Genomic DNA, 207,381 nt, shown 5'->3' with positions numbered 1-207,381 from the left:
GCCTCCTGGAAGCCCCAAGCTGACCTATTTTTCAGCACTGCTGCCATTGATTTTAGGTACCTTGGTTTAGGAGCATGGGAGAACAATAAGGCACACTCCAAGGGGCACAGCAGCATTTGCCTTAAAATCCCAGCACAATTCTCAAAAGCAGTAAGACATTTTTTCTCTCCTTAACACCTTCCACTGTCTCCTTCTAGTACTGAACTGTTGCTTCGAAACCCTGGTGGGAGGGCAAAAACTTTCCCCCTTATACATTGCAATGGACCATGTTCATTGATGGTGGAAACAGGTATAAATGTATTATTTAACATCATTAATATACTGCTTGATTGTGCTAAAACCTCTAAACAATACTCCCCCCCCCATTTTTTAAAAAGTTAAAAACAAAAGCATTTAAAGATAATTGAAACTAATAGTCAAGAGATTAAAACATGTTAACATCGACGTGCCCATATCAGCTTTCCAACAGAAAAGTGTTTTTAGCAGGCACCGAAAAGAATACCACAAAGGTTTCCCACTTGATTTCAATTGGCAAGGAGTTCCAAAGTTTATGTGCTGCCACAGTAAAAGTTTGACTTTTTGCAAGTGTGGAACAAGTATTCTGTGGAACCAGTAACAGGACCCAAGTGGGCACATATGAGATAAGGTGATCCCACAATAATAATAAAAATCTCCTGCATTTGTAAGTGATATTATGGTTTGTTTACTTTTGTGTGTGCAGAGGCACCCCCCCAAGCAATGAAGAGAATATTAATATGAAAGAAAACACACAATAAAATACAATGAATCAATCAAAGCAATATACAGTAAAATGCTGAAGGGACATGGCTTGCCAAGAAGCCTAATGGCGGCCTGATCCAGCATCTCCTATATGTAAGGGGCTAATTTATAGTTGAACGACTGCTAAGTACTGTAAAAGCATAAAAGGTAAAGGGACCCCTGACCATTAGGTCCAGTCGCGTATAGCTTCCAGGTCGTGTGGCCAACATGACTAAGCCGCTTCTGGTGAACCAGAGCAGCTCTCGAAAACGCTGTTTACCTTCCCGCTGGAGCGGTACCTATTTATCTACAGTGGTACCTCGGGTTAAGTACTTACTGTAATTCGTTCCAGAGGTCTGTTCTTAACCTGAAACGCTTCTTAATCTGAAGCACCACTTTAGCTAATGGGGCCTCCTGCTGCTGCCGCGCCGCCGGAGCCTGATTTCTGTTCTTATCCTGAAGCAAAGTTTTTAACCTGAAGCACTATTTCTGGGTTAATGGAGTGTGTAACCTGAAGCGTATGTAACCTGAAGCATATGTAACCCGAGGTACCACTGTACTTGCACTTTGATGTGCTTTCAAACTGCTATGTTTGGCAGGAGCTGGGACCGAACAACAGGAGCTCACCCCATCGCGGGGATTCGAACTGCCAACCTTCTGATCGGCAAGCCCTAGGCTCTGTGGTTTAACCCACAGCGCCACCCGCGTCCCAAGTAAAAGCATACTGCTCCTCAAATTTATCTTCAGAAAGGTCATGTTGTGGGGGTCATAAAAATTAGCTGGCTAAGCAAGATTTACAAGAAGTGTTGGAAGCACATTGCCCAGTGCTGCTTGAAGAGACTGGCAAAATACTAAATATCTTCTGATTACTCTGGATATGTGTTTGTGAACTGCCTTCATGCTCTCATCACACACAAAACTCCCATCATTCTGCTTCTCATTTGGAAGCCAGGCTAACACACATCCTGCCCCCCTCCCCTTTCCCCTCCGCTCTGGTGTCTCAACATGGATCAAGCCCGCCCCACAACCAATCACCCTCATTGGGATGGGCAAAGCCAATTGGCAAACCACTAAAATCCTTCCCTCCCTTCCCAAATTCCAGAGGTACCATCCTTTATTCATTGGCCATAATATACTGTAATGGAACTTCCAGTTTCAGAGGCAGTATACCTCAGACTATCAGTTTAGTGGTGCAGCTGGGTAACTGTAGTCCTTGGTCTTATTACCTCTGTGCATTGTTTCAGTTGCCAAAAAAAGAACCTCTTCTCCCTTCCAACCCAATGTGCTTTATAACACACTGCACTGTCAGAGGCTATGAATACTAGTTGTTGAGAATTAGAAATTGAAGAGTGCTGTTGCACTCAGGTCCTGCTTCTGGGTTTTCCATAGGTGTGTGAGTGGCCAGCCAGTGATTCGGACAAACAGGATGCATTTAATCCTCCAGGCTTGCTGGCTGCAGCTCAATGGCAGAGTATCTGTTTTGTATGCAGAAGATGCCAGGATCCGTCTCCTGCAACATCTCCACATAGGACTGGGAGAGAACCCAGCCTAAAATCTGGACTGCTGCCAGTCAGTGTAGATAATACTGGGTGTGTTTATTTCCAGGAATACAGCTGACTGGAACCAGGGTAGTGCTCCTGATGTCACAATTCAGGTTGAAAGTTTCTTAACCCATATAATCTTCAAAACCCAAGGAACAGTGGCTTCTGTTTTTTAATGCATGCTATCCAGACTCTCTTGTTACTCTGCAGCCACACTAGACATTGACAGGAAGGTGTCCTCTTCTGAGAGTGTTGGCATTCCAGACACCTGCTCCTCAGCAAACAAAACCACTTTCCAAATACTGTTCAGACCTTACCAGGAGGACAAGGAAGCTCCCATTAGAAGCCACCAATTTATCCACTGCCCTATCAGCAAAGAGAACAGTATTCAAAATGTCAGACACCAGTCTGGGAGTGAAGACTTGGAGGAGGAACTCTTCCCGTGCTCGTTTGATACCATTCAGCAGAACAGCAAGGTTGATCTTGGTGGCCAACCGTTTTCCATCCACAGAGCTCTGTGTGGACACCATTATGCCGTAAGGTACAAGACTTTGCCCCACATAAATCTCTGCAGCAGAGATATCACAGGTCCCATTTTCCAGGATGCCCCTCCAGGGAAGCCAGACACTACTTTGCTCGAGATATCGAAGTTTCACGGCACTCTCCTCCGTCAGGAGGGAAAGAGTTGCTTTGGTGAGGCACAGAAGTGTGCTTCTTGCATCACCCAGCCCAGCGGTGACCAGGACCCAAGGTTTGTCAGGATTTGTCCCTCCCAGCTGGCCACATATGTATTGCTGCAGAATCTGCCACGTAGTTTCTGGCTGGTTTGGGAAGAGAAGGCGAAGGAGTCCAAGCCGGCTTTTGGGCAATTGATTCTTGGTGGGGCTCGCAGCCCTGTAGTCATCCAAGGATAAGTGGCTGTTACCATGATGGAGCAGGATCATAGAAACAAAGACAAACACGAGGGCCAAAAAGGCAGCAAGGGAAACAGAAGGGAGGAAATCAGAGTCTTGCAGGTCTGGTGCAGGGGTTTCGGTAGAGGCAGAAGGAGCTGATCTTTCCCTGGCCTCCATCTCTGCACGCTTCCAGGGTTCTTCAGGGAAGTTTCTACAGTCAAACAAATAGGTCTCCTCATCATCAACATCTTTCCACATCCCTTGCATGTCTTGGTCTTCTAGCACACAGAAGGAAAGGAAAGCTAATAAGCAGGGTCTTAAAAACAACACACACACACACACACACACACACACACGTAAGCATAGCACTGAACAAGGTGGTAGAGACCTGAAATAGTATGGCTGTACCATTTCACTCTGAAGGAAGAGGGTCACATTTTGGAATGTTCCCTGCAGGTCCAAATCCAACATAGCTGGAACTACTCTGCTTGCTGTGCTAACTTTTTATTTGTGGGGTCTGGATTGATTTTAATACAGAGAAGCATTAATAATCACCCCAGTGGCTGCCCTTGTCTCCAGTTTTTGTCCCCTTAAAACTCTACCCCTTCTTTGAGAGCCAGTGTGATGTAGTGGTTAGAATGCTAAACTAGGACATGGGAGACCAGAGTTCATTTCTTCACTCAGTCATGAAGCCCGCTGGGTCACCTTGGGCCCAGTCACACACTCTTAGCCTTACCTACCACACAGGGTTGTTGTGAGAATAAAAGCAACAGCAGGAGAAGTGTGTATGCCACCTTGACCTCCCTGGATAAATAAGTAAAATAAATTATGTTGCAAGTGCCTATGTCCAAGCATGCAGGTTTATCATTAGACAGAGCTATTTGCCTCTACCTAAAAGCCTTATTTGGTAGCGGACATCGCAACACCTTGTGGTTGTGAGTTCCAAAGGTTTATCGCACATCACATGCAAAAGACAATGCCAAGAACTTGCCACACCCACACCAGCGACTTACTTTCAGCTTGGAGTGCAAACATGTCTTGAGCCATTCTCTGGATAGAGGGTCGTTTCCCACAAATCTTCATCTATAGGTACATCTCTCTTACATCTGGCACCTACTGAGTATGGAGAGAAGGAAAAGAGGAGAGTGGCCCAGTGAAATTAGCCTCTGGTAGCAAAAACAGCCAAGACCCCTGAGACCCCTTAAGAGACCAACACATTCTCTGTGGCAAACATTTGCATAGACAAGAGCCCAGTTTGTCAGATACACAAAGTAGGCTGCCGAGACTGAAATTTAGGTAACTGCCTAATTCCAAGTCAGACGGCTGGTGCATATAGTCCAGTCTTGTCTACTCTGACTAGCAATGGCTCTCCAGGGTTTTAGGCAAGGGTTTCTCCCAATCTTTACCTGGAGATGCTGGTAATGAGAGAGAGAGAGACATGGGAAAGTGGGGGAGTAATTTGGCTCCACCCTTTTCCTCCTTTCTCTGGGTGGCACTGTGGGTTAAACCACAGAGCCTAGGGCTTGCCGGTCAGAAGGTCAGCGGTTCGAATCCCCGCAATGGGGTGAGCTCCCATTGCTCGGTCCCTGCTCCTGCCAACCTAGCAGTTCGAAAGCACATCAAAGTGCAAGTAGATAAATAGGTACCGCCCCGGCGGGAAGGTAAACGGCGTTTCCGTGCGCTGCTCTGGTTCGCCAGAAGCGGCTTAGTCATGCTGGCCACATGACCCGGAAGCTGTACACTGGCTCCCTCAGCCAGTAAAGTGAGATGAGCGCCGCAAACCCAGAGTCGGTCACGACTGGACCTAATGGTCAGGGGTCCCTTTACCTTTACCTTCTCCTCCCACAGGAGCAAAAATAAATTGTACTCTTTGGTGACAGAACCCCAGCAGAGATTTAAAAATCACAGCACATGCAGCAAAGTAAAGCATGAAATTATAGGCTGTTAGACCTTTATATATACACTTGTGAGTTTAAAAACTTCCCTCTTCCCCTGGCATAGACTGACAGCAAGTAAGAAGGCAGATAGGTTGGGGGCTGGCTGAGGGCATGGTGAGATTGGTGGAGGCAGTGCTCTACATGTCCAATGGACCAGCCTCTACTAACCCTCCAAGGAGGCTGATCAGTGAGTACACTCAGTCCTAACTGGGAAGTATTGGGGGGCAGGGAGCTCCCTCAATTTAGCATTTCTGCCCCCCCCCCATATTTTTGTATTTCTGCAAACAATGGGGTTCCTCCGAACTTGTTTGGGGATACAACTTCTGCTTTCTTGTGTCTGGGTGTTGTCATGTGGCTATATAAGGATCGGCACTTGACTCTGAACTTTGGCAATAAAGGGAATGTTAGCACTGAAATGCTAATAAACTTATGATCTGTTATGAGCCATAAAAAAAAGGCCTGGCAGTTTTTATAGGATGATCTCAGAGAATGGTGCCATTTTGTCTACAAAGTGATCAATAAACATTGGCCACTCCAGTGAGGTGGGACAAAGTAGGCTAAAGGCAAAGTTTTAAAGAGGGAGAAAAATGAAGAGCTCTCTGCTGAGTTTCCACTAGTGTATATTCAATCACTTTAAAGGCAATAGTTCTTCAGCTGCATGCACACTACCATTCACTTTTGCTCTCGGGCAAACACAGATCCCACATCTAACACCAGTGCTACATGCCACTCCAATACCCATGAGCTGTAAGAGATTCCTGGGGCTCCAAGTGTTTACCCAGGTTGTGTCTCCGCTGGGAAGATTGAGGCACAGCAGAGGCTAGTATCTTTAAGAAATATGGCTTATTAACACATATTTACACCTGGATATCTGCCATGGAGGGGTTGCTGAACATTATACCCCAGGTGTGTCTCTCATTGCCCCTCTCATATCTTCAGCAAACTTGGGTCCAAAACAGCAGCCAGTCATGGCTCCTGGTCTCCTGGTGCAGCCTCCTCCAGCCAGTGCCAAAGTGGTTCTGACCTCTACACACACCCACACCCACACCCTCCACATAAAATTCTGGCCTTCCCATCAGGTCATTGAAAACTAGCCTTTCCTCTCCTTCCTGGCACGCCTCTTGCCAAAACCCCAAGCCTCCTGTGAAATTATACTTTTCCCTGTCACCTCAACGCCCCCTCCCTGTCACTCCTGTTCTGCACAGACCTGAGAACCTTCTTTGATGTATAGTACCTGCCCACTGTTTCATAATGGTTTGCATTCAACCAGCCAGGCCAGAACTGGTTTGCATAAGCTGGCCCATGGATTCCTTTTCCGACACAGTTCTGTAGCTGCATTTCCCATTCCGATCCGAGACATTAGCTAGCTTAATTAATTTCTTGGGTTTAGGGGGGGCCTCCCCCTGACCAAACTCTTAACAATATTCACCTAGCCATCTTATTGGGAGGGGCTGTAGCTTAGTAGAAGAGCATCACCGTTTTGCATGTAGGAAGTCCCAGGTTCAGTCCCTGGGACCTCAGGTAGGGCTGGGAGACACCTCTGCCTAAAATTCTGGATTGCTGCTGCCGGTCAGTACTTGGGCTAAAGCAGGTATCCTGTGTTCCTGGAAAGCACCATAGCTCAGTGGTAGAGCATCTGCTTTGCATGCGGAAGGTGCCAGGTTCAATCTCCAATGGCATCTCCAGGTAGAGCTGAGAGACCCCCCCCCCCAAAACGAGGCTCTGGAGAGCTTCTGCTGGTCAGAGTAGACAAGGCAAGCTAGATAAACCAATTATCTGGCTTGGACTGAGGCAGCTTCTGATGTTCCTCTGGCTGCAGCTCAGACAATGCCTATTAAAAGCATAGCTACAGGTGCTTGTGCAAAACCTGATAACCTTATCTGCCCACCACCCCAGAAATGATGTCTGGTTTTATTTACTGAAAATATTTGGGATCGCCTCTTGTCTTCATTCTTGAGATGTTTAGACTCACCTTTACTTCATGCTTTGCTGTATGTGCAAAAGTTGGCAAAAGTTATCAGATTCCTGGCACTTTCTAGATTTGCAAGAAACATAAAATGGTTCGTTCCCCACCACCTCTCCCCAAAAAAGTTATTATAGAACCAAGGAGAACAAGTCTTGAAAATGAGCAAATACTTACCACCTTTTCCACATACAAATGGGGTACACTCCACTCCCCCACGAAAAGGTTCCCTTGTTGCATTTCAAGTTGCCCACTGCTCTTTCAACTTGGCACCACCAACTTCCCTGAAAACACCTCTCATCTGCATACAGGTAGATGTTATCACAGGTATGCAACTAACAGAAGATCTCCTCCCTCCAAGGCACAGTTTTCCCCAGGTCCTAAAGCTAGTATGTCTTAGTTTTGAGCATAACACATAATGAGTGCATACAAGCCAGGGCTTAATTCATTTGTATAGGTTCTGCAGAGAAGTCACACCTGGCTTGATCTCATCCTAGCAACATCAGAAGCTGCCTTACAGTAATTCAGGCCTATTGTTCCATCTAGATCCACACTGATTAGCAGAGATTCTCCTGGGTTTTGAGCAGCAATCTCTCTTATCCCGACCTGGAGATGCTGAGGATTTAACCTAGCACCTTTTCAAATGTGAGACATGTACTCTGTTACTAAGATACATGCAACTGAATACACTACAGCTAAGTCCCTACATGCAACCTATTATACACTGTGTGTGTCCCCCACTACTGTGCTCCAGTGCAAAAAAATTAAATGTGTTATAAACAAAAAACAAGGGCATGAAACATTTCCCAGCATGACAACAAAGCCTCCTGCATATACAATATATGATGCTGCCATTTAGAAAAGAGGAACGAGCAATCCTAATGGCAAATTCCTGCTGCTCTGTGGATTGAGAGATGCACTCTGGACATGCTCAAAAACCTCCCTCCACCAATTGTTACTAGCAGGTATGGATGGGCAAACCTATCAATTTTTGTTTCTCATCCCCCCCCTCCATTTTAAGTCTCCCTTTCCACATTGGTTTGCGATTTATTTATTTTTAAGTTCTCCTGGAAATTCAGCAGCCTTTTGATGTAAATTATTCCTAATATAAACAGTTTGCTATGCAATTTTGCCTGATACACACATTTTTGCAAAGGAATTTCCCCAACATCTTTGTATCTTGTTCCCATTAATATAGACATCTTTATGCACACTTCAAGCCAATATATAGAATTCTGTACACAATACATGACTGGAGATCTGGCTTGCAAAATTCTTTGAAGGGAGGCTGCGTTTCGATCTGCACATGGTTTTGGAAAGTTCAAATCAGATAGATTCATCTTTAAATGTGCAGAAACTAACTTCTCCCCCAGCCCTAGTCACAGGTTATGCTGGCTGAGGGAGATAGGAACTGTAGTCCATCAACCTCTCTAAGGCCACAGGTTTCCCATGCCTTTGTGTTAAAGCCCCCCCCCCCCCCAAAAGTGCAGTGGATAAGATTCAAAGACATCACAGTAGCTGAACTATTATAATTATTGATATTTATTAAATTTCCATATCACCCTTCATCCAAAGATCACAGGGCAGTTCACATAATAAAAGCAAGAATGAGAAAACAAACAAACAAGCCAATAACCCCATTCAACCACATTTAAAAGAACATGGAATGTTAATCAGCCCGGCTAAAAAGAAAGCTTTTTGCCTGGTGCCTAAAAATATGTAGTGAAGCAGCCAGGCAAGCCACGCAAATTAGCAAAGGTTTGGCAAGTCCTAACCAGTAACTATGCAATAATGTTTGTGCTGCTTCTTTTGGAAAGCAAAAGCAAGCTGGCTGTTTCCACTGAAAGTGGAGATTCCCAGAATGAACCACCCTTAAGGGTGCCCTATGCCCTGTTTTAAGTCAGTCGCCTGCAACACCTGCACACCAAGCAAAAATTCAACAGGTTGAGCTATTTCCATGGAGAGGTGGGGGAAACGCAGCCTGTGGTTTCCCCCACTTCCAGCACACAGCGGTTCAGGAAGACCCAGTGCTTTTGGCCAGTTAAAAAGATAGCACATGAGTAAAGCTTGTAAGAAAAAGTTGGCTGTTCTAATGCCCCTGAGACTTCTTAGTCTCTCACATACACATGGCTTGCTGTTTTCATGTGGTGTGATCCCACGTGGCTGCAGTGTATCTGTGAGGAATGGAGAACCTCAGTTTCCCTGTGTATAGCTGTTGAACTCCAGTTCCCATTAGCCCCAGCCAGCATTGCTGAAGATCAGGGATGATGGGAACTGGAGCCCACCAACATCTGGAGGGCCACAACTCTCCCAATCCCAGGAAGATATAGATGCTGCAGTCAAATGGCTGGGCTGATCCTGTGGACAGCTTTCACCCTCCTTCAAGGCCTTATGGCAATTGAGTGGGGGAGACCACCAGTGGGTTAGTAAAAAACAGATACACCACTTACTGAATGAAAGCCTGTTGTGCTGTAGGGCCAACCCAATAGCAGATATAGAATAGGTCCTACATTTCCACTATTAAAAAAGCGTTGGGTTGTATTCAATACTAGTCCTACACAGAGTGGACCCACTTAAAATTATGGGCATAAATTACTTGTGGAACAAACTGGGTTCAGACCTATGTCAAGCTTTGCTCATTCACAATGAACCTTAGGAGAGACTTCCTAACAGAGGGAGCTGCTTGATAGTAGAATAGACCTTCCTTGGGAAGGGTAATGGGCTCTTCTTTGGCGAAATTGTTTAGGCAGCATCTGGGTGGGAATCTTTAAGGGGTCTTGGACTTGGGAAAATTCCTGTCAGGGATCCAGCATGTGATAAGATTTTTGCCACAGATACTGGAATGCCCATAGGTTAGGGTAGGACAGGGTGGGTGGGTGGAACTGAGGGAAGATGGTGGGAGGGGCTTAGCTGCAGGGTGCAGCCTCCCCCAGTTGACCTTGGGGGAGAGACCTATTGGGGATAGAGAAGACAAACACTGCATTCACAGCATGCATCACATCCCCCACCATTGTTATGGCTGCTGGGAATTAGTTGCTCTGTGAGGAGTCAACTGGAATTGCCAGGATCCTTTGGAGATGTGTGTTTTAAATGTATGGCATGTACACAGCCCAAGGGAGCTAGATTCTCTTATAACATAACAAGGATAATGACAATAATAATGGTTTTATTATTTGTATCCCACCCATCTGATTTGCCTATCTTTGTCACCCAGCTCAAGCATGATATCTCCTCTGTTATCTTATTTCTACACCCTGTTTGCTCATCCTCCCTGACTTCCTCTTTTTGGTCTGCTGCTAGACCAACCAGAACAGAGATTTCCTCCCCAATAGCACACTTCGTTTGGTGTTTCTTCTACAGTTGCTATTATTTTTGCCTTTTCTGCTTTTTCCTTGCCCATTTGGGGAAGGAAGGTTTGCTGGAAGGCAAACAGCATCTCCTGGTGCAGAGGGAGTGGGAACAACTGGGCAAACAGCTCTGTGCCCCCCAGCTGCATCTCCATCTCTCTCTGAGAGGGAAAGGCACACACCTTGAGCCACCCTGGATTCCCGCATCAAAGAGCCGCTCCTCTGCAGGGAGCCTAGAGAAGATTATCAAAGCTTGAAGGAGAAAGATGCTCAGCAGGCGGAGAATGAATATTACAGGTAAAGTTTCTGCCTCTTAAGACAGCTCTGCTAATTTCATCTCCCTTTCCCCCCTTCTTATGCCTAGAGGTACACCTTTCTTGCTTATAACTCTTCCCCCTTAAATCCCACTTTCCTGGAATACTTTTGGCTTAAGGTGCTAGTCCTCATCCCGCACCAGATCCACACCATACTTTTAAAGCATATCTAACGCATGTTTAAAGCACATGGCTCACCCTCCCCCAAAGAATCCTGGGTACTGTAGTTTGTAAGGGTGTTGGGAATTGTGCCTCTGTGGAGGGAAAACTACAGGTCCCAGGATTCTTGGTGGTGGTGGCTAGGGAGCTGACAGTTTAGCTTACGGTTCCTGTACAAAACATCATGTACTTTGATAATGTGTTGTTTGTGTTTCTGTGACCCAGGAGTGGGAGAAAACATTTTCAGCCTGAGGCAAGGCATTCAGTTCTGGCAAGGGTTACATGCCAGCAATGACCAGATTTGCCAGAGGGAAAAGCGGGTGAAGTAGCACACGTAAAGCAAGAAGCATGATAATATTGCAGATATTAATATTGTGCAGCTTGAAGCAATTGGATGTATTAAAACTAACTCCTCTTGGAATAAAATTCTGCCCAGACCCATAAGTATTGTTCAAAGCTTTACTAATCAGATCTTCTTTCAAAACAGGTACAAAAACATTAATGATACATCCAAAACAATTCCTTACAGTCATGTGCATGTCCCAACACAGGTTGGGCTTCTTATAAAATATGAAACCAAGGGTCTGTCTCTCCACAACCTCCATTACAGCCTGGAGCTGTTTTCCCTTTAGGAGAGACCTCATTATCACATCCTTTGTTATTGGCTGCTTAAGAACTCAACTCACACAAAACAGAGACCCCCGCAGATTAACATATGCATAAAAGATCAGTCTATCTCTTTCATGTGATCTAAGTCAGTCACGAGACAAACCAGAAGACATCAACAGTTAATCATCAACCTTCTAGAGAGCAGAAAGCTCCTGTTGCTCTTCTTTAGTTTTGGAAATTTCCAGTTCAACCCTTAGTAAAGTACATACAGGCATTCACCATTTCAGTGTCAATTAAACAAGTATACTTAACACATAAGAGTTCAAGGACATATTTCAGCCAAGAAAAAGCACTAAAAGAGGGTGTGGATGAGGAGCGGTGCGAGGCCTGGAGAAAGTTCAGGGGGCCATACAGAGAGACTTGGAGGGTTGGATTCAGCCTGCATGGAGGGCACGTGCATGGAGTTTAGGACGATAAGATGGAGCTGCAAAAGAGGAAGGCTCCACTCAATGATAGAACCAGTATCTGGCAACCTTGGGCAAGTTGCTAGGAGCCTGACAGCCTGGTAGGGGCATGCTGCCAATGGCTGCCTTGGCCACCCAATTTTGACCTGATCCAGCCGGGCTCTTCCTATGTTCCACCAAACTCATAAAAATACAGGAACTCTCTTGCCATCAACATCCGTGATGGACCACATTGGTCATTCCATAATTGTTCTCTTCTCTCTCCCTTTCCTTTCCAGGACTCTTAAAAACCATCGGCTCTTCCTTGCCACCTTCGCTGCTGTGCTTGGGAACTTTAGTTTTGGTTTTGCTTTAGTCTACACCTCCCCGGTCATCCCTGCTTTGGAAAAATCTCTGGTCCGCAACTTAAGACTAACAGAAGCAACGGCATCCTGGTTTGGGGTAAGAATGGCTAGCCACCAGGAAAGGCGGGAGAAATAGACCTGAGAGGTGCATGCCATCGGTTGGATTGCAGTGTTCCCAAGGGGTGCCAGGTCTCAAAATATGACCCAAAGCTGCAGGGTTTTAGCCTCTTTCTCTGGGTCTCCATGGGAAATATTAAAATCTAAGACTGGTGGGGTGGTCTAGTTTCTGCTTGGGAACTTTTGCTACTATCCAGGGCTGGTCCACCTATGAAGCAGGATCCACAAGGGTGGAAGGACCCAGAGGGGAAACAGATCCACCCTCCAATAAATTTATCACTTCTACCCAGTGGCAGAAGCGACAGCTGCAGCATGCTTCTTGGCGGCCAGATCTACCACTTCATTGGCAGCACCCCCATGCCACTTCTACAGTGGCCTTTTGCTAAGCAGGAAGTGCTGCTAGTCTCCTCCCACCCTTGTTCCCAAAGAATGTCCTTATCCCCCCCCCACCCCCCTTGTTCCTGATGTAGATCTTCACTCACTCCTTCCCTGGTTATAGTGATGGGGTGTGTGCGCCTTTTTGTAGTTTGGCTCAAGTGCCAAAATGTATTGGACCAGCCCTGCTGCTAGCACCCATTCCATGTTGACCAAACCCCACCCCATCCTGGTAGGCTCCACCCCCTGGTCTATATGCCATCACGTGAGCCTTAGGAGACCCAGCAGCCCTGGGCTCAACCAAAAGATTGTTGGCCCCCAGAATCTGCTTCAACCTTTGCAATGGAAGAATCCAAGCTGAGTGAGGGGGTGAGGCTGAAGCAAGGATATGCCTTCTATTTCTGGGCAAGTTGCTGTATCTTGGATTAGTCGACTCTACCTCGCTTGCAGGGTTGTTGAGAGGACATGATTGCATTTTTCAAATCCGTAAGGGGACAAAATGGTTCTCTGCTGCTCCAGAGGGCAGAAGTGGATCTCATAAGCTTCAGGTACAGGAGGGTAGGTTTAGATGGAACATTAGGAAAATTATATTGTCAGTAAGAGAGGTTTAGCAACGAACCAATTATCAAGAGGACGAGTAGATTCCTCTGCTTTGGAAGTCTTCAACTGGAACCTGATGAGCCCTGGAGATGTTCTTGCTCTTAAGTTTTCTTCTATGACCTCGTGGCTAGATTAGCATAGGGGTGGGGAACCTTTTTTCAAAGATCTACACTGGCTCCTAGTACGTTTCCGAGCACAATTCAAAGTGTTGCTGCTGACCTTTAAAGCCCTAAACAGCCTCGGTCCAGTATACCTGAAGGAGCGTCTCCACCCCCATCGTTCTGCCCGAACACTGAGGTCCAGTGCCGAGGGCCTTCTGGCGGTTCCCTCACTGCGAGAAGCCAAGTTGCAGGGAACCAGGCAGAGGGCCTTCTCGGTAGTGGCGCCCGCCCTGTGGAATGCCCTCCCACCAGATGTCAAAGAGAAAAACAACTACCAGACTTTTAGAAAACATCTGAAGGCAGCCCTGTTTAGGGAAGCATTTAATGTTTAATAGACTATTGTATTTTAATATTCTGTTGGAAGCCGCCCAGAGTAGCTGGGGAAACCCAGTCAGATGGGTGGGGTATAAATAATTTATTATTATTATTATTATTATTATTATTATTATTATTATTATTATTACAGTATTATAAATCAAGGGCCACATTCCCCCCTGGATAACTTTCCAAGCGCTGCATAGCAGTTGTGGGAGGGGCTAGAGGCAAAAGTGGGTGGAACTACAATGCGAATGCTATTATTAATAACTACACGACTTTTAGAAGTCATCTGAAGGCAACCTGTATAAGGAACCTTTTAATGGTTGATGTTTTTCTGTGGTTTTATATGTGTTGCAAGCCTCCCAGAGTGGGCGGAGTGAATGAATGAATGAATGAATGAATACCTGCAGGTCTCAGGGCAGTTACAACAGAAAACCACAATGTAAAAACAGAGAATAAATAATAAAAACAAAAACAATCCAATAATCCCCTCCTCCCCAACACATTTTAAAAGGACAGTGGATGTCAATCAGCCAAAGGCTTGGGTTAAAGAAGAATGCTTTCCCCTGGTGCCTAAAGGTGTATAATGAAGGCACCAGATGAACCTCCCTGGGGAGAGCATTACACACATAGGGAGCCGCTGCCGAAACGGCCTGTTCTCCTGTTGCCATCTTCCGGATCTCTCGTGGAGAAGGCACACAAAAAAGGGCCTCGGAAGATGATCTCAGGGTCCAAGTTGCTTCATATGGAAAGAAGCAATTCCTTGAGGTATTTTGCCTTCATCCAGCTCATTTCAACCACTCAAGGAGTATGCAAAGCAGGGCTGTGAGGGTTGTGGCCTGGGAAGATTTTCCAGGGACCCGAATTAGAAGATGGCCCAACTCTAGGATTCTGCAAAATTAAACAAGTGGATTTTGCAGAGATGATTAGGCCTAAGAATTTTAATCTGGGGAGCGATCTGCAAATCCATCAGATTAGTCAACGGATGCTAATTTTAACCAGTAGGGCAGAGAGATAAATACATCCACTGGGTGCTGCTGCTTTGCCTCCAGTGTGTCGCTCTAGCAGAGGAGGCTGTGTTAAAAGTGGCCTTCCTGTCTGACAATGTGGGAGTTTTTTGTTAATTAAACCATAATGTCACATGTTTCCCTTTTTTCTCTTAACATCGCCTACACTGAGGCTTTAACAATATGCAAATATACTTAAATATAGTTGATGGGTGGGTTTAAGAGGCATGTCAGCTCTGCCTATTTTCCACAACCTATCCCAGCCCCCCCTAGCCTGTAATCTTCATTCTAGTGAGAGTAATTGTTCAGCTGTCATTACCGACTCCAAAGACAAACATAACTTTAATGAACAGACTATACAACCCACTAGACTTGCTTGTGATGCTTCCTTCCTGGGCAAAATACTCATAGTTCTATATAGGATACTCTATTCATGCTGAGAGCTGGAAGGGACCACTGGCAGAGGAAGAGAGGGGCAGGGGGAGCGTACCACCCCCGGCAGCATGATCCTGGTGGGGCACCATCACAGCTGCCCCTCTGCTCGCGCTGGGCACCACGACCCCGCAGGCGGTGTGCCATGCCTCCAGGACGCGCGCCAGCCACGCTCACGCCTGATCTCTGCCCCCGGTGCCAGAGCATGAAGCTCTGCCACTGGAAGGGACCACAAGGGTCATCTAGTCCAACCCCCTGCAATGTAGCTAAAGAATCCCCAACTGATGGCCACCTGGCATTTGTTCAGAAATCTCCAATGAAGGAGAGTCCATCACCTTCTGAGAGAGTCCATTCCACTGTTCTCAAACAGCTCTTACTGTCAGAAATGTCTTCCTTATGTTTAGTCAGAATTTTCTTTTTAATCATTTGAATTTATTGGTTCAGATCCTGCCCTCTGGAGCAACAGAAAACAAGAGGCTCCATCTTCCATGTGACAGCACTTTGGCCATTATATTAGGGTTGCCATATTTCGGATGCAATTCAAACACAAAAGTTGTTGAGGTTTTTTTTTTCAAAATCTCAGACAACCAATACCGTCATATTCTGTTTGCCAGGTGTATGGCAGCCCTACCTTATATTAGCTCCCAGAATGCTCTTCTCCATGCTATACATACCCAGCTCCCTCAAGTCTTTCCTTCATCATGGAAAATTTATTCCCCCCCCCAGGCCAGATTTCTCAGGGTGCTGAATTCAAAGCCTACTAGTTGCACTCTTATTTCTATGGTTTCAGGCCACCATCATGATCATATTTGCTTTCCTAACATATTGCCCCTGTTTCTTTGTGTGTCTGGCAGTCTGTGTTCACCCTTGGAGTCGCAGCAGGTGGTTTGGGCACCATGTATTTCAACGACTACCTGGGCCGCAAGCTGAGCATCATGTTCTCTGCTGTCCCATCTGTCATCGGATATCTCTTTATGACCAGCGCCCAAGGGACCTGGATGCTGCTGGTGGGCAGGCTGTTAACAGGATTTGCTGGGGGAGTGACTTCTGCTTCCATCCCAGTAAGTCAACAATGTTCTTTTCCTTGAGGTTCAATCTCATTCCAACAAACTCAAATTGTATACCATACGTTGAAAGCACTTTGAGGCCACTTTAAACAGTCATGGCTCCCTCCCAAAGAATCCTGGGAAGTGTAGTTTGTTCAGGGTGCCAAGAGTCATTAGGAGACTCCTGTTCACCTCCCCAAACCACCATTCTGAGAGTGGTGTAATAACCAGTCCCTCTTCCCAGAAAACATCCAGGAATTGCCAAGCCCACACTGGAACTTGGATGGGTCATAGAGATTTTCTTGCCTCTGCAGCTACTTTTGGGCATGTGCCCAAGAGCCTGGATGGTAAAGTGATAATTGTCTCTGCCACACCCTTCCTCTTCCATTTACTGGCTGAGCAATATTTAAAATAGTGAAGTTGGAGGTAGTGGTGTCCTGAGTTGTAGTTCCCCCTTTCTGTCTCCTGAAAGGACCACAGGAATATTAGGGGAAGGACCATAGTACAATGGGAGAGCATCTGCCTTGCATACAGAAGGCCCCAGATTTAACCCCTGGCATCTTCAGGTAGGGCTAGGAATATCCCCAGTCTGAAACCTTGGAGAGCCACTAACAGAGTCAACAATAGTGGAGCAGTGCGTCTGACTCAGTAGAAGGCAGCTTCCCAAGTTTTTCCATTTAAACCAGACCATTATTCGGAACCATAAGGACGGGAAAGCTTAATTTAATTTTAGGGGAACAGTCGTAGCTCAGTGGTAGAGCATCTGCTTTTTATGTGGAAGGTCCCTGTCATCTCCAGATGGGGCTGGGAAAATTTCCCCGCCTAAAATCTTGGAAAGTCACTGCCAATCAGTGTTGACAATCATGAGCTGTTTGATTTTCATACTAACCTACCTTTGTAGGGCCCTGAGTGCAACAGAGTTCTCTACACCTATGAATGCCAGCAACTGGAATTCAGAGGCATATTGCATCCGACAGTATGTGGCAAGGAACAGGGGAGAAATTAAGTTCTCAGTCAAATGTAAACTTTTAAAAAATGCAATTCCCAACACAATATTTGAACCAAAACACAGCCATTCTACAAAATACCCACTCATCTGGATTTTGCACTACAGTTTTCCAGCCACGCAATGTCTCAAAAAATGTATGGGCTAAGGTAAAGTGCATCAATGCATATATCAATGAAAATAACCTACAGAAGTGCAAAACTGCTCAGAAATAACACGTAGAGTAGGAGACATTCGCACAAAAAATGTTGATGAATTTTTTTCGAGGACATGTTATTTATAAAAAAAAATCACAGGCTGATGTACAAACATGGATGACTGATGTTATGCTTGTTAAAACAAGAAACTGAGAGAAGCTGAAACTGATAGATTCATCCATCCCTAATTGTGGCTACATCCATTAACTTAGGTCCATTAATTTCACTGGGTCTACTCTGTGCAAAGCCTACTTGGACACCCCCCCCCCCTGTTCTGCTGATTAAATTCTGGCAACTTACCTTCCTTTTCTGTCCCTCCAGGTGTACATCTCTGAGATCTCTCACCCTGGAGTCCGGGGAGCTTTGGGCTCCTGCCCTCAGATCATGGCCGTCTTGGGTGCCCTTTTCCTCTATGCTTTAGGCAAGTAATTGGATGTGAACTGTGGAGGAACGGATCAGTGTCAGACTATTTGGCTTAAACATAGGGCGGCTGGTGGTCCTTAGATCAGTGGTGTCTTCAGACAGGAGAACTGGGCTTCAGAGATGATTGGAATGCTTTGTTTGTTCTGGAAGGATTAAGGTATCCTTCTCCTCCCCCTGCCAGAGTCTTGCATCCCCTCTTCCAATACATGGGCCTAGTCTTCTGGTTGGACAAGTAAGACCAGCTCAGGACCTCCCCAAATTGCAGGGTTTCCAACCCAGTGACTCCTTGTTTATTTGTTTGGAGAAACACTGGAAATTTCACAAGCTATTTATCTGATCTTTTGAAGTCATTCTGTGTTTAACCCTTTCTCAGACCTTTGACACTGAGGTCCAGCTCCGAGGGTCTTCTGGTGGTTTCCTCACTGCGAGAAGCCAAGTTACAGGGAACCAGGCAGAGGGCCTTCTCGGTAGTGGCACCCGCCCTGTGGAACGCCCTCCCACCAGATGTCAAAGAGAAGAACAACTACCAGACTTTTAGAAGACATCTGAAGGCAGCCCTGTTTAGGGAAGCTTTTAATGTTTAACAGACCACTGTATTTTAACACTTTGTTGGAAGCCACCCAGAGTGGCTGGGGAAACCCAGCCAGATGGGCAGGGTATAAATAATAAATTATTGGTTATCAGAGCTTAGCCACTGATCTGGGCGTGGGCTTCAGATCAGTGGCAGAGCTTCTGCTTTGCATGTAGAAATGTCCTAGGTTTAATAGCCAGCAGCTCCAGGTAGGGCTATGAAAGACTCCAGAGGAGAGAAGAGTGCCCTTGATCTTGGGTGCTGCTTGCGGGCTACCCATTGGGGCATCAGGTTGGCAACTGTGAGAACAGTATGCTGGACTAGAAGGGCCATTGGCCTGATCCAGCAGGCTCTTATTCCTTGTCTGAAACTCTTGGAGAACTGCTGCCAGTTAGTACAGTCAGTAATGAGCTAGATGGACCAATGGGCTGAGTCAACATAAGGTGGTTTCTTATATTCCTGGAAAGGGCCATAGCACCATAACAGAGCATCTGCTTTGTGTGCCATGTTCGGTCTCCAGCTTCTCCAGTTAAGGCTGGGAGAGACCTGCATCTGAAACCATTCGAGGTCTGTTGCCATCCAGTGCAGGCATTACTGGGCTAGATGAACCAATGATTGGAGTCACGAAAGCTACTTCCTGTTGGAATCAGATAGATTTGAACCCTGGCCTCCCAGGTCATAGTCCAACTCTCCAACCATTGCACCACACTGGCTCTTCAGGTTACTCTTTCAGGGGCCAGGCAACCTTTTCTGTAAATGTTCAGGTTGACATTCAAGAGGCAAGGACTGTGTAACGCAAGAGCCAGGAAGTGCCCACGGAAGACCAAACACACTGGACAGGATTGGGGAGCCGATAATGTCTCAGCCAGGCTCTTGGTTGCAAAACCCGAGATCGAAACAACAGATTGGGCAGAGATAATGCAGTCGCTCAGGGCGCCTGCCAATTAACTCAGAACATGTAAGGTTTTTGAAACAGCCTGGCTGGTAAAGGAATGGGGAGAGAAAGGGGATCCAGCAGTAATGTTGTAGGCCTTCCCAAGATGACAAAAAGGACTGGAATTACTGTACATTTTAGCTGTTGTGCCCAAAGCTGGGGCAGTCACCATGGTATCTTCCAGCTGATATTGGACTACAACAGGTATGGGTAATCTTGGGCCCTCCAGATACTCATGAACTATATCAGCCCCAGTCAGCATGGCCAACAGCCAGGGATGATGGGAGCAGTAATTCAGCAACATCTGGAGGCCCAAAGGTTCCTCAAGTGTGGACTACGCCAGCTCTGAACATGGGGAGTAGAGGGGTATGGTTGTTTATTACTGTTGCAGCTTGTTGGAGACAGTCCTTCACTCACCTCTTGCTCTGTCCTCTTCCCACTGCAGGCCTCGTTGTTCCCTGGCGCTGGATGGCAGTGGCTGGACAGGTGCCCGTCCTACTCATGATCGTATTGCTGTGTTTCATGCCTGACTCACCTCGTTTTCTGGTCTCCAAGGGGAGGGAGGATAAGGCCCTGGATGCCCTGGTATGGCTGAGAGGAGCAAATGCAGAGTACTGGTGGGAATACGAGCGAATCAAGGAAAGCTTCAGTGAGCAGGTGTGCTATGGAAGGATGGGCGAACATGTCAATTTCAGTTCCTTTGTTCCAGTCGTAAATTCAGTTCTCCACATTTTCACATCCTTTTGCAACTTACAAAAAAAAAAGCTCCTGTGAAAATTTGTCAGCATTTTTGTGTGAATTTCTCTTACTGTACACATTTTTTAATGTGATGTTGCCTAATGTCCCCCCCCCCACTTTTTTTTTTGGCAAGGCCACTTTTCTCTAATTCAATGCATTTTTGAACCAATTTTCACCCATATATGCATTTTTATGGATGCTTTGCCTAGCATTTTCATTTTTGTACACCTTACTTGGCTGAAGTGCAGCACTACAAAATTTGGCAAAGTGTGAATTTTGAAGGAGGGCTGTGTTTTAGTTTGTACAGTGATACCTCAGTTTAAGAACAGTCCTGTTTACGAACTACTCCGCAAAACCGGAAGTAGTGTCCTGGTTTGCGAAATTTACCTCGGTCTAAGAATGGAAGCCGAACGGTGGAAGGGCACCAGCTGCAGGAGGCCTCATTAGGGAGAGAGCACCTCGGTTTAAGAACAGTTTCGGTTTAAGAACAGACTTCCAAATATATATATATGTAATATAAAAACTGCCTCGCAGTTTGCAGTTAACTAGGAGAAGTCTAAAGTAGCATCACCCCAATTTTCTGATCTCCTTCTGTGCCCCCTGCTCCCAAATTACACTCTTGTGTCTCAAAAGTAGGGCTGGAGGAGGAATCTGCCTTTACTCAGATTCTAAATCTCACTTACCATACTTTTCCGTGTATAACACACACTCGTGTATAAGATGCCCCCTATTTTGGGGGACTAAAAATTAAGAAAATCCCACGTCCCCGATAGGCACTACCCATGTGTAAGACAACCCCCTATTTTTAAACATAATTTTTCAGTAAAAAACATAGTCTTATACATGGAAAAGTACAGTACTTAATCCAACCCAAGAGGATTATGACCAGGGGCAGGTCAGTGGCCCATTTCAGAATCTGCAGTCTGGCAGATTCCTTTGCAAAGTGCCCTGGAGTTTTAAAGCTACAGTTACTTAACACTGTAGTCTGAGTATTGCACACACACCCCAGGGGCGTCTTAGCCATAGAGGTTAGTGGCACGGGGCGCCACGGCACCAAGTTCTGGAGGGCGCCAGGGAAGAGGCGGAGGCTGGATGTGGCGCCTCCCGGCATCAGCTCGCCGCCCTCGCCCGCCTCTGCCATGCCGCGCCGCACCCGGAGCCTCCGCCCCACCGGAGGAGCTGCCCTGCAGCCACTGCCTGCCCAGAAGGAAACGTGGGGGTGGGGGGCGGCAGAGGGATCCTTGCACCATGGCGCCAGATATGCTTAAGACGACCCTTGCTCCCCCGCACTGTCTTCCCCGCCTTTGAAGCTTTTGAAATAGCCTGCCTAGCTGCCTATGCTTGCTGGTGCTGGTGGGAATTATAGTTCAAAACATCTAGAGGGCACCAGGTTGGCCAAGTCTAGAATATACCCCTGAATGGAAATAGTTTCCCACAGGAATTCCTCCTCCGTTGATCTGGAAGGCAACAAATCCTCAAGTGTGATGTGATTCTGTCTTCTTCTTGATCTAGAACAGGTGTGAGGAGCCATTGACCCTTCAGGTGCTGCTGAACTACAACTCCCAGGGGAGAATGGTACTTCAGCACTTTCTGGAAGGCCAAAGGCTCCCCACACATACAGCAATTGTCTATCGAAAGGGAGAGCCAAGCAAAAGAGGAGGCATCATTCCATTCCTTGGAGGCCATTCCACGAAATCCTGATCTTCTTCCTGGGTGTGTGTGAAATGGATCTGTCTGAGCCGTTTGTATCCATATTTCCTTAGAACAGACCAATTTCTTGGAAAGAGATCAAGCAGCCCTACATCTGGAAACCGCTGGCTATCACCTTGTTGATGAGGTTCCTGCAGCAGCTCTCAGGGGTTACCCCCATTCTTGTATACTTGCAGGTGATATTTAACAGCACAGAGGTCATATTGGTAAGCTAGCCCCTTATATGAAATTCTCCTCAGGACCTGTCCCCACCCCCATTCCACCCACTGCCTTCCTTTTTTGGCTTCCATTGAAATATCCTGCGAACTCTCATTTGTGAAGGGGCCTTCTAACAACAGTTCCCAGGATGCTTTGGGGGAAGCCATGACTGCTTAAAGTGGTAAGAGAGTGATTTAAATGTATGGAGCAGATGTAATTTAGTCTTTAAAGCATGCCTTCCAACGTTCCTCAGATGAAAGGAGAGACATTCTGTTCTACATCAGTATCACTGCCCAAGGGGAGGGTGTTTCCCCATGTTTTTATTAAAGTTTTCCATTACAAAGACAGCCCCTGCCCCGCAACTCCCCCGACAATTGCCTATGCTGATGGGCTGATGGGAGTTCTAATTTAACAGCATTGAGGGAATCAAATACCAAATCAGCCTACAGAAGGGAGGGCGCTGCTTGTTCACTGTGTGTTTCGTTTCTACCATTGTGGCACAATGGTTAGGGTGTTGGACCAGGACCTGGGAGACCAGGGTTTGAATCCTGACTCAGCCATGAAGCTGCTTGAGTGACCTTGCGCCAGTCACCATCTCTCTGCCTAATTTACCTCACAGGATTTTTGTAAGGATGAACTGGGGAGGAGGGAAACGATGTACACCACCTTGAGAAAAGGTGGCATATAGAGGTGATAAATAAAATAAAATACCTTTACAACCTGTATGTTCCCCACACCCCAGCACCAAACTAGACATGAAGCTAAAAGTGGCATTTGGAATCACCATAAAAAAATGCTCCTCATCCACATCCACACATGATTAAGAAAAAATATTATATCATTCTTAGTTTATTAAATTTGTTCTCGTAACAAACAAAAAAAACACACGCATTTTCCTCAGGCTTACAACCTAAAGAGACACGAGAAAAAGGGGAAATGGGTTGGGGGCAGGGGAGGATTTATTATCATGTCCAGTTTGGCCAGTTATCTCCTGTTCGCTGTGTGCGTCTGTTTTAAGAAAATGCTGACTCAGGGAAGAAGGAGCCTCAGACACGCTAAATGGTTTCTACTTTTACCTTTGCAGGAGCCGCAATATGATGCTGTTATCGTGGGGGCCGTACGCTTAGCATCAGTGGCAGTTGCCACCTTCTCAATGGATAAAGTCGGAAGGAAGGTTCTTCTATATATCTCAGGTGCAGGTTTTGTCCACTCTTATCACACCCCACCTGGTGCATCTATAGATCTATTTTGCAGAGTCAAAACCAGCTTTGGGGAATTGTTTGGTTCAATCTTTGGGGTGTGGGGGAGAGAGAGGGGGAGAGAGAAAGTATTGAATTGAAAGCACTGAACATGTGGGGTGTGGGTGGGCATTCTCCCCCATCACCCCCCAAACCAGATACCCAATAAAGTAAAATGTGCCGCTGGTGCTTTGCAACATTTGCCTTTCCAACCTAGGCCACATTCACACCACACATTTGTGTCAACTACTATGATACCACTTTAAACAGTCATGTTTTCCACACAAGAATTCTGGGAGCTGTAGTTAAGGGTAGTGAAAGCTGTTAAGGAAACCCTTTATGGCCTTCACAGAGCTACAATTCTGGAGTTCCTTCTGAAGAGAGATTGGTCATTAAACTACACTAGGGATGGTAGTTGTAGTTCAGCAACATCCATGGGGTAGGCCAAAGTTCTCCTACCCCAAGCACTTTACAGGGGGAAAAAACCCAGTAGGTTCTTAGCCACAGGGCCATCTCCCTAGAATGTCAGGATCCAGAGACTGGGTGTGAAATAATGAGCAGGTTGAGGAAATTCCCAGACATAAATAACCCTCACATCTCACACTGTTGTTCTTCTTTTTTGACAGCCATCATTATGCTTGCCTCAAACTTGACTTTGGGCTTCTACATCCACTTCATACCTCAATATTCCCATAATTCAGCAATTATGGTTAACAGTAGTAGCCATGAGGGCCTGGCTACCAGCTGGATAAGTGGCCTCACTGTCATCCCTCTGATCGCCACCATGGTCTTCATTGTAGGTATGTTATTGTCAAGAACAGGAAGCCACCCAGATACCCTCTGAATGTTTTAAGCAGTAGCTTGATGTGGCTTATTATTATTGCAAATTAAATTTATATACCATCCTTCAACTGAGGATCACAGGGCATTTATAGTATAAAATTATGCAAGGTGTGGAGAATGTGGAAAGAGAGGGACTTTTCTCTTTTCTGTCATAATACTGGAATTCATGGACATCCAGTGAAGCCGAATGTTGGAAGATGCAGGACAGATCAGAGAAAGTCCTTCTTCACACAGCACATAGTTTAACTATGGAATTCACAAGAGGCAATGATGACCACCGGCTTGGATGACTTTAAAAGAGTACTGTACAAATTCATGGAGGAAGAGGAGCCTGTCAGTGACTACCAGTCATGATGGAAGTGTATTACCTCCAGTACCTGTCACTGGGGAACATGAGTTGGGAGAATGCTGTTGTGCTCAGAACCTGTTTGTTGGCTTCCCTTTGGGGTATGTGGTTGGCCACTATAACAACAGGATACTGGATTAGATGGGCCTTTGCTCTGAGCCAGCAGGGCTCTCCTTATGCCAAAGCTTCCCTACACCTGCTGTTATAGAACAGAACTAAATCAAAATTGACATTTATAGCTGTTTTGGTTTGCCACACTAACATGTTCGAGGAAGGACTAGTCATTCAGCTTTGCCTGAGGCTTTTCAGAGGGGCTCCTCTTTCCTGTCTCTAGGTTATGCCATCGGTTGGGGCCCCATCACCTGGCTGCTGATGGCTGAGATTCTCCCACTGAAGGCCCGAGGGACAGTGTCTGGGCTCTGTGTGCTTGTGAGCTGGTTGACTGCCTTTGTCTTGACAAAAGTATTTCTGTTGGTTAAGGTAAGTTTAGGAAGAAGAGCAGGGTCGTCTTACCCTTAGGTGCAAGGGGTGCGGGGCACTCAGGCGCCGGGCTCTCAGGGGCACCAGGCCAAGAGTCTGGGGCCGAGATTTGGAGTCCGGGGATTGGGAAGAGCCGACAGCTGCTGCCGAGCAGAGCAGAGCCTGTCAGAGCGCAGCAGCAGTTCTGCTGCGGGCAAGCGAGGTGCTGAGGCAGCCGGCTGACTCCACACTCCTGCGTGCCTGGGATTGGCAGGCCGTCGAGAGGCCCGCCCAGAGCACGCTGATCACACAAGGCGCCTGGCTTCACTCAGTCACCACCACCTCGGGCTCGACTGTTGTGCTGGGCTCTCCTTGCCCACCCCTCCCCCCCAGGCGCCTGGCCCCAGCCTTGCTCTGCCCCCACTGCCGCCGCCACCGCCTCAGGCTCCTCTGTTGCTGCTGAGGTGGCCAGCCCAGCCAGCTCTGCTGTGTACACCTCGCTGGCCCGCCCTAAAAAAATGTCAACAACTTTGCGGTCCCCCCCTAAAAAAGGTCGACTGGGGGGGCGCGCCAGGCAGATATTTGCACCCCAGCGCCGCATATGATTAAGACGGCCCTGAAGAAGAGACTTCATACATGTTGCGAGATATGCCACAGAAAGGGGCTATGTACACACCCCCATTCACCTTCAGTGCAGCCCCACCACAATCTGTATCTATCGTATCATTTCTTATGGAATATTATGTTTCGATGTGTTTTCCCCACAAACCCAGTTTCAGGTGAAACTGAGAAAAAGGACCTAGCGGCGTTTTAAGCTGGTAACATTTACACAGCCCTAACCTGCTTTAACAGTCTGACCCCTGATCCTGGGAACCTTTAGCACCCTTAACAAACTACAGTGGCACCTCAGGTTAAGTACCTAATTCGTTCCGGAGGTCTGTTCTTAACCTGAAACTGTTCTTAACCTGAAGCACCACTTTAGCTAATGGGGCCTCCTGCTGCCGCCGTGCCGCCGGAGCACGATTTCTGTTCTTACCCTGAAGCAAAGTTCTTAACCTGAAGCACTATTTCTGGGTTAGCGGAGTCTGTAACCTGAAGCGTACGTAACCTGAAGCATATGTAACCCGAGGTACCACTGTACAACCCACAGAATCCTTTGGAGGAAACCATGACTGTTTAAAGTGGCATCATAGTGCCACCATAGCGCATAGTGGTGTGAATGAAGCCAAAGTCTCAGTACCCTCTCCAGGTTCTAGAGCAGGGTTGGGGAATTTTTTTTTTACCACAGGGGTCACATATGACTAGTGGGCAAGGCCACAGTCAAAAGTGGGAGGAGCATCTAGGAAATAGATTTAATGCATAAATAAGTACTTTTCACTCTGCCCCATGTCCTCTTTCTCTGCTTGTCCAAAGGATAATTTCTTTTTCTTTTCCAGGCACAGTATGGTCTGGAGGTTCCTTTCTTCTTCTTTGGGGCCATCTGCATAGTGAACCTTATCTTCACGTTTTTCATTCCCGAAACCAAAGGAAGGTCCTTGGAGCAGATTGAATCATACTTCCGGACTGAGCAGAAATAATTTATGGAATCTTTCCACCGCCTTAAATGAACTTTCAACATCAATTCAAGTCCTTACAATATAAGCAAATGAGAGACTTTTGAGGCCATGACAGGTTGACCACTGTGATAACTTATTATCCAAGTTTCCCCAGTCCTTAAACTGGCATGGGAGGTGGGGCAGATATAGTGAGATATTATTGCTCATATGCATTTATTAATTTCCTTAAAACTGACAGGTGCCATGGCAGCTAAGAGATTGCAATACACACAAGAAAGTTCTCAGCTGGAACCTTGCCTCAGTCACAAACTCATTAAATGGTTGAAGGCAAGCCACTCTCTCTTTATTAGCTCCCTCCATCTGCAATATGAAAACAACGATACTGACCTACCTTGCAAGGTCTGCTATTAGGATGTGTGTGAAGCATTTTGAACATTGTGAACCAAGGGCCGCCAACATCTGTGAGCCAGTGAGCATATCTGGAATTTTGAGAAAGTGCCATGGGTGCAATGAATCATTTGTTCATCCCAGGCGTTTCAATGGACTTCTCCATCACTATCCAAACCACACAGTCCATTTCCCCCCTTTTAAAAAATGGATTTATTTGAACTAGAGCAACTGAGTGCTTTATTTAAGCAAATCTGACATTTCAGTATGTGTTTGAAATCCCTCCTACAAAATATTGGCTAGAGGCACCATTTGTCATTTCCCCATGTGCTCAGCTTGGGTCTAGCAGATTACCTGACAATCACCACACCTATTTTCCTGGTCCATGAGAGACAATGGAAATGGAAAAGAACACTAGATTGCTATGGGCCCCTGTCTATAAGACGTTTAGCCAATAGCATTCAAGAAGTCTGTCAAGGACCCAGATTCCACTGGCAGCTCTGATCACATTCAGCACAACTGTTGCTGCCATTACCAAGTGACCTGACCAATATCATTATCATCATTACCACCTAACTCCTGGGCTTGACAAACAGAAATAAACAAGGGTTTCTTTTCATATCATGGAGAGCAAAGTCAGCAAAGTCATCTGCTCAGAAAACTGCAGTGAGAGGCACAGCTGCAGGAACCAGTTGAAAAAGTTGGCAGCCCCAACGACCACACCATGGAATCCAACGCCAAACATCAGAATGCATTATGTGTATTAACCATAGGCAGCTTTAGCTATTTAAACTGCATATTGGTTTCATACTACTTCTAAGGAGAAGAGGAAGCCCCAACTATTTATTGAACTAGATGGAAAATGTTTATGTATTTAAAATGTCAGCAAATGGCATTGCATTCTGTTCTTGTATTTGCAGCCCAAGCACACATATTTGCTTTAATAGTGCCATTTTTCAAATAATGAATAATTGCTTGGCAAAGAAGACAGTGCAAGAGGGGAATGGAGAAAAGGGGGAGGGCTTTATGGACTAGGTCAGTGGTGTCCAAACTTTTTTCAAAGAGGGCCAGATTTGATGAAGTGAAGGGCCGTGAGGGCCGACCAAAGTTGTTAACCTTTTTTTAGGATTGAAGTTGTTGAGGGTTTTTTAGGATTTTACCCCAGGAAATAAATTGCCACAGAGGCCGGATTAGGCACCCAAAACAGACTTTGGACATGCCTGGACTAGGTTAAGCTCAACAACTACAGAAGAAGTAGGAGCTTTTCAGTAGTACCAAGACTCCCCACAACCCTCAATCGCTGGATATCTCCCCCTCACTTTTGGTCTTTTGAACATTCATCATCCATGTAAGCATACTTCCAAGCTATCTTCTGGAATCGTGATGGTTAGAACTTGGGGTGATTAAAAAGAAAAGCCATGCAAAGCACCCAATTCTGTACTGGGGAACTTTCAGAAAAAGTGAAACACGTGCAATTTTCATGAGATAGGAAGTAGCTCCTCTAAGTCTGAAATAGCTCTGAAAAGATCAAAAGGGTCAGAAGCTCTTTAATCCACAGGAATCAGCTCTATAGAATGTATCCTGCTTTTTCTGTTTCCAGAGTACATTCTTTAGCAGCAGGAAGCACATACATACACAAACACACACACATTCCACTGTAGTAAGTAGCTTTTGAAACTGAAGAACTTATTACCAGAGGTAGAATGGTCTTTTTATTCACTGCATACACAAAAAGAGGATCAGTGACAGGCAGGTTCAGTAAACTGGTGGTTGTCAAGGGATTATACACAGAATAAAAACTGGTTTACTCAGATCAACCCTTTCCCCATAGACCAGTGATACAAGCCAGTAGTCTCAGCTTCACAGAAGTAGCCCATCCCATTTTGCCAACCGAGGAGAGACGGGAAGGTGCACTCTTGTAGCAGCGCCCCCTCAAAGCCTCACTTACTGGAGTTGTATGGTGACTTCTAGCGAAATCTCCCTGGAAGCCACAGCTGCACAACCCCAGCACTAACCCATGGGATTCCACTGCCTAAGCTGGGCTGCTTCATCTGCCTCATGGGCCCTAAAGCTTCACATCCTTGAAAAGGAGGAGGCCATCTGCTCATGGTTGCTTATCCTGTAGGCCAGAGATGACCAGCCAGTTGCCTTCCAGAATCTTACTTCCATAATCCCTGGCCATTGGCCATGTTGACTGGGGCTGATGGGAATTGTAGTCCAAGAACATCTAGGGGACATACTCTACACAATATCCCTCTACTAGTGCATCGTATAATTCACGAGACAGGCGTAAGGACTTCTTCACACAGCAAGTAGCTGAGCTATGGATTTTACTCCAGAGAGTTGTTCCGTGAGGGGCACCAAGCAAAGATGGCTTTAAAATGGGTTAGGACAAATTTGTGAAGGGTAATAAGGCTATTGGCCACAGCTGCTATGTTGTTGTTGTTGTTGTTGTTGTTGTTGTTGTTGTTGTTGTTGTTGTTAATTGAATTTATATACCACCCTATACCTGCAGCTCTCTAGGTGGTTTACATCTTGCCTCTATGTGCCAGTTGCTGGAAATCACAAGTGAGGAGAGGGCTATTGTGCTTGGGTCTGTCTTGTGAGCTTCCCACAGGCATCTGGTTGTCCACTATAAGACCAGGATGCTGAAGTAGATGGGCCTTTGGTCTGATCCAGCACAGCTCTTGCTGAGGCCCCTTAATAGCAGGGGTGGGGAACCTCAGGTTCAGGGGCCAGCTGTAGCCCTCCAGGCCTCTCTAACTGGCCTTCAGAAAGCTCCCCAAGCCCCTGAAGGTGCCTCTTGCTTGCTTGCCAGGATGGAGGAAAGCAAGGCGTGTGTGAATGTGTGCTGAAACTCGTCTACTGTACAAATGTTACACCTGTCGTTTGGCCCACTTTTGCCTCTGGTATGTGGCCCCCGAAGGTTGTCAAAAAGGGAATGTGGCCCTCAGGCTGACAAGGGTTCTGTGCCCCTGCACTAGGGTGCATGCACTGTCTTTCAAACAATAGCTTTTCATTCCGCCTTGAATTACAAGATAAATAAATTTCAGAAGGGATCCTAGAATTAAATCATTGCATTTCTATCTGCTTGAAAGATGGTGTTGGTGAATACAAGTGGTATGTTTGTTGCATGCTAAAAAAAAAAAAACCTGAAGGGAAAAATCAGTCAATACTGTGCAATACTCATCCTAGAAACAAGAAAATGTTACCTCTTATACAGCACAGTAAAAGAAAAAGAAATTCTTACAATGTAGAATCCAGAGTCTCCAATAATTATTCACAAAAATTAACTACGCCTGAGAAGAGACTGCCTTATTCTTTTGTGCTCTTTCAAAATGGCAGTGATCCAGCTTTGTTCAATCTTCAGAGACGGGGTGAGCTTTTTGACAAAGGTCCCTTCCTCTGAAACCTTATCTTTCAACAAGAAACTGGAATCTCTAGCAAAGCATTTCCTCCTAAAGGAAGCCTATAATACCATCACTTCTTGTTGATAATGCATTGGAAAATACTGACCCTTAGCGGTGGGACACAACATTGCATCTGGCAGGTAAGATTCTCACACGCCCTTCTATCAACTACATCTATAGACTTAATTAATTATTCACACTATTTCTGTGCCATACTCAGTTCCCAACTAGCCCCATCTTCCTCTTCCTAAAAAGACAGTGACCTAACACTACTAGACAGAAATTGTTTCCCAACAAATGAAAGCACCTGACTCATGTTCTATACCCCAAGAGAACAGATCCCCCAACGGGACAGTTCGAGGAACTCCAAATAAATAATAATAATACATTTTTTATGCTTTCCAAAGCAAATTACAAGGAAAAGGAATAATAAATTAAATTTATAGCTACAGGGTATAAATACGGAAAGTGGAATTATCAAGTAGTAAAACAGGTTAAGCAGTAGCAAAGAAGATTGCAACTGCATAGCATTTCAGGGCAAGGAAGTTTTTTCCAGTTATAAAAAGCAGTGACCAGAAACAAAGCTGGCCAACTGCTTGAACCATTTTACAGTATTGCATTATGGAACCTAAGATTTGTGCTTTTTACATGTACAGAAAATGCCTATAATTGCAGCTCAAGTGTTTTTTATGGGAGACGGGGACGGGGCTTATTGAGGCCCTTAACTTGAAATGCTTTGAGGTATTGTAAACCAATAATTCTCTCATGCCACCTCTGGCCGTCTTTGCTGCAAAGTGAGAGTGACAGTTCTCTCAAGGAAGCAGGGGGTCCTTTGCTAGACTTTGGGATGCAACAATGGCTGCCCTTTCCACCCTTGGAAGCCAGGATCACTCCAAAAAGTTATCCTTTTCCCCCACAGCAAAAGCTATTCCTCCCCCCCCCCCCCGCTGAATAATCCTAAAAGGAAAAATACCAAATGCAAACAAACTAAAGGTTTTCAAGTAATTTCTCTCCTTAAGAAAATGCATCTCACAAATCAACACACAGTTTGCTCAGTTCTAAAATTACTAAAGAAATGGGTCTAAAAATTCATCAGGGGAATAATTCTCTGCAATGCAGAGGTGGGAAAACAAGACTCTAAAGTAGGAAGACAGCAAGGTCCATCAAGCCCCCAAAGTTTGTAACTCTAAGAGAGAACACCAAATCAGAGACTGGGTTGGTGGCTCAGATATTCAACACTGAGGTCCTGGAATTCATTTGGTACCACATTTTCCAGCTCCCAAAATAGCTTCCCCATCATCCCAAATGTCAAAATAAAATCAAGGCTCAGAATGTAGCTCCTGATGATCTCAGAAGTACCGTATTGAGCTGCTAAAACTGTATCAAAAGGCTGTTGCAACATAGGCGACTAAGAGTCCACCACAGTGATGTGACAAATGGGGCTTGTTCACCCTATATGGTTCCACACCAACCTGAGAAAGGAGCAGGGTGGGAGAAGTGAGGATCCCCCACATTAAATCCTGCCCCCTTAAAGCTGCAGCATATAAGATTCACAGTGTTGCATAAATGTGTTTTTGTTTTTTTAAAAATGTTCTGGGGACAAAGGAGAAGGTATGTTTTCATTCTGCACTCTCCGGCTTGAAATTATAAGTTTTGAAAGAGTTTCACAGCACAGGATTCCAAGACCAGTTTCTAAGGCTGGAGTGAATTCCCAAGCTTTGCTTTCCAATGAGATGGGAATGACTGGCCTCAAAAGAATGGCGATGTCACACGGCCTGCGGTTCGACACTTCCTGTCACCCCTTCTTCGTTTGTTTGCTTCCGTTGCAACTGCTGCATCCTTGCATATGTGATGGCGTCTCCCCTACAAAAGGCAAAAGACAGCATAGGAGCTTGGAGTGAGTGGTGGTTTTGACAAGCACAGCACCCAAGAAAGACCAGCAATCCACTGGCTGAAACAAGGAGGGAGGGAAAACTCTTCTCTCTTACTTTTTGCCTAATGCTGAAAGTCCATAGAGCACTCCCGTCGCAAAGGCAATGGCATTGCCTAATAAAGTTGTCAGAGTCAGGCTCAGTATAACTGGGAATATAGCCATCCTGGGGGAAAAGAGAGGAAACCTGTGAAGTTAAGGCAGCGTTATGCTGCAATCCATTTCAACGCAGGATGCCTAGCAAAAAAAAGGACCCAAATGTGGACCAAGCATTTGCTGGTACAGGATTTTGTGACCTCAGATTTTTCGCTTCCAAATGGTCACTGAAATGACCTATTGAAATGAATGAACCCAAGTTAGGCATGCATGCCCATGAATTACAATGTGTTTTAATCACACAACCAGATTTAGGGTACATACAAATCAGATATTGGAAAGGGGTCTGCGGAGAGGGAAAGCATACCCAGCTTCAAGAACCAAACTCATTCAAGGGGGGAAAGTTTAGAACAATTTGTATTTTAAACATACTGAGTGATGTCCAACAGGTCAGTGTCAGAGTAGATTCACTGAAAGTTACTGGACAAATGACTGAACAGGTCTACTCCAAATATGAGATATTGCCCATTAAAAACTTTTCTAGGAAGCATACGCCAGGCAACACTCATTAACCTTTAAAAAAAAAAAAAAGATTTAAAAGATTTTCGCCACATCTGCACCATGCATTTAAATCTTTATTAGATAAGTTTTAAACAGTCATGGCTTCCCCTCAAAAAAAGAATCCTGAGAATTGTAGTTAGCTGAGAATTTTTAGAAAACCCCATTCCCCTCACAGAACTACAATTCCCAGAGTTGTTTAATTATCAACCCCTCTTCCCAGGGAGTACGCCAGCCTCCACCAGGCCTCTTCTTCCTTAACTGTTACTTGAGGGCAGCCATTCCACCCCAGGAAGCCAGGCTCATTTCATCAGCTTTACTTGAGGCCCAGCTTCATCAGGCACCTCCTGACCCTATACAGGACCAGATGGTCAATACAGGAACAACTGTCTAGAAATCTGTGCCTGTGTTTTTTGTTTTCCTCTACCCTCCGTGTCCTTTCCCCCTTGCGTGTCATGTGGGTTCTTGTTAGATTGTAAGCTTGTGGGTAGGAACTGTCTTGTTTTGTTTGTATTGCAAGCTGCTCTAGGAACCTTTTTGGCTGAAGAGTAGGGTACAAATTCCATATATATATATATGAACTCTGGGATAGCTCAGTTGGTAGAGCATGAGACTTTTAATTTCAGGGTTATGGGTTTGAGCCCCGTGTTGGGTAAAAGATCCCTGCATTGCAGGGGTTTGGACTAGATGGTCCTCATGGTCCCTTTCAACTCTACAATTCTATGATTTCAGAAATAGACTGGAAAGAGAAGTTGCTGAATTGCAACTTATTACCAAAATTAAAACAATGGAGAGACCTGGTCTGAATAGAGACACTGGATTCTTATCTCATTATACATGATAAAGCTATTTTTAGCCATCTCACCCCTTGCTTTTTCCTGTAAGACCAATTGCAGTCGTTAACAGTCATCAACAGGTTTACCACACCTATCAGCCAATCACCCATTCCCACCACCCTTCTGAGTAATACCCCTCCCCACTCTCTCACAATATACCGTATTTTTCGCTCTATTGGATGCACTGGACCACAGGACGCACCTAGTTTTTAGAGGGGGAAATCAAGGAAAAGAATATTATCCCCCCCCCAGCCCCAAAGAGCAACGGACAGGCTGTGCGCAGCCTGTCTGCTTCTCCCAGAGCTTCTCGGGGCTGCGGGGGAAGCCCGGGTTCCCCCACCAGCCCCAAAGAGCAAAGAAGCCAAGACAGCACGCGGGATCCATAGCCGCGCAACCTCTCCAGCCAGGAGCTAAACCTCTCCAGCGCGGCTAAAGAAGAAGACAATGCAGTGAGCGCGATCCATCCTACTCGCTGCCCTGGCTTCCTCTTTAGCCTTGTGCAGCATCTTTAGTCTTGCGCAATGGGATGGATTGCGCCCGCTGTCCACCGGGGCTGGACTAGATGACTCCTGGGGTTCCCTTCCAACCCTGCAATTCTATGACCTCGGAAGGTGTTTGGGGTCTCCACCACTGGAGGCTTTTAAGCAGTGGTTGGGGGACCATCTGCCTGGCGTTCTTTAGCTGTGATTCCTACATTGTGAGGGGGCTGGGCTAGATGACCCTCGGGTGGCCCTCCCAACTCTATACAGTCCTACAGTTCTGCAGCAGGAGATCCACAGCCACTTCACACAATGCCCACTCCCAATATTCATCTGAGAGACATGTGGCTTCAGTGTCTAGGTAGGTACCCCCCTACCTGCCACACTTCCCCCACCCCACTTAAGCTGAGGGAATTCCTGCCCAGAGAAGCTCCCAGGTGAGGCAAGGGTTAAGATCTACCTCTGGTAGATCTCTTGCGGCTGGAGAGGCACGCAAGGCTAAAGAGGAAGCCAAACTGGATGGATCACGCTCCCTGCCCTGGCTTCCTCTTTAGCCTTGCGAAGCCTCCCCCCGGCTGGAGAGGTTGTGCAAGGCTTTTCTAGAGGAGGGAGAAGGGACTGACTGGCGGTGTCAGTCCCTTCTCCCTCTTGGGGAAACGCCCGCAAGAGCCGCGCAAAGCTTGTGTGGGGCTCTTGGGGGCTTTTCCTGCCTGCCTCCCCCCTGCATTCGCTCCATAGGACGCACAGACTTTCCCCCTTAGTTTTTAAGACAGGAAAAGTGCGTCCTATGGTGCGAAAAGTACGGTATAAGGGTCTGGTGACTCCTGTTTCAGTGTATCTGAAGAAGGGAGCATGCACACGAAAGCTCATACCAATAACAAACTTAGTTGGTCTCTAAGGTGCTACTGGAAGGAATTTTTTTATTTTGTTTCGACTATGGCAGACCAACAGCGCCACCTACCTGTAACTATTCTATGATTCTGTGATTCTTCTCATTAGTCATCGTCCCCTTCCAAACCACAAAGAGTATGCTTTGTTGTGTTTACTGTGGATTTGTTATGCCAGAGCACTTTAACTGTGCAAATTTAGAGCTCTGGTATGCACTTGAATCCCTCTGGCACAATATTGGCAATCCAACCCCAGGACACACTTACCCGCAGTAGAAGGCACCTTTCTGCCATGGACGCAGTTTGTCTGCCCTTGCTGACACAGCGTTTGCAAACTCGATGAACTGGCAGCAGAAGGGGGCCTCGCACAGGAAAAGGACGAAGGCATTCAACCTTTGGGGCAAGAAGTCACACTCAAAACCAGAGAGAACCCACCCCATCCATAATGAAAGGACCCATCCGGCGAACGCATGAATTTTTTGCTGGATCAGGCCAATGGCCCATCTAGTCCAGCATCCTGTTCTCACAGTGGCCAACCAGTTGCCCCAATAGGAAACCCACAAGCAGAAGCCAAGGACAAGAGCTCTGTCTTCTCCTGTTGTTTCCAGCATTCAGAAGCATCGCTGCTTTGAAGTGTGGAGACAGGGTAGAGCCATCATAGCTTAGAAATCATGGATAGCCTTCTCCTCCATGAATTTACCTAATCTTCTCTTAAAGGCGTCTTAAAGTTGGTGGCCATCACTACCTCCTGTGGGAGCAAGTTCTTCTCTACACTAAGAGAAGAAGTCCACCCTTTCGTCTGTCCTAAATTATTTGACTTTCAGCCATGTTGGATGCCCATGAGTTCTAGCATTATAAGAGAGGGATTTAAACTTTTTTCTACCCACTGTCTTCATGCCATGCATAATTTTATGAACTTCTACCATGTCAACCCTTGCTTGCCTTTTCTCAAAAGTCCTAGACACCACAGCTAGTGAAACTCTTAGACTGCTTTAGGTTCTAAGCTTTTATAACCTTACTGGGGCCAGAGGGCTATTTAGCTAGTACAGTCGTACCTTGGTTCTCGAACAGAATGCGTTCCGGAAGTCCGTTCAACTCAGAACCGTTAGAAAACCAAGGTGTGGCTTCCGATTGGCTGTAGGAGCGTCCTGCAGCCAATCAGAAGCTGCGGAAGCTGCGCTGGACGTTCAGCTTCCAAAAATTGTTTGAAAACCGGAACACTCACTTTTGCGTTTCAATCGTTCGGGAATCGATTTGTTCGGGAGCCAAGGCATTTGAGATCCACTGTAATTGGAATGGGCAAATCTGCCAGTTTTGGTTTCTCTCAGTTTCTCATTTTTCTGATTTTAAGTTCAGTTCTCTATGTTTCTACAAATGTGCAATATTTTCCTTTGTAAAAAAAAAAGTCCACATGAAAAACCACCCCCAAACTTTTTCCTATGTGCACATTTTGTTATGAATTTTGCCTATTATTATTCATTTCTCTACTGCTTTATATTCTTAATTAAAAAATCTCAAAGCAGCTTAGAACTGACATTGAAACATCAAATAAAACAATCCAGAATAAAACATTACTAAAGAAATTCAAGTATACATTCAAACAAAGATATTTAACAGGAAACTAAAATATTATCTTAAAGATTTCAAAACAGAACATTGCAAAAGAGGCCAACTACAGAATGCGCATTTAACGCAGCAATGTTAACAAACAAATTATCTTAAACATTTCAAAAGAAAACATTAATAATGTCAAATATAAAATGCACATTTAAAACAGCACAACTAGCAAGAGAATAAAACATTACCTTAAGCACAGAACATATCTGCTGCTGCTACCAATCCTGCCATTGGTGGTTCATGGCATAGCTGTCAACTTTTCCCTTTTCTTTCAAGGAATCCTATTCGGAATAAGGGAATTTCCCTTAAAAAAGGGGAAAACGTTGACAGCTATGGTTCATGGCAGGCAGTGGTTGTGGAAGCTCAGGCTCAGTGACCTGGGGCTGCACTAAAAGACAGCCAAGATGGCAATTTCCCCATATATAAAGCATTTTTATATGTTACTTTCACTGATCTATGTACTGATAGGCACACTTTACCTTCATCTATGCAAATTTGGACATATGAGCTGGCTGGAGAACTGCACTGCAAAATCCAGAGAAGCACAAATTTCAATATTTGGCTGTGTTTCAGTTCTCGTTGTTTCAGAAAGTGTGGGTGTGGTTGGTGTGCCTTTAAATGCAGCCGACCCTCCAGGTACGGTGATTGTTAGCTTGGTCTGACTCAATTATGTTGTCTTGGGTTCTGTGTTTTATTTTACTTCTAATTTTAAGTATTTTAAATTTTGTAGTGTTTTAAAAGTTTTCCAGTTTGTACTGTGTTGTTGTTGTTTTAAATCTTCCACCTTGCTTGCCCTGGGGCATTTACTCAGAAATGTGGCTTTAAAATATTTTCAATTAAAATTGCATAAAATAAACTGGCAGCAGCTCTCTGGGATTTAAGAGCAAGAGACTTCCCAGCCACACCTAGAGATGTCGGGAATTGGACCTGGGACCTTCTGCATCCAAAGCAGATGCTCTAGCACTGAGCTATGGCTCTTTCCCTAGAAATAAGGTAAGATTCTAGTCCTCGTGGTTCTGAACAAACAGCCCGTTGACACATGGAATTGCCTAGTACTCAGTAAGACCCCATGTCCATCTAGCTCAGAACTGTCTGCATTGATTGACAGTGGCTCTCCTGGAGATGCCAGGGATTAAGCCTTGCTCTACCAGTAAGCTGTGGCCCTCTCCCAAAGCCACTCTGAACTGTTTTCTATTTTCGGAGCCACAGGGACTCAGCTGCAAATACAGTCATACCTCATGTTACGTTCGCTTCAGGTTGAGTGTTTTCAGGTTGCGTCCTGTGGCGACCCGGAAGTACTGCAAAGGGTTACTTCCGGGTTTCGCCACTCGCGCATGCACAGGTGTGCAAAATGATGTCACACGCATGCGCAAAAGCGGTGAATCGTGACCCGCGCACATGCAGACACGCAGGTGCGGTTTGCGTTCTGCTCATTTTGCAAACGGGCCTCTGGAACGGATCCCGTTCGCAACCAGAGGTCCCACTGTATAACGTTTTAAGTGCATTTTAATTGTATTAAACAAATGTGACACTAGGTGGCACTGGTGAGCTAATGGCAAATTCCATATATACTACTTTTTAAAATTTAAATATATATATATATACTACTATATATACTGCCTTTTTTAATTAAAAAAAAAAGCACTTTCACTGTGTTTTTTATATCTGTGTAGATTCAGCCTGGGGGGTTGGAACTGGCAGAGACTGTGCTGAGTGGGCAGTGCAAAGGCCACACATCCCACCAGGACAAATCATTCATTGCCTGCCTCTGCATTTGCAACAGTCTTCCATCTCAGTTGCCGTTGACTTGCAGCACCCCGGTACTCGAAACAAATAGTCACCGCAAAGGAAGTCAAGTTTACTTACATCATCCAAACGCCAGCTGCGATGTTGAGAGGGTGGATGGTCACACAGTTAAAGAGGCCAGCAAAGGCACACGCTGAAAGGACAAAGCAGGTAGAAAATGTTAAGATCAGCCCTGGTGGGTCAAGGCATCCTGTTCTCACAGTGACTGACCTGATTCCTCTGGGAGGCTCCCAAGAAGGTCTTGAGTGCAACAGCACACTCTATCCACTTGCATTTCCCAGCAACTGGTCTGTCTACACTGGTATATACTGGGGTGTATGAGGTGTTAGAGGGATGCAGGAGGCACTGTGGTCTAAACCACAGAGCCTAGGACTTGCCGATCAGAAGGTCAGCGGTTTGAATCCCCGCAACGGGGTGAGCTCCCGTTGCTCAGTCCTAGCTCCTGCTAACCTAGCAGTTTGAAAGCACGTCAAAGTGCAAGCAGATAAATAGGTACCACTCTGGCAGGAAGGTAAACGGTGTTTCCGTGCGCTGCTCTGGTTCGCCAGAAGTGGCTTAGTCATGCTGGCCACATGACCTGGAAGCTCCCTTGGCCAATAAAGCGAGATGAGCGCCGCAACCCCAGAGTCGTCCGCGACTGGACCTAATGGTCAGGGGACCCTTTACCTTTACCTATGAGGTGTTAGGGGAGGGGTAGTACATCTGGCAGGGGACATAACATGCTACTTCTGGGGTAGCTTGTCCACCACCTCCCCCCCCACCAGCTCTCACCTGTGACTCCTAGAAGTTGCCAGCATGTGACAGTGGCCAGAACCCAGGAGCAGCTTCAACTGGCCGGCTAACCAGGTAAGGATAGCTGATGGGTCTCAAACCCTTGCTGAGTCAGGGACTACTCCTGCATGTGAAAACAGGCTCTGGTGGATTGAGTGGATGAGACCAATAGTGGGTCCATCAGTGAAGAAGGCGTTTTGCATTCATGTTGTAGAGGGAAGTGAGGGGCAGATGGGGCTCATCAACCTAGGAGAGCCAGTGTGGTGTAGTGGTTAAGAGCAGTAGACTCGTAATCTGGAGAACCTCCACATGCAGCTGCTGGGTGACCTTGGGCCAGTCACACTTCTCTGAAGTCTCTCAGCCTCACTCACCTCACAGAGTGTTTGTTGTGGGGGAGGAAGGGAAAGGAGAATGTTAGCCGCTTTGAGACTCCTTGGGGTAGTGATAAAGCGGGATATCAAATCCAAACTCTTCTAGGAAGGTAGCCCATCTAGCTGAAGAAAAACTCTGATCCTAAACCTCCACTGCCTTGTGGGATATCTTCAGGGGGCGGGGAAGGCTAAGGAGTAAATCCTACACAAATTTGGAGTCCCTAAGATGGATGGATGGCACCTTGCTGTCCTCCTTCCAGCAAATCCTGCAGCCAAGCTGGTGCCAAACATATTGCTCTGCTTTCTTCTGGACCACATCGATGAGGCTGAGAGGCTTGTAGTCTGGGCAACCCAGGACCTCCAAATACTGCCCAGGCTTGCACACCACAGAAGATCACAGCAGTTTGACTTCACTCCAAGAGGCACACTAACAATGGTATTCACCGCTTCCAACAGTGGACATCGAGATCCATACCCTTGTCCTCCATGATTTTGGCTACGAATCTTCTTTTAAAGCCATCCAGGTTGGTTGTCATCACTACATCTTGTGGGAGTGAGTTCCACAGTTCAACCATGGATTGTGAGAAATGAAGCTGCAGCATGACATCACATGAGGAAGATGACAAAATTTTGTGGCTATTCTGAGGACAGGTTCTGACACCAAGGGCTAGTCACCTGCCTAAGGTTACGCTTCGCTTTCATAGCAGAGGAAAAACTTTGATGTGATTCTCCTGGACGTAACCAGACTGGGTTCCGAGAGCTTTGAGAACTGGACATTTGTTCTCTACAAACTCCGACAATGTTTCCAAAACTAATTTTTGTAGGGTTTTTTGGGGTGGGTGGGAGAATTGAGTGCATCTGTGTGCATCTGTTTTCTTTGTGCCATTATTTCTTGTCAACTCAGCTCTGCTGGCCCTTGTTTTTTCATGAGCAGTGTCGCATAATACTGGGATTAAGTTACCTGCTGACGACCGCGAAAGGGGTCTGATGCTGTATCGGATGCAGAGAACCTTGCTGCAAGTTTAATGAGGACCAAATCCCAGGTGGTTCCAAGGCTTATTTTCGGACTGTTCAGGGCATAGTTGCTTTTTTTGTGGGTGGGGAGGGGCAGGGGGAAGTGCTGCCTTTAAAAGCAGCCAAAGGTCTGAGAATTTTAGCAGGTGAAACTTTCCCTAACAAGTGAGTAGGAGAAGCAGAGAGTGGAACCCAGCCAAATTCTACTATAGCCAGAGCCAGCTCGCCCATGATGCAAGGAGAATAGTGGCTGGGACAATGAATGTGAATTTTTGTACAGTAGGCCAGATTCTACAGTCTCACACACCCCTCTCTAACCTCCATGTAGACATGCAGGAAGCATTATCAGAGTTCAAGGGGAAAAAATCTTCTCGATATTTGTTTGAAGGGAACCCTGTGTGCGCTGCAGTTTCAGCACCCAGCCTCTGCCAGAGTGCTCGGCCTCCTTCTGAGGACATGAAGTTGCACATGCATCGTGCCTGTGATGTCATGCGCCACATCTGCTGGGCCCCCTCAATCTTGGGGGCAACCTGGCGCCTCTCCTCAAGGAGGGGTCAACACTTGGCTGGCGAGGGGGTGTTGCATGAAGAGGGATCCAAGGAACAGAAAGAGTGGCCTGGGGCTGAGGAATACCAGCTTGACAAAATATTACACAACAAGTTTAAACATAGGGAGCAAAGTACAGCAGGAGCAAAGTTCAACCCCGTTATCAGGTGTGCCCTAAACCATGAGTAAGAAATCACATTACACAGAAGCAACTGGGAACAGGTATCCGGGGCTGGGTGTAGCAAGGGAGAAGTTCTTTCAAGTCGTAAGCAAGTGTCTCAGGCACTGTCCCCAACTTAATCAGCCTTTGCAAAACACTTTTTAAAAACACTGACTTCTACAAAAGTAAACTCTGCTTAGAAATGCAAACATACCAGAGAACGAGCAAATCAACTATACAAATGGGCTCTGCAACAAAATGGTACAGCACAGAGTGCTCCTGTACCCAGTCGGCTGGGCAGCCATGCCCTCCATTCCATTCCTGAATGAGAGACGGTGCATTTTTTGAAAAGAGCTTCATTCTATCTGTCTGCTTTTATTTATTTGAATGTTTCCAGGCCACCTTTTAGAGCAACACCCTTGCAAGGCAGCTTACGGCAAACACAAAATGCAATATTACATTTCGATTAAAAACAAAAACAAATCAAGAACCAGTCAAACCAGGTCCCTTAACTAACCCACAGGCTAGCAAAGGGCCATTGTAGTGAATGAAAACAAACTTATTAGAAAAAAGCCAGCAACAACACAAAACTAAAACAAAAGTTTCAGGCCAGCTGCCCTATTAAATCTTTCAAGGAAAAAGACCCTGGAAACGTGTGGTTTTTATATAAAAAGTCCAGCTGCGCTGATGGCAGACATATGCAAATAACTTGAAAGGGTGTGTCACAAGCATGGAGTCACCACCAATAAGGTCCCAGTTCTCATGCCCCTGCCTCACAGAGCTACAATTCCAGTGTGGTTTAATAGTTGATCCCTCATCACAGGGAACTCGGGGAACTGTAGCTCTGTGAAGGGAATAGGAGGTCATCTAACAACTCTCAGCACCCTTAGCAAACTACAGTTCCCAGGATTCTTTGTGGGAAGGCATGGTAGTTTAAAGTGGTATGTTATTGCTTTAAATGTGTAGTGCAGATGTGGCCTGAGTCAACATCGGCTGGCCCTGATAAGATAGTGGAGCCTCCATGGTCGGAAGCAGAGTACCCACTAAATATCAGATCCTGGAGGTGAAGAATATGGAATGGCTAATATCATTGTACCCTTCTTACTGGTTTCCTGGTGGCATGTGGCTGGCTGGACCTTTGATCTGATTCAGTCATGGAGTTCTTATGAATCAGGATGGTGGGGGGCATTTAGGCACAAGCAGAGACTGGGTGGGTGTTCCCCACATGACACCACTGTAGACTGAGACATTAGGGAGACCACCGGCTGAGCTTGAACTAGTCGTTGCCTCCCAGCCTCACCTACCTCACAGGGTTGTTGCGAGGATAAAATGGGGAGGGGGAGAGCCTTGAACTCCTTTGAGAAAAGGTGGGATATTAATATTTAAAAAAACAACAACAATGAAGTGACTCTGAGTAACTCAATCAAACACCAAATACAAATATTTGCTAATGCAAAATAGGCACTACCCTGTTGCACTTTTGATCTGTTTTGCATATTGCACACCCTGATGTAGGTATTTATTTACCTACTAACTATATTTAAATGAAGGCAGTCAATAGCTTAGTCCTCTTGACAGCTCACAACAGAAGAGTGACAAAACATTTTTTTTATAAGAAAAAACCCACCCCAAAAACATGTGTACAAAAAGTTTGCAGTGCTATTCCCCCGCCCCCTACAGGAGAGAAAATTAACGCAAAAATCCCCAAAGACACAAAATCAGCCAGTCGGTGCAAAGCAAGCCCCCAGCATAGGAGGCAAATTGCGTCTTGGGACTTTGCTCAGGAGGTGCGGGGATAGGAGAATCACTGGAGGAAAGAACTGTGGGGTGGGAGGAGTAAAGGAAATACTCACAGATGCCCCCAATGATGCCAGCCAGTCTGCATAACCACTTGTACCACCAGGTCATCCCATCATCATCATCGGTGGAAGACGGGGTAGCAGCAGCAGTAGCCGCATCTGACTGAGGCTGCTCTTCATGGGAATTCATCCTGCCTTTGGGTATGTGCGTTAAACGACAGGTAAATCCACCTTTCTCCTTTGCTGCTTGCCACTGTAATTTCTCCCCCGCCCCTAGCACTGGGCAGGATCCTAGTCCTCAGCGCATCGCTGTACACCCACTGCCCACCCACTGTCCCTTTAAAAGCAGCTCCAGCTGACAATGGAGACAGCCCCGCCCACCCCAACCAGCTGTCCCCCCCCCCAGCGTCTCCCTTTGTATTGCATTCTGGGTCCCCTCCTCCTCTGCAAGAGGATGAAGTGGGAGGGGCTGTCTACATCTCTCATCCATAGACTTAAGGAGGGAAAAGTAGACTGACCTTTGTTTGTTAAGGGCTGCAACTCCCTTGTTAATTTTGAAGCCACGTAATAAAACTGCCTCCAAGCCTATTTTCCAGGGGTGACCCTGATTTAAAGAAGCTGCCCCGGTTTCTGACTTGATCCCAGAATGTCCCACTTTTCCTTAGGATGTCTGTGTTTTCATTGGAGAAATGTTGGAGGGTATGGAGTTATGTGACCTCCGAGCCGTCTGAAGGCAATCCTGTATAGGGGCGGTTTTTGTGTAATGTTTTATTATGTGTGTGTATATATATATATATCGAAGGATGCGGGTGGCGCTGTGGGTAAAACCTCAGTGCCTAGGACTTGCCGATCGTATGGTCGGCAGTTCGAATCACCGTGGCGGGGTGAGCTCCCGTTGTTCGGTCCCAGCTCCTGCCCACCTAGCAGTTCGAAAGCACCCCTAAGTGCAAGTAGATAAACAGGTACCGCTTTATAGTGGGAAGGTAAATGGCGTTTCCGTGTGCTGCGCTGGTGCAGGCTCGCCAGAGCAGCTTTGTCACGCTGGCCACGTGACCCAGAAGTGTCTTCGGACAGCGCTGGCTCCCGGCCTCTTAAGTGAGATGAGCGCACAACCCTAGAGTCGGACACGACTGGCCCGTACGGGCAGGGGTACCTTTATATATATATATAAGCTGCCCAGAGTGGCTGGGGCAACTCAGTCAGATGTGTGGAGTATACATATATATCATTATGAAATGGGATGTCCCTATTTTCATCACAGAAATGTTGGAGGGTATGCTATAGGAAACTGGTAGCTGAGAGATCTCACACCCCCTTAAAAAAAAGGAAAAAGAAAGGGGAGGAATAGCAGCAAATGCATAACGACTTTATGCTCTTTCTAAGATGTAATGCTGAATTTTCATGTGAAGTTGAATTTTGAAACATGTTAAAATCTTGCTTGCCAGTGCAAATGGAAGGAGATGCTAGTGTGGTGCAATGGTTAGAGCAGAGCTTTCCAAACTGTGTGTCGCAACACTTTAGTGTGTCGGCTGCAGTGTGTAAGTGTGTCACGCGAATGCTCCCCACACGCTCCTCTAGGGGATGGAAAAGGGTTAGTTTAACCTCTGGTTTGCTAGTGAAACAGAATTACTGTGTCACAAAATGATGCATTTCTAAAAAGTGTGTCACCAGCATGAAAAGCTTGGAAGGCTTTGGGTTAGAGTGCTGAACTAGGATATGGAAGAGTTTTCAAATACCCATTCAGCCATGAAGCTCACTGGGTGACCTTTGGGGCAGTTAATTCTCTTAACCTAACCTCTACCTCACAGGGTGGTTGTGAGCAATGTTTTTTCCAGGGTACTCAAGGGTACTCTGTACCTGCGCCTCTTTTTCTAGATAAAAAGGACTGATTGTGAGGATAACAGATAAAAGAGAACTATGTACACCACCTCACATGGGTACAGCCAGGCTTTATGGGGGGGGCAGAACCAAGTTGTCTGAAATGCAATTGGTCAGTTAGTTAAGCATTTTTATTTGTTTACTTGGTTTAGGGGGGTAGCCCCCCCCCCCGCTACACCCATGCCACCTCAGTCTTAAGTATATATTTTTTAGAGTCTCACTAATCCACTTCCCAGGGACCACCGGACTTGTGGACTTGAACACACTTTGTTCAGAAGGGGTGTTGGGAGTAAAGCAACAACACTTGCAATAAGTTGCAGCATTATCAAACTATTTATTCCTGCACTCTGCTGTGTACACACATACACTCAAGGCTGTTGCCACTGCTAGTGTTGCTCACTAATCCCTCCTACCGCCTGCCTGCCCCTCCACCCTCTCACAGCTCCTGTCTCTCTCCATCCCTGCGTTGTTCAATTCTTACTGTTTAAAACCACCATTTTAAAACTGCTCCCTTCCCCCACCCTGACCAGGCAAATCCAGAAGTGTGATGCAGCACTACAAATCCTCCAATGGGAGTTGTACGATGACAGCTTTTGATTTTTAGGTATATAGGAAAATATATACCAAACTCCAACACTATTTGCCTCACAAGTAGTAGTTCCAACTCAAGAGTTGGAAAACCTGCATTTGCAACTGAGTCTACACGTCCTCCAGCGTGCCATGGCCAAGCCTGTATCTGTAGTGAGTGTAGATGCATAACACACACAACTGCAAACATATTTGAACACACTGCATTTTTCAATATACTGTATACACCCTCACCTAAAAATCAGAGGCATTTGGAATAATAATTTCTAGGTAGAGGACAGCAGAGATTGGCCAACTCAGGCTTACATGATACAGTACACAGGTGCAGGGATTATTAATTTCAGGCTAATAACTTTTCAGGTTCACACCCATATAAAGACTTTATTGGCAGATCTCCAAGAGGTATGTGTATGTTGACTTTACCACATGAGAGGAGCAGGATTAACCCTGCTCGAAAACAACAGCAGCAGCATTTGAAGGAAAAATAATTGAATCGGTGGAGATCCCCACCTGAGACAGTGGCAGAGCCAGGGTGAGTTCAGGCATGAGAAGCCCCTCCCTTCCACAGCAATGGGAACAGGTGCAAAAAAAGAGAAGGGCTCCTGCAACCTCTAAGAGTTTTTCAGTGGATATCACTTTCCATCCCTCCTACAAGACAAACTGTGTTTACTAACTCCCCCTGACTATACAACCCTTGGATGAACAGTTGCCCTTGAAACAACTTGAGGCTGTGTTTATTTGGGCAAAGTTACCCAGTATTCTGCTTGGAAACCGACGCTGGCAAAGTCTTTGCTGAATTCAATTTCGGCCCTGCTCCCAACTGACTCCCAGTAGAATGGCTGGTTTCCATGGAAAACTGCGGTCTTCATGGCATTGACATCTCGGATCTGAAGAATGGAAGGTCAGGTCAGCCAAAGACACAGAAACGCGACATCCACAACAGTTAAACTATACTTTGTAGTGCAGAGTTAAACCATGGAACTCACTCCCACAGTAGGCAGTGATGGTCATCAACTTGAGAGGCTTTAGAAGAGTAGACAAATTCATGGAAGAGAGGGCTATCAGTGGCTACTAGCCATGTTGCCTATGCTCTGCCTCCACAGTTGGAAACCATCATTTGCTGGAAACCACAGGAGGGGAGAGTGCTCTTGTGCTCGGGTTCTGTTTTCGGGTTTCCCACAGACACCTGGTTGGTCACTGTGAGAACAGGATGCTGGACTAGGTGGGCCACTGGCTTGATACAGCAGGCTTTCTTTATGTTCTTATGTTCACAATGCCTAAGGATTCCTTCATTTCTCCAGTTTTACTTTACGTTCATTTTGATTTGTGCTTATGATGGTATCGGGAGGGTTATACACGACCACACTTTTGCACCGGCAGATGTTTCAAGGTGGACTTACTGCTTACTACAGTCAGCACATCCCATAAAATTCCTGCTGAAATCATGTAACTTTTCACACCACAAACATTCTGGTTTATTTATTTTGTCCTACATTTGTTGCATTGGTGGTGGGTTTATCCTGGACTGTTCACACATTCTTCTGCTCTATTGGTTGTTCTGCAATGCTTCCCCAAAATGGAACCACACTATTACTACCTGGAAGGGTAACTCTTCTGCCACAGAAGAAGAAGAGGAGTTTGGATTTGATATCCTGCCTTTCACTCCCTTTAAGGAGTCTCAAAGTGCCTAACATTCTCCTTTCCCTTCCTCCCCCACAACAAACACCTTGTGAGGTAGGTGGGGCTGAGAGACTTCAGAGAAGTGTGACTAGCCCAAGGTCACCCAGCAGCTGCATGTGGAGGAGCGGAGACGCGAACCCGGTTCACCAGATTACGAGACTATTGCTCTTAACCACTACACCAAACTGGCTCTCCACTGCTCTCTTCAGGGCAACAAATGTGGGATAAAAAACAAGCCAGAATATTTGTGGTGTGGAAAGTTACATGATTTCAAGGGGGGGGGACCAACAACAACCCAAACCTAGTATGGACTCTGGAGGGGTCCCAAGACTGGCTATTCCACCATAAATGTCCAGGATAGAAGTAGCATTTTGATGGAAAAGGAGCAGGGGTGGGGGAGAGAAAAAGCAGAAGACAACAACAAAATTTGAGTGCATGTTAGAAAATAGCCTCCTGTACAAAGGTAACATTGGCACTCATTGCTCCACACACTTTTGCCTCTGGCTCTGCTCACCATGGGTAAATGGCTCCCAGAAAGTTGTCCAGGAAGGAATGCAGCCAATAGGTCAGTGGCGGACTTTGGTAATATGTCGCCCTGAGTGAGAACAAAATCTGACTTGCCCTTCCCACCTCCCATATTTTTTATTTTCACAATAATTCCTTTTGGTACAGTGGATCTTCTCAGTAGGTACCCATATGAATATAGGTGGTTGTTGTTTTGCACCCCCTTGGCTCAGCGCCCTGTGCGGAAGGAACCACCCACACCGCTGTAAATTGAGTGCTGATCAGGTTCTCCACCCTTGCATCTGATTAATGTTATGCTTTTATTCTCCTAGTGTGTGAGACCTGGACCCTTACTCTGTGCAGTTTTCTCACCGAGATGTAACTGGAGTGTGTTTGGTTGGAGTCAGCTGCTGGGTCCACATATGCAGCTTGAATGGCAATGCGATGCCTTGGAGCCACGTCAACAAATGTCCTGCAAGCCCCTTGTTGTTCCCAGCCTGCCAAAGGCATAGGGGTCACTATTCTCCCACTGGGACCAAACAACTGCACGTCGCAATCTGTGGTTAAGGAAATGGATGCAGAAGACAGCAATGAGTCCAGGGATTTGTGGTAGAGTTTTACTTGTGCTTTAAAACTTTTAAAATGTTTTTGAAAGAGAATACCTAGCTGCCCTGGAAAAACGAAAGCAATCCAGGAACTCTCGTAGACCAGGGGTCAGCAGACTTTTTCAGCAGGGGGCCAGTCCACAGTCCCTCAGACTTTGTGGGGGGCCGGACTATATTTTTTGGGGGGGAAATAAATGAACGAATTCCTATGCCCCACAAATAACCCAGAGATGCATTTTAAATAAAAGGACACATTCTACTCATGTAAAAACACACTGATTCCTGGACCGTCCGTGGGCCGGATTTAGAAGGCGATTGGGCCAGATCCGGCCCCCGGGCCTTAGTTCGCCTACCCATGTCCTAGACTATCCCTCCCCAAGTGCCTCACTCTGTGAAAGGACCTGCTTTCCCTTCCTCAGAGCAAGGCAGAGACAAAGTAGCAGTGAAAGTAGTAGTAGTAGTAGTAGTAGTAGTAGTAGTAGTAGTAGTAGTATTACAAAGTAGTAGTTGCATTACAAGAACAAAACATTAAAAGCAAGGGAAGTGTTAGGCTCCTGTGGGTGAGTGCACCACCCAGTGGAGCGCCCGACCCCTAACACATGTGCCTGGCCTGGTGGCCTGTGCGCCAACCTATTTTTACACTCTGAAAAAAACACCAGAGGATCCAGCCACAGACCTCATGTCTCTCATGGAACCCTAAGCCCTTCTTAAAAAGGTAAAGGGTCCCCTGACCACTAGATCCAGTTGTGACCGACTCTGGGGTTGTGACACTCATCTTGCTTTACTGGCCGAGGGAGCTAGCGTTTGTCCACAGACAGCTTCTGGGTCATGTGGCCAGCATGACTAAGCCGCTTCTGGCGAACCAGAGCAGCACACGGAAACGCCGTTTACCTTCCCGCTGGAGTGGTACCTATTTATCTACTTGCACTTTGATGTGCTTTCAAACTGCTAGGTTGGCAGAGCAGGGACCGAGCAATGGGAGCTCACCTCATTGCAGGGATTCGAACCGCCGCCCTTCTGATCAGCAAGCCCTAGGCTCTATGGTTTAACCCACAGAGCCACCCGGGTCCCTTAAGCCCTTCTTAGATCTCCCTTTTTCACTTCCAGTGGAGCCAGCTCAGTATGGCAGCAACCAAACCTACCTTGATGGTATTTCTTAGCTGCCACTTTGCTGCTGTACCAAAGGGAAACTCCATTCCCAGGACCCAGGCGGCGCTGTCTCACCACCAGCGTGTTGGTCCTGGTGTTTATGGTGGAATGCGCCAGCTTCTTACAGCCTGTCCGCCACATCATCCGTGTAGAAAACAACATCACGTCACCTGGAGCAAAAGACAAGGGATGCTGGGGAACATGTCAGACTGATCATCCACAACCATTTTATAACAAATGAGACTGTCTGCTGATGGTAGGGAAGGGCAATTAATTCTGTCCATTTTGGTTCCTCTCAATTCCTACTTTTTCCAATTTTGTGTTCACTGCGTTTCTGCATCAGTGTGTGATTTTTAAAAAGGTCCTCATGAACATTTAGCTGCTATTTCTCATAATCTGCTATTATATCTTTATATGCACATGCTTGTTTGTAATCTTAATTGTAAAAATATTTATAAACCACTATTCATTTTTTTAAAAATACTATACGTGAAACAATACAATAGAAACCTTGTATACAGTTAACATCAGAATCAGCTATTCTAGAAATATGTTTTCTTAATCGTCTGCATAAGTCTGACAGAATAGAAAATTTTCCAGCAGGTGCTGAAGCACAAGGCGCCTGCTGAATCTCTATTGGCAGAGTATTCCACAATTTTGCTTAATACACGTATATTTTGGCACAGCACTTTTCCCTAATGTAATGCATTTTTGTATGCTATTTTCACTAATATATATATATCTTTACCCAAAAGCATGTTTTCCTGCACACGTTACTTGAGGCTGGAGAACTGCGTTGCACAAATTTTGAAGGAGGGCTGTGCTTCGGTTCATGCATTGTTTCAGAAAATGTGAATTATGATAGGTTTGTCTTTCAGTGCCAATTCAGTTGGATTTCTCTCCCATCCTGAGCTGTCGAGGACATATATAACTATGCAGGCACCTGTAATCTCAATTCAGGCCACAGAATAGGGTGGGGAAGCTATTTCAGCCTAGCATCTCCTGGTTGAGTTAAGATTTGAACTGGTGGCTTCCCAGCTCTCATGCCCTCCAATGCTATGAACCAAACACTCACCTGCACTGCAGTTCAGGGAGCTCTCCAGCACTTGGACCCTTAGGACCTCTCCTAAGGGGCGGCCAATGGCAACAATGCAGTCGCTGGCTTGCACACCAGTCATGTTGATGAACCCAGTGGAATTTAGGAACAGCTGCCCACAGGGACCTGCAAAGGAAGAAAGGCAGCAATGCTTCTGAATGCCATTCCCATTAGTGTATCTGATCAGCAATTGTGAGAAGAGGACTAGCTGGGCCCTTGGACTGATCCGGTAGGCTCTTATGTTCTTAAGAGGGCATAGCTCAGTACCAGAGCACCAGCTTCTCTTACGTTGAAGTCATTATGTCATGCTCTGCAACAGCCATTTTATGAATTTATTATTATTAAATTATTACCTGCCTTTCTCCTGCAGGTCCCAAGGTGGGTTACAACAATTTGGAATTTATTACTAAGAACACTTAGCAATCATATGTACACTGTGGGTCCGAAACCACATACAACTCAGGTGTCAACGGCCAGGGTAAAAAAAGTACATCTGTACAGCTTTCTCTGGAAGCTGTATAGTTAAGAAGCCAGATGTACCTCTGTGGAGAGGGAATTCCAAAACTTAGGAGAATGTTCTTTTCCAGGAAACCACCACCCTGAACTTTTGAAGGCTTTCCTGATATTAACACCCAAGAGAGTCTGTAGGAAAAGAGGTGGTCTCTCAAATATGCCCCACCAATTGCACTTCCTCACAAATGTACTTCCTGGCCTAAAAGGGGTTGGCAGCCCCTGTTAAAAGGCGAAGTCTAGTGATAATCACATGTAAGTAAATACAAGCTGCGCAACTGTACTCATCAGCGTCCCACAGTATATCCTCAAATCGTTTCATGGAAGGAGCTAGTCCATCAGGCTGTGGAAGGTCCAAAGCTCTATGGTGTGGCTTTTCAGGGCCAATGGTCACTGCAGCCATCAGTTGCTCCGTAGGAGGCGGCAAAGTCCTGAGATCTGTCCTGGAGACTGGAGCTGCTGTGGCCTGTTCAAGGCAGGGAGCGACAGAGCAACTTCGCAACATCACAGGCTTAGGGGAGTGCATGCAAAAGGTGGGGTTCACCCGTGCCCCAGTTTCGGGATTTTCGCAGAAATCCTGTCGTGTCTGAATACCATTCCCACAAGAGGCAGAACACTGGAGGGAGAAACCCAGAAGCAATTTTTAAATGAACAGTAAGCATTATCGGATGAGAGGAGCCCTGGAATAATGATGGGCAGCCCCATCATTGGCTTATGACACTTCTATGCTGCCTTTTCCTCAGAGACCACAAGCCAGTACAGATGGCTTTCCCTGTTTTGTGTGAGAAGGGTGGGCTGGGAAAGAATGACTCCCACAAGGCTCGCATTTGGGATTTGAAGCTAGGCTGATCTAGCTCTAGTCGAAGAGTCTAACCCAGGGCTCCCCACAACCAGTTTGGGCTGGAGGTAACATTTGGAAATCTAAGAAAACTGTGGTGGGCACCACAAAATGCCCACTTGCCAAGGGGGGTTCTTGAGAGCAACCCAGCTCTGTCCTAATTCCAATACATCTCTGAATGGTATTGAAGCCTGAACCAGGGGTGGGAAACCATTTTTAGCCTGAGAGCCACATTCCCTTCTAGGCAGCCTTCTGAAGGCCACATTCCATGTTGGGGCCAGAGGCATAAGTAGGAAGAGCAACGGATAGAAAATTTGCAGATTCACCCTACCCTGTCTCCATCTTCCATCCAAGCAAGATGCATTATCAGACTTCAGGGACACATTCTTGCCAGGCTAAAGCACTTGAGATATGAAGCAAGGCCAATGGGGTGTGTGGCCTGGGAAGAGTTTTGCTGGCCAGATAGAGAGGCCAGGTGACCCCAAGGCTTTAGGTCCCCACCCCTGACTGAAAGGTTTACCTGTGTCCATTTGGTGACCCTCCATTCATAAGGGCAGACCCGGATCACACAAGGCACACTGAAGGGGGGCTTCTCTGCTTCTCGGCACTGGCTCTTAGCCAGCTCAATCTCTTGTCCCCCAGAAAGCTGCATGCAGGTCACCAACTGGGTGGCTACCCCAAGTCCACAGGAGGAGGAACACGGACCCATTCTAGTCACTTTCCACCTTCTCAGAGAGAGAGAGAGAGAGAGAGAGAGAAGAGAGTTGATCAGTGAGTCAAGGGAACACACACAACTGCCCTCCGCACCATCCCCAGATTTTAACAGGGCCCTCCTATCATTCCACTTTGCACAAAACATTTGGGAATATCAGATTATCTATATCTATCTATACTGCTCTTCATAAATACAGCCCAGAGCAATTTACACACCACATTCAAATTCAATCTAAAACATCAAGGTAATAAGAAAATTATATGTAGCATTTTAAAGTTATCTGTTTATGTGTAAAGAGCTGTTGCATGTTTTGGAGCCCTTGACATTTTGTTGTTGTTGTTCTAGTGTCTTCGTCTCAGTCTGAACCATTTGAATGTAATTTATGCATAACTAGCAGCCTCGTAGCTGGCATGCCTTGGGAATTCTAAGAAACAAAAGAAAATCGTTGAAGATTTGAAAGGTTCAGTCCACCATCTTAATTCAAAATTGCTTTCAACTGTATTCCAATATAGACAAAAACTTGCTCCTTCACCTCAGGAACCATCATGCTAAATTTGGTTGCAAAATTCAAATGCACACTGAAAAAACAACTTTCCTAGATATATAGTACAGATAGATAAGCAGTCTAGAAATTGGCTAAATAATAACAATATATTATTTGTGGTGATGAGGAAAAGACTCCAGTTAAATGAATGCACAACTAATGAATGACCTTGGGGGACATGGTTCCAGGTCGCACACTTCCTGCTCTTCAGGGCGAGGCAAACTCTCACAGACCGTGTCTGGTAGAATCTCTTCCTCCGCCTTCTCCCCTGTTGCCCGTGCACAGTAGAGGACCTTGCGCATCACACCTCTACCACAACTGGTGCTACACGTGCCCATTTTGTAGGACCACCTGGCAGGTGGAAACAACAGAACCCAGTTGTTGAATCAAAAGCACCCAGGGGCCAACATGTGACTCCCACCCTCAGTTCCACCCACTGTTAACAGGCCAATCCCAGACCTGGCTCTAGAGATTATGAATTCATCATAAAAGACAAAGAACGCTCTCCTTGGCCACTGCCCTCAAAACAATTGGCACTCACCTGGCTGGGCATGGCTCCATAGCACATTCTCTGCTGCTGGCTGGCCTGTGTATCCGGCTACATTTTGAGTGAGGAAGAGTGCGGGTTGTGTTCTTGTCTCGCCGGACGCAGCGGACCGAGAGGAGTATCTTTCCTCCACCACAGGTCACAGGGCATGGAGCGAGTTCCTTCACTTCCCAGCTGGAGAGAGAGCAGGAAAGGAGGAGACAAGACACAAATCAACTTATTCCATCAACTTCCTTGGGCTTGTGACAAAACCACAGATCCAGTCACTGGTGGCAAGCAGGAATAATCTCCAGGTGACCATCAGGCAAGGAATCGATTGTAAACACATGAGTGAGTGGATTCTTTTTTCTTTCTTCCAGGCTGCAAATGTGCCTCAAGGGCCTGTGAAAGGAATACAAGGCTAGATCTGCAAGATTTATTCATACTTATGCTCATGCTATGCACTTTTACCTTGCTGGACATGGCGTGGGGTTACACAGTTCCAGCTGACTCGCTGGCTTTGGTGCCTGGTTACAACGCTCCTCCTCTGCTTCCTCTCTGGTGTCAAAGACCAGGCAGACATAGCTCAGCCACATCAAGCCTGGAAAGAGAAGTGGCCAGAGTGGATTATGTAAAACTCCCTTGTTTTCCCCCAGGAGCCCACTTGATGAGCTCCAATTTCTTTTAATTCCTTCTCGCAGGGATACTGGATCTTCCCTCTTTCCAGCTCTCAGCCTGGCAGCAGCCATTCCATCTGGCTGTGAAGCCAGGAGCACAGAAGGGAAGCAGTGCTATTCCACTGGCTCTGCTGAAAGACCAATTGATTTTGGTTCTCCCTCAACTGTCACCTAGCAGCCACCATCCAGTCAGGCTGCAGAGGAGAATAGCTATCAACGTTTCCCTTTTTTTAAGGGAAATTCCCTTTTCCCGAATAGGATTCCAGCTGGGCAGCAGCCATCCCATCAGGCTGCAGCAGAGTGAGGGTTGGGACTACATCAGCTCTGCTGAGAGACCAATTCCATTGGGCTTCTCCAGCCTTCAACTGCCATCTAGCCATGGCCTTTGCATTCCATCAGGCATTCCATCTAACATTAAAAACCAGTCCCTGAGCTTGCTTTTTCCTCTTCCCTCCTCATCCCTATTTTATTTCATGTCACATCACTCAGGATAGACAGTTAGCCTATGGACAGGGATTGTCTTGCTTTATTGATCATATTTAAGCCACTCTGGAAGCTGTTTTGGTTGAAGAGCAGAATGAAAATGCTTTGAAGTCAAACAAACAATTAGTGTAGGATAAGAGTGTTGTCAAGACAAAGCTCCCTTCTGGAAAATGATAATACACAAAATAGTCTTTGATGAGCTCATTAATGCACAAGAAGTACCTAGGAAACCACCTTACCTCCCCCGCAGGTGACAGGGCATGCTCCAGCCAAAGGGCTCCAGACATACACTGAGCGATTTCCAGTCTTATGAGGCCAAAACGGGACCAAGAGCTCTGAGCGGGGCATCTCTTCCTGCTGCAGAAGAGCACAATATCTCATGGCAGGGAAACAAGTTAGAATGTGGAATGTAACATATCTGTCAAGGCTCCCATTTAGGGAACCCAGGGGACTCCAGTTCTGGCACAGGGATCTTCTCAGCAGCTTCATCATACTACAGCTCCCAGGGTGGTGAAGTATGTAGCGCTGATGTGTCCAGTTTGAGGATGCATCTATGCTACATACTTGACCAGGGGTCAGCAAACCTTTCCAGCAGGGGGCCAGTCCACTGTCCCTCAGACTTTGTGGGGGGGCCGGACTATTTTTTTGGGGGGTGGGAAATGAACAAATTCCTATGCCCCCAAAATAACCCCGAGATCCATTTGAAATAAAAGGATATATTCTACTCATGTAAAAGCACACCGATTCCCGGACCATCCGTGGGTCAGATTTAGAAGGCAACTGGGCCAGATCCAGCCCCCAGGCCTTAGTTTGCCTACCCATGTACTGGACCAACTTATTTTAATAGGCTACATTGTCAACACAGTCTCCTCTAGAAAACCATTTCATGTTACAAATATGCTGGGGTTTCTTTCAGTTGAAAAGCTATTATTACGCAGGAGTCGATGGAGAGAAAAGCTGAATAAGTGTATCAGACATGGCTTGAGCTGTTAGCATACAGTGGCTACATTCAACTGCAATTGTATCTCCCCCAATATTTCTATTTTCCCTTCTATAATGCACTTTGTATGTTCTTTTCACTATTATATGCATTTTTATACACACTTTAGTACATGCATATTTTGGTATACGTGGAGAACTGCATTGTCAAACTTGGAGAAGTGCAAATTTTGAACCATGGCTGCGTTTTAGTTTGTATATTGTTTTGAAATGGCAAATTAGGTAGATTTCTCTTCAGACGTGAACTAAACTGGGCTTTCCCTGCAACCCTAATTAGACTGGCCTTTAGTCCAGTCCAACAGAGCTCCTCCTATGCTCTACGTACCGTGTTCCATCCCAAAGGGCAGATGTTCACCATGCAAGACACAAAGGCCAGGGGCTTCTCATCCGCTGGGCACAGGCTGGCATCCACGGTACTTTCCACCCCATCCCAGAGTTGAACGCAAGTCAAATTCACTGGGGCAACCCCCAAGCCACAAATCGCAGAGCACTGGCCTGGCTCTGATTCCTTCCACCTGGATAGAAAGTAACAGCCTTAACAGAATGGCACTGGCCACTTCTGGATTTCTCTGCAACAGATTCTATATTCACTGTGTGTTCGTGGGTGGAGAGATGGATAAGCTTTCCAAATCTTTTATGGAATATAATGCTATCAATGGCTTCTAACCACAATGGTTCTGTTTTCCCTTCATTGTCTGAGGCAGTCTGCATCTGCAAGAGGGGAGAGTTGATGTTGAACCCAGGTCCTGCTTGTGGACTTGCCATTGGAGGAATCAGGTTGGCCGGTGTTATGTACTGAGTTGAATAGGATCCAAACTGCAGCAGTCTGATTGGTCCTAGAACAATAGGACCCAAAAGGCAGCAGTCTGATTGGTCCTAGAACAATAGGATTCAGAATGCAGCAGTCTGATTGGTCCTAGAACAATGCAGCAGTATGATTGGTTGGCAGGAACCACCCAATCATGCTCCAGATAGAAGTGAATCCACAACCTGGTTGGCTTACAGTAGAATTCCGGAATTAGCCAATCATGTGCAGCCCATTGTGTAAATAATGTATATAAAGCAGATACTTTGAGGGGACTTTCATTCATTCCTCCTCACCACTATGAGCTGAATAAAGAGCATGAAATCACTTTGCGACTCTGAGTATATTTCAGCCACTATGAAAACAGGATGCTGGACTAAATTTTTTGGTCTGACCCAGCAGTCAGGCTCTTCCTATGTTCTCCTTGGATTAACTTAGAAATGATCAAAGTTTTCCTGGTGTAGTTGGGCGAGATCAGAGAAACCCCTCAATGTAATTTCGTGAGCCAAGTAAAGACTCATGGTTCCAGGTGTATGTGTGTGCCTCCACCCATCTTCACCAATCACTGCACATTTCTGCAGTTCTTCCTTGCTCTTCCGCAGAATCACAGGAGGCCAAGACATTGGACAACCCATTGTCCCTTATGGGTGACTTATATGTTTACTTACCTTGGAAGACACATCTCAGTGTTGCAGGACTCGACAGCTGATGGTTTGGGAGCATCCACACATTCTGAATCAGGCAGGGTCACATTCAATCCTCTTTCTTCCTTTGCACAGTAAACCAGTCGCTCCATCACACCACCGCCACAGGGGACGCTGCAGGGCCCAAAGTACTCTGCTACCCATCTTGGAGAAAACAGGAAGGGCCTGTCACACCCACCCACAGTCATGCAGGAAGTGGCATCAGGAACACAGGAATCTGCCTTATAACAGAGTAAGAGCTAGGGGTGGGCGATATACCCAGAACTGGTTCGAAGTCCGTATCATATCGGTTTCATAATTCTTGACCTGGCAATATATCACGAATCATGATGTGTGCATGTTTATATGCTATACAAAAATCACAATGTGGGGAAAGCCAACCAATGCCTCTACAAAGCTTCATCCTTATTTCAGTCATTGGGATGTATTGGTATATCACCAATGTTTAACTGGCGATATATCACAAGGTTGAAAACCAGATATCGCCCAGCCCTGTTCAGAACATTGATTTGAATAGCACAGTAATGTCTTCAGTGACTGGCAGTGGCTCTCCAGGGTTTCAGAAGGGTCTCTTCCAGCCCCACCTGGAGATGCCATTGGGGACTGAACCGGGAACCTTCTGCAAGCAAAGCAGATGCTGAGCTGCTGCAGTTTACTTGAAAAGAAATCAATATTCTAGTCCTTGTGGTTCTGAGTACAGGGGATGAAATAAAAAGGAATGTTGGAAGCTGCCTTGTATGAGTCAGACCACTGGTTTATCTAGCTCAGTAGTGACTCTCCAGCATTTCAGGCAGAGAGTCTCTCCCAGCCCAAGCTGAAGATGCTGGGGGTTGAACCTGGGACCTTCTGCATGCAAGGAAGATGCTCTTCCTGGGACTCTGTGCCACCTAGTAAAACCACTGCACCACACTTGCCTAGCCAATTCTAGCAACCAAACTGGAATATTAGGACTAGTGGATTCATGCAGAGTTGGTCTTCTGAGATAGCTTCAATATGTACACATCTCCTAAATTAAACTATATTTACTGTTAGGACATAAGCTAACATAGGAAGCTGTCTTATATTGACCCAGACTGTTGGTTACCCAGCTCACTGTCTACACTGACAGTTCTTTGGAGTTTCAGAGGATTCTTTTCAGCCCTACCTGAAGATGCTGGAAACTAAATCTGGGACCGTCTGCATGGAAACCATGATCTACAACCCTTTCATAGAAAGTTGCTTTGTACCTAGTCAATCCATTGTTTCACCTAGCTCAATATTCTCTGCGCACGCTGGCAGTGGTTCTCTTGGGATTTCAGGCAGGGAACATCCCCAGCCCTAACAGGATTGAACTTGGAACCTTCTGTACGCAAAGCAGATGTTCTACCACTGATACCCTACTTCAGCCTTTTCAGTGATGGCAGCGATGGGCTATGCTGAGGCTTTTGAAGATGAACATGGGTCACCTGGGCTCTTCCTTTCCCACAAAGAGAACTAGCCGAACCTTTACTCACTGGGGCTGGCAGGGGGCCACAGCACAAGGCTCTTGCCTGGCAGGGGGCCTTGGGGTCTTCAGACAATGTAGGTCACCCGTCATTTCATTCCTTGCCTTGTCAAAGCAGGAGTAACTGACCTTCAGAGCACCTGCAAAATATGAAGTGTAAAGGAGATTGAGATTTGCCAGAAGGAAAGAGGGGAGTCAGTGCTGATTGGACAGAACAGCTATGGGTGACAAGACAGACAATATTAAAATAGATGGCCACAACTAATAGGTTAGTTATTTTCTATGGGTCTACTCTAAGTAGAACTTAGCTGGATACAACTAATTGCTTTTCAGTACATACTTTGCCACGTGAAATATGCATCTTTGTACAAATTTAATCCAAAAAAGCTCATTTTTGTGCACATCTCAACCCCAAGCACACATATTGCCTCTTTTTCTTTTTTTTTGGACTCAAGGAATTTGAGAGTGGCAAATCGAAAGTTAATGCCTTTTAGCCCTGAGTAGAGTGGATCAGGTTAGTCCACTTAGAACTGTGTACCAAATGAAATTCACAACCATCCTCATCCAACCCCTTGCAGGAAACCTGAGGCTATAACATCCAGTGGTGTCAATTGGGAGTGGTGGGGTGTGCAAGAAGACCAAGAGGAGGTGGAGCCATAGCCAATGACAATAACCCTTGCAACTAAGGAGGAGGCTGACAAGTGGGGCCTGTGGACTATATTTAAGTAAGAAGGTAGACAGAGGTTGGTGAGACAGTGTTCCACTTGCTCCAGTGCACCTTTATTAAGTCAGCACCCTGGAGAGCAATCCCACCTCTGCGCTCAAATAACTTCATCACAGAAATGTCCCATTCACAATTGAGTGTGGAGCCAGAAAACAATGTGCCTCACCTTCCCCACAGCTCACGGAGCAGGGGCCAAGCTGGGGTACCCATGAATGTACCTCTTTCTCACTTGGTCTGAAGTAGCTGAAGGCAATGTCTGGGCTAGTGGCAGCCCCATACTCCTTCCCATATTTCCTATAAACCTAGAAGGGAAAAGCAACCAGGGTTTGAATGGCATCCAGAGATCAACCAACGGCTTGGCTGATTTCAATGGGTTTAAGAGGGAGTGGGAAAACTCAGGCCCACAGGCCAAATGACCTGCCAGCCCTCTATATCAGGCTGTACCGTGTTACCTGTATTTCTATGTCCTCCTGCGTTGGCCCATTCACATGAATCTCCTCCAAGCTTGGCAGGTTCTCCACAGTGAGAAAGACCTTGTATTCTATCTGATTGTCTTCCAGGGCTGAGGGGTACGTGATGTTGAAAGAGATTCTGCCTTTCCCGGCCACTACATACTGCCCTTGTACCTTCACACCTAGAAGGAGGCAACAGCAATGTGTCACCACAAGGGATGGGAGATACCCGCTTTTCAACACTGCGATGCTATCACCAGCAAAACATCGCAGTAGAGTAATATATCATGATGTCTGAAAATGAAGAGGAAGGAGGACTTCAAAGCAGATTGAACTGGCTCAGTACAGTAGCCAGCCAGCCCTCCGTAGTCAATCCTCCTTTGCAGCACTGATGGCATAGCATATACCGACAGCATTGCCTCGCCTCAGCGCCTCTCACCGCCCTGAAGCAGGTGCACCAGCTCCCTCCTAGCCTACCCCATGGACCTTGCCGCACTTCACGGAGCACCTGACATTGCCGATGCCCCAGCCAACCCCGCTACCTCCATCTTGCGGGCAGCAGATTGAGGGGAAATGGGTGCCACTGCCAAGCCACCATGAAGGCCTAGAGGTGAGGAAGAGGACCCAGCGCTGCTCCCCATGTGCTCCCACCACAGGGATTCAAAGGACACGGCCCTGCCTTCGCTTCCCAGCACCCAGTGTGAGGCAGAAGGAAGGAGGCAGCTTGCTTGCTTGGCTGGAGAAGCGATGGCACTGACAAGCGAAAGAGCCTCCCCCTCCCTCCCTCCCCAGTCTGAGGAGAGCTGAGGACTGAGGAGGCCATGCGTGAAACACTGGCGACACCTGCTGGGCTTCATTGTATATTGCCTACCTTAAAACTGTGAAATTGTCACCGCTATGACCCGTTTCAAACCCAGTTTCGGGCGATGTTTGCCCAGCCCTATTCTCCACATCTAATTGGTACAGCTTTTGCTGTGAATATAAGCATATTAAAAATGGAGCTTTGCGAAAGCATGGCTTAGTAGGTACAATCCCAAGACATTTGTTTTTGGATTGGCTTTTGGTTAAAGGAAACTGGGGTGGTTGCTACATTGGAATATTGGGGTTCCCACAAAATGATGTGTTTGTTGAGCATTCATCCTGATTTCCTTGGGCAAAGTTTATGCAGAGGCCAGACAATGTACCCTATTAACTGAGCTGCTGTTCAGAATTGTCTGCAGAGAGATTATACATCAAATGAGAGCATTCATCCTGATTTTCTTGTGTGGTGTTTATTCATTTATTCCACTTTTTAATGCATTTCCCCGTCACTTTCATTACCACAAAAAGTCATATTTTTCTTTTAAAAAGTGAATTTGTTGTGCTAGAGCGACAGAGTACTTTAATCTACTTTAATTAAGCAAATGTATATTTCTGGTTTGTGACTGATTTCCCCCTGCAAAATGTTTGCATTCTCGAGGCAATCTCGTATGGGTTTGCATTAGAAATTATTGAGGTTGGTTGTGGCAGTCTTAAAGCAGCTTTACTATCTGCAGCTTTGTCTTATATGTTTAAAGGATTTCAGTTTGTTTGTTAAAAAGCTGCATTACTAAACTCACCCAAATGCGTGAACAGTGGGTTCCGGTTGACCACATGGACCATGGTGGTGTTAGGAGGGAGCCTGAAAAATGTAACGTACTCTGGAAGGGGGACAAAAGAGAAGGGAGAAATGGAGCACATTTATACCAAAGAAGATCCAAGAAAGGAAAAACGAGAGGCAGGAGAAGATGTCTGGAGCTAAAAATGTGTGAGATTGAGGCACAACCAGGCAAAGTGGAAAATTCCATTTAAAAATAGAAGCAGAAATTGCTGGTGCTTATTTGCCTGGCCTGTGTTTGGAATGTAAATCAATCCAGCAAATACCGATTGGTAATTGGTGGTGTTTTCAGTCCTCAAAGGATGTGTAATTGATTACTTCCTCTCATGTGCCCTCAGTTTAAATTGTGCTTTCTTTGTATTCAAATGAATGATGAGGAAATTATTATGTCGTTCATTGCATTAAATTTGTAACTTACATGTGATATGATAATAATATAATAATTTATTATTTATACCCCTCCCATCTGGCTGAGTTTCCCCAGCCACTCTGGGCAGTTATATGGAAATTATTATTTAACTTACATGAAATAGCAGAAAGCAAGGCAAATAATATATTATCTGGTGGAAACCGAACTGCAGGGGCAAGGAAACAGTGATGGTTGGGATAAGAACAGCTCAGAATGGAAGTTGCTGACTTTTCACAGCCCCAGCCATGTGACATTCAAAGCTATGCCAAAGCTATGCCAAAGGATTTCAGTGTCCCAGTGCAAAAAATGGTTTTAAATTTTTTACTTTTAATCACTGAACTAAACTTAGATCCAAGCAAAATTTCAGTTTGCAAATTGTTTTGAGATAACCCGATTTCTTCCCCATCCCTACCAGGAGCCACTCACTATATTTCGGCTTAACCTACCTTCCAGGCTTGTTCTGAATGTAATGAAGAAAACAGTGTGCTCCATTCTTGGAGGAAAAAGAATAATAAAAATGTAACAATTAGAAAAGAAAAAGAGAAGGAGCAGTGCTATACCTCTGGATTTTCCTTCTGCGTAAGAGTCCTTCACACCGAAACAGGTAGTGTTGTCTCCACCACATACGCGGCACATATCCATCCTCTTCACAGAATCCATCCTACCGTCACAACCAAACATCTGGGCAAGAAAGAAAGAAAGCTGCTTCAGTTGCGCCCAGGGAATGATGGAGCCACAACTGGCCTAATGCAGTGATAGGATATGATTAAGGTCCCCAGCATGGTTCCCATGGACACCATAGGGCCCTTAATCCACCACCCCTTAGTTTCTGCCCCTCCCTCTCCCTCCCCCAAAATGAGTTGTTTGGACTTTGGGGAGTGTTGTCTATTGCGGGGAAGTTGCCTGCCTGTTTTTTAAATATATTTTTACTTATTGGGGGAGTTGCAGGTTTTGGGGGGTCTTTTTTGGGGTGTTCTAAGCATTGCCTTTCCCCTCCCCCAAGAAATGGATATTCTGTGCAGCCCATTGCAGTTTACTAGATAAGAAGAGTTCTACTGGATCAGGTGAAAGGCCTATCTAGTCCAACGTCCTGTTCTCACAGTGGCCAGTGGAAGAACCACTACAGTGGCAGAGCTTCTGCTTTGCACGCTGAAGGTCTTAGGTTCAATCTCCGGCATTTCCAGGTAAAGGTGGGGGAGAACTTGGTCTGAAATCCTGGAGAGTGCTACCAGTCAGTGTAGACAATACTAAGCTGGATGGACAAAGGGGTTGACATGGAATAAGGCAGCTTTCTGTGTTCCTAAGGTCCCTTTCTCTTCTGTGCAACTGGATGATGGGGGAAACAGGGAGGCATAATTTTTAAAATGTATTTTTATTAAAGATTTTATTGATTTACAGAAGTATGTGTAATCTCTCTCTCTCGTATTTCTTTCCATGTAACATTTTTACAAATCAGCTTCATTTATTGAGACATTAGGAAGAAAAGGGGGAGGGGGAGGGGGGAAGATGGGTAGGGGTGGGGTCAGGTGGCAATGTTTCTATTTTACTTAATGTATGTAGGGTTTGGTGTCAGCACTGCTTGTGCTGTTCACTTGTGTTCCTTTGGTGGTGAGAGAAGTTGGGGTTGGTCTAGGGTGTGGTTGTTTGTTTGTGATTGGCTGTGGTGATCTTTTGTTGTTATATGTGAGTGGGGTGGGTGGGTGTTTTGGATCAGGTTAGCCATATTGATTTATATGCTGTTGCTGGATTATTGTCATTGTCTTGTTGGGTTGTGTATGTGATAAAGGGGAGCCATACCGGGGTAAAGGTGTCTTCTTCTGTTTGTCCCCGTGTCAGTTTCAGTTTATTGGTTACTTTTTCTAGTAAGGCTGTTTACAGGGAGGCATAATTAAGGGTTGCCACCTTTTCCTTTCAGCCTTGCTCCTGTGCCTTTAACAGCAGCCAGGAAAACTAAACCGAGTGTGTTTAACAGGTTACTTCTTTTAACGGGTTATTGCTCAATTCCTCCTCGTGGGATTCCCACTGGGGCATCTGAAAGAAGAAGATGCTGGACCGGATGAGTCACTGGCACAATCCAGCCGGGCTATTCTTAAATTCTTATGTTCAATAACAAAGCCTTGTTTTTTGATTTTATGTTATGCCTTCAGCTCTTAATCTTTTGAAAGCATATTTTTATGCAGGGAGCAACTAATGTCAAATGAATCATAATAATTACATAAATGCACAAGCAAAGTTTTTCCTGTCCTGGAGATACGTTATAGGGAACGCTTCACTGGGCTGAGTCACTGAGGAGGCGAACTAAGAATGGGTGCAAGACAGAAAAAGGCACAGGATTAAAAAAGCAACAACTCCAGGACCTGCCTGCCTTAATGAAGTGCCAGATGTTTTCTGGCACACCTCTGCATGGCTATTGTTCTTACCCTGCAGCTGCCCATCACACACAGGCCAACCGCTGTCTCTTCTGCAGGGCTGCTCAGCTCACACCTTGTTCCATCTGTGAATCGATCCCCTCGGCTCACCATGAAATTCTTCCCAGATGCCCTACACATGTGTTTGCACATGGCATCTCCTTTGATGGGTAGAAAGTGCTTAAGAGTTTTAGTGTGACAATGAATTTAAATAGTATTGAGGAAATGTTAGAACTCCCCACCCCCTTTTCATAAAACTCCCAAATCTGGATTACCTTTGGTGTAGCCAACAGCCGACACCCACTTATAGAAGGATGGGAACTCAAGGCTGAGGTAAAGTGGTTTCATATCCGTCAAAGCACATTGTTCATCCATGAAACCCACCTGGGTTGTCGTTGGGCAGGGCTGTGGAAGAGGAGACAGATCAAATGGCTGAGATCAAACATGCCATTTCATACCACCATAACAGCTGGGCTGCCCTTTGCTTTGGGGGAACAAGTAAATGGCCCATTCTTCTAACCACAAGTTGGAGTTGGAGGCAAGTCCTGCTGATTTAAATGGAGCTTAATTCCAAGTAGGGGCTTTTAAGGGATGAATATCATGTCCCAAACCTGAATTTGTGGAGATAGCATCAAAGGAGAGGCAGTGCTTTTAGAGATGGATTGTTAGGTGGGAAGATGGGGTACTTAACCCTTCCTGTGTCCACCACCTTTCCCTCAATTTAAGCAAGTACAGACATACCGTATTTTTCGCCCTATAGGATGCACTTTTTCCCCTCCAAAAATGAAGGGGAAATGTGTGTGCGTCCTATGGGGCGAAAGCAGGCTTTCGCTGAAGCCTGGAGAGCGAGAGGGGTCGGTGGGCACCGACCCCTCTCGCTCTCCAGGCTTCGCAGACCTCTCCGCAAGCAGCGGGAGCGCTCCCGCTGCTTGCGGAGAGTTGCCAGCATGCCGAAGCCTGCGGGCGCTGAGATCAGTGCGCCCAGGCTTTGCGGACCTCTCCGCAAGCAGCGGGAGCGCTGCCGCTGCTTGCGGAGAGTTGCCAGCATGCCGAAGCCTGCGCGCGCTGAGATCAGCACGCCCAGGCTTTGCGGACCTTTCAGCAAGCAGCGGGAGCCAGCGCTGGGCTCCCACGGCTTGCAGAGAGCTGCCTGTTTGGGGGCTGGGGTCAGGGGAAGCTCGGGCCTCCCCCGCCCCAGCCCCGCGCCTGGGGGGGAAATAAATTTTTTCCCTTTATTTCCCCCCAAAAAACTAGGTACGCCTTATGGGACGGTGCGTCCTATAGGGCAAAAAATACGGTATTCTAATTCTAGTTGCTAATACTCTTATGCAAGGAACCCTGACAGTTAAGTCCAGTCGCAAATGACTCTGGGGTTGCGGCTTTACAGGCCAAGGAGTCGGCGTTTGTCCACAGACAGCTTCCGGGTCATGTGGCCAGCATGACTAAGCCGCTTCTGGTGAAATCAGATCAGCGCATGGAAACACCATTTACCTTCCCGCCGGAGGGGTACCTATTTATCTACTTGCACTTTGACGTGCTTTCGGACTGCTAGGTTGGCAGGAGCTGGGACCAAGCAACAGGAGCTCACCCCGTCGTGGGGATTCGAACCGCTGACCTTCCGATTGGCAAGCCCTAGGCTCAGTGGTTTACACCACAGTGCCACCCGCGTCCCGTATGCAAGGGACCACATCCATGCAATTCCCTTATGTAGCCTTGTTCTACCCTAAGACCACCCATAACTATCTGGAGCATGTTCTTTCTCTGTTTAGGGAAGCTTTTAATGTTTACTAAAATATTTTATTTTAATATTTTATTGGAAGCCGCCCAGAGTGGCTGGGGAAATAATAATAATATATTATTATTATTATTATTATTATTATTATTATTATTATTATTATTATTATTGCAACCTCTATACATGCTCCATTGGGAAGAGCTGTATAGCTCAGGGGTGAACAGTCATGTAGAGCTGGGAAAGGCTTTTGTCTGAAACTCTGGAGAGTTGCTACCAAACAGTGTATGGACAATAAGGAGTTAGCTGGACCAATGGTCTGACTCGGTATCAGGCAGCTTTCTATGCACCTGAGATTTTCTCTGCAGCTTGAGGACTAGAAACTTGACACAAAGCTAGGAATTAGAGGTCCACATCTGTGGACGCTGAACTAGACTCCTCACCAATGTAAGAAGAGCCTGCTGGATCAGACCAGTTGCTTATTTAGTCCAGCATCCTGTTCTCCACAGCGGCCAACCAGATGCCTATGGGAAGCACGCTAGTGGGATCTAAGTGCAACAGTGTTCTCCCCTCCTGTGATTTTCCAGAAACTGGCATAACTGGTACATTCCACATGTAAGGAATCATGGAAGACAACACAGAGCCTATGTATATGAAGAGTGTCCTGAGATTTACAAAAGGAAAAGCTGCCAGGGCTTTCTAAACAGAGGACAGAAGCAAAAATGGCTGCCCTCCTACCTGTTCATTACACATCTCTGCTTGCAAGTCTTCTCCCTCACACTGACGTCCACCAAAAGCAGGTCTGGAAAGAAAAGGACACCTTTGTATGTGTGGCAGGAGGAGAGAGGATCTTAATCCCACCCACACTGTACATTTAAAGCAAGTCCTGACCCCAATCCTGGGAACTGTAGTTTCTTAAGGGTGCTGGGAATTGTAGCTCCATGGGGATTCTTTGCATTGGGTGAGTGAAAAATGCTTTAAATGCATGGTGTGTGACCCATCAGATCCCAGTTTCTGAAGCGAAGCTGCTCTCTGAGCATAGACAAGATGCTGGTCAGCACAGACCCGGGACACACCTGGCCATCAAGCAGCTTTGCCCAGGAGTCACGGAAGGACCTATGAATATGCACTGCGCTACTAAGCAGACATTTACATCTCGTTTCAATTAAGTGCCGCAGAGGCTGTCCCACTGGGGTGAATGGAGCTTTGCCCCACCATCCTCAGTCCCCTTGCATCCAACTCTCTCCCAGGTTCTATGGCTCCCTTTGAACACAGTCCCCCCCAAAAAACACTGCTCTAACAAGGACTTATTCACCTGGGGTTGTTGCACTGTCGCCGCCTGGCCACGACTCCCCCACCACAGCTCCGGGAGCAGGCAGTAAAGGCAGTCCAAGTAGACCACTTCCCATGGACCGCTGCAATAGGAATCAGTTCTTCCAAAGATCTACAGCGGCCTTTGGAGCACCACTGGAAGTGAGAACAGCACGGCCATCAAGCACCAGGACAGCAGCACAACTAAGGCCATGGAGGTGTGAACCCAGAAGGGCCACAGAGAAGCTAAGCAAAATGCATGTAGCTGGACTCTCAACTCCCATCACCCATGACCACAACATCTGAAGGACTACAGGTTCCTTAGACTGATGGGACTCCCATCAGTTCAAGGCAGCCTGGCCGACATTCAGGGAGCTAGACATCTAGAGGGACACAATGTCCTCATCCCCATTCTACTGCTGTTTCATATCAGAAGACCCATTTACCTTGTTGATTCCACATTCAGTGCCATCCAGGAGGGGAATGAGGATCCGAGTGCAGCTGGATTGGTCAGCTGGATTAGTGTGGCAAGAAAGAACTTTGCACATATCCTAGAAATAGGAGAAGTGGGGAGGAAGATACGTGACCTGCTGCTTTATTGGTTATTATTTATTTGACTTAGGGAAAACATGGGAGTGGGGAGTGTAAGGGAAACGACTCCCACAGCCTCAGCACACTGCCATAACACTGGCCTACCTTACTGGGGTGTTGTCCAATATGACAAAGATAACGTACATGATATGCTTTGAACATGCTAAAACGCAAAGTGAATCTGAGAGCCAGTGTGGTGGTGTGTCAGATTAGGATCTGGAAGACCAGAGTTCAAATCCCCTTCTCAGCCACAAAGCTCACTGGCTGATCTTGGGCCACTTACCATCTCTCAGCCTGTCCTACACCACAGAACTGTTGCAAGGATAAAATATGGGGGGGGGCAACAGGTGCGAAGGGAGGAGTGGAATGTATGACACCTTGAGCTTTTTGAAGAAAATATGAGATAAAAATGTAATACGTAACTGAATTGGAAATGCTATGATTATGACTATTTGCATGTAATATCAGCATGACCCAGCAGATAAATGTAATACATACAATGTCGTGCCTGGAGAAAGTGCAAGCTGTAGCTCCGCCCCCAAAGGCCGTTTTGCACTGCTCATCCACCCCATAATAAAGGCCTGGCTTCCCTCCTGGGATATTGTCCTTGAGGTCTGGCAAGTCATTTGTGCAGCTTGCTTGGCCTGTACTGGGGAAAAACCAAGACAGAAAAACTGCTTGTGGATTAGCTTCAAGGAGTGCCAACTGTTATTAAATGCGTAGCCCACCAGTGATCTCTTAAAAAAACCAACGGGTTCCATCATAGTCCAGATGCTAGGGCAGGGCTATGCAGAGGGAAGAGGTGGAGCCAGGAGTGTTGTGGCCCATTTTGCTGCATGAAGCAGAATGGAAAGTGTTGCTTTGTTGCTCCTGTACCAGCTTCTCTGCCAGCCCTGTTACCTCCACCACTGGCAGAAAAGCGGTGCCTGTATCTGCACCAATTTGCATGAATCTTGCTGAAATCAACCTGGGACATTGCCTTTGGGGGCTTCAACTACCTCAGTCCGCTTAATGGTCGAGCCCACTCTGAGCGGGGTCATGTAGCTAGGAGATGGCTCAACTCTCAGATGAAGGAGATGGGGCTATGCAGATAAGTCTTACCTCAGCTCTCACTGGCTGTCATTGAGTTATATGGGGCTGAGCAAAGTCACCCTGGTGAGGCTGCTTATAATATGCAGATGAAGTGGGATGGGCTATTCAGATAGGAGCTGGCTGAGCTCTCAGGGATCGCTGTTTAGTATTTGCAGATGAAGGAAGTTGGGCTATGAAGTTGAAGGCTGACTCAGCTCTCAGTGGCTTCCACTGACTTCTATACACTGGCGGAAGAAGAGGAGTGCGGAGGAAGAGGAATGCGGAGGGAGTGCACTGCCCCCGGCAGCGCGATCCTGGCAGGGTGCCATCGCGGCTGCCCCCCCGCCCACGCTGGGCGCCTTACGCCTCCAGGCGGTGTGCCCCACCCCCAGGACGCGTGCCAGCTCTGCCCTCGCCTGCTCTCCCCCCCCCCCCGTGCCGGAGCATGAAGCTCTGCCACTGCTTCTATATGAATCATTAACTTGCCCTGGGGCTTTGCTATTCATGAGTTAGTAAGATTATATTAATATTATATTAATAATAATAAAAAGAGGATGGAAAAGGAATATTCCCTTATAGCAGGAGATATTTACCCAGTTTTATTTCCCCACACCCTGTGGAGAACAGATCCTGAAATACAGTGGTACCTTGGGTTACATATGCTTCAGGTTACATACGCTTCAGGTTACAGACTCTGCTAACCTAGAAATAGTACCTCAGGCTAAGAACTTTGCTTCAGGGTAAGAACAGAAATCGCGTGGCCGCGCGGCAGCAGCGGGAGACCCCATTAGCTAAAGTGGTGCTTCAGGTTAAGAACAGTTTCAGGTTAAAAACGGACCTCCGGAACGAATTAAGTACGTAACCAGAGGTACCACTGTAACTTCTCCATGTCTATAGGTAAAGGACCCCTGGACAGTTAAGTCCAGTCAAAGACGACTATGGGGTTGCGGCACTCATTTCTCTTCAGGCCGAGGGAACCAGTGTTTGTACACTGGCAGCTTTCCGGGTCACGTGGCCAGCATGACTAAACCGCTTCTGGCATAACAGGACACCACGACAAGTGCCAGAGCACACAGAAACGCCATTTGCCTTCCTGCCACAGTGGTACCTATTTATCTGCTCACGCTGGTATGCTTTTGAACTGCTAGGTTGGCAGAAGCTGGGTCAAAGCAACGGGAGCTCACCCCGTAACACAGATTCAAACTGCCAACCTTCTGATCGACAAGCCCAAGAGGCTCAGTGGTTTAGACCACAGCGCTACTGGTGGTCTCCCTGTATATAGACTGATATGATCCCAGAATCCCATTGTTAAAATGAGCTATAAAAAGTGTATGTGTTTTGTTCCCATTAACTGTGTGCCCAAGAGCAAGTGAAGGATGGTCTATTAGGAGGTGAGCCCTGCCAATCTCAGCCTTCCCCCCGGCATACCCCGCCTGCCTGCCTTCTTACTTACAACCATTCCAGGGGATGGGAGAACTCAGCAGGGCGGATGGTGGGGGGAAAACAAAAATTAGTTGGCTCTGCCTGATGTTGGCTGGCTCACCCTACTGTTGTGCTCCTTACCTTCTGTCCTACCAGTCTCAAGGAACACTGATCCACCACTGCCCAGGAGGTTGCAAAAGACATGGTCCAAAGGGCCCCTTGGCCCTTTTACCTGACAAAGGCTAAGAACTGCTCTCTGCTACAGGCGGACCAGGTCAAATCCACACTGTTGTGGCCACCTTCAGAGCCCATGATGTGCCCATCGCCTGCACATCGGTTCCCTTCTCCGTCATGCTGGATCCCAAAGCTGCAATGAAAATAAAAAGGGAAGGAATGGAAGGAAGGAAGGAAGGAAGGAAGGAAGGAAGGAAGGAAGGAAGGAAATGTGAATAGGTATGAGAGCGGGGGGGAGAGGATGAATCTGAACTTAAATTCTGTGATTTATTACTGCAAATCATGGCATGAACCTTGGTTGACCCTGGTACCAGCCTTATCACAAACATATTCTGAAAGCCAAGGTCAGCACAAGGGAATCAAGTTGCCACTAAAGTCTGTTCAACACCTGAATGAATGGCATCAAGTTAATGGTGAGATAATTTTAAGGCAGCAGGTAGAAAAAACGGATGGCCAGGTTTAGTCAATTGCTCACTTGGAACATATTCTTTCAACCTTTTGTTTTAAGCAAAACACAGAGATTGAGAAGCAGTCAAGAAACTGAGATAAAATCAATAGCACAATAACTGGAATTTTAGGAATTGTTCATCTCAAGCCCCACCCCCCTTCTCCACTGGAGGGCATTGGATGAATTTAAAATTCCCTAGATTTTCAAGTTAGATAGCTCTCATAGCTCCAACACCAAGGAACTTACTCAGCGCTCCCATGCCTGCTTTGTACTCTCCCCTTGCTCTCTGCTTTACTTTCAGTGTGAGTTCTAAAGGAAAATAGTCATTCTTACTTTTCTAGGTTTTTTAAAACAGTTGGGGAATCTTTCACTCTTCAGATCAAGGTGTGATAGAATTTGCTGGCAGCTTGGACAGTAATTTTGCTGTCTGAAGTAGTATTTATATATTCTGTCACTTTCGTTTCGTATAATAAACCAAGCTTTATTCCTTTGTGCAAGAACTTCTATGGGTATAGGTTTATGGGTAAAACACATATTCGTAAATGGACACACGTTATAACTCCAGCAAAAGATCCCAAACCTCTCTGTGTAGAGATGTTCTCTTTATGTGCCAGTATAGTAAAACACTGGTTCTTTTCTGTGGCATTCTGGGAAACTTTTCCTAGCTACTTCTGAACCTTAAAATCTTCCTCTGCTTCTCTCTCTCATAGACACCTATGTAAAGATGTGCCAGGCACACACACAAATTCCATTCTTTGCATTCCACTCTTTTTTCACTCAGGTCACATTAAGTTTACAATGATCTGTTTTCCTTCAGTGTATAATTAATTAGTTGTTCTGTTTTCCTTCAGTGTATAATTAATTGTTTGTTTTTATATTCTGATCATAACATTAGTAATTGATTTAGACATAATATAATCAATCATAAATCTAGGTGGATTAAAAGCTTAGATACTTGTCTAAGGTCCATTAGCAAAAGACCCTTTGAAGAATTGGAGATTAATGGATTTTGGGTAACCCCTCCTTATACCTATGTTAACCAATAAGGAACTAGCCTCTTTGTTTGTATTTTAACCAATCAGCCACTAACATATGAGTGGCCATGCTTTTGTAAGATTCAATAAAAAGAGAGACACAGATGAGTTTCAGGCACGCACGCACTCTCTCTCAAGAGGCAGCCTTGGAGCTCAGCTGGGGATCTCAAAAACACCATCCACTTGTTTGCCTTGATTCGAACGCAACTCAACATCTCTGTAATGTGTGTATGCATACATGTGAGTGCTGGATATGTACGTGGGTACAGACAGATGCTTGTAACTCCCCCCCCCAACCCCCAGTTTTTCCAGGTTGAAGACAGATCATGCACTCTGGCTGTATTCACACCATATATTAAAATAAATTGTTCATTCTTTACTGTTTGAATTGTATAGCATGGTTTTAAATTAGAAAAGTGCAATAAAACCACCCAGAAGTCACATAGAAAAAATATTAGAGGCTGTATACAAAGCACAAAGCAGACCTTGCAGAGCTACATTTCCCAGCACCCTCAGCAAACTACAGTTCCCAGGATTCTTTGAGCAAAGTTGTGTGTTTTAGATGCACTTTAAATGTATGCTGTGGATCTGCCCTTAGCTTTGTATGTTCCCTCAAAACACAAGAGGCCTTCCAGCCTTCATTACATATATTTAGGTGCCAGGCAAAAACATTTCTCTAAAACCAGGCCTTTGGCTGATTAAACATTCTATGACCTTTTCAATGCATTTATGAAAGGGGGGGGTTATTGATTTGTTTTTGATCATGGATTTTGTGTTTTCATTTGGTATTTTTAATGTTGTAAACTGCCCTGTGATCTTCGGATGAAGGGTTGTATACAAATTCAATAAATAACAATGATGAGATTAATTCCTTGCCCACTGACCTGTGACCGATCTCGTGGGCAATGGTAACTCCTAGACCAAATCCAGTGTCTTCGGTGATGATGCAGCTCCAGGAACTGGAACAGGCCCCGCCCAGCTGAGTGACACCACGCACTTGCTTGTTTCCATCAGGCAATTCCAGGTCAAATCTAAAGCAAAACAGGTAAAGAGGAAGAACACTACAACAATGGCGGGGGGGGGGGGGAGCTCCTCCAGAATGTATTTTGTGGGAGTGCAAGTGCATACTGGAAAATTTAGGTGTGCACAATTAAAGTGGGATTAAAGAACTCTGTTGCCCTAGCACAACAAATCTACTTTTAAACAAAATTTGACTTTTTTGAAGTTAGGAAAGTGGGGCGGAAATACATTGAAAAGTGCAGCATTAAGAAATGACTAATGGAAAGACATATAAACTTCCTGCAAGCAAATCAAGATGGATGTTCAATAAAGGCAAGCATTGTCTAACCTCTGTGTAAGTTTTGTGCAAGCAGATCAGGGCAATTGCTCAGTAAATATGTTGTCTCGAGGAGCCCAGGCAGATGGAGAGATAGGAAACCAGTGGCTCTCCCCATGCTGTTGGACTACGATTCCCATTATCCCCTTTCCACTAGCTGTATTGGCTGGGGCTGATGGGACTTAAGAGTCTGGAGGGCCACAGTTTTTTCTGTCCCTGGACAAGGCTATCAAGAGCTGCTTTGCAGTTCCATGGGCATTGCAAGACCTAGTGAACTGCTAAGTTCCAGCACTGGGTGCTCCCACACCATCCATGTAGGGACCATGTGCTCACAGGAGAGGTTCAGGCAAGCACAACTTGGAAACACACTGGGCCTATGGTCCACCTTGCATTACACATCACTCAAAGAAAGGAGAGAGAGCTTAATTTACCTGGTCACGTACAGAACTAGATCTGCATGGTGAGGATCCGAATCATTCTCAGGGTTGACTTTCCCAGCCCATTTGCAAATGCTGATGATTGAGGATGTGATGTTGGTAGAGATGTCGATGCCTTCCTAGAGAGAGGGTGTTCACTGAGGCCACTTTAGTCTCAGGGGTGCCCTTGTAAAACTCAGCAGGGAGAAGGATGGGCACAAACGAGAATTAGTTGTCTCTAGTTCTCAATGGCTATGGCTCTGCTTGCCATGGACTAGGGCTCCACCTACTGTTTGGGCTCCTGGCCTCCCCCTACCCATCCCAATGGCCAACAACCACCCAATTACGGACGTCATTCATAAGTTGGAATCATTTCATTTACCATTCACGAGTTATTGATCCTAGCTTGGCCCACAGCTCACTTTAATATTGTAATCTAAGTGCTAGTTTGTTCCTGCCTGACGAGGGTTCTGAATCTGAGTGTACACAGATCCATATGAGCTTAATAGGCCAGGAGGTTCCCAGTAGGGCACGCTACTGACAAAAGTCCCTAGAACCTGATGCATTTAGGAGACTCACTGTGCGAGAGGTCCCTATGGAGGGTGTCATGTGTCAGGGTCAACTAAAACCTGGAGCTGACTAGGGCTGGGTGATATCTGCTTTTCAACGTTGTGATGTATCACCAGCCAAACATTGTGATATAGGGATATATATATATATAATGATGTCTGAAAATGAAGAGGAAGGAGGACTTCAAAGCAGCTTGAACTATCTCAGTACAGTAGCCAGCCAGCCCTCCACAGCCATTCCTCCTTTGTACCACATTGTAGCTTCCATCTGCACTGATGGGACAGCATATACTGACAGCATCACTTCACCTCAGTGCCTCTCACTGCCCCCAAGGAGACGCACCGGCTCCCTTCTAGTCTACCCCATGGGCCTCGCTGCTTCACGCTGCGCCTCATGGTGCCAGCGCCACAACCAGTTCCACAACCTCCATCTTTCGGGCAGCCGCTTGAGGGGAAATGGCCACCGCCGCTACCACCAAACCACTATGAAGGCCTAGGTCTGGAGGCAAGGAAGAGGAGCTAGCACTGCTCTTGCCGCTGCTCCCTGTGTGCTCCCTCCTCAGGGGCTCAAAGGACTTGGCCATGCGCTTGCTTGCCTGCCAGCGCAGCGCTCAAGAGGTTGGTGCAGGCACGGCTGCTGCCTCCAGGACAACTCCAGTATCTTAGGGGATGGCTGGGCAGTGGAGGGAGGGAGGGAGGGAGTGGGCCTCAGGTGGCCTTGCATAGCTCTCTGAGGAGAGCTGAGGACTGAGGGGGCCATGCATGAAACACTGGTGACACCTGCTGGCTTTCACAGTATATTGCCTTGCCTAAAATCGTCAATTTGTCACTGTGATGCAGGTTTCAAAACTGTTTTCGGGTGATTAATCAATACATTGCCCATGCCTAGAGCTGACATGGTCTTTATTTATTTATACCTCAGGTTCAGTGAGGACAATCATTTGGACTAGGTGAACCCTGAACTGCGCTCCCAGTGACGCATCTCGAAGAAGCTCTGCTCCCTGTTGAGAAAAAGAAAGAAAGCTTAAGGCAAGGGTGGGGAACATGTGGCTCTCTTAGATGTCGTAGGACTACAGCTCCCATCAGCCCCAGCCAGCATAGCCAACTGTCATAGATGGAAGGAGTTTTAATCTAACTTTACATGGAGGGCTACAAGTCCCTGGTTTAAGACAAAGCTATGAGCTTCATATCAACAGCTGTAGATGAATTACAGTGCAGAACATGCCATTTCAACTTGTTCTGTGAAGCTTTGGAAGGAAAGGGCCACCTTTTAAACACTGGTTTTTTGCATTCTCTGTTGCAATAAATGTGAGAGCTGAAACAGTCTCAGAAACGCTGTTAAATGTTCAGAAAAAGTCAGAAGCCCTAGACAGTATAAGTTCCTCAACTAAGTTTATTCAGCATTTGTCAGTGACAACAGCTCACTTATAGGAACACAAGAACCAAACTGACTGGGCGATAATAATGCCAAGCATGAACTGACTGTTGACAGTTGACAGTTGACAGTTGACAGTTGAAAGTGAATGTGCTTACTTGCCATTAGAACGTTTGTCTACCAACGCTTATATGATTGGTTAGAACACGCCTTGTAACATAAAATGTGTTAAACCCAATACACAACAAATGCTTAACTGAATGGAACCTCCAGATCCAGGGGCAGACTATCTCTGGATTCCAGTTGCTGGGGGGAAAGGAGGAAGAGCAAAGGAGGAGGCTTGGCTTTTTGGAAGCCCATGGATGGCCACCATGGAAGTGAAAAAGAGTGCTAAAATAAAACAAACATTTGGTCTGATGAAGCAGGGGTTTTACTGGGGGTGGAGGAGAGGAAGCAAACTTCCAGCGCTATCAGGATGTTGGCAGAGTTTGCTAGATGTTACCAATGCATAGATATCATTGCGTCACACCTATTTTTTGTGCTCTAGCTACTAGTGCGTTCATGCCCTGCTTGCAAACTTCTTGTTAGGGCATCAGGCTGGCCCATGGGATGTGAGAATCCTGTTCTTAGATAGGCTTTTTGCCTTATCCAGCAGGACCTTAAAAATTTAGTGTACCATCACATAAAAGATACAAACTGCCACCGGATCAGGAAAAGAAGGGAGAGAGAGAGAGAGAGAGAGAGGAGGGAAAAAAAACTGCATACAGCCAGAGAGCAACTCACAATGTTCACGTTGGTGAGGATGTACCTCTCGGTATCTTCTTTGTGGAATTGAAAGACATCTGGGCCCACCACAACCAAAAGCTCCAAGTGTTTCACGTCCCCTTCAGCCCCTCTGCGGTATCGGGACGGGAACATCCGCCCTGCAATAGCACACAGACTGAATCCCTCAAGAGCTTCTGCCAAGCCAGTAAATAGGTAAAGGTAAAGGTACCCCTGCCTGTATGGGCCAGTCGTGTCCGACTCTAGGGTTGTGCGCCCATCTCACTTAAGAGGCCGGGGGCCAGCGCTGTCCGGAGACACTTCTGGGTCACGTGGCCAGCGTGACGAAGCTGCTCTGGCGAGCCAGCACCAGCGCAGCACACGGAAACGCCGTTTACCTTCCCGCTATAAAGCGGTACCTATTTATCTACTTGCACTTAGGGGTGCTTTCGAACTGCTAGGTGGGCAGGAGCTGGGACCGAAGGATGGGAGCTCACCCCGCCGCGGGGATTCAAACCGCCGACCATGCGATCGGCAAGCCCTAGGCGCTGAGGTTTTACCCACAGCGCCACCCGTGTCCAAGCCAGTAAATAGTACTGAGCTATTTGGACCAGTGCTCAGAGCCGATATGAGGCTGCTTCCTTTGTTCTCCTAATATACACATTGTTTACACAGTTTTCTCTGATATAATCAATATTATTATTATTATTATTATTATTATTATTATTATTTATACCGCCACCCATCTGGCTGGGTTTCCCCAGCCACCCTGGGAGGCTTCCAACAAAATATTAAAATACAATAATTCATCAAATATTAAAAGCTTCCCTAAACAGGGCTGCCTTCAGATCTATGGATGTCATTATCGCTAACGTATTTCATACATACTATATGTGATTTTTAAAGTATTACTTGACTGGAGACCTGCATTGCGAATTTCAGGGGGTGTCTGCATTTTGATTTGCATATTGTTTCCGAGGACAGGTAGGTTCAACTTTACTTTACTGAATTTCTTCCCCATTCCTACTCTGAACAACAAGACTGACACGCAGACCAGACCCCCTGGTTCTTGACAAGGTTCTGACAAAAATGCCTACCTGTCTGTGTTGTTTTGTTGTTCTGTTGAGTCCTTAAGATGACGTGAGGTTTGGGAAGGAGTGGGCCCATCAGCAGCCCTTGGTCTTGTCTTCTAACTGGCTTAATGTGAATTTTAGCACCATGGACAATGACAAATCCTTGCTAGGAGGAGGTAAAAACATAAGAAAGAAGAATCTCCTGGATCAGGCCAAAGGCCCATCTAGTCCAGCACCCACCTCTGACAGTGGCCTGCAGGAAACTCACAAGCAGGCCTGAGCACAAAAACACTCTCCCTTGGTGCAGTCTCTAGCAACTGATATTCAGAAGTATTGTTGCCTCGGCTGTGGAGGCAGAGCCTAGCCATCATGGCTAGTAGCCACTGAAAGCCTTATCCTCTGTGAGTTTCTCCAGTCCTCTTTTAAACCATCCAAATTGGTAGCCATCACTGCCTACTCTGGGAATGAGTTCCATAGTTTAATTATGTGATATGATTATGATGATTAAATTAGAATTATATTCTTCCCTTGCTGTCAAAGAAGCCCAGGCTGGCAAACCAAAAACCCACCCACATCCACCCCAAAAAAGTAATGCTTCTCAATTAATGACATTAAATTTTTTTGTAAAAGATATAGAAACAATCACATATCCTCACAGCTAATAATTTCAAAGTTGCCAGAAACAGTATCTATCAACCAGATGCATTTCACAAATGGAGAACCACCACTGAGAAGGCCCTGTGCCAGGTCAGCACCAACTTGGTAACCCCCAAAGGCAACATCACCAACAGGGCCTCCGCTGCCAATCTTGGAGCTCAAGCTGATGTATTTAGATACTTGCAGAAATGTAATATTTGCCTGCCTCATGGGGGATCTTTGCTTCTTAAAACACGCTGAGACTAAACTCACCAGCTGCCCTTCACAATATGTCATTCGGCCTTCTGCACCTGGAGGACTGAGGACCTGTCCCCCAGCAAAACAGTTGTCCCAGAAACGGCGTAGCAAACTGTTGGATGAGCTCAGCCTTCGGTTGCTCACGAAGGAAGTGGGAAAGAGGGCTTGGTCCTCTGGGAATTTGAAGGCAAAGACTTCCCCTGAGGCTCTGAATGAGCAAAGTTGGGTTTTGCAAGATGTCCATCCAGCATGGCCCTCTTCACAGGAGCAAGTCAGGTACACCACTTTGAACTCTGGCACTGTGGAAACTGGGAGTGGAAACACCTGGCGTTAATAAAAACTATAGATATTGATGAAGAATTCAAACAAGTGCAATGATTCTTTAACCAGGTCTTTGGCTGATTGACATTCAAATGCTCTTTTAAAATGTGTACATGTGAGAGGGGAGTGCTATTTGGTTGTTTTTGTTTCATTTTGATTTTGTATTTTGTTGTGATTTTATCGTGTAAACTGCCCTGAGACCTGTGTGTATAGGGTGGCATACAAATTTTAATAATCATAATCATACGTACACACACACACACACACACACACACACACACACAGAGCATCCCCTTCTCCCTCCAATCCCAGGTTACAAAGTTGGTAGCCAATAGAAGGCTTCCCCCCTGCAATTGCAGAGCAGACGACCCATTTGAACCCAGACTGGTCTTGCTAATGCAAAAGCAGGGTAGTAGCTAACTTCTTACCTTCAAATACTGAATTGGTGCCAAAATATGAGGAAGTGTCATGAGTTTCCAAAGAATCCAGAAACGTCTGCAAGGGGCAAGAAGGCGGAGAGAGAGTCAGAAACTATGAATGTGTGGACCTGACTCTTGGCTTGATGGGTTGCCCTCTGAAGAAGTGGGGTGGGATGACCCTCCAATGCAGACAGGGAACCTGGGGACTATGAGGGGTAAACCAGAGAGGACTTCCTCAGATGACAGCCTGCCTGACGAAACTGCAATACGGAGGGTCCCAATCCCTACCCACCCTCCCAAGTTGGGCGTATCTGAGGGCCATTTTTAAAAGCAAGAAAGTGTAGTCATATATTTGGAATGATAGGGGTGTGTGTGTGTGTGTGTGTGTGTGTGTGCTGCTTAAGAGGTGGCTAGTTTGTGTGTGATTGATCATGATTTTAAAGCAGGACTCTGGAACCCATAGTTGTCAAGAGGATAGGGACTGGTTTGGCATGTCCCTATATTATCTGACAGTTGTCTCCTTAGCGGCTACCTTTGTGAACAGGCCTTTGTGTAACTAAAGAGGTCAAATACAGATACCGTGTTGACATAGAAACTAAATAGCCATGACCCTTAACAAAAAAATAGCCCAGCTCTAAAAGGAGCCAAGTGGAACCCTTACCCCAAAAGGCACCCCTAGCATTCTAAGTAAGTTTGTGTCGCTTGTAAAAGGTTTGTTTTCCCCCCTCATAATCCCTTGCAAAACTTTGATATTTTTGGTGTATTTTTATTTTTGTAAATCTACCAAATAATAAAATCAAATCAAGATCAATGTGTTCTTTCCAGGAAGGCGGAAGGTGTGTGTGCTGTGTCCCATTGGTGAAGTGGTGGTGGCACCCACCCTTCTTCTGATAGGAAATGCTGGGGGTGGTGGAACGGGAATTTGAGGAGGGTCACTTGGGAGGTGGGGAGAAATGTCCCTATTTTCATCTGAGGAGTATTGGAGAGCATGCCAGAACCTCCGCTGACATTGGCTGTAAATAAAAACTGCAGTTGAAAGGACTTGTGCTTGAACTTTCTACTCCTCCCTCCCTCTTGTTTTTTCCTTGTGTGCTGTGTGTGTTTTTAGATTGTGATACTTGAGGGCTGGGGCCATCTTAGTGTTTATCTTTGTAAGCTGCTCTGACAAGTCTCTGGTTAAAGAAGTCCAAGTGCCATAATAAATAAATTTTAAATGTCTTGTTCAGAGACAACACTACAGCAGTACATTCCCCCTTCACCCACTGCAATGATCTGGGCTTATATATTTTTTCAACCTAGTATCTGACGGAGTGCTTCTTTCCATGCGTGAAACTAGCCATGCAAAAACTGCTGACTAGATGGTGCCATTCATAGAGATGCGGGAGCAGGGAGCAGGCTCAAAGCTGAGGAGGGCAAATTAATGGAGGTTTACCACTGAACTACCCCACAGTTTTATTTAAAGAGCTGGATCAACTCCATCAAGTATTTCTTTAGCAGGAGGAAATGAACACTTTCCCTTGCAGCCCTGTTTTTCTAGAGGTCAAACTTACCCGTTGGGTTCTTGACAGCCAGCAAACTCCCAAGGGGAACACTGTACAAAATACCACCCAGGTATTTAGGGTCATGATGATACCAGCAGGATCAACAATGTACACCTCGGAGCAAGTGAGAAACTCTGGGCTTCTTTTTGGCCTTTTCGTGTCATGGAGCAGAATCAACAAACGGCAGAGAGTTTAAACAAGTGAGGTGGGGCATTTCAGGGAAAAGGGTATTTTTCTGCTGCAGCTGGGGGCTCTGCCAAAGGAGCTGAAGGGCGGAGGAAGGCTTGTGCAATGTTTGCACAGACTGGCCTCAGCCAAACAATCAGTGATGGAAATAGGAGCTTTGGGATGGGTTATTTTGAAAATGCACACACAGCAAAACAAGACAGAAAAGAGAAGCCCAGGAGTGCAGGGGGATGGAAGAAGCATTTCTACTTTCAAGCAGATTCCCGGTTTGTGTCAACCAGGGATGGAAGGCTCTTGTCAATTTTGGTCATTTCAGTTTCTCATTTTTCCAATCTTTAATCAAGTTCTCCATGTTTATGAAGCAGTTTGCAAACTTTTAAAACCCCTCACAAAAATTCTACAGCACTGTGGTGCCAAATTATTGTATTAAAACACATATTTCTCTGCAGTTTTGACTAGTGTAAACATTTTTGCAAGCATTTTTTCCTAATGTTTCTGTATGTTATTTTCACTAATACATTCATCTTTATGCACATTTCCCATCCACCCTTCTCCAGTGAGAGATGGTGAGGCTGGGGCTCCTCACCTTTGCAGTACATCTGCATAGAACTGAAAACTAATTTGAGGTAGCCTCAGTGAAAATTGAAACAGGGCAGTTTTTTATTCTGGATTAGATAACCCAGGACAATTTTGTCTCTCTGGTTTCATATATCATAGACTCCAGTTCTTCACACTGCTGGTAGAAACTATCAATTTATTCTCAGACTTTGGGGGGACATTACACCTTACCCCCCCCCGTATGCTGTGCAAGCAAGAAATACACACACACACGAAATTCATTTTTATCAAATAAAATGCTGCTCCTTCCAGTCATTCTGAAACTATATATTAAGATGGGGAGACATTTAACAAAGCTGGGGTGAATAATGAAAAGAAAAGCTCTGTTAGGATGCAAGAAAAGGGATTAAATTCAGGAGACATGTGGGATGCATAAAATGAGACACTATGTGGACCCTAGGCCAATGGTTGTCCACATTTCATTTACAGCTTTCAAGAGAACAGCCTGTACTTTGAGTTGGGATCATCAATTGAGGCATCAAAAATGTTCTTCTGAGTTGGCCTTTTGAAGGCTTCTAGGCCTAGTTCCTACAACAACTGATGAGGTGGTAAACTCTAGGCTTTACCATTTTGGATGGTAGTTGGGGCTCATGGGACAGAATACACTTCAATATTAAAATCAAAGCCCTCGTGTAGAAAACTGGATGTTGAATGAAGAGTTTTAGCCTGGTTTAAATAGGCTGGGAGGACAGGAATTTTTTTTCTTCCACTTTATCCTTTTCAAAAATATAGGTTTTGCCCCTACAGTTGTAGGGAATATGACCAACTGCTGTGTAAAGGGAGCCAGTGAGAACGGTCAGGTACCACCAGGAAGAGTGAATTTATTTCTCTTTCTACCCCCTCCCTCCCTGAGTAGTTCTTATTCTACACTTCCATCTTACATGATGACATCCTAATAGTCTCCTTCCTCACAAGTTCCATGGTTGTCATAGAGATGGCAATAAATTATTTTGCATCATCATAATCATCCTGTTGAGTCTTCCTGTTTTCAAGGACTCTCACCAGTTCCTATTCTGCACTGGGATGCTAGGATATTAGATTGTGGGATGTTAAGTTTCCATGCATGGAGGAGTCTGCACAATATTGCTCAAGCGTAATGGGGATTCTGATGAACAGAACTCCCTATTCTAAGTGGGATGAGGAATTAATGAATATTCAACACTCCTGTACCTGTGTCTCCTTGGCTGCCTGGGATACCATGTGCACATATGAACTGGACTCTAGATAAGAAATGGTGTGACTATGTGAGGAAATGACGACGACCATATGTTTGGAACAGGAGTGGGAAACCTGATTTTAAGAAATTGTAGTAAATTAAATTAATTTGGTAAAAAAGTAGGACCTATTTTTATTGTAGAGTATATTCCTCCTGAGGTACTTAATGCTTCTTCCAGTCCATTATTCCTGTTCTCCTTTTTACATAGTACTATGCTACTTCAGTAATCAAAAAAATCTGAGGGGCTGCAAAATTCAGAAGATCCACTTGGAGGCTCCAAATATTGGCTTCAAAAGATTACCAAAGTCTGCACATTTTATCCTTCTTGGGGAGGATAAACCTTATGTGATCAAGGCTTTAATCAGGTGTATTTATGTGGCGGCAGTAAATAAAGGGAGAGTAGGTTTCTTCTGCTCTCTATTTATTTACTTCCCCCACACCTCCTGACACCAGAGTTCTGCTTAAGCCCATGCAACAGCAGGAAGCCCTTTCTGCCTCACCTCCCCCTCTCCCATGTTGCTGAGACTTGCTTGGCAGCCACCACTATTCCAATGAAAAAGTAAACTGGTGTGATTTACTGAGTTAAAAATAAATAAACTTGTCTTGTTTTCTAAGCCTCTTTCCTCTCTTCTCCCCTCCTGTGTGTGTGTTTTTGTGCCCACTCCTCTCTTTTAGGGAACGTTCCATCACCTTACCTTTGATATCTATGCTACTCATTAGTTCTACAGCTTTTATTTTAGATAAAAGCTGCTAATTTAAGAATTATGTGTCCATTCGCCTCTACATTGCTCCGTGCCGATTTCAGACTTGCTGTTATAGCGGTATATAATGATGTTTAGCTGGTGACATATCACAATGTTGAAAAGCAGACATCTCCCCGCCCTGGATGCAGCACTTTTCCTTTATCACCTATGTTTATGTAGGATGCTCATTTCAGTCTGTCAATCTTCCTGCCTTTTCAAGTATCAGTACCTCATTTGTGACATAATATATTGCATGTAGGACTTGCTTTTGTTTTAGGTATGTTCCTCCAGAGGTTCTTAACTGTTTCCAGTTCATCATTCCAGTTCTGCTTTATACATAGTGCTATGCTATTTCAGTCAGCCAAAAATCTGAGGTGTTCAAAAATTCAGAAGATCCACTTGGGGGTGCCAAATATTGGCCTTCCAGAGGCACCCTTTTTAGGAAAGATTTCAAAGTGCATCCATGGAGGGCGGTGCTAGGACTCTGGCATGCTGCCAGAGTACTTGCTTGCCCAGGTTTGGGCAGGACAGAAGGGCTCTAGGACACTGCCAGAGCCTTGGACTTCCCTACCCAGAACCAGAGCACTGCTCAGGTCACTCAGCCAAGGTGGCACAAAATTGAGAAGATCCATATTGTCTGCCTTTGGAAGGGTGGCACAAGAGCTTTGGGGTGCTGCCACTAAACCGCTAAACCTTATGAGATTGCAGTGGGGGGGGGAGGTAAATAAATGGAGAGTGGAATTCCTCTATTTATTTACTTCCCTAAACTGGGGTTATGTAAAAAAAAAAAAAAAACTTGTCCCTGTTGTTTAAGCCTCTTTCCTCCCTTCTCCCCTCATGTTTGTTAGGGAATATTCTCTCATCTTACCTTTGATATCTATGCTGCAAATCATTTCTACAGTTTTTTTGTTTTTGTTTTTAGGGAAAAGGTGATAATATTAAATTTTCATGTACTGTAATATAAAATAACAGTTGTAACAATATTTAAAGGGTAAGAAAACATTTACAAGTTTTAGTCCCCTCCGTAGTAGCAGTTGCCAGCACAGGACCCTGTACACATCTACATAGATCCATTGGGGGCGGTATTTAAGTAGGGACTTGGGGAACAGCTGAATTCCCTTACCTTTATTATTATTATTTTTTTGTCTGGGAGGACTAGAATGGATATACACACAATGCTTGATCATTCAGATCATTGTCTGCTTGAATTTATTAACCACACCTTACTTTTAGGTACTGGGCAGGGAAGGTGGCAATCCGACTAGGGCTGCAATAAACAAACAAAACGTTTCATGGTGAGTTCCTCCACTTTATTCTAGAAGAAATGCTCTGGTTCTATCCTTATTTCAGACATGCTGTTGTATTGGTATATCACAATGTTTAGGTAGTGACATATCACGATGTTGAAAAGCAGACATCGCCCAGCCTCGTTGTATCACCATTTTAGGAAAGATTACAAAGTGCATCCATTTTGTGTAGCCTTTGGAAGGGCGGTGCTAGGGCTCTGGGATGCCAGAGCCCTGGCACCACCTTCTCAAAGCCGGAAATCTAGTACTTGCTTGTGCAGGCATTGCGGAGGAGGGAGCTGCTCAAGGACACTGCAGTTTCCTTCCCAGAGCCAGAGCTGTGGCAGTATCCCTGGCAGCTTTTCTGCCCAGGGCACCCAGACTCTACCTTTGGACCCCTATGCAGGTTAGACCCCTATGCAGTAGCAGTTGCCAACAGATCACCCCGTTTGCTTCTACATAGTTCCATCCTTATTTCAGACATGGTGTAATATTGGTGGTATATAGTGATGTTTAACTGGTGACATATCATGCTGTTCAAAAGCAAACATCGCACTGCCCTTTTCCGTTCTGACCTATGCTTATGTAAGATTCTCATTTCAGTCTGTCAATACATTGCGTATAGAACCTGCTTTTGTTGTAGGATATATTCCTCTGTAGGTACTTTACCCTATTTTCAGTCAGTTTTTACATAGTGCTAGGCTATTGCAGTCATTCCAAAATGTGAGGTGATGAAAAATTCAGAAGATCCAATTAGGGGCGCCAAAAATATTGGACATGCACAGGCTGCCATTTTTGGAATAATTACAAAGTGCATCTATTTTGTGCGGCTGTGGGAGGCCGGCACTAGGGCTTTGGGAGGCTGCTGCAGCCCTGGCACTGCTTTCCTGAAGCCAGAATTTAGTAAGGACTTGCCCACACAAAAGTGAGAAGATGCATACTTGAGAAGATCTACTTGGGGGCACCAAATATTGGCCTCCCACAGGGTGCCATGTTAGGAAATATTACAAAGTGTATTCATTTTGTATAGCTTTTGGGAGGGTGGCGCTAAGGTGGCCCCTCCTTCCCAAAACGGGAAGTCTAGTACTTGTTTGTGCAGCATTGCGGAGAAGAGAGGTGCACTGCCAGAGCCCTGCAGTTTCCTTCCCAGAACCAGATCAGTGCCTGCAGTTTTCATCACAGCAAGCCCAGCTTAGGTGGCACGAAATTTGGGGCTCTTGCAAGAGTAGGAAGCCATTTCTGCCTCCCCTCCCAAAAGCCCGGCATGTTACTGTGGCTTGGATGGCAGCCTCCACTACTCTGGTAGAAAAATAAACTGGAGTTATTTAATGCTGAGTTTAAAACAAAAATAAATCTTGCTCTTTTTAAGCCTTTTTCCTCCTGTTGCCACACAAACAATCTGCGTCTCCCTCATCTCTGTTAGGGAACTTCCTGTCACCTTACTTTTCACATCTATACTGCTGATTTCTTCTACAGCTTTTTTTTTAAAAGGTATTATTTTAAAAATTATTGGTAATATAAAATCACAACAATTTCTTAAGTGTAAGTTAAAATGAATAAGTTTTAGACCCCTAAGTAGTATGAGTTGCTGGCATGTAACCCTGTTCGTTCTACATATCTCCGTTCATATTTCAGATACGGACATGGTGCTGTATCAGTATATATCGCGATGACATATCACAATGTTGAAAAGCAAGACATCGTTCAGCCCTCCTTGCAAAATTGAGAAGATCCTCTTGGGGGCGCCAATTTGGCCGCCATTTTAGGAAAGATTAAGAAGTGGGTCCATTTTGTGTGGCTGTTGGAAGAGGGCGGCGCTAGGGGTGCTTCCAAAAGCCTGGCACCGCCATATTGAAGCCGGAAGCCTATCAAGGGCTTGCCCACACAAAGGTGGGAAGATGCATACTTGAGAATATCCACTTGGGGCAGCAAAGCTTCCCATAGACCGCAGCCATTTTAGGAAAGATTACAAAGTGCATCCATTTTGTGTGGCTGTTGGAATGCGATGCTAGGGCTCTTGGAGGCTGCTGCAGCCCTGGCACTGCCTTCCTGAAGCTGGAAGTCTAGTAACTGCTTGCCCAGTTTTGAGAAGAAGCGAAGGGCTCTAGGAGGTTGCCAGAGCCCTGCAGTTTCCTTCCCAGAGCCAGACTGCAGCCTGCAGTTTTTATGCAAAAGGCACCCTGCCAAGGTGACACAAAATTTGGTGGCTCTTGCAAGAGGAGGAAGCCTTTTCTGCCTCCCCTGCCAAAAGCCTGGCAGGTTGCTGTTGCTCACATGGCAGCCTCCACTATTGTGATAGAAAAATAAACGGGGGTTATTTAATTTGGAGTTTAAACCTCTTTCCTCCCTTTGACTCCCCCCCCCATCTGTGTCTATCTCATCTCTGTTAGGGAACATTCTCTCATCTTATCTTTGACATCTGTACTGCTGATTTCTTCCACAGATTTTATTTAGAGAAAAGGTGCAGATTTAAGAAATATTGGTAATATGAAATCACAGTTGTAATAATTTCTTAAGTGTAAGTAAAAATAAATACGTTTTAGACCCCTAACTAGAGTTGCCGGCACGTAACTCTGTTTGTTCTACATATCTCCGTTCATATTTCAGATACGGACATGGTGCTGTATCAGTATATATATCACGATGACATATCACAATGTTGAAAAGCAAGACATCGCTCAGCCCTCCTTGCAAAATTGAGAAGATCCTCTTGGGGGCGCCAAATTGGCCGCCATTTTAGGAAAGATTAAGAAGTGGGTCCATTTTGTGTGGCTGTTGGAAGAGGGCGGCGCTTGAGGTGCTTCCAAGGGCCTGGCACCGCCATATTGAAGCTGGAAGCCTATTAAGGGCTTGCCCACACAAAGGGGGAAGATGCATAATTGAGAATATCCACTTGGGGCAGCAAAGCTTCCCATAGACCGCAGCCATTTTAGGAAAGATTACAAAGTGCATCCATTTTGTGTGGCTGTTGGAATGTGATGCTAGGGCTCTTGGAGGCTGCTGCAGCCCTGGCACTGCCTTCCTGAAGCTGGAAGTCTAGTAACTGCTTGCCCAGTTTTGGGAAGCAGGGAAGGGCTCTAGGAGGTTGCCAGAGCCCTCCAGTTTTCTTCCCAGAGCCAAATCAGAGCCTGCAGTTTTTAAGCAAGAGTCACCCTGCCTAGGTGGCACAAAATTTGGGGCTGTTGCATGAGCAGGAAGCCCTTTCTGCCTCCCCTCCCCAAAGCCTGGCATGTTACTGTGGTTCGCTTGGCAGCCTCCACTACTCTGGTAGAAAAATAAATGAGTTATTTAATGCTGAATTTAAAACAATAAAAATTATTCTTGCCCTATTTAAGCCTCTTTCTTCCTGTTGCCCCCCCATCTGTGTCTCCCTTATCTCTGTTAGGGAACTTTCTCTCACCTTACCTTTGACATCTACGCTGATAATTTCTTCTACAGCTTTTATTTTAGAGAGAATGTCTTATTTTAAAAATTATTGGTAATATAAAATCACAGTTGTAACAATTTCTTAAGCATAATTTAAAATGAATAAGTTTTAGACCCCTAAGTAGTATGAGTTGCCGGCACGTAACCCTGTTCGTCTCTACATATCTCTGTTCATATTTCAGACACGGACATGGTGCTGTATCAGTATATATCGCGATGACATATCACAATGTTGAAAAGCAAGACATCGCTCAGCCCTCCTTGCAAAATTGAGAAGATCCTCTTGGGGGCGCCAAATTGGCCGCCATTTTAGGAAAGATTAAGAACTGGGTCCATTTTGTGTGGCTGTTGGAAGAGGGCGGTGCTTGAGGTGCTTCCAAGGGCCTGGCACCGCCATATTGAAGCCGGAAGCCTATTAAGGGCTTGCCCACACAAAGGTGAGAAGATGCATACTTGAGAATTTCCACTTGGGGGCACCAAAGCTTCCCATAGACCGCAGCCATTTTAGGAAAGATTACAAAGTGCATCCATTTTGTGTGGCTGTTGGAGGGCGGTGCTAGAGCCCTGGCACCGCCTCCCGAAAGTGGAAAGTCCAGTAAGTGCTTGCCTAGCTGTGGGAAGGAGGGAAGGGCTCTAGGGTGCTGCCAGAGCCCTGGAGTTCCCTTCCAAGAGCCAGAGCAGTATGGGCAGTTTTCTGCACAGGGTGCCCAGCTGAGGTAGCACAAAATTTTAAGGATCCTTTTTATCTGCCCTTGGAAGGGCAACACAAGGACTCTGGGAAACTGCCAGAGCCTGAACAGAACCTTCCCACAGCTGAGTAAAACAAATGCGATTGTAGCTTTGCTGTAGTGCAGAGCTTTCCAAACTGTGTGTCGCAATGCGTAAGTGTGTCCTGCCACCCGAACACTTGCCCCCCCATTTTCCTGGGGGGTGGAAAGGGATTCATTTAACCTGTAGTTTGCTACTGTGTCTCAAAATGATGTATGTCTAAAAAGTGTGTCCCAGACATGAAAACTTTGGAAATCTCTGTGTGTGTGTGTGTGTGTGTGTGTGTGTGTGAGCGCGCTCTATTTATTTACTTCCCTAAACTGGGGTTATTTCAAAAAATAACCCTTGCCTGGTTTTTTAAGCCTCATTCCTCCCTTGTCCCCTTCCTTCTGTGTGTCTCCCTTGTGTCTCTTAGGAAATATTCTCCCACTTTAACTTTGAAATCCAGCCTCCTAATTACTTTCACAGGTTTGATTTTAGAGAAAAAGTCTGAATTTTAAAATTATCTGTACCATAAAATAAAGGTTGTAACAATATGTTAAAGGTAAGTACGATTTTATAAATTTTAGATCCCTAAGTAATAGCAGTTCCCAGCACATCATCCCTTCCATTCGCCTCTGCATAGTCCCATCCTTATTTTAACCAGTGTTTTGTTGTTGTTTCGTCACGTCCGACTCTTCGTGACCCCATGGACCAGAGCAGGCCAGGCACTCCTGTCTTCCACTGCCTCCCACAATTTGGTCAAACCCATGTTGGTAGCTTCGAGAACACTGTCCAAGCATCTCATCCTCTGTTGTCCCCTTCTCCTTGTGCCCTCAATCTTTCTCAATATCAGGGTCTTTTCCAGGGAGTCTTCTCATTAGAGCCTCAGTTTCAGGAAGGGCAGAGGGGAGGAAAGAGCACAAAGTTTATTTTCTTTTAATAACCCCCGTTTATAACCAGGGGTTACAAATTCCACTCTCCATTCATTTATCCCCCTCCCCCCCCCACTTGCAAAGTTGCAATCTCATAAGGTTTAGTTGTGTCAGGGGTTCCGGCAGCACCCAGAACCCTTGTGCCACCCTTCAAAAGGCAGACAATATGTGTGCATGTCTCTGTGTCTTCCTCCTGTCTGTTAGGGAACATTCTCTCACCTTACATTTGATATCTGTGCCACTAATACTAATAAACTCTATTAAACTCAAAAATAACAGTTGTAAGAAAATCTTAAGGGTAAGTAAAAATGTAGAAGTCTTAGATTCTTAAGTAGCAGCAGTTGCTAGCACAGCACTCTGTTGAACTCTACATCATTTTCAGCAGGAACTCAGGAAACAGCTTAGCTCCCCTACCTTTTTAAAATTAAATATATATATATTTTGCTGGGAGGGGGGCTGTAATGGATATACACCCAATGCCTGAGCCAAACATCCACCTGTATCTGTAGTCAATAATGTTGTGGCCATTTCCAATCCAGATCGTTTGGTTGAATTTATTAATCACATCTTCATTTATACATGGGTGCAGGGGGTGCCAACGCAACTGAGTCTGCAATAAATAAACAAAAAGACGAGTTCCCCCAGTTTCCCCCTCCCCAAAAAAAAAATGCTTTGGTTCTATCCGTATTTCAGACATGCTGTCACTGCCTTCCCAAAGCGGAAGTCTAGTACTTGTTTTTGCAGCATTGCGGAGGAGGGAGCTGTTCAAGGACACTACTAGAGCCCTGCAGTTTCCTTCCCAGAGCCAGATCAGTGCCAGTGGGGTGTTTGCTTGTATTTCTGTGTCTCCCTCCTGTCTTTTATGGAACATTCTTTCACCTTACCTTTGGTATATATGCCAGTAATTACTTTCACAGCTTTTTTTCCCTTAGGGAAAAGGTACTATTAACAAAAATTATCTGTACGATAAAATAACAGTTGTAACAATATTTTAAGGGTAAATAATTTGTAAGTTTTACACCCCCAAGTAGTAGGTAAAAGGTAAAGGCAAAGGACCCCTGGATGGCTATGTCCTGTCATTATTGACTATGGTGTTCGCCTCCATATATTTATCTACTTGCCCTGATATGCTTTTGAACCACGGACCTTGCTGAACTGCACCTGCTTCCCTGTTTGCCTCTATATAGCTCTATCCAGGGGTTTTGAGTAGGCACTTGAGGAAATTCAGTTTCGCTGCCTTTTTTAAATTAATTTTTTTTTTTGTTGGGCAGGGTGGGGTTGGAATGGATATACACCCAATGCCTGATCCAAAAATCCACCTGCATCTGTAATCAAAAAAGATGTGGCCATTTCCAATCCAGATCATTGTCCGCTTGCGTTTATTAATCCCATCTTACATTTAGCCACTGAGGGTGCTGCGTGGTGGCACTGCAATAGACAAACTTGGTGGTGAGTTCCCCCACCTATTTTTCCAGAAAGAATGCACTGTTTCCATCCTTATTTCAGACATGCTGTTATATCAATATATCGCAATGTTTAGCTGGTGACATATCACAATGTTGAAAAGCAGACATCGCCCAGCCCTCATTGCAGCCCCTTTCCTTTCTGACCTCCGTTTATGTAGGATGCTCATTTTAGTCTCTCAATCTTCCTGCCTTTCAAGTAGCAGAACCTCATATATGATACAATGCATTGCAAACAGGACCTGTTACACGTAGGACCTGCATTCGTTGTAGGGTATATTCCTCTGGAGGTACTTTTACATAGTGCTATGCTATAGCAGTTATTCAAGATCTGAGGTGCTGCAAAATTTAGAAGATCCACTTGGGGGCACCAAAACTATTGGTCTAACATAGCCCGCCATTTTAGGAAAGATTACAAAGTGCGTCCATTTTGTGTGGCTGTTGGAGGGTGGCACAGAGCCATGCACCGCCTTTCCAAAGCCGGAAGTCTAGAAAGTTATTGCCCATCTTTGGGGAGGAGTGAATGGCTCTAGGACCCTGCCAGAGCCCTAGTGTTTCATTCCCAAGGTTGCACCAAAATGAAAAGATCAATTTTGTCTGCTTTTGGAGGGGTGGCACAAGCGTTCTGGGATGCTGTTAGAACCCTTAACACCATGTAAAGGATATGTGTTTGCAATTTTGAACTAGTGTGTGCATGGGAATAAATAAATGGAGAGTGGATTTCCTCTGCTCTCTATTTACTTTGGTCCTTTTGTTTAAGCCTCTTTCCTCCCTTCTCCCCTTCTGTATGTGCTGGTGTGTCTGTGTCTTCCTCCTGTCTGTTATAAAAAATTCTCTCACAATACTTTGATACCTATGTTACTAATGACTTCTACAGCTTTTATTTTAGAGAAAATGTGCTAATTAAAAAATTATCTGCACTGTAAATTAAGAGTTGTAACAATATGTTAAAGATAAGTAAATTTCTATAAGTTTTAGACCTCTAAGTAGTAGCATTCCATGTAGCACCTGCTTTTGTTCAGGGTATGTTCCTCTGGAAGTACTTAACAGTTAACAGTTTTCAGTTCATCATTCTTGTTCTCCTTTTTAGATAGGGCTATGCTATTTCAGTCATCCAAAAATCAGAGGTATCACACAATTGAGAAGATCCACTTGAGGGCGCCAAATATTGGTCTCACACTGGGTGTGATTCATGCCTGTCCATTTTGACTGGCTGTTGGAGGGCAGCAGAGAGCCCTGGCACTGCCTTCCCAAAGCCGGAAGTCTAGTACAGTGGTACCTCTGGTTAACCCGAAGCACCACTTTAGCTAATGGGGCCTCCTGCTGCTGCCGCGCCGCCGGAGCACAATTTCTGTTCTCATCCTGAAGCAAAGTTCTTAACCCGAGGTACTATTTCTGAGTTAGTGGAGTCTGTAACCTGAAGTGTATGTAAGCCGAGGTACCACTGTAAATTCAAATTCAAATTCAAAATCCTTTATTAGGCATAGCACACCACACATTATCAAACAAACATCATATACAGACTGTATAAAATACGGGCTCAGCGAACACAATTTATCCCAGTCCTATTCTTAACTCCAAAAAATAAATCGATGTACATAGATAATATAATACAACACAGCAACATCACCTACCATTAAGAACCACTAAGTCTCTCTATCATGGCCCATTCTTTCTTCATGGACAGCCCTCAAAAATTCAGCCACTATAACAGTAATTTGATCATCGCTGTCCGCCAGCAGGTCCTGAACAGTTGGTTTTGTAAAAATCTGTCTATTAAATTTTAGGGCCTCAAACAATTGTCTTCTGGCATAACTGCCAAAATCACAGGAAAAGAACACATGCTCCAGAGTATCGGGTTCCTGTTTTCCGCATTTGCAGAGACGCTCTGATTCTGGGATAGCAAAGTATCTTCCTCTCACTACCACCGAGGGAAATCTGGCCAACATAAACAGCCTACACGATGCATGTTTCTTCAGATTTGTCATGTATCCCTTTTGAAAATCTCTACACAAAGGGAGATTTAAGTGGATAGGAGAGCAGGTGCTGTGCTTTGCAACCTCAAGCATGGCGAGGACACTTTTTTCTGTAAGAGTCTTCCTGATAATTTCCCATGTATCTTTGGGATCAGAAATTTCAAAATCAGTTAGAGTGAGCCCTATCGAATCCAATTTTCTCCTGCAAGTCAGTGATAGATTGTGAATTGCACTATCACTTAAAAGATCGTAAAGTAGAGAATTAGGGGATAGGGCTCTATAATGGAGGAAGATCCAATATTTCAAGGTCCTCAGCCATGCTCTTACTGATAAAGGCAATATTCCCAGCTCACAACATATTGTTTCATATTTTACAGAGTTTGCAAGTCCTAATAATGACCTCAGAAGGGATGCGTGAAATTTATCCAACCTCTTGAGGTCACCTGAAATCCACACTGGTGTGCCATATAGAAGTTGGGCACAAAGTTTCATGTCAATCACTTGCAATACAGCTGGAATAAATCTGTTTCCTACTGGAGAAAAAAAATAGGATTTAATATGGTGGGCTGTCACTTTGGCCTTAACTATTGCAGCACATATATGTGTATTCCAATTCATATTATTTTTGAATGTAATTCCCAGATAATTGAGGTGCTTAACTTCCTGTATTAGATGTCCATTAATTATACAGCCTTTTGGGTTCCCTCTCTTTCTGAATTGCATAATCTTTGTCTTATCATAATTAATTTTGAGATTATTGAGAGAGCAATAGTTTGAGAAACTCTTAAATAATTTTTTTAAACCCAAAACAGAGGTACCACTGTAATTGCTTGCCCAGTTAAAAAAAATATAAAGAACAAAAAAGCCCCTTTCCTCTTTCTGTTTTCAGATCATAAAGTTCTTTTTATAGATAATTTATATTCAGTATGGGACTTTGATGCTGTATAGACACTGACACAGAAAACCTCACACATACACTATGTAAATGAATTAAAGTTTACTACCTCCTTCTTTCCCCCTCCCAATCTATCTCTCCACCCCTCCTCCCCCACCTTATAATTGTATTTATTCTGAATAAATATTGCACGCACCTCAACTAACAAAACAAAACACGAGGGGGAGGACACACTACTGTACTAGGCTTATTTATGGAAGTGTTCAAAATGATGAGTTTAAATCTCACACCTCCAAACTTATTACAATGCCTTTCAACTAATCCATTTGATTCACAGACCAAAGGGCAGATATAGAAATTTCAGATCCTGTATAAAAAGCATATCTTTGTGGGATGACTTTGTGGTCCAGGAGACCATTGAAATCAGTTTCTGCATAAATCAGAGAATCCTCATTAAAACTTCTGCTTACGTGGCGCTATACACTGGTCATGCTATCCGGAATATTTAAGGAAGCTGATGCTAATTTTCAGAGGCGTTGCACAGTCAAAGCTACATATTTCCATATGTGGTGGTTTTGTGACATCACCAAACCTTTTCGGAGTTGTGTCTTCAAAGAAATAGCTTGTTATATAACAAAACAATTAAATCAACCAATCTCCTTTATTGGCCTAGAAAAAGTGCATCATATACATGGATCAGAACACAATACAGTTAACGAAACATAGTAGAAGATAGTTCAGGACAAACCTGTCCAGACATTGTGAGGTTCATAGCATCACTCAAAAATATTTCCACATTATCCACAATCTACAATTGTTCAGCAGATAAGACACCCTGGAAGAATCAGTGCAATAAATCTCCTCCTTCAATAAGGGGGCCAAATACTTATCATATATTTTTGCATAGAACGGGAAATAAAACAAAACGTGTGTGATGGATTCGACCTGTTTTGTGCCGAAAGGGCAGTACTGTATCTTTCAGAGTAGGGGATTTTCTAAAATCTACCTTGCAAAACTGCAGATGGTAAGACGTTGAATCTTGCGAGGGAAATTGTAAAGTTGGTGTAAATATGGCATGTCCTGACCCAAATGAGGGTGGAATTATATATAACAAAACAATTGAAATGTTTCCTGCACTAGCACTACTTGGGCTTATGATCCCACCCACTCAAGACTAACCTAATACAGTGGTACCTCAGGTTAAGAACTTAATTCGTTCTGGAGGTCCGTTCTTAACCTGAAACTGTTCTTAACTTGAGGTACCACTTTAGCTAATGGGGCCTCCCGCTGCCGCCATACCACCGCCATGCAATTTCTGTTCTCATCCTGAAGCAAAGTTCTTAAACCAAGGTACTATTTCTGGGCTAGCGGAGTCTGTAACCTGAAGCGTCTGTAACCTGAAGCGTCTGTAACCCAAGGTACCACCGTAATTAGCCATTCTGTTAACAGCTGGCTATATGGAGATAGCCATATGTTGGAAAACTGGTCTTGGGATGAACAATGATTCTTGGTATACCAGAGTATGGTTAATAATAATAATAATAATAATAATAATAATAATAATAATAGGACCCTGCCCATTTGGCTGGGTTTCCCCAGCCACTCTGGGAGGCTTCCAGCAGGATATAAAAGCATAATAAATCATCAAATAAAAAAACTTCCCAATACAGGACTGCCTTCAGAGGACTTCTAAAAATTGTGTAGTTCTTTATCTCCTTTACATCTGAAGGGAGGGCATTCCACAGAGAGGGTGGTACTGCTGAGAAGGCCCTTTGCCAGGTTCCCTGTAACTTCACTTCTCACAGTGAGGAAACTGTCAGAAGACCCTAGGAGGTGGACCTCAGTGTCCAGGATGAATGATGGGGGTGGAAACACTCCTTCAGTCACATTGGCAGAGAAACAACATGTCAGGGCCAAGTGGCAAACACAATCCCTATTCCTTTCTTAACATATGGCAAATGTTTATTGAACACATAAATTGTTCTGACTGTGGCAGCAATCCAACCAACACTCATGGGAAAATGTGGTGTGATTTTTTTGGAGCAATCAAATGCAACTTTATTACATAGCATGACGAAAGTCTGTAATTTTATCAGGACAAGTTATTTGTTGTTTACTGTTGGAAATCGTTTTCTCAAAACGTATCTTCTGTACCATGAAAAATAAATGAAAACATTATTTAAAAGAAAGAAAGAAATCTAACTGTGAAATGGAAAGAAAAAAGCTTAGAGAAAACTCAGTCAAGAAAAAAGCTTAGAGAAAACTCACAGATGGCAGATGGCATCTAAACACCCATAAGACATTTACATAGACAAAACATACAGTATTTGCCAGCATACTGGAGAGATGCAGAGCAACTGGTACAACATTCCCTATAAGGTGGACATTATGGGGAGGAATATTCACTGAAGCCTCCTGCCAACCTAGCAGTTTGAAAGCACGTCAAAGTGCAAGTAGATAAATAGGCACCACTCCGGCGGGAAGGTAAACGGCGTTTCCGTGTGCTGCTCTGGTTCGCCAGAAGCGGCTTAGTCATGCTGGTCGCATGACCCGGAAGCTGTACACCGGCTCCCTTGGCCAGTAAAGTGAGATGAGCACCGCAACCCCAGAGTCAGTCACGACGGACCTAATGGTCAGGGGTCCCTTTACCTTTACCTATTCACTGAAGCAATATTAGAAATCAGAAAGTGCTGTGTAATCAAAGTTTGGGTTATTAACAATTTTTAAGGAAGACCAACTTGCTTTGTTATACAAGGATCATTATTTTCCTTCTGGCGGCAACACTATTACTTATAGCACAGTATTGGAAGAAACATCTGCATATCACACAATGGAGAGAGAATGTAAGAACAATTACCCTAACTGAAAAACTAATGAAGAGGGTACATGCATTGAACAATACAGCTGATGCAGACATTTTATTTGGTATCTCATCATAAAATATTCAAATGAACATCCTGATGACAGGCATCCACCGACCACACACATGGACATATGGCAAAATATTATATATATAAGTCTTCTGTTCAGGGGTGGGAGGATGGAGAATGAGGAAAACTTACTGTTTTGTTTATACATTTTGGAAATCATTTAAAAATTATTATTTTTAATAAAATAATAGTTCGCAACTGTTTGTTGCAGATAGTCAAATTACAATTGAATAAATAGAACCGGCTCCCTTGGCCTGTAAAGCAAGATGAGCGCCGCAATCCCAGAGTTTTCTGCAACTGGACTTAACTGTCATGGGTCCTTTATCTTTCTTTTTTTTTTTTTTAACTAAAGCCCTGTCTCTTCAAGTCTTCATTCCAGATGTCCAGGCAGTGAAATGACTTCCTTTATTGTAGAACCATCAATCCCTCTTGATTCATTTATTTCAGGAGTAGGAACTCTACCAATACATCAGTAGATGCTGGCCAATCCACAGATATCCCTCTAGTCTGAATTACCATAAGCCCCACTATGTGTAAGTCTCCAGATTTCCCAACAAATAATTAACACAGATCTAGATCTGTACTCTGTTGAATCTATTTTGATACCAGTATGTTGGGCCTTCTTGGTTTGTAGCTCTTGGACGGGGTTGCTATATTTCGAAAGGTAAAAATCAGGACACGAAAGTTGTTGAGCATTTTTTGCGGAAACGCAAAAATAAACCCACGACAGTAGTACTAAGAGACACTTACGTATTTTTTGCACAGTGCCCAGAAACACCTTAAGCCACCCACGCCTTGCCCCTTCTGTGTAAACACCTTTTCCTGTGGACTAGGAACTCCTTCCCGACCACCTTCCCAAAGCCTGCCTGATTTTGACAAGGCTGCCTAAGGGATCCTACGATTTTGACGCAGCCCCAGCTGGCACTGTGTTCCCAGAGAGCCAGGCTTCCTGGCACAGCGGAGATCTGGCCTGGAGGGAGGAGTCTCGGGAGGAAAGGTAGCGGCAGGGCACAGCATTTTGTGTGTGTGTGTGTGTGTGTGTGTGTGTGTAAATCCGCACATATGGCAGCCGCGCTCTTGGGCTGCTTTACTCTTGATGCATATCTATATTTCCTCTTTTCCCACTACTCCTCGCCCCGCCCCCCCGAAAACCGCTCTCTAGCACTCAGTTGGAGCAAACAGCGAGGACCTGAGTAAGGAAAACGCCATCCCATTCTTACCTAATGTTGAGATATCATACATAATATGTAACTGGCTCATGTTCTGTCCAAGCAAACTAGAAATGGTGAGCAGGGTTAGGGGTTGGGGTTGTCCTCATATAGTCCTTCTGTTTTTTCCTTCCTTTCTTTCAATGACCAATGTATGAATACAATCTGCTGGAGTAACCCTTTGCCAACAAATATCCAACAGGAAGATTTGGAGGTGCCAAGAGTCCAGTAACAGGAGTCCTCTGTCAAATGTCCAAACCCCAAGGGACCCGAAAAACTTTTATGTCTTGAGCTATCACGTGATCTTTGGATGAAAGGCTGTATTAAAAAAATTAATTAATTAATTAAAGTAGTAATAAACTGCAATCAAATCTGACCAATAATCAGCAGTAAAGGGGTAGATAAAAATGGATTGCCTGTTTCCTCCCCATCCCAAGGATTAACAGTATTCTATCTTGGTCAGCTAGGAAAACCTCTCTGTAATGTTTCTACCCCTTGTAAAAGTTGTTCCTAACCTAATGTTATCTAAATATTATAAATAATGTTATCTAAATACAGTGGTACCTCGGGTTAAGAACTTAATTCGTTCCAGAGGTCCGTTCTTAACCTGAAACTGTTCTTAACCTGAAGCACCACTTTAGCTAATGGGGCCTCCTGCTGCCGCCATGCCCCCGGAGCACGATTTCTGTTCTCATCCTGAAGCAAAGTTCTTAACCCGAGGTACTATTTCTGGGTTAGCGGAGTCTGTAACGTGAAGCGTCTGTAACCTGAAGCGTCTGTAACCCGAGGTACCACTGTATTGAGTGTACCTGAAGAAGTGTGCATGCACACTAAAGCTCGTACCAATAAAAAAATTAGTTGGTCTCTAAGGTGCTACTGGAAGGAATATTTTTATTTTCTTTCGACTATGGCAGACCAACAGCGCTACCTACCTGCAACTAAATATCAGGCGCATGGAGGTGTGGTTCCACTGGGGATATATCAGTGCAGAGGCGGAGCTAGCTGCTCTGGTACCCAGAGCAGCGCACATGCTGTGCACCCGGGGGTGGGGCGATCGTCCCACAGGGGCGGAGTGGCGAGCATGGGGGCGGAACCGCCTGCCGCGACCGTCCCACGGGGGCGGTGCCACCCGCGGCGAGCATCCTAGGGGGGCGCGGCGCCGATGTCACCCCCACCTCAGGGCTGACACCGGGGGCGCCCCGCATCCCCTTCCTTAGCCAGTGCCCTCGTGCTCCGTCCCATAGCTGTCAACCTTCCCTTTTTTTGCGGGAAATTCCCTTATTTCAGCGCCGTTTCCCGCTGCTTCCCGCTGCTATCTCGGATTGTTCGATATCCCGTAGACTGTCCCCGGGACAGGTGAGGCTGCTGATCCCTTATTTTCAAATCCGAAAGTTGACAGCTATGCTGCTGATCCCTTATTTTCAAATCTGAAAGTTGACAGCTATGCTCCGTCCCCTATCCTCCCCAAATTTGATTTCTCTGCCTGATGTCTGTGGGAATCTGTCCGGCTGCCCCCTTGATTTAATAGACATAGAGTTGCAAGGGTTCCTCAAGGATCATCAAGTCCAACCCTTTGAAATGCAGGATTTGCTCCTCCAGTGGAGGAAAGAGTATTTGGAAAATCAATGTGGAGGGGAGGGCAACCTTTATTGGGTAGCCTCAGGCAAGCCTTGCCCTAGCCTACTTCCCAGGGCTGTCTTGAAACTCCACTCCAGACTCTCAGGAAGAGAAAGGGCAGTATAGCAAACCACACAAACCAAATCTCCAGGGTGTGGCGTTTCTGTAGACCGAGTGGAAGAGACAGGGAAGATGATTCTCAGTCCAGGACTAACTGGATGCACAAATTTAAGATGGGGAACACTGTTGGAAGAACTGGACATGGAGGAAGGAATTCATTTCCTTTAAGGGCTCAAATCACCACGTGTATGATTTCCCTGGGCAAGCAGCGCGCTGCCCATCGCCTTCCCTTCCACCCTCTGCGCTTTGTGGGCCTCCAGGCAGAGGAGCGAGCCAAGAGCCCCGCTGGGACCGGGACGCCGCTGAGACTACAGGGTCCCGGGCTCTGAGCCAGCGATGCTCTCGGCGGTCCCCCGAAGCCCTCCTGCCTCGCCCACCGACCACGTCAGGGGCAACTTAAAGGGCGCAACTTGCGCTACGCCCCCTTCCCGGCGTGTTGGCGCACGGTAGGAGGGAAGATGGAGGAGGGTGGCTGCCGAGCGTCCGAAGGAGCCGCGGAGGCTCGCGAAAAGGCCCTCGAGGAGGTGTGAACCGCTGGACCGTCCCCTTCTACGTCCACCAGGCCATTCAGGCTTTCCGGGCCGGCCGCAGCCGGGACTTGCGCCAGCTGCGGGACGTCGTCTATGGTGGGGAGACCAGTTAGTTTTACGAAAGGGGCATTTGAGGAACATTGGCGCTGGGTTCAATAATTCTCAAGGTACAGTGGTACCTCGGGGACTTAATTCGTTCCGGAGGTCCGTACTTGACCTGAAACTGTTCTTAACCTGAAGCACCACTTTAGCTAATGGGGCCTCCTGCTGCTGCTGGAGCACCATTTCTGTTCTCATCCTGAAGCGAAGTTCTTAACCTGAAGCACTATTTCTGGATTAGCGGAGTCTGTAACCTGAAGTGTATGTAACCTGAAGCGTATTTAACCCGAGGTACCACTGTACTTCCTGCTGAGGAATGTGAATGTAAATAACTAATAATAATAATAATAATAATAATAATAATAATAATAATAATTTTATCATTTATACCCCACCCATCTGGCTGGGTTTCCTCAGCCGCTCTGGACAGCTCACAGCATACAGTATATCAGAACATACTAAAACATCAAACATTAAAATATATTGCCTAATAGCCCCGGTTCCACTTATGTCACTATTACGTATTTACATTTATATATCACATTTAATAGTCATTAGGTGTTTTCATTTAAGAAACAGTGAACCTAAAGCAACTTAAACTATAATACAATCTATATCCCTGGAATGTTTGTCATTTGCCTTTAGAAATTAAGGGAACCGATTTTAAAAGAAAAGGCACAACATAAAACTAACCAACAGCACAGAACCCAAAAGGAAGGTCTGAAAACAGCCAGTTGTGATTCTCAGCAAGATGGTTAGGATACATGCCCCCTTAAATGAATGCCTCCTAAAGCCCATCACAGATGGTCACGAGAAGGGTTAGGATCCCCCCACCCACACTTAGCCTCCTAAGTACAGTGGTACCACGATTTATGAACTTAATCCATTCTGGAAGTCCGTTCTTAAACTGAAATGGTTCTTAAACTGAGGTGCACCTTCCCTAATGAGACCTCCCGCCTCCGGTGCCCTTCCACCGTTCGTATTCCGTTCTTAGACTGAGGTAAAGTTCTCAAACTGGGACACTATTTCCAGTTTTGTGGAGTTCGTAAACCAAATCATTCTTAAACAGGGCTGTTCTTAAACCGAGGTACCACTGTACCTGAAAACTTCAGTGCCCTCTTGAAATCTATTTCAAATTGGATGCGTATATTAAGAGAATGAGTTTAATGAGTTTTGGGTATGGCCTGTAGTTGAGTGTGATGGTTTCCAGAAGCCAACCGCTAGGAATGACCTAGCACCTTTGGAGTATAGTTTTAAGAAGCTCAACTACTTTACCACTCATTTTCTTACAGTAATTATTTCTGTATGTCTGTAAATAAAATCTGTACATACTGCATTTCTGCCCTACAAAACAGGAGCCCCAACAAAATATCTGACCACAAAGATGAAGACACTAAAAAGCGATGTGTTTGTGTATATATGGATACTAAGGATATTGTGGATTACACACGAAAAGCAAGCAAATGCGCAGTGACTCCTGGGCCAAAGGGCATGTTGGGATGAAGTTGGCTGTCTGTATATGGTCAGGGGTATAAGGTATGGGGCAGGGCTTTGGTGCCCTGGCCCAAGCCTCATTACACCTGATTTGCTGAACTATCTGATTTTGCTCAGTGACTGTTTGGACTGTCTTATTCTTCTCCAGCTGTGCTTGCACGGCCCCTAGCGGAAGAGAAATGTATTGGCATTCAGCTGCAGATTGTGCAGTTTCTGTCTAAGATTGATGAAGATTGGACCATTGATCCCAAGACCAAGTTAATGCCTTTTGAAGATGCCCTTGTTATTTTGGATAAGATGAAGGATGAACTGGACTTAAACAGTGAGGTAGTAGAAGAAATAAGACAAAAAATAAAGGAAGCGGTAAGTGTTAGCATTTCCTCTTCTGTAGGCACTAATTACTGTTTCTCAGCCTAGGACAGCTGTCTTTAGGTTTCAAAATGCAGTATATTTCAGAAAGGGTTTAATGAAGGTTCTAATTCAATGCCAGGATTAACTCTTGCCTATTTTTCTCCATGCTTAAATTAAGCTTTGAAATAAGTTCACAAAAGTTAGTAGAAGCAAGGAGGCAAGATTCCTATAGGGTGGGATGAAATGAGAGAGAAATGTATGCTCAAAGGTGCCTGAGTTTATTGGAACTCAGCATGTTTTCCTTCTTTGGGAAATGCAGGGTAATCCAGGAAAAATTGGCTTCTTGGCTGACTCTCCTAAGGCATACATTATTCCAATGTTGTTAGCCTACAGATATTTAAGTCGCTTGCCTTACTTGAATTTAAAAATAATTTTCTTTAATAAGTGATCTAATATAACACAATGAAAACCCACTGAGTTGAAAATGTAAAGCAGATCTAGAAAACTGCCAGGGGGTTGCTCCCAAACAGTATCTTCTTAGATTAGGAGCATTCCCCCAAAGTCTTCCTTGCAAACCATTATTTTGTCTTTCTTCTTCAGGCTGTCATAACCTGCATTAAAAACAAAAAATATGCACAAGCCAGAATGATCTTGAATAAACACATGACAAAGGACCCAAGTTCCCAGGTGAGCTTTCAGCAGGTATGAGTTCATGTTGCAATTGTTGTTGTTGAAATGTGCCTCTTGTAGGGTCATTTCACTACAAAGCAGAGTCATGGTTTGTCCTTCCCACATTCTCCAATTCAGTGAGTGTCTTAAATACTTAGGAGTTTATTTTCCTCCTTACGCAATGAGAAAAATTATATCCGCAAGCAGCACATGTTGCTACCGATTGTGCTCTAGTCATCATTACTTTCTTCTTTTTTAATAATAATTTTTATTAACTGGCCAATCAAATCAAATCAAATCACATCACATAAATTCCGAATTACAAAGCCGAATTTTAAATTTTGTTGAGGGGACCCATATTTCAAGATCCGAAGGGGGATTCTGATCATCTTCTTGCTACTGCGTTAATGTCCAAATCAGTCCAAACAAAGTTCATAATTCTATCCAGTCTTATCTTGCTGTTTCCACATCACCTCTTGTTCATATATTTTCTCTTTTTTCTTTATGATCTCTTCTGATAGTCTCCTTAAGCCGATAAACACCCATAATAATCCTGTGTGAATTTTTCCGTTCTTCCAATCCTCAAATCGAGATGGTTTCCATATATCATCGCCTTCATAGATAACATCACTTTTTCCATCTTTAATTACAGAACTGTCGTTCTTAAGTCCCTCTGAGGAGTTTCACCCACAATATAAAAACAGCTCTATTTCTCTATTTCTCCTCCCAGACTTAAGTCCTCCGACAGAACTTCCCAATATGGCGACAGCACTTTTAACTGCGTCATTCCAATGCCCTTATCCATTCCACGCTCTTCTCAAAACATGCTTTGGTTCGAAAGTTTATCTCCACACAGCCTTAAATCCACAGCTTAAGTCCTTAAAACGACATTTCTGACTTGTGTGTGGGGGGGGTCTTGTTTAATCACATAAAAGAAAGGAAGGAAGGTTTTTTCCCCCTCCCCCATCAGTCCCTTTGCCATACCGAGTCTTGGCGTATCTTCTCGTGATTTATACTTGCTCCTTCGACTCTTCTTGTTTTATCAGAGATCTCTTCTGTTAGCAGTCTTTACTCCCCCTTCTTCCTTGAAATATGTGCATTCGCTTCATCCAAATTGTTTCTTTTGAAGTTCTTGCAGCTAGTGGCGCGGATCTGAGACGGCATCCAGGAGCGCCGAAATCCCACAGGAGGGCATTGTGCCTAGTGCCCCCATCCCCACAAATTCGGGGGTGGTATAGGGCACAGCAGGCAAGGGCAGTCCCACCCCACAATCCTGGGGTGGGGAGGCTATTTACTCCCATCACAGCCTCCAAATTACCTCGTGTGGGTCGGAGAGATGTTACTGTCAGCCATCTTCTGATGCGCCCCTAGTGGCCCCCCTAGTCATCATTACTTTCATGCATTAGTGACATTACCTAGACTGCTCTTGTGGTTTGGCTTGTTTTGTTTAAACGTCTAATGACTGCCAAAATTGCTTTTATCTCTGCCCTGCGCTGCAATTTACTTGCAAGTTCTGAAAAACATTTCCCTTTTCTTAGAAAATGAGGTCAATGTTGCAGAGAATCATCCGAAGGAAAAACTTAACTCATCCAGCCATCTTGAACTTCTCCTATGAAGTTTTCCAGCAGAGAATACTTCTGTCTTTAGAAAGCTGCTGGAGTGTCCCCGAGCCCTTTCTCTTAGAGGTAAGCAAGGGTATGGGGTGTTGTTTGATTGTTATAGTAGTGGGAGGACTATAGCTCAGTAGCTGAGCATCTGCTTTGCATGCAGAGGGTCCCAAGTTCAATCCCTGACATCTCTAGCTAGAACAAAAAAATTTTTTTCCTTCCAGTAGCACCTTAAAGACCAACTAAGTTAGTTCTTGGTATGAGCTTTCGTGTGCATGCACACTTCTTCAGATACACACGAAAGCTCATGCACACGAAAGCTCATACCAAGAACTAACTTAGTTGGTCTTTAAGGTGCTACTGGAAGGAATTTTTTTTGTTTTTTTGTTTTGACTATGGCAGACCAACACGGCTACCTATCTGTAACTATCTCTAGCTAGGACTGGGAATGTCCCCTGCTTGAAACCCTGGGGAGCCACTGTCACTCAATGCGTGGCGATAGAAAACTATGTGAGCCAGCTTTTTTTCTTCCTATGTTCCTGTGTGTTGCTGGAGCACTTGAATATCACCCACATTGCCACAGCAGAGCTCTTGCCGTCTAACCACTGTGATCAAAAAAGCACATTCAACACCTGAGGCTTAAGACAGAAGCCTTCTCCCTGGACAAACTATTATGTGTTTGGGAAATATTTTTGTGAAGAGCCAAGTGCCCCACTGCAGAACAGAACAGGACTGCAACGTCACATTTGACATATATCAAGCTTGTAATCTGACAATGTTTTGGACTAGCAATACCCAACAGCTCCAGCATCATGAGGCTGTGCTGCCTGGGACTTAGGGGAGTTGTAGGTAAAGCATCTTCAGGGCACCAGCTTGGGCATTGCTGCTGTATAGAAGTAGAAAAAGAAAAAGAAAGTAGAGAAGTGTTGTCTAGTAACTGTGTTCACACTCTCTGTTTAAGATGGCAAAAAAGGATTTGGACGATCAGATAGACACCGGGCTCAATCCTTTGGAAATGGCCAGCAAGGAGGAAATGGTGAAAGAAACCTCAGAGTTGGCAGCAGCAGATAAACCTGAATCTGTGGGAAGATCTGATGAGACTTTGGAAGAGCCCAGGCCTGAGGGAGGGCTTAGCAATACAGCGGAAGAACAGCCCAAGTCTCTGGAGGGAGGCTGTGAGACAGTTGCAAGGCTTTTGATGGAGGCAAAGGGAGCTGTTTTGGAAGTTGCTAAAGTGGTTGATGAGTGCCAGGCAGCTTCAAAGCCAGAAGAAGAAACCAGTGGAGCTGCAGAGCCTGCTATAGTTGCTGATGCCACTGTCTCAGCAGCTTCCAGTGACACTGACAGGTTAGCAGCCTATGGCCTCTTCCAGTTTTGACTCCTTTGCCATGCTGGGCAGCTGTTTTGCCATACAACTTCTGGCTCTCAGCACTCAAACTCAAATTGCACCTGCTGCCAGGGGAGCAAGGTCTTTGGGGTGAGGTCAACAATATAAACTGTCAAAACTGGTGGAGCAACCTTCTGATGTTTCTTTCTTTTGCAGATGTTCGCCTAAGAGGATGGGCTCGCATCCATGTTTGGCTTCTGATTTCCACGCAGCCAAGTGCCAAAGGGAGGAGGAGAACCATGCTGCCTCCAGGTCACACCCTAGTGAACGCTCAGTGTCCATAAGCACACTGGTTATGGGGTCAGAGAGCGGGAACCCCCCAACTTCCTGCCAAGTTTCATCCAAGAGGCCTGCGGCAACTTTGGATGTCCAGCCTGCGCGGCCCCAAATACCCACTCAGCCTGATGATACCTCCCAATCTCCCAGGTAAGAGTCCATGACTGCTGTGAGGTCTGCTGGGGAGCTGGCACAGCATGAAGCATTTGGTGCCACTTTCCCCTTTGCAGGGAATCCATTAGAAGGCCTTAGGCCTCAGCCCAGAAGCTCCAAGGAAGGCAAAGGTGGTTTGCAGTGGTAGGGTTGCATTGCTGTGCATCTTCTCCCCCAGCTAGTAGAATCAGGTTGCGAGAGAATCAGGTTCACATACCTTGTATTAATCTTTATTACTCAGATTGCAAAGATAGCAGAATTGACAATACGGTCTCTGGCCCCATTAAAGACTGCTAAACAAATATATTGTGGCAGAAACACCTGTGCCAGACTCTGCTTTGTCAGATGCCTGGAATGTTAGCTTCAGTTGCCAGACAAAAGGTAGAAAATGTTATTTCTCTCCCCCCCCTCCCTCCTTCCGTCAGTTTCAAGGATAAGGGTTTAGGTTTCTGCCACCAGCTATTTGCTCATATTTAAACTGTCATAGGTCTCTGCAGTAGTGTGTTTGCTGTGACAAATTAACCTCCCTCCTTGTCTGATACTTAAACTCAGCATCTCCATAATTTTGGTTATGTGTGACATTAACTGATGCAGCTCAGTCCTGTCCCATCTCCTTGTGGGGTAAGTCTTGCCTCACTTGTGTTTCTCTGTTCCATTCAGATTAGCTAAGAGGAGACGAATTTGTCCAGATCAGAATGAAGAAGAGGATCTCCCAGGTGGTGAAGAGGTTCATAGGGACCGGGACCGGCCCGAGACCCCCAGAGACCCCCGACACCTGGGTAAGCAGCAACTGTTTGAATTTGCTTGCCTGGTTTTGGGTGCTCGGCATGATCAAGGTTTCTTTGCCCCAAGGCTGCTATTGCAGAAATATAGCAAAGCTACTCTCAAAAGAGCCAAGCTGCCAAGCAGCTGAGGATCTCCTCTGAATGTCAGGCCAGAAGCTTGGAGTTCCCATTGTCTGCTCCATAGATTTGGAACCTGCTGAAGCAGCTAGTATCCTGTACACAGTAAGCAGAGGGGTTTTGGGGTACAGCTCTTGGCTCAAAAAAGTAAAATATTTGGACTGCCTGCTCCAAGTGCACAGCAGCAGCACGGACAAAATCATTGCCTTTTGCCTCAGACTGGCTTCTTGTTCTGCAGGATGCTCAACCATGGCTCCATGTACTCTTCTAATGAAAGCACCTGTGCAGTTTGGATGGCTTCCCACATTGCATTACCCAGTGACATCACAATGACATGGGGGAAAACATCACCAGCATGGCAGGCAAAGACAACTGTTAAGTGCAATCCTTCAGGAGGCTTGCTTAGGCTATGCACAGGCTGGCTAAAGGCAAAACTCTCAAAACCTAGTAAACATCTTACAAAGCAAAGTGATCAATCTTGGGAACCATGCTAGAATGAGGTGGCATCTGTGAGTGAACATGGATGGCTGTTTGCCACATAGTTTAGAGTTGCCATATCTTGAAGAGCAAAAAAGAGGACAGCCTGAGCCAGGGAAAGAAGTGCACCCACATGCCTCTTTTCCCAGCTTGGGCTGGCAGCAGCAGCAGTCTATAGAGTCGGCCAAGCTTTAATTTACCGTATATACTCGAATATAATCCAACCTTTTCAGCACATTTTTTATGCTGAAAAAGCCCCCCTTGGTTTATAATCGAGTGCAGTGGCGGTGGAGGGATGAGCGGCCCAAAAAGAGCCCTTTCAGGCTGCCCCTTCCTCCTCCGCCGCCTTTGCCGCTGTTGGCGGTGGAGGAACAAGCAGCCCGAAAGCAGCCCTTTTGGGCTGCTTGTTCTTCTTCCACCGCTACCACCACCACCAGGTTTGTTGTGTGGTGAACTGGCTTATACTCGAGTCAATAAGTTTCCCCAGTTTTTTAGGTGTCTCGGCTTATATTCGGGTCGGCATATACTCGAGTATATACGGTAATAAAAGAGGACATGTCTGGGATGTCCCGGACGTATGGCAACCCCAACATAGTTTCATCAGTAGTTGGCTGCCTACGCATCATGCTGCCAAGGCTGGGTAGAAATTGACCACTACCCTGGATTTCTGATGAGGGACAGTAGTGGTAAAACCTCCCAATTACTGAGCCAGTAGCAATAACCAGCTTACTGAGTGGTTCCATGCATCCTGTAAAGTTTGTAAATGAATTTGTGTTTCAGAATCGAAGGAAAAAAGCAGCAGCAGCAGCACTTCCTTCTTGGGTTCTAAAAAGAAGGTAACCAAGCCTACACCCAGTCTGGAGCTGAGCACACCAGTGAGGACAGATAGGTCTGCCTTGATAAGACCCCTCTAAATGGAGGCCAGTTGATGAGGACCCCCTCTCCCAAATGAAGTAACTGATGAAATCCCTATTAATGGGAACATAGGAAGCTGCCATATGCTGAATCCTGGTCTGTCTAGCTCAGTATTGTCTGTGCTACAGGCTTTCAGGCAAGGTGTCTCTTTCGCAGCTCTACCTGGATATGTCACAGGTTTGAAGCTGGGATCTTCTGCGTGTTCAACCACTGGACTAAGGGGCATCTCCTAGTTAATTGATCAAGGGCAGTGATGGCCAAACTTGGCCCTCCAGCTGTTTTGGGAGTACAATTCCCATCATCCCTGACCACTGGTCCTGTTAGTTAGGGATAATGGGAGTTGTAGTCCCAAAACAGCCGGAGGGCCAAGTTTGGCTATCACTGATCAAGAGTCTTGGATACCCAGATGTTTCCAAGAAGCCTGGGCAATCTCAGCACGTCATATCTGCTATCTTTGATAGCCTCTTGAACCACACTGTAAGGTGGCTGAATTTTATTACCCACATTTTGCAGAAGGAGAACTAAGTGTGGAGAGCGTGCCATCAAGTTGGGTTTAATCTCTCGAAATACGGGCCAGATATTTGCCTGCTGTGAGTCACTGGGCTACAGCCCATGTCAGCGGTAATCCTCTGTTAGCAACAGCCATGGAGCCATCTCCAGAGGGTGGGGTATCTGTCGTTCTGTCATGGCGGCAGGGGGCAAGTCTTGCAGCACTTGATGGTTGCTCACGAGAGCCTGTGCCCTCTTCTTTCTAGATCTGGACTTCAGAAGAGTCCCAGTGGATTAAGGAAGGTGTGAAGAGGTTTGGGGAAGGGAGGTGGAAAGCCATCTGCCAGACATTCCCCTTTAAGAACTGGACGCCAGTGGCGATCAAGGACCGATGGCGGACGATGAAGAATCAGGGGTTCTTGGGGAATGACCTGGAAGCAAGTGGCTGAGCTTCAATGCTATGTGGACATAGGGTGGGCCAGAAATACTTTTGCAGTGTATTGCATTGGGCCAGCAGGCTGGTCACTGCAATCTCTTAGCATCCGTCTGCTTTCTCACAGGATCTGCCCCTCCCTGAAAATACAGATGCAGCCAACAGAACTTGAATAAGATATATTCTATCCACAAACAGGACAACATCATCTTATATTCTCAGAATAGGCAAACATTCTTATTTACTTTTGGAATCAACTTATTTACTTTTGGAATCAATTAGTATTAATAACATACTGTATAAAATCCCACCACACTGGACCAACTCCAAAGATTATGCATCGCCTTGAGTTAATTTAAAACTAAATATTGTTTTTACTGAAACTGCAGCGTTTCACACATTTTGTGTTGCAATTGTGTTTGTGTTGCACACAAACTATACAACTGTATAGTTTTCAAAATATTTCCAGTGTTGGACAATGGACAGCCTTGCTACGGTTGGTAAGAAAGTGATGAGTTCTTTAGATACTACGGTGGTTTGTTTTGTTTTTTTGTATCTTGGAACACTGTTAAAATAAAAAGATCTGGAGTGAATTCAGTTGTGTTCTTTATTATTGCTGTTAGCTGTATGTGAACCAGGGACCAAACAACCTGTATACAGGAACAAGACCACCATAAAGGTATATTTGTCCACTTAGTGTCATATCCACACCAATATTAGGGGCTTATAGCCGATGTGATGTTGGGATGGAGTCCTATACCATCTGTGGAAGATTTTGAGTGAAAGTTCTTTAATATTTGCAGACACTGACTTGAAGGGTTTGTTCGTCCATATGCCTTTCCAAAATGAGTCTTCCGTTGTTACTTTAGATCATATTCCCATATTGATTTTAGGCTAGACGAGTCCCCAAATTGGTTCTGTATTAAGTGACCATAAATTTTTGATACTATTTCCTGGGTATCCCCATTACCTAGTGGCACCTTGGATCACTCAAAAGAAGTTGCATGTAGTTTAACTTATCAGATCCTTTAGTAAATGATTGATTATAGAATTTGAAGCCTCTTTAAAGTTAATTCCCATTTTTAGTACACTTAAAGTTACTGGTCTTACTCCTGTAAAAAAATCACAGTCTGAAATAACCCAATTTTACCCTGTTCCTTATTTTAGTTTTTAAAGTATAATCTTTCAGACTGGCAATGCCTGCAGAGCATTGAGCAGTGAACAACCTGGGGAGATCCGATTTTCATTTTTTCCATATCCTCAATTTAGTTTGTAAATATGGGTTATTCATTTGGGCAGTAATTTTAAGGATTAAGGTTTTTGAAAGATAAAGCACATAGCAGACCTAGGCCTATTTGTTTTTTTCCAAGCTGATCCATTTCTTACCATCCTTCATAATCATTAAACCTAGCTGTGTCTATTGGAATGCATCATGGTATACAGAGAGGTTTGGTAAACCTCAACCACCTTCATTAAAAATAAAAAATAAGATTTCATGGGCAACCTTGAAGACTTAACTTGAAATATGAAACAATTTTAGTTTGCCATTTGGAAGTTGGAGAAAAGTAGGGAGGACCCGAAAGAGGAACAGAAAACAAGGAATTAACATGATATGTACTGCTGCAAGAGCCTAAAATGGAAATGTTAAATTTGTTCCACTTTTAAAAGTCCGTGTTCATTTTTAAAATAATGGGATAACTCAGTTTAGATTCATGGTTCATGATTTTTAGAATCGGCACACCCAAGTCTCTAAATGCAGAGCAGCACATAGGTGTATTAAGAATATGACAAGTGTGTATTTGAATCAGTGGTGGAAGACTGAAAAACATCAGCATTGATTTTCCAATGTTTACTTTTAAACCTGCCACTTCAGAAAAGGATGTTAATTCTTCCTTTAATGCACAGGCTGACCCCTTAGGGCCTTTCATCATCACAACAATATCTGCATACATTGTCAACAGATGCTCCTTGCCCTCTCTCGGATATCCTTTTACATTTGGATTAAGACGTAGGATATTAGTGAATGGTTCAAGAGAGAAGGTGAGGAGCAGTGGGGACAAGGGACAACCTTGTTTTGTCCCCCTCCAGATTGCAATTGCTGAGGAGTCTGTTATTGTTAGGGCAGCTGAATTATTTGAATAGAGTTTAGCTATTGCTGTAATAAGGTGATTGCCTAGTTGGCATGTCTGCAAAATGTTAAGAGATAACAGAATTCCAAACCATCAAAGGCTTTGTAATTAATTATTATTATTATTATTATTATTATTATTATTATTATTATTTATAATATATTATTTATACCCCGCCCAACTAGCTGGGCGCCCACTCTGGGCGGCTTCCAGCAAAACATTAAAATACAATAATTCATCAGATATTAAAAACTTCCCTAAACAGGGCTGCCTTCAAATGTCTTCTAAAAGTCTGGTAGTTGTTGTTCTCTTTGACATTTGGTGGGAGGGCGTTCTACAGGGCGGGTGCCACTACCGAGAAGGCCCTCTGTCTGTTCCCTGTAACTTTGCTTCTCGCAGTGAGGGAACCGCCAGAAGGCCCTCAGAGCTGGACCTCAGTGTCTGGACAGAACGATGGAGATATACAGGGGTATACAGGAGCGCCTAAGGAACATAAAGCCAAGAAGAATGGTTTGGTGAGGCACTGTGAATCACATTCAACAAACGGTCTTCTGGTTTAATCCTGCCCCTGTGGCAGTCTATCTCCTGGGGTAAAATCCTAAAAGCTCAACAACCTCAATTCTAAAAATGCTCAACAACTTGGGGGTAAAATCATAAAAAAGCTCAACAACTGCAAAACTGCAACTGGTCGGCCCTCACACATGTTTACTCCATCAACTCTGGCCCTCTTTGGGCACCCCTAGGCGTAAAATGAGTTGCCAAGCCCATCAGGTCAATGGCTCTTATTATACAGTACTTCAGTTTGTTAAGAGCTTGATCAATTCTTCTGCAGAATGTTATCTTTTGTTGTGCTTTCTTTGTTAAAGGTTTGATACCACATCTTTTCACAATTATTATTATTATTATTATTATTTTAGGTAAAGGGTTATTTTGGTTATATAAAACTGTATAAACATATTTATAAAACTCCATAAACATATTGCTAATCTGATTTTAGTCATGAGTGAAAGTGCCATATTTAAGGTGCATATTTAAGGTAATTGTTTATGTAAATTGCTTTCTTTTGCTAGTTGTTCTCCCATTAGGACAGACTGTTCCTATCACCACTGTTTTTCCTGTTCCTTTTTTAGCTGGTGGGTCTGGCCAGAGGCAGAGCTAGCTGCTGTGCACCTGGGGGGGGGCGAGTGTCCCACGGGGGGGGGGGGGTGGCAATGTCAAAGACCCTCCAAAACTGGGAGGTGCCCTTCTTGTGATGATGTCCACAAAGGAGAAGGTAAGCCATTTCCCTCAAAGCATCTAAGGTGGCCCTGAGGACAATCTTTAAAAATTAATCTAACCATGACAAGGTTCCCTATGTTTCTAAATCTTGAGGGATAGCAAAAGAAGCAGGATGCAGAAAGAATTAGGAATCCTACTTACACTTTAGATGAAGAGTGTCTCTTCTTTGCGTTAGAAAACATTTTTGCTTACTCACAAACTACCTCTTCTCGCCTGAACTATCCTCAAATAGTTGCTCTTCCCAAAGTCCTCATCCCAAAGTCACTCAGCAGAGGGACGTGTCACAATGGAGGACATGGCACCGTTACTTTAGCTACCTTGCTTAACAATGGGCATTGTTCCCCATAATATTTATTTTTCAAATATATCTTTCAGTAGGTTAAGCAGTCTTATTTCATTTATTGAGAAAAGATCTAGAGCTGGCTCCATCCAGCACAGTGCATTTCTGGAAAGGACAGGAAACACCACACATACACAGTTTTCAACATGGTGGGGTCACCAAGGGAAAAACACTTCTGGCCTGGATTACGCCTGCTGTTTCTCACTTAATAGTTAAAAATGACCCCCCTCAACACCCTGTAGTAATCTGTCCAGTATTATGACTTCACCTTTAGGCCTCCTTAGGCTGCAAGGAAGTGAAATGTTATGAGTTTGTGGGTGCCAGACTCACCTGAGTTTCTGGGTGCCAGACACTGAAGCTCTGGACACTGAACATCTGGGGAGTTGATAAGCCTTGTTTAAATGTACCCAGTGCTTCTTTCTGGAGGGGACGAAGGAGTATGCATGAATCTAACGGGAGAAAAAACTTAAAATTTTAAAACTAAGGGGCAGTATTTCAATATGAGTAGGAAAATTACTATTTTTCATCATCACAGCCAGCAAAGAAGTGTAAAGTTAATGAGGACTCTGTAAAAACAAAAGATGTTGTGTAATATAAGGTAATGCATGTTCTTTGTACTTTTGTCTATTTACTGTATTTATTTTCCCTGAATTGAACTATAAAATGGTGATTTTCCTGAGTCAAAATGAGAGTACCCCATATCATTTATTTAGAAAAAAAAGGACAGAACTAAAGCATTTACAATTTCAAAGGAATGACCAGGCTACCCAGAAAATGCAATCAAGTAAGGCGTTATCAAGTATCCTGACAGTCAGGAGAGAGGCAACACTCTCTCTCAAATTTCTGCTGGAGACCGTCACCTTCTGTGATGCGTGAATGATGTTTTGGGGGGTGGTCTTGGGCTACAGGGTGGGCAATTTCAAAAGTCTTTATAGGGGCTTGTGCAGCATTGTTCTGAGTCTTTCCTACCTCCATGGAAGGAGGGTAGGAAACTGTTGCAACAGAAAATAAAGGTCTGCCTTGCTTTCTATGGATCTTGTCTCCTCCATCCATTCATCTTTAACGGATCACGGACTTGGGGGACTCAGTTCCTTGGGGAGTTGGGCAGCAAAACCCAACCCTATTTTTTCCTATAACAGGCCCACACACCAATGGGTGTTCTACAGGGATGTTCACTTTGAGGAAGGGTAGAGAAACCCCCCAATTTAACATTCTTCAGCAATACCTGGCTCTTTTATCTCCCTGACAAAATAGGCACTCACCAGTCAATCACCCACCTACCTGCTGCCCAGCACTCTCCTGCCTGAGCTGACAGAGATGGTCTCAGGGCTGTGTTGAGGAATCCCAGAATGCTGGTTTTGAGGGACTTCAACATCCATGCTGGCTCCCTGCTATACTCTAGAGCTTAGAATGAGAAAACAGGCTGGAAGATGGCTTGAACGCAAGTGGGGGAAAACTCTGGTTGTATGCAACTGAATACTGGTGAGGGCTCATCATTGAGCCTACCTAGTGGCAGTGAAGACAGCAAAGAAGCTTTACTCTGCTGCCTCCTTTGCATCCTCATTGTGCTGTCCAGCAGAGCTTTTCCAGGTAGTATGGAGCCTGCTACAGTCTGGCCCAAAGGAGGTGGCAGAACCAATGGCAGCTTGCTGTGACTTGTTTGCAAGGCATTATGAGGATAAAATTGCTTGCATTCACCAGGATCTTGACTCCGCTGTTACAGTAGATTAATCTCAAGGGGCCTTGGTGGATTAACATTCTATGTCCCTTTAAATATGCTTGTGGGAGTGGGGCTTATAGGTTTGCTTTGGGTTTTTCCTTGTTTTTATTATGTTTATTATTATTACATTAAACAGTCATGTCTTCCCCCAAATAATTATGGGAGCTCTAGTTTTTTTACATGTGCTGTGAGTTGTTAGGAGAGCCTTAATTGCCCTCCGAGAGTTACAATCTCAGAGTGGTATAAACAATCAATCCTTCTTCCCAGGGAACTCTGAGAACTGTAGCTCTGTGAGAGGAATAGCGGCCTCCTAATGACTCTCAGCACCTGTAGCAAACTACAGCTCTCAAAATTCTTTAGGGAAAGCCATGACTGTTTAAATTGCTATCATAGCTGTTATAAGTAATAAAACTGCTCCTTTCCCCTTATGGGGTACCCAAGAGCCCATATAGAGTCCTTTTGTAGGTTCTCTATTGGCAGGAGAAAATAACAGAGACCAACCAGAGAATATTGAGAAGCAAAGCAGCTAGTAAGCCTGATCTTTATTAACTGTTGCAACAGGGTGCCCCTTTCACACACAGGAGGAGGAGGAGGAGGACCCAGAACCTGTGGGAATGTTCAGGTGTGCAGGAGAGGATATATTGTGAGTTTATATCCTAATCCAACTTGTGCTAACAAGTTCCCAAAGTATCAGCAGAGTTTATAGACATTCCCCTTTAAGTTTGCAACGGTAACGTTTGCACAGGTTCGCTAGAACCTCTATAATAATTACTCTGGTAATTTCCCCTTTGTTCCCTCTTAAAATACAAGACACGACACAGTCTTTATAAAAGTATAAAAGAGTTTACTCACGTTCTGTTCACAATATGATCCCAGAAGGCAGACAGCTTTAAAAAGGTTACATACATTCAGAATCTATCTTATACGAAGATAGTCCTTATCTCCTCTCTTGGCTGGGAGCCAAGAGAGCATCCTTAAATGTTTCCTCATCGAAGGAAGATGGCAGAGAGAGAGAGAGTGGCTGGCTGCCCTGTGCTTTTATCATTTACCTGCACAGGTGAGGCCACACCCACCTCTGGTCACATGCGGAGGAAGTCTGTCCCAGGAAGTTTACCTGCTTGCTGGACTGACATCCCTCCCCATGTTCTAACATGTACACTCTAGGAATGTTGTCATTGACTGCTCCTGTGTTTACATCCCACAGAACCAAGGTGTGTCCACCCTTACATAGACATTTTTAATTGCCCAGCCTGGAGTCCAAGACCACCCCCAGAAACATCATCCATCCATCCATCACAGAAGAGGTGTAGCCCAAGACCACCCCCCAGATATATTAAATAGTGGGTGGACATAGCAGATGACACAGAGATTTCTCCAAGTAGTTCCTTATAAGTAAGCTGGAACTGAACTGAACAGCAAACCGTTCAGCCGCCTGCTTTTACAGGCAGTCGACTGTCAACATTGTAACAACAACAACCCAGGTTTTCCCGCCTAAATTAACTGACGTGGACCTGAGTGAAAACTATATACACGATACCCCTGGTGGCCAGGGTGAAAACTTCAATACATAACAAGATGCATCATACCTACATCACAGAAAAGGCAGTCTACAGCAGAAATCTGAGTGCATTGTTTATCTCCTGTCTGGCAAGTTACCTGATTGCATTATCTGGATTTTGGCCACTCTTTTGTTATTATAACTACTTAATTCCTGAATCTAGGTCACAGGTCACAGGCTCACACCCTGTTCATATCTTGAATGTGCCCTGAAGACAGGATCTGTGAGGAAAGAGACAATGGGGAGGTTTCCCACTTTGACCTGGCAGAGAAATATTTGAGGTCAATTTGTTCAGGACCTAATCTGTGGGGTTGCAGACATGTGGTTTATATATACAGTTATGAACATTTTTTTTAATATGACCTTAAAATTCTTATAACAATAGCACTTTAAATTTATGGAGTGGATGTGGCCTTGGAAAGTTGCTAGTACCATAAGATGTGCTGCCTCATGAAGGGATTTATCTGAGCACAATAAAAGATTTTGGTTCTTTAGGGGGCTTTTCTCTAAGTGTCCTCCCTCCAAAACAAACAAACAAACAAACATCCAGTCCCCTTCTCTCTTTCTTTGATCCTGAGAATTTTGGTAGGCCATTTTCACCCAGACCTACAAAATAACCTTTGGATGTGGAGTGTGACGTTTCCATCTCCGTCCACAAGATGGAACTGGGAGAGAGAAGATCTGTGGGATTCTCTCTGCTCAGTCAGAGGAGGAGAAGGAGGGAATTGTGAGCGGCTCTTTAGAGCCTGGGATTGTGTCAAGACATTTCAGTGGCTTCTTTGAGACTGATCATGGCTGGGGTTATCTGGTGTCTGGCTTTGGTTTGGCTGGGCCTGCATCTGACCATGGGGGCCATGGATTCATGCTATGATGCCCATGGACGGGCACAGCGCTGTATGCCCATCTTTGAGAATGCCGCATTTGGGAGGCGTGCACAGGTGTCCAACACATGTGGCTCCCCACCAGAGGATTACTGTCTCCAGATGGGAACACGAGACTCCACCACACTCTGCCACCGCTGTGATGCCGGCAGCGATGTGCTCCACCACAACGCCACCTACCTGACAGACTTCCATAGCCAGGAAGAGCCCACGTGGTGGCAGAGCCAGTCCATGGCCTTTGAGGTTCAGCACCCCAACTCAGTCAATATCACCCTTCACCTGGGTAAGTTAGAGTGACCTTGTTTTTCTCCCTTCTCCCCTCTCCCCTGCAAACTGCAGAAATTATTTTTTAAGATGCAGCAGCCAAACGGTACATTGAAAGCACATTTTCACCTCCAAAAACCCCTGGGAACTGTTGTTTATCCTTCACAGAGCTAGAACTCCCAGCACCCTTAAACTGCTGTTCCCAAGTTTCTTGGGTGTGCGTGTGCTTTAAATGAATGATGTGTACACAGCCTTAATTCAGCATCACATGCAGGCACGCTAGCGGGATGAAATTCAGGGATGAGTGGGGTGATCTCTCCTACCTATATCTGAAAGGGTGAAACCCTCCTCAGCCACTTTACCTTATTGTTTTTATCTTGGGGTCTCAGCATTTAACCTTTTATTTCTGTTAGGTTAGGGCAATGGAATTATTTAGAAAATCAACTTGCAATAAGCTTCTAAAGTTTCTATTTTAATTCAAATAAACTACCCCATATGTGCCCACTTGATAGCTGCAATCAGTGGAACTGGCACTTTTAGAATTGCCACATAATGTTCATTCCATGGCTGCAAGGAATGGGATCTTTTAAGGCCTCATTTGCACTATACATTTCATTGCGTTTCACACCACTTCAAACAGAATCCTGGAAAATGTAAATTGTTAACAGAGCTGAGTTTTGTTAGGAAGCCCCCTTTTTCCCTCCCAGAGCTACAATTTCCAGAGTGGTTTAACAGCCAAGCCCTCTTCCCACGGAACTCTGGGAATTGTAGTTCTGGGAGGGGAATAGGGAGGTCTCCTAACAACACTCAGTACCCTTAAGAAACTACAGCTCCCGGGTTTATTTGGCTTTTTAAAGCACTATGATACTCCTTGAAACCTGTAGTGCAAATGAGGCTCTAGTTTATGGAACTCCCTGCCTATGGATGTCAGATAGGTATCCTTGAATGTTTTTAGCACCTGCTAAAGGTCTTTTGGCGGTTCGAATCCCGTTGCTCGGTCCCTGCTCCTGCAAACCTAGCAGTTCAAAAGCACATCAAAGTGCGAGTAGATAAATAGGTACCGCTCCGGCGGGAAGGTAAACGGCGTTTCCGTGCGCTGCTCTGGTTCGCCAGAAGCGGCTTAGTCATGCTGGCCACATGACCTGGAAGCTGTACACTGGCTCCCTCAGCCAGTAAAGCGAGATGAGTGCCGCAACCCCAGAGTCGGCCACGACTGGATCTAATGGTCAGGGGTCCCTTTACCTTTACCCAGCCATGTAGATTTATAACAAACATTTGTTTTTAAATCTGCTGACTTTGCCTATATTTTGATCATTTCATTATGTCAACTTGAATAAATATTTTATACCATCTTATGTAAACCGCATAGAAATAACGGGTGATAGTCAACTATTTTTTCCTCAGGGTAGACCTGTTAAAATGTTCATTTCTATAGGTTTGCTCTGAGTAAAACGTCATTGAATACCATCCATTTGTTTGTTATCAACGGGTTTGTAAAACACATATCTATGTATAGTACTGTGATTAACAAAATAGGTATTTTATATTTTGGCTTCCACCTTCATCAGATACTCTGCTAAAAAATGAAATTATATTGTTTCCAAAGTGGCAGTTATGGAGCTTTGAGAATGGAACATTCAGATTGGCTTTGTTTGATGAAGCAAAACGATGTTGGTACTATTCTCCATACTGAGGCCTGCTAACATGTCCTGCAGTGTGTACATGCAGATAGACAGCTATAGATATAGGAAGTGCTTTTATGGGTGGGGGGGGAAAATGAGACACTGGTACTCATATGTTGATAAAAGTGCCATGGATGCCAATGCAAGATCGCTGCCATGAGCAAGAGGTTAGGGCCCTCTGTGGTGAATATCACCACCCAAAAAGCATTGGATATAAACATATATGTATCCAATTTTAGTTTTATTCAGAGCAGACCCAGAGGAATTAATGAACATGACTAACATAGGTCCGTTCATTTTGGCAGGTTTACTATAAGCAAAGCTGAATTAGATACGATCCCTTGCATTTAATATTTTGAATAGCACAGCTGGAAACACTGGTAGATTTTAGATACTGGCAAATATTCATATAGGCTCTATTTCTGTTTTGGAATGCATGTGTTCATGTTGCAACATGTGAACATTGGAAGAGCTTGTGGTATGGTACCAGTGACCCATCTAGTGCACTATCCTGTTCTCACAGTGGCCAACCAGACGTCTCTGGGAAGCCTGCAGCCAGAACACTAATTTCACTTGTGATTCCCAGCACTTACGATTCAGAGACATATTGTATAAAGACTAAGGTCTTAGAAGTAAACTATAGATAATATTGTAGAGATTAAGACCTAAACCATATTTTAACTGCTGCCACAACTGTTTTGTTTATTGTTATATTGATTGTTAACTTAAACTTACTTTTATTGTGTTTCTGATTTGTTTAGTACGGTATGTGAGTCCGGTCTGGGACCGTAATAAATTCAATTCAAATTCAGAGGCATATTGCTTCCACCTGTGACAGTGGACAATAGTCAGCCTGAAAAATTAGCAAGTAATTGAAGTGCTCCTTAAAATAATTGTTGTTGTTGTTGTTGTTGTTGCAACTGAAGTGGTCCGTAAAAGAATAGCTGTTGCTGCTGTTGTTGTTAATTTATATACCAGCTTATTCCCTGACAGGGACTCAAGGTGGCCTACAAATAAAAAAGAGCTAAAAAAATGTGTGTGGTCCAAAAGAATTCTAGTGAAAAAGCTTGAAAAATAGCAATAATCAATGAAATAGAAACCCACTGTTATATACTGAGCTAATGGCTTATCTCCGACAAAATAATACTTCCTCTCTGCTAAGATGGAGATGGAGAACCTGTGCTGCCCTCCCTCCACACATTACTAGACTCCAGCTCCCATCAGCCCCAGACAGCATAGCCAACAGTCAGGGATGACGGACACTAAAGTTCAGTAACATCTGGAGGTCCACAGGTTCCCTATTACTATGCTAAGGTCTTACCACCTTTCCCAATATTAACTGACTTGTATATATTGCTATTTCTGGGATACTAGAATTTGTTAGTGAATGTTAGCAATAAATGAATATTGGGCATATTGAAGGGAAGATAACCGCTGCAGCAATTCCCCTGAAAAGTGCCACACATGGAAATTCCTGGGTTTAGCCCAAGCAAACTAGTCTGGCTGGGTTGGTTGAATGTAAACCATTATGAAACCAGGGCCAGGCATCGACACATCAAAGAAGGTGTCTGGGTCTGCACAAAACAGGGGTTGCAAAGGTAATGGGGAGGGGCCTGAATAGCAGTTGGCATCCATCTGTCTCGAGAGACAATGGAGTGTACCTCCAGGGATGAAGTCAAATGGCTGTGTTAGCAGCATTGAAGTGACCTCCCTGGGGTGCAAGCCTGGGCAGTGTGTATTGAGGTCCTGAACTGCCTAGATGAGAAGACCACCCTCTTAAAGGTAAAGGGACCCCTGACCATTAGGTCCAGTCGTGGCTGACTCTGGGGTTGCGGCACTCATCTCGCTTTATTGGCCGAGGGAGCCGGCGTACAGCTTCCGGGTCACGTGGCCAGCATGACTAAGCCGCTTCTGGCGAACCAGAGCCGTTTACCTTCCCGCCGGAGCGGTACCTATTTATCTACTTGCACTTTGATGTGCTTCCGAATTGCTACGTTGGCAGGAGCAGGGACCGAGCAACGGGAGCTCACCCCGTCGCAGGGATTCGAACTGCCGACCTTCTGATCGGCAAGCCCTAGGCTCTGTGGTTTAACCCACAGCGCCACCCGCATCCCTAACCACCCTCTTAGCCTTGCCCTAATGCCATACAAGAATATAGAAGAAGGGTGGGGGGAGCTGACAGGAGGTGTTGCAATTGGCTATGTATTCTGGGAAGGTGAAGAAGAAAAAAGAGAGAACACCATCCAGGAGCAGGAGTGCATCAGCTATTAGGACTGGCTGGGGAGCAAGAACAAAGGGGTGGTGCTTACGATGGCTCTGTCTGCAGTGCTGGGCTGCTATGAGAGCTAGTGTGGTGTAGTGGTTAAGAGCGGTAGTCTCGTAATCTGGGGAACCGGGTTCGCGTCTCCGCTCCTCCACATGCAGCTGCTGGGTGACCTTGGGCCAGTCACACTTCTTTGAAGTCTCTCAGCCCCACTCACCTCACAGAGTGTTTGTTGTGGGGGAGGAAGGGAAAGGAGAATGTTAGCCACTTTGAGACTCCTTAAAAGGGAGTGAAAGGCGGGATATCAAATCCAAACTCTTCTTCTTCTTCTATGAAGGACAAATGTCTCTTGAGATGACAATGCTGTAAGATCTACACCCCCTTAATCTAAACTCAGGTGTAAAGATAAAGGTAAAAGGACCCCTGACCATTAGGTCCAGTCGTGGCCAGCTCTGGGGTTGCGGCACTCATCTCGCTTTACTGGCCAAGAGAGCCGGTATACAGCTTCTGGGTCATGTGGCCAGCATGACTAAGCCGCTTCTGGCGAACCAGAACAGCGCACGGAAACTGCTCTGGGCTGCTGAGACTGCCGCTGCTGCGTTTCCTGGGGACATTTGATGAAATCCGGGGACATTCCAGGGATGGAATTTTCCGGGGACTTATTCACAAATCTGGGGACTGTCCCCGGGAAACAGGGACGTCTGGTAACCCTAATTATAACTCCCACATAAGTGGGGGGATGACTGTATGGTTACTATATATTTGGTAACTATAGCAATAGCAACACACATACCATCTTGGTGCCTCACTAGCTTTGAGCAATTTCATTATATCCTTATATCCTGTTGCCCTCCCAAATCTTGGCTCCATTGCAATTATGGAATGATCTCTGATGACTGCTAAACAAATAAGCAGTAACTGCTCTAGCCTGAATCTCTGAGGACAAATTTTTATGTGTGTGTCTATTTAGCATGGTCTAGATGGCAAAACTGGAGGGGGTGGGTGGAGGGTTGGAGGTTCAAGCGATGGCCATCGAGTCCCAAGAGAAGAGAGGCCCTTCAGGCCAAGAGAGTTTGGAACAGTCTGCTTCTGAAAGAGGTCACTCCTTTCCCAACCCCCTGTGAACGCGCCCACATCTGTTACAAATTGACAGGATGTTTGGACTGGCCATTCTACTTAGGATGAAAGGAGCTGGCCTAGCTCCAGTCTCTGACACCTCTGTTAAACCAGACTTTCCCTCGCTTGACCCAGTACTGTGTTTCAAGGAAAAGACAATATGTGTTTTAGAGACAGCTTCTCTAAAAGCCCTTGGACATGACATGATATGGGAGGACGGGGACAGGAATGTGACTATAGTCATACCTCGGGTTGAATACGCTTCGAGTTGAGCGTGTTTGAGTTGCGCTCCGCAGCAACCCGGAAGTAACGGAGTGCGTTACTTCCGGGTTTCGCCGCTTGCGCACGCGCAGACACTCAAAATGACATCACACGCATGCGCAGAAGCGGCAAAAAGCGACACACGCGTGTGCAGATGTGCCGTCGCTAGTTATGTTTGCTTCTAGATGTGAACGGGGCTCCGGAACGGATCCCGTTCATATCTAGAGGTACCACTGTACTAGGAACAAGCTGGTGTCCACTCAAGCAGAACTTGGTTGTCATTTGTTTCTGTTACTCCTCCCTCACAGAAAATCTGTTCCCAGAGGCCACATTTACACCATACATTTAAAGCGCTATGATACCGCTTTAAACAGAAACAGCTTCCCCAAAAAGATTACGTGAGCTATAGTTTGTTAAAAGTGCTGAGAATCTTAAGGTGACCCCTGTTCCCCTCACAGAGTTAGAATTTCCCTGTGAAAAGGGATTGACTGTTAAACCACTCAGGGAATTGTAGCAGCAAATTGTTTGGGCTTGCCCTGGAGGAACCTGTGGCCCTCAGAGTGTTGCTTGCTTCCAACTCCCATGAGCTCCCACCAACATGGTCAATGGTGAGGGATGATAGGAGTTATAGCCTGGCAACATCTTAGTGTAGGAATGTAGGCAATCTATGAGAGATTGCAATTCCCGCAGGCTCTGTTGGAGGTGGGAGAAGTACACATTGTCCTAGCTGAAGAACAACACATTTTCCGGCAACCGGAGCAAATTGCAGCTGAGTCTAACAGTGGCAAAGTAAATACCATTGCTATTTTTAAACAGGATGTTGAAAACTCACCCAAACACACTACCGCCTCCACAAAGGAAAGCCGGCACCTCTATCCCCTGCTCATAGGCTTCTCAGAGTCATCTGTGTGCCACTGGGACAACAAGGATGCTGAATTCGATGGCGCGATCCAGACCAGCAAAAAATCCTTACGTTCTTCTGAAGGAATCATTAATATATTGTCATTAGTAAACAGTAGTATTTAGATAATATTTGGAGTATTGAAGGGGAGATTCCAGGCCAGTGGAAAAACACAGGCTAAGCTCTTTTTCCAGGTCAGGGCCTCACCCGGGATAGAGGCAGTTGACAAGAAGTGTTGATGGCCCATCCCTGAGAACACCTTGGGTCTGTGGTTACTGGGGCGGAGAAAGGTTTGGGATTGAAAATAAGAGAGGAGGTAGACTGTGCTGTGAGATGGCAATGCTGTGAGATCTGCACCTCCTTCATCTAAACTCAGCTGTAAATATGTGTATTTATGTGGGGGTGATATTCTGAACCTCCGTATGCATACGTGAAATCGCATAAAATGGGGAGCACCTGGAGAGTCCTCCTGGCTCCCGAGAAGACCCATCCCAGAGCCCGCAGACGACAAGCCAGTGGCTTGCAGTTGCTACTGCTCTACCCCCCACATCAGCTGTTAGGTAGGAGGTCTCAGCAAAGCCCTGCTGTGGCACTGGCTCCTGAAGAGACCCTCCCCAGCACCCTAAGAGGATGTCCTCTTTGGGCTCTGGAGAAAGTCTCTTCATGAGCCAAGAGGACCTTTCAGGGTGCAATTACAGGATTCACTTCCAGAATTCTGGCACCGCATATGTGCACAGTCACATGCAAACAGTGCATGTGTAGATGGGAACATGCCTGTAATTAAGCCATATTTCTTAAAGACACTACAGCCTCCACCACATCTTGATTCTCAACAGAAACACAACCCTTGATGAGAGCCTGAAACCCACTGTAATTGTGTGTACCGTATTTTTTGCTCTATAAGACTCACTTTTTCCCTCCTAAAAAGTATGGGGAAATGTATGTGCGTCTTATGGAATGAATGCAGGCTGTGCAGCTATCCCAGAAGCCAGAACAGCAAAAGGGATCGCTGCTTTCGCTGCAGCAATCCCTCTTGTTGTTCTGGCTTTTGAGATTCAGAATATTTTTTTTCTTGTTTTCCTCCTCCAAAAACTAGTTGCGTCTTATGGTCTGGTGCGTCTTATAGAGCGAAAAATACGGTACCTCTCAGCAGAGATTGGGGTCTTCCCTTCAATGTTCCAAATATTATCTAAATACTACCGTTAATTAATTTCCACCATTCACTAACATACTGTGGTCCCCTAGATCTATTTCAAAATTCAGCTGCTAACCATGAGAGCTAAGGATCAAACTTTGGAAGCAGAATGCGTCTAAATACTAGATGCTGAGGGGTGGGGACAGAATATTTGTTTTAAATATTAACAGCAGCCTTGTTGCTCAGAAATCCCAACAAACTCCTTCCAATCAGTTCTGTTTTGAAATCTGTGGTTAAAATCAGTGCAGTTTTGAGGACCACCTGCTTCTTTTTCTGCATGAGTCACTGTTCTTGTTGGGCTCAGAAAATTGACTCATGCAGAGACATAATTCCACTGCCTTCCACAGTGGATCAGGAATCCATCAAGCGGGTCTGATTGTGCATCTTGAAGGAGGAGGACACTAGTCCCAAGCATGGGCCAACTGAAAGAACAGTGAAAAACCATGTAGTAGGGCAGTGGGATCACCTCCTCAGTGACTTCATGCTTAGCACCAGCGTTTTTCTTCTAGAAAAAGAGGTACTGGTACTGCATACCCTTCAGTATCTCCAGAAAAAAACTCACTCCTTAGCGCTCACAAGAGCCTTCAATTGCTCATTGTTTTTGATGCAGAAACGCCTACAACAGACATCTCCCCCTCATCTGTTCCAGGGTTACTTGCCAATCCCCTACCCTGCCCAAGTGAGGGGCACAGAAAGTCTGTTGGTGGATTCAAAATCTCATCTTTTACTTGCTAATCAATGACAGATGCTGACGTCTACCCTTGCAGTAGCCGTTGGATAACTCAACACATGCCTGCAAGGTTCTTGCATTGTCCCAGCTCCTTCACAGACATTTTTCATATGGGTGCAATTAAGTGTTTGTTTTCCCCACCCCTTAGTCCCAGAATAATTGCCATTTCTCAACATTTTGGATTCATTAGGGTCTCAAATGAGGCTAGCTGATTGTGCCGTCTTTTTTCATCGCAAATAATTTTGCAGCGGGGAAGTGGCTGTTCACTGGTTGCATTCTTTCCCTTGTGGCTGACAAAAGATTTGGTGGTTGTTGTCTTTTTTAAAAAAAAATAATAAATAAAAAATATGATTGCTGGATGAAGGAACTGAGAAAGCCTGTTTCTGCTCACCACAAGGGGAAACAGACACTGTGTCACCTTCTTTCCAACCCAAAAAATGGCTAGCAGTGCACATGTTGATCTAATTCTTGAGGACTATTTTCGGCAGGCTGGCGTCACTGTGCAGCACCCTCAGGCTCTGACGCAGTCCCTTGAAAGGTCACTGAAACTTAGAGGGGGAAATGTCTGTCCCCGAAAGGAAAAGTGAAGTGGATAGGTAGCAGGGCAACTTAGAGGTCCCCGCGAACCAACAGTGGGAATGAAAGGAATTAGTGGTTGAGCTGCGACCTGGCGTCGGTGGCTTTGGCCTTTCACCTGCCGCTATATGTTGTTGTTGTTTAGTCGTTTAGTCATGTCCGACTCTTCGTGACCCCATGGACCAGAGCAAGCCAGGCACTCCAGGCACTACATACTTCCCACCAAATATTTTCCACTGAAAGAATAAGGCCCCACTCTGCGCTATACATTTAAAGCACTATAGTATCACTTTAAACCATGGGTAGGCAAACTAAGGCCCGGGGGCCGGATCCTGGCCCAATCGCCTTCTAAATCCGGCCCACAGACGGTCCGGGAATCAGCGTGTTTTTACATGAGTAGAATGTATCCTTTTATTAAAATGCATCTCTGGGCTATTTGTGGGGCCTGCCTGGTGTTTTTACATGAGTAGAATGTTTGCTTTTACAGTGGTACCTTGGGTTACATACACTTCAGGTTACATATGCTTCAGGTTACAGACTCTGCTAACCCAGAAATAGTACCTCGGGTTAAGAACTTTGCTTCAGGATGAGAACAGAAATCGTGCTCCGGGGGCATGGCGGCAGTAGGAGGCCCCATTAGCTAAAGTGGTGCTTCAGGTTAAGAACAGTTTCAGGTTAAGAACGGACCTCTGGAACGAATTAAGTACATAACCCGGGGTACCACTGTATTTAAAATGCATTTCTGGGTTATTTGTGGGGCATAGGAATTCGTTCATACTTTCCCCAAAAAATATAGTCCGCTGTCGCCCCCCCCCCAAGGTCTGAGGGACAGTGGGCCGACCCCCTGCTGAAAAAGTTTGCTGACCCTTGCTTTAAACTATGGGTTGGCAAACTAAGGCCCGGGCCAAATCCAGCCCAATCGCCTTCTAAATCCGGCCCATGGACGGTCCTGGAATCAGCATGTTTTTACATGAGTAGAATGTGTGCTTTTATTTAAAATGCATCTCTGGGTTTTTTGTGGGGCATGGGAATTGGTTCATTCCCCCCCCCCAAAAAATATATATATATATATATAGTGCGGCCCCCCACAAGGTCTGAGGGACAGCAGACTGGCCCACCGCTGAAAAAGTTTGCTGACCCCTGCTTTAAACAGCCATGGCTTCCTCCCACCCACCAAATATTCCTGGGAACTGTAGCTTGTTCTGTGTGGTGAGAGTTGTTAGAAGAACGCTACTCCTCTCAAAGCTACAATTCCTAGAGTTCCCTGTGAAGATGGATTGGGTTTTGATACCCAGAACATAAAGTCAATTCACATGAGGTGACAGTAAGACCTCTGAAGCCCAGTCAGCAGTACCCCACATTAACAGGAACAAGCATTCTACAACATACCAAATAATCCTCTGGGAAATTCTGAGTTTCCTCAGCAGATGAACTGATGCGGGCAAGGGTGTAACTATTTTTTGTTTTTGTTGTTTTAAACCCACTGATTGCTATAACTGCATTATGGCCCTTACTGGTTTAATCCGTTCCAGCTGCTTTTTCCATCTTTTGCTGCCCTGATGCCACTGCGCCACGATGCTTTCTGTGGATGAAAGACCTTTGCTTGTTGATTTAGGGCAGAAGAAGGAGAAGAAGAAATAAACATTCACATTTAGATCCAAGAGATAGCGGGGAAAGTGGAACTCTGTGTTTTATTCCAAGAACACTAGATGGTCCTGCCGAGACATAGGGATGCAGGAGAAAATTGATTCAGTTCACAGTTAAAGGCAAACTGGCCATAATTTGTACTAACCGTAACTTAGCCATCCTTCAAAATGCTCAAAATCTTGCATTGCAGTTCTCAAACCAAGTTATGGACACAAAAAACCGTAAGTGAGGGTCATGTGTGCAGGAAAATGCATAGATTAGTAAAAATATATTTTTAAAATGCATTATTTTAAGGGAAATTTATTGCAAAAGTGTGTACATTAGGCAAAATTGTATACAGACAAGTGTATTAGGAAATTTTCTCACTAAGATGCTGGTGAATTTTCATGGGGACTTGTTAAAAAAAAGATATTCACAAAATGATGTGGAAATGTGGAGAAATGAGTTTAAGACTGGAAAAACAAGAAACTGAAATTGACAGATTCTCCTATCCCCAGCTGATAGGTTTTCCAGGAAAGGAATGAGCAGAATGTTTATAAGCAAGGTAATGTTTTTTTTTTAGAAGAGACAATAGGGCACATCAACAAAAAGGTTGTAGCATGGAGTGTTCCCTGTTCAGGGACAGGGTGATGACTGGCCAAATAACAAATCTCCCCTAGGGATGAGGAGAAATTATCACTTTAACAAAAAGAGCCCATCCGAAGATAACAGTGATTAAAGTGGAGCACTTAAGAATACTTGACCATTCTTTATTTTCTCCCCTTTTAGGAAAATCTTATGAAATCACCTACGTGAGGTTGAAATTTCACACCAGCCGCCCAGAGAGCTTTGCCATCTATAAGCGGAGCCATTCTAACAGCCCCTGGATCCCTTACCAGTATTACAGCGCCTCGTGTGAGAAGACATATAGGAAGCCAGAAGGACAGTTCTTGCGACCTGGCCAAGATGAGCGGGTGGCACTCTGTACAGACGAGTTCAGCGACATTTCCCCACTGAGTGGGGGAAATGTGGCCTTCTCCACCCTTGAAGGCCGGCCTAGTGCCTACAGCTTTGACCAGAGTCCCATTCTCCAGGTACAAATCTCTGGGTCCCTTAACACAAGAACAACGGCCTGGTAGTATAATCAGGAAACACTGAAGAACAAACTACAGTGGTACCTCGGGTTACAGACGCTTCAGGTTACAGTCACTTCAGGTTACAGACTCCGCTAACCCAGAAATAGTACCTCGGGTTAAGAACTTTGCTTCAGGATGAGAACAGAAATTGGGCAGCAGCGGTGCGGTGGCAGTGGGATGCCCCATTAGCTAAAGTGGTACTGAAGGAGGAGAGGACAGGTTAAGATACCCTAAAACCTGTGTAGTCACCCCCCCCAACCAGGCAGGCCTCAAGCCTCAAGACTTTTCAAAATTACTTTCTCACTCCCACTTCCCTCCCCCGGGCACAATGCTCTTCCCACCCGTCGAAAAGGCTACAGTACCTCAGGTTAAGAACAGTTTCAGGTTAAGAACAGACCTCCAGAACGAATTAAGTTCTTAACCCGAGGTACCACTATAGAATAAATCCACCAGAAAGGCACTATGATTTTGTGAAGAACATGTTGCAGAATTTGCCTGCGATAAAAGACCAGCCTGGAGGGGCCTGGCATCTGGAAGGCCGCAGGTTCCCCAATCTTGGAACTGTGTTTCAGTTTAACCTCACCCACCCATGCATGCAGGGTGAGGCAAAACAGGAAGGTGCCGGCCTACCAGCGCAGCTCCCCACAAACCTCCCTTACCTTGGTCAGGCAGCAGTGTCCGCAGTGTGATGGTGGTTTCCAGCAAGATTTTGCGGTACGCAGGAGTTATTGCGAAATTTTGGTGAGATCTTGAGAGACCTTGCCAGAACCTGCTACTGCCACTTTAGGCTCTCTTTAGGTTCTGCTGCCTGAAGTGGCTGCCTCAGTCAGCCCCATAGGTGGACTGGCCCTGCACCTAGGAAGTCCGTTGGTTTCAGTTGGCCACAGCAGTTGTTTTCAGTCAGTGTGCCATGGCAACCTGGGTGCCTTGAACAATGCTCAGTTGCCATGAGCAACACTGGCCTCTGTTCCTCTCCCCCCCCCCCCATGCCCTCTCACATCTCTGTCTCCCAAAGACTTTCACAGCTGTTTGTTTCATCCCCAGCCACACTCTCCCCTGGCAAATGGTACCTCTGGGGCTGGCCAGGGGGTACTGGTTGCCAGGAGCTAAGGTGACCTTGGAGTAAGCAAGCAAGCAAGCGTTTGCTGTGTGCAATGCCTGCCTGGGAGCTGAGTGCCTGGTGCTGAAGGGGAGCCTTTCTGCCATGCAGGCCTGGCAGTGCCTGCTGCTGCCATTGCTGTCTCCCAAGGTGCTGGCCTCACATTCACCTTTGGCCAGTCTCTGTTGGGCCACTAAGGCTGGGTGCATCCTTGTCCCAGGCCCCTGTGGGGCAACGTGAGGAGGCACCTCTTTTGGGTACAGGAGGGGTAGCAGCTGTCCAGGGGACTCCCAAGAAGAGGGGAGAGGAGAGGAGGCTGAGGGAACACTCCAAAGGGAAAGTGTTTGAAAAGGGGTGAGGGGTTGCTGGCTCTGCAGGTAAGGGGTGACATAACTGGGCTCATAAGCCCCACAGGGGTGTCACAAAAAGAATGTAATTGGTCACGGGTGCTGTGGACTCAAAAAGGTTGATAACCTCTGGGGTACAGTCCATTGGGACTGGTAGGGGGGAAGGCAGGGAGACCAACAGTAGGTGGAGCCAGAGAGCCAGTGGCAAGCAAAGCCAGCCCATTCTAGTTTTGTCCCTGTCCTCCTCCCTGGTGAGTGCTGAGACTAAGCAGAATGGAACTGAAATAAAAAAATTAAAAAAAAATTGACCAGTAGTTGGTTTCTAAGGTGCAACTGGACAATTTTTTAATTTTTATTTTTTTATTTCGACTGCGTCAGACCAACATGGCCGCCTCCCTGAATCCAGAATTGAACTGACAGCCACTGACACCTTCTAAATGGTTTGTACAAGAAATATAGCCCACGAAGGAATGTGGCCTTTGAACTCTAAAAATCCTCTGCCCTTCTGCTCTTGATCAATCAGATATGTCATGTACCCCTACTATTTGCTTACTTTCTCACTTACTATAATTAATTTCTTCATCCAAGGATCACAGGGAAGTTTGCAATGTAAAAACACAAAAATATATAAAATAGTAACAAACAAAAACTGTTATGTACTAAGCTTGGATCCTAGAACAATAGACAAGTAGGATCCTGGAATGCAACAACTGATTGGCCTGCAGGAAAAGACCAATCAGACTCCAGGAGGGAAGCAGAATCAGTCAATCAGACAGGACTCATTGTGTAAATAATGTATATAAAAACCTGAGGTTTGGGGGGCAATTGAATCACTGTTTTACAAGCTGCAATAAAGAGCATGAAATCACTACAGGACTCAAGAGTATATTTCAAAAACAATACCCCCATCTGCTGTTCTTGTCTCCACCCTTCAAAGTCCCAGGCTCCTCCCCTTCTCTTAGAATCTGAGCCTTTGCAAACATTCGTTTTGGTCAGTGCTTTTCCCCCTAGGAGGTACTTAAGGGTACACAGTACCGGCATTTCTTCTTGTTGTTGTTGTTAAAAAGTGTGGCACTTACTGTAACAACTTCATGGTGAGTACCAACACCTATTTTTTATAGGAAAAAGCATACATTTCGGTCCCAGTGGATTGTCAATACTGATCCTGTGTAATTCTGTAGGAGTGGGTGACCGGGACGGATTTGAAGATTTCTTTGGACCGGCTAAATACCTTTGGGGATGACATCTTCAAGGATCCCAAGGTGCTGCAGTCTTACTACTATGCCATCTCAGACTTCTCCGTAGGGGGCAGGTAAGATGGGATGGGTGGGCGGAAAGAGGAAAAGGACAATCATAAAGGGTAGTTTTTTATTGGGAAGGGGTGATTGCTCTCACCTGGGAAAAAGGAAAGTGTTGCCAACCTTAAATCATGACTTCCTGCTGTCTTACGAATCCCCGCTTCTTAAGGCTCAAGTGTAAAATCCTAACCCAAGGACCACTACCCTTTTTTGGGCATGAAGGGTCACCACATCTGGAAATCAAAGAAATTCTCCTGGGTCCCAGCAAATGGCTATTTTACAATTTCCTGGAGATAACAGGAATTGAACCTGGGACCTTCTGCATGCAAATCATGCTTTACTGCAGCTCAGACAGTGTTTCAAATGAGGCCGGATAGGGATTGCTGATTAAAGAAGCAAAACATGTGTGCTTTGGGTGGAGGGAGGGATAAATAGGGGTGGGGAAATCATGGTCCCAAATGTTTCCCCATTCTACCTCCCCCGTTCCTGGTTTTCTTTCTGCCCATTTCTGCTGCAGTGTTAAGAAAACACACTAGAGAAAAAGGAGGATGGGAGGGTGAGGGTGGTCTTATGAAAGCACAGCAAGGACCACACTGGCTTTATCTGTCTTGAGTCTTTCTCCCAAGCAGCTGGGATTTGTTTTCTTCTGAACAGGCCACCCTCAGAGACTCCAAGCACAGCGAGTCCTGGGATTAGGGGTCAGGGATAAGCCCTGGATAAAAGAGGTGAAGGGTGCTATGGACTTGATTTGTGTTCTATCTCTCAAACTTTGCTTAGCATATGTGTTCCCTTGAGGAGAAGAATGTATTTTCCTCATTTTCAACAAAGGCGCATTCAAGACAGACGAGGGGTCTGGAGCACAGAGAATGTTGTTGGGTTTGTTTTTGTTTTAAATAGCCTACCCTGCTTTGGAGAAGTTCCTAACTGAAGAGGTGAATAATACTGAAAGGGTCAGTTGTCCATGTTTGGGTCTCTCCTAGGTGCAAGTGTAATGGCCATGCTAGTGAATGCATCCCAAATGAAGAGGATCAGTTGGTTTGCCTCTGCCAGCACAACACCACTGGGGTAGACTGCGAGTTGTGCCAGCCGTTTTATCAGGACCGCCCGTGGGCACGGGGCACCGCTGAGGCTGCCAACGAGTGTCTCCGTAAGTGGCATGTTGGAGTCTGGCAACTGTGGTCATTTCCAGCATAAGGAATAGCCTCAGAGCAGAAGGACCACCTATAGTTCCGGGTTCCTTTCCCCCTCGGAAAATTTATTTCAGTGGGTCAACTCTTGAGTATGTTGGAGAGCACCCATTATTATTATTATTATTATTATTATTATTATTAATCTACAGTGCAATCAGGATACCGTAAGCAAAAATAAAACAGAGAAGTCTCTGCCCCCAAGGCAATAAAAGTTAAGACAATAAGTTTTGGCAAAACAATCTTGTGTTTGTTTGGGTTTTTTTGTGCCCAGCATGCAACTGTAGCGGCCGATCAGACGAGTGCTTTTATGACTGGGAGTTATACCGACGCACTGGGCACGGTGGCCACTGCCGAAATTGCCAGGACAACACGGACGGCCCGCACTGTGAGCGCTGCCGCCAGAATTTCTACCGCTGGGATACCCAGGCGGCATGCCAGCCCTGCAGCTGCAACCCAGCAGGTAGGCAGATTGGGGAGGCAGTATGAAGGGTAGGGGGGCAGGAAGGGGGAAGTGACATAAAACTCCTAGCTGTCTTCTTTGACTGGTAGCACATGAATATATATATAGAGAGAAAGTTTTTAATACAAGATTGTTCACAACAGAGACTCCACCCATATATTATTATGCCACTTTAAACAGCCATGGCTCTCCCCTCCCCCCCAAGCATCCTTTGTTCAGGAAGGTGAGAGTTGTTAGGAAACCCACCATTCCCCTCACAGAGCTAAAATTCTCAGAGTGGTTTAGCAATCAGCTGCTCTCCCCAGCTTCCTCCCTGGCATCTCCAGGTGGGGCTGGAAATGCCCTTGCCTGAAACCCTGGAAGAAGAAGAAGAAGAAGAAGAAGAAGAAGAAGAAGAAGAAGAAGAAGAAGAAGAGTAGTAGCAGTAGTAGTATGGATTTGATATCCCACTTTATCACTACCCTAAGGAGTCTCAAAGCGGCTAACATTCTCCTTTCCCTTCCTCCTCCACAACAAACACTCTGTGAGGTGAGTGAGGCTGAGAGACTTCAGAGAAGTGTGACTGGCCCAAGTTAAGCTGCATGTGGAGGAGCGGGGGAAGCGAACCCGGTTCACCAGATTACGAGTCCACTGCTCTTAACCACTACACCACAATGGAGAGCTACTGCCAGTCAATGTAGATAATCCTGAGCTATATGGAGCCAATGGTCTGACTCAGTATAAATTGGATTCCTCAGTTCCTTTGTTGACACTTTATATCTTCCCAGGTTCCTTGAATCCCCAGTGTGACAGCTCAGGGGCCTGTGAATGCAAAGCAACGGTGACAGGCTGGAAGTGTGAGCGTTGCCGAGATGGATTCCATTCCCTCAGTGAAGGCGGGTGCAGGTGAGAGGAGGAGGAATAGTATCCCCCTGGAACTGTGGCAGGGGCAGGACTAGGGGCAGTGAGGTGGCCGCTTCAGGTGGTAAAAGCTGGGATTCCTCCTGGGCCCCAAGCCATTGTCACTCTTCAGCATACTCCTCTCCACCTGTTCCCATTCTTCTGAGCTGATGATAGGAATGGAAGAAATTCAATTTTGTTTGCATTTCAGTGGGAAGGTGCACTTCTCAAATCAATACACAAAGCAAAACATGGCTACCTTTCAAAATTAACTTCTCAGAGTGTTTTGATTTGATTCTCCAACCAAAGTGCATGTATTAGGAAAATATGCACATAAAAACGCATTTACTGGGGCAAAATAACATACAAAGTGCACTACATTAGAAGAAATTGCTTGCAAAAATGCATATGTTAATCTACACTGCATATAAAAGTGTGTTTATTAGGAGGAATTCACACAAGATGCTAACAAATTTCTTGACTGTTTTTACATATACTAGGGTCTGTGCCCTTGTTCACTCCTGTCACCAGCCCTCCTGCCATTCCACCCACATTGACCCCCTAGAACTGCACCTTCCCTCTCCATGCAATTATGAATCCTCTGATGGGGATTATGTAATGACAGTATTACATTTTTATGTACCGTATTTTTCGTCCCATAGGACGCTCCGTCCCATAGGACGCACCTAGTTTTTTGGGGGGGAAATAAAGGAAAAAAATTTTTCCTTTATTTCCCCCCCAAAACCAGGTCGGGGAAACCGAACCAGGTCGGGGAACAGCGGGATGGCGGCGCTGCGCCTCCTTGCTGTCCCCCGAGCTTGTGGGGCTGGCCGATGTCTGCCCGGTGCGCGGGGTGCTCTGCTTCAGGGCGCCCCTCGCACCGGGCGGCAGGCTACTATCCACAGCGTGGGGAGCCCTGCGGGGAACTCCCGCAGGGCTCCAACACGCTGCGGATGTCTGCTCGGCGCGAGGGGCGCTCTGCTTCAGGGTGCCCCTCGCGCCGGGTGGCAGGCTGCTATCCGCAGCGTGGGGAGCCCTGCGGGAACTCCCGCAGGGCTCCCCATGCTGCGGATGTCTGCCCGGATGTCTGCCTGTGCACCGGGCGGCAGGCTGCTATCCGCAGCCTAGACAGCCCTGCGGGAACTCCCGCAGGGCTGCCTAGGCTGCGGATGTGTTCCCGAAGCGCCGGGCGCTCTGCTTTCAGCGCGCCCGGCGCTCTGGGAAACAGGCTGCTATCCGCAGCCTAGACAGCCCTGCGGCAACTCCTGCAGGGCTGCCTAGGCTGCGGATGTGTTCCTGAAGCCTGGAGAGTGAGAGGGGTCGGTGCGCACCGACCCCTCTCGCTTTCCAAGCTTCAGCGAAAGCCTGCATTCGCCCCATAGGACGCACCCAGATTTCCCCTTCATTTTTGGAGGGGAAAAAGTGTGTCCTATAGGGCGAAAAATACGGTATATAGGAAGATAATAAAACCTATAATTGCTGCAGAATTGTGGATAACTGAATTTAAGATTGGGGGGGGGGAGGGAGAAACCAAAACTGACACATTTGTCCATCCCTAGCGGGCAGCAACACTTTCTTGTTGCAGGGTTGGCTGCCTCGCCTAGTTCCCTTCTTTCAACACTTCTCAGACGTTGTCTAGGAAAGTCCCCTTACTGAGAGAGCAGGCAAAGAGGCAGCCAGGCCAGGCCTCACACCCCAGCAGCCATGATGCATGTGGATACCTTGCTCTGGTCACATTGCACATGCTGGAACTGGCGCTGCTGTACTGCAGCCTTCGTTTGAGTGACACAACTTACCGGTATGTGTCATTGGCCTCCTTTTTCAGACCTTGCGCTTGTGATGCAGCTGGCAGTGTAGGAACATGTGACCCTAACACAGGACACTGCAGGTGCAAAGAGAAGGTAGAAGGGTACCTGTGCAACAGGTGAGTAATCTTGATCTCCCGCCTCTCTTCCTTTCCCTCTGTTGTTCCTAGCCCTGTGCAAACATAAGACTGTAACCTCCTCAGAGGAGGGATCTGTCTTTTTTATTGATGAGAATAAAAGCACCTCCAGATATTGCTGAACTACAGCTCCCATGAGCCCCAGCAATCATGGCCAATGGCTAGGGATGAGAGGAGTTTTAGTTCTGTAACATCTGGTGGGCCAAAATTTCTCTGCACCTGATTTTAAAAACAAACAAACAAACAAACAAACAAGCAGGCACTGTGTCATGAGCCTGAATCTGGGGAGCAGCCAAGACTCTCAAAGAACACAAGAAGAGTCTGTCTGGATCAGATCTGCCCCATCTGGCTAGTATCCTGTTCTCACAGTGGCTAACCAGATATCCCAATGGGAAACCCACAAGTACAACCTGAGCATCTTCCCCACCTGTGATTCCCAGCAACTGAGGTTCAAAGGCATACTGCCTCCAACAGTGGAGGGAGAATTTAGCCGCTGTGGGTGGTAGCCTTATCTTCCATGGATAAAGATACACTGTCAATAAAAATTGGTCTGCTCCATGAAGCTGACTGACATATGCTCTTTCTTGTCCAGGTGCCAACCTGGTAGCTTCAATCTACAGCTCCACAACCCTACTGGCTGCACCAGCTGCTTCTGCTATGGCCATTCAACAGCGTGCACAGTGGCCCAGGGGTATGAGGTTCACAATATCATCTCTGACTTCAGCCAAGGTAGTTGGGGAACTTTTCTATATGGGTATATCTGCACACTACAACGTTATGTTGGGCTTATAGCACTTTTAACAGCTGCAGTTTCCTTGATATCATTCTGGGAGTTGTAGTTTAGTGAAAGTGGTAGGATTTCTGTTGAAGTTCCCTAGGCTCCATTCAACCCAACTATATCCCAGGGCTCCCAGGAGAGACAGAAAAACAGTTAAAGCAGTAGAAGTCCATAGTGTAAAGTGCACAAGGGCACCACATGTTTATGCAAAATAGCAACAAATAAATAAATACCTGTAGAAGAAAACTAAAGGATTAAAATCTGTACAGTTTGTGTAGGGGTTGCGTTCAAAGTCAATACACATGGCAGTGGTCATGCTTAAGCCCCTTCTGAGCCCGCCCAGTTCTCGGGCCAAAAGTGGTGTATGCATTAGCACTTGCACATCACTACTAGTTTTTACAAGTTTTTACTGAGACAGGTGTGAATGAGGGTAACACAGATTGGCAGTTTTGAAAAGGCAGCCTTCCTGTCTGTGGGTGGAGTCATTGCGAGGCATAGGACTCTCTAGAGCAGGGATGTAGGGTTGCCATATTTCAAATATGGCAATATTTGCCAAAGTTGTTGAGCTTCTTTTAGTTTTGCCCAAAGTTGTTGAGCTCAAAATTTCAAAAAAAGAAGAAATTTTTGAGCTGTTTTTAAGGAAATCCACAAAAAAACCGAGACTTCCAACATTGGTTGCCATACATCCAGATCTTCCCAGACATTTCAGTGGTTTCCGCCCAGACACTGCTTCCGACTGCAGTATTCTGGCTATGTCTGGGAAATTCTGGACGTAGGGCAACCCTAAGGTAAGGTTGCCAGGCGTCCCCGTTTCCCAGGGACAGTCCCCGGATTTACAAATCAGTCCCCTGACAAAATCCATCTATCTAATAGGAAGTTGAAAAGTGTCCCCGGATTCATTGAAAAAAAGCTGGTAACCTTACCTAAGGGATAGCCAAAGTGATGCCTTGCAGGTGTTGTTGGACTATAGTTCCCATCATCCCTGGCTATTAGGCATGCTAGTTGGGGATGATGGGAGCTGGAATCCCACACAAGCCGTAGGACAAATTGGCTACCCCTGCTCTAGAGCAGGAAGAAGCAACCATTTTGCAATTGCTGCATTTTAGCAATTGAAAATCACATACCCCTGTCAGTCTTGCTATGAATCGCTCAGATATCTGCCACTGCATCCCAGTTTACTTACTAATCTCTAAAGCAGCTGCCCCATTGAGCATGCTGCTCAGCATGAGGAGCCAACCCTGAAGCAACTGTTCCATAAATCCAGCTAGGCCCCTATTGGCTCCCCAGATTGCCTAAGTGTGGCTGGACTGTTGAGCTGCAGTACCCAAATCTGGCCATTATTTGGGTGGCACTGTAGAGCATCAGAGACCAGGCAAATAGCTCACTGTACAATGGTACCTTGGTTTACAAACATAATCCATTCCCAAGGTCCGGTTGTAAACCAAAACAGGTTGTAACCCAAGGCGTGCTTTCGCCAATGGGTTGTAATAATTGGTTGTAATAATAATAAATGGGTTGTAATCCAAAAAAAGGGACATGCACTTCCAAGTTTGACGTGGTTGTAATCCAAAACAGTTGTAATCCAAAGCGGTTGTAAACCAAGGTAGCACTGTATGTGAAAGCCTCCCCAATGGCACAGCATCAATGGCTCAGCAACTTCAAGAAAAGGAAAAAGCAGCTGTGTAAACCCAGCACTCATAATTTATTTAATTCTGAGCTGTATCTGGCTGAGTTATAGCTTTCTGTTTGGCCAGTGGAGAGACATGTGGGCGAGTACACAGCTGGTGACCCAAAGTAAACCCAATGGAGCATATGAGGCCTTCTGTCTCCTGTTCTCCCTTTGCACAGCAGGGGTTTATTCTGCACTGGCTGAAGGCCTCTGTGTGAACCTAGCTTGGACTCTGTGTGAACCTATCAAGTAGCTCGCTCAGTCGCCATCCAGCATCCAAGATGGCGCTGAAGCAAGTTCATAGACCTCTTGTGTGTGAAAGATCACCCTCTGGTGAGCGGCCCAAGGAACGCCCATTATAGAACCTGTCAAAACCCACAGGGCCCAGTGGTCAAGGGGCTCCTGCTCCGATGGAAAACCTGTGTGAATTATTCTGTGCGTAGCTGTTAACGTAATAATCTGAACATGCTATTACTGTCTGCCGGGCCAGGCTACCCATGAGGTGAGGTGGTGCAGTTGCCTCTGGTAGCAGATCCAGCCTCCAGGGAGCTCATCGCAAACCACTGCCTTCCTTTCTGGTCTCATTTTACTTCCCCACTGCCTTCGGGTGGGGGGAGCTATGAGTCAGGAGCATTTTCTGTTGTGCCTCAAGTGGCAGAATGTCCTGGGCCGGCCCTGACAGTCTTTGTGTGTATGTGTTTTATTTAATTGTAGATGTTTATTTCTTTACTATTTGGTGGATTTTTTATTGATAGGGTTGCCAAATGTCCTCCTTTTCCAGGAAACATTCTCTTTTTCATGGGTAGAGTCGTTATAGCGATCCATAGTTAAAAATAGAAGTTGACAAATGTGTCCTCTTCAAAATATGGCAACCTTTATTCTTGTAATCTGCTTAGAATCCATATTAGTACTTCTTCTTCTACTACTACTAATAATACTAATACTAATACTAATACTAATACTATTATTACAATTTATTACCCACTCTTCATCCTAAGGTCCCAGGGCAGGTTACAACAATTACAACAATATTAAAAACAGTTAAAACAAGTTACAGTCACAGAAATAAGGTGGATCCTACAGATATATATCTCAAGTCTCAAAATCCGGGGTAAAGAGGTGTGTCTTATCATTTATCACAAGTTGCATAAGCTGCCAGATGCATCTCTATGGGAAGAGAGTTCCACAGCTATGGGGCTGCCACAGACAAATTGACAATTAAGTGGTGTATAAAAAAGGTAAAGGTACCCCTGCCCGTACGGGCCAGTCGTGTCCGACTCTAGGGTTGTGCACCCATCTCACTTAAGAGGCCGGGGGCCAGCGCTGTCCGGAGACACTTCCGGGTCACGTGGCCAGCATGACAAAGCTGCTCTGGCGAGCCAGCACCAGCGCAGCACACGGAAACGCCGTTTACCTTCCCACTATAAAGCGGTACCTATTTATCTACTTGCACTTAGGCGTGCTTTCAAACTGCTAGGTGGGCAGGAGCTGGGACCGAAAGACAGGAGCTCACCCCGCCGCAGGGATTCGAACCGCCAACCATGCGATCGGCAAGTCCTAGGCACTGAGGTTTTACCCACAGCGCCACCCACGTCCCTTAAGTGGTGTATACATCAATCAAATAATTAACTGATTAACAATATGTTTTTAAAAACACCCAAATAGGGATGGCATGAAATACCCATTGTATTGGAATCTGTTCCAATTATTTTTAAAATGGAAGGTGAAGCAACACATTTCGTTGTAATGCCTTTCCTTGGTTCATATAGCTTGCCTTTATACCATAACATTTCTTAGTGTCTGGAATCCAGATGCTTTCTCCCCATGGCTATCGTGGTGCAAAGTAACAATTGGTTTAGGTTTTTTTTTCATTCTTCCAGAGCTCCAGTTCCTGTTTCAACATGAATAGCTCATGAGACTCTCGGTCGCAGGGTTGTGGGTTTGAGCCCCACGTTGGGTGAAAGATGCATTGCAGGAGGTTGGACTAGATGACCCTTGTGGTCCCTTCCAACTCTACAATTCTATGATTCTATGTAGTTATAGGGTGAAATTTCACCAGGCCTCCATGAGCAAGAATGGCGAAAGAAGGGAAGGATATTAATTGAGTGCCTGCTTTACACACAGAAGGTCCCAGGTTCAGCTCCCAGTGGCATCTCCAGGTAGGGCTGGGAATGAAATCCTGGAGAGCCGCTTCCCGTCAGTGCAGACAATACTGACCTAGATAGAGTAAAGGGTCTCGCTCTGTATAAGGCAGCTTCCTATGTTCCTGTTGGAAGGGCTGTAGCTCATCTGTCTTGCATGTAGAAGATCCTAGGTTCAACCTTGTAGGCAAAAGCGAGCTAAATTGCAAGGTCAGCCAGACTTGCTTTGTCACTCTTTCTCTCTCTTTGCTTGTGTTTTGTTGTTTTTTACCAGGACTCGATGGCTGGAAAGCAGTAAATCCAAGTGGGCAGGAGGTCCCCCTCCGCTGGACTAGAGGAGAGATCTTCCTGGAGCAAGAGGAGGAAGAGGCTGATTTTATAGCGCCAGGTATAGTATCTGCAAAGCAGGAAGTGATGAAAATTCCTTCTCCCAAGGCTGCTAGCTCCTTCCATTGCAGTTTATCATAATGACCCTAGGTCCAAATGGCCCTCTGAAAGGAATTTGCCCTTGGGGCCAGTCCCAAAAGCACATAGCAAGCTGGTCACTCGATGCTCACTGTTCTGCAAGAGTAGCTTGTGGTGCCAGTATCCTTCCAGCTTGAGGTCATCACTTTGACTATGTCAGGGACCAGGAGTCAGATTCCTCATCAATGGGTGATGGAGGCAAAGGTGCGGAACCCAAAGTGTTCAATCCACCCTTTAATGGAAGCCTATCTAATTTTCACTTCACAGAACAATACCATCAAGGCTATCCTTTGAAATTCACACCTTGCCAAATTTTCTGATGCAGGTTCTGCAGCCAAAAGACATGTGTGTTACGGGGGAAAGTGTACCTAAGAATGCATATTTTTCTGAAAAACAACATCAAAAAATGCATTCCCTTATGGAAAATTGCTTGCAAATCATGTATTTATTGGGCAAAAATGTGTACAGCGTTGACAGATGCTGACAATTTTTTGCAATGTTTTTAAATAATAATAATAAATCACAAACAGCTGGTGGAAAAGTGGCAAACTGAACTTAAAATTGGAAAACTGAAAAACTGATAGAAACCGAAATAGAGATATTTGTTCATCCAGCCCCAGTATAGTGTATTGGTTAGAGCGTCAGCCTAGGATCTCTGAGTCGAGGTTTCAAATCCCCTCTTGGCCATTAAGCTGTCAGGGAGATAATTGCCAGTTGCTATCTCTCAGCCTAACTTACCCCACGGGGTTATTGTGGAGGATGAAATGGGAAGAGACAAGAACCACGTACACCACCTTGAGCTGCTTGGAGGAAAAGATGGGACATAAATGCAATGTGATAAATAAACTATCTAACTTTTGCCTTTCCTCTGAATTTCCCTCTCAATCCTTAGAGAGGTTCCTGGGTGACCAGCGCCTTAGTTACGGGCAGACCCTCTCCGTGTTCTTCCGCATAGCAAGCACCACACCTGACTTCCATTCTTTCCCCATTGGGCTGGTTTTGGAGGGGGATGGCATCTCAGTGTCAGCCAGTTATGCCGATACAGAAGACAGCAGAAATGGCACACACTGTGAAGAGCACATGATAGCGTTCAGGTATCTTTTTCTCTAACATTCTTCCTCACCTGTTCCTATCACAAGCCAAGGTGTTTTGATCTAACAGCCTTTTAAAAATTCTCAATGATGCAAACAGTAAACAATGGCATTGTGGTGATCAAATGAAAAGTAAAGAGAGGGTCAAGAGAGAATCAAGGTCACCCAATTTAAAAAGTTTTATTTTGCTCATGTGAATATATATGTGTGATATTTGTTGTGATATGTAACTAGGGTAGCCAAGCTGGTTTCCTCCAGATTTTTATGAACTGCAGCTCTCATCACTCCCAGCCAGCATGGCCAATGGTCAGGAATCATGGGAGTTGTAGTCCTAAACATCTGGGAGGCACCACATTGCTCATGGTGGTGCTTTCTAGATTTAAAAATGTTATATTTTTATATACATATATTGTTCCATGCCACCCCGATCTCTTAGTGGTGCAAGGGGTTCCAGGTGCTTACCCGAAGTGTATTTCCTTTGTAAATTAGGCATAGCAAAGACTGCAGTGTCTTTATGATATATGGTTTATTTACAGATATATACAACCTGAGCCTACAGTGTACAGAGCATTCACATCACAAGATTCTTTGCTCCTCTCTTAGGAGCAGCAGGCTTAGGTCTACAAACAGGAACCAGTCATGGTGCCTCTCCCTTTGTTACAGCCAACCCACCAAGAGTTTTGGCAGGCCACCCTCTCCTCCGCTTTTCAAACCTCTTGCAAAGTGCTTACATTTCTAAGCTGAAATCCTAAACCTGAAATCCTGAAATCCTGAACCTGTTCTGAGCTGCTAGCAACAGCTGTATTTGCAGCAGAGGAGTGAAATGCTAGCATGTTCTTCCCCTCCTCATTTTTATCATCACAGGAACCCAGGCTATGACTGGCAACAAGTCACCCTGCAGCTGAGGAGAGTGTTGAAGCCTGGTCTCTCAGGTCCTAATGTAGCACTCTTAACTAAATAGTAATATTAATAAGTTATTGTTAGGTGCTCCTATAACCAGCTCATTTTTTGTTTGAGCTTTGAGGAGCATTTAAAGAAATAAATACAACCAACACAGGGCAGTGCAGTGCACTTTATTGCTTTTCAGTTAACTCTAGTCAATTTTTAGTTGGCATCAGAGAGATTTGATTTGTGATCCATTAAAACTTTGGCCACTAAATGGTCAAGTGCTCAGGTCTGACAAGGGAGCAAACAGAAGTCGGATAAGTGTCATTTCACTGGGGGTGATAAGGCCATTGTTAAAGCTCTCGTCCTGCTTCCCCATGAGCCCTTTTGTGTGCTTCCAATCCTGTATTACTCAAAGGCTTCACGAGGCTGAGGAAGAAATGCAACCAGCTCTGTCAGCTTTCCAGTTCCAGCGCCTGCTCTCCAACCTGACAGCGCTTCGGATCCAGGCCAAAAGCAGTTATGGACCAGGTAAGTCATTTGAAAACCTGCTATGTGTAGTTGGTCCCTGGTGTAGGCAGTCATGTAAAATGTGCAATTCCTCAAGACCTCTGGTTTTAAGTGAGCTTGAATTTGAATAAGAGCATAAGAAGAGCCTGGCTTGTTCCAGACCAGAGACCCATTTAGTCCAGTGTCCTTACAATTGCCAACCAGGCATCCATTATGGGAAGTCTGTGAAAGCAGAACCTTTCTCTCCCCTCTTGTGATTCCCAGAAACTGGTATTCAGAGGCATACTGCCTCCCAAAATGGAGGTAGAACATAGCCATTGTGGATAGTTTGTCTAATCTGGTACGCCTCTCCTGGTATGCCCCGCAGAGGACCTTAAGGTCCACAAATAACAACACTTTGGAGGTCCCAAGCCGCAAGGTGGTTAGATTGGTCTCAACTAGGGCCAGGGCCTTTTCAGTACTGGCCCCGAATTGGTGGAACACTCTGTCACAAGAAACTAGGGCCTGCGGGGCCTGACATCTTTCTGCAGGGCCTGCAAGGCGGAGCTGTTCTGCCTGGCCTTTGGTTTGGACTCAGTCTGACCCTTATGTTTCCCTCCCCTCATGGTTTTGATCTATGGGCTATTATTAAAATGAGGCTGCTTTTTAAATTGTATTTTAACCTGTATTTTAAATTGGTCCCCCTCCATTATGTTTTTATTGTAATTTTACTGGTGTTAGCTGCCCTGAGCCCGGCTCTGGCCTGGGAGGGCAGGGTATAAATAATAATAATAATAATAATAATAATAATAATAATAATAATGATTATCCTGTTTTAAAGCCATCCAACATATAGGTTGGTGGCTTCTACTGCATCTTGGATGCATGGAGAGGGGAAGGAAAAATAAGAGTATTGGAAGGCTGAGAACCTAAGAAAAGCCCTTCTGGATCAGACAAATGGTCCATTTAGTCCAGCATCCTATTCTCACACTTAGCCAACCAGATGCCCTATGGGAAGCCCAAAAGCAGGACCTGAATGTAACAGTAACTCACCCCATTCATGGTTACCAGCAACTAGCATTCAGAGACAGACTACCTTCAACACTGGAAGTAGAACATAGGGAAGGGGCTGTAGCTCACTGATAAATATCTGCTTTGCATGCAGAAGGTTGCAGGTTCAGTCCCTGGCATCTCCATGTAGGGCTAGGAGAGATCACTTGCCTTGACCCTGGAGAGCTGCTGCCAGTCAGCATAAGCAAGAATGGGCTAGATGGACCGAAGGATCTGACGGTGTAAAGGAGCTGCCTGTGTTGCTAGCACAGCCACCATGACTAGGTGTGCAACTGAGTCTTTTCCTCCCTCTGGGTCTCCCTTCTTTCCCCTCAGGTAGGATTCTCCTGAAGGAAGTCCAGCTTACGTCAGCTCACCCAGGCCTCTCTCAGCCTGCCCTGTGGGTTGAAGAATGTATATGCCCGCAAGGATACGTTGGCCAGTTCTGTGAGTCCTGCGCTCCTGGCTTCAAGAGGGAGGTGCCATTCGGTGGCCCCTTGGTCAGTTGTGTTCCCTGCTCTTGCAACCAACATGGCAGCTGTGATCCTGACACAGGTCAGTCCTCTCTCTTTCTGTCTCTGCCATCCTGTTTGGTATAGTGGTTAGAGTGTCAGACAAGGACCTGGGAGACCAGGGTTCAAATCCCCACTCAGCCATGAAGCTCGCTAGGTGTGATTTTGGGTTGGTCACAGTCTCTCAGCTTAAACTATCTCACAAGGTTGTGGTGGGGATTAAATGAGAAGTGGGGAGAACCATGTGCACCAACTCAAGCTCTTTGGAGAAAAAGGTGTGATAGAAATGCAATGAATAAATAAATAAGAATCAATAATTTCTCACATTTGTATTACTTAGTTCAGTTTATGAATTGTTTCTGATAAAATATCCCAAAAGCAATTGAAGAGTAAATGAATTTTCACGATGACTTCTTTTTATTGCAAACTGATGTGGAAATGTGGTGAGCTGAACTTAAGAATGGAAAAATTAGAAAAATTTGCAGATTCACCTACCCCTAGTCCCCATACTGCAGGAATATCATTTAAAAGTACCGTATTTTTCGCCCCATAGGGCGCACCGGCCCATAGGGCGCACCTAGTATTTTGGGGGGGAAATAAAGAAAAAAAATTGTTTCCCCCCCAGGCACGGGGCTGGGGCGGGGGAAGCCCAAGGTTCCCCCAACCCCATCCCCCAGAACAGGCTGCTGTCCGCAAGCCGTGGAAGCCCTCCCATGGCTTGCGGAGAGCTACCCGAAGCCCGGGCGCGACTACTCAGTGTGCCCAGGCTTCGGGATAGAAGCAGCTCTGCGCAAGCCGTGGGAGGGCTCCCGCGGCTTGCGCAGAGCTACCAGAAGCCCGGGCGCGACTGCTCAGCGCACCCAGGCTTCGGGATGCAGGCAGCTCTCCGCAAGCCGTGGGAGCCCGGTGGGAACTCTCGCGGGCTCCCAAGGCTTGCGGATAGCTTCCTGAAGCCTGCATTCACCCCATAGGACGCACACACATTTCCCCTTCATTTTTGGAGGGGAAAAAGTGCGTCCTATAGGGCGAAAAATACGGTACTCCCAGGATTTCTCCAGTACAGTCATACCTCGGGTTGAATGTGCTTCAAGTTGAGCGCGTTCGGGTTGTGCTGCGCGGCAACCCGGAAGTAACGGAGCGCGTTACTTCCAGGTTTCGTCACTCACGCATGCGCAGGCACTCAAAATGACATCACGTGCATGCGCGGAAGCGGTGAAACGTGACTTGCGCACACGTAGACTCGCCATCACGCCATTGCGTCTTATGTTCCATTCAGGATGCGAACGGGGCTCCTGAACGGATCCCGTTCGCATCCTGAGGTACAGCTGTACAAAGTTAACATGGACAGTAACATTCAGACTGAAAGGAAAATATCACTGGACATGTCCACACAGTGACCAAGTTAACCCAATCCAGGTATGGCTGTTGTGTGTGATTTTACAAACCACACACACATGTGCTTAGAGGCTGCCAGCATCTGGCTCGTGCTCTGTTACTGCAACATATGGGCTGCTTCATGGGACATGACTGAGATGCACAAAGGCTTGTATTGCTCCTTTTTATATAAAAAAAATAGGAAAATTCTTAACAAGTTCCTTTGTTTTACCAAATGGAAATAGCACAACGCTTTGCTGTCTTCTCCCACCCCCGCCTTTTTTTTACTGAGGAATTCCACTGCGTCTGGTCTCCTCCTTTCTGGTTCCACACAATCCTTGGATGCAATTCCAGGGCTTTGATCTTGCAGCTCTAATTTCCTTCAATCAAGCTGTGCGTCCGTCAGATAGGCTCTTGCCAGTCATTTGATTTCTTCCAGCCCTGCCACATCCACCCTCTTCTTCCTTGCCCCCATTTGCCCGGCTCTGTTTGCAACTCCGTTTCCCAGAGCAAACTCCAAGCCAGCCAACACAGCCTTGTTCCCATCTTGTGTTGCTTGCTATACTGGTTAGATGGACCTTTGCAGGAAATTGTGAACTGAGCGTGTTCAGTGGGTGTAGAACACGAGTGAATGGTGGGTGGTGGTGTAAATGAAATGGATTATCTTGGTAGAGAACATAGGTGACTGAACCCCTGAATAGAAGCTCCTAGACATGTTGGGAAATCCTGCTGCAAAACAGGAGCGGAAATTGCCACAATGTGCTTGTTCATCAAAGTTCAGAAATTAAAACCAAGCAAGCAAATATGAGCACTGCTGTTTCCATAAATGCTACAAAAATAATTATGTGATTGTATGCATTGCTTTTAACATTTCCTTCCACTAAAATCAAGTAAAATATTTATTGTTACGGTCAGCAACTAGCATCAAGGAAACAAAATAGAAATCACATAAGACACATTATCCAAATGCGTTATCATGTAAATCAATCACATAACTAATCTTGTTTGTTTCAGTTGTAGTGGCTAGTGAAGTGAATGAAATAGGCTCTAGTGGAACTTGAACTGTGGGGAAATGGAAACAGCACTGATTTCAGTGAATGGTGGATGGGATGGAAACTGCTACCTCCTTACATCCCTAAGAGGACTTCATGCTGCAACATTTTCTTGCAGCTCCTGCTACTATAAATGATAGCTACTGCTGATCCAAAAACTTTACTGTTTTTGTGGCAGTTCCCCTACAGTATTTGCCATCACTTGGAACCTTTTCTTATGGCTTACCAAATTTCAAAAATTAATAATGGCAATTGTGTTTACAGTTGTGACATATCACTCCTAACCACATGCAAAAGTGTGTTGCTCTACACTCTTTTCTTCTTCCAATTCTCTTTTGATTTCGTATTGGAAACAGCTTCTCTGTCTACCTGGAGCGATCTCTAAGAAAGGGCATTTTGAATCTACAGACACAGCCCTTCATAATCAGAGGTTCTCTGGCTATGCTCTATTTGAAGTTTAAGACCTGTGCAAGTCACCTGCATCCCATTTTGAAGTTTGCATTTATTTCTTTATGCTGTCTCCACTTTTTATGGGCTAAAACTGCTGATGGTTAACAGAAAACCAAGCAGCATGGAAATGATGAGCCGGTGTGATTTATTGGTGGTTGAAACTATTTAAGCAGGCTTACTAGCAACAGGCATCCTTTCTCCAGTTCCAGGAAGCTGTTTTCTTGTGTAATGCCCATTCATGTCAATGGAGCTTATTCAACAGAAATACCTGATGGTTTATGTGCAGATAAAACAGGGGTGAGAAATCTAGGACCTGGGGCCCAAATGCAGCCCTCCAAACCTTTTTGTTTGGGCTAGGGCTGGGTGATACCAGACCCTCCAAGTGTCCCTATTTCCCAGGGATGTTCCTGATTTTGAGAAGCCATCCCTGTTTCTGATTTGATCCCAGAATATCCCACTTTTCCATAGGATGTCTCTATTTTCATTGAAGAAATGTTGGAGGTGATGGAGTTTTCTGAAGGCAATCTTTTTTAATTTTAATTTTAATTATGTTGGAAGCTGCCCAGAGTGGCTGGGGCAACCCAGTAAGATGTGTGTGTGGGGGGGTATAAATAGTAAAATCATCATTATGGAATGGGAAGTCCTTATTTTCATCGGAGAAATGTTGGAGGGTATGTGATACATTGTCCAAAACTGGTTTGACATGGCACAAACTATGATGTGTGCACGTCCCAGGGTTGCCAAATCCAGAAACAAAAGTTGTTGAGCTTTTTTTTTTAAAGGAAATTCACCAAAATCTAAACTTTCTGACATGGGTTGCAGTACGTCAGGGTTTCAAAAAATTTCGTCTCTACCCTGATTCAAACAGCAGTGTTCTGTTTGCTCTGCAGGGGGCAGAGAAGCACAAGAGCATGTATCAAAGAAAGCAGCCTATCAAGGACCTTTCCTCAGTAACTTACGTAGACACCATGAGTTTCTTGTTTAAAGTGCCAGCACCAGGCTAGGAGGTAGTTGAAGGAGACCTCATGATACTTGAACTTTGCTGGGACTGTCACACGAGCAGGAAGCCCTTTCTGCCTTGCCTCCCGAAAGCCCCCCATGCTTTTGAGCCCTCAGCCAGGGCTAACTTGGCAGCCACTAGTAATCTCGTAGAAAAATAAGCTGGGGTTATTTAATTCTGAGTTTTAAAAATAAAAATAAACCTTGCCCTGTCGTTTAAGCACCTTTCTCCCCTTTCCCCTTCTGTGTAGGGTTGCCATATTTCAAGAAGTGAAAATCTAGACACAAAAGCCGACTTAGCTTGCTGTACATCCAGATTTTCCCTGACATTTCAGCGATTTCCTGTATGTTCAGGAAAATCTGGAAGTACGACAACCCTATGCTGGTGTGTCTGTGTCTCCATTGTGTCTGTTTGGGAACATTCTTTTATCTTATTTTTTGATATCTATGCTGCTAATTACTTCTACAGCTTTTATCTTAGAGAAAAGGTGATAATCTAAAAAGCACCTGTGCTGTAAAATAGCAGTTGTAACAATATGTTAAAGGCCAGTGCGATTTTGTAAGTTTTAGACCCATAAGTAGTAGTGGTTGCCAGTACATTATGCTGTTCACATCTACACAATTACATCCTTATTTCAGACATCTTGTAATATTGGTATATTGTGATGTTAACTGGCAACATATTACAATATTGAAAACTAGACTTCGCCCTGCCCTAGTCTGGACCTTGGAGCTCTCTGCAGGGGGTGGCACAGAGCCCTGGCACCGCCTCCCCAAAACTGGAAGTTGAGTAAGCACTTGCCTAGCATTGGGGAAAAAAGAAGGGCTTTAGGACCCTGCCAGAGCCCAGGAGCTTCCTTCCTAGAGCCAGATCAGTGCCGGCAATTTTGAAGCAGCACAAAATTGGGAAGGTCCATAACTGGAGAAGAGATATATTTGGGGGCTCCAAATATTGGCTTCAGAAGATTACCAAAGTCCATTCATTTTATCTGTCTTTGGGAGAGTGTTGCAAGGGCTCTGGAATAGGAGTAAACCTTATGTGATCACAACTTTGTTCAGGTGTTTTTGGGTGGGTGGGGAATAAATATTTATTTTCCCACACACCTCCTGACGCCAGAGTTATACTGGGACACTTGCAAGAGCAGGAAGCCCTTTCTGCCTCACCTCTCGAAAGCCCCCCATGTTGCTGAGGCTTGCTTGGCAGCTGCTGCTAATACAAGAAAAAGAATAAACTGGGATTATTTATTTCTGAGTTTAAAATAATTGAAATAAACATAGCCTTGTTGTTTAAGCCTCTTTCCTCCCTTCTCCCCTTCTGTGTGTGCTGGTGTGTCTGAATCTCCCTGCTGTCTGTTAGGGAACATTCTGCCACCTTAGATTTGATAATTTATGCTACTACCGTATTTTTTGCACCATAACACTCACTTTTTTCCTCCTAGAAAGTAAGGGGAAATGTCTGTGCATGTTATGGAGGGAATGCCTACGGGTGGCATGCCTACAGATTTTCCTCCTCTAAAAACTACGTGCATGTTATGGTTGGGTGCGTGTTATAGAGCGAAAAATACGGTAGTTACTTCTACAACTTTGATTTTAGGAAAGGGTGCTAATTTTGAAATTATCTGTACTGTAAAATAACCGGCATAACAATAGCTTATAGGTAAATTTTTAACCCCTAAGTAGTAGGAGTTGCAAAATACATCACCCCATTTGTCTCTACATAGTTCCATCCTTATTTCAGACATGGTCTTATATATCGGTATATCCTGACATATCACAATGTTGAAAACCAGACATCGCCCAGCCCTCATCGCAGCTGTTTTTCTTTTTGACCTATGATTATGTGTGATGTTCATTTTAGTCTGTCAATCTCCTTGGCTATTCAGATAGCAGAATCTCATATATGATATAATATGTTGCATGTAAGACCTGCTTTTGTTGTAAGGTATGTTTCTCCAGAGGTACTTAATGCTGTTTCGAGACCATTATTCCTATTCTCGTTGTTTTTTTTTACATAGTACTATGCTATTTCATCCAAAAATACTTGTGAAGATCCACTTGATGGCGCCAAATATTGGCCACGCAGAGGATACCATTTTAAGAGTGATTACAAAGTGCATCCATTTTGTGTGGCTTTTGGAAGGGCGGCGCTAGAGCTCTGGGTGATGCCAGAGCCCTGGCACCGCCTTCCCAAAGCCGGAAATCTAGTACTTGATTGCCCATCTTTGGGAAAGAGATAAGGGCTCTAGGACCCTGCCAGAGCTTGAATATTCCTTTCCAGAGCCAGACATCACCCAGCCCTAGTTGCAGCACTTATCCTTTCTGACCTATGTTTATGTAGGATTCTTATTTTAGTCTGTTAATCTCTATGCATTTTCAAGTAGCGCAATGTCACATATGCCATTATACATTGCATGCAGGACCTGCTTTGGTTGTAGGGTATATTCCTCCTGAGGTACTTAAAAGTGTTTCTAGTCCATTATTCCTGTTCTCCTTTTTACATAGTTCTATGCTATTTTAGTCATTCAGAAATCTGATGTGCTGCAAAATTGACAAGCTCCACTTGGAGGCGCCAAAAAGCTGCTGTCATTTTAGGAAAGATTACAAAGTGCATCAGTGTTGTGTGGCCTTGGGAGGGTGGCACTAGGGCTCTGGAGGCAGCCCTGGCAATGCCTTCCTGAAGCTGGAAGTCTAGTAAGTGCTTGCCCACACAAAAGTGAGAAGATGCATGTTTGAGAAGATCCATTTGGGGGGCGCCTATACTAGCCTCCCAGAGGTCTCCATTTTAGGGAAGATTACAAAGTGCATCCATTTTGTGTGGCTGTTGGAGGGCGGCACAAAGCCCTGGCACCGCCTTCCAAAAGCCAGAAGTTTAGTAAGTGCTTGCCCAGTTTTAGGAACCAGGGAAGGGCTCTAGGAAGATGCCAGAGCCTGGTTTTCCTGCGCAGGGTGTCACACCAAGGTGGCACAATATTGTACCTGCAGTTTTTATGCACAGGGCACCCAGCCTAGATGGCACAAAATCTGAGGCTCTTGCAAGAGCATAAAGCCCTTTCTGCCTCCCTTGCCAAAAGCCTGGCAGGTTGCTGTTGCTCACATGGCAGCCTCCACTATTGTGATAGAAAAATAAACGGGGGTTATTTAATTGTGAGTTTAAACCTCTTTCCTCCCTTTGCCTCCCCCCCATCTGTGTCTATCTCATCTCTGTTAGGGAACATTCTCTCATCTTATCTTTGACATCTGTGCTGCTGATTTCTTCCACAGATTTTATTTTAGAGAAAAGGTGCAGATTTAAGAAATATTGGTAATATGAAATCACAGTTGTAATAATTTCTTAAGTGTAAGTAAAAATAAATACGTTTTAGACCCCTAACTAGAGTTGCCGGCACGTAACTCTGTTCGTTCTACATATCTTCGTTCATATTTCAGATACGGACATGGTGCTGTATCAGTATATATCGCGATGACATATCACAATGTTGAAAAGCAAGACATCGCTCAGCCCTCCTTGCAAAATTGAGAAGATCCTCTTGGGGGCGCCAAATTGGCCGCCATTTTAGGAAAGATTAAGAAGTGGGTCCATTTTGTGTGGCTGTTGGAAGAGGGTGGCGCTTGAGGTGCTTCCAAGGGCCTGGCACCGCCATATTGAAGCCGGAAGCCTATTAAGGGCTTGCCCACACAAAGGTGGGAAGATGCATACTTGAGAATATCCACTTGGGGCAGCAAAGCTTCCCATAGACCGCAGCCATTTTAGGAAAGATTACAAAGTGCATCCATTTTGTGTGGCTGTTGGAATGTGATGCTAGGGCTCTTGGAGGCTGCTGCAGCCCTGGCACTGCCTTCCTGAAGCTGGAAGTCTAGTAACTGCTTGCCCAGTTTTGGGAAGCAGGGAAGGGCTCTAGGGTGCTGCCAGAGCCCTCCAGTTTTCTTCCCAGAGCCAAATCAGAGCCTGCAGTTTTTAAGCAAGAGTCACCCTGCCTAGGTGGCACAAAATTTGGGTCTGTTGCATGAGCAGGAAGCCTTTTCTGCCTCCCCTCCCCAAAGCCTGGCATGTTACTGTGGCTCGCTTGGCAGCCTCCACTACTCTGGTAGAAAAATAAACTGGGGTTATTTAATGCTGAGTTTAAAACAATAAAAATAATTCTTGCCCTATTTAAGCCTCTTTCTTCCTGTTGTCCCCCCCCATCTGTGTCTCCCTCATCTCTGTTAGGGAGCTTTCTCTCACCTTACCTTTGACATCTAAGCTGATAATTTTTTCTACAGCTTTTATTTTAGAGAGAATGTATAATTTTAGAAATTATTGGTAATATAAAATCACAGTTGTAACAATTTCTTAAGCGTAAGTTAAAATGAATAAGTTGTAGACCCCTAACTAATATGAGTTGCCGGCACGTAACCCTGTTCGTCTCTACATATCTCCGTTCATATTTCAGACACAGACATGGTGCTGTATCGGTATATATTGCGATGACATATCACAATGTTGAAAAGCAAGATATCGCTCAGCCCTCCTTGCAAAATTGAGAAGATCCTCTTGGGGGCGCCAAATACTGGCCTCCCATTGGCCACCATTTTAGGAAAGATTACAAAGTGCATCCATTTTGTGTGGCTGTTGGAAGAGGGCGGCGCTAAGGCTGGGATGCTTCCAAAGGCCTGGCACTGCCATACTGAAGCCGAAAGCCTGGTAAGGGCTTGCCCACACAAAGGTGAGAAGATCCACTTGGGGGCGCCAAATCCTAGCTTCCCACAGGCAGCAGCCATATTAGGAAAGATTACAAGGTGCATCCATTTTGTGTGGCTGTTGGGAGGGCGGAGCTAGGGGTGCTTCCAAAGGCCTGGCACCACCATACTGAAGCCAGAAGCCAATTAAGGGCTTGCCCACACAAAGGTGAGAAGATGCATTCTTGAGAAGATCCACTTGGGGGCACCAAAGCTTCCCATAGACCGCAGCCATTTTAGGAAAGATTACAAAGTGCATCCATTTTGTGTGGCTGTTGGAGGGCGGTGCTAGAGCCCTGGCACCTCCTCCCGAAAGTGGAAAGTCCAGTAAGTGCTTGCCTAGCTGTGGGAAGGAGGGAAGGGCTCTAGGGTGCTGCCAGAGCCCTGGAGTTTCCTTCCCAGAGCCAGAGCAGTATGGGCAGTTTTCTTCACAGGGTGCCCAGCTGAAGTGGCACAAAATTTTAAGGATCCTTTTTATCTGCCCTTGGAAGGGCAACACAAGGACTCTGGGAAACTGCCAGAGCCTGAACAGAACCTTCCCACAGCTGAGTAAAACAAATGCGATTGTAGCTTTGCTGTAGTGCAGAGCTTTCCAAACTGTGTGTCGCAATGCGTAAGTGTGTCCTGCCACCCAAACACTCGCCCCTCTTTTTCCTGGGGCGTGGAAAGGGATTCATTTAACCTGCAGTTTGCTAGGAAAACTGAATTGCTGTGTCTTGAAATGACGTATGTCTAAAAGTGAGTCCCAGGCATGAAAACTTTGGAAAGCTCTGCGTGTGTGTTTGTGTGTGCGTGCGTGTGTGCACGTGCTCTATTTATTTACTTCCCTAAACGGGGGTTATTTCAAAAAATAAACCTTGCTCTGTTTTTTAAGCCTCATTCCTCCCTTGTCCCCTTCCTTCTGTGTGTCTCCCTTATGTCTGTTGGGAAATGTTCTCCCACTTTAACTTTGATATCTAGGTTACTAATTGCCTGCACAGGTTTGATTGTAGAGAAAAGGAGCAAATTTTAAAATTATTTGCGCTATAAAATAACGGTTGTAACAATATGTTAAAGGTAAGTACGGGTTTATAAAATTTAGACCCCCTAGGTAATAGCCGTTCCCAGAATATCATTCCGTTCGTTTGCTTCTACATAGTTTCATCCTTATTTTAGACATTGTGTTACATCCGTATATTGCGATGTTTAGCTGGTGACAATCACGATGTTGAAATCGCCCAGCCTTCATTGCAATATTAAGAAGTTCCACTTGGGGCCGCCAAATATTGGGCTGCCAGAGGCTGCCATTTTAGGAAAGATTACAAAGTGCATCCATTTTGTGTGGCTGTTGGAAGAGGGCGGCGCTAAGGCTTGGATGCTTCCAAAGGCCTGGCACTGCCATACTGAAGCCGAAAGCCTAGTAAGGGCTTGCCCACACAAAGGTGAGAAGATGCATTCTTGAGAAGATCCACTTGGGGGCGCCAAATCCTAGCTTCCCACAGGCAGCAACCATATTAGGAAAGATTACAAGGTGCATCCATTTTGTGTGGCTTTTGGGAGGGCGGTGCTAGGGGTGCTTCCAAGGGCCTGGCACCGCCATATTGAAGCCGGAAGCCTATTAAGGGCTTGCCCACACAAAGGTGAGAAGATGCATTCTTGAGAAGATCCACTTGGGGGCGCCAAATCCTAGCTTCCCACAGGCAGCAGCCATATTAGGAAAGATTACAAGGTGCATCCATTTTGTGTGGCTTTTGGGAGGGCGGTGCTAGGGGTGCTTCCAAAGGCCTGGCACCACCATACTGAAGCCGGAAACCTATTAAGGGCATGCCCACACAAAGGTGAGAAGATGCATTCTTGAGAAGATCCACTTGGGGGCGCCAAATACTATCCTAACTTCCCACAGGCCGCAGCCATTTTAGGAAAGATTACAAAGTGAATCCATTTTGTGTGGCTTTTGGGAGGGCGGTGCTAGAGCCCTGGCACCACCTTCCAAAAGCCTGAAGTCTGGTAAGTGCTTGCACAGGTTTGGGAAAGAGAGAAGGGCTCTGGGACCCTGCCAGAGCCTGGTTTTCCTGTGCAGGGTGCCATGCCAAGGTGGTACAAAATTGGAAAAATCCATAATTGAGACAATCCAATTGGAGGGGGCAGCACATTTTGGCTTTGAAAGAAGTTAGTCATCCCCCTCCAGGTTCCTGACGCTTGCTTTTCTAGTGGAAGAATAAACTAGTATTATTTATTGCTGATTTAAAATTAATATTAAAAAACCTTCCTTTGTTGTTGAAGCCTGTTTCCTCTCCTCTCCCCTTCTGTGTATGCTGGTGTGTCTTTTATTTTAGACCAAAGGTGATAATTTAAAAAATATCGGTGTATCACGATGTTTAGCTGGTGACATATCACAATGTTGACATCGCCCAGCCCTCGTTGCAGCCCTTTTCCTTTCTGACCTACTGGATGCTCATTTCAGTCTGTCAATATCTGTGCCTTTTCAAGTAGCAGAACCTCATATAGGATATAATACATTGCACGTAGGACCTGCTTTAGTTGTAGGGTATATTCATCCTGAGATACTTAAAAGTGTTTCCAGCCCATTACTATTCCTGTTCTGCTTTTTAGATAGTGCTATGCTATTTCAGTCCTCCTAAAATTGGAGGTGGTGCAAAATTAAGAAGATCCACTTGGAGGTGCCAAATATTGCCTTGCATAGGCTGCAATGATTATGTGGCTGTGGGGAGGGCAGTGCTGGGGCTCTGTGGGGCTCTGTAGGGACTCTGTGGGGACTTTCCCATCTTTGGGATGGAGGGAAGGACTCTAGGGTACTGCCAGAGTCTTGACAGTTTTCCTTCACAGGGCACTGAGTGAAGGCAGCACAAATTGGGAAGATCCATAATTGAGAATATCTATTTGGGAGCACCAAATATTGGCTTCAAAGGATTACCGAAGTCTAGTCTATTTTATCCATCTTGGGGAGGGTGGCACAAAAGCCTCTTGTTTAAGTCTCTTTCCTCCCCGCTCCCCTTCTGTGTGTGCTGGTGTGTCTGTGTCTCTCTCCTCTCTGTTAGGGAACATTATCTCACCTTACCTTTGATACACATGCTACTAGTATCTTCTACAACTTTTATTTTAAGTGAAAGGTGCTAATTTCAAAATTATCGGTAAAATAAAATCACAGTTGTAGCCCTTGCTGCAAGTCTTTTCCTTTCTGACCTATGTTTATGTGGGATACTCATTTTAGCCTGTCATTCTCAGAACCTCATATATCATATAACACATTGCATGTAGTACCTGCTTTGGTTGTAGATTATATTTCTCCATTATTTTTGTTCTCCTTTTTACATAGTTTTACATTTCAGTCATAAAATCTGAGGTGTCACAAAATTGAGAAGATCCACTTGAGGGCGCCATATATTGGCCTTGTGCAGGCTGCAAGGATTACTGTAGGAGTGTGGCATGAGGGCTACTACATGCTTGCCCAGCGTTAGGAAGGAGACTGCCAGAGCCCTGGACTTTCCTTCCCACACCCAGAGTTCTGGGAAGATTAATCATTGAGAATATCTATTTGGGGGTGCCAACTATTGGCTTTCGAAAGATTACCAAAGTCTGTCCGTTTTATCCATCTTTGGGAGGGCAGCACAAGACTCTGGCATCCACAGCTAGTCCAATGGAAAAATAAACTGGGAGTATTTACTTCTGAGCTAAAAATAATTGAAATAAAACTTGCCCTGTTTTTTAAGCCTCTTTCCTCCTTTATCTTCTTCTCTCTGTGTGTTTCTCCCTCCAGTCTATTAGGGAACATTCTGCCAACTTACTTTTGATATTTATGCCTCTAATTACTTCTACAGCTTTTATTTTAGAGAAAAGATGATTATCTAAAAATCACCTGTTCTGTAAAATAACAGTTGTAACAATATGTTAAAGGTAAGTACGATTTTATAAGTTTTAGACACCAAAGTAGTAGTGGTTGCCAGCACATTATGCTGTTCACCTGTACACAATTCCATCCTTATTTAAGACAACATATCACAACATTGAAAACTATACATTACCCTGCCCTAGTCTGGACCTTGGAGCTCTCCACAGGCAACACAACCCTCACTGGCCCTGCTTCACACCCTCCTTGAGCTTTTTTGCCTGGTTGGAATGTATCATTTGCTTGCCTGGATGGAGATGTGTGTGTGTTTGTATGTCTCTGTGTGTAGAAACTAGCTTCCTAAAGTAAAAAAATTAAATGCACTGCTGTGTCCACCTTTGCCTCTGGCCCTGCCTACCACTGGCATGTGGTTCCCAGAAGGTTGCCCAGAAGGAGTGTCTCCACCCCCTCCGTTCAGCCTATTTAGCCTGGACACTGTGGTCCACCTCCTAGGGTTTTCTGGCAGTTCCCTCACTGCCAGAAGTGAAGCTATGGGGAACCAGGCAGAGGGTCTTCTTGGTAGTGGCACCCACTCTTTAGAACGCCCTCTCTTCAGATGTCAAGGAGATGAGTAACTATGTAACCTTTAGAAGACATCTGTATAGGGAAGCTTTTTAAAGTTCAATGTTTTATATATACTGGAAGCCACCCAGAGTGGTGGGGGCAACGCAGTCAGATGGGCGGGTACAAATAACAACAACAACAATTATTATTATTATTAGCCTCATGCTAGCCCAGCTTCTATTTGAACGTTAAATGGTTTTGCTGATTTCCGTGTGCGTGCTTTATTTATTATTTTATCTTTTTTATTGATAATGTTATTATGTCCACCAGTTAGATCGCTGAATCAAAAAGCTCTCTGTTTCTACCTTGTTTTTATAGTTTGTTTTAAGGACCTTCCCTTTTTGTACACCACTTTGACATGTTTAACATAAAGTGATTTATACATTTTGGAAATAAAACAAGAAGAATGTTTGGGACAGGCCCCGGGCAGCTAACTGTTCATTCAATATTTCTAGGACTTCCAAAAATAAATAACTTCCATGTGAGACAACACACCGACCAATATTTTTCAATTTCAAATGAGGGCTGCGCCATTGAGCAGACTAAGGAGATTAGTTGGTTAAAATATAAATATAAAATGTAGATATATTTAATCCAGATATATGAACTGGACCCCTGGTCAATAAGAGCCTAGATGGACTACCTGCCCAGCCCAAAATGGCCGCTATGTTGTTCTTACAAAAAAACAAAACCATGATTCCATTTAAGGAAAGCAAGCAGTTGTTTTTCCTTTTCTCCTATCTTAACTCCTGATGGCTTGTCCTGTTCCTTTTCCCACCAGGCCTCTGCCAATGTCTCCACAACACAGAGGGGCCTTCCTGTGAGCGTTGTGCTGCTGGTTTCCATGGCAACCCCTTCATTGGCCGCTTTGATGACTGTAAGCCTTGCCCTTGCCCTGGCCAGACGCCTTGCCTGGCTCTCCCACAGAGCGGAGAGGTGGTCTGTACCCACTGCCCACTGGGACAAAGAGGTGCGTATAACTATTGGGGCTGTGCTCATACGTTAAACCAGTGGTTGCCAATCTGCCAATCTGTGGGGGGTTTTTGCTGGTGACCATGAAGCCTCTGAACCCTGCTCCACAAACTGCTCCCTTGGTCCTGAGGTCCTTATTTCCCCTTGAAGGGTAAATAGATGCTCTTTCCCACTTCCTCCTTTAGCTCTCTCTGCTCTCAAGGCACCTCTGAGAATCTCAGTTCTCCTTGGGGTTTTTAAAAGTGCAAGTTGCTGGTCCTTATGGCTATGGAACTAAATCTGGGGATATATTTCTGCCTTTGCTCTCTCCCATTCTCCTCTGTCACTCTGTCGTTGTTCGAATGAACCTCTATGTTTATTTTAAACATTGACTCATGGAATCAGCAACAAACATTTTATACCTCTGTGTCATTTGCAGTTAGTGACAGAAAATCAATTTCAGAAGGAAAAGGAACATACAATTTTGTCTTTATGGCTTATAGGGAAGTTTGGATTCATGTTAATGATGACAAACACCAGAGCAGAGTGAAATAATTATCTCGCCTGAGTTAATAATGGCAGATGGGCTGCTGCTTTAATGCTTCCTAGGAGACCAACAAGTGATATTTTTCAGACAGTTGAAGATGGCTTGAAAGAGGAATTAGTAATCTTAGTGAATGCATAGTGAATGCAGTCATCCCACAGAACAGGATGAACAAGTTATATTCCTATTGTTCCAAAAACCTACCAACTCTACTCAGCCAGAAAGCACCTGCGTTACATGTGTACGCTTTGGAAAGTGATACCTTTTGCAAACTGCTTTCAGCTCTCTTAGGAACTGCAATACCATCTGCAGTCTCTTTTGGCGGGACTTGTTGACAAAACCTGGTTCTCCCTACCTCTGCTGTTCTTCTCTAGGGAGACTCTGTGAGCTGTGCGATGATGGCTTTTTCGGGGACCCCCTGGGAAGGAATGGTCCAGTCCGACCTTGCAGCCCCTGTGAATGCAACAGCAACGTGGACCCCAATGCCGTGGGCAACTGTGATCCTGTCTCAGGCCAGTGTCTCCGCTGCTTATACAACACAGCAGGAGGACACTGTGAGAGGTGTCAGGAAGGCTTCTATGGAGATCCACTAGCCACCAACCATGCTGTGAAGTGTACACGTGAGTACAGGCCTTCCACTCATCCTGAGAACTACTTGGAAACCTTTTGGTCCAGCAGCATGCAGAAGTTAAAAAAAGTATTCCAGGGGTTCCAGCCTCTTACCCAAAGTCCATTTTTCCTTTTGGAATGAGGCACAGTGGAGACTGTAGTATCTTTATGATATTTACACATATATCCAACCTGAGCCTGGAGGGGTTCACAGTATCAACACCCCAAAAGGGTCTTGTTTCTCCTACAGTTGCAGCCTTGGATTCAAACAGAAATCAAACATTGCTCTCAAATGTTGCTCTGTCTCTCCCTCCAGCTTGCTGCTTTACTTCTAGGTCACATCACTGCAAATGTTCAACTCCCAACTTTGATCTTGATTTTGGTCATTAACATAGATAAAGAAAGGAGTCTATATTTCTTGGAAAGTATCTCTTTTCATTATGCCTTTATCACCCTCCTGTGTCTGGTGAGATGCTCTGACATTGACGTAGGTCAGATATTATTTTCCCATTTTTAAAAGAAAGAGGGGGCCCTGTGTCCTGCCCACTTCCACATGGGCTTATTGGCGCGACACCTTCCGTGACTCTCCCATAACATGGAAGCCGCAAAATATGGAATATGAGAATTCTTTTAGGCTGCATCCAGTCTTCCTGGATTTCCTGTGCTAAATGGAAATTGTAGCAAGAGCAGTGGGCCCTGTTGCTAACTTTGGTGCCCTGGTGAATGTCTAGCCTTGCTGCCTTCTGGAGCTAATCCTGTTTAAACCAACTGATGTTTCTGGACACTTCAAAGGCAACTAAAAAGGAAAAATAATCATAAAATTATGGTTTCCACAAAATCATAAATTACAACACAGGTGGGAAACCTCAGTCAGCACTATCTTAATCTTTTTTTATGGAGTGTTTTTGCCTGGCCTGGATAGAGAGGGATGTAAATGTGTGTAGAAACAACCCTATTGTAAAAAGGTAAAATTTACATTCATTGCCCCACCTTTTTTTGCTTCTGGCCCTGGCCACTTCTATGAAGCAGCTCTAGAACAATTGCATATAAGGACATATCCTGTTTTGGGGGCCAACATGCCCATCCAGGCAGATTTTTATATTTTAATGGAAATGTCCAGGTTTGGGGTTTATTTTATTTTATTTTTTGGTTTTGGGGTGGGGGGGCATGCACATGCTTGGGAGGGCACTGTGCCCCAGCAGCGCCACAGTGGAGCGAGGCCATCACAGCAAAGAGCAAAGATCAGGTAGGAGCTGGGGTCCTGCCTCCGCTTGGCCTGCCAGTGGCTCAGCCTCGGACTGCTCAGCATGCCATGGCCCACTGGATGGAGTATCCATTTGTATGTGGCCCTTGGAATGTTGAATGCAATAGAATGTGGCCCTGAGGCCAAAAGAAGCTCCCCACCCAGGTTTAAAACAATAAAAACTATTTATTTTTGAAAAAAAACAACAAGCCAACAGAATGGAAAATTTAGATTTTAAATGCACACAACAAATATGGGTTGCTTGTTGAATGGGGGGGCCTGGGTTGTGCCAAGACCAGTAGGCTTAGCCCACCAAGTATTTAAGTGTAAGAATGTATTTTCCCTCCCCTCATCCTTCCTAGCCTGCAAGTGTAACCCTGGAGGCTCTACCAATGGAGCAGCGACTTGTGATGATGTCACCGGTCAGTGCATCTGCCTCCCCCATGTGACTGGGCGGGACTGCAGCCAATGCCAAGCAGGTTATTATGACCTCCAGCCAGGAAAGGGTTGCAAAAGGTAATCAGGTGGAGTGGGTGGGAAGGAAGGGTGGGGGAGAAAATGATTTTTAGAGAAAAATCAGGCAGGGAATATGTAGTATAGGAGGAACCTGCCTTATACTGAGCCAAACCATTGGGTCCATCTAGCTCAATATTGTCTACACTGACTGGCAGCAGCTCTCCAGTATTGCAAGCAGGTTTCTCTCCTTGCCCTACCTGGAGAAGCCAGAGGCTGAACCTGTGACCTTCTGCATGCAAAGCAGATGCTCTTCCTCTGAGCTACAGCCTCTTCCCGTAGCCTAGTCTGTGGTTAAACATATTCTGATTACTATTGTGCTGCTGATTGGAGTTTAATATTGTGACAAATATACCCTAGTTATGGAGCTGAACAACCTCGTCATACATACTTGCTAAGATTTCTTGTTATGGCAGTGAACTTTGACTTTTATTGATAATTATAGTATTTGTTTTACTTTCCTTAAAGGTTTTTCCCATTTTGGGGTTGTTGTTTTTTCAAAATTACTGTACTAATTGATTGTAAATGAAACCTCACAGCTGTTTACAAAACAAAACAAAACATAAAAACATTAAAATTATCAATAAAACACTGAGGTTCTATTTACAGTCAGGTGGTGTATAAATTTAATTAATTAGGGCGGGCAGGCAGTCCCATAGTTTTTCCACCACATAGGATGTCCGGTATCTTTTCTGAGCCAACTTAACGAATCTTAACAGTGTGTGGTTGAGAAGGACCTGGAAGCAAATCTTAGTGCAGAACAATCGTTCTCAAAGTTTTCCTCTGGGTCATATTTTCAGAAGAAACATTTGCTTGTGCCACTTCTATTTTTATTGATAAGAAATACATTGGAAAACAAAAAGAAACAACTCTTAGCATTGTTGGATTTTGAAAAGCTATCTATCCATATTCTGCAAATAAATACAAATAATATTGTGATGGCATAATCTACCCTACTACCCTGAGATGTTTGTTATTTTCCTTTGATTATCCTTGAATCTTCCCGCCATACTTGCCATCCTCTCTTGCCACACCATTGTGGCAAACCACACCCTTTGAGAACCACTGGCACAGAGACAGGATTATATGAGCAGGCCATTGAGTAACCTGGTTCTAACCTGTTTCTTCTTCTCTCTATCTCTCCCTCTCTCCCCCTCCTCAGTTGCCAGTGTCACCCAGTAGGTTCTCAACACAGCCACTGCCACCCGCTCACAGGGCAATGCTCTTGTCAACCTGGCGTGGAAGGTGTGTCATGTGATCAGTGCCAAGCTGGTTTCTTTGGCTTCTCATTCCAAGGATGCCGAGGTAACTCCAGTGCCTGATTGAACGTCTTCACAGTTTGCTATAATGTCTTGTCATGGATGCAGGGCTCTCTTTCTCTTTGGGCTTCCTCCCTGCAACTCTGGAACGCAACTGATTAAGAGGATCTGTCATAAAAGGATGGGGTGGAGGCTGATAAATTAGTCACAATGTGGAACATCCTGCAGAAGAGCCTGGATCAGGCTAAAGGCTAGTCCAGCATCTCATTCTCACAGTGGCCACCAGATGCCTGTGCAAAACGGCAAGCAGGACTCAGCAGCACTCTCCCTGTTGGTGATATCCTGCAGGGGTACCAATTTGAATAAAATATGGGGGGCAGGTCCTAGCAACAGAGGTACCTAGAACTGGTGAGATGGTTTATTCCCTGCTCAATCCACTTTTTATCCCTCAAACAGTTCTCTGAGGTTGATTGTTTTCAAAAACAGCAGCTGGTCCAAGGCTATTCTGAACCCAACTCTCTCCAAGCCCAAGTTTCTAGGCATCTGGTAGTCTCTCCCCACCCCCCAACCCAAATCAACAAGTGCTTGCTGCAAAATTATGCAATTGCCCGCTTGGGCATATTTTTAGGACACCTTATTTCTGTGACAGTAGGCTTTAATTTAAATTGCTTTTAAATATTGTGATTTAATTGTTGTAATGAGCCCTGCTTCCTTGGAGTAAAGGGTAGAAAGAAGAAGAGGAGGAGGAAGAGGAGGAGGAGAGCTTTACCCTGCCCACTTATGGGGAGGGTAAATGGTGAAATGATAAATAAGAAATTATGTTGATGGTTTTTTCTCTCTTGCCATCCAGCAATCCTTTTACAAGTTCATTTACAGGGCTTGTTGGGAAACAAAGTCTAAAAGTAGAATAGAAAGAAAGGCAGCAATGCCCATCAACTTTGGGTCCCTCCAGCCCCCTCAAACATTTTAAGGGGGGGCAAAGGGACGTGAGTTCCCAGCAGCAGGTATTCAAAGGCTTGCTGCTTCTGATGGCGGAGGCAGAATATAATCATCATGGCAGGTAGCCACTGATAGCCTTATCCTCTATGAATTTGTCTAATCAGCTTTTAAAGCCATCTGAGTTGGTGCCCATCATTGCCTCTTATGGGAGCGAATGAAATATGCATTTTTACCCCATAAATTACAGTGACATTGAACATCCTGCAGGAATAAGTGGCCCTGAGAAATATGAGGAATCATCTGAGCTGGAGATACTCCATTGTCCTAAAAACAAATCTCACTATTTCTCTTCCCTTTGACCACCTCTAGAAGCCTTCCCAAAAGCTGGAAAGGTGGGGTGTTGTTTGAATCAAAAGGGATGTATGTAGGAAAGTATCTTATTCTAAGTTATACCACTGGTCTGTCTAGCTCAGTACTGCCTCCACTGACCGGCAGTGGCTCTTAGGGATTTTAGACTCAGGGGTCTCTCCCATTCCTACCTGGAGATGCCAGGGATTGAACCTGAGGCCTTCTGCATGCAAGGCAGGTGCTCTATCACCACTATCCTTTCCCCTTCTACTCCTCCTTCCCATGCATGCTGTCCCCAAATTAAGAGTCACACATATTGTTTTCTTACTTCCAGCCTGCAACTGCTCCCAGCTCGGTTCTGTCTCCCTCCAGTGCCATGATAACAGCACATGTGTGTGCAAGCAAGGCTTTGTGGGGTACAAGTGTGACCAGTGCAAAGTGAACCACTTCTATGACCCTGGGAGCAATCAGTGCCTGGAGTGCCCTATTTGCTACAGTCTCGTGAAGGAAGAGGTAAAACCCACCGCTTGCTTGCTTGCGTCAGTCCACCAATCAGCTAATCAGACGTTTTAGTCAGATTTGCTAAATGTATAGTCAGCCAATTAACCTCATTAAAAACAAAAATACCGGTACTTCCTTACTATATTTCTAGATTACTGTCCATCCTTTAAGATCCCTGGTATCAAAACAACAACAACAGCAATCATAAACCAGTTAATGCAACCAAACATGTAAATCAACAATTATGATAGCTGTATTTCTGTGGGCAAACCGAGCATTTCATTTTGAGCTGGTCTCACCAGCCACTCAACTCAGAACGCCCACCAAAGCCTGGCTGAACAGCTAAGTCTTAAGGCAAAGGAAGGTGCCATATAAACCTCCAAGTGGAGGGAGTTCCAGAAGTGGGGTGCCACTAGTGAGAAGGTTCTATCCCATGTCACTATACAGCAGACCCAACACTCTTTAGCATATCTTAGGGCCTGTTCAGGTTGGCATAAGGAAAGATGCTTCTTGAGTTATTTGGGTCCCAGGTTTTTTAAGTACTTCATAAGTTAGCATGATTGGACCCAGCAGCATATATGCAACCAGTACAGCTCCTTTAAAATTGGTGTTGTATGAGTGTGATTGGCTACACCACTCAGCGCTCCAACAGTTGCAGCATCTGGACTGTCTTCAAGGGTAGCCAGACCTATGTAGAATGCATAGTGGCAATCAAATTAGTAAGTTACTACATCATGAATTACTGTGGCTAGGCAGTAATACTTAAATTTAGATAGTTTAGTCAAATTTATGGCTAGTCAACCAATGTTTTTGTTGATTTAGTTGCATTTATATACAAATATGAAGCAGAATCTGGTTATGTGTGATGCTAATTGGCCCCCGTGATATTGCCAAGAACCAGGAACAGTTTAAAAATTTAATTGATAAATTTCTGGATTGAATACATTTATTAATTTCTAAGACTTTGTTGTTCAGTGGTAGTTTCAAGTTTTACATTTTTGTATTTCCCTTTTTATCTTTCGTCATTTCTGAGCTGAAGACATTTTAGACAAGCATTTGCCCGGGAAAGTTGCCTAAACTTAATCAAATAAACTATTTTCTACCCTTTGCGCTGTATGATTGTCTTTTACTATCATGTCTGCATCTTGTTTCAGCCTCATTTCCTCTGCAAGCAGCAAGCTGTGGAACCCAAGCTCAGGGTTGCACCGTGAGGCTGTCTTTTTATATTATGTATGTCTTCCCTGGAAAGCCATCCCATATTGCTCTCTTTCTCCCTGCAGGCAGACAATTTGAAGGCCAAGTTGACAAAGATGGAGTCATGGTTGGAGAAACCAAATTGTGGCGTGATGAGGGCACATTATTATTCTGCCATGCTGCAGGACGCACCACGGGGTGACACTCTCCACAGCCGTTACCTGTTGAAAGGTAAAGAGATTGGGTGGGTGGGAAAGGGGTCTTCCTTTTCTGTTGGAGCACAGGAAATATCTAGAAGGCACTTTCAGACCCACCAACAGAGAATCCTCTCAACTTTCATCAAACTAGCAACTCAAGAGTGTCCTAGGATTTGCCTCGAAGAAGGTCTAGTATATGGATGAATGGATCATTCTGTGTCTTCTTCATGTGCATTTCATGTGTGTCCATCAGGTTCCACACCTTGCTCAAAAATGGGAGAGAAAAGGTGATTGGCAGGCCTACAGTCTAAAAGGCACAACAAAAAGGAAAAGGAATTGAGATTGAGGAAGACAACAAATAACACTGATTTTTTTTTTTGTTAAAAACAGTGCTTTTCTTCTAGAAAAAGGGTTCTGGTACTCACCATGAAGTTGTTACAGTAAGTGCCACACTTTTAACCAGTGCTTTTCTTCTAGAAAAAAAAGGTGCCGTTACTGTGTACCCTTGAGAGCCCCCTGAAAGAAGCACTGGTTATAAAGTTCCCAGAAGTGTTCCTTCTGCCAGGAAGGAAGCAAACAAGCTCTAAGGAATGTAAGAAGCTACCTTAAGCCATTGGGCTGCCAAGCTCACGGTTGTCTACACTGGACAGCAGCAGCTGTCTCAGGTTTCAGGCAGCCCTACCTGCAGAAACTGAGGATTGAACCTAGGGCCTTCTGCATGCAAGGCAGATGCTCACCCACTGAGCTACAGTCCTCCCCCAGCCCTTACAATACCCTGTAGCTGGTCATTCTTTCGCCAGTGGATACAGCCAGGTTAGTCTCTCCCTAGCCATGATGTTCTTCCTGCAAGGCAGAGGGTGCAGCTTCCTTTGGTTCTCTGGTCAATTGCAGAAGCTAAAATGTTGTACCCTCCTGCCCTGCACTCTATGCACAATACGCTATGTACCTCTCCACTACAAAGGAGTTGATCAGATAACACCCCCCAAACATATCCCATAATTCTCCATATCCAGCTTTTCTCTGGCACAGCCCCAAGCATGTGAAGTAGCCATTGCAAATAACTATTTTTGTCCCCTGCAGGTGCCAAAGTAGCTTTCCTAGAAGAGCTTGCTGAGCTGGAGAGCCTAGTGCATGATGCAGAGAGCCGGCTGAGGAACACCAGTGAGATTATGGGCTGTGACAACCAGAGTGGCACCAAGGGCTGCCTCCTCCTCACTGACATCCTGCCCATCCTGCAGTCCACACAACAACAGATCCAGATGGCCACCGACACACTGGATGCCATGGTACCACACCGAGAGTGGAGCTGGCATGGCGCAGAATTCAAAGCATCCATGGGCAAAGGCACAGCCCTCCAAGTGCCAGAGATCAGCTGATCACTGTGTGCATTAGGGAGAACAGGGCACTGCCCCCCAACCTCAGTCTGCCCTTTTCCATCCCTGCCCCTCCTGCCTTCTTACTTACAACCAGTCCAGAGGGAGGCCATGCCTGTCAGCTTTCTCCTCCTTAGTCTCAGTGTTGCTCTTAGAGAAAATAGCAGGGTGATAGGGACAAATACAGCTACGTCTTTACCTGCTGCACTCTTGGCATCATATCAGAAGGCGAGTGTAGAGCAGGTGAGTGTAGCTTGGCCAGAATGGCCTGGCAGGCCAAATGGGGAATCTGGCAGGCTTAATCAGGCCCCTGAGCCAGAGGTTCCCCATTGATGTTCTAGCCCCACATCTTGTGTTTATGGAAAGCTTGCAAGGAGTATATTATTTTCAGAAGCATATTGCCAGAGAAGAGAGTTTTCTCCAGAAAACAAGAGGATTTTCCCTCCTTCCCTTAAAGGAGTTTCCTGCTGAGATGTCGCCCCAGCCCACCAACTGGACCCACCAGGCACAGGAGTCTAGAGTGCTGGCCCAGAGGTATGTTTCACATATTCACAGTTGAATATATAAGTTCCAACTTAGAATGGACTTATGTGTTCACTGATTTCATTGGGGTGGCCCTGAGTATGATGAAGGCTGTGTACACACCATATGTTTAAAGCACATTCCTCTGCCCCCCAAAATCCTGAGTACTGTAGTTCACCCAGTTAATAAACTAGTAGCTATTGGACTGGTGAGATTGCCAGCAATGCCAAAGTCACTCTGTTTTCTCTCTTCTCTCCACAGCCATATGAAGGCTGCGGCCTTGGTGGAAGACACTGCCCAAAAGGCCATGCTCCTGTCCAACAAGACCTACCACCTTCTGCGGAGTATCATAGAGGACAATGCAAAACTGGAGTTTAGGGGACAGATGGAAGAGAGGTGAGCTCTTGGGGATGTAGTCCAGCATCCATTTCTCACAGTGGCCAAGTGGGTGCCCAAATGGGAAGTCTGTAAGCATCTGCAGTTACCATATTGTTGACCCTGAGTTACACTGTTCTCAGTTCTAGAAGGCAGGAGATACAGATATACAGTATTAGAAACATCTTAATTATTAGCCAATCAGTTCTATCCACAGCCATTTTTCCCTGCAAGCATGCGGACAAGAGTTCTCTGCCCCTCAACAAACCTTAACCTCAGAGAGGAACAGATATGTTTAGACTGAAGGCAATGAGGATGCTTTCAGTCCAGCTCATCTGCTCCACAAATGTTATGGCCATCTTCATAATCATATGATTAACATCATATGAGGGACCATCATAATTTGCTTCAAGTTTTGATCTAGGCAAAATGAGGTGCAAAAAGAAAAGAAAAACCCAGCTCCTTAATTGTTTTGCTAGTATTTTTCTCTTTGATGTCAGCTTTAAATTTTGATTTCAGTGACTCTGAAATAATGACTGGGAGTTTTGAGTCAGCAAAAATGTCCCTTGGTCTTTCTCAGGAACTTCCATTCCCAAACCATGTGATTGTGTATCCTGCATCAATTTTCTATTTCTTTTGTTGCCCTATTGGCTCACAGTTTCCTTTGGCATCTTCTCACAGCTACCAGAGAATCCAAAAGGCACAGGAGGAGCTTGGCTTCCGGATGGAAGAGGCTACAGCCAAAGCTGAGGAGACTTTTGCTTCAGTCCATCAGGGCAACATGGCAAAGAACCTCATGCAGATCAGTGTCATAGAGTTGGTGAGCAGTGGGGAATAAATGTGCACTAAATACACCCCCTGCCCCTTTCACGGGACCATGCCACATAAAAAAGGGGGGGAGGTATGCCAAGGGTTGTAGCCAACGGCAGCCCTACACAAAGTAGACCCATTGAATCCAATGGACATGGCTTATTCCTATTAGTTTCAATAGATTTACTCTGAATTGGAGGTAGCTGAATGCAACCCAGTGACTTTGGGGTGTGGGGATGAACTTTAAGAATCTGGGGAATGGCTCTTACCTTTAAAAATGAGGTGGCAAAGGTTTTTCTCTCCCCCCCATCCCTCGTTCTTGTGAGGAGTCTATCTGGCTGTTATTGGCTGACACAGTTTCCAATTTAATTATAGTTTTCCCTGGAAACTTTACTAATACCCAGGTAGAAAACTGTTGTTCACTGATTGCTTTTTATAATCTCCCATTGCTGTTTTACTAAGGGTATCATACCATTTTTACTAATTTGCTTTTATTCTATGGTTTTTCATTTCATTTTTGTATTACCAGTTTGAAAGCCACTGAGTGGTGGCAATGCTGTAATGACAACAACAAACCATCTTGCTTAATAGAAATTAAACTTCTTCCGGCATTTCCTCCTACAGCACCCCTTGGTTCAGCAGGCTGAAAATCTTACACATTGTGCCAATGAACTGGAGCACCTGGCAGAACAGAATAAACACCTGGTGGCCAATGGATCTCTTATTGTAGAGGCCAAACTGGAGGGTGTGGCTCAGAGGATGAAGGAGTTGGAACAGGTGAGTTACTCTCTGCTTGGGGCTGCGTCTCATTTCTAACCAGGACAATTTGCACTGGCAGGAATGACACAATTCCCTCTCTTCTTCTGGCTGAGTGCTGTTGTCTGCATTGACCAAATGGCAACACTTGTCCACAAGAGGGTGCTGCTATACAATCCTGAAAAGTACAAAATCCCTCTCAGTGTTCTGGCTGAGCACTGCTGTTTACATTGGGAAAATGGCAACGTGTGTCCACAAGAGGGTGCCATTCACTCTCGAGATTACAAAAACAAATCTTATAACAAAGCATCAAAATAAATTGAGAGATTAAAATGCAATCAAACTGGCTTTAAAAGAGGATTAGACAAATTCATGGAGGATGAAGGCTTTCAATATCAACCAGCCATGATGAAAATACTCTGCCTCCATGGCTGGAGGCAGTACCGCTTTTGAATACCAGTTACTGGAAATCACTGGAAATTACTGGAAGCCCACAGGAGAGGGCTCTTGTAGTCAGGTGCTGCTTGTGGGTGGGTCTCCCACAGGCATCTGGTTTGCCACTGTGAGACCCAGATGCTGAGCTAGATGGGCCACTGGCCTGATCCAGCAGGGCTCTTCTTGCATGCTTATGTTAGCATAACTACAGTATATCTTAAAATTATATGTACTACTAGGGCTGCTGCACCAAACAGCTCTGCAAGCCTTTGGGAGGCAGAGATGCAAAAGGGCATCAAAGGAGGGATGGAAGGAAAGAGGGACAGAAGCCAGGGCTGCCCACAACACCCCTGGCCATCATTCAAGGCACCTCAGGGTGCCACGGCACACTAGCTGAAAACCACTAAGCTAATGAATGAATAATAATCGTGCACAGAAAAGCTTTTAGTTTATATACTACCTTCCCCCCCCCACAAGGAGCTCAAGGTGATGTGCATGGTTCTCCCCTCAAAGCAACCCAGTGAGGTAAGGTAAGGTAAAGGTAAATGGACCCCTGACCATTAGGTCCAGTTGTGGCTGACTGGGGTTGCAGCGCTCATCTTGCTTTATTGGCCGAGGGAGCTGGTTTATAGGTCATGTGGCCAGCATGACTAAGCCACTTTTGGCGAACCAGAGCAGTGCACGGAAACGCCGTTTACCTTCCCGCTGGAGCGGTACCTATTTATCTACTTGCACTTTGATGTGCTTTTGAACTGCTAAGTTGGCAGGAGCCGGGACCGAGCAATGGGAGCTCACCCAGTCGCAGGGATGCAAACCGCCAACCTTCTGATCAGCAAGTCCTAGGCTCTGTTGTTTAACCCACAGCACCACCCGCGTCCCGTGAGGCAAGGTAGGTAATGGTAAAGGACCCATGGATGTTAAGGCAACTATGGGGTGCAGCACTCATCTTCCTTTTCAGGCCAAGGGAGCCGGCATTTGTCCACAGAAAGCTTTCTAGGTCATGTGGCCAGCATGACTAAACTACTACTGGTGCATAGAGAACCGTGACGAGTGCCAGAGCACCTGGAAACGCCATTTACTTTCCCACCGCAGCGGTACCTATTTATCTACTTGCACTACTTCAAACTGCTAGGTTGGCCTAAAGTTAGGCTGAGAGGCAGTTACTGGCCCAAGATAATATTCATGGGTGTGTGGGAATTCAAACCCTGGTTTCCCTAGTCCTAGGCCAGTGCTCTAACCATTACACCTCCCTGTCTCTCAACAGAATAAAAACAACCAGCAGCAGGAAAAAATAAGACAGTAATGATGTTAGTAATGGGCGTATTGCTCTGAGCTGCTATTCTTAGGCAAGTAGAAACAAAGGAGGTCATCTGCCATGAAGAGCCCCAAAAGTGACATTGGCAAACCCAACCCATTTAATGATATTGAGCCAATGGGTAAAGCCAATCACACTGAATCCTGAAAATGACCCTCTGGTTCCCTCTCTCCCAGCTTGACTGAGAATGCTTTAGGATCAATGCCAAAATACTGGCCTCATAAGATTCTCCAGGACCTTCAGAACATAGCTAAAACGAACCTTGAGGAATATTTATACAAATGAAGGAGTTGGAGGAGGAGTTGTTTTCTGGTTGCAGACATGGCTTCAACACTAATCCATTTTGCAGACTGGTGGCGCTGTGGTCTAAACCACTGAGCCTCTTGGGCTTGCCGATCAAAAGGTCAGCGGTTCGAATTCCCGTGACAGGGTGAGCTCCCGTTGCTCGGTCCCAGCTCCTGCCAACCTAGCAATTCGAAAGCACGTCAAAGTGCAAATAGATAAATAGGTACCGCTCCAGCAGGAAGGTAAACGGTGTTTCCATGCACTGCTCTGTTTTCGCCAGAAGCAGCTTAGTCATGCTGGCCACATGACCCGAAAAAACTGTCTGCAGAAGCGGACAAACGCCGGCTCCCTCGGCCTGTAAAGCGAGATGAGCGCCACAACGCCAGAGTCATCCTCGACTGAACTTAACTCTCAGGGGTCCCTTTGCCTTTGCCTTTACCTATGCCTACAGGAACACGTGTGAAGACCTCCCTCAATTGAAGCTTCCACAGTGAATGGGAGAGCTCTCAGTGCACATGATCCAAATCACCTGCATTTGTAAAAAAAATAATTGCTGGATCACTGTGAATGCATTTTGGGACTACTATTACGATTAATTGTAGCCCAATCTTTTTCTTAACAACCACTCTCTCACTCTCTCTCTTAAGAGAATTTCTTCAAGAGCAGACTTTCAGATGTTTTCTATCTCCCCTTTCTTGCTTTGATAACAAGATTGGGTAGTTCTTTTCTTGGGTACAGGCATGTTTCTGGCAAACTTATGGATTTTCTTTTTAAAAAATAATGGTGCATTTAAACAAAATCTAGGTTGCCTCCAACACTGTGCCTGGAGATGGTTGGTTTTTTAGTGTGACAGCACCTACACTTTGGAACTCCCTGCTGATTGACAGAAGGCGGGTACCTTCGCTGTACGGTACTTACTTTGGTACTTGCTTAAAACATTTTTGTTTAATCAAGGCTGTCCAGGTCAAGCCAACTTGTGTTTTAATCTTTTAATCCATACTGTTGTTTTTAATTATCTTGTGAATGTTTTTAATACCTATTTTTAAGTGTGTTTTATTAATAGCTTTAAAGTTTTATTTTTTGTGTGTGGCTCATTAGAGGTTTTATTATAATTAAACAGTATATAAACCTTGTGAAATAAACAAATAGGCAAAACAGGTGTGGGTAGAAAACCCTGATCATTTTTGTTTTTTGTAGCTATGGCAAAGGACAAACGACGCCCACACACAGGCATCCTCATCACTCTCAAAGGGGGAGGCTGTGCTCTCCGAAACAAAGACCTTGTTGGCTACCTTGGATGGTAAGAAAAGAGTGCCTGATCAATTACTTCCATGATGAGTACGCTACCTCGACTTGTATCTAGATCAGCCTTGGCCAACCTAGAACCCTCCATATGTTTTTGGACTGCAACTCCCATCGGCCCCTGTGAGCTATATCATAGAATCATAGAGTTGGAAGGGACCTTGAGGGTCATTTAGTCCAACCCCCTGCAATGCAGGAATCTCAGCTAAAGCATCCATGGCAGATGGCCATCCAACCTCCACTTAAAAACCTCCAGGGAAGGAAAGTCCAACACCTCTCATGGGAATCTGTTCCATTATTGAACAAGTTCTTCCAGATGTTTAGTCGGAATCTCCTTTCTTGTAAATTGTAGCCATTGGTTCAAGTCCTACCCTCCAGAGCAGGAGAAAACAAGCTTGCTACATCTTCCATATGACGGCCCCTTAGGATACTTTTGTTATCCACCGGTATTTCGCTTTCCATTCTTGAGTTAGGAATAGAGTAGTTGTTTTAGAAGACAATAATCAGACATCCTGACAACATGACCAGTCCAACAAAGTTGATGTTGAAGAACATTAAACTGTCTGTGTAGCAGTTACACAAATGCATGCTTACTGTTCCGTAAAGGTAGATCTTAATTCTTGTCACCCACAGAAAGGGGTTGACCCTTCTATCTCCCACCTGGGAGCTTCCCTTTCTTCTCCCAGCCTCCCACCCCGGGAGAACTTCCCTTCCCTGCCTCTCACACAGGGTCCTTCACCAACTAGCCATCACCTTCATTTGCATACAGTGCCCTCATTGACTCATAAAAAAGAAGAAGCAAAAACAAAGAAAAGAAAGAAAAGGAAACAGGAAGATAAAAATAATACAAGAGTGAGAAAAGAAAGGGAGAGACAGAGAGAAAGCACTTCTTATTCTCAGTCTATCAGTATAGATGGATAGATAGATAGATTCAAAGTACAGTGGTACCTTGGGTTACATATGCTTCAGGTTACAGACTCCGCTAACCCAGAAAAAGTACCTCGGGTTAAGAACTTTGCTTCAGGATGAGAACAGAAATCGGGCTTCGGCGGTGCGGCAGCAGCAGGAGGCCCCATTAGCTAAAGTGGTGCTTCAGGTTAAGAACAGTTTCAGGTTAAGAACAGACCTCCAGAACGAATTAAGTACTTAACCCAAGGTACCACTGTATTCAGTCCAGAATGATATCCAGCTACTCTTCTTTCTACTAGGCAATATTTTTCCAGTCATCAGACCCAGATGCCTCAAGTTAATTCCTGTTCCCTTCCACACAAAAAGTTTAAAAGGAGTTCTGTTGTTGTTGTTGTTGTTAATAAGTGCCAACGATAGTCTTCCTCCAGTCCAGCATAACAACTTTACCTCCAAAAACTTTAACAACCCTTCCTCAATGTTGAGAAACAATAAATCCTTCATCTTTATTCACACAGTATTCTCTCCGCTATGGTCATATATTAAAACAGTGATCCATAGTTATTTGCTTATTGTATATTCATTAATTCATGCCCAGTTAAATATATTCCGCTCCCATTTCCTATTGGCTGCGATTTCCATCCTAAATTTAGCAAAAAACAAAAACAAAACCCTTCCATTTTAGCTTCTTCAAACCATAGTCTCCCAGGCCCTAGTCCTATGTTCTAACCATTACACGACACTGGATCTCAATATCATAATCAGGATAACCAAGCTCTTTACTCCCTTGTCATCAGGGATGAAGAGGTTGGGTGCACGTCACAAGCGCCAGTCTGCCACAAACAGGAAAATGACAGTTGTGCGGGATCGGGCAATAGCAGAGGCCCAGAAGAAGACCAGACAAGCTCAGAAGATTCTGGGAGATTCCTTTTCAGTCTCTGCTGAGGCCCAGAAAACTGCCAACAATGCAGAGTTAGTCGCCAAGGAAGGCGCTAAGGTATGAACAGCCCACACCTGTGAAGTTTAAGGCCTACTGTTAAGTTCAGCCCACTTCTCCTGAGGGGTGAGGTCCTTTAGAGGGGCACAGGGCTTGCCTGGGTTTAGTTTCCTTGGGAAGGAGTTCCCTCGGGGTTTCTCAGGGCCTCATATTATTTGTGTTCATTTACAAACACACAGGTTGAACATAGAGGCTGCAGCAGCCCACAGCACCCAGTAGGCTTCAGGGCTGAATGGGGATTTGAATGCTCAGGTCCTAGCGTGATGCTCTTAACCATGACACCACCCTAGCTTGACCCTGGCTGCTATTTCTTTTAGATTTCCCACCCTCTAATGACCCATCCTCCTCACCTGTTTTTGTCATCCTCTTCAACAGAAGGCGCAGGACGCACTCAGAGAAGCAAAGTGGGAGAAAAAGCGCGTGGATAAACTTAAGGCACGTGTTGCTTTGACAATGGCAGAAGCCTCCAGGCAGAAGCGCGAGTCTGAAGAACGTGGCAACGACCTCGCTGGACCTGGACAAGTCAGTGATGCTTTGGATTCATTAACTGGAGGGGGTGCACTGCTAGGGTTGTTGAAGGACCATAGCTCAGGGGCAGAGAATCTCCTTTACATGCAGAATCCCCAGCATGTCCAGGCAGGACTGGGAATGTCCCCTGCCTGAAAGCCTGGAGAGCTACTGCCAGTCAGTGTCGGCAATACTGAGCTAGATGGATCCCAGTAGTCTGACTGAGTATAGGGCAGCTTCCTGAGCTTCCTGTGCTATCCCTTTTTAAAGAACATGACCCCACTTTCCATAAATCTTTGGTTTACTCTGAATATTGTTTGTTTACACCAGGGATGGGGAACCTTTTTCAGCCCAAGGGCTGCCTTCCTTCATGTGCAGCCTTTCAGGGGCTGAATGCTGATGATAGATGTGGTGGCTGCGGGAAAGCAAGAGGCATCATTCCAGTTCAAGGACATGTGAAATCATTAGAGGAAGGCACAAAGTAGGGCCCGTGAGAGGTGTGGCCTGGGCACAGTCCCAATGGCCAGATAGGGAAGCCTGGGGGATCCACTTTTGGCCCCTGGCTCTGAGGTTCCCCATTTTACAACATGTGCTCCATGTCTTACGTTGTGGTATCTCTAGAGCCATATCCATGGATTGATGGCCTATTTCAGGGTGGGGGCACCTTTTGCAACCCAAGGGCTGCATTCCTTTGTGGGGAACTTTCGGGGGTGGGGGCCTACATGCCAGTGGCAGATGTGGCCAGAGGCAAAACTGGGCAGAGCCATGGATGTGAACTGTGCCTTTGTCAGGAGATTACATACTAGCCATCCAAAAACCAGAGGTTTGGACACACACACACACCATACATCTTTCCATCCAGGCAAGCGAGAGGCATGATCACAGTTTAAGGATGCATTCCAGGGAGGCAAAAGCACTTGGAGAGGATGCAGAGAATGCCTGGAGATGGGTGTGTGGCAAGGAGAGCAGGGCAGGGCCTCAGGAGAGCCCCAAGAGCTGGATAGGGACAGGCCTAGAGGGTTGCTTTTGTCCTCTGGGCCCGAGATTCCCCAGCCCTGACCAGGACACAGTTGCACATGTCAAGGGGTTAAAAGATACCTTTGTGGTCCCTGCCAATCCTACAATTCTAATGCACAGACAATCTCATTGGAAGGTTGCAGCGGAGATGAACGATCTTGAGAAGAGCCTCCGAAATGCCCAGGGCTCCTTGGAGATGGACATTGCGGCGCTGAACAGCCTGCTCACCAGTCTCGGTGAGCAACCAACACCACTTGGCTGTTTTCATTTCCATTGAGTGTGTTGTGAGAATAGTTGGTTGCAAGCAATTCATGGAAGCGCAATGAACCTCATAAGTCCAGAGAACAAGGCCGGCCCTGTTGTTAGGCAGAATGAAATGAATGCATCAAGCAGCTGATGGGGATGGCAAAGAGCAGCAGTGAATGGCAGAGCTGTGTGTGGCCTGTGGCCTGCCCTGGCTTTGTCCATCTGCAGGTGCAGTTTGGATTCAAACTGCTTCTGCAAAGGTGCTCACCATCTATGTTGAGCTTTATAACGTCAGGTGATTGACAGGTCGGCAGCCCCACCCACCTGCCATAGTTGGTTTACAGGGTGTGTGTAGGAGAATGAAAGATCTGGCATGCCCGTCAGATCCAATTCCTTGCTCCTGCAGTAGCATCCTGGGCACACCTGTGATGCAGCTGAAAGCTCAGCACTTTGTATGCCAACCACAAGAGGGCAGCCTTTCCTGTAAAACTGGTCACCTTCTTTTCATAACGGTTTCTAAGAACTACAGTGAACTTTAATCCTAATGTTGCAATCAATAGCCTTTGGGGATTAATGAGTGTTTGCCAAATGCTGTGCCTTGAACAAAAGCCTGGCAGGTAGAAATTAAGCAGGCAGACCTCTCCCCTGCCACCAGGTCCATGACGGGCAAAGCTTTCTGCTCACAAGGCTGTGGTTAAGGGCTCTGAGGGATATCTCAGTCAGTAGAGCAGGAGACTCTTAATTTCAGGCAAAAGATTCCTGCATCACAGGGGGTTGGACTAGATGACCCTTGGGGGTCCCTTCCAACTCTACAATTTTATGAGCCTATGAGACAGAAGAAATCAGGGACTCTAAGATACCTGAGCCTTACTTAAAGCTGCAGTATATTTTACAGATTTATTATTTATTATTATTATCCAATGCTAAAATACGCATGTCAGTTGAGCAAAGTGTATGGAAAGGTGCCCAGCTTTTATGTTAGAGAGGTGTTTTTTTAATCCTTTAGAAAACACATAAACTGCTTGATCAAAAAGGTTCTCAAGAAAAAAAAATTGGTGCAAAACACAGCTAAACTCAGCAGTCCAATGAAAGACAAACATACCTAAAACCATCATCATTGAAACAAATATATTTTAAAAACCCAAATCTATGGAGAGCCATCATTATTAAAATCCAAGATAAAAACCAATAAAGCTTTTAAAACACCTATAGGAAATATAGATTGCATATCTAGGTACAAAAAAAGTTTTCAACAAGTGTCTACAACAATACAGTTAGGGGGTATCTGTCTATTGTCAAACTGGGAATTTTAGGAACAAGGCAGAAGTTGCAGGATTGAATCCAACTAAGTCTGAGGGCTTATCCACACTTACCTTCCGCCTCACTCTTTCTAGGCACAGTTCTGTGCTCAAAAGTTCAGTTTCTTGTGGGTCGTTCCCCCCCCCCCCCCGGCGGATTGCCATTTGCTCCACTTGACCTTTAAGGAGTGGGTTTTTGCAGGGAAAGCTCTGGAGCAGGACAGGCAGCACTCAGAGCAAAGCACACTCTGTGCCTGGAAAGAACAGAGGAAAGTTAAGTGTGGATAAGCCTTTACTCAGAGTAAGCCCATTGAAAACTAATGGACCAAAGTCAGTCATGTCCATGAACTACAGTGGATCCACTCTGTGTAGGACTAACTTTAGATATGAACCTGCTTTGAGGAGCTTCAAGGGAAAGAGAGTTCATGAATAGAGGTTTCATTTATACCTCTTGCTAGGATTGCAACCTGAGAGGGAAAGCTTTGTGCCTTTTAAGTAGCTGCAATCGCTGGCAGAGGTTCACCAGGTCCCATCACCACATTCTCAGGAGCTCTTGTCAGAAAAAGATGCAGAGAACCGCACTCTTGCAGGGTAAGGGGTGGTGAAGGTGAACCAAACAGTTTAAAACAAATTGGCTTTCATTTGTAAAGTGTGTGTTGGGGGGGGGTGCATCTATAGTGGTGCTCAGTCACAGTTCTGCCAGTACAAGGATTTCTGTTTGTACAACAGGACTTTCCCCTCTGCTCCCCCTCCCCACACATCCTCTACTAAACTTGTTCCAGGGGTTTCCCCAATTAAATATACTCAGAGTTGCAAAGTGATTTCATGCTCTTTATTCAGCTCATAGTGGTGAGGGGATGAAAGTCCCCTCGAAGTATCTGCTTTATATACATTATTAACACAATGGGCTGCACGTGATTGGCTAATTCTGGAATTCTCCTGTAGGTTGTGGATTCACTTCTATCTGGAGCTGGATTGGGTGGCTCCTGCCAACCAATCATACTGCTGCATTGTTCTAGGACCAATCAGACTGCTGCATTCTGAATCCTATTGTTCTAGGCCAATCAGACTGCTACATAACACCCAACCCTCTGGAGATAGGGAGGAGAGGGTGCAGGATGTGGGTGGGGAGTGGGGGGGAGACCCATGGTGTAAGTGGAAATCTTTGCACTAGCAGGACATATTAGTTGGATACCCCGCTTTATGCTCAGGGAATATGTTTCTTTCCTGTCTATTATGATGCTTTAAATGTGGATCTTCCTTGCATTTTTCTATTGGATCTTTAGGAGCAATGTTTCATTTTTATATTTGGCCATGTTTTATTTTAGCATATTATCAGATTTTAGTTGACATTTTAAAGTAGTAAACTGCTTGGGGTGAGGGCAGAGAATGTGAAGTGGTATATAAATGATTGAAATAAATAATAATACATAAATGTGTTTCTCTTTCCTATCCCCACCCCTTACCCCATTCCCTGGCCAGGCAACATAGATCACAGCACTCTGTCAGAAGCTGCACTGAACTTGAGCCAAACCCAGCTGGAGCACTTGCAGTCAAACCTGGCGGGATCTGGTGCCCTGGGCCAGCAGCTGAGCTCCTTGCAGCATGAGGCTGAAACCCAGAGGGAGAGGATCGAGGCCTTTGAGAGGGACTTGGCGGAGATCCAGAGCGACAAGCAGAACCTGGAATCCATCCTCCAGAGCCTGCCCAGCAGCTGCTCCAGCAGGAAGTGACATGGCCCCTTAAACATGCTCCAGAGCACCATCCCTGGCAGCACAAGGAACTGAAGGCTTAAAGAACATGGTGCGGAGGGAGGGAAAGATGGAAGACGGTCACTACTATGGAAGAAATGTCAGGATATAGGAGGGATTTGATTCAGTTCGCAGTTAAAGGCAAATGTACCCCACTGCGCTTTCTGAAACAATATGCAAACTGAAACACAGCCACCCTCCCAAAATTCACACTCCAAGCTTTGCAGTGCAGTTCTCCAGCCAAGTAATGTGTACAAAAATGAACAAGCTTGGGAGTAAAGTGTGCCTAGGAATGCATGTACAGTAGTAACTCCAGTTACATAACCCTCTGGTTTCGTAAACTTCGGGATGCGAAAGCAGCAAACCCAGAAGTATTTGACCGGGTTTTGCCGTACGCATATGCGCAGAAGTGGTCCTCAGGTTGCGGAAACTTTGGGATCCTACCGGACCTCTGGAACGGATACCGTTCGCAACTGGAGGTACCACTGTATTGGTGAAAATAACATACAGCAATGCATTGTATTAGGGAAGATTAGTTTGCAAAAATGTGCATGTTAGGGAGAAATTTGTACTAAAATGCCAATGAACTTTCAAAAGGACTTTAAAATAAATTGCAGACTGGTGTGGAAATGCGGAGAACTGAACTGGAAGAAAGAGAAAATCCAAAATTGCCAGTTCCGCCCATTTCCTAAGGAGATGTTCCCATGGACAGACATTGACAAATGAGTCTAAAGGGGGTGGGCAGAACAGAATGTTATGTAAGTTTAACAGTGTGCAGATGATAGCATTGGACACTGCAAATAGTATTCAAATTCTTTTATAAATTTCACCAGTCATTGTCCCTATGGTTGGTTGGGGTTTTTTTGCAACAATAAGTAAAACCTTAAACAAAGTATTAAAAGTTTAAATCCTCAGGAAGGCGAGTTCAATGGTGTTTCTGTATATCATTTTTGGGACTCTGCCATTGTCTTAGGTCAAAACCAGTTTTGCAGGTCTTTATAGAGCTTCAGACTGTATTGTGGAAAAGCAAAAAAAAAACTAATCCCTTATAAATGCGATAAACACTTTTGTCATTAAATAGTGGACATCTGATGGATGGCACCCATGGCAGATAGTACAATTTATTCCATTTCCTATGCTGGCAGTTTTGGAGCTGTTTTTACAGATTTTCATTCTTTTCCTCCCTACTCTCTGCCCCAAAACATGTAGCCCTTAAAAAGGGAGTAAAAATGTGCAATTTCCCATAGCCATGGAATTGACTGAAACAGAAGTTGCGTGATTGACTGAACCTAAATATGCCATGCAACCTGGTCTAGTTTATTTCTACTGCTCCATTGATTTAGAGTGGGGGTGTGAGGGGAGCAGCTGCAATAAAGAAGGATGGGGACAACCCTCTTCAGCAAGTCTTCTTCCCTTTCTTCCCATTACCTTGTCAAAATATCAGTTCCTTGGATCAGAGCTAACGACACAGAAGTGGTGAAAAAGAAGATTGTCCCATTGCTTGGCAGAAATAACTGTCTGTAAACAGCCTCTGTCACTCCTTTTCCATCCAACAGTTCACTTCGCCACAGAATTTCTGCCTGCAATGGAGGCTGGCCTATTTGGGTGAATGGGACTCTGCCCAACCAACCTCAGTCTGCTCCCCACCGGACCTCACTTGGCTGCATTTTCCCTTGCCTCCAATCCAGCAGGTGGCTCTTCCTGTTTTGGGTTTCTCTTCAGTTTCAGTGTTGCCCTTGTAGAATTCTGCAGGGATAAAGATGAGGGAAGTACTAGAATTAGCTGGCTGTGTCTGTCATTGACTCTGGCTCCACCTTGTGTTGGGCTTCCTGTGTTCTGCCCTAGCAGTTGCAGTGGGCACCAGCCACCATTTCTTCTCTCTGACCTTTGACCTGAGGACTCATTAGTCTGGCTATAATGCCAGCCTTTGCAGTCCACAGATGACAATGGGCCATCAAATGGGTTTCAAACAGGTGCTTTTATTCCAACTCATTTCTTTCAAATGGAAAGCCTTTGTAAATACATCATTTGGAAAATTCTCCGCCCAAATACCCAGCTCCTCCCGCTCTGAGCAGCCCTGCCAAGAAGTCTCCACAGGGCTCACTCACAACAGCCTCAGGTTCACTTTCCAAGTAGAGATGGGAATATCCCCTGCCTGAATCTGTGAAGAGCTGCTGCATGTCCATTCAATGAGCCAGATGGACTAATGGTGCAATTCAGTAATAAGGCAGCTTCCTGTGTTTCCATTTAATTCGGTCCTTGCATGCACAAGTTCGCAAGTTCAATCTTGAGTGAAGGCTGGGAGAGAACCCTCTCTGGAACCCTGCAATGAGGCTGCCAGTCAGTGTAAACAGACCAATGGTCTCTCTCTGTTTAAGGCAGCTTCTTACCTTCCCACATGCAGCAGTGCACGTGCATACCTTGTATAGATGGTCTTCTTGAGTACAATAATCCACTTTGAAATATTAGGAGTTAGGGGAAAGGGCATTCAGGGCCCTGAGATCATCGAACACCAAGCATGCAGGATTATTGAATCACACATTATTCACAAAACCTTTCCTGGAATGTGTTGTCTTATTTTGGGAGGGGGGAGGAACTAAGTCCATTGTGATTCCTTCTTCCTTTCCCTGCCTCAAGGACAGTTTTCCAAAAGCAAACAGTGTTACAAAACACAACAAACAGAACATTGGATTATCGCACAAGCAGATTCTGGTTTAAAGGGAAGCAGTCTCTTTGCTGCTTATGGGTTGGCCTCCAGAGGGAAATTACTAACACTTTGAAATCCTTACACAAGCAGTGTTAGATCACAGCTGGCTTGTTTGTCCTGCTCTGGACGAGCCAAGGTCAGAGTCCGCCTCCAAACCTGTGTTACAATAGCCTACCTGGGATTTTGGCAAGTGCTAGCAGGTCTTTGCTGTCTGACATTCCGCCCAGTGAAAATACAAGGTAAGACTCTAGTCCTCATGATTCTAAATAGAGACATGGGCAGCTGCCTTGTACAGAGCCAGACAATATGTCCATCAAGCTCAGTATCATCTACACCAGTGTTTCCCAAACTCAGGTCTCCAGCTGTTTTTGGACTACCATTTCCATCACCCCTGACCATTGGTCCTGCTAGCTAGCGATGATGGGAATTGTAGTCCAAAACAGCTAGAGACCCAAGTTTGGGAAACCCTGGTCTACACTGACTGGCAGTGGCTCTCAGGGATTTGGGGCAGGGGTCTTTCTCAGCCCTACCTGGAGATGCCAGGGATTAAACCTGTGACCAGCATGGTTTCTGTTTGTCATTGTTTATATTAATTACATAAAACACTTCCACCCTGTAATAAAGGTGCACACACATAGCAAGCCACACTCCACAGAAAACCATCCTTCACCTTCAAAATTAGGAAATATTCCCTTAAAAAAATAGACTATTTTAGTACACAGAACAATCCTGAAGCCATATTGGCTCTCTTAATGTCCCCAGATATTTTCCCTGCAGTAAAAGGAAGTATGTTGGAAAAACCTTTCCCATATAAATTCTTCAAATCTTGTCAAAGGAGCATACTTTATGTATGAATAGGGGAGGTCTGTGACAATGGTTTCAGGAACTAGGATATTTAAAATTTCAAAAGAGTGCCCCAGAGTGGCCAGGATAAGGCAATCAGCAAGCATTATCAGGTCTGAGAAAGGAGACAAGTCATGCACTCCTTGTATAATGCTTTTGGGTGGCCTTTGGCTTAAGGGGTTGGGCAACTTCTAAAGCCTTTAAAAGACGTTTGGGATCCACCTTTGTTCTAGGTCCTCACCTCCTTGCAAGGGGTGAGGGGAACTGTTGCTACAGAAAATAAATATATTCATTGCTTTCTTCTATTGGTTCCTGCCTCCATCCATTCTTCTTTGATAATGGACAGAGGGGATACAAAGTCCTTCGGGAGTTTGGCTGTAAAAGCCAACCCCAAATTTTCATATAACAACACTATTAATTCTACATGAATACAGTTTGCATACAGTTCAGATCCCATTTGGTTCATAATCTCTACTGTTGGTTTGTTGCACTCGGTTCCTACCTGTTTAGAATGCACTAATTGTCCATCCAGAAATAAAGTTCCTGGTCCTCATGATTCTGAATGGCAACATTGGGAAGAACTGCCTTATGCAGAATCAGACCCCTTGCTGCATCTAGCTCAGTACCATCAGCACTGACAGGCAGCAGCTCTTCAGGGCCTCAGGCAGGCCCTATCCAGAGATGCTGGAGACCGAACTGCAGACTTCCAGGTACTCTAACCTCCGAGCTACAGCCATTGCCTTCTCTGGTTCTTTAAGGCAAGCTGATGAACCCTTAGCACCACTCACTCCAGAGATGAAGCAACAGCCAGGTATGTGGTGCTCTCCCAAAGAAGATGACATCCATACCTGAGAAACAGGAGTCTTGGAGGAGCATTGGGTTGTGTGTGGTCTGACTCAGCCACTAGGGTTCCATTAACATGAGGGACCGGGCCAGGTGGGGAGAGGCTGCCAACCCCTCCCTTTGTTTCTGGCGAAGACACCAGGCCCAAAGAGGAAGGTCACTACATAATGGGTGTTTGGGAGCCTCTCCAGTGGTGATTCAGAACCTTGGCTTGGCCAACATGGGTGGCGGCCTTTTGGAAGGGCCTCACCTCAAACGAGTATTTGAAGCAAAATCTATTCCCAGATACTTGAGGGGAGAATTAAAAAAACAAGACTGAGCTGGTTTAGGCAGATTCTTTATTATTTTCGTTATGTATACAAGCATCCATGTTATTATCCTTTATTTATAGCACATAGGGAGGATCCTCTCTTTAAATCCCCCCCAAAACCCCTGGAGTAGGGTAAGAGGAGTTGGGAGCCACCGCTTAAATTTGTCACAAATTTGCCTCATAGCAAGGGGCGCTGCACTCTGCACGTGCATAGAGTTATCTTTTTTGTTTTAATAATTTTTTATTGATTTTCCAACATATATTAAAACACAATACAACTGACAACACATAAACAAACAAACATATAAACACGTATAATTTCATAACCTCTTTTTCTTAAACCTTATTTCAACGACTTCCCCATACCTCCCTTTTCTGCATCCCTGTTTTAAACTTTTCCAGCAACCCCTAATTTCAATCATAGAGTTATCTATCCATCCATCTATGTTTGTATTCATTCATATAACAGGTTCTGGCACCAGCATCCTTTGTATCCTTTGGCAACTGAGGTAAGAACATAACAAAATAATATACAAGCCCCGAAGCCGCATCAGGTTGGAGGCCCAACCAGCCCAGCGTCTTCTTTTCACAGTGGCTAACCAGATGGCCAGATGGGGATCCTAAAAGCAGGACCCAGGCATAGCTGTCAACCTTCCCTTTTTTTGCGGGAAATTCCCTTATTCCAGCGCCATTTCCTGCTGCTTCCCGCTGCTATCCTGGATTGTTAGATATCCCGTAGACTGTCTCCAGGACAGGTGAGGCTGCTGATCCCTTCTTTTCAAATCCGAAAGTTGACAGCTATGGACCCAAGTGCAGCAGTACTACTTTTCACACTGGCAGTTCCTAGCAGTAATTGCTGTTCAGAACCATATTGCCTCCTTTGACAGTGGTGGTTAACTCGATTAAGGTACCACCTGCCCCTTTTCTCCTTTAACCAGCACTCTGACTGTGCCTTTGGATCAGGGAGACACCATTTAAGTTTCCCATAATGCTCCTGACAGTTCTCAAATGAACTGATCCTCAGTTCAGGGAGATATCAGTGTGAAGCCCCTAGGCCTCCAGGGAAGCCCCATTAAAAATCAGAATCCGGATCCTGCATAGGTGCCTGGAACCCTTGGACTCTCTCACGGTTTGCAGATTGGAGTAGTTGGGGGTGGGTTGGGGTTTTTTGTTTTTTTTTTGGAGAGGCAGAGACAGGCAGTGTGGTGCAGTGGTTAGAGTGCCAAACTAAGTCTTGGGTTCAAATCCCCTACCTGGCCCTAAAACTCACTGCGTGACCTTGGAAGCCGGTCACTGCGTCTTAGCCTAACCTACGTCACCGGGTTGTTGCGTGGGGAATTAAACCAGGAAGGCGGGAGCCATGAGCGCAGCCCCCTGGAGCTCCTCGGGAGCGGGGGGAAAGCGGCACATCAACGCTACGAACAAACCAGCGAACAAACCGAATGGTGTGGCGTTGCATTTTCTGTTCTCTGTGCAAGGAAAGGGTTAACCTTGCCAGCAGCCCATTTGCAACGGGTCTGAGGCCCCACTCCGGGGAGGGCGGCATTCCTCCGCCTCCTCCGCCAGAGGGATGTGCGAGCCTCCTCAGCCGGCCTCTGCCGAGTCCCACTTCATGAATGACTCTCTTGGAAGTACCTGGGCTGGCTCGGTAGCCGTCCTGAGCAGAGGAGAGATCTTCGCTCGCCACCCTGGCTGGAAACCCGCAGCGTGCCGGCGGCGGCACCCAGCGGAGAAACTTTCTGCAAACTCCTCAGCCGGGGTCTCGCTCGTGAAATCTCCAGCATGTCTCTCATGCTCAACAGCGCATATCAAGGTACGCATGGCGGTGCAATTGTGACTCTTGCGGGGATGGGGGGGGAGGCCCGGGGTGGGGGTTATGTGGGAATTTACCTGCTTCAAAGCATGGCAAGCGAGCTCTACAGCAACCGGAGATCCTTGCTGCGCGGTGTCCCGGAGGGCTTCTTCAAAATCCTCAAGACACCGGCGCCGCTGCCCGGGAGGATGTCACCTGCTCGCTAGTCTCGCTAGTCCCAGAAGTTGAAGAACACCCAGAGGGTCACAGACACACCTGATTTACTACATGATCCTTCTCTCTCTTTTATCCAGGAGGGAAAGCCTTTGGATTACTCAAAGCCAAGCAGCAAGGAAGGCTGGAAGAGATCAACAAGGTGGGAGCAATTCAATCGCAAGTTATTGGCTTACATTACTGCCTGCTCTAGGATGGGTAGCTCTTATCAATTTCAGTTCCTAATAATTGCATTCTTAAGTTTTGAGTTCTCCACATTTCCACACAGTTTGCTATTTCCTTTTTTAAGTCCTCGTGGAAATTCACCAACATTTAGGGGCAAAGTGCATTTAAATGCAAAATGTGAATTTCTCACAAATCCCTAATCCAGCTTTCCCCTCATCAGACTGATAGAGAGGCTTCCAAATGTCAGTGGTAAGATGCTCCCTACCATCAGGCTTGCAGTCTAAAAGAACTAAGAGCACATGTAGCTGCCCTATGCTGAATCAGACCACTGATTCATCTAGCTCAGCATTGCATACACTGACTGGCAGCAGCTCTCCAGGGTTTCAGAGATGGAGCCTGAAATTGACAGACAGAGACAGATCTTTGTTCTTTAGTCGTTTAGTCGTGTCCGACTCTTCGTGACCCCATGGACCAGAGCACGCCAGGCACTCCTATCTTCCACTGCCTCCAGCAATTTGGTCAGACTCATGTTTGTGGCTTTGAGAACACCGTCCAACCATCTCGTCCTCTGTTGTCCCCTTCTCCTTGTGCCCTCCATCTTTCCCAACATCAGGGTCTTTTCCAGGGAGTCTTCTCTTCTCATGAGGTGGCCAAAGTATTGGAGCCTCAGCTTCAGGATCTGTCCTTCCAGTGACCACTCAGGGCTGATTTCCTTAAGAATGGATCGGTTTGATCTTCTTGCAGTCCATGGGACTCTCAAGAGTCTCCTCCAGCACCATAATTCAAAAGCATCTATTCTTCGGCGATCAGCCTTCCTTATGGTCTAGCTCTCACTTCCATACATCACTACTGGGACAGATCTACTGTGAAACTAATGAAGCTGAAGCTTTAGGCCCCTAATCCCAGAGGGGCCCCAGAAACAGCTAAGTAAGTAATTGTGACTTTAATTTGAGTCACCTTGATTTGAGTCAAATTGATGAATTTTTTTGTACATATTTCAACAATCCCAAAGTTTGAGAGTCAGAAGCACAGGTGTTGTAAAGGTGTGGTGATCTGTCATGGAACAACCCCATTGAAGAGGTTAACAGTGGTTACCTAAACCTCGTTTCTGGTTGCGAAGGGGCCGTCATGACAGTTCAAACTTCAGGGCCCCCAAAATGTAGATCTGCCTGTTGACAGATCCATCCATCCCTTTACACACGTGCAAGCTATCTGTATACAAGTGTTTGTGGTGGTGCACGTGGGCTGAAGCTATTCAGAAATGTGTACTGCAGATTAGAAGCCCTGCTGCACAACTGCTAAGTGTTCCCATGTACAGTATTCAGAAGCTGGGTCCCTGCCCCCAAGGCATTTGCAGTCAACAGAGGCAAGGATAAGAGGAGAGGAAGCTACACAGGTGTGTATGCAGGGGTAGGGTCTCAGCTTAGTGGTAGAGTATCTGCCTTGCATGCAGGTTCAGTCCTCAGTGGCATCTCCAAGTAGGGCTCATAAAAATAGTCCTTTGTCTGAAAGCCCAGAGCTGCTGCTAGTCAGTGCTGAGAGTTCTGAACTAGACGAACTAATAGTTTGACTCTGTACAAGCCAAGGCAGCATCCTAAGATGCCATTTATTCCTACCATTGCATGCAGAAGGTCCCAGGTTCAATCCCAATGGTTCCCCATTTTTGTTTTAAAAAGCTTTCTGCTGAGGATCCTGGCTCACAAAATCTCTCACCTCATTGCTGATGCAACAAAACGGATTTCAAAACAACCTCTGTTTAAGTGACAAAGTGATGTAACCATCAGCTTTGATTTTGGTGTTTCAGCCTGCAGGAGGTGGAAAAACCTGCTTTAGAATCTCTGGCTTATTCCCCACCTGTTTATATGGGAGTGGGGTCCTTAATGAAAGAGATTCCAATGTCATTGGGACTTCAGGAATGTCTGTCTCTGTTGATATGTGGATGTGCTGCTGTTTACCTCTTGCAAGATTACATAAGTACTAATTTACAGCTCTCTTTGACGACTGGTTTAGGTTGGGAGGATACTGTTGGGTTCATTTTGTGTGTGTGTGCGTGCGTGCGCGCGCGCGCGCAAAAGAAGTTCCCAGTGGAAACTGTGTGTGGCTGATTCATCAGGAAAGGAGCATTCCCCAAGCTGGTGCCCTCCATCTGCTTTGAACTACAACTCCCATCAGCCCCTGCCAGCAATGCCACCAAATGATATTAAGATACAGTACATATTAAGAATTCCATCAAAGAATTTTGGGAACTGTAGTTTCCCTCTCAGAGTTCCAGTTCCCAACAGACTACATTTCCCAGGATTATTTGGGGGAAGTCATATGCTTTAAGCAATTGATGTGGGTCTGCCTTGATACTTTGACCTTCCCAGAGTTCCCTGGGAAGAGGGACTGATTGTTAAGCCACTCTGGGAATTCTAGTTCTGTGAGGGGAACAGGGGTCTCCTAACAACTCTCGGCACCCTTTATAAACTACAGTTCCCAGGTTGCTTGCACCCAGACTGTTTAAAAGTGGTATGATTCTGCTTTAAATGTACATTGCAAAAGGGGCCTTTTCGTTGAGTGGGATTCTGTGTTCAGGGCAGCTTCCCTGCCTGGCAGGAATGCAAGATGAGCCTGTATCTTTTGGAATGTCCTCTCACATATGGTGCTGCAAGGTTTCTTGTGCTCACATACCTCTTCCTGCCTTCATGCTCCTCCATCTCCTGTCACCCCACCAACTAGGCTTTAAGCATCCTCTGATCTTAAGACTGGAGAGACCTGCATAGCTGTCAACTTTCCCCCTTTTTTAAGGGAAATTCCCTTATTCCGAATAGGATTCCTCGCAAGAAAAGGGAAAAGTTGACAGCTATGGAAACCTGTCAGGAGTGAACATGGACCACTGGTACCAAATCGTATGGGAAACAGCCTTACTAGAAAAGCTAACCAACAGACTCAAACTGACAAGGAGGCAAATAGAAGAAGATGCCTTCACCCCAGTATGGCTCCACTTTATCACATACACAGCCCAACAAGACGACCACAAGAACCCACCGACAGCATTCAAATCAATCCAGCTAACTTGACCCAACAGTTCCTCCCCCCCCCCACTTCACACTCGCAAACAAATCTCATTGCAGCCAACTAAACACAACCAGCCATGCCCTGAGCCCCCCACCCAACCTCTTTCACTACCAAGGAAATATAATAAATAAACAAAAAAGAGAACCTACCCAAACAGCGCTGACATAAAAACCCCACATACACACTAAGTATAACAATATGACTTTACCACTTCTCCCCCTTTTATTCTTCTACAACCTTATTCTGTATATAGTTGTACCTTGGCTCCCGAATGCCTTTGGAGTCGAATGTTTCGGTTCCCGAACAACCGAAAACTGGAAGTGAGTGCTCCGGTTTTCAAATGTTCTTTTGGAAACTGAACGTCCGATAGGGCTTGCGCAGCTTCCGATTGGCTGCAGGAGCTTCCTGTAGCCAATCAGAAGCCATGCTTTGGAAGTCGAACGTTTCAGAAGTCGAACAGACTTCTGGAATGGATTCCCTTCGACTTCCAAGGTACAACACCAGTGTCTCACATCATATGTAACTGATATAAAGAAAAGACTTTACAACCTGAGAAAAGAGACAATGCATGTACTTTTGTAAGCAAATAAAATATTTGAAAACAAATAAATAAATAAGATTCTTTCTGCCTCTAGCCAATGAATGGAGATAACGTAATTGGAGGAGTGGGGTGTTGACAGTGGCGTAGCGTGGGGGGTGCAGGGGGGGCGGACTGCACCGGGCGCAACATCTGGGGTTAGGGCAAATCAATGGGTTAGGGGGCGCAAATCCACGGGTTAGGGGGCGCAAATCCACGGGTTAGGGGGCGTAAATTACTTGCCTTGCCCCGGGTGCTGACAACCCACGCTACGCCACTGGGTGTTGAGAAGGGGTGAGAGAAAACACAAGGCTTGTCAAGGCTTCAGGATCTGCAGATACCTTTCCAATCTCAAATTAGTGGAGCTCCTAACACAGGAGTAGACAAGGGCATTCCCAGTGACCAGAATACCTGTCTTTCTCTGAGAAAATATTGGAGGATCTGGAATGGCTGTCAAATCTCTTGAGTCCATTTTTACTCCATGCACAGTCTCCCTCTTGGGATGGAGCAGGGATGTGAAAGTTTTTTCATCCTGGGGCCGCATTTCGTTCTGGGCAACCATCCAAGGGCCACATGCCAGGGGTGGTTGGAGCCGGACACACAAGCAGGAGGAACAATATTTGTGATTCCCCCCCCCCCTTTGTACAGTTGGGCTAATTTGTGGACACAAAAACGCATCTCTGTCCTCCACCCAGTGAGAGACATGATTGGAGTCTGAGGACGCATCGCAACCAACTAGAAATACTAAAGGAGATTACAAAGCAGAGCCAGTGCAGGATGAGGCCTGGGAAGAGGGCGTTCGGCTGAGACGGTATGGTAGAGAGATCCAGAGGCCCACATGTGGCCCCCTGGCCCCAAGGTTCCCCATGCCTGGGCTAGAAAGCATGAGTCAGAGTCATGTTTGTTATTACCTCTCCAGCTGTGCAGAGGCTCACAGTTGATCCTGCTCATAAAGCCTCCCAGATCACTGTGGAATATTTGACATTCCAGCCTCGTTGGGGATAGCATGGCAAGGTCGCCCCTGGGAGACAGCCAAGGCCTTCTATGGGAAAGGCAGGAAGCTTCTCTCAGGCTCCTTCCAAGGCTCGACTGGCCACAGCACATGGCAGCCCTGCCAATCCCCAGCTCCTAACCTGGTCTCGGGTTCACAGCAGCAGGAGGGGCTTCCAAAGTGGGGCACACAACCTCTGACTCCATGCATGAAACCAGAGCCCTAAACTTGGGACTCTGGCTGAGCATTAACCAGGGAGACAGGAAGGGTGATTTTCAGGTACTGATTTCTCCAGCACCCATAGCTTTGTGGCAGAGTAGCTACTTTGCAATGGAGAAGGTCCCAAGCTAAGATGTTGGAGAGCTGCTGCCAGCCAAATGCACCATTGGTGTGAGTTCCTATATTCCTGGAAAGGGCCTCAGTGGTAGAGCACCTGTGTTGCATGTCCCCAGTTCAATCCCCATAATCTCTGGGTATTGGTGGGAGAGACCTTCCATCTGAGATACTGGGAGTGTAGCTGCCAGTCAGTGTAGGCAACTGGTCTGACTCAGTAGAAAGCAGCTTCCTGTTGTTTAAGGAGAAGGGCTGTAGCTCAGAGGTACAGCATCTGTTTTGCTTGCAGGTTCAACCCCTGGCATATCCGAGGAAAACTGAGAAAGACACCCCCCCCAGTGTAATTTCATAGTGTCTGGCACTGGCTGGCAGCAGCTCTCCATGTTTTCAGACAGGGAATCTCTCCCAGCCCTACCCAGAGATGTCAGCAAACAAATGCTCTGCCTCTAAACTAAAATACTACCCCTGTCCTCATGGCACTAAATAAAGGGGTGATAAAAGGAAGAAGCTGTCTCACATTGAGTCAGATCACTGGTTCATGTAGTTAAATATTGTCTGCACTGACTGGCAGCAGCTCTCCATGGTTTCAGACAAGAGTCTCTCCCAGCCCTACCTGGAGAGGCCAATGGGGACTGAACCTGGAACCTTTTGCATGCAAAGTAGATGCTCTGCTACTGAGCCCCATCTCCAGAATCTTTCCTGAAGCCAAAATGGGAATTTACCAGGAACTTGTGCTCATCAATTTGGGACAGTTGGAAAACAGGCACCATTTAATCCAGAAGGTCGGCCCCTTTTCTTCCAAATAAATAAATAAAATTTTATTTATTTGGAAGAAAAGGGGCTGACCTTCTGACTGGCACTCATCTGACTGGCTTGCCCTAGCCACTCTGGACTGCTCCCAACAAAAATATTAAAAACACAATAAAACAACAAACATTGAAAACTTCCCCATACAGCAGGGCTGCCTTCAGATGTCTTCTAAATCCATCTTGCCCGCCTGCCTCTCAAACACAAGCCTGCTGTGCAGGACATGCTCATCCTGTGTGCTGGGTGTCATCCCATCAGAAGGTCCTGGTTCTGTGAGCAGAGAGGAGGATAAACCCAGAGCCAAATGGTGAGCAGATGTCGGTGATTTCTGCCATGTGGAATGTGTTGCTGGTGCCTGGGGGTGGGGGGGTGGGGGTGGGACAAACAATACTGGAGCCATTACATTCCATCAGGTTCCTAAGGGCTGGGAGGAAATTTGGAACAAGAGCCTCTGGCACGCAGCTGCAGAGGGAGCTGGCTGAGTGGGGGTCACCCAAGCAGCCTGGCCTGCACCCCACGGCACTCTTGCTCCTCTCCACCCAGCGTAATACAAACAGAAATGGGAGCAAATATTCTCAGTGTCCGCATATTCATGCCACATCCAGAACGGATCTTGCAAATATGCCCGGAGTTTGCTGCTTCCAGTCTGCAAGTGAGAAGAAGTAGTTATGTTTGTAAACACAACACAACACCACCAACACAACTTGCATCACATTGAAACGAGTTGGGGGGGGGAGCAATGACAACATCATTTACGTAAGCAGTTAATCGTGTAATTTACATCACTTCACCACAACAGACAGCAAGAGAAATAATGGGAGTTTGGGGGTGAAAATGAACTTGGAGATGCCCTTGAGGATTGAACCTGGAACCTTCCACATGCAAACCAGTTGCTCTGTCATTGAACTGTGACCTTTCCCCCAGAAGTAAAATAGGATTCTAGTCCTCAAGGTGCTGGATAAAGAACCGATTTTAAATGGGAGCCCAGAGAGCTGTCTTACCCTGAGTCATACCATTGGTTCGTCTAGCTGAGTGCTGTCTGCACTGATTGGCCACAGCGCTCCAGGGTTTCAGGCAGGAAACATTCTCTGGCTTACCTGGAGAGGCCAGGGATTGAACCTAGGAGCTTTTGCATGCATGGCAAAGGCTCTGTCACTGAATTACACCCTGCTGCTTCTCCAATTCAAATTGGTCTTCCAGAAGTACCAGTGTTATGTGGTATTAACCCATCTGAAGACTTTGTTCTTATTTCCTTAAATGTATTGAATTCATTTCTCTCCCACCACCCTTTCTTTCTCAGGAGTTTCTCTGTGACCCAAAGTTCAGCGATGAAGAGCATTTGGAGGAAAAGCTTGCAGTTTTCAAAGGTACATTGTTTAAACTGAGAGTGGGTGACAAAAAGCAGCTGATGCTACTACATCTTGGGTGAACCAGAGTTAGGTGAACCAACTCTGACTCAGCCTATTTAATCCTTCTATCCCAATATGGCAGCAGCTCCACAATAACTGATACCGAGACCCTTTCAACTAAGGATGCAGGGGACCAAACCAGGGAATTTCTACAAGCAAAGCGGGTGCTCTACTACTGAGCCATGGCTACTCCACATATCCCCTGCACCTTCTAAGCATGGGCAGCCATAGATAGCACTCCAGCTGCCATCATTCCTGGTCATTGGCCATGCTAGCTGGGGCTGATGGGAGCTGGAGTCCAACCACAGTCAGAGATCCCCAGGTTAGAGATGGCTGGTGCATGGTAACTAGGGATGGACTCCACTGTCAATTTTGGTTTCTCTAAGTTTCTCATTTTTGTCCAGTCGTAAATTCAGTTCTCTACATTTCTGTAGTAGCTGGCTATTTCTAAAACAAACAAACAAACAAACAAAAAACCACTCACCAGCATTTTAGTGTAAATTTATCCTAATTTTTCTGCACACTTTTGACTACTATACACATTTTTTTGCCATAAATCCCCCCTCCTCCAATATATTTCTATCCATTATTTTCACAAATAAATGCATTTTTTTATTTTTGCAAATCTCTTCCAATATATGCATTTTGCACATACCCTCTGGTTCTGCTTTGCAACATACAGAGAAGTGCTATTTTCAGAAACATACAGAGAAGTACTAATTTCAGAAATGTGAATTTGGGTGAACAAAACCCGATTTCTCCTCCGTCCTGAAACTTGTACCCAGCCCTTCAGAGAGCAACTCAAGCTGAAAGCCTCTCTTAGGTTTACATGCCCTGCCCACTCTCCGCGCTGATTGAAGACCTTTAAATGTAAGACAGTCCGCTAAAAGCTTCTGCTTGAGGGCCTCCAGAATCTTAAGAGGTGGCCTTTGTCCATATGGAAAAGCTGGCTTTGGAAGCAGGTTCCTCAGCCACAAGCCACCATAGTCTTGCAATAGCTCTTTGGCAATAGTGTCAGGGTGTGGGAGAGGATCACAAATCTTTGGGTCAGGGCTTTGGGACAGCTGCTTCCTTGCCTCTTTTTGACACGGAGGTTTCTGAGAAACAGATGTGATTTAGGAATCTGTATTTTTTGGGTTGGTTTTCTTTTTGGCCTCACTTTATTTCCTTTGCCTGGGGACTCTGGAGCGTACACAGATATGTTTCTGTTTAGGATTTAGTCTGAGGTGGGGACAGTGACCCAAACTGACCTAGTTCTTTCCCCCCACGCTGGGCCCGGAGGATTCTGCAAGAACCACACAAGGTTATTGTGGTTCCACATGGATCCCTATGAAATTACTGGTTTCCCTTTTGGCAAAACAATCATCACAGAGTGAGCCATTGCACTCAACATCTAGTCTGAAAATTTAGGGACCAAGGACTACTGATGGCTCTAAGTTCACTGGGTCCATCATTTTCAACGGGTCTTCTCTGTGAGTAGGACTAGCATTGGTCACAACCCGCAATATATATCTGTTTGTCATTTCTTCACTGTACAACTTTCAATGCCCTTCTTTGCCTAGGCTTTCGACACGAGATATGTGTGTTTGGGGCCCACCCTATTCCTGTCACTGTAATCTGTTTTAGCTGTTTTTAATTTTTAATTGTTTTAACTTGACCTTGTACCTGCTAGTGAAGGGCGGGTAATATATTTAACAATGCTGCTTCTAATTTCTCAACCCACCCTACAGCTGTGTCCTTGTGGTGTGGGTGGGTTTTTTATTTCTTGCTTTTTCGTTTGTTTGTTTTTAAGCAAGGCCTGAAACATACACAGATAGATTTCCCCCTCTGAATAAGCCTTTCTTCAAACATTGTGGCTGGTGGGTCGCCAGTTTGTGGGTTCCTCTAACCCGAACCGACAACTTGCCTTCATTCTGCTGCTCCCCGGCCTTCCATGTTTTCGTCATGTCGATTCCAGCTCCCGTTCAGCCTAGAGTCTCTCAGGCTGCTGCCAAACGCCTTCTCCGGGTCTCCCAACAATCACCCTGTTGTTCTGGTCTCCTTCTCCCCCGCTGGGCATGAGAAGTTGCAAGAGCCCCTCTGCAGAATTGGCATTTGTGTCAAAGCTATTTGTGTCTGTCCGTGTGCGTACTAAGGCAAGATTTTGCCCCATTGAACGGGGGATGAAAGACAGAACCTTTGGACCCTACACAGGAAAGCTTAGACTGCTGAGAAGGGGCTTGAGGAGGGGGAGGGTTTTTTTTTTTTTTAAAGCATGTCTTGTTCACTGCTGTGCTTCCGAAACTGGATTCTCAATGGACAGAAATAGATTTGGGGGTGGGGGACAACAACACACAGAGAGCAACTTAGAACCGGGTTACACAAATAACAGGCTGTGCGGTTAGTTGATCAAGAGTGGCGTTGTGGGGAATCACACAACTGAATGCTTCTCTATACTGTACTACCAGAAGAAAACCCTTTCACATAGAAAGCTAGAGTATCAGTAAGAGACGTTCTAACCTAGCAATCTAAAGGGCATGCTAACTTTCTAGATTCAAGAATCAGGTGCTATAAGAACAGCCCTCCGGCATCAAGCCCATAGACAACTCCCTATTAAAACCAACTGGTAATCCAGAACTAGAATCTTCATTTATAAGGGAAATAGCTCAGAGAATATCCTTTGCATGCAGAAAGTCCCAGGTTGAATTCCCTGCATTTCCAGGGAGGCCTGGGAATTTCCTGTGCCTGAAACCCTGGTGAGCCACTGCCAGTCAGAGCAGACAGTACTAAGCTAGATGGACTATTGGTCCAACTCGGCATAAGGCAGCTTCTTACGCTCATCAGGAGCATCTATAGCCCAGTGGCACCGCATCTGCGCTGCATGCATAAGGTCCCGGGTTCAATGCCTGGCATCTCCAAGGAGGGTTAAGAGTGACACCCTGCCTTAAACACCAGAGAGCTACTGTCAGTCAGTGTAGACAATACTGAGCTAGATGGACCAATGGCATCTTTCCATGTTCCTGTCTGTACCTGGAGTTTCTGAATTGAACCTGGGACCTTCTGCATGCATATCATGTGCTCTATTGGTGATGCCCCATAGTGTTAGAGAGTGGGGTATATTTAATGTGAAGGAAGCCCATGCAATTGAATCAGGCAAGCCAAGAAGCTATGGAAGTGATTCTCCAGGATTCCCAGCTAGACCTAGGGAAAAAATGCTGCTGGTATAGGTAAGGCTGGATTGTGCTTTTGCCCATCAGTGTGGCCACCAGCTTCAGAAAAGGACCCAATCCTCCCAGAGTATGCCACAGGTGTGGAGATGAAGGAAGGCATCTTTTTGCAATTCCACCCTGTGTTTATCACACGCAGTAGCACTTCTGTTCTGCTGCAGTTCATTTCCTGCCCAAAAACTATGATATTCCTCTCGCGCTCTGTTGCGGCGAAATTACAAAACTTCACTGCACAATTGCCCTTGCAATATCCTAGCCCATTCATTTCAATGCAAGGGGGAATGCAGTGTAAAGGGGGGGCATGTGTGGGTCTATTTTTTTAACATAATCAATTACATATCATTAGTGGACTAAAAGCAACAACAGTGAATACCACTTGCATTCACTGGATTTATTTCCGTTCCAGACATGGTACAAATAAGCGAACATTGGCAATTTCTGCTCCTCCTTTGTCAGAATTCTCTGACATCCCTAGAGCAGTTCTGCCCCACCTCCAAGAAAAGCCTCTGAATGGGGTCCCTAATTAGAGCCTCTAAACTGCCAAATGGGCTAATTGGGTTGTCGTGGTACGTTTGGGCCTGTCTTAAAGGGCCTTTGTGATTCTACATGGCACCCATTTCACACAAGCAAACACACACACACAACCCCATCGAGGGAGAGGGTACTTTCTGACTGGTCCACAGAATATGCCTGCCAGCCTCCTTTTTTGTGACATGGGCTAAGTGCCCAGCGAGGATGATAGCTATCAAGTGGCTTAGTTTTTAGCCTGAAACCAAGGTCCCAAAAGGAAAAAGAAAGAAAAGGAAGAATTATTACAGGGCTCTAAGTTGGGGAAGGTTACTTAAAAAGAAAAGAAGAGAAAAGAAAGCAGCAGGAGGAAATCTGTCAGGGGAATTTTCCAGCAGGGTGGGAAGTGGTGCTGTTGATTATTCTATCGGACCTCTAACCAGAAAACAAAAATGTGGGTTTTGCAAACGCAGAGAGATAGATGGGCTTGCAAGGTTTTGTATGCTTTGGAAAACTTACTGGCACCAACCCCTAAGTAAACAGACAGCAAGGCTGCAGTCTCTACAGATGCCAACCTGGGCACAAGTTCTACAGATCTCACAGGGTCCTTCTACAATCGGCCAAAATAGACATGGCATGAAAGGTCCATGAAAGGGATCTTCCCTTATATTTCCTTTCCAACAGGTACACAGGACCCTGAAGGAGTGATGGACCAATATGTCAGTTTCTTTTTCCATTTACTCCAGTTATAAGTTCAGTTCACCACATTCACACATCTGTTTGAGTTTACTTTCTTTTTTTTGAGAAGGCATTGAAAACACACCAGCATCTTCCTTATATGCAGAAATTGCCAGGTTCAATCCCCAGCATCTCCAAGAGGGCTTGCAAGGAATCCCTGCATGAAAACCCGGGTAGCTGCTGCCTGTCAGTGTAAGACAGTACTGAGCTAGATGGACCCAAAGGTCTGGCTTTGTATCAGGCAGCTTCCTATGTTCCACGTGTGCAATCCTCCTCATATACATATTTTTGTAAGCAATTCCCCTTAATGGAATGCATTTTTGTGTGTCTTTTCTTTTTGGCCTGAGAACTGCACTGCAAAATTTGAGGGAACAGCAAATTTTGAAGGGTAACGGGGTTTCGGTTTGCAAATTGCAGATTCAGAAAGGTTTGCGTTCAAGTGAGAGCCAGACTGAATTTATTTCCCTTCCCTACTGTGATGCTGTTTTGAAGACAAGTGGAGGTGGCAGGGTGCCAGGTGGAAGTTTTGATTGTGCTAACATGTTCCTTGTATTTTATAGAAAAGTACATGGAGTTTGACCTGAACAACCAAGGTGAAATTGGTGAGTGGCTTCTGTTAAAATTTGCAAAGCTTCCACTCTTGGGTTATGCTGAGCCTTGTTAATGGGGATGCAGAGGTGGGGAACCTTTTTGACCTAGTGGACCAGGTTGTCATTTCCCCCATCTCGGTGGGACAATCCACCAGCTAACCATCTGATGGCAGTTGATTGGCAGGTGGGTTGTTCCTAATACCTGTCAGAGGTAGCTTGTTGGGGATGGGGGTAGATACTGTACAGGTATGATGCATGGGGTGTTCACTCTTGCTCTCTGCAGGGTTCGGATGCATGACCCAATTCTACCTAGGAACTGGCTAGCATGCCTGAACCAAGAAGGGCTGAACACAAGAACACAGAAAAATGGCTTGATGAGCCAAACAGCGAGTACTGGCAGGCTAATTCTGACCTATGGGCCAGAGGTTCTCCACAACACTTGGTACAGTGGATCCCTGAATCCCATCCATTGTATACATTTAATTATTATTGACCTACCTGTGTGTATTGACTTACCTGGTTTCTAAGATCAGTGGACAAGGCCCTCCAGGTAGTCCCTCCTCAATGTGACGGTCATGGTGTGGGGCACCAGGAAAGGGCCTTTTCAGTGGCAGCTCCTTGTATGTGAAACTCCCTCCTTACTGAGGTGTGTCTGGCCCCATCTCTTCATCATTTAAAGTGGCTGGTTAATATGCAGATTTTTTTTGGTTGACATTTGGAGGAGGTGAGGCCTGATTGTGCAAGTGTTCTTTAGTGATTTGTTATGTATTTTTAAGGATAGTGTTATTTTGTTGATTTTTAAAATCTGTCTTCCTGTTGTAAGCCGCCCTGTGGCTTGCGCAGAGGTGTTTGAATTCTCTAAAATATATAAATTAATGCTATTATCAGTGCTTCTTTTCTAGAAAAAGAGGTGCCGGAACTCACCGTAAATATCTCCCTTGTTCTCTTATAATGGCAATGGTGCCCACCTGAGAGGTGCCGGAACTGAGTTCCAGTGAGTTCTGGCTTGGAAAAAATATGCCCTGGCTATTATTATGGTAGCCATCATTGCCATTCAGAATCGACTAGAGGCACAGTTGGTTCTAAGGAATCTTCTAGAATGGAGGGGGAACGGTCTCCCATGCCTAATCCATCTCTATCAGGCACTATAAAGTCATGCCCCCCATTGTCTATACCACTCATCACCCCTTGTTATCATTCCTTGTAGATCTGATGTCAGTGAAAAGGATGATGGAGAAGCTGGGAGCCCCCAAAACCCACCTGGAGCTGAAGAAAATGATCTCGGAAATAACCGGAGGTGTTAGCGACACCATCTCTTACCAAGATTTTGTCAACCTGATGCTTGGGAAACGGTCCGCAGTCCTCAAGTTGTGAGTATCCATAATAAGAGGGAAGGAAGAGAGGTTTGTTTTGGGGTGACTGAGCTCCAGTGGAGGCTGGCCCATCAGGGCAAATGGGTCACTTAGCATAATGATTGGCACAGCGCCATCTGACCCTGAAGTGGAAGGAACCCCGAGAGCAAGACTCATAGTATCATAGAATTGTAGAATTGGAATGTATCCAAGGGTCATCTAGTCCAACCCCCCTGCAATGCAGGAATCTGAGCTGAAGCATCCATGGCAGCACCTCAAATAGCTCCACTTGCACAGCTTGCTCTCCCATCCTAGGCTCTGCCCCTCACACCTGAGAGGCACGACATCTCAAGGGGATAAGCTCCTAAAGGCAAGTGCGTCTCCCTCTCTCTGTGTGGCTTCTGGCTTGCTGTGTTCCTTGCGCTGTTAGACAGGTGCTGTGGATCAGGAAATACGTGACCCCTCACCCATGTAAATTGGGCTCAGGGGAAGGCATCTGTGAGTGCCCTGGCTTAGGGTTTTGAATTTGGTGACTGAAACCAGGCTCTGTTCTTCAGCCAGCAGAACATCAGTCCCACTCTTTGCTTGCTGCTCAGGGCTGAGGCCTTGACTGCTGCAATCTTCTGCTTTCTGGCCTTAGGACCGGAGGAAGCTGCCTTACCCAGAATCAGACCTTTGGTTCATCTAGCTCAATACAGTACTGTCTACACTAACTGGCAGCAGCTGAACAGGGGTTTTTTTCCCTCTTCCCCCAGCCTCCACAGCTGGAGGTAGCAATGCTTCTGAATGACAGTTGCCGGAAAACACAGGAGGGGAGAGGGCTCTTGCACTCAGATTCTGCTTGCAGGTTTCCCACAGACATTTGGGTAGCAACTATAAGAACAGAATGCTGGATCAGATGGGACATTGGCCTGATCCTGAAGGGCTCTTCTTATATCCTCAAGTCTTTGCAACCAGGCTGTAAGAATCCCGGAGGCATATGATTGGCCACTGTGGGAAACGGAATCCTGGACTCGGCAAAACCTTTCGGCCTGGTGTATCAGGGCTCTTTCTTATCTCCTCATGTTACCCTCCTTCTCAAGTTGGCTTCTGTCTCTGTTTGCTGAGGAATAGAGGAGGCCAGTTTTCCCTCCCCCACTCCTGTCCCTATACCGACATGAATAGGCCTCAGAAGACACAGGTCCCTTTTTCAGAAATGAGCACACAAACAAGCCACTCATTGTCTCTGGCCTCCTGTCTCGGTTTCCGCTCCCGTTCCAGAAGCCGACTCCCCATCTGCAAACAATAGACAGTGAGGGCCGAGGTAGCTGTTGAAGTGCCCACGGCTGTGAGTGTGTGAAGTGGTGCCTGTTGCAAAGCCTTCTGGGATATTTCCGTCCATTTACTGAGTTTCCCCTTCAGCCTGTTAATTCAAAGGCTGACCAGTGGGGTGGGGCAAAATGCAATAGCTACAGCCATGAGACTTTCAAGCGGCATGTTTTTATTTTAGGAAGGGATGGTGGCTGACCCACCACTGTGCATTTCCTTGGGGAGGGGGCAGCTCTAGGTCTGAGGGAGGGTCTGGCAAAAGAGTCTCTGGCAGGCCACATCTTGTGTCCATGAGCCTGTATCTGGCAGTGGTGGAGAACAGCAGCAGTAAAAGGAGAACGAGGTGGCTTGGCATCGCCATGGTGATTTCCCACAATGCCTCTGCTGCAATGTGGCTCCAGGGTAAGGGTGGGGAACTGCAGGCCCAGGGGCCAAGTTGTTGTGGCCCTCAGGCTGAAGAAGATTCTCCACCTGTGTCCCAGCTGGGCCTACCTTGCAAGCTTGTTTGGAGGGATTCCAATGTAACCCATGTGAACAGATCTAAACACTCTTTTGAATATCTATACTGCATACTAAGACCCTAAAATGCAACGCATTGTTTTCATAAGAAGCAGCATTTTTATACTGTTATTAAAAATAGCAGTTTATGACCATGAGTGTGCCTAGCAAAAGTACACCATAAACTTCTAACGGGACACAGAGGATAAAGAGTTGTTTATCTTGCTTCGTTTGCATCAAGTGGTTCAGTGATAAGATTGTTTCCTCCTCTCGTTGCTCCCCCTGGGAGCAGGATGGATCACTTTGCATTCACACCCCAAACAGAATTTGAGCCAAAGTTTTGGAGTGGAGGATTCTGGGGTGACTCCTAGTGACCAATATTGCCCTCTGCTGGCTAATGCTAGATAAACAGCGGTACCTCGGGTTATGTACTTAATTCGTTCCAGAGGTCCGTTCTTAACCTGAAACTGTTCTTAACCTGAAGCACCACTTTAGCTAATGGGGCTCCTGCTGCTGCCGCGCCACCACTGCACGATTTCTGTTCTCATCCTGAAGCAAAGTTCTTAACCTGAAGCACTAGTTCTGGGTTAGCGGAGTCTGTAACCGGAAGCGTATGTAACCCGAGGTACCACTGTACCATTATTATTACCTTTATATCTATATTTTGGAAAGTTGGCTATGCAGCTGGGTGCTTTTTCAGATATCGTAATCAATGCATGATGGTTCCCGAGATCAAGGAGTGCTGACTCCAGAACTGCAATGATTCTTTGCTCACTGAAAATTCCCAAGCAACAGGTTGCTAGTCATTACATTTGTACCCCAGCTCTTCCTAACAGGTTTTCTTCTGTTGTTTCTTTGCTTTTCTTTCAGGGTCATGATGTTTGAAGGAAAAGCCAACGAAAGCAACCCAAAGCTTTCAGGTCCACCTCCTGAGAGAGATATCTCCAGCCTTCCTTGAAAGGAAAATGAGCCCCTCAGAGCTTACCTTGTACGCTTTCATATTGCTCACCAGAGCGGTTTTACCTGGGCTTCCTGCTGCATTGCTTTGATACTGGACAGTGTTAGAAAGCAAGAAACTAACCAGCCTTTAGCAAAAAGGAATGACAAGGGAAGTTCCAGGGATTTCTGCTGGAGGAGTCCCTAAGTAGCCATGCATTCTATTTTAATTTTTTAACTGAAAACCCTCCCTTGCCTTTCCCACTTTGTTTCTGGGCCCTGAGGCATCCTTTTTTATTGTAATTTCTTGAATATTTGTGTTCACTGTGATATCAGGTCATAAGCCACCCAGTGGCGTTGTGTGGGCAGGGTCACAGGGGTGGTTGCCCTGGGCTCAAAATTCTTAGGGGGTGAAAACTGTCAAAAAAGAGAGGGGTGGAAGTAGTAATAGTACATATTAAACAGCATGCCCATCCCCTCACACAGAAAATCTCCCAATATTTTGGGCTGAGGAGCAGATTTGGGTGGTGGCCAAGGCACCCTCTGCACTGGCTTTAGAAAGATATTCACTTCCAAACAATTCCCTGTTTTGCTCTCCGCTGTGCTTGTCTCAAGTGATTTGATATGTGCACATCGAAGATACGGAAGTCAGTGTGATAGAGTATTTCATTTACAGTATTTTTTGCTCTATAAGACTCACTTTTTCCCTCCTAAAAAGTAAGGGGAAATGTTTGTGCGTCTTATGGAGCGAATGCAGGCTGTGCAGCTATCACAGAAGCCAGAACAGCAAGAGGGATCGCTGCTTTCGCTGCACAGTGATCCCTCTTGTTGTTCTGGCTTCTGAGATTCAGATTTTTTTTTTCTTGTTTTCCTCCTCCAAAAACTAGGTGCATCTTATGGTCTGGTGCGTCTTATAGAGCGAAAAATACGGTACTTTATTCAATATTGGAATGGTGGAAGGAACTCATGGACTGCTAACATCCCATGGGTTAGAGGGCGCAACATTTCTCTTGCCCCGGGTGCTGGCAACCCATGCTACACCATGGCACCATCCCATTCTGAATACAGTTTGCACCTGCAAAAATTTATGGGGCAATCCTTCTCTGTTTCCAACTGGCAAATGTCCTGTAGCTTCCTGCTGAAAACCTGTTAACTTTCTATGCCACAAATGTTCTTTTTTTAAATTTTATTTTGTCCCACTTTTGTTGTGGTATAGCACAAGAGTTACCCCTCCAGATGGCTGAGGGAAGCCTTGCAGAACAACTAACAAAGCAGAATGATGTATGGACAGTCCAGGATAAATCCACTACTGATGCACTATCATTACATTAATAGCAAGTTGCAGAATACCTAGGGTTGCCCTATCTTGAAGAGCAAAAGAGAGAACAGCCTGAGCTGTTGCCATCCCAGGGAGAAAGGCATGTGGGCACATAGGGCCACCGCCGTGTCTGCACACCTCTTTCTCTGACTCAGGCTGGCAGCAGCTACAGCGTGCAGAGCCGCCCAAGCCCGAAAAACTCGTACATTTCCTTTAAAATGTAACAATCTGCCTGGTGGGCATGTTGGCCCTCCAAAAGAGCACATGTCTGGGTTTCCCCAGACATACGGCTACCCAAGAATACACCTGCCCAAAACCACCAGTCTGGAGGGGATCCCCCCCCTTCCTCTCAGAAGGATAGGTCAGTTGTGAAAAATAAAAAAGTGAAAGTGAAAGCAGAATCCCATGTTGTAGAGCAGTGCCCCATTTGCTTCAATGGACTGACCAAGTCCACTGCTGACCAAGATATTGAGGCCATGTGTGTTTCGTGAAGGTGACGGAGAATTGAGGAGAAGCGACAGCTTCTCTCGAGATCTTGCTGTTGCTGCCACTTCTCACTTCTCCTATAGTGGGAGGGGGTGGCCTTTCCTCTGTTGCCACTGCCATTGTTGAAGCATCTGCAGCCAGGTTTTGGCGAGATCTCGTGATCCTCTCATTGAATTTTGCCGGAACCCGGAAACTGCAGCCGTGCCATTTGATTCTGCTAAGCAAGGCTTTGGTTGTAGGGCAGCACCATCTTCCCCTTTTGCCTCAGGAGGCAAAACAGGGCAGGCTGCCCCTGGCCAGCTGTGTCTTTGTCCTTATTCTGCAGCTAGGCTTCACCAGGACCTGTTTTGCTGTCTCAGAAGCAAGACACCTTTGTGCCAAGACAAGCCTTCCTTTAGCTTGAAAACAAAAGAACCACCGAAAGAGTGAATGAGTTATCTTACTTCATAATCCTAAATTCAAAGCCCTGATCTGGCAAGCAACATCCACAAAAGGGCTTCAATTTTTTTTGCACGTTGATTTCTGTGGAAATACAATCTTGCATTACATTTGCAAAACCCAAACTTCTTCGCCATATCTTATTTAATGCTTCTCCAGCCTAACAGCCAATTTTCAGCAAGAGGATCCTCCCAGCATTCCTGAAAGACAAGTATTCCTTGTTGTCATTTTCTACATTTGTGGCATCTTGAACTCTGGTGGATTTCGTCTCCCTGGTTGTCACAACTTTACTTGTTCCTTGTCCTATTTTTCTTAAGTGTTTTTCTCTGCAGTTTTTGGCAGCAGTTGTTGTTTTAAAATCTTATG

General features: G+C 45.5%; 7 protein-coding genes and 1 long non-coding RNA gene across 23 annotated transcripts; 4 read left to right on the top strand and 4 right to left on the bottom strand.

Annotated features, from left to right (window-relative positions):
- Positions 1-2,094: 2,094 nt before the first annotated feature.
- On the bottom strand, positions 2,095-7,464 carry LOC310754714 (uncharacterized protein). 2 transcript variants are annotated; one of them, XM_083596802.1, is made up of 3 exons: positions 7,274-7,464; positions 4,210-4,312; positions 2,095-3,471 (listed from the first exon to the last, which is right to left on the bottom strand). In XM_083596802.1, exons 2-3 carry the CDS (start codon positions 4,277-4,279, stop codon positions 2,576-2,578), a joined length of 966 nt encoding a protein of 321 aa, XP_083452928.1. In that variant the 5' UTR covers positions 4,280-4,312; positions 7,274-7,464; the 3' UTR covers positions 2,095-2,575. The 2 variants fall into 2 exon arrangements, with proteins under 2 accessions (XP_083452928.1, XP_083452927.1); XM_083596801.1 differs by having other exon boundaries at positions 2,095-3,474; positions 7,274-7,459.
- Positions 7,465-13,103: 5,639 nt separating this feature from the next.
- SLC2A6 (solute carrier family 2 member 6) lies at positions 13,104-26,939 on the top strand. The gene is made up of 9 exons (XM_083596800.1): positions 13,104-13,230; positions 16,198-16,404; positions 17,914-18,013; positions 19,966-20,177; positions 22,022-22,174; positions 23,251-23,359; positions 24,031-24,204; positions 24,928-25,073; positions 26,489-26,939. Exons 1-9 carry the CDS (start codon positions 13,168-13,170, stop codon positions 26,627-26,629), a joined length of 1,305 nt encoding a protein of 434 aa, XP_083452926.1. The 5' UTR covers positions 13,104-13,167; the 3' UTR covers positions 26,630-26,939.
- Positions 26,940-28,694: 1,755 nt separating this feature from the next.
- Positions 28,695-43,625, bottom strand: CACFD1 (calcium channel flower domain containing 1). The gene is made up of 5 exons (XM_083596898.1): positions 43,330-43,625; positions 38,675-38,747; positions 35,459-35,584; positions 32,394-32,501; positions 28,695-32,268 (listed from the first exon to the last, which is right to left on the bottom strand). Exons 1-5 carry the CDS (start codon positions 43,463-43,465, stop codon positions 32,172-32,174), a joined length of 540 nt encoding a protein of 179 aa, XP_083453024.1. The 5' UTR covers positions 43,466-43,625; the 3' UTR covers positions 28,695-32,171.
- A 2,469-nt stretch (positions 43,626-46,094) lies between these two features.
- Positions 46,095-81,444, bottom strand: ADAMTS13 (ADAM metallopeptidase with thrombospondin type 1 motif 13). Of its 13 annotated transcripts, none has more exons than XR_014543966.1 (32): positions 81,247-81,444; positions 79,706-79,772; positions 78,972-79,264; positions 78,087-78,228; positions 77,011-77,150; positions 75,770-75,853; positions 74,299-74,423; positions 73,416-73,562; positions 71,048-71,182; positions 68,821-68,971; positions 68,178-68,282; positions 67,736-67,887; positions 67,159-67,222; positions 64,964-65,093; positions 64,701-64,849; positions 62,841-62,961; positions 61,834-61,914; positions 60,236-60,417; positions 59,950-60,085; positions 59,070-59,199; positions 57,541-57,720; positions 56,393-56,582; positions 55,308-55,425; positions 54,380-54,509; positions 53,924-54,103; positions 53,551-53,733; positions 52,644-52,848; positions 51,539-51,901; positions 50,755-50,901; positions 49,673-49,849; positions 48,298-48,482; positions 46,095-46,628 (listed from the first exon to the last, which is right to left on the bottom strand). XR_014543966.1 is itself a non-coding variant. In XM_083596851.1 (32 exons), exons 1-32 carry the CDS (start codon positions 81,319-81,321, stop codon positions 46,476-46,478), a joined length of 4,791 nt encoding a protein of 1,596 aa, XP_083452977.1. In that variant the 5' UTR covers positions 81,322-81,438; the 3' UTR covers positions 46,095-46,475. The 13 variants fall into 13 exon arrangements, 8 of the variants coding, with proteins under 8 accessions (XP_083452977.1, XP_083452979.1, XP_083452972.1 ...); XR_014543967.1 differs by having other exon boundaries at positions 57,541-57,690; XR_014543968.1 differs by having other exon boundaries at positions 49,673-49,871; positions 51,565-51,901; positions 57,541-57,690.
- Positions 81,445-100,237: 18,793 nt separating this feature from the next.
- On the top strand, positions 100,238-108,346 carry LOC310754727 (uncharacterized protein). Its single transcript, XM_083596883.1, has 7 exons — positions 100,238-101,229; positions 102,875-103,089; positions 103,678-103,764; positions 105,285-105,431; positions 106,315-106,700; positions 106,897-107,166; positions 107,830-108,346. The coding sequence occupies exons 2-7, from the start codon at positions 102,988-102,990 to the stop codon at positions 108,080-108,082; spliced, it is 1,245 nt and encodes a 414-aa protein (XP_083453009.1). The 5' UTR covers positions 100,238-101,229; positions 102,875-102,987; the 3' UTR covers positions 108,083-108,346.
- LOC310754741 lies at positions 103,154-130,816 on the bottom strand. Of its 2 annotated transcripts, none has more exons than XR_014543980.1 (5): positions 130,701-130,816; positions 128,794-128,994; positions 124,710-124,856; positions 114,463-114,581; positions 103,154-103,688 (listed from the first exon to the last, which is right to left on the bottom strand). It is a non-coding gene; the product is annotated as an uncharacterized lncRNA (long non-coding RNA). The 2 variants fall into 2 exon arrangements; XR_014543981.1 differs by lacking the exon at positions 103,154-103,688 and adding an exon at positions 112,697-112,997.
- LAMC3 (laminin subunit gamma 3) lies at positions 118,010-182,484 on the top strand. Of its 2 annotated transcripts, XM_083596854.1 has the most exons (28): positions 118,010-118,574; positions 129,695-129,999; positions 132,669-132,799; positions 133,766-133,932; positions 134,247-134,435; positions 135,203-135,320; positions 137,140-137,238; positions 137,849-137,985; positions 142,119-142,232; positions 143,202-143,403; positions 144,704-144,816; positions 146,161-146,379; positions 160,159-160,347; positions 161,247-161,492; positions 163,087-163,240; positions 164,400-164,542; positions 166,118-166,296; positions 167,565-167,709; positions 168,756-168,961; positions 169,506-169,582; positions 169,832-169,966; positions 170,627-170,765; positions 171,380-171,532; positions 174,744-174,846; positions 176,552-176,751; positions 177,127-177,273; positions 178,412-178,511; positions 181,302-182,484. In XM_083596854.1, exons 1-28 carry the CDS (start codon positions 118,202-118,204, stop codon positions 181,550-181,552), a joined length of 4,734 nt encoding a protein of 1,577 aa, XP_083452980.1. In that variant the 5' UTR covers positions 118,010-118,201; the 3' UTR covers positions 181,553-182,484. The 2 variants fall into 2 exon arrangements, with proteins under 2 accessions (XP_083452980.1, XP_083452981.1); XM_083596855.1 differs by lacking the exons at positions 118,010-118,574; positions 129,695-129,999 and adding an exon at positions 131,043-131,290.
- A 5,346-nt stretch (positions 182,485-187,830) lies between these two features.
- Positions 187,831-205,194, top strand: AIF1L (allograft inflammatory factor 1 like). The gene is made up of 6 exons (XM_083596899.1): positions 187,831-188,086; positions 188,380-188,441; positions 195,530-195,596; positions 200,650-200,691; positions 201,887-202,049; positions 204,708-205,194. The coding sequence occupies exons 1-6, from the start codon at positions 188,056-188,058 to the stop codon at positions 204,793-204,795; spliced, it is 453 nt and encodes a 150-aa protein (XP_083453025.1). The 5' UTR covers positions 187,831-188,055; the 3' UTR covers positions 204,796-205,194.
- Positions 205,195-207,381: the final 2,187 nt, after the last annotated feature.

This window comes from Podarcis filfolensis (assembly GCF_964270895.1).
Source record: "Podarcis filfolensis genome assembly, chromosome: Z".
NCBI classification, from domain to species: domain Eukaryota; kingdom Metazoa; phylum Chordata; class Lepidosauria; order Squamata; family Lacertidae; genus Podarcis; species Podarcis filfolensis.
This window is presented reverse-complemented; position numbering and strand designations above follow the sequence as displayed.

Excerpts from the sequence above, each read along its gene's own strand:
- LOC310754714 (XM_083596801.1), bottom strand. The coding sequence starts at position 4,279 with ATGAAGATTTGTGGGAAACGACCCTCTATCCAGAGAATGGCTCAAGAC. Across the intron at positions 3,475-4,209 it reads GTTTGCACTCCAAGCTGAAA|AAGACCAAGACATGCAAGGG; the intron begins GTAAGTCGCTGG and ends TCTGTGTGCTAG.
- SLC2A6 (XM_083596800.1), top strand. The coding sequence starts at position 13,168 with ATGGAAGAATCCAAGCTGAGTGAGGGGGTGAGGCTGAAGCAAGGATAT. Across the intron at positions 20,178-22,021 it reads AGGAAAGCTTCAGTGAGCAG|AACAGACCAATTTCTTGGAA; the intron begins GTGTGCTATGGA and ends ATATTTCCTTAG. Across the intron at positions 22,175-23,250 it reads ACAGCACAGAGGTCATATTG|GAGCCGCAATATGATGCTGT; the intron begins GTAAGCTAGCCC and ends TTACCTTTGCAG.
- CACFD1 (XM_083596898.1), bottom strand. The coding sequence starts at position 43,465 with ATGAATTCCCATGAAGAGCAGCCTCAGTCAGATGCGGCTACTGCTGCT. Across the intron at positions 32,502-35,458 it reads AAAGGTGCCTTCTACTGCGG|GATGGCTATATTCCCAGTTA; the intron begins GTAAGTGTGTCC and ends CTTTTCCCCCAG. Across the intron at positions 32,269-32,393 it reads CTTTCAGCATTAGGCAAAAA|GGGAGACGCCATCACATATG; the intron begins GTAAGAGAGAAG and ends TGCCTTTTGTAG.
- ADAMTS13 (XM_083596846.1), bottom strand. The coding sequence starts at position 81,321 with ATGACCCTAAATACCTGGGTGGTATTTTGTACAGTGTTCCCCTTGGGA. Across the intron at positions 62,962-64,700 it reads GTGTGATGGGCAGCTGCAGG|ATGTTTGGTTGTGACGGTAG; the intron begins GTAAGAACAATA and ends TTTCTTGCCCAG. Across the intron at positions 49,850-50,754 it reads CTCCCTGAACTGCAGTGCAG|GTGACGTGATGTTGTTTTCT; the intron begins GTGAGTGTTTGG and ends CTTTTGCTCCAG.
- LOC310754727 (XM_083596883.1), top strand. The coding sequence starts at position 102,988 with ATGCCTTTTGAAGATGCCCTTGTTATTTTGGATAAGATGAAGGATGAA. Across the intron at positions 103,090-103,677 it reads GACAAAAAATAAAGGAAGCG|GCTGTCATAACCTGCATTAA; the intron begins GTAAGTGTTAGC and ends TTTCTTCTTCAG. Across the intron at positions 103,765-105,284 it reads CAAAGGACCCAAGTTCCCAG|AAAATGAGGTCAATGTTGCA; the intron begins GTGAGCTTTCAG and ends CCCTTTTCTTAG.
- LAMC3 (XM_083596854.1), top strand. The coding sequence starts at position 118,202 with ATGGCTGGGGTTATCTGGTGTCTGGCTTTGGTTTGGCTGGGCCTGCAT. Across the intron at positions 142,233-143,201 it reads GGCTGATTTTATAGCGCCAG|AGAGGTTCCTGGGTGACCAG; the intron begins GTATAGTATCTG and ends CTCAATCCTTAG. Across the intron at positions 170,766-171,379 it reads AGATCAGTGTCATAGAGTTG|CACCCCTTGGTTCAGCAGGC; the intron begins GTGAGCAGTGGG and ends TTCCTCCTACAG.
- AIF1L (XM_083596899.1), top strand. The coding sequence starts at position 188,056 with ATGTCTCTCATGCTCAACAGCGCATATCAAG. Across the intron at positions 188,087-188,379 it reads GCTCAACAGCGCATATCAAG|GAGGGAAAGCCTTTGGATTA; the intron begins GTACGCATGGCG and ends TCTTTTATCCAG. Across the intron at positions 202,050-204,707 it reads CGGTCCGCAGTCCTCAAGTT|GGTCATGATGTTTGAAGGAA; the intron begins GTGAGTATCCAT and ends CTTTTCTTTCAG.